Here is a 260,785-nt window from a genome sequence, read left to right on the forward strand (position 1 = left end):
ATATTCACATTTTCATCTTTATTCTTATTTTTGCACATTGGTTGGTTGGTTGGATCCCTTAACCACTACGGTCGTAGGGGCAATATTTCCTGTTGTGTTTCTTGACCAAGTATAGCCTGGTGGCGCCCATTCCAAAAATGTTTCCTCCTGGACTCGAATCAAGGTCCTTCCGCGTGTTAGGCAAATAAGCTAACCCCTGCACAATGCTGCTGCTAAATGTCATTGCCCCATTTCATTGCACACTTCTTTAATGCCCGGACAACATTTACCTTTAAGATTGCCATTACATTGTTATCCTGGAGTGCCACGTCCTTCCATCCGTCCATTATCTGCACCGCTTATCCTCAGTAGGGTCACGGAGGTGCTGGAGCTCATCCCAGCTGTCTTCCGGCAGTAGGCAGGGGACACCCTGAACTGGTCGCCAACCAGTTGCAGGGCACACAGAGACAGACAACTCACTCGCTCATTCACACCTAGGGACAATTGAACTGGCCAATTAACCTGACATGCATGATTTGAAATGTGGGAGGAAACCACCATGGTTGGAGGAAACCCACGCAAGCACGAGGAGAACATGCAAACTCCACACAGGAAAGCTCGATCTCATGACCTCAGAACGGTGCCGCCAGGCTGGCTGTCCCACTTCCTATCTCTTTGTTATCAAAGTTCACTTCGTCTGTAGCAATGGCAATAAAGCCAAACTAATTGTAATTCTGATTCTAATTCCGATTCCGATTCCAATTCCAATTCGAAATCGAATTCGAATTCTAAATCTAATGTGAGCGCAGGTTCAAAATAGGTTTAAAGATTGCTCATTTGACAGCATATAAAATATAAAAATGAAGATATAAATATTCAGTTCAGATATAATGAATGAGAATAAATATTTGTACCTTTTTGTACTGTATGTTTTTACAAAATTGTGATATTATAGGACGGCTTTCTCATTTTTCAGTTGTCTCATCTGAAGATTGACCTACATAGCGCACAGTCGTGACGTCACACACAAACAGGAACTCTGTTTAAGCCCGGCTGTTTCTACTTGTGCGGATTTCCATCTTTATATCTTTTCCCCCTCCTAAAATGTCTCAGGATCCTTGGTAAATAACTATTTCACATTGTTTCATTTTATGTCCAAAATTTGAAGCGTGGAGTCAAATGCTGGCATATTTAATTGATATCTAGTCTTATTTTTTTAGCTTCTCAAGTGACGCATAACTTTATACTAATGTTAACTGTAGTAAATAACGCGATTTACATTTCATAGTCGGGTCAAAATGGCAAATTCACCATTGTCAATTGTTGTGTTTATTATTATTTTATTTTAATAATCACCCGTTTAAAACATAATCGGTAGTTTATTTTCTCTCCATTGATGTCAAGGTTACAAAATTACGATGCCACTTGTCGACTGGCTCAAGAAATTGCTGAAAACATTCATGAACGCAACAGACAGCAAACAACGGGAGGAAACCCTGCCAAGGTGAAGAAATATTTACGTTGTTGTGCTTGTTTAAAAAGATGTTTTTGACAATTATTTTTGTATTTAGATCAACATGACATTACGGGCATCATTTCAGAAACTGAAGCAAAGTATTGGGCAACTTAAAGAGAGTTTGCTGAGGGCTTCATCGTCACGCCGAATGTATCCTTCGTCAATTGGAGTCATGAGACTGGCTATTTGTAGTGACCTAAATTGGACTGTAGATGGCAGTAGATTGCTTTCATAAAATTCTGGTTTATTTGTCCACTTATTTAATTTAATTGTAATTTATATTTGGTAAAATAGTCGTGCCAATTATTTACAACGAGATTAAAAGTGCTATTCCAGATTAATCATGTAATGAAAAACTCAAAAGAAAAAACGGGGAAGGAACTACAACATAGGCATTATCTACAAGGTAGTGCTTGTAGAATTGTCTAATTTGTAAGTTCATCAAAAAATAGTGCAATAAAAATAGTACAATGACATCAGCAGCAACATTTTTGCACACTACAAGAGTTTGAAAATATAATATGCATTGATAAGTGCAGAAATTAATATAAAATAAAACCAAAGATGGGAGATATTGATGACATATTGACTTTGCAAGAACAGCAGAGGCATTTTAGATTATTACTGGAGCCTACGTGGTGTTTTGTGGATACAATTTATTGTAAAGACACATATGCAGTCAAGTCACGTTTTTTGTATAGTCCTTAATTACAAAGAAAATGCTAATTTCATTTTTTTCAAGCATCATAGTGTACATCATTTTCGAGATTAGACGTGGCACTTCAGGATAAACATGTAACAAAAAAACACTTGAAATAAAATGTTAAGGAGGTTGTGCTTGCTGACTGACTCAAGTTGTAATTGCATCAGAAAATAGTGCAATTTAAAATTGTACAATGACATTAAAAGCAACATTAGGCATAAAAGAGTAAGAGTTTCACAGTCTTGTGTGCTTGTTTAGGGTAGTGGCCCTGGGGAAAATCTGTCCCTGAGCCTCTTAGTCTTTGTTTGAAGGAACTTGTAGCATTTGCCAGAAGGCTGCAGGTCAATAGAGAAAAATTGCATTGGTCAAGCTAAAATTATATATTCTCTCCCCAAAAGTTTTTCTTTTCCTCTGGCGATTTTTTTTAAATCATTGTCAAAATGAAAGGGACACTGTGTAATTTTTAGCACCTTGTACTGGTTAAAAAAAACGTTCATATGTTAAAAAGAAAGGACATTTATTTCAATAATAAGAAAAAATACACGAGTGATTATATAAACATGCATGTTTTAAAATATTTGTAAGCAGATAAATGTGCATGTATTTGAAATAATGTAAGCCTTAACTATAGGGAGCTGGACTAATTGTTGGCCATCTTGCTGCTATGGGTACTCGACAACCAAAAACCTTGCCTTTGTACTCTTTGCTCCATTTCTCAAGATACATTCCGGTTTTTAAAAATGTATATCTACTACTTGTTTGATCTTTTCCCCTGCTGATTCTGCCTGATGTCCAACTTGTGCCCCAGTAATCACAGAAACTAACCATTGTGCATGTGAGATTTTACAAACAATGGCCAAAAAATGATGAACAAAGAAATAATTTTCACTTAAAGCTGGTGTCTGTAAGTTCTAAATGTTCCAGTTGCTGACCCCATCTTCTGGCTGAAATCATCATTGCAGCCTCTGTCAAGCTGCTTGTGCGCCTCATTCTTATAAATTACAAATAAATCAAATTGTTTGATTGGTGTGCGTCATTTGCCACAATCTCTTCAGAATCACTTTTGATTGTAACTGTCGTACCACAATTATAAATGAGAACATACCCAACCCCTGTAATATCAGTGAGTATGGAAACATGTTACAACCCTAATTTGAAGTAATCAGAATGCAGTCAGAAGCAGACAGGCGGCAGAATCTCATTGACGACCTGCTGACCAGGGAGAAGCAGCTCAATGCCACCTTTAAGGGCGACGTCCTGGAACAAGCTCCATCCAGGTACGATATATACGCAGCGGTTGTTCAAAATGTGTTTGGTTTTTTTAATGTTTGGAATCGGTCACGCAAGGACATCTTTTTTTTTTACCCACAAGCCATTTCTGTATTAGTCTGCCAGTAATTTTGGATTTGCATCTTTAAAAAAGCAGAAATAAATGGAAGGAGACCAAGAGGAAGGTTGCGATTGACGTGGATGGATGGTGTTATGAGTTCACTGCAGGAAAGTGGTCTCAATGTAGTAGAAGCTAGAGCTCTTGTTTGTGATAGGAATGAGTGGAGAGTTGTTGTGAAAAGATTGTGGGATGTTTGGATGCGTTCTAAGGGATGGGAAGGGCACCTCTATGATGCGGCAGGGGTAAACCAGTGAAAACTGTCGGGCCCTGCTGTTGAACAGAAGTGTGTCTTGTGTCACCTTGACCAGAGTGAAATGGCCGCTTTCTCGTGTCTCATTTCATCTAGAGGGACGAAAGCATGACCAACTTGGGTGCCGAGGTGCTAAACTTGTTTGGGTGTTTGTCTTGCTGTCGGTCACCCCTCTCAAGGGATATTACAAAGGTAGATAGATAGAAATCTTTAAATTACAATACATTCGGTCTACTTTCACTGGTCAATCCAATTAACCACATAATGTAGTGTCAGCAAAAATGAACAACATTGGAGTGCTAGTTGTAAAGTAAAAACAAGCATCAGGCTATCAAGCTCACTGCAATGTTGGAAGAAAACATTTTGTGCTTTTAAAAGACAACCGGGATGGCGTGGCCAATTAAAAATAATGAATCCTCATTTTCTTGCACATGTCCTTGACCAGTGAGGTTAAAGGCTTTGAGCTGGGCTTTGATGATGTTGTCACTGGTCAGTAACTTTCTGCATGTCCGTGCACTTAATGTGAACTCCAGTTTGACCGGTGTGCCAGTTCTCTATGTTGCAATGTGAAAAGTCAGTGTTGTTGGTCAGTTATTCTGCATCTCAAGACCAGGACATATTACAAGGTATCAGCATGATTTTAGATTGGGGGCCCAGATGGTGGGAAAACAATTCTTGCAAGAGCCAGACTAGTAAATTAATGATACAAAAAGTGTGCTTTAGCCGGAGGACTGTGGGTCTTTTTGAAGGCTCACAATTAAATTGTGGTTCATATTATTTGATTATAAAAATAATTTTATGTTGTCATCCTCATGATGTTTTCCTTCACCAAGATATAATCTCTTGTAGTGTTTTATTACCGAGCGTGTGTAAAAAAAACAAAACAAGGAAGACATCAATTTTATTCATTTCGACTGCTGTATATTGAACTCAGGGCACCCTAAAAGTGACAAAAATGGCATAAAGACACTCATTAAAAAATTGATTTAAGGATTTAAAACTGTTTCTGCTTTTTATTTGTATTTGTCAGTGAAAATATTCACCTGAATGTGGCAACTATGCTGGTAGATGTCCTAGCTTTAATAGAAAGGTTCTTTAAGCTTCTGCTAAGACACCCAGTTGCTATTATTTTTTTACTTTGTATTTTTTTATTGCCTTAAATTGATCACTGGTCTGACTAATTTTTTTTAGTAAAATAACATTGGAATGGGTTTCCTCAATGTTCTCTGGTTGATAAATGATAGTCAGCAAATACAGCTACAGTAGGCGCTTTGCAAGTGGCGCCTGGCTTTGGCAAGATCCAGTGGACATAATTAAGACTGCAAGTTATTAGTTGACACGATGCGCTCATTTTTCTCTCGTACTTCTCTCAGCATTGTCTCGCAGGCCAACAGAAATAATGTGGCATGCCACATTTGGCCTGCAGGCCATGAGTTTGACACATGTGATATAGTGAAACTGAAAACATAATATGATTTTAATTGTGTTTATTGGTCTTTAAAATGTATCTTTATTTTTTATTAATAATTTTAACTAATGCTTATCACATAAATTATTTCAGTTAGGTTCACTCTTTTACATGTCAAACCCAGGATCGCTGAATTCTTAAGTAGAAATTAATGGGAATTGTAAAAAAAGTCTGACCAGAGTTCTATCATTGGTGGTGCCTGTATCATCCTTATCTGTCAGCACAATTTTTCTACTCAGGACACTAATAAACCTGAACTTGAACTTTTCTAAAAACACTCAAGGTTTAATTTTGGCATTGAGCTCCTTAGCACTGCTTGGCACTAAGTTTTATCTTTTTACAACCCGCATGCCCAATTACTTAAAAGGCTTTGAGAAAAAAAGAAATGAGACTCGTTAATAAAGTTCCTCCAGTCATGCGGTTTTGTGCTCTGCAGGTTGCTCTATGAAATTCCATTTTTACTTCATACATCCAACTTGTGGCCATGACCTATTCCCTCTGTGTGGTCTCCAAGGAACAGAACATGGGTGGGGGTGTCATTAAGGGGATTTTTAATGCTCTGCTAATCTAAGAAACCTTTTCTCCTGAGAATTCTGCATTTAGAGCAGGAGGGGCTTTGGTGAGGTGTTTTTAATCTGCTTCAGAGACAATATAGTTGGGCCATCTCCATTTCAGACTGAGCATAAGAAGGATGTGGCGCCTACACTTGAAGGCTCACTTCAACCTGTGGCCCCTAGGGGCCACCTTTCCTTAATTACTCACTAACCTTTCTTTTGTGTTTGATTGCACTGGAAGTAATCATAATGAGTTAAGTCTCTGCTGTCCGAGTCGCTCAGTCAGGTGGTGGGCGCTCAGGCCTTAGTGGCGGCAGTCGCTTCCTCCAAAAGTCCCGCCTGGCTGCATTTTGAGATCCCTGCCGACTCACTAATTGGATCTTCACACTCATAGGGACGGGAGTGGCGGGCCTACACACAGTCTCACAGTAATCAAACATGTCATTGAGATTAGACCCAATACCTCAACGGCTTTGGGTTCCCGACCACATCAGAAGCAAATTGAGATGATCATCGTGTTACGAAATGCGATAAACATCATGTGTGGGCCGAGAACAATTTTTCATCTAAGACGTGTAAAACTATTAGTTTTCTCATCATATAGCTTTAAACAGCTTGCGGCTTTATCCGAGCCAAACGGGTACAAGTGATGACCTGTCGCCCCAAAACTTCCAGCGACATCTTTAACCAATTAACAAAGGAATAGCTTTCAAACCACAATGTGGTACAGCGTGCAATGCTTGCTAGTTTTTGGCTTTATTGCGTAGAATTTGACAGATTAACAAGCATCCAGAGACTGTGCCATCCAACCCAGTAATATATATTTTTTCATCCAAATGAGTAAATAGATGCTGTCATGTTTTCTTTGATGGAAAGCAGGGACTAAAACCCAAGGCGGTATTTTATTCCATCCATCCATCTATTTTCTGCACCGCTTATCTTCGCTATAGTCGCGAGGGGTGCTGAGGCTCATCCCAGGCAACTTTGGGCAATTGACAGGAGACACCCTGAACTGGTTGCCAGCCAGTCGCAGGGGACACAGAGACCGATAACTCACTTGCTCATTCACACCTAGGGAGAACCTGGACCGGCCAATTAACCTGACATGCATGTTTTTGGAATGTGGGAGGAAACCGGAATGCCTGGAGGAAAACCACATAGGCACACTGTGTGACTGACGGGCTAATTACTTTGGGTACTTCAGATATTAGAATATACTAGAGTCAATGCAAACCCCCATAAAAGTAGCTAGATTAATATTTTAAATCAATGCATAATCAGAATTTCGCTACTTCCATCCATCCATTCTGCACCGCTTATCCTCAGTAGGGTCGCGGGGGTGCTGGAGCCCATCCCAACCATCTTCAGACAGTGGGCAGGGGACACCCTGATCTGGTTCCCAGCCAGTTGCAGGGCACACAGAGACAGACAACTCACGCGCTCATTCACAGTTGAACAACATTGGAGTGCTAGTTATGAAGTCAAGACAATCAGGCTATCAAGCTCACTGCAGTGTTGAAGGAAAACATTTTGTGCTTTAAAAGGAAAACCGGGATGGAGTGGCCAATTAAAAATAATTTGGACCGGCCAATTAACCTGACATGGATGTTTTTGGAATGTGGGAGGAAATTGGAGTGACCGGAGGAAACCCACGCAAGCACGGGGAGAACATGCATACTCCACACAGGAGGTTCAATCTCATGACCTCAGAACTGTGCCGCACACGCGCTGGTTTCGCTACTTTCTTCTTGTAAAATATAATATTGAAAAATATAATATTTATTAAATTATTTTTCACTTGATTTTCCAAGAGAAATATTTTACATATTTTTGAATTGTGCATTTAATTTGACTCAAATTATAATACATGAAAAGAAAGAACGCTTTTATTTAAAAGGAGTATTTTACTTTACTAATAATGTTTCAAAAATGGTAAAATAACATATCTAAATACTCAACATTCAAGCAATCTTTTTTTTTTATTTAAATGATGGATACAATGATCTGCTTTTCTTTTACTACTTTTTATTTTAGTGTACACTCTCTCTTCGATGTTCCTGTTCCCCAAATCAGTTATCCACATGTAAATTACTGTCGCTTTCAAAGCCCGACAGAGAGTCGTAAATTACAGAACTCTCGCAACAGTGACACATCAAATCCATGTGACAAACCAGCAATGTCGCTGCAGTTGTCTTGTCAATGTTTTATCTGTTCTGTTATTACATCTTGGGACTTATGTGAAGACGGGTTTTATTTGAAATTGAAATACTGTATGTCTCACTTATATTCATTTGGTACTTTGCTATTCTGTTTTCTGTAATTATATCACAAAGTGAGCCGAAAATGACCCAAATGAGTTCCACAAACAACATTCCAGGCAGAAAATACTTTGAATTTCCACAAATATTAAAATACCATATTTTCCGACTTTAAGGCGCACATAAAAAAAACCAAATTGTAAGCGCACAACAGTGGTGGATAGAATTGGAAATGTGTATAGTATTTATTTCTGTGCGTTACCATAAGATTTTATACGGTAAACTACCGTACTTGTGCAATGACTAAATGAGCCGTGACCCAGGATCGATTCCCGTTGCGTAAAATGATATGCGATTATGGTCAGCGACCTTTTTTTTACTGATCAATTGTTGCACTCATATAAAACATAAGTATATAAAATGCGGTTACGCACGAATACATTGGGTACGCTCTTACTCTAGTTTACTAGTTTTAATTCCTTGCAACTTCTGGTCCAGTGATCCTAATATATGAAAAACATTAGACAAAAAACTGTGGGTGCGTCCAGTGTGCCTCATAGTGTGGAAGATATGTTAAATTTACAATGAATAGACTTAAATTGCAAACCAAACCACCTGTGAATAGATGTTTTCTTCTTTTGACTATGTTAAAGGTCTAATTTGATGGCGGGAGGAGCAGGAGTGAGCGATGGCGTCTCAACCAACCCTTGGCTCATAAATGAATCTGAAGAAACCAGGGGCTTGACTTTCGGAGAGATTAAACAACAGCAGCAACGGATCATAGAAGGTGAACTCAGGATAGGGATTCCTTTTCCTCAAATGATGTATTCTGAAAATCCTTTTGCAGGTGCCTGGCTTCACTTGAATCGGATTTACACATCAATTTTGTTAGAATTGTGGCTAAGGCTTTAACAGCCATCATATGGAACCACTCTTGTGACTGTAACACACATACAGTGCATGTATTTCCAGTAAGAGACGGTAAAATACAGTAAAGTTAGCGCAAAGAGGCAGATTAATAGATGAAAATATAGTACAGATGAAAAGGATTTAGCCATCTGTAAGTGTGCGTCTCAACACATGAAAGGTGGCCATTACTACCCACATCAAGAGGAATAGCTAAAAGCCATGGCCTGCGTTCTCCCTTTCCCCGAAATTCGACTTGGACACTACTTGAATACCCACACGTCAGTTCTATCCTCATATGCGGCAGTTAATTGCAATGTCGCCATTATAGCTCTGTTTAGTTTCATGATTACTGTTTTTTTTCATGACAGTGAAACATAAGCTTTTTCAGGTTTTAAGGTTTTTTTTGGTGCAGGGTAATGGTTAGTGCCTGATACCAACCCCCTTTTTAAAATAATAAAAACCTACGATTGTGTTTTAAACTCTGATCAGTGGGGAACCGAGGCATTTGTATTCTTCTCAGCCGTCATTGTTGTCCGTTCCACCACAGACTGCTTCAGTTGTAATGGTTTAAGTGTGGTTGCTAAATGACTCGCATGTGGTAAGAGGGGGTCAATTGCACCACACACCTTTTACCCCAAGAAGGCAATTTCATTATCCGTTTATTTTTCACTCTTCCACCTGCTTCCAACACACTCTGAATCCTGTTTTTTTCCTTTTGTCGTTTCAGTCCAAGATGCGGGTTTAGATGCACTTGCAGCGGCCATTAGCCGGCAGAAGATAATGGGGCAGGAAATCGGGAATGAGCTGGATGAACAGAACGGTAAAGTTGAATTATTATTACTTTGAAATGAAAGAAATGTGTGTTCTCTGACAGATGAATGATCACATATTTGCCTACACGCATCCTTTAAAAAAATCAAATTAGCTCTCAATTGCAAGGGACTAAATAATGGCTTCCTACCTGCCATTTTCTTTAGGACAACAATTTTCAGTAGGATTGGTTTAATAAATATTGATAATTTGATTGAGTGTAATTGATTTCTAATTGATCACATCTTGATGCAGTTGAGGCAATAGCACTGTTGATTTGCTCCAATTCTTTCACTACGGGCCATTTTCAGAAGCCAAGCGCAAGATTAATTTTTCCAAAAACATTAATTGTGTTCTATCTTTGCCTATAGCCTACTCTATTCAAATTCTGACAGGTAAAACACTTGCGATTAAGATCATGACACAGAAAGGTTTCACAAAAGTCCTAAAACCAGAAGAGATAAATGTTTTGGATCACATGAAGAGCTTATTTATGTCATTGTTATCTTTCACGTCAGTTTTGGTCTGTCAAGTTTGTGACAAACCTCCGCTAGCAGTATTAATCACTACAGTAAGACCTCGGTTATCGCGGTTAATGGGGACCAAAACCACCCGCGATAAGTGAAAATCCGCGAAGTAGCGGCGCACCTTCAAAAAAAAAATAAAAATCTCACCTCATCTCATTATCTGCACCGCTTATCCTTATTATTCGCGAGCGAGCCCCTAACCCGCGGCACGGGTACTTTCGGGCGCGATACGGGGGGAGGATTTTGTACGGGAGTCGGATTTGGGCACAACACCGGCGCGCGGTTTTGGTGCGGCTTCCGCTTCACCGCCCCCTAATCACAAAGGTCCCCCCTACTCCTTTCCCCCGTGGCCCTGTCCATCAGCCGGAGCCATCGAGGGCCGAAGGAGATTCCTGCAAAAAGTGAAAATCTGCTAAATAGCGTCGCCCCTTAAAAAAATAAAAATAAAATAAAAATAAATATATATATATATATATATATATTTACCATTACAGACCGCGAAGCTCTGAATCTGCGAACGTCGAACCGCGAAGTAGCGAGGTCCCACTGTATTAATATTGTTATATTCACTTAACTTATTTGCAGTCTTTGATATTTGAAATAGGGTAATCGATTTTTGGTACTATTCCCAACTTGTGAGGAGAATCGGACCGCCTTGGTAAAAAAGGAATTACTTGAAAATTCATCTTTGTCACTGTGTAAGTTAAAACTACCAATAAAAAAAACTATCTATTTGGTGAAATTGCACTATACACATTTAATACACGAACTTATTTTATGAGACAACTGAGGTATCGTTATTGAAAACGAAGCAGGAGTTGAAAGCATTCAGAAGTGCTCTCATTTGACATACCGACATTGTAATAAATCAATCTGAAGCTATACCAAAGACCTAAACACTATGCCATTATTAGCTATGCCCAATGTAACATTTAAGTTTCATCTTTATAGCAGGCAGTGGCACTGAATGTCCAGCATAATATGTACACAGAGTTGTCTCATTACAAGCACACTTCATCCTTGACTGAACGTCTTCCAGCTAAGAAGGAGAAGGCATCAAAACGGAATGATTTCAGTTGAAAAAAAAACCTTCGACCTTCTGCTGGGAAAGAAAGGCAGATGTCTGGCACGTTTTGTTCGACAGTGATTGGCGGCAGGGAGAGATGATTGTTTTAGCCTGCTCTCTTCTCCCAGTTGCGTTGCCTTCAATAACTCCATCTGGCGTGTTTTTATACTCAGTTTTTTAGCTTGATGTCAGCGTTTCCAATTATGTGAAGCTAAATGGCAGGGAGCTAACCTAAAGGAATTCTGCTTCAAAAATGTGTGAAGTTGAATTATTTTGGCTCCTGAAACATCACTTTGTTACCGGCTCTGTAAAATGGAGGGAATATTACCCTTCAATATAAATTTGATAGCGTGAATAATATCTTTTGGGACAAAAAGTTGGGCCTCCTGTAGGGTTTTTCTTAGTCAATTCTCTGAGGGGAAGCCCAAACATGTGTTTGTGATTATAAGTTGTAGTATAACCAATACGATATTGAAAAATGAGAAGGATGAGAACATTCGAATGGTGGAAAATTAAATCTGTGACTTGCATGTAATTAAATTACTAACGACTCGAGTATCAAGCGATGTTTACGAGTAACTTCAGTTTGTGCATGTCAGACAATGATTTCCTTTGCATTGGAAATATTGTATTCCTGGTGCATTTCAAAACAATTGTTTACATGCCTAGTGACAAACAAATAACTTGGAACACATGCTGTTTGCGATTTGGAGGGGACAAGCACGAGCTAAAAAAATTACGCAAATGGATGTCCTTTCTGTATTTAACTTTTGACAGCAAATAATGAACTATTTCATTGATGTCACTCACCAAATTTCACAAAGTACCATGCTTGTTTACTCCAAGCTCCAAAAGAGAGCTGCATTCCTGTGTGTTGTGTGTTTACAAGATTTGCTATTACATGGCTAGCCAAAAGTATTGACTTTACCTATATATGGATGGATACATTATGTGCTGTATATACTGTAGCATTTTCATGGGGGCATTAAATAAAATCAATCACAACCAATACACATGACGATTTTTAACAGTTTGCTTGTATCTCTTGTGTAGTCACACAGTGCTTTGGGGCATAAAAATGTGCTGGATTTGGGAAACTTCTCAAGTGAATAAGCATTCGGAATACTCAAATGGATAGACACTAAATGCATGAGCAAGTGAAAAAATGACTAAGACTAACACAGCCAACTTGCGGTTAGACTCCGAGTTTACATGGCTTTAGACAGTTTTCAATCGGGTACCGAATAATTCTGGAAATAGACTTCGTCGCCATCTAGTTGAATTTGAACAGCCAAAACGCCTCCCAAGATGGCACGTTCGCCAATCTTTCCTTTTGTTCATCTGTGATCGCTGTCCTGTGAACGCAGTGTTTCCCTACAAATAGATTAGGCACTTAGTGATCTTCCGCTTTAGTCAGCCCATGACCCGAGTGCAGTCAAGGTTGCAATTGCTTCCTTTTGGAGCAGAATTTCAGATGGCCCTTTTGAGAGGTTGAGGTATGAACCCAGCGCCCCTGAATAGTGCCGTTACTTCAATAATTGAATCGATTCAATAGTTTATTTATGTATATATTATTTAGTATATAACAAAAATATGGACGGATGGATTTTGAGTTTGATTTCTATCAATAACTATGACTAAAACATACAGCCTTTGCAATTAGTAGGCCAAATATGTTTAGCACAAAATGTGGAAAAAGTGAAGCGCTGTGAATACTTTCCGGATGCACTGTATTGGTTGACTTTACTAACTAAACAAAGTTGTACTGTATTCAGCCTGGAGTCGCTGTAATTTCCTTTTCTCTCAAAGCAAGCGTTAAAATCACGCCTTCTGGGTTTGATTCTCTTTTGACTCCTAGTTTACGAATCAGACACTGATTTTAAACTAGTCAATTTGCATTTAAAATATACAATAAGACTATTTGTATTTCGATTTTAGAGGTAAGATCGGGTTTAAAAATTTTTAGCCCAAGAATGACCCATTAGTTTGATTTTCAGGGACCGAAACAAACCTAAAATTTGACATTTGTTTGGTTTCGACACGCGCCAACGAGCGCACATGCCGGCATATCCTCCACATAGAGGAAACCAATAACAACTGATGGGTGAATAGATTTTAAAAAAGGCTGCGAAAAACAAACCTGGCCTAAACCCGAACATAATTATTGGCATTTTAGGACCGATCTGAACCGGTTCTCGTGAGATGTTACCTCTAGTTGATTTGCCCATTTGGTTATCTTTCTCTAATATTCAGCAGAGGAATCAGTTATCAGAAATGTTTTTTTGTTTTGTTTTAAATACTTAATATTTCTTCTATATCCATTTTAATGAAACACTCTTAAGTCAAATAAACATGTGCTATCTCCTAAAAATATGTTTTTAAAGACTCTTATGGTGAAAGACGTGTAATTATATTACATAATATGAGATGTCCGTTGAAGAAGCTGACATTTTTTGCTGCCGTCTTACTACTACGGAAGCCAGAACGACAATTTTGCAAAGCTAACTTGGCGCGGTGAGACTTTAAGCATTTAATGGTGTAATTTAGGTATCTGCCGGTTATCTACTTTTACTTTTTTCCCCCCTGTGTCCTTCTCTAGGCACTTTAAGGCTGTGTCTTCTTCGAGTGCACACACTTCAGCCTTATTCCAATTTACAACAACTTCTAGTGTTGCATTACTACACACTGTTACTTTAAGTACTCAAATGATGCCTTCTTGTAAGGTTGTTTGTATTGGTAAAATGTGTATACCTGGAAAATCCTGGAAATCCTTTTTTAGAAAAAGCTGTTTTCCACAGAAAATGCTGGTTAGTCGAATGACCTCATCAGACCTGTTTTGTCTCGAGAATGTTCAACAGCTATATTTCAGTTTATACGACTTTCTGAACAATCTCACGAACAATGACATCAGCTATTTTCTCTGCGTGATTTGACTTCCATCAGGACTTTTCAAACAAAATGTAATGTGGCTAAAAGGAATTTGCCGTGCGTAAATCACTCACAGGAATTAATCGCGCTGTCTGCAATGTACAATATCGCTCCAATATGTCATGTTTTTCATATTCGACTTGTAGTCTGAAAGCATATTGCAAATTCTATGAATGGACGAATGCTTTCAAAAGCGTTATGATCCTTTTAATTCCATGGAAAAATCACGAACGCTTTGGCTTGTCATCATATAGATGTTCAGGATTTAGATAGGAGTGACTGCTATATGAGATATTTTAGTATTTTGAAACAAGCTAACATACCATAGCCTTGAAAAAACGTTATTCTATCAATTCTAACAATTACTTTATTTGACTTTTTCTTTAATTGTTTTTGAACATCAAGTGAGCAACTGATCAACTACATAGTAATTTCTCTATTTCCGAAACATGCACTTTTGGAGGGGTGGGGGATATTTCGAGGCACACTGCCCCTAGATAATGCAATACAAAAAACAAAATACTACTCCAGAGTAGTTATTTTAAACAATAAAATCTTCACGAAGGACTATGATAGCCTTTATTGACAAAAAAATGTATTGAAGTGTCTTCAATGGGTATTTTTTGTCCCAGCTGAGGAACATTAGATAACACTTGGAATTATTTTGTAACTTTTATTTGCAGTAAATTCTTTAAAGTTCTTTAATCAATTTCAACCCATATTGTTCAAGCTCCTTTTTCTTTTACTTGTTTGAGTGGTTAGCGTGTCCGCGGCTCAGTTCTGAGGTCATGGGATCAAATCCACCTACGAGCCTTCCTCTGCGGAGTTTGCATGTTCGGCCCTTGCTTGCATGGGTTTCGTCTGGGCGTTCCGGTTTCCTCCCACATTCTAAAAACATGCTTTTTAGGTTAATTGGCCGGTTCAAATTGTCCCTTAGTATGAATGAGCGAGTGAGTTGTCTGTCTCTGTTTGCCCTGCGACTGGCTGGCAACCAGTTCAGGGTGTCCCCTGCCCACTGCCCGAAGATAGCTGGGATGGGCAGCCCCACGACCGTAATGAGTATAAGCGGTGCAGATAATGGATGTTTTCTTGTAAAATAAGATACCCAATAATAATGATACATAAAATGAGCAACGTTATCCTTGCAGTATCACTGGGAAATATGCAATATCTTTGATGGCATCTGCTTCACGGCCAGAAACTTCTGGCCGTGGTTGTTGAACTTCACGCATCGGCCCGATTAGCTTGGCCTTTTGTGTACTTTCTATGAAGTCACTATCTTTGATTTTTGCATTTCGGAGATGGAATATGAGCTTGCTCTGTCCACTCCACGCATCGGCCCGGTATTGCAGTACCTCCGGGAACGGTGCATTCGCAATGATCGCAGCAAGGCTTTAGGGCTAGGACCTTAGCTTGGCCTTTTGGCTGAGAATAAGTGTCCTGGCTCCTAGGCTTTGTAGCGTATTATGAACTGACCGATAACGGATAATGGATAATGAATAACGAAGATAGATCAATAACCCTTAAAAACCCCAAAACCCCATCCTTGCAGTATCACTGGGAAATATGCAATATCTTTGATGGCATCTGCTTCACGGCCAGAAACTTCTGGCCGTGGTTGTTGAACTTCACGCATCGGCCCGATTAGCTTGGCCTTTTGTGTACTTTCTATGAAGTCACTATCTTTGATTTTTGCATTTCGGAGATGGAATATGAGCTTGCTCTGTCCACTCCACGCATCGGCCCGGTATTGCAGTACCTCCGGGAACGGTGCATTCGCAATGATCGCAGCAAGGCTTTAGGGCTAGGACCTTAGCTTGGCCTTTTGGCTGAGAATAAGTGTCCCGGCTCCTAGACTTTGTAGCGTATTATGAACTGACCGATAACGGATAATGGATAATGAATAACGAAGATAGATCAATAACCCTTAAAAACCCCCATCCTTCAATGAAAATCTTTTAAATGATTTTTTTACCAAAATAAAAGGTCAGATGACAGAAGCAAAAACAAGAATTTGGGTTGGTAATGCCTGTTTAAACTAGTTACGAAGATTATGAACCCATAACTACCTCTGCCTCCGATAATTGTAACACTTGCGATCTGCTTCCTCCCAGTGAATATTTATGAATTTGTTTTCACCAATTAAATGGAACTATACAATTTCCGGCGGCAACCCAGAAAAAAACTTCGCTTTTCACACTGGTTGAGAAATATTTTCCGAAAAAACAAACACACTTGACTCTTTTTGAAACCTCCCATTGAGCAATTGAAGTGCATAAATGCTTGAAAGCCAACGTGGTTAAAAATTGATGTACTGTTTTCCTGAGTCATTCCGAAGATAAAAAGAACCACATTGTGATATTCAAAGGTATTTTGTCATCGGAGGAATATCAAAAAATGAACCTTGTCTTGTGTGATGATTGGATTGGCAGAGTGTGGGATTTTATGAATTATTGAGCTTGTTAAATGTGTGAGGGGGTATATTTGGAAACCCTGACCTCTTATGTTCTTTGGGCTTGTTTCTCTTTAGTGAAAGCCAATTATGAGTTAAAAATACATTGACTGTAGCCATCTTTATATTCTTGCAGCCTTGGCTTCTTTGATTCAGTCCATAGCAGTGGCCGGGGACCTAATTGACTTAAAGGCCCATAAATGCAAAATATTAAGATTTTTATTTCAGTGAAAGCCACACATTTATGTTGAGACAAAATAACAAAATCTGCTAAACCTTATCTCCAGACAAGAATTCTTCAGTGCGTTTTATTCCGGTGTGACGTTTGACGATTACACAAAATATATGAAATGATAATGTCAGAGCCTGTGTCCCATATCAACAATAATCCAACTAATACTTTGTCTCTCCTAACTTAGGTTCAAGTTCTTTTCAACTGTCATTTTTGTCATGAATAATAGTTTTACTATATGGTAGTCACGAAATACTGCAAATGAGAAGGGTACAGATGTTTTTACCTTCAGCTATGTGACGTGATCTCAGTTCTAACCTTGGAAATTGAGTTGTTCTCATGTGTCTTGCATTCCGTTATATACATGTGAATCTTCAACATCTTTGAAATCGACAAACACTCATCTTATAAGTCCACAAATGTGTTGTTGATTATTTGGCATTTTTCATAACTTGCAAACGATGCACCTCATTGGCAAAAACACGGAAATCATCCTAATTATATTATAATTCTATTTCTTCTCACCAGCCTTAAAGGTATAAAAGTGCTACAGCGCCGCTGCCATTGGTGGTAGAAACCCGGTATTGTACTCCCGTCCTCAAGGTGTTAAAACAGTGAATTTTATCTCCTAGCCACATGTACTCATGAAAAGTGCGATACGATCCCGACCCCTGGTTTTTAGGATAGTAATTGAAGTAGACAGATAGATTTTAAGAAACAATGTTGTGTTCTTAGGTGTACTACAAATCGTTACTTTGTTATTGCAACAATGAACATGCAGATGGTTTCATTTCATTTATCACTCAGTTCCCTCAGTAGCAGTCGTCAGAGTAGCTGCGAGGTGCATTGACTTACCAACAGGCTCTGCATTCTAACCAGATTACAATCAATCACTAGTCCTGATGTCTATTTATCTGTCCATCCATACCAGCATCCATCTCTGTCTCGGTACGCTCGGTGTCAGAGTGTCGTAACAATGGCAAGGGCTTGGGTGACGTGAGCTGTTTGTGCTGGTGAGCCAAGCAAGGAAATTAACATTTTTTTTGAGTTAAAGAACAACATCTGAAAACATTTCATCAATCATGCCTCCTGTTTTTATTTAGGAGAGCCTCCCCTCCCTTTTGTCAGTTGATTAGTGTGTCTTTAAGTGGTGTTCTTGACACTTTTGAGAAGCAAACTGTAGGAGTTTTCGATGCAGGTCAGGGTTCGATTTTAGAGGACATAAAGACATTATCTTGGAGGAGCTGTCTTTATAGTCACGTTTTTGCTTAGTGACTGATGTGAGTACAAAAAAACCCTGACTGAATGTTTCCTTATGTGGCTTACCGACCGTGGCTTAGTTCCAGAAACTCTTTCCATCACACACTCAAACTTACCTTGAAAAATGGCTAACTCATACTCATGTAGTAAAATCAGCGGTGGGCAGACTAGAGCCCGTAGGCCACGTGAGGCCCATCAGGCTTTTTAATCCGGACCAATAAACAAAAATGGTAAAAATATCATATATAATAGTAAAAAAAGTAGCACTATGTTGTTGTTTTGGTGCCAATCTTATCCCCAGTTCCTTCCTGTGTACTGCACTCAAATTCAACATGCAAATAGCTAGCCAGCTACATTTGTCTGTACTTGCTATATGTTTTATAACATTACTTATATTTTTTATCAAGATTTTTTTTTTAATTCATGCAGAATAATACTTCAGAGCTAGGCATATTGCATTTGGAGTTATCAATGCATATAATTCACTTTAGTGCTTAAAAATTACATCACTTTGCTTGAATCCTGTTTCAAATTTAATGTGATGAAATGGTATAAATAATCATTGTATAAGATGAAATCTAACCTGTACAAGTAAATGTCTGCGTTTATGTGTATTCATAAATGCAATGAGAAATATTAGTTGGGTCCACATCATCATTTTTCCTTGTGTAATTCCGAGGTATCTGATTTGAGACTCTGTATTGGCATTTCCCTAAAAACATTCAATCATTTAATCATCTTCTCGATGTCAAGAGGTTTGCCCATCACAAGGCAGAATTTAAGTTATCATTAAAAAAAAATTATGCTTAATAGATATGTGGTGGTTGACCTAAAGGTATTTGGACCTTTGAATATTATTCTGAATTAGAGGTAAAATCAGGTCTAAAAAACTCGGCCTGACCGGATCCTACCCGCGAATATTGAAGCTCAAACCAGCCCTCATCCGACCAATTAACTTGATTTGAGGAACTGGGCCCAAAGTAAACCCGAAGCTGCATTTCGGCGTCATGCTTACTTCTGCGCCAAAGTGAACACTTCGGCACTGAAGTGCCTGCCTTCTTTGGCTGAAGTAGGCGCGGCACAGTAATGCAGCGCCGAGGTGCAGCTTCGGGTTTACTTTGGACTAAGTCCCTCAAATCAAGTGTGCACTTCAGCGCCAAAGTACGCGCGGCCCGAAGTGCATCTCCAAATTTCACACTTCGGCCCCAAACTGCACACTTCAGCACCGAAATACAGACGCTCCCCTACTTACGACCATTCGACTTATGAAAAATGATAAATACGATAATTTCTTTCGGGATGTCGAAAAATATCCGGACATTGCTGTAAGCTAGATTTTGTATTGTGTGTACAGGACATTACTGTAGTGCTTCTTTTCCGCCGCTACCGGCATGTGGTGGCGCTGTGAGAGGTCACCCAGCATCCACCCCGAAAAATAAATCCAGCTTTACTTCCTAGTTCGTGTATAAACATACAGTACTACGAGTACTGTATCTTTAGCGCGCTAAGAACTTTGACCTTTTTTATTGTTTAATATCGCGTGCATCCATTCAATATGGTTTGTGTAAAGAAGAGGCGAGCCATTTCTTTTGAAATGAAAGTGTAATAAGAAACCTTGATGCGGTTGAGAAAATGGTAGGAACACTTTTTCCCGCCACTTTTTACCACAGATTAGGACCTCTTGAAGCACATCTTCCAAAAGTAAGTTAAACTCAACTTTATTTATAGAGCATATTATTTTATTAAATGTTTTTTTTTAAATATAAAACAATACAGGTTACGTATACAAGCCTTAAACATACAAAATATAGCACTGAAGCAACTTACAAACAAATTCAACTTATGAACGATCATCCGGAAATCTCGTTCGTAAGTAGGGCAGCGTCTGTACGTGTTGCGCTGAGGTGCAGCGCCGAAGTGTGTTACTCAAGTAAAGTACAGTTATTTTAGAATAATATCACTCAAGTATAAGTAAAAATTAGTCTCGGTCTTGTGCGATTTGCAGCCTCTTAACTTTTTTTTTTATTGGCTCACGCCATAAACCAAAATCACATATTTGACTAAAAAACACGTGCAAACCAAATATTTACACTATTTCACCAATCCTCTTCACAAAACTGGTAAAGGAAAATGTTTTCCTTCAATATCTGCACTATGTCAAGGTCGGATTTATAAAGGTTTTACAGACCTGGATTTTAACCATCTTATAAAGAGATATTCTGTGCACAGAAGGTCAGTACACCAATTGATGAAAAATAAAGGTGTATTCCATTCTGTGCATCTCATCTACAAGATGGAATCTCGTCCAGATGTCCACAACAGTTGGTCGGTTTCCCGTCTACTCTCTCCGCCTTCCATCTTATCCAGTAAACTTTGCTGGCACTCCTAATCATTTTCACAAACTATCAACCCACCTTAAATAACTTTAATTCCTAATGTTAAAAAAGAAGCGCAAAATATATGAAGGGCAATGGTTTTTCTTATTGCCAGTCTTTTAGCCAAGAAGATTCAACAAAACTGGGGACAAATATGTGTGTTTTTAATGGGTTTCACTGGAAGCACAGTTTGATGAAGTAATCTTTCTTTTTACTGGACAATCCAGAGGGTTTCATTGGAATACCATTAATATTACAGATACTGCCTTCCCACGTTTTCACTTATTGGTCTAAATGTATGAATCATTTGACACAGCCACTGATGCTTTTCCAGAACAGTTTCCTCATACTTAGAGTATCTTGTTTTAGGAACTGTGAATGACTCAATTGAACCAGACTGTTACATTGCTGTAACAAGAAATAAAGTCAGACGCGAGCGATTAAATTCCATCCTTTAATCTTTTTTATTACGTATTCTGAAGAGAGTCGCAGGTGTGATGAAGCCTGGCCCAGCCGACATCAAGCAGCCATTCATTTCCTCCCACTCCTTTAAAATAATTAGTTTTCAAGTGTTTTGGATACTCGGTGTCTTACATTACCTCTTCTTAAATGACTCGTGTCCACACCACAATCAAGTTCTAAATAACCCTGTGCAAGACAATTTTATTTAAGGAGTTTCCATAAGGCTTACTGGTGATATCAGAGTGATAAAGGTCTTGAAACTCAGTCTAATGTTGTTTTAGGCATAATCCATCCATCTATCCATTATCTGCACCGCTTATCCTAACAAGGGTCGCGGGGGTGCTGGAAGCCATCCCAGGCATCTTCGGGCAGTGGGCAGGGGACGAGGTTTGTCTTGAGGCACAAATCTGGGGAGGGATACAGAAAAAATTCTGCTGCTTTGAAGGTCCCAATGAGCACAGTGGCCTCCATTATTCGTAAATGGAAGACAATTGGAACCACCAGGACTCTTCCTAGAACTGGCCGGCCTTCTAAACTGAGCGATCGGGGAAGAAGGGCCTTAGTCAGGGAGGTGACCAAGAACCCGATGGTCACTCTTTCAGAGCTCCAGCGTTCTTCTGTGGAGAGAGGAGAGCCTTCCAGAAGGACAACCATCTCTGCAGCAATCCACCAATCAGGCCTGTATGGTAGAGTGGCCAGACGAAAGCCACTCCTTAGTAAAAGGAACATGGAAGCCCGTCTGGAATTTGCCAAAAAGCACCTGAATGACTCTCAGACCATGAGAAACAAAATTCTCTGGTCTGATGTGACAAAGATTGAACTCTTTGGTGTGAATGCCAGGCGCCATGTTTGGAGGAAACCAGGCACCGCTCATCACCAGGCCAATATCATCCCTACAGTGAAGCATGGTGGTGGCAGCATCATGCTGTGGGGATGTTTTTCAGCAGCAGGAACTGGGAGACTACTCAGGATAGAAGGAAAAATGAATGCAGCAATATATAGAGATATCCTGGATGAAAACCTGCTCCAGAGCGCTCTTGACCTCAGGCTGGGGCGAAGGTTCATTTTTCAGCAGGACAACGACCCAAAGCACACAGCCAAGATCTCAAAAGATTGGCTTCAGAACCACTCCGTGAATGTCCTGTAGTGGCCCAGCCAGAGTCCAGACTCGAATCCGATCGAACATCTCTGGAGAGATCTGAAAATGGCTGTGCACAAACGTCTCCCATCCAACCTGATTGAGCTTGAGACTTATTGCAAAGAAGAATGGGCAAAACTGCCTAAAGATAGGTGTGCTAAACTTGTGGGATCATATTCAAAAAGACTTGAGGCTGTATTTGCTGCTAAAGGTGGATCAACAAAGTATTAAGCAAAGGCTGTGAATACTTATGTAAATGTGATTTCTTAGTTTTCTATTTTTAATAAATTCAAAAAAAAGTTACAAAAAAACTTTTTCATATTGTCATAATGGAGTATTTTGTGTAGAATTTTGAGATAAGAGATTAAATTAATGCAATATGGAATGAGGCTGTAACATAACAAAATGTGGAAAAAGTGAAGCGCTGTGAATACTTTCCGGATGCACTGTACTCTCCTTCCTTTAAGCTTCAGTTCAACAATGGTGGCGATCTCCTTCCCTACCCGGTGCTCGGCAGTCCTTCATTCCGCTTTAATTTTGATCAAATATTTCACGATAACATTTCAACCTAATCAAATAATTTTTTGAATTGTATTGATTGGGATGTGCACACATTGTCATAGATAAAACAAGGTAGTAGCTAACAAATAAAACTGCAGGGCAGATGTAAATCGGTCTTAAACATTGGTGTGTGAATTTTTAGCCCTGCTTATCTAATTAGCACTTAGGTAGCATCTGTATCAAACTTAGTTGGGACACACTAATATTTATAGTGGGGGCTCCAAACTATCCTTTTGTTGGATACTAGTCCTGAGTTTGAGTTGCAGTGTAGCGATTCGTTTTTTCCAATTCTAATGCTTGCATTTTGTTATTACCGTATTTTCCGCACTATAAGGCGCACCGGGTTATAGGGCGCACCCCCAAAAAATAGTCTTTTGTCCGATATTTTCCATACATAAGGCGCACCGTATTATAAGGCGCTACAATGGGAACGTCGACAAAACAGTCAGATAGTTAAGTCAAACTTATTACCCCCTTAACATTCCGAAAGCTTGCGAAGAAGCAAATACTATAATATAAAGCCGCATAACTCACCTAAGTTCTCTTGCAGCCTTCACGTTCATTAATGATACGTAACCATGGTCTTCTTACGACCGTGAGTGTAGTAAATCCAGGAGAGTAAAATATTTACAAATATAGAATAGTAAAACATGTTTTCTCTATGCCGTAGTGCAACCCAACATGTGATTCACAATCATCTTTTTTGGCCAATTGCAGGCTTTGTTTCGCCCCTTTAGCCTATGCGAGCCTGTAAATGATAAAAATCATCCGCCCCCTTTACCTCCGAAAAACTTTAGCCTATAGTGACTGATTCAAATGATGATTGACACATTGGTTAGGAAATGAAACGCCGGTCTATAAATCCCAGCATACACCGCGGACTACTTCGCCTTCGGGGGAAAATCTAGTCGGCGGCTGCTTGCCTTAGTTGCAAGACTTTGCGACTTAATATTGATCCATATATAAGGCACACTGTATTATAAGGCGCATCGTCAGCTTTTGAAAAAAATAAAGGATTTTAGGTGCGCCTTATAGTGCGGAAAATACGGTACTTTGAGTTGTTCCTTGAAAAACATTTTGGAAACTATAAGTGGAATTGGGACTATTAACTTTAATTTCAGTCTCTTATTAAGTAATATGTTTCACCTTTAAAATTGTATTTCCTCAGGTGTCGTAATTGTATTTTCTCACATATTAACTGAACATATCATAGACATAACATACTTGGCCCATTGTTCCTACGTCTGCAAGATATTTGTCTGAAGTGGTTTCTTCAGCGATCAAAATCAGTGAGCCTTCAAAGTAACACTTCTTTCAGCAGACATTATAGCAGGACTTTACTCCCGCCAGACACGTTTTAGTTACTATGTGTCATGCTTTTAAGTACCGGCATGCAAAAAGTAAGTGATGCTTTTATATACCATCTGATAATTTTGCGTGTTTAATCTGATATGCTTCTCGTTATAGACACCTTTAAGGTTATCTATAGGATATAATTCTTCACATTATACTGCTACCTTTAAGCCAGTATTCGTCCAACTTTTTTCCTAAAGTGGATTTATTTTTGGTAACCTGCAAAGTAACCCTCGATTATTTGTCTCAAAGAAATAAATGCAGTTGTGTCTGATTGGCAGATAACTGCTTATTTCAAGTATTATTTTTGGTATATTTATTAAGACTTTTTTATGTTGCTAATTTTTTCAACAGTTTTTCTAGTTTAAAAAAGGGAAAACACTTCAAAGGAATGCAAATCACAAATAGTTTTCATAATTTATTATTCGGATAATTGTACTCATTTTAAAAGATTACCTTACAATGGGACAGGATTTTTGTAGAAGTATACAAGATTCAAACTATTTGATTTTGCAATCTATTTTACGGCTAAAATACATCTTAAAGTGTCCCAGTTGAATATCTATTACCTTTTTTAACATCAATTGGAATTGTCCAATGATCAGGAGTAAGCAACTTTTTATTTATTATCGGCTGAAGTATGTGTTGCATATGATATTGGTTTTGTAACTAACAATTCTTAACATTCAGACCAAGCTTCTCGAATACTACCAAAAGTATTATACAAAAAGTAATAAAAACTAATTCTAATTTTGAGTTTTTCCTTGCCGTCATGGAGATTTTAGATCAGGGGTTGTGTGATAGTAGTCTGTAGTCTGTGCAGCCCCTTGAGACTTCTTCTGGTTAAAGGCTATACGAAAAACATGACTTGACTTATAAGTTTTATTTAAGTATCACATAAAGCGACCTCATGCCCATATATTTTTTAACGTGGTATATTTGGCTTCAACTACTTCATTATTTCTTGAAAAGCGCATACCTCATTGTGTCACATTTTTGCAGTTTACTTGCTTCTCGTTGGTTCTCATGCAGTCCGCAGGCAAATGGACTGAACTGTTTGCACTCTGGATGGGAAGTTGTTTCAGCCGTGCTGTTGGCTAAACATTTATTCTGGCCCTTTGGCTGGTTGAACGCAATCACCCCCAAATGAGATGTTCAGTAATTACACACACCTCATGTGCCACTCTGGAATTTAAGTGCTCCCTACCTCTTTTTTATTTATTATCCAGTTCAAATGTGTGTCATAGACTGGAGGGTCGTAATCTCACGCACATGCTGGCGGTTTTCTTTTATTCTATGATGAAAATGGTGAAAGTAAGAAAAGGACTGTTTTAAATACAGTCCAAAAATCAACCCAAAACCCAAACTCAAAGAAGAGTATATTTGAGCGCGTCCGAGAAGTTCACATGTGCAACAAAAGGGGCGGCAATTATGATTTCAAACAGAAGATGGCATCAGTCAGTCCAATATTTTGAAGTTACAGAAACCACCTTTTAAAAAATGATTTCAATTATGTTACTCACCAAAAATCATCAAAATGCGCTTGATTGTTCTTACACCAAAAGTGGGCTTAATTGCTGCGTTCTGTCTGTATACAAGATGTGCTTTACATTGCTTGTAAAAATATAGACTTATGCTGCATATGGATAGATACAACAGTTGGATCCACTTTATATAGACTGTAGCATTTTTGCCGTGTGGGCAGAAAAAAAGCAGAAATGTCACAGAAAAATCAACCAATTCATATTAGGCTTTTGTAACATTAATTTGTACTACAAGTCCCACAGTGCTTTGCGGCATGACAGTTTTCAGAATGAGAAACTGCACATTCTAATAATGTGCCCAACTAAACAAATTCCTTGTGTTATGCTGTAGTACATATAAAGTCTACTGTAATGATTTCTTATTCGCAGAAATCCACCTAATACCGGTGGTTTACCAAGAAAATCGAGTAAATACTGTGTTAAAAAGCGTCAAGTCAACCAAGGTAGATATTCAAAGTGATAGCCATTCCGCCCTTTGATGACCATTCCAAACTTTTTTTAAACCTCCTACTTAATTCATCACCTTCTCCAGTGTGCCGTTGCTAATGAAGTGCGCTAGTATTGATGAAGTGCAATGGCATCTGGTGTCTGAGTTAGTGCCAGTGAGTGGGTGGGGCCGCCCTCGTCTGTACCGCCGCTGCCACCCTCATTCTCATCATGCTTATATTGTTTGGTGGCATCTGGATTCCGTGGGTTGGGAAAAAAACCTTCATACATGCTTAAAATGTACATTTTGGAAGTTGTAATTGTAAAAGCTGATCATATTTAGTTAATTGTGTATTTCTCTGTCTTCTATGTTACAAATAATCCTGATGAGCTTGACTTAAATTACAACTCGTTTTCTACTATTTTGTACTATTTTTGAACCGAAAGACATATATGACGTCCTTGGTTATTCCTACGCATGTGCGAACTTTGAACCGTAGACGTATGTGTGACGTCATTGATACTTTCTGCGCATGTGCACGCTTTTGAACAAAACCCGGCTGCAGCGCGGGAAACGTGTGAGACTTTTGTATTAGTCTACCCACTGCGCAGTGAATAAATTCTAAAACTACATTTGCCTCTCTTACTGATCACTTCAGTTTTAACCTATTACGAAAATATTATCCCTAACAGTAATACTGTTAAGTTCATGTTTTCCCAAAATATTTTGATAAAAGCACTACAATTTGGTTGCACATGTTACGATCCCTTACAGTATGTGCGGAACATTTTCTTTGGGCTCTTCTTTGAAGTGTCCCGTGAGTCCGAGAGAGGTTCAACTTTCACTAAGTCGTCCATCATCGGACTGTAGGTTGTGTTGTCTGTCATGTGCATTTTCAGATCTTGGGCTCAACGTAGGTGAAACTCTTCACACGCAACCCACACAGTCGGTTTCAGTTTCAAATAGAAGTTCTCTACACAAGGGGTACAATTATTCAATGGCAACCAGTAAATCAGATCCATCCATGTTGGGGTTTTTATTATTCAAATATATAAGACGAATATAGCTTTAAAGTGTCTGACAATACCATGCATGATCAGTGGAGTTTCTTGTAAACTGCGTTTCTCGTGCACAAAACAGTCTGTCTCCAGAATTTAAAACAAAACAAATTTTTACGTAAACGGAAATCAAATGCGATCGTTAAAGGCGGTAGAATACACTAACACTTTCGCTTCAAAATAAAGCAGCTGTTGACTAAAATACTAGTTTTGAGTCAAGAGATTTTTTGGGGGGAATCAGAAAAAGCAGATTTTTTTTAGAAGCAGTAGACGTTTTAAGGGGCGAAAAACAGTAGTCTAAAGCGCTCATGTTGGCAATCGTTTAATCAACAACACATTGAATATCAAAATAAATCTCAGCTATTACAATAGTCGATTAATTGTTTTACATGTCTCTAAAAATCACCATTATCCAAATTTCAGCTCTGCATCATGACTTGGACACGATCAATTGGATTCCATCGTAGAACATGTTCTGCCTTTGTGCTCAATCTAAATAGATATATTTTGCTCACGTCGTGACAAACATCATGTCACAATTGGGTAAATTTGATTTGTTTTCGAAGTAATCTATAATGCTGTTCACCTGGATGCTATATTACAAATGCCCAATCACAAATGTGAAAATGTCAAGAATAATTCTAGGTTTTAAGAATTATTTACGATTATCTTAATGTAAATGATCATGTCAATTAAACACAATTTCTGTTTTCATACACAGGGATTAAGATGAAGAAAGTCTTTATTTCATTAAGTGATTAATCAACGATTCAATATTTTGTTGCTCCTCTGATATGCTCTGATGCAAGGGCGTCATTTTTGCATGGATGGAGGGAATGTGTGTCCACCACTATTGAGCAATTCCTATTCTGCCCCAACCAATATTTTGTAATAAACTTAAATGTTCCTACCAATTAGAGGTAAGATTTTAAGCCTGAAATTAGGAGTTGGCCAAGATCACCCCTCATCCTCCCAAGTCCTCACAAATCAAATCTGCTCTGATTTATCTGAACGTTGAAATTTAGAATTGTATTTCATTTTAGTATGAACAAAAACAAGAGTCTTATTGTCACTCACCTACTACTCCCCGAGTAATACGATGGATAACAAATTCAAAGACCTCCCCGAATGTCTCAGCTGAGGGAGGCTGCCAGTGTGGTAGGGGGTCGATGTCCAACAGTGAGACTAATCTCACCACATGTGTCCAAGCGCTTCACAACGCCAGATGTTGGGAAAACTGGTTTTCTTCATTGTATTTTTTTTGGTGCATGACAGCGTGTAACACAGCAACCCATTTCACGCACATGGTCAGAAAGACATAAAAGCTACAAGGCATACTACACGAAGCTGAATTTAATCATAGCATGCATGTATGTCATTTTTCTTTTTTTAGGCCATGACCAGCATGAATGGATTTTATGGTTTTATCTGTTCTGGTCAAGGGTCAATTCGATATTTTGGAAGGCTGTGACCAGAATGGCAGGGCATAAATGAAATCCAATGGTTTGGGTTTAATTTGGAATCTGTGCTCTCAAACTACTGTAATCTGGAGTCAGTCAAATGCCTTGTTGTACAGACAAGAAAATACCAAATGGTTGAAATAAATTATTTGGCATTCTTAGAAAATAGCTACTCTCAATAGTTTTAGCATATTGTTTTCAACGCATATAGAGCCAGGAGTATTTCTAAATTTAGAGTGCTAGGTGCTAGCCATTTTTTAAACATTTAACTCATTTTTAACCCGAAGATGCTCTTGTTATACAAATCAACGATCCCATTCTCTTCTTTTACCATAAAAGAAATGCATCTTTTACTACTCATGAGTAAACTATTATTTAATACAGGTGCATTTTTCAAAAATTGTTCCTTTCCGTTGGGAAAAAAAAACGGTTATACAAACATTTTTTTGTGTAAGGATGTATTTGATACATGGAAATTGCAAAAATGTAGATCTTTATTATTATTATTAATAATATTATTATTATTTGCATTCATGGCATCTCAAATGTCCAAACATTTTATCTGCGATAAATCAAGACAAACATCACAGGAAAGATGTACTTCGATTATCGCATAATTGTACACTAGTCAGCCAGCTCTAGTTCCTTGGAAACAGGAAATCCGCTTTGTTTTAAACCAAGATTACAGCTAGTCCTGTTTTTTGAAGTTATTTATTATAGAAAAATCATTACTAGAGCCTGCTCACACTCTGAGGAGCTGGGCAAAAACTTTACTTATACAGACGCTGCTCTACTTTGGAACGAGACAATCCGGACAATCGTTCGTAAGATGAATTTGTTCGTAAATTGGTTCAATGCTATATTTTGTATGTTTAAGGTTTATATAAGTATGTTTAAGGCTTGTATAAGTAACCTATATTGTTTTAAACTAAAAAAATAAACATCTCATAAAATAATATGCTCTATAAAGATAAATAAAGTTCAGTTTAACTTACTTTTGGAAGATGGGCTTCAAGAGGTCCTCCTCTGTGGTAGAGAGTAGATAAAAAAAGCGTTCCGGCCATTTTCTCAACCACATCAAGCTTTCTTATTCCACTTTCAATTTCAAAAGAAATGGCTTGCCTCTTCTCTACACTTTACACCAACCATATTGAATGGATGCACAAGATATTAAACAAAAAAATGTTGAAGTTCGTAGCATTTTGGAGATACAGTACAGTATGTTTAAACATTAACTAGGAAGAGAAAACAGATTTCTTGTTCGGGCTGGATGCTGGGTGACCTCTCACAGCAGCACCACACGCCGGTAGTGGTGGAAAGAAACACTACAGTACTGTCCTGTACGCAGAAAAAAGCTGCACACAGTACAAAATCTAACTTACAGCAATGTCCGGATATTTTTCGACATCCCGAAAAAAAGATGTTCGTATCCACCATTTTTCGTAAGTAGGGTAGCGTCTGTATTTGTACTTTTTTAATGAACAAAAAAAATGTTTTTTTTACGTCATTGGCACCAAAGGGTGCAGAAGTTATTGCACTTAAAGAGTTAATTTCTGCTAGTTACACTTTTATGGGCATGGTAAGAGCATGTATGCACATGCACATACATAACTCTCAGGTTTTAGCCGCAGTCATATTTAAAAAAACAACACTTTCATAAAACAGGGCTCTCTTTGTCGCATACCAGATCCAATAGCTGTCACGCACTAACAAATATGTTACAATAGGAAATATAGAATTATGTTTTTACAAACCAAGACTTGCCAACAGTAATTCAGCATGGTTGCAAATCCCTCAGCAGATTTAGATGTCATTGCAAAGCCAAAATTATGAACCTGGTGAGCTCCAAAACTTGACTAATTGCAATGGTATGCGGTGCAAATGTATCAATTCCAACAAAGCGCATGCCAGCTTCTCCCTGACAAAAATAAGCCTCAAAAATGACTTCACCCATGAAGTTGTTGTGCATTGTTTGCATTATCCTGAGATTTCCAGATACTATGGTCTTGCATAAGCATCCACATTTCATCCTTATGAGAACCTCATATTGAAACTCTCTAGAAGTCATAAAAAAACAACACTGCTCATTAATTGCATTCTTTACAAAAATAAAAATGTTTTTGTAAATTCGCTATGATACTAATAGGCAAAAAAATGTCTTCATCAGATGTTTCTTTTTTTGCTGTCTAGAAATCATTGACGATCTTGCACACCTCGTGGATAAGACGGACGGACGCATTCGCAACGAGACGAGACGGGTGCAGCTAGTTGAGAAAAAGTCTGCTTCTTGCGGTGAGTTGCTTTGTTATAAAAAATCTTATAAACCAGTTATATATTTGTGGGCAACATTAAGTGCTCATGTGAGAGTATGGCCAGATGTTGATAAATCATGATAACGACCCTTGCACAAATTGCAGTTTTTGTTGAAATTAAAGTGGAATAAGAAAGCTTGATGCGGTTGAGAAAATGGTTGGATCGCTTTTTTTTCGGCCACTTCCTACCTTAGAGTAGGAAGGCGCCCAAACTCGTGAAGCTGATTTTCCAAAAGTAAGTTAAACTTGACTTTATTTATATTTATAGAGCATTTTATTTTATGAAATGTTTAATTTTTTAGTACAAAACAATACAGGTGACTTACGCAAGCCTTAAACGTACTTAAATAAACCTTAAACATACATTCCATACAAAATAAAGCACCGAAGCAACTTACGAACAAATTCAACTTACGAACAATGCTGATGATTTTGCTCGATTTACGAACAGGTACAATAATTCATTTTTAAATAAGAAAACTAATATTTATGTCATATTATAAAAATACTATAACTTTTTTGAAAATCATTTTAGTAAAATAACTTAAAATTAATCCTTTAATTATAATGCAGACTAATAAAAAATATATTTTGAGATTCCGTTGGTAAAAAATTTTTTTAAAAAACAATTATTCTGCTACACTTATGCAGGTTGGTTTTTTTCCATATAATTTGTTTCTTATTTACAAGTAATTACAATTATATTTTTTAAAATGAGAACCCATGTTGTATTTAGTTTATTTGATAATTATTTTGGTAGTAAAATAGTAATTATTATCGGATCTTTTTTTTTCAATATTTTAGGTGTTTGATTTTTTTTCAATAAGACTAATAAGAAACATTATCTTTTCAACAAGAAATGAATATATGATGTAATCTAATATGTAATCATAATACAATTAATTTGATGATGTTTTTAGGAAAAATAGAATACATAATCCTGCTATAATAATGCAAATATGTTTCCTAATTCATTTATTAACAAGTGAATTAAAAAGATTACTATTTGAATTTCAAAAAATAGAATTCTGATTTTATAATAGGATTATTTTGAGGATCATTTAAAACAATCCTGCAATAATTACACAGATAATTTGTCCCCATTTTAACCAATATTTATCTTCTTTTTTTAAACTATTATTTTTGTAAAATAAGATAATTCTTAAGACTAGGAACAATACCTGCCAGTAGAACAATGTTTTGTTACAATGTAACCCGCATGTGAATATAAAATTTAATTTGCATCCCAGCTTTCCAAAAGGATAACTAATGTTTTCAGTGGCAAAAATACTGGTCAACATTTTCTCAGAGGGAATTTGCTGCTTTTTGGCTCAAGCCAATACATCTACTGTGTGCTTGAAATTCTTGAAAATATTTTAGTTTTAATGTTGTGTGTTTAAGGATTTAAAAGCGCCCTAAATATTGGCATAAGTGCTTGTAAATGCTTACAATTATTGCCATTTTTCACAGAAAGTCTGCTTGAAAATGACACCAACACTAGTTTTTCATTGCATTTTTTCACCCGTGATTAACGGCATCTGACATTAGTTTGTATGTCATTGTCCTATGAAGCGTCACTGCCCCCTGGGGTGCATGCTACACCTAAACAGGGCACTGTGAAACGTGCATTAGCAGAAGCTTGAAAGGTTTTGCCCCCAACATTTTTGATTGTGTTTGCCATGTCCCCATAGTTCCCAAGTGCAAGCTTATTTGAAAATGCCACAACTGCCACTCCGCTTCCCCTTTATCCCTGTTGTGTCATACATTTTAACACCTCTACCTCACAATTTTTGTGTATCCATGTTTGTGTACGTTGCTGTGCGTTTGATCTTCTTCGCAAATGGAAACATTCTCATATCTTCGACATCACATTTTTTCCTCTTTCCGCTGTCATCCTGTTGCTCGTCTCCTCACTTGTTTGGCACTTGTCTTTGTGTCGAGCTCAAACGACGACTTGCCGCATATTTTTTTGTCGGGCTTTTCCCTCCTCCTCAATTGCAGTGTGTTTATAATTCCTTCGCTTTAAGTCTTTATTTATTTTTGTAACCGCCTCTCATCCAACGCCTGCGTTTTGTGTTATGTTTCAGCCGACTTAGCGACGTCAAGTTTTGACGGCATACTTCAAATATCTTTCGGTGCCCCTCATCTGTAATATTGACATTTTTCTCACGTGATATAGGGCAAGGTCAATTCCAGCGTTTTTTTTTTAATATAAATATTGAGTTAAATATCAGACGAAAGTTCAGCCTGATAACTTTTATTTTAGATAATTTATGGAGCAATTTGTTTTAATCACTTAACGTTTGTGCCGTCAGACTGTCATGTCACCAGTCACTGAAATATGTCATGCCACATATCTTTGGAAACTTTAAATGTGAGATTCAAGATATGATGACCATTTCAAAATGTACACAACACAGAAATATCCTCGATCAGTCTGCAACAAGATACTTGAAAACTAAAAGGCCGGCAAAGCTCAAACCAATAATGTCCCCTGGTAGTCAGCTCATGACACGATTCTCTGCAAACATAGTCTCGTTACATCCATGAGAGTCCAATAAATCCAACCGTGTAAAATATTTATTCCAAAACACATAATAATGCCGACAGAAAAAATTAAATCTAGTTCTTCTCGTCCATCTGTCAGGTCAGCATAAAGCTAATCGACTTCTTTTTTTATTGGCGTCAATATTGGAAATTCACGTCAGCCCTATATAAATATTGGTTTGAGTCAACTTCTATCTATCTATCGACCCTGGTCATATCCCTTGAGATGGGTGACCGACAGCAAGACAAACACATACACAAAAACAAAGGAAAAACACAAACTATTTGACCATGGCCAACCCAAATGCCCAAACACCCAAACAATTGAATGCTTTCTTCCCTCCAGATGAAATGGGAACAAGAAAGCGGCCATGTCACTCGGGTCAGGGTGACACAACACACTCTTCTGTCCAACAGCAGGGCCCGACAGCTTTCACTGGTTTACCCCTGCCGTATCATACAGCTGCCCAGCCCATCCCTTAGAACATGTCCAAACATCCCACTATCCTTGTACAACACCTCTCCACTCATTCCGATAACCAACAAGAGCTCTAGCTTCCACTATATTTAGACCTCTTTCCTGCAGTGCACTCATAACACCATTCATCCACGTCAATCACAGTCTTCCTCTTGGTCCCCTTCCATTTACTTCTGCTCTGTATATCCTCTTCAACATTTACTCCTCTCCATGTGTCCAAACCAACCTAGTACTCTCTTATCCACACGCTTGCTCAGTTCAACTACTACTCCAGTTCTTTCCCTCACAATTTCATTTCTCAATCTATCCAATCTTGTCACCCCTAACATACTCCTCAAGCCATTTATTTTCTCTCTCAAATCTGCATTCAGGCTCCAAGTCTCTGCACCATACAAGAGCTGTAGCTTCCACTACATTTAAACCTCTTTCCTGCAGTGCACTCATAACACAATCCATCCACGTCCGTAGCAGCCTTCCTTTTAGTCTCCTTCCATGCTATTCAACATTCGCTCCTCATCCATCCTCTCCATGTGTCCAAACCAACCGAGTAACCTCTTATCCACACGCTTGCTCAGTTCCACTACTACTCCAGTTCTGTCCCTCACAATTTCACTTCTCAATCCATCCAATCTTGTCACCCCTAACATACTCTTCAAGCCATATATGTTTTTTCTCAAATCTGCATTCAGGCTCCAAGTCTTTGCACCATACACGAGCTGTAGCTTCCACTACATTTAAACATCTTTCCTGCAGTGCACTCATAACAATCCATCCAAATCCATAGCGGCCTTCCTTATAGTCTCCTTCCATGCTAATCAACATTCGCTCCTCATCCATCCTCTCCATGTGTCCAAACCAACCCAGTACTCTCTCATCCACATGCTTGCTCAGTTCCACTACTACTCCAGTTCTGTCTCTCACAATTTCATTTCTCAATCTATCCAATCTTGTCACTCCTAACATACTCCTCAAAACATTTAATTTCCTTCTCAAATCTGCATTCAGGCTCCAAGTCTCTGCACCATACAACACAGTTGGCACAATCATACTCTCATACTTTCCACCATCTCCTTGAGCTGGGGTGTATGCTGTCAAATGTCTCGTTATGGGCTCAAGTCGTTCATTGTTACACGCACGCGGCTGGTATTTTGCCCAGCCTTTCACTTCATGTTTACATTTTTCTCATTCCTCAACTTGCTGTTTCTTCGTTCCCACCCGGCAGCCTAATTAGTCATTTTATCCATAAAGGGGAATACAGACAAAGTATTTTCGAATAATTTATTGGAGAAAATAACACTTTTGGACAAAGTGGAGGTCTAATGGCTTGACAATACTATTGTTGAAGACATCAAGATTGTAGTTTGTTTTTAATAATAATTTGCAAGCCCCTTTTGCAGAAAAAGTCGTTCGGAATTATTCCAACATCTGTCAGCAATCAAAGTCACAACAAGAGTATCATTGATGGCTGAGGTGTGTACCGTTAAATTACAATGACTCCTTGACTTTAATAGAATCCAGATATTGAGCCACAGGGGACCTGCTTCTTTTTGGACCATCATTTTATGTCTCTGACTAAGCTAAACAAGCTCCTCTTGGCTATTCAATTTTCCATTGGTGACTCGCGCTAAAATTTGCATGCCAGAAAGATTACAAGTCGGATGTGGCAGCAACGCGTGAATTAAATGATCAATGAGACGACCACCCTGGAGAGCCACAGGGCCATTTTATAAAAACACATTGATGAGACTGTCGCCAAAGAGAGAGACAATCTTGCCTGGATATTATATTGTCTATAACTAAAACGAGAACTGAAATGGGATGGAAGAAGTGTCCTGGTGTCATAGCAAAACAAAATAGTAATGTCGCATTGCTTAATATTGCAAGGTGCAGGCGGGGATGACCGATTATTTGTTAAAATACATTTTCAGACCACAAAAGGGTTATATGAATGCAAAATACATATTGCGTTGTTTGTGGTTACAGGAGTACAATAAAGCCTTTTGTAAAATAAAGGGATACGACATTATTCTGTTCTGAGGTGGAGATCACAAAGCGAAATAGCCGTATAGCGCAGGGGAGAAACCTATAGTAATTAGCTATTTCCTTATTTAACACCCTTTACCCCAGCTATACAGTAAACATTAAAATAACAAAAAAGTATATACTACATATACTACCTATATGTAATATACGTGCATATGATTAAATAGGCTTTGTTTCCATGGTCATCATGTTTTTTCTTCTCACTTACTGCAAGCCTTGACAAAAAAATGGAGTACAAAAATATTGTATCAAAGACTCGCAATGTCTTTACAAAGCATTCAAGATTCTGAACTGAATAAAAGATGGGCATTGTGGGACGTAGTTCAGCCAATAGAATGTTTGTATTTTCAAAATGCTGTGATACAAACCAATAGCAGAACAGGATTTCATCGGATGGTCAACCAATAGCAGACAGGCATCTTAGAGACATAAGACAAGTTTCTATTTCGTAAATTTTAGGCATGGAAAATAATTTGCTCTTGATGTCGTATGGTGGGTAAAATGCCGTAATAAGGGGCTGAAAAAAAATGTCTACAATATAAAGTGGAAACGTCGTAATGTAGGGATGTCGTGTCCCGGAAGTCGGCCGTATACTGACACCCCGAGATCTAAACTATGGGTAGAATTTCATACAACTAAAAAAGTTTTTTTTTTCTAAATAATTGTCTTGCTGAAAAAGCAAAGATAAGCAATCACTTTAATCCAGCTCTTCGAGAAAATCACTATCATTGAATCCCATAACATATTTCCAGCTCTACATGATTGGTATATTGAGTCATAAAAAAGTGTATAATTTAAAATAAATAGAGGTTACGAGTTACAAATGTGGAAGGTGCCTTTCACAGAAACTATATCTGTTTTGGCTCTGCCGCTACAGAGACAGAAAACTCAAAATTGTTTGTCTCCTGTCGTTCTAGTTTGAACTCAGGCTTTTAGATCTTATAAGGCAGCCATAGTTGACGTTTCTATAATTGACTACTTGGTGTAGTCAGTATTTTCTTCCTAAGCATTTTACCAAGTACATTAAATTGCTTTCCAGTACAAATACCAGAACTCTACTTGAAATGCAAGCCACGTTCAGGATTACAAAGTGGTACTACACTAAATGTGGATTAGCAACCGTAGAGAAGGGAAGTGCTTAAGCACTACTGATTTTGCCAGGTCGTGATGTCTCAGCACCAGAGAACTCCTGTCTCGCTGTAAAGGATTTATTTCTCCAACAGACTAATGCATTCAAACTCATTTCTCATTCTTGCCACATAGTTCTTCATGCAGTAATGACTATGTACTTGTGACTTATTCCTTCTCATGAACTGCATTCGTTCAAAGAAAGTCAACAGTATTACTATTTCAACTTCTAACTGTTCAAGGGGGTTTAGCAATAGCCATACATTTTTTTAAAACCGTTTACCCAGTTCGAATCCCGGCTCGTCTGTGTTACATGTCGAAGTGTCCTTGGGTAAGACACTGAACCCCTAATACCCCCAATAAGCAGGTTAGCGCCTTACATGGCTGCATGGCCGCTATTGGGAAATGTGGAGCACATTGTAAAGCGCTTTGGGAAGTCTTTGACTTGAAAAGCGCTATAGAAATGCAGATCATTTCATTTCATTTTTATGGACGGATAACTTTAAGGGTTTAGTCATACCATACAGAATGGTCTGTTTGGAATCCAAAATAATGAAGGAGAGCCATCCGGTTAATAATTTATGCATACATTGACCTGTATTAAATGAATGATAATCCATAGTATGTACATAAGCGGACAGCAATGTGGTGTCTGCCCATAGCCTCCTTAGAACACCTAAGTCGCTTGTGGACCATTTCTGAAAACAGTTCACCAGTGATAGGCCATTGTGATTTCAGAGGAAAGTGGATTTCTTACTGGTACGAGAAATGATTCACATGATCAGTGTCTTTAAATGTATGATCAATTCTTCTAAAATCATTTTTAAATGAACCCAGACAAGGCAGATGTTATAGTGGTTGATTGAGCCATTTTTAACCCTACTTGTAATCATTACATACCAGTAGTAACATAATAGTAACGTGGTCATACCATAATAACCTGACCACTTGTTATCTTAGAAATGTGCATCAAATTGGTAGCCCTTCATACTGATCATTACCAAATAAGTAGCTCTGACCTTTAAAAATCATTGTAAACCCCTGCTTGAATATAAAAAGGTGTGCACTCTTATGCAACTACAATACTCCTAAAGAACACATATCCTGTTGCAACTATTAGCATTAAAGGATGATATCTTACCTTTGACACTGAAGCGATACCCTTTCTTATAAAATTTGTTTTGGTGGACACAATTCAAACCAGGAAGTAGGACGCCTTGTTCACAAAAACCAGTACATATGATTTCTAACTGGCATTTAGAATTATTACCTTTGTTTCTTGTTGATGTTGACTTCGATTTGTGTAGTTACCCAATGTGACATCTATTGCAACCTGGTCATCCTGGAAGGGGGATTACCTCTTGTGTGGCCCCTTCTCAAGGTTTCTTATTTTCTTCATTCTGAGATTTTCAAGTTTTTTTATTGCCCGCAGGCAGGTTTCAGATCACTGGATGTTGTAATCATTAACAAAGAAGTAGCTCCCAGCTCCCAGAAACATTGGTGACACAGACGTAGAATATCAGTCTTTCCTTATCTTATTTGTATTAATGAAAAAATAACATAATCTTTTCCCACTGTTTTTGAGATAAAATATAATTCTACTATTATCCTTATTGCATCATTTATTGCAGCCTTAATCATCCTGGAAGGCGGATTACCTCATGTGCTGTCCCTTCTCAAGGTTACTTCATCTTCCTCATGTTGAGGTTTTTGAGTTTTCCCTTGCCCACATGTAGGTTTTAGATCAGGGGATGGTGTAATAACAGTCTGTGGTCTGTGCAGCCCTTTGAGACCCCTTGTGATTAATGACGTCACAATGACTTGACTTCTGCAAAATTCATTTTTTGTGTATTTATTACTCTTGGACACTCCACCCAAGTAATTATCCAACTGAAGCATTGCAATCACATTGTCACGTAGGGACACGTGTGATTTGTGCATGTCCTTAGGAGACTAACACTGGTTATGCTTGGTGAGAGAAAAAAAAAAGGAATACAAATTCTTATAAGATCAACAAGAATTTAGTGGGAAAAAACAAAGGTCTTTGAAACCTTCAGGAATGTTTTACTCTATCCATCTAGTTTGTTAGGTAAATGTTGAAGGATAGAGTGATAAACATTCTTCAATAATTACGCCATTCACTGCCATCAATGCCTGTAAACGAAAAGGATCGGTTTTCAACTGGCTGCTGCTGACAGCTGAAGACGTTAAAGATTAATTTTTAACGGACTGGCAGTGAACACGTTACGAAAAAGAAATAGGTTTGTCCATCTGTTTATTCTTTTCACAAATGTTTATTGGCATTAACATTAGAGGTCGACTGATTATTTGGTGGGCCGATTATCTACGCCAATATTTAGAGAATTTAACAGATGTTGGTATCTGCATTTTTATTCGACTGGTCGATTATTTAGGGTCAGATGCCTTTCTTTTCTTTCCTAGTGCCTTCTGTCTCACACACTACCCAACGTGTGCCTTCTGATTGGATAAGCCGCCGGGGGCTGAGCCACTGAAGCAGGAAAAATAGCGTTGGAGCAAAGTATCAGCAGCAGTTCTGCTAACTCCTGAGTCCCTAAATGCCTTTGAACCAAGACTGCTGATAATATTGAGATTTTAAATGTCATGTGTGTGATTAGGTGATATCGTTAAAAGCGTAGTTAACTTGCTTTAGGGAAGCATATTTAGGTGCAGACTGATATAATAGCTCTCATCATAACATTAGTTCATCAATCAAGCATGTGTTTTGTGATTGGGAGAGAGCATAACAAGCACACTAAAGCAGAAGGCTGAGTGATTAGCTGTTACCATAACATTTTTCATCAAGCTGGCTCTAAAACTGGAGTGTCCACACTTTTCAATTCGCCAGCTACGTTGAAATGTCGATGTATTTTTTTGTTTGAAGTTATTTTAGGTCATGTTTGTTGTATTGACATTTTGATTTATTTATTTTTTAAAAATTAGGAGGTAATTTAAGTTTTTATTTACCATTATATTAGTTGTTGCTGTGCATAATTTTATTTCATTTCATGGAAAGATTAGTTATGTTAGTTGTTGTGTTGTGATTTAAATTTATTTGCTGTAAAAGGTTTCAGCGAGCTATTCAAGTTGTATTTGTATTCATAACACATATGGATTATTGAGAATTTCTTTCACAATTTTTTAGGCTTTTACTACAAATGAATATATGCACCAAATATTCTTAAAACTAAAATTGGTATCAGCCCTGCAAAACTCATTTTGGTCAATCGTCATTTAGGTCTCAATGCAAGATAGTTAAAATCCATTGGATTTCTAGTCCCTTAGATTAAGCCACTGCCTCATGAGGTTCTTCAATATGTGTTTGTAGTACCTGAGCTTTTAGATTTGTCTACTTCAATAATAACCTTTTTTTTTCCCTCAGGTATGCTTGTGGTGATCGTGTTGCTGCTTATTGCGATCATCATGGTCGCCGTGTGGCCCGTGTAGCTAGCGTGGATGCAAGAGCTGCTGCAAGACTCCGACGAGGGAATGTTAGGATTCGAACACAGATAAGCATGTTCTTTGGGGCTGATTTTCTCTTGAATCATTCCCAGGCCATTATCCAAAACTATTCTTATCCATGCTCTCATACTGTATTGCTTAAGCAATGTTTTACATATATTTACATCTCCACGACAGCTAATTTTCATATGGTCGTATACAGTTACTTGAGGATCAATATTGTACCACATTGAAGTCATTGCGGTATTTTGAAGATAAATGGAGTTTTGGAGGTTATGTGTTTTTTTTCAGTGTTATTTCAATCGTAAAACTTTTAAACTTGTTTTTTGTTTTGGATAAATCATGTCAAATGTAAATCCAATAGGCCTCTGAAGGGGGGCCACAAATACCTCCCCGTGCTGTAGTTGAACACCTCTGCTGTAGAAGGAGTAGAAAACCAAAAACGACCACTTCTCTCAGTGTAATGAGTTTATTTGAAAATTTGCCTTTAGTTCTATCCTGTTATGTTCAGTAGTTATAATTTCCTTCTTCAAATAATTGTAGCGATCTAAACAATGACAACACATTTAAAAAAGAAACAAATAAAATGATGGGAAAAATCCACAATGGCTTGTGTAATTAAATATTTTCATATATATAATAACCATAATATATTAGTACACATTGTAAAAACAACATTGCAAAAAACAGGGCTTTATATGTGACAACTAAACAACATTTACAATCCTTAGTATGAACACAAAGCGACGCTTGAGGGGAAACTGAGTGTGGATGTTTAAATTGTGTACGTACACAACACTGAACTGAGGTTGGATGTTAAACAGTTAAAGAAATGTGTAAATGCTAATGATATTGTGTCTTCGCATCATTCATTTCAAAAGTGAAGCGATTAATGGTTGCACAGATAAAACACTATCCTAAAATTCAAAGTCATACTGTGACAATAAATGCTTGTACTATATCTGAAACCTGTAATTTGTCGGAAAAAACTTGGCTTGAAATTAAATAATATAACATTTTCTTGACTTTTTATTTATTTTAAGAGTATGTTGGATAAAAATAAGGGTGAAATTCTTTATAAGGACATAATTCAGTTGTTTTTGTTCGTCTTACTCATTTAAACTAAAGAAAAACCTGTTTTTTCTTTTTTAGATATGTATTAAATTTAATGTAATATAGTTTTCTTTCACCATATCGTGGTTCGACTTTTGTGTTAAAAAGAACCGACCGTGGATTTTTTTCTGTTCATTTGTTCTGCGGATTTTTACATACACTGCGGAATTTTGTGGTAGTGCACCAATCAAAGAACTGCCTTATGTTTACTCACCACTGATTGGAGGAATCCGGATTAATCCTTTACACATGTAGTGACATCTTTAGGAAAATAGACGTAAGTACCACGTTTTGTTTGATTTTGCTCTCACACCAAAATTGGGCTCCATTGCTGTGTCCCTTCTGTTGCGTTACGTGGATTTTCAGTCGCATAGACTTACACTATATATGGATGGATACAACTGTTGCTTCCACTTTAATAAAACGAAAAAGTAACAAAATTTTGGCACTCTTGAGCTACTATATGTTTAATCCTGAATAGTTGGTGATGACTAAAGGTAAAATCGGGCCTAATAAAATATCCAGGCTGTGTATTAAAGCTTGGCCCAGCCCGAACCCGACAAATTAACAAAATTTGAGAGTCCGAAGCAAACCAGAATTTTCATATTTTATTTGTAAGGAGAAGGGAGGAAGAGGGCTGCGTTTTTTTTTTTTTAAACTGTCCACCCGTCATTGTCCTTTATTTACCTGTTTAGAATCCGCGCAATGTATTCTGTCCCCCATTTGCGCCGCCTAGCTTGTTAGCGCATGGGTGGGAAGGTGGGACAGAATCCACAAAGAAAAAAACTTAAAGAACAACGACTGGTGGATAATTTTTTAAAAAGTCAGTTAGAAAGAAGCCCAGCTCAAACGTGATAATTGACATTTCTGGCGCATTACCCCTAGTAATGACATAAAATTGTATCAACCGTATTTTGATTGATAAGTAATCTTGCTTTTTCATTTTGAGCGCAAAATATTATTTTCGGCCAACAATAAAACATAAAACCATTCAGAAGAGAAACTTCAGTCACAAAATGTTTTCTTTTTTGGGGAGGTTTTCTTGCAAGTTAAACCCAAACAATTTTGGGGAGTCTGTGAAAGTAAAACCAACAATTAGCGGTTGATAATAAACTAGAGCTAGGTGCAAAACGGGCAAATCCACAAGAGAAGAGTGTCCAAGTTTAAAAAAAACAAGTCAAACCAAACCTGTAAGGTGAGCTCCTTCAACCAAAGTTCACTAGAGAAGAATTCCTAAACGATTCTTTTCATGCTACCGAAAAAAAGCAGCGACGTCGCCAGTCTATAGTCTTCTGTTTCTGTTTTTTTTCTCTTCTTCTTGTTTTCTCCTCATAATCCCCCTCCCACTGTGTCTATGGCTTTTTGCACTTCCCTTTCTTCTCGCGCTGTTGGAACTTCCTTAGCCTGCGTGCCCACGTGTCCCTCCACTGGATAACCAGGCTTCCTTTGTCCGCCACTACGCCGCCGCTCTGGCCGGGAGAGTCCTCGTCGTTGCCCAGCAGCAAGTACTTTTTGCCGGGCTTGATCTTGGGACACTGGCAGGCCACGTCTTTGGCTCGGACCCACAAAAACTGGTCTCCGCGGCGGATGCGGCTGTGGCCTTGCTTGTAGACGGAGATGACGTTGACGGTGAACTTCCACCACTCGCCGGCTTTGTCAGCTTTCAGGATGTGCACCTGTACGGCTGAGGATGGGAGAGAGACCAAGTTATTAACGTAAATTCCGGGCTATGAACCGCATATTTTATTTTTACATTTCAAACTCTGAGGCTTTCAATACGGTGCGGCTTATTTTTTCTTCACGGCGGTGCGGAGGAAAACAGCATGCTGCTCTTTTCCACAAAGTATGCGCTCTAATTACAAAACACGGCCGTGTCGTCTGGAAACACTTATGATGCCCTTCTAGAGGAGAAATGACTCCATGTTTTTGCCAAGAATATTCATACAACACAAAACAAGAGAGAAAAGGGAGGTTTGACAATTTACAACGCGAACTCTATTTAAACTTTTTCACCCACAAATCATGTCTTCAAATTAATACATTTGAATTAAATGTATATATCCAAATAATTTTTATCTTTTTATTTATTTTTTTATTCTCTTGTTGGTGATGGGAATGAGTGGAGAGGTGTTGTAAAAGGATAGTGGGATGTTTGGACGTGTTCTAAGGGATGTCTGGGGCAACTGTATGATGCGGCAGGGGTAAACCAGTGAAAGCGGTCAGGCCCTGCTGTTGAACAGAAGAGTGTGTTGTGTCACCCTGACCCGATTTACATGGCCGCTATCATCTGGAGGGACGAAAGCATGACCAACTTAAGTGCCGAGGTGCCTAACTTGTTTGGGTGTTTGGGCATTTGTGTTGGCCATGGTCCAAAAATTTGTTTGTGTGTTTTCTTTTTCCTTTTTTATTTTTTTCGTTTTTGTATACGTGTTTGTCTTGCTGTCGGTCACCCCTCTCAAGGGATATGATCAGGGTGAAGAGATTTTATTTTATTTTATTTATTTTCATTTTTATTTTTATTTCTATTTTTACTTTTTATCTTTTATCTTATACAGTCTATATTTGTAATTTATTTGTAATTGTATTTTCGTTGTCACAATATGTTCAACTCATTTGATAATAAAGGTATATTATTTTCTAAACAGCAGTGGAGTTATCTATCAAAAATGCTGCACTTCTCTTTCCGTATCATCGGCATAAATGTCAGGTCGCTGAGGTTTCCTCTAATCCTCAAGGAACGATAACAACCAAATGCAATTTGGTCCATTACTGCGGAAACCACCAATGACAACAACACAAAGGGTCACTGTTGTAATATGGCACCATTCTCCACAATACGGTTGCCCTGGCACATTCATGAAATATTCTACGCGACGCAACCCTCAATCACATTATTATTTGCTAAGTAGTAAATATCTGCTCATCTTTGTAATTACCATCTTGAATGGTCATATCATCCGAAAACACGTGACGGATAAAACTCAGCTAAAACTATGTCGCGTGTGCGGGGACGTGTACCACAGCCAAAGGCATCTATGTGCGCCGAGCTCAAAATGTAAGAAACAGACGTAAACTCATTCATTTTGACTGCTGTGCAAGCCTGAGGCAGCTTGTACGAAGACAAAAATGAGTTACATTCTCAACTTTGAGCACGCGAGCTTATTCAGGTGCACATTACTGTCCAAAATTTACGGTACTTCAGGACTTACACTGATGATTTTCTGTAATTTCTTCTCTAAAAATTGATAAACAATCTTGTATTTTTTATTCTTTTGTGTTTATACTAGTGCATTATGTGTAACAACTAATTTCAGCAACCAGGATTTTTACTATTACGTAAATACTGTAAAATTGTACAATACTGACAAAATTCAAACTTCTTGGTGTTATTGTGTGCAACTGTGCTTCATCTAAGATGCCCGTCTGCTATTGGTCAATGTCTTATAGATTTCGGTCTACTGGTTTGCCTCAAAGCTTAATGAAGATGCTAATATGTTATCAGCTAAACTCTCTCCCATAATGCTCCCGTCTTCAATCTTTCATTCAATTTAAAATCAAATTTAACAAACTAATTTGTTTAGCTATGAGTCCCAAAACTTGCAATGATGATAAAGAGAGAAGCAAAAAGATGAATACTATGAATATAATTTTGATATGATAAATCCAAAGAAGGGTCACGCATCATTACCCTCGCTAAGGAATACTTGTATGGCCTTAACCAATTAATGGAATAATTATTAAAAGGGACAGTGTGTATATTTTGACCACTAGATGTAGCTGTATTTTGCCGTGCAACCAAAAACAAGTGCAAAGAAACTGTGAGAATACTAACTATGGAGAATCAATGCCATTTCCTCACCTCATGCATCCACCCACAAACTCCACTGAACCAGTTCAGGTGATGAAAGGGTTACCTGGATTTTTTTGGTACTGTTATTTACCATACTATATTTTTCTGTTGTGTTTGTTAACAAAACGCAATTGGCTTTACATAAGTTTCAAATGTAAATATATAAAAATAAAAAAAAATAAAAAAATAGAAGCAGATACTTTCAATATTGTAGCCATCTTTGGATATTAAAAAATAAAGCTCTGCAGTGTTTCATAAAATATTTTCAAAGCACAAATATAATTTTACGTGTTGTGGCCCACTGAAAGAAAATCGTACTTATTTTAGACACCAATGTTTTGAGCTCATGAAAACGTTTTTAACCAAAAAAGTGTGATTTTGTAATACTGTAGAAAACAACAGACTAATGACAAAAAAACTAATAAAATACTGATACATATAGACTATTATATAAATACAATTTTGCGTGTATATTTGTGTGTGTTTGTATGTGGCTTACAGGGTCCGAAATGGCTGAACCGATTTTTGTGAAAATCTACAGAGTTCAACTTTAGGCCTCTGGAAGTGTTTTTAGCTAGGTTTGGCCCTCCCAATAAATACCAACAAAATCGATAAACATCTGCTTTTATCTACGGCTCTGGAGCAGCATGCATCACTTTGGCACTTCCTAGTGGCTCCCTGGCACTTTTCAACCAACCTCGCCCAAGTAGAATGCCCGGCAACGTCGGGCCATTACGCTTGTATACAGTATTATCAAACAATTTGTTTATTATGACTTCATGCTGCAATCAAATTAATTGTGCCTATCCTTGTCTTTGGCCAACAGGAGGCAGTATAGCACAGCCGCTCAGACACAAACCAATGAATAGTGCTTGTATTACATCTTCAAGTCACACAATACAGACCCCTCTTCCTTTTTTATTTTGGAACCCCTCCTGTGATTCTTTCAAGGCGTCGCCCCAAGGGGCTTGTAACATCATTTTGCAGCGCAGCATGTCGCCCGGCTCTCCTGCCGATCCTTTCAAATCAAAGTCCCCGTCTCGCTTTCTATCCCGTCAAAAGTGAGACGGATCTTGTCTCTGAATCTTGTTTTAAACGTCGCCTCTGCAAACAGCAACACGTGGAGCGTGTTCACTGGGAATAATCTGGAGGTGGAGCTGAATGACAATAGTGTTGCATTGCATTTGAAGAATTGAATATATTAATGGAGCGAACGATCCTCGTATCAGGGTTTCATTTTTTTTTTAACACCCGATGATTAGGCGGGTTTCTAGTTTTCCATCGACCCTTCTACAACATTTTTCACATAAATAAATATAAATAGTCTGCATTTCTATAGCGCTTTTCAAGTCAATGAAGACTTCCCAAAGCGCTTTACAATGTGCTTCACACTTACCCATTCACACACTCACACACCAATAGCGGCCATGCAGCCATGCAAGGCGCCGACCGGCTTATTGGGGGCATTAGGGATTCAGTGTCTTGCCCAAGGACACTTCGACAAATGACAAGAGAGTTAAACACAAAGTTTTTGGAGTCATATGCATTTTTTGTAGGTGTTTTTTTGTTATATTTATCGATTTCAACTATCTTTTATCATTTATTTGAGCTGCAAAAATATATCAAAAGCCTAGTGGGCTGCAGTATTTCTCCGCGTGATTAAGCAAGAGCTCTCCTTCGCTCTTGTTGTTTGGCTTTTATTTTGTGTCCCAATGATCGTTGTTGGAATTTATCATATTTATCTCATCTCATCAGCTACACCGCTTATCCTCAGTATGTTAACCTTCACCATTGACTCACCGTAGTCCTTCTTGCAGTACTTCTTCATGTTGATTTTCAGTTTGCCTTTCGAGGCTTTGCAGTAAGAGTCGCAATCTGAAAGCATAATGGGAACAAACACAGTCAGGAAAATTTTATTTTTACACATATAACGCTACAGTAAATGTCCATTAACTCATCCACTTAAGAGATAGACATGAAATATACTGGGGTGCAATGCAAACTAAACATATTGACCACTTTGTCATTCATTCATTTTAATTATCATTGTTTTTATTTTATTGTAACGAATTCAACCCTTTCCTAAAAGTTCATAAAAATATACATTTTTATTTTTATTATTCTCTAGTTTTGAATGATTATTTTACCCATTTTACAGTATTGAAATATTTTTATATTAATTTAGGAATAATAATTACTTCAAAATTATCATTATTAGTTAATGTGAGAAAATAGTGACAATAATTATTTTTTAACCAATATAATGTAGTAATAATTTCTATTAAGGGTTAAAAAATAAACATGACTTTTACAGGTTTTTATTCTTAAAAATGTAAGACAAAACCTATTTCGTGTATATTTTTCTTAAAAAGTTTTATCATTTTACTGTATTTAAATATTTTTTCTAATGAATAAAGACAAATAATTATTCCTAAATTATGAATACTTATTTTTATGCTTATTATTATTCTGCTAGGATATTTTTCCAAGGACATTTTTTTTACAGTTTTCTTCTTTTAAAACAATAAGAAATAAAATATAATTAATTTACATGTTTGTATTTTTCCCATCTTAGTGTGTTTAAATATTTTCTAGAAAATTATTAAGAATATCTCAATGATTTGTGTTTACTTTTTCGAAAATTTGGAGAACTAATATTTATAAAGTAGCAAACTAGTTATAATTAGCTATGTTTTATTTGTTTTACTGTATTTATTCTAAAATATTGAAAACACTTTTTAATTCTAATGACATTTTTTTTCATATTTCACTGGATTTTTATATTTTTATAGTAAAAAAAATACTTTTATTTTCATCCATCCATCCGTTATCTGCACCGCTTATCCTCAGCTTATCCCATTCTTTTTATCAATATTATTATTTTTCTTTCTACATTCAAGATTCAAGATTTTCTTTATTGTCACTAGCATAAAATGCTAGAGAACTTTGCAGCCTTGGTGTACAGTGTTTATACTATGTAAGTAAAGTAGAAAAAACATAAATAAAGATAATATCCCTGACAATATCAGCTGGATGGTCCCATCAACATGTTTGCAGCGTGACAAATTAGCAGCATATACTTATTCCTTGTCAAAGCCTGGGAATCATCCAGCCTGATGCAGACCACCCTCCCAGTGTCCACACCCCCTACCTCCCCCTTCTTTCCATCACCTCCTTCTAAATCTCACCTCGCTTGTCACCTCGACCCCCTGAAAAAAAAAACTGGCCCCCGGATCAAGGCCCCACCGAACGGCCGTGTCAAACGTTTGCATTCATGGCGGCGCGGACTTTAGGGGGGAAGAAGTTTTGAGGGGCGGGTGGGCGTTCGGCGATTTGAGGGTGTGGAAGCTGGGGGCGGCATGAAAGGGGTCATTGCCGCACAAAGGGAGGTCAGGAAGGGAAAATTAGCCATCCATGAAGAAGCGTTAGGAGCTGAAGACGTTTTTTTCTTTGGGGGAGTGTGTCCATTCTGGACAAATACCTCACGCAGACATAGCCGTCATCCAAATGTTTCTTCTCAAGTACTCGCAAAAACGCTCCCTTTAACTTCACCGCAGAAACAATCTTATGTTGGCAGATTTGTTTTACCATATTTTTAAATGGATTTTACGTTCATAGTTCCACACTAAATAAAGGAAAGAAAACATCAATGAATTTCGAGCTTGCAAGGAGAACAAGAGGGGACTGTACATATCAAGACGTACAATATCCAGCCTGTTCTAAAGGTCCTCTTTGACACCCTTCTTTTTTAAGAAGGCCTGGGTTACAAAAAGTGGATATACCCTAATGGGTGTGCAAATCAAAGAACAGCTACCTAATTAGCCAATAGTGACAATAATTTCAAGCCATGTGCAAGCGCTCAGTAAAAGTCAAAATAAACCAATAATTGACTTATAGGCATTCTTCTTTAAAGCGTTTAATAGTCAAAACAGAACTACACTGATATTATAATCATTCTTTGTAAATTTTCATTAGCCAATTGTAAATTTTCAATAGCCAAAATAGAACTACCTTCACATTATAAACATTTTTCTTTGCAAGTGTTCCTATCAAGAGGTCACCTCCATTTTTTTCTGGGATCTTGCTGCTACACTGTGCTCTGTGGCTCAGGTTTTTGTTCGCATTAAACAAAAGTGCCTTCTAATGGTCAAATATTACAATATTTATATTAATTTATATTAAAATATGAATGAGAATTGTGAATTATGTACAGGGTTTGTACACCTTTTTCCTGCCCAAATTCAAGCACTTTCAAGGCCAAATTTTCCAGTACTGTCCCTCCAAAAAGAAATCCAGCGCTGATAAAAAAATTTTACTTCTTTTGTTGGCAATGATTACTAAAATAAAGTCGCTATCTTGCTGATACCACATATTTTGTGCTATTTTTGCTGTTCCTATCTATGATCTACAATCATTTTGTGTCCATGAGCTGCTATAAACTGACATGAATTCTGCCATTCCGCTTCATTCCACGCGCAGCTTCAATACGTCACTCTTGTTTACAAACATGGAAAACGCTTTAAAGGTTTTGGGTAATAATGCAGTTGAATACAGAAGACAAAAAACAGAAAAAGTACTTTATGCAAAAAAAGCAGAAAAATGAGCTAAATTTTGACTCATTTTAATGATATTGATTGCTCCGAAGCAGAGTGCATTCCATCTTTCAATTTTAGAGACTGCTAAAGTTTTGCGTCCGGTATCTTGCTCAAGTATCCAGTATCCGGTATCGATCCCGTCTGTCCTGTCCTGTATCCTAATCGTGTATACGGTATCGACCCCGTCTGTCCTGTCCTGTCAGGTATCTTGCTCGTGTAACCAGTATCCGGTATCGATCCCGCTTTGTCTTACTTATTTTAATTAATATTTTTTGCGTGTTTTTTCAAAGATCTGTGTCCAAATGGTTAAAATATAATTATAAATTGTTTTTTTTTGTATGTTATCGTTTATTTATTACACTAAAGAATTTATATTTTAATTGATATGTGATGGTTTTGCATTCTCTGGAATTTTGTGTTGTCCGACTTGAAATCTGTTCAGTGAGTAAAAATCTTAAATATATTTATAAATTTTACCATTTTTTTGTAGATCTGTGAATATTTTAGTTTATATTTTCATGTGTTTTGCAGGGACCCCCTGCAAAAGATATGAAATTACTTCTTTCCTAATAATTTGTTGCATAATGTTTTGTTATTATTGATAATATATCACTTAAAAACCAAAACAGAATTCAGTGGATCCGTTTGTGAGCCGAAAAGAAAGAGCCACTTCTATAAAAAGAGCCGTAATTCCCATGACTAGTCTGATACGCGCGGCCTCTTGGAAGCGACAATAGGGGGCAATAAAACTTCTCAATGACAACTTGATATGGAAGACTGGGGCCAACATTGGCGTCATTTTTTAGCACCTTTTCAAACATTTTTTTCTTCATTCAAATCAAAAGCGTGGTCTATTAAGTCAGACTCCAGGAAACACAGCAATTAAACAATTCCAAGAATTTTCAAGCACTTCACCCCAAATTCAAGCATTTTCTCGACCTTACGCAAACACAACATTCAAATTCAAGCATTTTCAGGGATTTCAAGCATTCGTACGAAACCTGTGTATAAGGTTTGATTTGTATTGTAAGTAAATTACTGCGTTTCGAATTTCATTCGAAGAAAGTGTTCCGTTAAACGAGGATGTCGCTGGCGGTGCAAGATGCAACCCCGATGCATGAAACAGAACAAACTTCATTGTTTGGGGGGGGTGATCTCTGCTTTGCGTTTTGCCCCCCTTCTCCTCCTTTATATTCCTTTAAAAAGAGGTTGCCAAGGGAACACATGACAGAGAAAAAAATGCACCCCCATTTACCTCCGTGGAACAGGACGTATGAGGCGGACAAAGAAGATGGACTCTGGAGTGAAGGTGGTCGCAAAAATAGATCATGTTCGCTATTCTAGACAGCCAACTAAAACAGCAATTAACGAGTCTAAATGAGCAATTTATGTATGAAACTATGTTTTTTAATCCCTTTAGCTGCAGTCTCGAGGGCATCTGTAAATCTGCCTTCTTAAAATCGTAGTTTCTTCCTTTCTGTCTGTTTTGCTCATGTTAGCATAGCACAGCTATGGTTAAGGGTGGACAAATTGTTTGAAGCAGAAAGGTCCAAACTTTTTCTTTAAAGGTTGGGTGCATTATTAGAAAATGTTAGGCTGCAATCATGACTTTAAGCGAAGAGATGTCAGCAGAGTAACTTATGTTTTGCGTTTATTTCTTAGACACGATCGGGTAAACTCTTCTTTTTTGACTTTTTGGGGGTTTTGTTCCGCCTCGAAACAGGCCTGATATAGGTGAAATAAAAGCAGATAAGCGCAATGGAAAATAAACCATAAGGGCTCTTTGAACTCAGTTGAGCATTGATAACACATCCTAATGAGAGGAAAAAAATGAACTATCAAGTTTTTAAGGACGGCTCAAAATACGTACCCTAAATACTATAAATCGCAAAACACACTAGAATAGTAGATGTTTCCTGTTGGTTTCAAATTTCACAAAAATGAATATTTAGAAAATTAATGTTAATTTAAAAAAAAAATTTGAAACAGAAAAGTTGCAAAAAAAAAAATGTTTGAAGCAAATATTTTTAGTAAATGGCCACAGAACAAGGGTAAAAAGGCCACTTTCTTTAGAGTTCGTGATTTGGATTCTTGCGCCTGGATTCAGTGCATGCTTGATTTTTTTTACACTCTAGCCACATTAAAACTAGCTTAACTGACACTTCAGCTAGCACTAACAGCCAGCTTTGCTGATGCAGCTGCCAGCTTTAGCAGATAGCATCACCAACTAGGTCACTTGCCTTGGCAGCAAGCTGTAATCTTCATGCCTGTATTCAATGTATATTTAAGTCGTTCAGACACTAGCCACCTTAGCAACTAGCTTAACAATGCCACAGCCAGCATTAACAGCTTGCTTCACCAACTCTGCCACTATCTCCATCTCACTTTACCTGCTGCCGGTCTCAGCTCCATGGGGTGCAGAGCTTTCAGCCGCCCTGCACCCCCAGCTCTGGAACTCATTGCCGCCTGACCTCTGGAATTCCACCACCCTGTCCACCTTCAAATACTGACTCAAAAAGTATCTCTTCAGACTTGCTTTTTCATGATCATCTGCCTCACATACCGCCCCCTTTTAACTCTACTGTGTTTTTATTTGCTATGTATTACTTGCTTGTTGTATTCTTGCTTTATTGTTGTTTGGTACCCTGTGTACAGTGACCATGGGTGTTCTGAAAGGCGCTTTGAAGTAGAATGTAGTTATTATTACTATTATTGGCTGTTAACAGTAAGTATATGGCCTGGATCTAGTGCGCTTTTAATTTGCTACAGCGCTAGCCACATTAGCAACTAGCTTCACCAGTGTTGCTGCTAGCATTAACAGCTAGCTTTGCTGAGGCAGCGGCTAGCCTCACCTTCTTTGATACTATTGGCAGCTGCATGTTTAATTTACTACTTGTATTATATTTGCGCGAGTCATATTAGCACCTAGCTCCACCGACGCTGCTGCCAGCATTAGCAGCTAGCTTTATTGAGGCTGCAGCTAGCTTTGCCAACTCTGCCATTATTATTGGTTAGTATATACTTATGAGTCATAAAAAAAGTAAAAGTAGTCAGCCTTGATGCCAAAATCCAAGGAATATTTTTGATGCAGAAATTAAGTTACGATTAAAAAAACAACAGATAATATAAATCCTGAAATTCTGTTTGATAGTGGCTGGACTTAAGTTGTTTATAAAGTCAAATCATACCATATTAATAGTGACAATACAACTCTTTGAATCTCTTGAATAGTAATTCAAAAACCTCTACAAATACAGCGAATATTTTAGCTCAAAATGCATATAGAAGTTAAAACTGCAGCCTTGGCATTCCGAGACACCTTTTTTTTTTACCTGATCTGCAATTCAAACAGAAACCTTGAGGAGGGAAGCGTCCCGATTCCCCGCCATAATTAGATAGTCTCTAATTTTGAGTGCCAACTTCATTAAAAAGTCCAGAATACTTCATTTCCGCCTGTAAAATGAGATCAACCAGCATATTTTCCAGCGAATTAGCAAAAAAATGTGTTGGTTTTTTTTTTTACGCTAGCTTTCCGGCTACCTTCTTAGCTATTTAGCAAGATTAGCTAGCGTTTTACATGTTTTTGCATGCTATCTAATTAATATTTTACCTTTTTTGCTAGTTATCAAGCTAAATTTTGGCCTCTATAGTTAGCTTTCTAGCTATGTTTTTTTTGCTTTCTTTCTGGCTATTTAGATGGCTTTTTACTCATAGTTCGCAATCTAGCTCCCTATTATTTTTTTTAAATCTGTTTACCTTTCTGGATCAATATCAAGCCATCTTTTTAGATATTTAGCACGGCCTCTAGCTCAGTTGCTATTTTAGAAATCCATATCAAACTGGGTGCCCCCTTGCGTTAATTAGTAACAAAAAGTAGCTCTCGGCTTGGAAAGGTTGGAGACCGCTGATCAATGTTCCCTCTAATTTTCAACGGGTCTGAGCATTCACACAAAGTCCGTGAGCAACGCTTGAAACAACAGTGAGCAACAGCAATCCCAAGTGTGGCAACTAAGTCATTATCAAATATGTCCAAAAACATGTTTTCACTTTTGAATGAATTGACTTATGTATTAAGGTTGTACGGCCTACAAACGTCATTTGTTTTTACAATGTTGGCAACAAGATTGACTAGGTATAATTGGAAATTATTTGAATGCAACACAAACTTTTTCTTCTTTTTCCGTTTTTTTTTCTTTTTTTTTTCAATTCCTTGTAAAAAAATCTCATTGTGTTTATTTTTTCCTAGCTGTTACTTTTTTCTTTTTGTTCTCTATTTCCTTTTTTCCTTTGTTTTTTTCTGGCTTTTTTCTGAAATTTTCCTCTTTTCTCATCCTTTTGTTTCTTTTTTTCTCAGCTTTTCACTACTTTTTCATTTTGGTATTTTTTTCTTTTTTGTTCTATCCCCCTTCCTTTAAGTCATTTTGTGCATAATTTTACATAATATTTGGTCATATAGGGATGAAAGAAGCAGAAACATCCCGAAGAGCCGTTTAGGACCCGAAAGAGCCGGTTCCTTTTAGTGAGCTGAGCTGAAGAAGCCGGTTCTCAAAAAACTCTACCAACTTTACTCAACTTCGTTCTCCTTCAACTTGGACTTCAAAATACCGCATTTAGAACACAACGCCAGGGGAACCCTTGTATTTTTACCTTCATGCACTGTACCTTTGACTTAATTCGCTTCTTAATTAGAAATTTCGAGCCCTCACTTTTGTGAGCTGGCTAGATTTTCTTCTGCGTGGAAAAGCTCTGGGCAGTGCGCAATTGCGCACACACACGCAGCTTAGAGGGAACATTGCCACTGATATAACTTAAAGTGGGAAGAATAGCTAAATGAAATGTGACTCAGTTATCAAAGAATATATAAAGCATTTTTACAAAATGATAGGGGGCAAATTCCACATACCCGACCTGCAGCTAACACAATAATTGTTAAAATAAGCTACATAACGTGTGTACAACCAGAGTTCTTTGTGAGTTTTGTAACACATGATTGGATAAGAAACTATTTCTATGTTTTGTGGCTTTGGGCGAATGTGCGGCATGTCAAAAGTTTTCAGTCTGCTTTTGTTTGCCTGACCTGAGGGCTCTTCGGTGCTGCTGGCTGCTGTTGCGGCTGGCGTCATCGGAATCTCTGTTTAAGACACAAACACGTGGATCAGTGCACTCATATTGTCCCAGTAAGATTTATAAAACCATTGCTTTTTAAACTTAGGGGTCATATTTGGATAGGGATGGACCTATATAGGTTTTTCAGGGCCGATAGTGATTATAAGTATGAAGAGGCGGCCGATAACCGATATTTGGAGCCGGTTTTATTTTGCTGTTAAATGCTTGAAAATTGGCATGAGACATTTTTATGAATGAGAAAAGAAACAAAGAATATTTGTTAAGATTTCAAATAAAACTTTCTGAAACGTTTTACAGTACATTAGAATTTCAACACAACTATTATGACAAGTATTTCACTTAAATCGAAAACAGTGCAGGAAATCAATTCAGGCTTAGCAGAAACTCGTATTTGTCACGATTGCCATGGCGCCCAACTGGACCCGCCCGTGTGGCGCCAGCCGCGGCTCATTGAAATATTAGCTTCTCTTCTACTTAAGCTCAGTGCTCTCACTCACCCTTTGTCAGTCCATCAACAAACCTCTGCACCCGCAAGACGTGGGTTTAGACTGTCCGGTATTGTTCCTGTCTATTTTGTCCTGTTTAATATAGATCTCCAATTTCGTTCCCGTCTAGTTTGTCCTGTTTAATTTCAATATCCAATTTTGATATCAATCCTGTCTGTCCTGTACTGTTCGGTATCGACGCCATCCGTTCGATACCTGCTGGCGCAATTGTTATCGATCTCGTCAGCCTCTGGCTTCCTGTCATTCCACGCCAGACTGTTGCCTTACGTCTTCCGCCCAACAATCGCCGAATCGCTGGTGTCTGGGTCAACGTGCATGACTCCCATTTCCCGTAAAATAAAACTTGTGTGAGAAACGTCACGCATTTGGATTCTCTCCCTGTTCCGGTTCTTGACAGTATTAAAGGTGCATAAAAACTTAAATAGCTCCCTGAAACTTTTTACAATAGCCTAATTACATAACATACAACACAACCAACATGACTTATATTAACGTAAAACAAAAGTGCCACAAAATTTCAAATTAGCTTGCAGTGTGGGCACTATTTGAAGCCAGATAGACAAGAGCTCATCACTTTAGCTTTAATGTGCTTTTTATACTCTTTCTGAATCACAAACACATAGACGAACTATTGTTATGATAAGAGCTAATTTATCAGTCTCCACCTGAACGTACCTCTCTAAAACAAGTTAACTACACTTTTAACGCTATCTCTTAACATGCTTTTCTATTACGGAAACAGGCGAAGTTAGCTGAGCTGACGCTCTTTACTCCTTCAGTGGCTCCGCCCTCGGTCGGATATCCAATCATAAGGGTAGCATGAGATAAGAGGAGTAGGAGCAAGAGAGAGAGAGAGAGAGAGAGAGAGACTGGGCAGCATAAGACTTAATAATCGGCTCGTTGAATGAAAAAAAAAAAAGCCGATACCAAAATCCGTCAAATTCCAAAATATCTGTGTCTATTATCAGCGCAACTGATAATCAGTCGATCTCTATATTTGATGCAACCCTCACAGCGGTGCAGCCCTTTTTATTACACTATTCAAATGTACCCACATTGTACGTATCTGCTACTTGAATGATTTTCATTTCATTATGTGGACAGTTTGTAACATAACTACCCAGTTTTTGAGTAGTTCCAGGGAAATGACCAAATTACCAACAATGTTAATTGTTTTAATGCAATTTATTACTAAATAATCCAAAGAGAAGGGTTGTTTTAAACAGTTCACGGATCCTTTATTCCCAAGGATCGTCTGCGCATCACTTCCTGTGGTGTGTCTTGGGTGGCGCCCATCTCTCGCAATGCATTTTTTTTGGGGGTAGGGGTTTGCTCCCTCAAATAACAGTAATGGTTTCCTTGGATACCAGGAGCAGGAGAAGGCTCCTGATATGACTTGTATCCAGTGCCTACATTTTTTAAAAATATCCTCTTTGGTATCTCAAAGAGTGAATGAACTACCCAATTTTATAGGGTTTAAAACTAAAATGACCCATTTTTCCTGACTATATGGCAAAATTGTCAGGACCAGGATGGAAACAGGACCCAATTGCGTAACGTTTACCACAAGTTTTATTGAAAGAAAGAGGACGGGCTGCGCCTACAAGCCGGTGTTCGCTGGACGCGGGAAGCGAGTAGCTCTCGGACTCGGACTGTGATCCAAACACGTAAGTGGATCTTCCGTAACGAGCGAAGGCGGTGTCAGGGACGGGAAAAGTGGTCAGTAGCCGGGACTGGGAGAGCAAAGCGTGGTCTGGGTCGGAAACGAGACGTAAGCCAGGACGGGAGAGTAGACGTAGTCGGGATCAAAAAGGGGTCGTAAGCCAGGACGGGAGAGTAGACGTGGTCGGGATCAAAACAGCTCGTAGCCGGAGACTAACGGGAGCAGAAACGGGACAGGCGGGAGTCAGGGTCGAAAAAAACTTGCCTTTTATAAACAGAGGTTCGCAGACGGACTAACAACAGGGGATTGACAGAACTGGGTTTAAGTAGGGACAGGGAGCCAATCAGAGCCCACAACAGTTGGCGCCAAATGAGCAGGCACAGGTGATTCACATCGGTAATCATGACAAAAATGTTTTGGATTGTTATAACGAAACATCCGGATATTTCAGTTTAAAACGATACGACCCAAATTGAGTTTTTTTCAAGAAATGACCCTTCTTGTTTTATATATCTCATTTGACTTTCTATTAAGTGATGCATATGTTTTCCTTACTTTGTGGTAATGTATTTAGGCTCCTTTAAAGAAACCTGATTTTTCAGAATTTTAAGTTTTAATGGAATAAGGCATTTTGTTATATATTGAAGTGATATTTACATGTGTACACAATTGAAATGAATAAATACATAGCTCAGCGGCAGTAGCTCAGGAGATAGAGCGCTCGTCTTGGGATCAAGGGATACCAGTTCGAATCCAGGCTCGTCCGTGTTACATGTCGAAGTGTCCTTGGGTAAGACACTGAACCCCCTAATACCTCCAATAAGCAGGTTAGCGCCTTACATGGCTGCAAGGCCACTATTGGGAAATCTGGAGCACATTGTAAAGCGCTTTGGAAAGTCATTGACTTGAAAAGCGCTATAGAAATGCAGATCATTTCATTTCATTTCATAAACGAATGAATGGACGAAACGATTTTGGTGGTTTCAAACAGAATATTAGAATGGATGACAAAATTTGGAGGGTTGTTTGGATCAAACCTGCTCCAATGCAGGATCGTTTTTTTGTGAGGTCACAATAACTGAACGCAACAAATTCAGCCAATCACGATTGTTGGGGATGATAAACACCAGGGGTGGCGAACACGTGGCTCTAGAGCCGCATGCGACTCCTCACATTTTCTATATACTGTGGCTCTTTGCCTTGTTTCAAGTTTAGTTTTTTGTGTGTGTGTGTATTGAGGGTGGACACTTTCCTTGAAATCAACAAAAGATTGCAAGGAGAGGAGTGTGTTATGGGAAATAATATGTTTTTAATTGTGTGTGCTTGTGTGTGTGTGTCTGTCATGGCAGGTCAGTGCGTGGTGTGGCTCTTTGACTCTCACAGTTAAAAATTTCGGCTCTTTGTGTCAAACTTGTTCGCCACCCCTGATATACACAGTCACTGTGATTTTGTAGTTACGCTTTTGGTTCACAGCAAGAGGAAGCAGGCGGGCTCCCTTATCTGCAAAGAGGCACGATTTAGGGGCCGATACGAGCAGGAAGAAAAGGGCCAAGCTGTGAAACCGCAACCTTGAAAGCGTGCACGGAGAGAAAGAATAGCCAAACAGCTGCAAAACGGGTCAACACAACCTGCATTTGGATCAGACGCTAACTCCATGATTCATATCTGGTGAATGCCAGCTTTCCTAAAACACGCCTTTCAGTTGATGACTTGATAATCACCGAGTGTTAAACGTCAGAAGTTAGCCAAATGCTAACTCAAATTTTAGCCTTGAACGAAATAAAATCAGCTGAATTGGAACGGCAGTTTTGTTTGTCATGTGGCTGCACTTATTTTCTGTTTTTTGACTTTAAGATTTCTAAGTCTAAAATATATTTAATATAATTTTGCCTTTATGAGGCCTCTTGATGGTTAACACGCATGTCAAATAAGAAAAATATGCAGATGTGTTAGAAAAATGGAAAGGGAAATAATACAGAATAATAATTGTGATATTAACATATATGACACAAATTTTGGTTTTATTTTTTTGAAAACAAAAAAATTATTTAGAATTTCTATGTGAAGCAAAGAATGTCATGATAACTCATTAATTTCACCTGCGGGCTATCTGATTCGCTCCCTGTCCCTTTTTAAGCCCAGTCCTGTCACTCTCCTTTTGTCAGTCCGTCTGTGAACCTCTGTTGTTACAAGGCAAGCCTTTTCGACCCTGACTTCTGCCTGTCCCGTTTTTGCTCCCGTTTTTCCACCTGTCCGTTCCCGATCTCCCAGTCTGTCTCCGGCTACGACCTGTTTTTTGATCCCGAACACGTCTGCTCTCTCGTTCCGGCTTATGATTCATTTTTGTTCTCGGCCACGTCTGCTCTCCCGTCCCAGCTTACGACCCGATTTTGTTCCTGACCTCGTCTAATCTCCTGTCCCAGCTATCGAGCTGTTTTTCCGTCCCTGACACCGCCATCGCCCGCTACGGTAGATCCACTTCCGTATTTGGATCACAATCCGATTGCGAGAGCGACTTGCTTCTGGCGTCCAGCGAGCATCGGATCGCGGGTCCTGCCCTTCCTCTTCCTATATCTCAATAAAATTGTGAGAAAACGTTACGCGATTGGGTCTACCCTGTGTGCTGGTCGTGACAAAGAAGTTTTACAGTTTTAACTATTTTGCACACCTGCCATTGGAAATATTCTGGTTTTTATTTTTATTTTTTTATTTCTAAATACTTGTTTATACAGTTGATATTCTTAGCTGTTATTCATTACTCATTGTTTTACTGCTTTAACAAAATAAATTTCCCCACTGTGGGACGAATAAAAGATTATCTTATATTATCTATGGAAAACAATATTTGTCTATTGTCATTGACAAATTGTGTAGAATCTAATTTGACCTTTTTGGGAGGTTTCTCGATTCGACATTTTTTATTTCAAGGGAAATGAGAAATTATGATATAAATTTATAAAAGGTGTTTTTTCTGGTATTTATGATAAATATAATAATTCTTGAAGACATTTATGGTCTTGATTGATTTATAAAGTTTCTTTATTGGGATTAAAAAGCAAGTCTTAATTTTGAATCAGTTATTTTTTCTTAAAAAAAAGACTATGCAGACATTTTTTTTCCAAAATTGAACAAAATTTAAAAATAGGTAAATATCGAATATAGAATCAGATTGTACAGTAAAGTTAAAACAATTTATTGTTTTCTTAGAAGTCATTTTTCGAAAATAATACTACGTAAAAATAATAGTTGTTATTACGAAAAATATATTTCTGTAAACTGCAAGGAATCTGTAATTTCTTCATGTCACGGTTGCCATGACGCCCGTGTAGCGCCAGCTGCGGCTCGTTGACAGATTGGCTTCCTTTCTATTCAGGCTCAGTGCTCTCACTCTCCCTTTGTCAGTCCATCAACGAACCTCTGCCCCGCAAGACGCGGGTTTTCACTCGGTCCTGTTTCCTGTTGGTATTTCCTGTCCGGTATTGTTCCCGTTTATTTTTGTCCTGTTTAATATCGGTTTCCAGTTTCGTTCTCGTCTAGTTTGTCCTGTTTAATTTCGATATCCTGTTTTGATATCAATCCTCTCTGTCCCGTTGTTTAATATCAGTTTCCAGTTTCGTTCCCGTCTAGTTTGTCCTGTTTAATTTCGATATCCTGTTTTGATATCAATCCTATCCGTCCCATCCTGTCCAGAATCGACCCCATCTGTCCGATATCTGCTGGGGCAATCGGTATCGATCTCGTCGGCCTCTGGCTTCCTATCATTCCACGCCAGACTGCTGCCTAACGTGCATGACTCCCCATTTCCCGTTGAATAAAAGGCACATCACGCATTTGGGTCCTGATCCTGTTCCGGTTCCTGACACTTCATTTATTTTCCCCCCAGATATATTAAAAGAAAAATGGATGTGGATTATGTTTATATTTTATTTATAGCAAATTATAACGTACTAAACATATTTTCCAAGGGGGGAAATGTATGTCGTGTATTTGTTATTGTTCATGTATTTATTGTAAATATTTCATGTATTTATTCCATATTCAAGCGAAGAATATTCCTATTTCTATTCTAATTTTATGAAATACAATAAAATTAGAAAACAAATAAAATTGAAATACAATAAAATGAGAATAGAATAGAATTTGTTATCAAAATTGGCATCCTGGTGATGCAAACTTGTGATAATAACATAAAACACAACAATGAAAAATAATTTAAAAATATAATAAAAATCTTGTATTTCACTCAGATTTCAGACAGGTCACCAACAGGAGGCCAGTGGGCATTGGGTAGCCCCCTAATATCACCTGGGTAGCCCACAGAGCTCACCAATGATGGGTCATTGTGATTATCTAGGATTTCCATTTGGAATGATGCTCAGTGCTTGACTGACCCTATCAGAACCATACTTCTAGTAATGACAGACTGGAAATAATAATAGTAACATAGTAATAACATAGTAATAACATAGTAAAAACATGATAACGTGTTATTTTAGAAATGCATCTCCAACGGATAGATTTTCAGGTAGATTTACTTACATATTTTCTGTTACTGTAACCTCACAATCTAATCTGCATTTAATACCGACAAATGAATCAAAGTTAAAAGAGACAGAGAGTAGGATGGTGTTTCCACATACTTATGCATGGCGCAACGGGCGAGCGGCTCTGCTGGAAGCCTTTTGCGCATCTGTTGCACGTGATTCCCGTCACGCCGTCTTTACAGGGACATTGTCCTGTGGTATGGTTACAGGTTTTGCCGGCCGCGCCCACGGGATGGCAATCGCATGCTGTGAGGGACACAGGAAGAGACAAAAAAAGAAAAAAGAGAGACAGAGTGAGAGCTGGTGAAGGATCACATGATGAGAAAGTGGCAGCGTGGGGGTGGGCAGGTGGTAGGAAGGTGCACGCGAGTTGTGGGGAAACAAAATTGCTATGGCAGTGTCTGAAACTCGTGACAAAAAGTTAGCGGACACCACTCTGAAAAGTTGCCTGCCCAGCCATAAAGTTGCCTGCCCCATTATTCACAACTTGAAACACAATAAGACGACTAATCGCAAAAAAAAAAAAAAAAAAATTAAAATATTAAGGATTGATAATCAGAATATATAACAGAACAACACTTTAAAATGAAGTTTATTATAAATCTACTTATAACATTCATTGCATGTATATTACATCGCTGCCATCGGTTTGTACCTGTATTTACTCATCTTCATTCATGTAATGTTCACGTTGCGTCGTCTGCTACAAACCACGTGAACTCCTCTTTCCACGATGCATTTAATGTATGTTTACGTTTTGTAGCATCATCAATTTTGCTAGCTTCTTTTGAATATTTCTTCTAGGGCTGAGGTTTTGGCCTGATTCCTAACCACTTCTCCATTTTTCTTGTGTTCTCTGTGCGTCTACTTTGGAGAATGATATTCAAATGCGCAACCTTATAAGGCTCGGGAAAGTTATTTGACGCGGGCTTCTGATTGGCTGCCGAGTATGCAAATTGCTAAACGAACCGAAATTCCGACATATCCAAACCGAACGAAGATTTCGAAATCGGAAAAAAGCAAAGGTTTGATTTGAAAAAAAATCTTTTTTTTTTTCCTTGAGAAAGTTGTCGGCCACTCGGGCGGAGACGTTTTGAAAAGTTGCACGCCCGACGTAAAAGTTGCAGACGTTATTTCAAACACGGGCTATGGTAGCCTTGTAGCACTCAAAACCGAAAACTATGATTTGGGGCACGCCGATCTTTTACTTTTTTATCTCTCCTGAATATTTCCTGTAGTAGCCTAGATGGTAGTGTGCCCGCTTTGAGACTGGGAGGTCGCTGGTTCGCGCCTCGGCCGAGTCATACCTAATTGGTAAAATGGCGGCGCCCTCTGTTGGCTGCGGCTGCATCGGCTCGCTACAACGGGTCAGGTGTATCGACATTTCGTTCTGTGTACATTGTTACAAAGAATGACAATACAAAGGAAATTATTATTATTATTATTATTTGAGCTTCTGTTTCCTTCCTGACCTGCACTTCAGAGGTGGCTAATCCTATGTCTTATCAGCTATTACAATTGTTTTGTTGAGATTGTCTCGGATTGACACGCATACGCAGCGTCGGTACCAAAGGAACAACATCTAATCGATTAATCCACCAGAAACTTCTTGTCAAAGTGATGGCTAAGTATCTTTATAATTCAATAATTATGATTAATTTACCAAGAACACACAAAAATTGGGCTTCTCTGTACTCAATGCTTTCTATTAATGACATATTATTTTGTTTTACTTTATTTCGTATATATATATATATATATATATATATATATATATATATATATACACACATGCTCACGGATCCCTTAACCACCTGGTTTTCAAGTTTTCATTTCCTTGGGCAAGACACTGAATCCCTAATCCCCCCCAATAAGCGGGTAGGCGCCTTGCATGGCTGACTCCCTATTGGTGTGTGTGTGTGTGTGTGTGTGTGTGTGTGAATGGGTAAGTGTCAAGCAAATTCTGAAGCGCTTTGGGAGGTCTTCATTGACTTGAAAAGCACTATATAAAAATGCAGACCATTTCTAGCATGTTTTTTCTGGTGAAACATTTTTATTATTTACTGTATATATTTATCTTGTATTTTAGTAAAACAGGAAAAAAATATTACTGGCTTATGAGACATTTTTTTATAATTATTTTTGTATATATTTATTTTTTCATCTATATAAATGTTCTTTATTTTCATGATTTTCAAGTGAAATATTAATATTGTATATTTTTACTATTGCATGTTATATTAAATTGTTGTTTCTTTTTATATTATGGTATTTTATACTATCATACCTAAGTTTGTACATGCACATTTTTATTAAAAAAAAAAAAAACGTGGAGAAATTTGTATTTCTTTTTTACCATGGAATCAGCACTTAAGTCGGTGCCATGTTTGTCTGGCATCCTGCTCCTCACTTGTACCATGGAACAGAGTGCCATCTAGTGGTCAAATGTTACACATCGTGGCTTTGATAAACAATACTTTGTGGTTAAAATTCGAGCCCTTTTTGTAGGACTACAGGGCAACTACCTAACCTTAGTTTCCTCAAATTCTTTTTCAAGGTTACATTGTTTATGTATGATAAACACAAATTAGTGATACTATTTATATTGTTTATAACCTTTACTCCCATATTTGCTTTTTTAAAAATAATCCAGGTATATTGATTCAACGTTATAGTATTCAGATTACGTTACTGACTACATTTTTCAACAGGTAATTAGGGGCGGCATTAGTTCAGGAGGTAGAGCGCTCGTCTTGGGAGGTCGCAGGTTTGATTCCCGGCTCATCCGTATATAAGTGTCCTAGGACAAGACACTGAATCCCTAATGCCCCCAATAAGCAGGTGGGCGCCTTGCATGGCTGACACCGCTATCGGTGTGTGAGTGTGTGTGAGAGTGGGTAAGTGTGAAGCACATTGTAAAGCGCTTTGGGAGGTCTTCATTGACTTGAAAAGCGGTATATGAATGCAGACCATTTATCAGATTACACAACCCTAAAAAGCGGTATTTAAGGGGTAAAAGTGGTAGTTTAACAAGTAAAGTGGTCGTGTTGGCAGGGATGTTTCTGTGCCAAATGGATTTGTTCTACTTCCGGTTTTATTTTAAAGTCCACAGTTCTGTGAAATATGTACCGACTTTCTGGCAGGACGAACAATGTCTTTACGTGCGTGTCCACTTAGCGTTTAAGTGGCCGTGTGCTCACTTTCATGGCCACTTCAGATGGATTAAACAAAACTGACCACCGTCTTGGCCCGCTTTTGCTTTCTTAAGTGATCCAAGTTGAGATAAGAAGGTCATTAGTTTTGCTCACACTTGGAAGAGGTAGAAATGACCTCACTGATGGGAATGAGCGATGTTCTCGTAGGTTCACGAAACAGCACATTTTTCATTGGCTGTCACTGCTCGGGACACATGTTACTTACCACACTGTTAACCGCTGACAAAATTAGAACCCATAAAATCTGTTTATTTATTTTTTTCACGGAAATGGACCTAGCTGCACTTGTGTAGTTCACAAACAGAATGTTTTCCTATTGGTTGTTGTCTCAGGATAATTAGCAAGTACAGTAATCCCTCGCTTATTTCGGTTAATAAAGACCCCGAAAATCCGCAAAGTAGTGTCCTACCTCATAAGCCTCAAGGGTCAAACTTACCTTGAGACAAGAGTTTTGACTGTAACCCGATAAAAACTATAGATCTACAAATAAAAACACAGAACTGCAGCTGCACGCTAGCATCAGGTATACTCGAATTGGGACATGTCTCTGTGCGGCAGCGTGTTGGGGAGGCAGCGTCATGAAGAAGGATGCCTCTCGTCTCAATAAACTGGCGAGGAAAGCGAGCTCTGTTGTGGGCACAGAGCTCGACAGCCTGACAACAGTAGCTGAGAGATGGGCACTGAAAAAGCTGCGGTCAATCATGGACAAATGATCACATCCACTACACAGCATTCTATCCAGACAGAAGAGCAGCTTCAGCAACAGAACACAGACAGACTGAAGAGATCTTTTCTTTCTTATGCCATGAGGCTCTTTAACTCCACCTGGCGGAGTAAAGGCCCACATTAAACCACACCCCCTACATTGCATATTACCGTACTTTTATTGCAGTGTGTATTATATGTAGCACTATTTAAATACTCTATACAACACCCTACAGTGGGCACGTCACATTGGGTATTTGTATATTATATTCCTTTTGCTTTATTATTGTATTGTTCTCAGCGAAGGGATGCTGCTGGAAATGTGAATTTCCCTGTGGGGATGAATAAAGTATCTATCTATCTATCAATGATCAAAATGCAACTGTCACGAATGTTTCAGCTCCAGGTCATCCGTTTCATGGGTAATGGATCTGGCGTTTGTGAAATGAATGCTTTGTAAGGGCGGCTTGTGACAGTCGTGAGGTAGGCGCAGCATAAGGCCAGACCTGCGTTCCCACTTTTACTTCATTTCCCTACGCCTCCTCAGTCTCTTCCCGGACCCGATATCAATTCACGGCGCATGCGGTGAATATTAGGATTTTATTTAACTCTTCTGACACTCCTCAGTGTCCAATTTGATGGATTAATTTATTTTCAATGTAATGATCTGCTAAAATGTTAGGTATTCACAGTTTGTTTCGGGTGGACACATTGACCTGTGCGCCCTATCATAGTCGCACACACACACGCACACACACAGCCCTCCACAATCTGCCCCGGTGATAGCATTTTCTGTGTGTTGTCTGCAGAAGAACACAATACACAATGAACATCTGCAAAGTACCAAAACCGCGAAAAGTGAACAGCGATGCAGGGATTACTGTAATTGGATATGTCAATGTAACTTCGAAAATATTAGTTTGAGATTACTCACGACCATGTAGGTGGGAGGTTGGATAGCCCAAAGATAACTGCACAAACTGATTGAAACAAAACTACCTTGGACTTTATAAAAGTATTGTTTTTATAATAGATAATAATTAATTGTGTTAATCGATGTTGTTGATGCAGGTTACTTTTTACAAATAAAAACTGTTTCTACACTCACTATCTTTCTTGTGTGCTAGCTATCTATCTATCGTTGTCATATTAAAATATGTTACTGTTCATATTTAGTCCCAATGATAACTTCATATTTTGGCATGATTTTAACCTAATTTCATTCAGACATGATCACAAACAATGGGGCAAATAAGTATTTAGTCAACCACTAGTTGTGCAAATTCTGCTACCAGAAAATATTAGAGGCCTATAATTGTCCATCCATCATATCTGCACTGCTTATCATCAGTAGGGTCGCGGGGGTTCTGGAGCCCATCCCAGCCATCTTCGGGCAGTGGGCAGGGGACACCCTGAACAGGTTGTCAGCCAGTCGCAGGGCACACAGGGACAGACACTTCGATTGCTCATTCCCACCTAGGGACAGTTCTGACTGGCCAATTAACCTGACAAGCATGTTTTTTGGAATGTGGGAGGAAACCCACTCAAGCACGGGGAGAACATACAAACTCCTCACAGGAAGGTTGGTAGCTGGATTTGAACCCATGACCTCAGAACAGTGCCGCACAAGAAAAAAACATTGATTTTTCAATATGTTATTTGCAAATCATGGTGGAAAATAAGTATTTGGTCTATACCAAAAGTACTATGTTATGTACCCTTTGTTGGCAATAGTGGCGAATAAATGTTTTCTGTAACTCCTACCCATTTTTGATCCCGACCACGTCTGCTCTCCCATCCTGACGACTCGTTTCCAACCTTGACCACATTTTTGCCCTCCTGTCCCGGCTATCAACCTGTTTTTCCATTTGTGACACCACCATCGCTCCGTGTTCGGATCACAAACGAAGTACGAGAGCGACTTGCTTCCCGCGCCACTAGATCGTGGGTGCAGCCCTTCCTCTTTAATAAAACTTGTGAGAAACGGAACGCAATTGGGTCCTGTTTCCGTTCTGGTACTGACAGTACTTAATACTTTTTTCTGCTGCTCTGAATAACCATAGGCTAATACCCAGGATTCGTACTCGCCCGCAATTGTTTGGATTTGACGGTGTTTAATTTATTTACTCGAGTTATTGGTGTCCCACCAGGGATGAATAAAAACCTGCTGACATGAATAATATCGCTGGTGATAAATTCAACATGCATGTTTTGGAATCATGGAAGGACAAATTATTTACGCTTGTGCTCCATTTAAATAAAAATATTTTATTGGGGGGAGAAGGAAATTCGTATTTATGTCACTTATGCTTATTTATTTTCACACATCAAAATGCAAAACGTTCCAAAGCAAACCAGTATCGTGCTCACATATTTACAAAATGAAGGGAGATATAGGGATAAAGAGAGAGAGACATAGAGATATACTGTACATAGAGTTATAGATAATGATAGATAGAGTGGGATAGAGAGACAAATTAAGATAGAGCTAGAGGGAGGGAAATTGTTATGATTGCCGATTGGAATCACCTGGGCCTGCTCATTTAGCACCAACTGCTGCGGGCTCTGATTGTCTCCCTGTCCCTACTTAAACCCAGTCCTGCCAATCCCCAGTGGTCAGTCCGTCAACAAACCTCTGCCCCGCAAGACGTGGGTTTTGACGCGGTCCTGTTTCTTGTTGTTATTCCCTGTCCGCTTTTTACACACTCTTACAAGCAAGAGTCCTGACTGTGTGTTTGGGATCATTGTTATGCTGGACCCAGCCATGTCTTATCTTTAATGCCCTTGCTAATGGAAGGAGATTTCCACTCTATGTCTCTCAATACATGGCCCCATTCATTGTCCTTTACACAGATCAGTCATCCTGGTCCCTTTGCAGAAAAAACAGCCCCAAAGCATGATGTTTCCAACCCCATGCTTCACAATGGGTATGGTTTTCTCTGGATGCAATCCAGTATTATTTGTCCTCCAAACACGAGAACCTGTGTTTCTACCCAAAAGTTCTATTTGGGTTTCATCTGACCATTACATATTCTTCTGGTCCTCCTCTGGACGGGCCTGGTTATAGCATGGGGGGCCGTTTGGCAGTGCAGGATTGGAGTGCCTTGTGGTGCATTGTGTTAATGATCTTGTCAAGTCTGTGGGGATTCGGGATCCTGTTTTATTGTTGCAGTATTTCCAGGATATTTTGATATATATCTAACAACCCCGAAATTTACAATTTTGATGTGCACTGATTTAAAATTGATTTTCATGTCAATTTCACATTTATATTTTGTTCAGAAACAATACTCACCCCAGGCAGTTGACCACGTTTTTTATAGATAGTACTTAATGGATATTTATTAAAATCTTCGGAGGAATGCTTCAATGTGTTTAAGAAATTAGATCATAGATCGATACATTGATTTTACCTGGATATAGTCACTACACTACCTGCGCCAATACTTAGCCCTGGTAATGTTCAGTCCACTGTTTTGTCAAGCAACAGAATAGTTGTGTGGCATCAACGCTGAATCACAAAGGACCTAAAGCAAATCTCTGCATCTGAGAAGCCTGTCTGATGTCTGTCACCGCCGAATGTTTATTTCCTCAGCTAATCTTTCGGCACGCGTGCTGACACTTTCCACACGCTAGCGTCGACTTTTGTGTCTCTTACCTTGTTTGCGCTAGGATTATGCCGCTGTTATTTTTACCTGCTGCTACAGGAAAGGTGCGAATATTCACTTTGACTCTTATTGGTTCAGCTGAGGGTTTGTAGGCTAGCGCACCTGCGTCAAGGTGTGCTAGGACCGCCTCCCCCCCAATTTCTCTCTGTTCCTCCCTATCTGGCGTCTGAGCTAGCCGATCACTTCACACCTCATGCTCTGTTTGCTTTGATAGCACTGTCATCCCTTCGCACCCCTCTCGAATTAAGGCGAATAACTCGGCGTCAAATGAGGGAACACCCACTCCTCCGCCATGCTTGCAGACCTCCAACCCATTGACAAGGGGATGGGGGTCAAGGAATGCTGAGGCGGCAAGCTCCCTTCCCCCGTTTCCTGTCGTTAATCTAAAATTCGAGAAAGGTGGTCTGCAAACAGCGGTGAGATATTGAACTATCTATCTATCTATCTATCTATCTATCTATCTATCTATCTATCTATCTATCTATCTATCTATCTATCTATCTATCTATCTATCTATCTATCTATCTCTCTATCTCTCTATCTATCTATCTATCTATCTATCTATCTATCTATCTATCTATCTATCTATCTATCTATCTCTTCCCAACCTGACACCAAACATTAAGCCCACAGCACAACAAGGAGTTGCTGTGCAATGCAACCCTTCATCAGCACTGAGGCCCGACATAAACTGGTTTATCCCTTCCGCATCATATGCGTAGAAATCAGTCATTCTTAACTTTTATGAGATACTGATACGGTGTGATAAAGCCACACATTGCACCAACTGCATTCGATGCCACTGGCGATTGGCATCTTGCTTTTGGTGGTGTGTAGAAGAAAACAGCTTGGCGCAAATGGCTTTGAGTATCAAACATGTTTGATCATTTTGGTGCTCGGTTTCCAAATTTTTCAAGTGTGCCCTTTTCAATGTGACTTGACTTGACTTGACTAAATGCAAAACACCGCAGTGATGTCTTTGACTGGAGTTTCCTTTAATCCTCGAGGAATGATGACAAGCAAATTCAATTTGGTCCAGCCTTCCTGTGCGGAGTTTGCATATTCTCCCTGAGCTTGAGTGGGTTTCCTCAGGGCACTCTGGTTTCCTCCCACATCCCAAAATACACGCAGGTCAGGTTAGTTGGCCAGTCCAAATTGTCCCTAGGTGTGAATGAGTGAGGGAATTTTCTGGCTGTCAACCAGTTCAGGGTGTCCCCTGCCCAATGCCCAAAGATGGCTGGAATGGGCTCCAGCACACCCGCGATCCTACTGAGGATAAGCGGTACAGATAATGGCTAGATGAATGAAACCGTATATAAAAACATATAAGTTGATGGGTTTGATATCCTTTTTTTGTGTTGTGATTTATTTTCTGAAAATAGTCGGTGGGCACACAGGCGTGTTTCGCATACCTTTGCAGGCCTTCCTGTGCGTGATGGGTTTGGACAGGTCCCGGTAGTAGCCCTCCTTGCAGTAGTGGCAATGTCTTCCGGCCGTGTTATGGCGGCAGTTGAGGCAAACGCCTCCGCTTTTCCTACCGGACAGTTTGTACAGCTCCATGTTGAAGCGGCAGCGCCGGGCGTGCAGGTTGCAGTTGCAGGCTGCAGAAAATAAAGAGGCAATGAGTTATATGGCATCTCCGGTCAAAACATCAGATTCTCCGGATGCTAACGTTAGCATAGCGCTAAATCTCCTGCCCGCTGCTATCAATAAACAGCAGCTTGCACACCCCAAAGGAGCTTTTATCGTCGCCGGCGACTTTAATCGGGCATGTTTAAGGACTATACTTCCCAAATCCATTCAATACGTGGACTGAGCAATTTTGGAAAAAAACACTGGACCGTGTGGACAGTAAGATCAAACATCTAGTTGGATCCGCCCATCTCTGTCTGTCCCTCACTCCCTCATACACCCCCCTTCCGGAGGAAAGCAAAGCCTATACAACAAGGACAGTACAAACATCTTCTTTGTTCCCTTATCTCTTTGTTTTCCTTATATCCTCACTGTAAAATGTGGACCTGGAGTGCCACGTCCAATTTCGTTGTCACAATATATCCCATGTTGTAACAATGACAATAAAGGTATATTCTATTCTATTCTATTAAAGGTGGGGTGCATATTTATAAGGTGTCCTTGAAATGTTGTCTCCATTCCGTATTGAGGTAAAAATGCCCCATTGAGTTCAAAGAGCCTTTATATATATGTTTTTTTCTCACCGCACCTATCTGCTTTTATCATCAGTGTTCCGGCCATTCAGCGGATTAGGCTGGACGAAATTATTGTGATTTCATCCAGCCTAATGGAGGAGGGTGGTGGAGAGTCATTGTACATGCATACTGGTTGTTTTCATTTTTTTCGAGGATGAAAATGGTGTAAGTAAAAAGTACTGTTTCAAATACAGTCCAAATGTACGCGCGCGCGGCACACAGGCAGCTTTAAAGGTAACACCAGATCATCTCAATTGGAATTAAATCCAGAAACTCCTTTTTTTTTCGAGCCATTCCGAGGTGGACTTGCTGGTGTGTTTCGAATCGCTGTCCTGCTGCATGATCCAAGAGAGGTTGAGATTGAATGAACGAACTGACGGACGGACGTTTGCCTTCAAGATTTTCTTGAACACCAGAATTCATTATTCTGTCAGCCGCAGCAAGCAGTCCTGGTCCTGAAGCAGCAAAGCAGCCCCAGACCATCACACTGTTGCCACCATGCTTGCTATCATGTTCTTTTTGCCAAATGCTGTGCCGTTTTTACGCCAGATGTAACGGGCTGCACACCTTGCAAAAAGTAAAGATTTTGACTCATCAGTCCACCGAATGTTTCTCCAAAAGTCTTGAGGATAATCAAGATGCTTTTTGCCAAATGTGAGACAACTCTTTGTGTTCTTTTGTGACAGCTGTGAACTCTCTTATGGGTGGTCTTTCTTATAGTGGAGTCCTTTTTTTCCTTTATTTTCTTATCTTTTCCTTTCATTCCCAAAAGGCTAGTCAAAAAATATGAAGAAAAAAAAGGTGCATTTTGGTCACTTTGAGTCTCCGTAGTTTGTGTTTTCCCATTTCCTTTTAGCACTCTTTTTTGGTTTCACTACACAATAGAGTGATATCAAGAGGTCAAATCTTACACAGTGTCCCAAAATCAAATCACCGACACCAACTACAAATCTGTATCCATAATATGTGTGTTTTCTTGCAAAGCCTATCCTAAGACGGTACATGAAATGCAAATAAAAATCCCCCATAATATCTGAAATTGCGGTTCTCCTTGACAGGAAGCAACACGTCTCTGACAAAAGACAAAAGCTTGTCTGCAAGTACGAGTGTGATCTTAGCCCGGTGTTCACTTGCAGACAGATTTGGCGGCTAACTTGGATGTTTGATTCTTTCCAACACGAATTATCTCAAAGACGTCCAAACGTGTCATGTGTAAATCAAGGCTGTATTGTTCCAGTCCAAAAATGTCTGAAGCAAGCTTTTGTTGTGATACGCTGCAAAGCAAACTATGATGCTGTTTTAACAACCACAAATGCGACAAATGAAAACACTAGAAATGAACTGTTGAAATTGGCTTGTTAATGTGTGTTTACAGATATTGCTCCATAGACCCTTGGGACACGGTATCCCCGTCTTACATATGTCCTTTATGGTGTGCAATGAGACGTTCTCGTTGACCCTCTTTACAGCATTTGCTCCACTAAGACTTAAAAATTGGTCGGCGGCGCCCTATGTTGGCTGCGGCTGCATCGGCTCGCTACAACGGGTCAGGTGCAATCGACATTTTGTTCTGTGTACATTGTTACTCAGAATGACAATACAAGGAAATTATTATTATTATTATAGGACATACACTACAAATAATTGTGTGTCACCCAAAATGTATAACATTAAGTTGAGTCAAGTCATGTTTGTTTGTGACACCCTTAATCACAAAGAGTCTCAAAGGGCTGCACAGACCACAGATTATTGCAAACCACAGACTATTATTACACAATCCCATCGTCTAAAACCTACATGAGGGCAAGGAAAAACTCAACAACCTCAACATGAGGAAAATGAAGAAACCTTGAGAAGGGACCGCATACGAGGCATTCCATAGAACTGGGGCCCGAATCGCGAACGCTCTCGAACCTGCGGATTTCTTCTTGGCTCTTGGGATCACTAGTAGACCAGCATTTTCAGAGCAAAGGCTCTGGACCGGAACATAGGAAATTAAATCTAAAAGATATGAGGGAGCAACTTTGTTTTGTACGCATGTATGTATTTACATCTTTAAGATGCTTGTCTGCTATTGGTAGACTTCATATCAAGTGCTGTTCCACAATCGGTCTGTAAAATGTACATAGGCTATTGGCTAAAAATGCTTCCCAGAAGGCCTTTCTTTATCCTTAGTTCAGAATCTTATGTGCTTTACTACGATTTGGCGATACAGTACTGTATTTTTATTTGTATTTTATTGATTAGCTATGGGTCCTAAGGGCCCGGTCACACAGCCGTTTGCGTCTGTATCCGGGTAAAATTTTGCGGGTTTTTTTCAAATGCGCAAAATTCGCCAACCCGCTGTTCATTGGTGGTATGCCCGCAAGACAACAATACAATACAACATTATTTATATCTGTACATTCAAGGAAACTGTGGGGGTCAGATGCATCGACATTTCGTTCTGTATACACGTGCACTAGAATGACAATAAAGTAGATCTGAATCTGAATCTGAATCTGAATCTGAAGACAGACGCCGGCGACTGTTTCGCTTCCTCATCGCGTCATTTCCGCGTCATTTTCTCGTGTGGACCACAGGTATAAAAGCTGCCGAGCCGGCGTTATGCAGAGAAATGCATCCTTGCCGAGATTTGCATCCCCTCGCTACTACAACCACTTTTACCACGTTTTATCTCACTTTTATATCACTTTTAGGGAATTTAATGGCGAACATATAACCAAAACCACTTCGGCTTGCATTTGTTGGGAATGTAATACAACTTAAACCATTCCGTCTTTGTATTTGTTGTGAATGTAATTGAACGGTAATGCACGCCGTATACAAATCACTTTTGAGCAGGCAACATGTTTATTTTGCCTTTTTCTATTCAAATCGCTCGTATTGAAACTGTTATGCACTCTACCATAAAGCTTATTTCTGCATAATAAGCTTTACGGTAGAGTGCATAACAGTTCTCAAAAGTGATTTATATACGGTGTGCATTACAGCGAACCCCTGTTTCTACAAGGCAAGCACTTTGACTCTGACTCCCGTCGGTCCCACTTTTTGCACCCATTTTTTCCACTCGTCCGTTCCTGATTGCCCCGTTTATCTCCGGTTACGACCTGTTTTTGACCCCGACCACATTTGCTCTCCCGTCCCGGCTTACGACCCGTTTTTGATCCCGACCACGTTAATGCTCTCCTGTCCCAGCTATCGACCTGTTTTTTCCGTCCTTGACACCCCCATCTCCTGGTCCGGAAGATCCACTTCCGTTTTTGGATCACGATCCGATTGTGTGAGCGCCTTGCTTCCCGCGTCCAGCGCGCACTGGATCGCGGGCTCTGTCCTTCCTCTTTCAATCAATAAACTTGTGGTTAACGCTACGCATTTGTGTCCTGATTCCGTTCTGGTCGTGACAAATTTGGGCTAAACAGGTTCCAAAACCCTGGTTTACATATTGGAATTATCACAAATGCAAAAAAAATTCTTTTCTCAGATTTTTTCTTGAAAACAAGTATTTTGGAGAAACTCAGCAACGGTTGTCTACCAAACAATAGCTAGAAACCACCTTTTTTGTAATGAAAGTTCAAGATTCAAGTTTCTTTTGATGTGTCCTATGCTTATATAGCTACAGAACTACATTTTCTGTAGGCAGTGTTCTCGCTTTGTAGCGCAACGTAGCTTGCTAATGTTGCCGCAGTATCCTACCTAGGCTGTCTTGCTGTGAGTAAATAGGTGCGATGTTGATTTTGTACTGTTTATTATTGCTTAATAAGGTGGATTCGCGGATGTTGACAAGTATGAAATTGAGAGACTGTCGCAGTGTTCTCGTTTGCCCGCGTCCCTGCGTCCTAGACGCATCATTTTTGCTGGGGACGCATAGTCTCAAATCAACGTGCGTCCCCGGGACGCAACTTTTTTGACACAAAATTGTCATTATTACCCGATTACATTTTTTTTAAACAAAGATTTACCGCACTCTAAACTTTTCGTCAGGCAGATCCGGCAGATGTTGTTTTGGTCTCGCGGTTCAAATTTTGTCTGCACGCCGATCTCGAGTTGTGTGGTGAAAAGTCCGGCTCTTTTTAGAAAACCGGGTTTTTCGGCTCAACTCATTCAAGAGAGCCGTCTCTCAAACGGCTCACTTGCTTTGATGCATTATATTACGAATGATGATGTTGTATAACGAAGTTAAGAAAAAAAGGAAGTATAAAAGGAGAAAATGAAAAAAAGACAGGTTTGTGGTTATCCCTTTAATCAGTATATACCAACAATAATTTGATGCAGAAAATGAATTAATAATTTGATGATTAAAACTGAATGAATATATAGATTTTTATGATATATTTGTCACCGATTTACAATGTCAACCTCGATAATACTAAATTTTGGGGACCCATAGATCTCTGTTGGGACCCATAGATTTTTGAGCATGCAAGTCCCCGGGACCCATCACTTTTCACAGGTAAAATGAACACTGTGTAGGCCTTCAAAAATGAGTGAGAATGGAAAAAAATTGGTTGACGTCGGCTCTAAAATTCGAATAAAATATCTAGCATTGAATAAGTGCATCTTTGCATTATGTGATAACGAATCTACAAAAAAAACGACTTGGGGGAATAATGGTACTTTTTTTCATACTTACAAAATTAAAAAAATGTCACGAAAGGTTTTTTTCATGATAGCTACAATCAGGGTTGGGTAGGGTTACTTTAACGTGATTACTATCAATTACTTTTGGATTACTTCAATACCAAATATGCTAATAAAAGACAAAAGAAACTGAATATGAATAAAATGATGACTCACAACACGTGGTAAGCTTTCTCTCCTGGCTTTGATCTCTTTGATCTCCGGCAAAACTAGCATAAAATGCGACAGAAAATAAATCCAAACAGCTTGCCAACATCATTTTTACCGTTCCATGTATTCCGTTACGCCCCAGGCCTGCACAAAATGTAGTCATTTTATTCATATTTAATTTATTTTGTCTTTTATTAGCGTATTTGGTATTCGAGTTATCCAAAAGTAATTGAAAGTAATCAAGTTAAAGTAACCCTACCCAACCCTGGCTACAATCAATACTATTTGTGCCGGTTTCTATTTTCAATCCATTCCAGGAAATTACTAATTTTGTCCCCAAAAAAGCCGTCTCATGTTCTTCAATCAACATACGCCATGATTGCTTTCGCACACTTCGAATTGAATTAGCTCAACGATCTATTTCAACAACTCCTTTGACATTCACCGAGACTAATTGTAAAGACCGCCAAAACAAAGCCAAAACAAGCAACAACTAGGAGCAGCTTTCACTGCCAACTGGCAAATTTTGCGGGAAAACGATACGTATATTGGGCCCTTTCTGTTGGCCCGGACTACTCGGGAAGCGTTTTTTTTTTTATGTCCGAGTAAACAGCCGGCTAATGAGCGTCTTTCCCAGCCTCCGCCGAGTGACCTCAGCCTAGCTTTGCGGCTAATTAGCCAAACGCTGAAGTCGCAGAGACGGAGGTTGGGGTTAAGCTCATAGCAACCGCGATAACGCCGCTAATTTAGCCTTTTCGCTAGCAGCCGCAAATTGTTGTCGGGGCTCAAAGTGACACTTTTACTGCACGTCCGCCACCTGGCCTCTCTCAAATATGTAAACTAACAGGCCGTTTGTAGTCACATGTGTCAAACTTGCGGCCTGCGGGCCTTTTGTTGCGCACAGGACGATAGTTTGTGGCCCCTGTCTTTGTATGAAATTAATGTTACGAGTTTGAAATAAATGCTAACTCCGTGCTTATTATTTAGACAGGGTTTAAAATGTATGCACCAATAATTTGAGATAAATGTATCTCTGCCCCAGAATTTGATTGACTAATTACTTCCTGGTTTCACCCATGGCAGTGACTATACGTTTGAAGAGATTGACTGATTTGATTGATCATTTTTTTGCAATCTGCGGTATTTATTCATTAACAACTTGTTTTTCTTTAACGTAAAACATAACTCATTGTTCGAAGGGGCATTAAACATGAGGTTTTATCGCAAAACAACGGTTGTAATGAGATTCTAACCCGGGTTGAGGCAGTGAGAGCGCTGGACTCTAACCACATAACCACCAGTAATAAAGATGACACATGACAAGGCATTGGGTTTTATCTCATTATCATACAGTGGAACCTCGGTTTTCGAACGCCTCTCAGTTCGGACAAATCGGTGTTCGACCAAAAATTTTGCGAAATTCTTGTTTCGCTGTTCGGTCATAAAATAGGAGTTTGAACACCGGTACGCTCGGGTGCGATGCTGAGAGGCGTACGGGTGTTTTAGCCCCTAATCATGCTTCTGAAGAAGGTCGGTGCACGCAGGACAGGTGAAAAAAAAACAAGTTGTTCGTCCAACTATTGCCTTTAAGAAAGACATAATAGCTAAATATGAAAGAGGTTTACGAATTTCTATTAGTACGATAGTAAAGAATAAGGAGGCTGTGAAATCGAGTGATGCGGATAAGGAAGTTAGCGCTATAAGCAAGCAACTGCCGCAAGTTTTGGAAGAGGTTGAAAAACTTTTGATGATTTTTCTCTCCCCAACGTCCACCACAAAGGTAAGAAATCCTATTCATAATCCTTTTTTTTATTTTTACACGTTCATGTTAGCGTAATCTTTCGCACGGAAGATTACGCTAACGCGAACGTACGATTAGCCGGGGTTAGCTTCATGTTTACGTTCTTGCTAAACATTCAGGGTGTTGGAACAGATTAAAACGATTTTACATTGCTTTTAATGGGAAAAACGATTTTCCGTGATCGACCAAATCAGTTTTCGAACAGGGTTCTGGAACGGATTATGGTCGAGAACCGAGGTTCCACTGTACTATGTTTTAGTCATGGTACCAGAGGCAAATGTGCATTTCACATCTTACACTGATAATAAAGTTGTCACTTACAATAGAATAGAACAGGGGTCGGGTATCTATGGTTTGCGAATCATATATGGCTTTTTCATGAGTTTAAATTCCCGATATAGGCGTTCCCATTACGGCATCGAGTTCAGTGCGCTCAAAGCCAGAGCTTCTCTGCCAATGCAATCTTCGGTCCAGTATATAAAGCACATAGTCGTAACTATAGTTTACAGTCAAGGTGTCACTCCAACAGACCCCATTTTGACTGTACATCTGTACATATTTGAAAAATCTGTTCAAGGATCTGTTCAAGAAACTGTTCTCAAGGATCTTAAATATTTGTGGGGGACTAGTTTAGTGTTATGTTTAATTTATTTAAATTTTTTAAATTAATTTTGACATAGGCCCTGGCGTTATTATTTCATAAATGTTATCAAATCATCTGACGTCACACAGTGAAATAAAATAGCTGAAATTTTTGATTTTGTCTGGAGAGCAGGTTTGGCGGTTTTGCCCAATTTTTTCTTAAAGTTTACAGTAGGGCTCTCTCAAAAAGAAAATTTGTACGGTGTTATGGCTATTTGGGTAAAAAAGGTTCCCGACCCCTGAAACAGAAAAATAGAATAGAATTTATTGTCAATGTAATATGTAAAGCGTACAAAGCAATCAACATTTGCCTCTGGTACTGTGACTAAAAATAGTGTTATAATGAGTTAAAATCGACTGCATTTTGGCATGTCATCAAAACTACTGGTGGTCCAGGTTTTAGAATTTGGTGCAAACCAAACAAATATAATCCAATGTGATCGGATGAATAAGGTCATATTTTTATGGCTCTGTCACAACTCTTTCATTTTAAACAGACAAAAAAGGCAAAAGTCTTTCTTTTTTCTTTGTCTAAAAATCACCATTCCATTAACATAAATGAAAGAAGCTGGTATTATTCAGGAACCACCTGTGGCCTATTTTATTTTTAGTAGGTGTAGGCTAAAATCACTTCAAAGTAGGGTTAAGATCTCTGGCCAGAAATTCGGGCTTAAAATCGCAATTATTCAGTCGGGCCGGTCGGCTTCTCTCTGGCCATTTTTTTTCCTTTGTGGGGGATCTGCACAGCATGCACTTATTTTTTCTCAAGTAATTGATTGGATAAATATTTTGCTTACCAAACTCAGTTTAACTCCAAATCACTAAATTCAAAGAAATGTTTATCCTTGGTATTTGGGGAAAAGAGGTGCCGCTTCCTCCTTCCACCTCACTCACGTGAGAAGTCATTTCCGTTTCTTGCCAATAGCTCATAAGCTTGACAAACTTTCTGGCTAAATATTTCACTATTTGCAGCTTGCAATCTGCAGAATAGAATAGAATATTTCTGTGCCGTTTTGTTCAGTTTCACTTTGGCTCGCTGCACGTCGCTGAAATGCGCACTTCTGCACCAAACCAATTATTTTGGCGCTGCACTTGATTTGAGGGACCGGGCCCCAAGTAAATGCCAAGCTGAGTAGTTCAGCTAAAACACACAGTTTGGCGCTGAAGTGAGCTCGTCTAAAGTAAAGCTTCATGTTTACTTTGGTGGCAAATCAAGTTAATCCGTCTGGTTTGGGTGGGTTCGGGTTTTTATTCCAGTGACTCAGGTCGGGTCGGGCTGAATTTTGTAGGCCTGATGCCAAAAACAAAATAATGGCAATTTTTTGTCAGTCAATATAAATTAAATAAAGCATTCAAGGAGAAGTGACATACAGTAAAATCAAATATACAATGATTCCTGGTGTATGATGCAATAATGAATCAAGCTCATATCAGGCGCCAAAGCAAATCTTCCTAGGGCCGAATGTGGCCCGTGGGCCTTGACTTGGGCATAAATGAACTAATATAACAAGCTGTATGGAATACTCATCAACTAATCATTTTTAGTTTCCTTTTCCTCACCTGATAATTAAGCACCCTTGTGTTGTTCTGCTTTCTGTACAATCTTTTTGGCAGCGGGTGATAAAAATAATTGGGTAGAAACAGGATTGCAAATGAGGCATTGTGAGTGACAGATTGCCGGGGAGCGTTTATCAAAAACAGTTTATTGTTGTTTTGAGCCATTATCACCATCATGTGGCAATGTTGGACTCCAAAGTCATTAATTGCAAAATAAATGTTGCCTTGTCGACATTTTTGCATATTCAGAGTGATCGTGTCATTGTGTATTCTACAATATAATCGTTACAGTCTAACACTAATGACAAAACATTCAATTTGGGATCTATAATTTGGGATAATCAACGTGTGATAAAATTCTATTAAGTCTCATTTAAATGTATGTTTTCATGTAGTGTCCTAAAAGCATTCTATGCCTTTCAATACAAAATTTTGAAAAAGACAAAAATAGAATCCTGACTAAAATAAGAGTAGGGTTGGGAGGGTTTCTTTAAAAATGTAATGCGATACAGTTACAGGTAGCCCATTGAAAAATGTAATACGTAACATAATTTGAATACCATAGTATTGCATAAATGTAATTTGCTTACTTTCAATTACTTTTGGATTACTCCAAAACCAAAAATGATAATCAGGGTTGGGTAGGGTTATTTTAACTGGATTACTTCCAATTACTTTTGGATTACTCCAATACCAAATACGCTAATAAAAGACAAAAGAAACTAAATATGAATAAAATTACTCAATTTTGTGCAGGCTTGGGGAGTAACGGAATACATGGAACGGCAAAAATGATGATGGCAAGCTGTTTGGATTTATTTTCATTTTGTTTCTGTCGCATTTTATGTTAGTTTTGCCGGAGATCAAAGAGATAAAAGCCAGAAGAGAAAGCTTACCACGTGTTGTGAGTCATAATTTTATTCATATTTAGTTTCTTTTGTCTTTTATTAGCATATTTGGTATTGGAGTAATCCAAAAGTAATTGAAAGTAATCAAGTTAAAGTAACCCCACCCAACCCTGATGATAATACAATACAAAATAAACATTAATAGAAATACAAATTTTGTTTAGTGTCAATGATTGAAATCATGAAAGATTGGTGCAAACTTTTGAAAAAAATTGTAATCCTGCAAAGTAATCCTTATTTCAACTAAATGTACTTGATTGTCTTTTTTTATGTTGATAATATGTGTATTATTCGCCCTCATGTAGGTTTTAGATGAGGGGATGGTGACATAATAGTCTGTAGTTTGCAATAGTCTTTAATCTGTGCAGCCCTTTGAGACTCTTTGTGATTAAGGGCGTCAAAAAATAAACATGACTTGACTTGACATTTAAAGATGAGCCAGATCTATGTCTATACTGAGAGTATATCACAATTTTAAAACTGTGACATGATTTTCCAAAGTAAAACCCATATTTTCTTACCAAACTATTTTTCCTTATATTTATGTGTTTTGTGATTTGAAGATTAGCTTTTAATGATAGATATCAAACTCAGTTTAGCTCTGGGGCTGGATCCTGACTTTCTGTTCACAAGCGGTCCGGATGAGTAAAACAATGTCAACTTAAATTGTTAAGCTTATTTTGTTTTTTGAGTATTATGCTTTATCATTCAGCGTACTCTAGTACTGACATATTTTTTTTGTTTGATTGAACATATTTGATTTATTTAGACGTGCATTGAGAAATATTGTGAGCAGGCAATTCCACTAATTGGGATGTTTTTTTTTAATGCAATACAGCTCTTGAATTTTGATTTCCTGGAAGGGGGATTACTTTATGTGCGGACCCTTCTCAAGGTTTCTTCCTTTTCCTCATGCTGAGGTTTTGAGTTTTCCTTGTCCTGACTGTAGGTAGATTTTAGGTCAGGGTAATGGTGTAATAATAGTCTGTACAGAAGCTCGCCTACTTACGAATATTCGAGTTACGAAAAATGTTAGATACGAGCATTTTTTTCGGGATGTCAAAAAATATCCGGATTTTGCTTTAAGTCAGATTTTGTATTGTGTGCACATTTTTCCGAGTACAGTACTGTAGTGCTTCTTTCCGCCGCTACTGGCCTGTGGCGCTGTAAGAGGTCACCCAGCATCCACCCGGAAGAAGGAATCCGGCTTCCTTTTCCAAGTTCGTGTGTAAACATTCTATACTGTATCTCCAGCGTGCTAAGAACTTTGACATTTTTATTGTTTAATATCTCGTGCAATATAGTTGGTGTCAAGTGTAAAGAGGCTAGCCGTTTCTTTTGAAATGAAAATGGAATAAGAAAGCTTGATGCGGTTGAGAAAATGGTCCGAACACTTTTTTTCGGCCACTTTTTACCACGGAGGAAGAAGTCACCTAACTCTTGAAGCTCATCTTCCAAAAGTAAGTTAAACTTAACTTTATTTATCTTTATAGAGCATATTATTTGATGAAATGTTTATTCTTTTGTACAAAACAGTCCACCCCAAAGAAAACATCTGGCTTCCTCTTCCTATTTCATGTATAAACATACTACACTATATCTCCAGCGCGTTTAGAACTTTGACGTTTTAATTCTTTGATATCTCGTGCATCCATTCAATATGGTTGGTGTAAAGTGTAAAGAAGAGGCGAGCCGTTTCTTTTGAAATGAAAGTGAAATAAAAATACTTGATGCGGTTGACAAAATGATTGGATCGCCTTTTTTTGGCCACTTTCTACCACAAAGGAGGAAGTCGACTAACTTTTGAAGCTTATCTTCCAAAAGTGAGTTAAACTTAACTGTATTTATCTTTATAGAGCATATTGTTTTAGGAAATGTTTATTTTCTTTAGTACAAAACAATACAGGTTACTTATACAAGCCTTAAACATACTTATATTATCCTTAAACATACCAAATATAGCACTGAAGCAACTTACGAACACATTAAACTTACGAAACGTCCGGAACCTAGCTCGTTCGTAAGTAGGGCAGGGTTTGTAGTCTGTAATAGTATGTGGTCTGTGCAGCCCTTTGAGACTCTTTGTGATTAAGGGCTATACCAATAAACATGACTCGACTTGACTTGAAGGCTCTGCGGAAGAAGCTGTCTCTAAGCCTATTAAATAAAATACGGTACTTCTCATGTTTTTGTCTCGATTCTTCAATCATGATCAGTGATCGGCAATCATGAGGCCCTACACTCCGAATTAACTCTGCTATTTAAACCCGGACACATTAAATTGACGTCCCCTGGACAATACACAAGGCCGTGCACCGTGCATTAAACGGTTTGAGGTACCCCACCCCCCACCCCCTTTGCTCTGTTGGGGGCTAATCAGGTCTTGTTCTCGCCAGTGCAAACTACACAGAGGCACCACAACAAAGGAGGTCCTAATGGCCTGCAATTTCCCGCATTAGTGCCCATTTAATGGCTGACCTGCCCTCTCGTTAGGCAGCGCTGCATGGGGGCCCTCGCACACACAAAGCCTCGGGCCCTCTCGGGGCCCCCACTCCCGATCGCATAATAGTCAGGCCTGTGATCAGCAAGTGCTTGCTGTGCAATTGTGGATCTTTTGTGTGCAATAGAATCAAGGTGGGACAGGTTCAAGGGGGGCGAAAGTCTTCGGCTTGCTAGCTACTTTCGAGACTCCCGCTGAGAGAATTACGAAATGATTCCTGGACTTTGGCATCGTACTTTAGTTCAATTTTCTTGTAGTTGTATCAAGGCGAAACAGGTAATTCGGTTCAAATTGGATACGCATGGTAGTGGTAAAAAAGAAATACGGCAATTTTGTAGTAAAATGCAAAATAGTACATATATATATATATATATATATATATATATATATATATATATATATATATATATATATATATATATATAGGCTGTTAATGTAATGTTGTTGCATTGAAAAACCAGTATTGTATTGCAATATGGTTATTTATATCTCATTTGTCAATTCATAAATATTATTATATTACTTTTCATTGCACTGTTACAATGCACTATTTTTTATTACACTATTATTACAATAGAAAATTGTAAATACAACTTCAAGTCTCAAAGCACTACCTCAAAAATGTGTTGCCTATTTATCCTGACATTATTTTATCTCAATTGTCTTTATTACATGTTTATCTTGTTTATCCTGAAGTGCCTTATTTAATATTTACTACATTGTTATCAATTACCATAAAGACTATTCTATTTCATTCTTTTCTATTCTATTCTATTCTATTCTATTCTTTTCTATGTACTAATTTGGGGAATAAAGTATTCGTCGAAATGGACCTCCATAGTCATTTCATGTTTTCGAAAATTTGTAAAGTTGTGTTGTAGGTCTTAAAGCTTCAAAATAATTAAGAAGTAAACGTTTTATCTTGTTTAATTTTGTTAAAAATACATTTTTTTAATATGGGCGTAAACTATGAAGCTAAAGAATTTAGGAAAAAAATGAATTTAAGTTCAAAAAAAGTTTGGTATAAAAATACTATAAATAGAGATACAAGTGAAAAATATTTTTAAATGAATTATGAGTATCAACGAATTAAAAAAAAAAACGTAAACTAGAAAACAAACCAACGTGGTTTGAAAATTAATTTGGATACAGTTTTTCAAATTAAATGCTAAATTAAATCAGTACAATTAAACAGCAATCAGAAGATAACAAAACAAAAATAAACGGATCTATTTGGGATTGAATATTGACATAAATGAAAAACGAAATTACCAATAATACATAGAAATAAAAAATAATTTATCTTAAATTAATCAATTCTAAAAAAAATAGAAAAACAACAAAGATAAAGATAATTACAAGGTATGAGGATGTATAAAAAATTCACACATCTTTTTTTTTAACTTATTCATTGATGTATTTCCTTAATCATTTGCTTAGTGGTGGAACTTTTTTATTCAGATCATTTTTTACATCTAATTTTGGTTTGTATACCCATTTATTCTATTTTTTTTGTTTTTATTAGTTTGTATCCTCCTTACAAAATTCTTGGAAAAAATAAGATAAATACTAAAACACAGAGTTCCAATAATAATTGTAAATACAAAAATGTGATTTATTTGATATTAATCATTTTTTATCCATTTCTAAAAATAACAGGTTTCAACAGAAAAGATAAAAACAAAAAAAATGTGGTGTTGAATACAAAATAATTTATAAACACATATATTTTTTGTTAATTTATCTGGTGTAGTGTTTTCCATTCATATATGTTTTATTCATTTATTTATTTCATTAAGTTTATATCCCCATTTAATTTTATTTTAGTATTTTGGTAATATCTCTCCTACATAAAAGGATCAAAATGTTTTTATATTCAACAGTTAAATTAAAAGTGACACTGTAATATTTGACTACTGTCATTGTGTTATGTAGTGCAACCAAAAACGAGTGCTGGGTCGACATGCTTTGGTCTCGATTCGATTGCATACACAATTGCACGATACTAAGGTGCTGATTCGATTTACATCACAATTCTCGATAATTACGATTCTACAAGTATTAAGAGTCAATATAATTGATGATTGCGATTTTTTTTTCTCCTAAAAAACAAGCAACTTAAAGTAATAACAAGTGTTTTTTGTCCCCTTTGTCCCTATGTGTGTCTACCACATAATCTTTAACAGAGATACTATAAAATACTACCAAATTACTACAAAAAGCGAAGAGATGCTGCTGGAAATGTGAATTTCCCTGCGGGATGAATAAAGTATCTATCTATCTATCTATCTAAAACTAAATATCACATTTAGTGCTTTAAAAGAGGGACCTTACATATTGATACACTTTCCCTCTGAAAATGAAAATATACTATTGAAATAAAACCAAAATACTACTACGGTAATATTATAATATTTTAATCTTATTAACTTAACTCGTCTTGGTTTAATCTTGTATTTTTATCTCTTTGATATTTGTAATATTCCTTTACGTATACATGTATACAGTTTCTTAGATTTATTACGCTGGCAACTGTGTAGACAGCAAAATAAGAATTTAATTGTGCAGGGAATCGTGGTTCTTTACTGTGCATATGACAATAAACACTTTGAATAATATTACAGAAATACTACAACAGAAATACTACACCTGAAACACTAAAAAACTATGGTAATAATCCAAAAATACTAATTCAATACAATAAAAATACTACGATGAAAATACTAACTAAAAGACTACTGAATCTGGATCTCTAAAATAATACTACTATGATAATACTTCCAAAATATTTCTACAGAAATAAAACCACAAATACCTTTATGGAAATACTACAAAAATATTACTGAAATACTACAATAACACAACAATAGAAATACAACAAAAATACTTCTACAGAAATACAACATAAAATACCACTACCATAATACTATAATACAAGACTACTACTAGAGAAATATTACAAGAGAAATGCGAGAAAATGCAGCTGCAGTAGGATTTTAAAACAAAAGATGTGCAGTCATGTTCGTGGTGTTACAGCAGTGGAATATGGGTCTGCAACAAAATTCGCAGACAGTTTTTGTGGAATTGTCAATACTGTATAAAAACCAAAATGTGTCCATCCTTTGGATTCAAAATTTATGGCCGCAGGCCCAGTTCTCGTGCTCGCTTTTTTTCTCCATTTTCCTCTTCCGTATTTTTACGTACCGGTCACAAAACTGATTCCGGGGAAGAAACCTTGATTTTAAAAATCGCCCAAAATAAAATCACGATGTATACATAAACAAATTTTTAGTCCCACCCCTAAAGGAATAAACAAAAACTACAGAGACTCAAAGTGACCAAACTCCTCCATCTTCCCTTTTATTTTGTACCCAGCCTTTATCAAGGTTTTTTGTTTTTTGTACCCAAAATGGAAAATTATGATGCCAGTTCCCTCCAGTTGAGCTTTAAGCTATGGAAAATCAATTTCTCGACCCACAAGTATTTAAAAAACGCACTTTTATATAATAGTTTATTTTTGGCTATTATATCAAACGATATATGTTTGAATGAATAAAGTTTATTTTACCACTAGGAGGCATTAAATTGCCCTTTACACATTGGTTAACTGCTGTTGAAGGTGTCGATGGGGGTTGTGCAAGCCTCATGTTGTTAAAATCTGATGTGGTTAAGTTGTGAATGTGTTTAATTGCTGTTAAAAGTGTCGATAAAAACTCATATTGTTGGGATATGATATAATGAAATTGTGTGTTTAATTGCTGTTTAAAATGTCGGAAAAAATTGTTAAAACGTCACGAAATTGTGAATATGCTTAATTGCTGTCGAGATTGTCGAGAAAAATTGTTCAAACCTCACATTGTTTATTTGCTAAAAACCAAAAAACAAACAAACCAAGAAGTATTTAATTGCTGTTAAAAGTGTCGATAAAAACTCATATTGTTGGGATATGATATAATGAAATTGTGTGTTTAATTGATGTTAAAAATGTCGGAAAAAATTGTTAAAACGTCACGAAATTGTGAAAATGCCTAATTGCTGTTAAGATTGTCGAGAAAAATTGTTCAAACCTCACATTGTTTATTTGCTAAAAACCCCCCCAAAAAAACCAAGAAGTATTTAATTGCTGTTAAAAGTGTCGATAAAAACTCATATTGTTGGGATATGATATAATGAAATTGTGTGTTTAATTGCTGTTTAAAATGTCGGAAAAAATTGTTAAAACGTCACGAAATTGTGAATATGCTTAATTGCTGTCGAGATTGTCGAGAAAAATTGTTCAAACCTCACATTGTTTATTTGCTAAAAACCAAAAAACAAACAAACCAAGAAGTATTTAATTGCTGTTAAAAGTGTCGATAAAAACTCATATTGTTGGGATATGATATAACGAAATTGTGTGTTTAATTGCTGTTAAAAATGTCGGAAAAAAATATTAAAACGTCACGAAATTGTGAATATGCTTAATTGCTGTTGAGATTGTCGAGAAAAATTGTTCAAACCTCACATTGTTTATTTGCTAAAAAACAAAAAAAACAAACCAAGTAGTATTTAATTGCTGTTAAAAGTGTCGATAAAAACTCATATTGTTGGGACATGATATAATGAAATTGTGTGTTTAATTGCTGTTAGAAATGTCGGAAAAATTGTTAAAACGTCACGAAATTGTGAATATGCTTAATTGCTGTTGAGATTGTCGAGAAAAATTGTTCAAACCTCACATTGTTTATTTGCTAAAAACCAAAAAAACCAAACCAAGTAGTATTTAATTGCTGTTAAAAGTGTCGATAAAAACTCATATTGTTGGGATATGATATAACGAAATTGTGTGTTTAATTGCTGTTAAAAATGTCGGAAAAAATTGTTAAAACGTCACGAAATTGTGAATATGCTTAATTGCTGTTGAGATTGTCGAGAAAAATTGTTCAAACCTCACATTGTTTATTTGCTGTCACTAGTGTCAATAAAATTGTTCAAACCCCCCCAAAAAAACAATGTCTCTTTGAAAAATATTCGACAAGGCCAATTTAACTTCTACTATCTGCAGTTTCTTTTCTTCAAAATATTTTTACTCGAGCATGGCTTTCAGGTATTTCACAATGAGGGGATAGCGACAGTTGACATGTCAAGGGAGCTCAAGAGGGGTGGGAGCTCCGCTAAAGGGTGTCGGGCGTATGTCAGCTATGCCATAAAAATGCCATGGCTGTAAGATGACATGAGCAGCTCCCATTCAGGACTTCAGGCCCCCTCCAGGCAGAATAAAGATTCCTCGATGCCTGTCGGCGAACAATGGCCTGCCGGGAGCAGCTGTCTTAATAGCGTCAGGGCCGACAGCTTTGACGGCATCCGAAAGCTGGAGACAACGCTCCGCTGTGTGATAACATAATAGCAGCTAATCGGGTACGACAGCCGACCGACGCGTCCACGTACGTTTCCGCACGGGGAACCGATCCGCGGTTTTGGACACCTCGGGAACCTCCATGATGAGAAAACGGATGTCGCGCAATCACAGAAGATCCTTCCTAAGCGGATTTGCGGTTCCCGTGGCAGAGGAGCATGAAAACCAGACCATCACTTTCTCCGAGCAGACTCACTTCTGCCACTTCCTGCACCCTTATTGTTTGAAATCCAGCCATTAGCTTACCCTGTCACCTCTGGGCTCCGCCTCCGCGGAACACAACTGCGAACAGACAAGCAAGACGGTGATACAGATTTCGAAATCAGCTCCCGTCTGTTTACGATTCGTTTTTTGTTTCTACGAGACTAGTGGATCACGGTCTTGCGGGTTCAAATATCTCCTGGCAGGTCCTCAAATGTGTCTCTTGGCCTTAAGGACTTGACAGGGGACGAGACCCGTTGCCAGCACTGGGTGAGGGTGATATGGTCTGGTTCGCACCCTTCAGGAAGTCCTGATTCGTGTTCATTCCAATCAAGGTTTGAATGAGTAGAAGTTTCACTAACTTTGACAAAAAATTCAAAGCTGTCTGTCATAAGACTGATGTGGGAATCGCCAAGTCATATTGCCGATTAGCTGGTGATTGGAACCCTAATTTTAATTTCGATCAATGGCAGATAAGCATCCTAACAACGTAGCTCACCATACACACGAACACTGCAAAGTTGTTTTTTTGGGGGGGTGTGCATCGTTGTTAATGTTTTATAAAGGAAAAGATGTAGAGAAGGGACACAAAAACATCTTATTGTCACGACCAGCACACAGCGTAGACCCAATCGCGTAACATTTTCTCACCATTTTATTGAAAGAAAGAGGACGCGAAGCAAGTCGCTCTCGTACTCGGAATGTGATCCGAACACGGAAGTGGATCTTCCGTAGCGAGCGATAGATAGATAGATAGATAGATAGATAGATAGATAGATAGATAGATAGATAGATAGATAGATAGATAGATAGATAGATAGATAGATAGATAGATAGATGGTGGTGTCAGGGACGGAAAAACTGGTCGGTAGCCGGGACTGGGAGAGCAAGGCGTGGTCGGGGTCGGAAACAAGTCGTAAGCCAGAATGGGTGAGTAGATGTAGTAGGGAAACAAAAATGAGTCGTAAGCCGGGAAGGGAGAGCAGACGTGGTCAGGATCAAAACAGGTAGTAGCCGGAGACAGACGGGAGCAAAAACGGGATAGGGTCGAAAAAGGCTTGCCTAGTATACACTGAGGTTTGCAGACGGACTGAGAACAGGGGACTGACAGGACTGGGTTCAAACAGTGACAGGGAGCCAATCAGAGCCTGCTGCGGTAGGCGCCAAATGAGCGGGCACAGGTGATTCACATCGGTAATTATGACACTTATTCCATACTGTTAAATGAAAAATGCAGGGTCACCGTCTCCTTGTGGTCTACAGTTAAATGATCAGTAACCTTTGAGAAAGAATTGGTCTTATCTGTGCTGGATAACGTTTTAGGTCTCATCCAACATTTCTTTAAAATGTAACTATTCTGGTGCAATCCTTATCAGACAAAATGATTGAAGCTGCTCCAGTGGCAGGTAAAACCTCTTCTCAGATGCACAGTTGTGATTTATTCAGTGCCCTGACAATGAAATTATCAGGTTATATTAAATTATTTAATAATTAAAAACCCAACTCTCAGGTTATACCCAATTTTGCATTTGTTTTATCTCATCTTAAATAATCTCAGGACATTTTAAGGGGTGCGATCTTTGAGACAAAAGCTTTTTTTCATGTCATTTTCTTGATCTTGGGTCGGGAGACCATTGAGTTCTGATCACAATGGGTCTAGACCAGATCGTTTCCATCATGTTTTTGTCTAGGTTTCAGAGATTTTGCCTACAGCTAAAGAAGAATATAACAAAGTAATGTGACCCAATACCATTCTTTACTGAATGGTCTTTAGGTTGATTACAAAATGATTCCCTTTATGGTAAGCCCCCTTGCAAAAAAGAGAATAAAAGGTCTTGGACTTTCTTGAAATAGTCTTAGGACGAGAACAGAAACATTTCGTTGTTGTCAGAACACTTTTCTGTTTTACTCCCTACCTAAGAGAAGTGAGTATCCCATGACAATTCAACACACCCTAATTTACTTTGGGAAGTGTTCCCATGTTGGATTGATGCATCCTTGAGGATCAGAACAAGAGTCTGGAACTCGGAAGAGATCGGAATGCGTACATGGATGTTGGCTGAGTTTAAGGTTCCCACTCCCTTATTGAAAGTTTTTTGGACTTAATATATCGTAAGTCTGAATCAGATGGACAAAACAAACTTCAGAATCTCAAAATTGGGTACATCGTTAGGGTCCTAAAATTTTGAAGGTCTGCTTCTTTGAAAACGCTTTCAAAGTATGCAATCAAGTTGGGTTTCATATTTTTCTACCTTAGTGTTTTTCAGCCTTAAATCAAGCTTCTGTTTAATGTATTTTTTCGACTAAAGGGCCAAGTGGGCCATTTCCCCACTGTGGATGTCATTAGAGATCAGTACTCTGGCAACTTGCTCTGTAAATCTTTTTGAAGTGACTCAGAGGAAGACATTCAAATGGGAAGGAAAATAAATAAATCCGACTGACTAATGGTTCAATAATTTGAAGTTCTGCCGGCTCCCTTCCACGACACATTGCCTGATGGTTGGACGAAAGCTTCTGCTCGCAATCACATATGATAAAACCTAAATCAAGTTCTCGACTCTTCCTCATGAATCAAAACATACCTGCCGAGGTGTGTACATTTTACATTGTTGGCCTGTAAGTCAAGTTTACTTACAGATGAGTAGGAGTGAGCAGGAAGCTTAGGAGAGCCCATAAATCTCATGCTTTGGTCTATGTCATACTTATGACCCTTAGATTTCAAGTTCCCAGATCTGCTTCATAATTTCTTCTAAATCTCTCAACATCCTTACCCCAAGAACAGGAAGTACTGGAGTTCAGCTAGAGACAGTTATTTTATCCTCAGAGGAGTCTACAGTTTAAAACATAGATGTTTGGCAGCTGTTTTGCCTTCAGGTAGATTGTTTCTGACAATGATGGAAAGGAGATATTTAGGCTCCACCACTTACTTCTTTTCTCAGCGCACAGAACCAAATGACCAATTTCTAGCAAAAAAAAATGTATGACTGCTGATCAACATTGGAACAGTGGTTGGTAATAGTAGTAGAATGTAGTATTTAACATCCTCCATAACCTGATGGGGGGGGGAGGGATTTTTAAGGGTTATTGATCTATCTTCGTTATTCATTATCCATTATCCATCAGTTCATAATATGCTACAAAGCCTAGGAGCCGCGACTCTTACTCTCAGCCAAAAGGCCAAGCTAAGATCCTAGCCTTAAAGCCTGATGGGACACTTAAGAGTAGGAGTGCACAGGCCCTGTGCAAAGCTCAGCCCATTCCTACCACTCATCTTATTCAATTGCTTTAGGTGCTTTGCTAGAGCTTTTGGGTAAAAAATTTGTTTTTACGTGGATGTCTCAACAATGAACATAGATATTTTTAATGCGCTTCCATAGAAAGGATTGTTTGGCAATTTACAGCCAAAATGGGGTCTGTTGGTTGGTGTTACACCTTGACTGTAAACTGTAGTAAAAAGTGTCCGTTTCATACTACGACTAAACCATTTTATCAGTCAGTCTTGGCTTTGCAAGTGCGATAATCGGCTCTGTAAGGAACAATGCATTAAATAATTGCGCATGCAAAATGAAAAACCCTTCTGATTCAGGAAAACTGGAAATCTGCCCCAATTTAGTCCATGCAAAATGCCAATTAGTGGAAAGACGCCTGCTTTTGCCAAAGTCAACAAATGGCTGCAACATAGGGAGAAGAAATGTAGTTTTATAATCATCCAGATTGTCATGCTATTAATGGGCAAATACTGTATATATTTGGAGGGAAAAACTCACCCCTTTTAACTCTACTGTGTTTTTATTTCCTATTTATTACTTTCTTGTTTTATTCCTGTTTAATTCTTGCTTTATTGTTGTTTGTTACTCTATGTACAGCCATCTGGGGTTTCCTGAAAGGCGTTTCGAAGTACAATGTATTATTATCATTATTATTATTATAATTATTAGTTGTGAATGAGTTAACTAAGTATTTAAGCAAAAAAAAAAATATAGCCATAGGAGGTCAGCGGGCATTTTCTGGCCACTGTTATTCTTTTCCTTCCCGTCTACCAATGTTTACCATCACTACAGTCTTTGTTTTTGGGGGACATACTTTGTTTATTATCAGGGCTTCAGATTTATTTCACACCCTTGTGTAGAAACCTGATGACATCTGTCTAAGTTAAAACTACAGTTGTTCAACCCAAAAAAACTCAAGTGGACCTTCTACATCAGAGTGTGCGTTATTGCGTTAAATATGTACAATAAAGGTTGTTTAACCCTTATGGAATATATTAATGTCAATCATCAAGAGAAAATTCAAGAGTTTCCCAGCCAAATTTTCACATTTTTTGTATACAAGGGCTCTTAAACTCAGTTTACCACAGGGGCCACCAGAGCTAGGGTCCGGGTGAGTTTTCCACAAAAAGTTTGGACGTGTTTTCAAATATCTTTTTTAATTTCCCGTACAAAATCATTTCATATACAAAAAATAGAAAGTGTTAAGGATTCATATGAAAATAAAAAAATCAGTAATAAATGAATCCATAATCAGCTAATGCTGCAATTAAAAGGGGTGTATTATTCAGTGACAGAATACTACAACATCTAGTGGTCAAATAATACACACTGTACCTTTAACTTTTATTATTACGGCAGGGGCCTTAAACCATCATCCTAGGGGCCGTTTGAGATCACTGTTTTATACGCTTTGGTCACCCAAAAAGAATTTCGAGAAGCATCTCCACCGTCATCTCATAACACAAATATCCCCTATAATGACTCCATTTCCTGCTATTTTCCTTATGGCCCCTTTATAATTAGATTTCCCTTTTCATTCTTGTCACCCTGCAATAAGGGCCCCATTAGGTCTTATGACGAGCAAGGGGACAAATGTGGGAAAGGAAAAGCACACAAAAGCAAGCCTGAAAGTGATTTCAGTAACGCTCGTTTTTAGTCAAGAAAACACTCACTTTCCCCTTCGGAGGAGCTCAATCAGCAATTTGTTAACTGCTATCTTGTTCCCAGTTGGACACTGAGCCTAATTAATTGTCTCTTTTGTTAAGAACGAGGAGGGGGCCCACAGGCCGTAGGGGGGATGATAATAAGGAGGCAAACAGTCAGGAAAAACATCCTTACAATGCTATTTTTTCACAGACTTTGCATATATTTATACTGAGTACTTTAAGTTTTCCATAGGCAGGATTTCATGCACTGTGTTCGCAAGATGTGGTTCTTGTTAAAAATATTTGTGGCCTGCAATCTAGTTTCATTTTTAATCGTAGGACTGAAGTTCCTGGATACGATGTTGCGTTAAATTGTGCTTGATAGCATTTAAGGTTTGAAGGCTAACAATCAAGTCAATGCGCATTGGTTATACCCCGTTTGATCATTTTAATTACTTGATGAGAGTAAAACATACATTGATGAGAGTAAAACATAGTTTTTTGCTAATAAAAACGCTGAAAAGAAATCAGCGTGTTTTTTCGAGCTCTGTGAACTTTAAAAAGGAAAGTTTAAATTTGATGGAAAACAACATACCAACACAAGGAAAAAACTCGCTATTCTTTTCAAGGATTAACAAGTTAAACAAGAATTAGAAGTTTAAAAGAAAATGTTAGGGTATTAAGAAACATATTTACAGCGCTGTTTGGGGGCTGGCCTACGTTGTAACGACTTCTACTACTACGACTACTGTACTACTACTACTACTCCTACTAGTACTACTGCCACACTTCAAAAACAGGACAAAAAACATCCAAGATAGTACCCTATTTGCATAATATTTTTTTAAGAATCAACAAGTTTGTAAAATAAACTAATAATTCTCGAAATGAGCAAAATTATGTGACCGGTCTGCACAACTACTATTACTATTAATACTATTACTACTATTACTCCTACTAAGACTACGACTATGACTACTACTACTACTACTACGACTATGACTACTACTACTACTACTACTACTACTACTAATACTACTACTACAGACTACTACTACAAATACGACTTCAACTACTACTACTACTACTACTACTACTACTACTACTACTACTACTACTACTACTACTACTACTACTACTACTACTACTACTACAACTACAACTACTACTACTACTACTACTACTACTACTACTATTACCACACTTCAAAAACAAACAAAAAACATCTGAAATATTGTCATATTAGTAGAATATTTATTAAAAAAAAAACAAATTTGTAAAATATACTAATAATTCTCAAAATGAGCAAAATTATGGTACTAGTTTATACTACTACTAGTTCTACTACTACTACTACTACTACTGCCACACTTCAAAAACAGGATAATAACGTCCAAAATAGTACCCTATTAGCAGAATATTTATAAAAATAAACAAGTTTGTAAAATATAATAATAATTCTCAAAATGAGCAAAATTCTGTGACACGTCCGTACAACTGCTATTACTATTATTGCTATTATTACTATTACTACTTTTACTACTACTACTACTACTACTACTACTACTACTACTACTACTACTACTACTACTACTACCACTCCTACTAATACTACTACAGACTACTACTACGACTACTACTTCAACTACTACTAATTCAACTCCTACTACTACTACTACTACTACTAATACTACTACTATTATTGCCACACTTCAAAAACAAACAAAAACCTCCAAAATATTACAATTTTAGCAGAATATTTATAAAAATAAACCATTTGTAAAATACATGAATAATTCTCAAAATTAGCAAAATTATGTTCCCTAGTTTATACTACTACTACTTCTACTACTACTATTATTACTACCACTAAAACTACTACTACTACTACTACTACTACTGAAACACTTCAAAAACAGGAAAATAACATCCAAGATAGTACCCTATTAGCAGAATATTTATAAAAATAAACAAGTTTGTTAAATTTAATAATAATTCTCAAAATGAGCATAATTATGGTACTAGTTTATACTACTACTCATTTGAGAAACAATATAAAATGTCCTAAAATGAAAAAGATATATACATTAAATGATGAAAATGTTCTGCCGATGGGGTACGAACCTATTGTTTGCAGCGTCCAATCACAACAAATACTACTACTATTATTACTACTACTGAGAACAACAACCTTATAAAGGCTTATAAAGCTCCGAGGCCGAAGTTTGCACACCCACTACCATGTGACTTCATTACCGTGCAAGATGAGTCGAAAAGCAAAAAAAAGAATGGGACAAAGACAGCCTGAGAGAGAATGGTTGGGGGTGAGAAAAAGCGAGGACCTCCCAGCCCTTCACCCCACCATATGTGTTATCTCCGCGAGCTAATGAGTGATGGATTAACCCGAGCTCACCCCTGGCAAATTGAGATGACCTTGCGAGCTTTCGCCTCTGACTGAAAAAAAAAAAATTACATTCCATTTGGAAAACAACAGAATCCTTTGGGGTTTTATATCACGCACTTGCGTCTGATGCTGACCCCTGCTGACTGAGATGACTTTGTGCAGGCGGGGTATGAAAGATGATCAAGTGGATGTCGACCAAACAGCAGCAAGACGGCAAGGCCTCCATGACAACTTCATGCTCAAATAAACACTCAAGACCCAATCACCTGCACGCACGCAAAATCGAGCCGTGACTTATATGGGAAAGAAAACTCCCCAGGTCATAAATTAGCTTGAGCTATTCATCATCACACAAATAGAATTTCAACCCGACTCAATTTGTTTGAAGCTCGATGAGAGTTTGATGTGTTGCAGGAGCGTTCGAGTGGTCTTTTTATTATTGTGAGAAGAAGATCTGATCTTCGGATCTTCTTGGTAAATTTTTACGTAACTTTCCTATGCTCAAAGTCAGTCTTCTAATTTTTTCAAGAAAAAGTGAAGATATATCAGCTCCTTATAGAGGATAAATAATATATAACCTGTGATGACTTTAGTATGAAATATTTTGAATGTATTTTTGAACCGTTTGTGTTCCAGTATGAGTAAAATCATCCTTTTTGAACATGAAATGTTACTGTAACATAATTTTTTATCAATACAGTGACATTATACTTAGTTATCTCTGATAATAAAAGCAAAATCTATTAGAATAGCTTTTTTTAGACAAATTGCAAATCAAAGCGCCAAATAAAAACATTTAATAAATATAACATAATAAATAAATAATAAAAAAATGTAATAAATAATATATGTCCCTTTGTTCCCACCCAACTGTCACGGTTGCCCATGGCGCCCAATTGGCCTTGCCCGTTTGGCACCAGCTGCGGCTCGTTGACTGATTGGCTTCCCTCCTATTTTAGCTCAGTGCTCTCACTCACCCTTTGTCAGTCAGTCAACGAACTTCTGCACCCGCAGGATGTGTGTTTGGATTCTGTCTGGTATCCTGTCCGATATCTATCCCGTCTATTTCGCCCTGTTTTGATATCAGTCTCCGGTGTCTGGTATCGTTCCCGTCTATCTTGTTCTGTCTGATGTCTGACTCCAATCTCCTATATCTGTTATCAATCCTGTCAGTCCCGTTCCTTCCGGTATCGACAACATCTGTCCAGTATCAGCTCGTGTAACTGGTATCGATCTCGTTGGTCTCTGGCTTCCTATTGTTCCATGCCAGACTTCTGTCTTTTCTCTTCTGCCCAGCGATCGCCGATTCACTAGCGTTTGTGCCCCATTCCCGCAAAATAAAGCTTGTGTGAGAAACATTATGCATCTGGGTTCTCCTCCAGTTCCGGTTCATGACACCAACACCCCGAATTCAGATTAAAAGAAACACACACACAAGCACACACACACAGACACACAAATGCTACAATGAAAACAAAATAAAATCTATTATACTATGAAAAAACACAATTATGGCAAGGCACAGCTTAACCGTTTAAGGAATGGGAACAGAGGGAAGCTCATAAAAACTGACAGAAACAACAGCAGGTCTTAAGAGAAGGCTAATTAATCTATATTCGAATTAATTAACTAATTATTTACTTAATGGAAAAAAAAAACGTGATTTTAAGCATGAGAAAAACAAAACAAAAAATCAAATCAAAAAACAAAACAAAATGTTATTGTAACATGTCCGAAAAGGAATAAGAAGAAACATTCGATGAATACGTCGATAACTTGGTGACGATTCAATTTTGTTGGCAAGTACAGATACCAGGTATCAGTATTAGCATTGATACCAGCCTATAAAAGTATCTGTACTCAAAATACAATAGTAGCTGATACCTATCAGAAACTTGAGGCAGTAGTTGAGAATCAAAATATCGCTACTGAAGGAAGGGTTAATTACCATGAAATAAATGTATTATGCTTGGAATTTGAAATAATTAAAAAAAAAATTTGCAGAAAGAAGGGAATTTAATATAAAATGGAATTTTTGTATCAGCTGGTTAAGTCTTCGGACTTGCTTGTGGTTCAGGTCATACATTGAGCCAGTAAGTGTCCTGAGGCATGATAAACCTGCCCGAGTCAGATCAGGACGCTTCCCCTGCTATTGGTAACCACGGAAACCAGTACTATTTGTTTCATTAAGGGAAGCAAATCTCTAACCAAAAAACGGCCTGAAGAAGGATGGGCACAGCCAGAATTGCCCAAGACACACTGCAGGAAGTGGTGCCCTACAACCCACCAGGATAACCCAAGACACACTTACGACCAAGGTGTTTAAGGGATCCGTGACCGTGATATCGGTATCCATGACTACTGAATATTTGGTTATTGGTATTGGTCTAAAAACAAATCTGGTATCAGAAATTCCAAACTTAGTTACTGGTTTGGGTTATAATTTGTCCTTGGGTTATAACACAACAACAGTGTGATGAACCGGAACAGGATCAGGACCCAAATGCGTGACGTTTCCCACGCAAGCCTTTCATTTTACGGGAAATGGGGAGTCATGCACGTTAGGCAGCAGTCTGGCGTGGAATGATAGGAAGCCAGAGGCCGACGAGATCGATACCAATTGCCCGAGCAGATATTGGACAGATGGGGTAGATACCGGACCGGACGGGACAGACAGGATTAATATTAAAACAGGATATCGAAAATAAACAGGACAAACTAGACGGGAACGAAACTGGAAACCAATATTAAACAACGAGACAGACAGAATTGATAACAAAACAGGATATCGAAATTAAACAGGACAAACTAGACGGGAACGAAACTGGAAACGGATATCAAACAGGACATAAAAAACAAGAACAATACCGGACAGGAAATACCAACAGGAAACAGGACCGAGTCAAATCCCACGTCTTTCGGGGCAGAGGTTTGTTGACGGACTGACAAAGGAAGAGTGAGAGCACTGAGCTTAAATAGACGGAAAGGCATTCTGTCAACGAGCCGCAGCTGGCGCCACACGGGCGGGACCCATTGGGCGCCATGGCAACCGTGACAGTTATTAATTTGTAAATAATTTGTTTTAAAAATAATAAAAAAGCCCCCATATGTGCAATAATTCTTTTAAATCTAACAAATTTAAGTGACAATGTCATGTAAATGTTTGTTGTATTGTTAATAAATTACATACAAACCTAATCGCTCATTTATCATAATAAACAATAAAAATAGGGGAATACATACTGTTGAAACGCTTAAATTCTAAGAGTCTGAAAAAAGCTATCTTACATTGAATTGTTTATGTAAAACTACATACTGATTATTTTCATTTGAAATAATTATTATTTGTAATACAAAATATCGGATCAGTTTATGCTGCATTCAAGTCTTCTTTTTAAAAATGAAGTGAGGATTTTATTTTGTAGGATTAAAGCAATTTGGACTCAAAATAAGGCCAATTTCACCTGCTAACGCCGTATATGTTAGCAATTATACATCATGAGATTAGTATTTTTGTCTTTTCCCTTTTGGACTTGAACTCAAAGATATCAGATTGATTTTTAACATAATTGTCATAACATTATCATTAACATCTTACTATTTTATTCATTTATTCAAAAATTTTGATTAATTGTCTTAATAAACACATGCTAGCCTTTGTGTTTTAAGACAGGCTTGGGTAAATGATTAGCATATTAATTCAGGTTAGTAAAAAGCATAATTAAATTAGTTTAAATACAAAAAGTACAAAATTAATTAAATTCTTAATTCAATTCACTATGTGGCCACAAGTAGAATCTTGCCAAATATAGCATAAGATGCTAGTATTTAGCACGAGCACAAAAAGGAATTAAATTCGTAATTAAATTCTCTACGTGGCCACAAGTAGCATCTTGCCGAATATAGCATAACATGCTAGTATTAAGCACGAGCACAAAAATGAATTAAATTCATAATTAAATTCACTACGTGGCCACAAGTAGCATCTTGCCGAATATAATATAACATGCTAGTATCTAGCACGAGGACAAAAGGAATTCAATTCTTAATTCAATTCACTACGTGGCCATAACTAGCATCTTGCTAACTATAGCATAACATGCTATTGAATACCATGAAAACGACCAAAGGTGATGGTTATAAAGCAAGCAGATCTGATTTAGATTTTTCTGTTTTATGTGAAAAAAAAAGCGGTCAAAGATGCTCTCAGGAACAATTAGCATTAGCATTTTCTGAAGGTGAGTTGACCGCATCGCAAAAAAATTGTGTTTATAATAACAACTTGGGTTAAAACATTCTTCTGACTTTTGTGAACTTAGGTACTAACAGGGTTCGTGCACCCTTTCATTTCCAAACTTAAAGTACTTTTCAAACACTTTCAAGGCCAATTTTTCAAATTTTCCACTACCTTCAAAAGAAGAAATCCAGCGCCGGTCAAAATAATGTTTTTTGGGGGGCATTTGCTTTGATAAGTCAAATAAAATCTCTATCTTGTTGCTACTTTTTTCTATTAATTTTTTAACTATGATATTGGATATTTGTTTGTTTCAATGGGCTGCTATAAACTGACATGAATTCTGCCATTGTGCTTCAATGCACATGCAGCTTTAATTTATCACACTGGTTTACAAACACGGAAATGACTCTATAGATATTGGGCAATAATGGTGTTCAACACGGAAAGAAAAAAGAGAGTGCTGTACAGTAATCCCTCGGTTATCGCGGTTTATGTGGACCAAAACCACCCGTGAAAAGTGAAAATTCGCGAAGTAGCGACGGGCCTTCAAAAATGCTTAAAAAAAAAAAGGAAAAAGAAAAAACATTTGTTTTTTTAAATTATTTTATTTTATTATTATTATTTTTTAGACCCAGTTAATGGGGACCAAAACCACCCACGAAAAGTGAAAATCTGCAAAGTAGCGACGGCCCTTCAAAAATGCTTAAAAAAAAAATATATATATATTTTATTATTATTATTTTTTAGACCCGGTTAATGGGGACCAAAACCACCCGCGAGAAGTGAAAATCTGCGAAGTAGTTCAAAAATGCTTTAAAAAAAAAAAGTTTTGTTTTTTTTAAATTATTTCATTTTATTATTATTTTTTTTTAGAACCGCGAAGCTCTGAACCCGCGAACGTGGGACCGCGGAGTAGCGAGGTCCCACTGTACTGAATGCAGGGGGAAAAAAAGCCAAATTTTGACTCATTTTAATGATATTGATTGCCCCAAGCAGAGTGCATTCATTTTTTTCAATCTCAGAGACTGCTGATCTTTTTCTTTTAGTTTTATTTATTGTTATGTTATTTTAATTTTTGGCGCGTTTTTCAGAAGATCTGTGTCTAAATTAGGTCCAATAGAATCATAATACGTTTTTTGTCTGTTTTTGCATTTGATCATTCATTTATAGCACTAAAGAGTTCTCATCTCATCTCATTAGCTGCACCGCTTATCCTCAGTAGGGTCGCGGGGTGCTGGAGCTCATCCCAGAAATCATCGGGCAGTGGGCAGGGGACACCCTGAACTAGTTGTCAGCCAATCGCAGGGCACACGGGGACAGACAACTCACTCGCTCAGTCACACCTAGGGTGGAAACCCACGCAAGCACGGGGAGAACATACGAACTCCGCACAGTAAGGCCGAGAGCTGGATTTGAACCCACGCAGGAGGTTCCCACGACCTCAGAACTGTGCCGCACACGCGCTAACCACTGCGCCGCCGTGCTGCCCACTAAAGAGTTAATATGTTTAATTTGTAATGTATTGTTTTGGATTTTCACGTATTTTGTGTTGTTGGTTGACTTTAAAGATGTTCAGCGTGTAAAAGTCTAAAATTGTTTTGTATTTTATAATTTTTAGAAAGATTTTCGCTGAATAATTTGTAACTATGTTTGAAGTAAGTCCCGACCCTCATCTCGTCCTGGTTGCGCACAAAATTTGACAAGCCATTTGCAGCTACGCTCAAATGAACTGAGAAAAAGATGGAATGTTTCAGGAAGCGATTCATTCAGACTTTCACTAAGAAAATGTACTTTTAGGAAAAAAAAACGTTCATACGTACTGACATTGCCCCACTTACGAACGGTTTCGAACGATCGTTCGTAAATTGAATTTGTTCGTAAGTTGCTTTAATGCTATATTTTGTATGAAATGTATGTTTTAAGGTTTATATGAGTATGTTTAAGGCTTGCATAAGTGACTTGTATTGTTTTGTACTAAAAAATAAACATTTAAAATAATAATATGCTCTATAAAGATGAAGTTAAGTTCAACTTACTTTTGGAAAATGACCTTCAAGAGGTCCTCCTCCGTGGTAAAAAGTGTTTCCCGTAAAAAAGCGATCCAACCATTTTCTCAACCGCATCAAGCTTCCTTATTTTACTTTCATTTTAAAAAAACGGCTCGTCTCATCTTTACTCTTTACACCAACCATATTGAATGGATCCACAAGATATTAAACAACAGAAATGTCAAAGTTCTTAGCGCGCTGGAGATACAGTATAGAATGTTTACACACGAACTAGGAAGAGGAAGCGGATTTCTTCTTCGGGGTGGATGCTGGGTGACCTATCACAGCGCCACGCGGCGGAAAGAAGCACTACAGTAATGTCCTTTACTCGGAAAGAGGTGCACACAATACAAAATCTAACTTACTTTTCGACATCCCGAATTTTTTTTTCGCATCTAGCGGTTTTCATAGGTCGAATGGTCGTAAGTAGGGGAGCGTCTGTCTTTTGTCTTTTGGAGTGCTACCTATGCTACTGAAAATGTTCTTCTTGACTTATCTGTTCTGATGTAAATAATTATACTCACAAATGAGTGTTTATTTGATCAAAAAGTAGCAGTTCAACTAAAATTCAAGCTGTGTTATTTTAATAATTTTTTTTTTTTTTTTTTTTTTTTTTAAAAGTCTTCTGACCATTTTCTAAGCTTTGTCAAGAAGACGTATAAAAACATGAATAGACCTCAAAGTTGTTGCTTACTTAGCGGTACAAAACTGTCAATGAATCAAAAGCCAATTACTTTTGGAACCAGGTTCCTGATTGCCGAGTGAGGAAACGGTCCAAAATTCCTGCCGGCATGCCAACACGCTGACATTAATTGCTTCAAGATCCTGCTGACATCCATTCGCAACATCCTTTTACTTCCCGCTGAGTGATTTGCAGGCTCAATCATCATGTTTTGTTAAATAGCCAAATGCTAACACAGTTTTACAAGAATGTGTTTTGTTTTCCTTTGATTTTACTGTATTTAAGGTACTTCAAACGGCTGGAAAAGGTCTGTGGAATTGTCAGAATTGTGACCTAAATGAATAAATTAGCTCACTGGGGATGCTAACAGTTATCACACTGATGTGTATCGTAAGGATTTTAATAGAATCACAAAGGTTGCTTGCTAGTGGCTAATGCCATGCAGGCAAAGTGGTAAATTCTGGATACTTTCACGTTCTTCTTCTTATGACAAAACAATAAAACAAATAATCATTTGACGATGGTTTCTGGCAGAGGTAGGTTGAGTTCTACCCAGCAACCGATGAATCGTTCGATCCCCGGTTTGCTATTTCTGTGTCCACCTGTTTGTACTTTTTTTCTCTCGTTGCTTTGCACGGGCACTCTGCACGGATTCAATAACATAAATGGATGAAAAAAGGGCGGGGGTGACACATGAGGGTCCTTTACGGTCCTTATGGATGTAATCAGTAAAGTGCACTTGAATAAGGAAGCGCTGACACATCTATTTTCTCTCTTTTTTTGTGATGGAGGGGCGGAGTTTATAGTGCCTCACTAACCTGATGCAGGCCAGTTTTTACTGTAATAGGATAAAATACGATTAAAGTAATAGAGACTAATAAAAAAAAACGGGCAAAATACTACAACTTGATCTGCTTTCAGCACCATTGCTGTTGATATATAATAAAATAATAATACGGTTAACCGTAAGAATGATGATAATATTAATGGAGATGATAATAGTAATGTTTTATGATAATATGAGTGCTTAAGAATAGAAATTTTCTTCGGTTGCTTTGCTACAAGTAAAAGTATTTCCACTATAGAACACAAATATGAATGATGATAATATAATGGGATGATGGTTGATGGTGAAATTATTAACTTTTTGTTATAATAGGTGTTAGTGGACAAAAAAACATACGAGTACTACAAGGCTAATATTACTACTGTTGTAGAACTACTTGTACAAACAGTATAATAATATTAAAAGATGATGATGATGATGATGATGAAAAACAGAAATATTTACAAAATTATGAGGTTTCGTCTTACGAGGCGGATCTAAGGACCTAAATAAAGATGTTTTCTTGTGAACAATTTTATTGACAATTTTGCACCACAAAACTGACTAATATATATATATATATATATATATATATATATATATAGAGGTGCGGTCAACAATTTTGTACCACAAAACTGACTAAATATATATGTATATGTATATATATTTATGTATATATATGTATGTATATATATTTATGTATATATATATATATATATATATATATATATATATATATATATAATGGTGTGCTATATTGATAATACCTACAAAAGTGTTAAGAATGTGAACAAAAACTTGTAGTAAATACTAGTAATACAATACTTGTACTACTACTACTACTACTACTACTACTACTACTACTACTACTACTACTACTACTACTAATGCTACTTTCACTACTGCTACTACTACTACTACTACTACTACTAATGCTACTTTCACTACTGCTACTACTACTACTACTACTACTAATGCTACTTTCACTACTACTACTACTACTACTACTACTACTAATGCTACTTTCACTACTACTACTACTACTACTACTACTACTACTACTACTACTACTACTACTACTACTACTACTACTACTACTACTACTACTACTCCTTTCCTACTACTACTACTACTACTGCTACTGCTGCTGTTGCTGCTACTAATATCACTACTACTACTACTACTACTCCTACGATTACTACCACGTGCCACGTCCAATGAACATTTTTTACCATGTGTTTTTTATGACCGTAAAGACAAAGTTAAATACTATTACTACTATTGAGACTATTACTTCTATTATTATTATTGTTATTATTATTATTATTATTATTATTATTATTATTATTATTATTATTATTATTATTATTATTATTATTATTATTATTATTATTATTATTATTATTATTATTATTACTACTATTATTATTATTATTATCATTATTAATAATAATCATAATAAGCAATTAAGGCATTGCTGATAAAAAGAAGAATGAAACTACTACTACTATTAGTACTTTTAATAGGGCCTGTTAATGATAATATTATTAAAGGTGGTGATAAGTACGGTGTATTACTACCACTATGTCTGATTGTTATTGTAATAATAATTAAAATGTACGCTTAAAGTAACTGATGAATAGTTTTCTAATTTATGACCGTTGTAATCATTATCGGAAATTTCTGAAACAGTTTTGTCGATGGGTCCTTCTGCAAAATGTGATGAAGTGGTGTCATGATTCGAAATAATGGTGTGCTAAATCAGGAAAAATGTAATTTTTGTTTAATTACATTTACGACCCGAAAACACAAGTGACGACTCACCCACGCACTCGTTGGCCTCCCGGGCGGTGGCCCTCTGCCAGGGCCGGTCATAGTGGAAGGGCTTGCACCTGTCGCACTCCGGTCCCGCCGTGTTGTGCTTGCAGTCGCACAGCAGCTCTCCGTCCCGGTCCCGGAGGCAACGCGACGCATGGCCGTTGCACTTGCAACGGCCGCCCACCTGCAAGTCCGACACGGCGTAGAAGTAGGAGTCCCGCGCCAGCTCCGTGTCCCCGCCGTCCTCGTCGCCGAACGTGTGCAAGCGGCCGAAGGTGACCCGGATATCAGTGGCGGTCACCCAGTCTTGGAGCACCGGCGAGTTGTCGAAGTCGTGCGCCGAGGGCCGACCGTCCAGCGTGCTGAAGGCGATGAGTCCTCCGCTGAGCGGGAAGGCGTCCGTGTGGGAGTCGGTACACACGGCCTCCTGTTCGTTCTGCTTGGTGACGGCAGCCCGGTTCGGTTTGTTGTACATTTTCCGGCACTGGCTGGAGTAATACTGGAAGGGGACCCAGGTCTTGCCGTAGTCCATGGACTTGGAGATGACCATGGATTCGGGTCTGGGGGAGCAGAACTGCAGGCTGACGTAGGTCACCTCGAACTTTTTACCCAGGGAGAGCGTGAGAGTCACGTTGCGGGGGTTCTGGATGAAGTTCTCCGACTGCCAGCAGGTCAAATTGTGCGGGTTGTTGAGGTCCGTGAGGTAGGCCGGGGGCCGGTTCCGTTTAGGGTCCGCCGCGTCGCACGTGTGGCAGCTGCGGCTTCTCTCCTCCGCCTTGTCCGCGGAGCTCAGCACGCAGTAGCGGTTCGGGGTCCGGTGTCCGCAAGTGCTGGATGCCTTCACCTCCTTGCCGAAGGCTGCGTTCACGAAATCCGGGATGCAGCGGCGCGGGGTGCCGTGCTCGTCGTAGCAAGGGTCCGGGGAAGTGTTTTGGGCTGAGAACGGGGCCGAAGCTCCGCCGCCGTAGCCGCTCGCGGTGCTCCGCAGGGTGGCGGCGAGCAGCACGGCCAGCGCGGCGTCCAAAACCCGGAACATGGTCGCTGCGCGTCAGGTTCGAAAGTGTCGGTGCTGAGGAGGAGGATGAAGAAGAGGAGAAGGAGGAAAAGGAGGAGGAGAAGGTGGGAGAAACTTTACTCCAGGGATGCACAAGAACGGAGTATAATAGTGAGCGTTCCCACCCAGAACCTTTTTATAGACAAGAGATTTTGGGCTAAATCACCTAAATCAAGGCTCGCGGGCCACATCTGGCCCCCGAGAAGGTTTGCTTAAGCGCCTGAGATGATCTTGATACCTTATTGCACTGTTTTTCAACCTTTTTTGAGCCAGGGCATGTTTTTTACATTGGAAACATTTTGCGGCACACCACCAGGGTTGGGTAGGGTTACTTTAACTTGAACACTTTCAATTACTTTTGGATTACTCCAATACCAAATATGCTAATAAAAGACAAAAGAAACTAAATATGAATAAAATGATGACTCACAACACGTGGTAAGCTTTCTCTCCTGGCTTTGATCTCTTTGATCTCCGCCAAAACTAACATAAAATGCGACAGAAACAAAATGAAAATAAATCCAAACAGCTTGCCAACATCATTTTTGCCGTTCCATGTATTCTGTTACTCCCCAAGCCTGCACAAAATTTAGTAATTTTATTCATATTTAGTTTATTTTGTCTTTTATTAGCATATTTGGTATTGGAGTAATCCAAAAGTAATTGAAAGTAATCAAGTTTAAGTAACCCTACCCAACCCTGCACACCACTAACCGAAAATTTTATAAAATGACACTGAACTGTATGTTTATTTACAATATAATTTATAATACCCCCAGTTTTTACAACACAGACACTTGACAATGACATAATAGTTGCAGAAAATGATTCATAAATGTTTTATAAAAATTTTAATTTTAGAAAGTGACATTGGATAATTTCTCACGGCACACCTGACGATCTCTCACGGCACACTGGTTGAAAATCACTGCCTTATTGTATGAAAAAAGGAATGTTTTTTTTACTGTACGTTACTTCTTTTTGATTCATATATTTTTGCACTTTATTATATTGCAATCATATTTAAAAATATATCTCAGTTGAATTCACTTGAAACTCGCTATTATTACCTACGTGCGAACCTTTTGACATTAAAAAGCAGAATTGATTTTATCATGCACTCTATTTTTACGCGAGAAAAACAATCCGTCTCCAGAATATTAAAAAAACAATAACAATCAACATATGCTTGTTTAAAACCGAAAGTGGCAAGGTATTACAGAAACTGAAATCTAAAGCGATTGTTAAATCGATTTATTGACGCACAAACACAGTCCGCCTAAAAATAAAGCAGCCAGACTTAAATAAATACCTGTCTCGAGTCAAGTTTTTTTTTATTGTTATCTGGAAAAGCAATATCTATCTATCTATCTATCTGTCTATCTATCTATCTATATATCTATCTATCTATATATCTATATATATATATATATATATATATATATATATATATATATATATATATATATATATATATATAGCTCAATGTAGCCCGTTTTTGCATAAAATAGTCACTATAATTGACTGGTGTTGCCTGACAAATACCAGCTTATCCGGCCATATTGGAATATATTTTTTAGCTTTTCATGTTAGGTTTTCACTATATTTGATATGCATTCGTAGCCGAAATTTTGGGGAGGGGCTCCCTCCATTTGACTTTGACAGCATGTGTTAAATCTGGTCCGTTTTTGACACGATTTAGCTTAAAAGTGAGCAATTAATTCAGGTTGTTGTGTGGTTTGCCCTTCAACTGTGCACTAAATTCAGTCCAAACAGGTTTCTTTGTTTGTTTACCTCATTTCTTAGGCCCAAATTAGAGTCCCTCACCCAACCCCCCCTAAAAGTTATGTTTTGAACGTGATTAAAATATGTTTTTTTCAACTTTTACTTTTCAACTATATAAAGAAGTTTTGGGGACATAACTTTGTGTATTTTTAAAATGTTTCCAATATATATTTTAATGCTTTTGAGAGAGGGGTGATGCTTTCCCTGGTGCTGCCGTTAGAAAATATGTGGAACAAATTTGTATTCTCGTGTTTGGTTGAATAGAGGAATATACTGTGCATTATGGTTAATCAACTAAAAATTAATTATTTTTTTCTGAAATGATTTTTGGTGATTTTTTCAACGAACATTTCTTATTTTTATACTTTTAGAGATAAGAAAAAAAAATTGTGTGCAAGAGAAAAAATAGAGGAACCTATAAATCAATCGCGAATTGACACAAAGTAAATTTAATCTTGTTTAATACTTCCACTCATTCATTTTATTTCCACTGAGCAGGAAGATAAGTAATGCCGAGGTATACAACGTAAATATATATTTTAAAGCTAAAATTACTTTGCTACTGATGTGCAAAGTGCCATGAAACAGGTCCCGGAACAGACATGTGTAACAGACATGAAATTTGATTGTTTTGAATTCTCACAAAATCTGTGTTTTTTTTTGTTGCATTACTGTTAAAACTCTGGTCCCGCGTTCATTTGTTAAGCCATGGGCGTGTGCGACTGTCTTTTTCGTTCCGCACTTTATGGGCTTTTGCGCTTGCCGTACCTTCAGCTTTATCACCTCATGCTGAATGTAAGCTGTGCCCAATATCAGTTTGGGTAAAAGTTTATATTTTGCTAAATATAGGAGCTGCTTTCACGAACTATTTTTGTGTATAAATGTATATAAGTTGTGCTAAATGATACATAAAAAAGCACTAATTAAAAGTAAAGTAATGTAGCTTGAAACAATGATTACTGTGATGCAACATGTTTCAATGCAACCACGCCACAATGTGTGGCATGTCGAATGATGTCCCATTTTTGTATTTTTGTTCATGTTTTAGATGTATGCAGTCGTGCACAGACGTCCTGACTTATTTGTATTGTTTATTGAATGCAGGCAATAAACCGAGTAACTGTGAACCCTTGTGTCGTGCATGATTGAGGGTCGTTACACATGGTCCCATATCAGTAATTAGAAAGAAAAAAAAAACAATTCTATTTTGATTTTAAAAATGGTGAGATACAAAATGTTATCAATTTTTTTACATGAAACTATCTTATTTTCGTCAGAAAAAGCTTTTCGGTTTTTTAGTCGAGATGCAGCTGACTGTTATTTGGTGGCGCAGTACAGCTTGCAGGAGACGTTTTGGCTTTATTGAAGTAGCAGCGACATCTAACGGCCACCAAGCCACACAACATTGTGTAAATGTATAAATCCTCTAACGTGAACAGTGGTGTATAAAACAAAAATGGTTTATTACAAATATCTATATACTGTACATCGACAGCACGATTTCACATTTAATTCGGCATTTCTTACCATTTTTACTTTACATATTTATTTATTGACTTTTTTTTCAATTGGTAATTGGTAATTCATTAGCATTTACCTTTTTAATAATACTTTATTTATACTGCTCTGTGTTGTATTGGTGGAGCACACATGATACCGAAAATTCCACAATGCACCTTTGATGATTGCCTTTTGTTACTCAAATGATTTCCACAATTGCTGGGTGTTGCAGGTCCTACAAACACCTGAGTAGACACTTATATCGTCAATCAATGTGTTTTTCTAAGAAATTTGATTTCTAACCTGTTTTAGCCTATTTTCACCCTAATTTTAATCATTTACAACCTGCTAATAACACAATAGTAACATAGTAATAACATTGTAATAACATTGTAATAACTTGATATGATATTATTTACCAAACACCTATCAGATATTATTTGACAAATACCTATCAAACAGGTAGCCCTTCACGCTAATCAGTAACAAAGGCATCTCCAAAGTATAAATATGGCCGTAAATCAGGGGTGTCAAGCTCATTTTAGCTCGAAGTTCACACAGGAGAAAAAAAAACATTAAATTATTGAAATAAAAAGTGTGCCTTAGCTGTAAAGCTAGAGGCCTTTTTTATGGCTCACAATTAGATTATGATTCAGGACTGTAAGATTTGACTATGAGACGATTATTGAGGTTTTTTTTCTCTTTAATATTTTTTTTTTCCTACTGTAGGATTTAATCTCTTTTAGTGTTTATTAATTGTGCATTTGAAGAAAAGGGAAAACAACAATTGAGTTAATTTCCATTACTTTAACATTTATTTAACTTGGCGAAACTCTTGCACACTGAAAATTGACAAAATAGGCATACAAACACTAGTTCAAATGATTGATTTAGTAATGTAATAGTCTTTCTCCTTTTTATTTCTTGATGAAAATTTTACCTGAATATGTCAAGACCAGAACGGAATCAGGACCCAAATGCGTAGCGTTAACCACAAGTTTATTGTATAGAAAGAAGAAGGGCAGTGCCCGCATTCCGGTGCTCACTGGACGCGGGAAGCAAGTCGCTCTCGCACTTTGCTCTTGATCCTAATACGGAAGTGGATCTTCTGTAGTGGCAGATGGCAGTGTCAGGGACTGAAAAACAGCTCGATAGCCGGGACAGGAGAGCAAAAACATGGTCGGGATCAAAAAGAGGTCGTAAGCCGGGACGGGAGAGCAGACGTGGTCAGAATCGAAAACAGGTCATAGCCGGAGACAAACGGGAGATCAGGAACGGACAAGTGGAAAAACAGGTGCAAAAACGGGACAAGCCGGAGTCAGGTTGAAAATGCTTGCCTTGTAACAACAGAGGTTCGCTGACGAACTGACAACAGGCGAGTGAAAGGACTGGGCTTAAAAAGGGACAGGGAACCAATCAGATAGCCCACAGCGGTTGGCGCCAAATGAGGGGGCACAGGTGATCGAAATCCGTAATCATGACAGAACTTCACTGTTGGATATCATATCTATTATATTAAGAAGCTAACACTTCTATAAATACACCCAGGTGTTTATATTTCAATTCAACATTGTTGTATTGCCTTAAACAGCACTTCTGTGACTTTTATTTGAGTCAAATAACTTTGGGTTTCCTCAATGTTCTCTGGTTGATACTGGTAGTCAGAAATTAGAACTACAGTGGATGCTTTGTAAGTTGTGCTTGGCCTTGGTAACTACCAGTGAATATGTCTAAAACTCCAGGTCAGTATTTGACACTCATTTCTTATATTCAAGCTTATTTTTCTCTTGTACTTCTCTCATATTTGTCTCATGGCCATATTAAATGATGTTTCGGGCCACATTCTGCCCTTAGGCCATGAGTTTGACACATGTATGTCATGATTACCGATATGAATCACCTGTGCCCTCTCCTTTGGCGCCAACTGCCTCGGACTCTGATTGGCTCCCTGTCCCTATTTTAACCCACTCCTGTCCGTTTCCTTTTGTGAGTCCGTCTGCAAACCTCAGTTAACCCTAGGCAAGCCTTTTTTTGACCCTGACTCCCACCTGTTTTTGCTCCCGTTTGTACCCTGGCTTTGACCCGTTTTTAATCCTGACCACGTGTAATCTACTGTCCTGGCTTTCGACCTCTTTTTGTCCCTGACCACGTCTACTCTCTTTTCCTGGCCTACGACTCGCTCCCGACCATGTTTTTGCTCTCCTGTCCCGGCTACTGACCTGTTTTCCTAACCCTCGCCACGGAAGATCCACTTCCGCGTTCAGAATGACCAGTTTCTGCGTCCAGAAATCACCAGATCATGGATGCAAACCTTTCTCTTTTTTCCAATAAAACTTGTGAGAAACGCAAGTGGGTCCTGTCCAGTGTTCCCTGTAAGATGCACGCGTGCGCAATTGCGCACTGCTCGCACATTCTCAGCGCACAAAAAAATCTAGCCAGCGCACAAAAATGAGGGCTCAAAATTACTAATTAAGAATTGACTTAAGTCAAAGTTACAGTGCACGAAGGTAAAATTACACGGGTTCCCCTGACGTTGTGTCCTAAATGTGGTATTTTGAAGTCAATGTCGAACAAAGTTGAAAAGTAAAGTCAGTAGAGTTTGTCGAGAACCGGCTTCTTCGGCTCGGCTCATCGGCTCTTTCGGGTCCTAAACGGCTCTTCAGGTTGTTTTTGCTTCTTTAATCCCAACATGACCAAATATGATGTAAAATTATGCACAAAATGACTTAAAGGAAGGGGGGAATAGAACAAAAAAGAAAAAAATACCAAAATGAAAAAATAGTGAAAAGCTGAGAAAAAAAGAAACAGAAGGAAGAGATAAAGAGAAGGAAAAATTTAGAAAAAAAACAGGAAAAAGAAAAGGAAGAAATGTAGGAAAAAAGTAAATAGAGAACAAAAAGAAAAAAGTAACAGCTCGGAAAAAATAAACACAATGAGATTTTTTTTAAAGGAATTAAAAAAAAAGTAGAAAAAAAACACGGAAAAAAGAAGAAAAAGTTTGTGTTGCATTCAAATAATTTCCAATTATATCAAGTGAATCTTGTTGCCAACATTGTACTTCCACTCAAAAATGTGATTAAGTACAGTTCTGTATCTTACAACCGACTAAACAAGCCCCCAAAAATGTTCATATTATGCGACAAAATATGTCAGGAAATAAAAAGAAATGGATATCTTGTGAAAGAATTGTAAGAACAAACAACATTTGTAGGCCGTACAACCTTTGCAATAGTACACGAGTCAATTCATTCAAAAGAGAAAAATAATTTTGCATTGCCGGGAACTCAGCAAAAGGTAACTTGATGTCAAGTTTTGGACATGTTTGATAATGAATTATCTTGCCACACTTGGGATTATGGTTGCTCACTGTTGTTTCAAGCGTTGCTCACCGACTTTGTGTGAACGCTCAGACCCGTGGAAAACTACAGGGAACATTTGTCCTGTCTCTGTTCTGGTCTTGACAATGTGCCGTAATTTGTCAGCCGAATTGAGCCATACAATGAGATGTGTGAAGAATAGCATGAAAACAAACACAGCAAACAGATGACTTCCTGTCAGGTCCCAACATCCCTTCAAAATTCACATGCGACCCTCACGGAACACACACAACACTCTCAGTGCATAACACACAAACGGTGGCAGCCCTTCCTCATTGTGCTGACATGCACTTCACTCATATGCTTCCTGTTTCTGTTTGGGAGTCAAGTTTGCTCGTAGACGCAAACTATTAACCAGTAACGAGTGCAGCTCCGTCTATCGGGCCGCTGGATGGACGCCGGCTGGACTAGGAGGGATATGCACTCTTCTGGGATGGATGCCCAACACTAGATTCCAGGTAAGATGCTGGAATGAGATGAACGGGTGTTTTATTTTGAAAAATATCGATCGTATGACCTGTTACGAAAATCCCCTTTTTCAAGTGCCAATTTCTCTCAGTGCTAGATACCAAAAGATAATATATTTCTTGGTAGAACCCAGAAATCTACGTAGATAACCACCACTTTTCTAAATAACCACTTCCTGTGAACCCTGTGGCCTGTGAAGCAAGCTTGATGACTATTTTATGAGAAAGAAAAATATATCACTTCCTTTAGTGGCAAGTCGAAGCCTGTAAAAGAAAAAATAAAAGTATTTTTCTATACCGATCAGGGGACAATCTCAAACAGGAGGTTCTTATATTCCCATCAATAAATGTACATTTTGTGAATGGAATAGTTATTATAAGATAACAGTACTCAAGGGCATATATTTTTTATCTTTCACACACAAAAAAACGAGTATCTTACAGTAAAAATAAAATTATGTCATAATTATCGATTGTGAATCACTTGCGCCCGCTCATTTGGCGACAGCCGCTGCGGGTTATCTGATTGGCTCCTTGTCCCTTTTTAAACCCTGTCGTGTCGCTCTCCAGTTGTCAGTCCGTCTGTGAACCTCTGTTCATTCAAGGCAAGCCTTTTTCGACCCTGAGTCCCGCCTGTCCAGTTTTTGGTCCAGTTTGTTTCCGACTACGATCTGTTTTGATCCCGACCAGGTCTGTTCTCCCGTCCCAACTTACGACCCGTTTTTGATCCCGACCACCTCTGCTCTCCCGTCCCGGCTTACTACCCGTTTCTGACCTCGACCACGTTCTCGTTCTCTCTCCTATCGACCTGACACCGCCATCGCCCGCTACGGAAGATCCACTTCCGTATTCTGATCACAATACAATTGCGAGAACAACTTGCTTCCCGCGTTCAGCGAGCATCGGATCGCGGGCGCTGCTCTTCCTCTTTCTTTCAATAAAATTGTGAGAAACGTTACCCGATTGGGTCTACCCTGTGTGCTGGTCGTGACAAATTACCCTGCAAAATGAAATGTAACATCTTGTTCCACTGACAAACATATAGTATTTTTGGTTTTAATTGGTTTTCTAGTCAATTAAGAAATTAATTGTTTAAATTTAAAATATATATATATATATATATATATATATATATATATATATATATATATATATATATATATGTATATATATATATATATATATATATATATATATATATATATATATATATATATATATATATATATATATTAAGGCATTTTTTCTATTAAATACAACTAATTCTCAAGTTTATCTAAAAATGTAAAAATAATATTTACAATGATCGAAACTATATGCCTGTGGAAGAAGAAACAGACGCTGCCCTACTTACCAACGAAATAAGTCCCGGACGATCGTTCGTAAGTTGAATTGGTTTGTAAGTTGCATCAGTTCCATAGTTTGTATGTTTAAAGTTTATATCAGTATGTTTAATGCTTGTATAAGTAACCTGTATTGTTGTGTACTAGAAAATAAACGTTTCATAAAAAATGTGCTCTATAAAGATAGATAAAGTTGAGTTTAACTTACTTTTGAAAGATGTGCTTCAAGAGTTAGGCAGCTTCCTCCTCAGTGGTAGAAATCGGCTGAAAAAAAACGACCCAACCACTTTTTCAACCGCATCAAGCTTTCTCATTCCACTTTTTTTTTTCCAAAAGAAACGGCTTGCCTCTTCTTTACACTCCACACCAACCATATTGAATAGATGCTCAAGATATTAAACAATAAAAATGTCAAAGTTCTTTGCGCTAGAGATACAGTATAGAATGTTGCGAACTACGAAGAGGAGGAGGATTTCTTCTTTGGGGTGGATGCTGGGTGACCTCTAGCAGCTCCACAAGGCGGAAAGAAGCACTGCAGCACTGTCCTCTACTCGGAAAAAGGTGCACAGAATACAAAATCTAATTTACAGCAATGTCCGGATATTTTTCGAAAACATTTTTTGTGTCTACCATTTTTCGTAAGTCCAATGGTCGTAAGTACTTTGAGGGAGGATTTTTTTCCTCTTTATGTTATGATTTTTTTTCCCGTCAATTTTTCTAACTGGACTCTATGCGGTGCTTAAATTGTTGACGGCAAATGGCTTTAAAGTGAATTTAAGTAGCAAAGCTTTCATTTTTATAACATGGGTCAATAGAGTAATGTAAATTTTGTACCGATTATGAATGTACCCATATGCTAGTTGGTCACCAACATTAGCACCAGGCAGCCCCCTGAGAATACCTGAGTAACCTGCAGACCAGATTTGAAGAAGCTTACCAGCGCTGGGTGATTGTGATTTTCTAGAAAATTAGATTTCTTACTGGTTTGAGAAAATGATTCACATGATCAGTGTAATAACATAGTAATAACACTGTAACAACATAGTAATAACATGATAAGTTATGATTTAAAAATGAATATCAAAAAAAATTGCAACAAAAGGTAGCTCTCAGCTTCAAACAGGTTGGTGTACCACTTATAGACAATATAACATACGAACAACACAATCCTACTGATTATTCAGCAGCTCCGGAAAAGCTCAACAGGCATGTGTGTGTATGATGACATATGTTTCCCGTCCAGCCGCCGGAAGAGAATCATAATTTTTTTTTTCAAAGTTGCTTCATTTTCAAGTTGTTGAGACATCGAATTTGTGCCGGGGGCTGATCGTAGTAGAGTATGACGTTTGTGCATCAGGGGGGCGTATGGGCGGAAGCTGACGTGTTAAAAACGTATTGGGACATTATTTTGAAGATGCCATGGCGAGATTTTGTCAAAATGTGAAGAAAGGTTAAGGAGGAACATATTTTTCAATAAATGGTATTATAATTTGCACTGTTTGAATTGTGATATGTATTAGAGGTGCAACAACTTATATATTTTTTTTACAAATCCGAATTAATAACCACAATCGTTGTTTTTTTTCAGCCTATGGTGCAGACACCAACGGACACTTCACTGAAAGCTTGACCTTAAAGCTGATTATGTTGATAAAACGTTTCCTTTATTTCCTCTGGGATTTATTGTTTCAAAATCAGCAGCTCAATTGGCTCCATCCATCAAACATGTCAGTTTCATTTGGGGGGGGTCTATGTTGGGCTCCACTTTGCACACAAACAATACAATTCGACGGACTGTAAGGTTTTCCCTAACTTCTCACTGGTAGTATGTTTTCATGCCTACCCATTACAAAACCATTTTCAGCGGTGTCACGGGCATTGAAATAAATTAAAAACATCTACTAAACCAGGGGTGTCAAACTCATTTTAACTCGGGGGCCACACGATAGAACAAATATTCTGTCGGGGGTCAGACTAGTAGATTAAAGAGAAAGAAAAAGAGAAATAAAGAAATAAGAGAAAGAGGGAGGGAAAAGGAGAGAGGGCAGGACAAAGAAAGAAAGAGAGAGTGAGAGAGCGTGAGTAACAAAAGATAAAAAGTTGTGAGAGAGGGGGAAAAGAAAGGGAGAGGAAGAAAGAAATCCAAAGAGAAATAGAAAGACAGAAGGACAGAAAAGAGAAAAGAAAGCGTGAAGGGTATGAAGAGAGAAAGAGAAAAGAGAGAAGAGGAAAAAAAGGAAGTTAGAGCAAAAGAGGTTAAAAGACACAGAGAGAGAAAGAGACAAAGAGCAACAAAGGAAGAGAAAAAGAGAGACACAGAGAGTGAAAGAGAGTGGGAGTAAAGGGGTAGAAAAGAGCGAGAGAGAGAAATAAATACAAGTACAGTGTCTTTGTGAAAGGAACCTGGCTCAAGTTGACAGATCTCAACCTGCAGCTTGTTTTTCTCTTGCGCTTCTCTGAGTGTTGTCTCACGGGCCGGATTCAATCCCTAAGCGGGCCTGATCTGGCCCGCGGGCCACCTGTTTGACACCAGTGTACTAAACCCTGCACTCCACACTCTACCCAATGGAAAAAAGCCTATATTTTTAAAATAGATATTATCGTTACTGTTTTTTTCCATGGGATTTGGAATTTTCTACGCTTGAACTTGTCATTGAATGCACTATGCTAAATGGAGTGACACAATGGCGGCCTCTGTCTTTGGAAACAGTTAGCATTTGTTGGTACTAAAAAAATTTCAAATAAAAAGCTCAGTTACTGTCTTTCTGTAAATTGAAACGTTTCAGGTTGTGTAGAAAAGCAGAAAGGTAAAATTATTCAACCAAACTATACAACAGTCTGTGATGTCGCTTGTATTTGTTCTGGTTAGCAATTTTGGCTGGCTATCTAATGCTAACAAGGCCAATGAAGGAATTAGATTTTTGGAGGTTGGTATTAGACTGATGTGTTGGTCTATTTCTCAGTTTACATTTTTCTTTCATTTTATTCTTTAAATGTTTTTCAGCCAAGAAGCCCAAAACAACAGGAATAATTTTGTTTTTTATAATATTTATAATTTTGAATTATCGAACACAAACAAAAAACAAGAATCTTACAAAAAAAAAAACTAACCGTATGGTGAAAATATGGGGTGGCAGTAGCTCAGGAGGTAGAGCGCTCGCCTTGAGACCAAGAGTTTCAATTCTTGGTTCTTGTCAAAGTGTCTTTGGGCAAGACACTGAACCCGTAATGCCCCCAATAAGCAGAAAGTCACCAAGCATGGCTGACTCTACTATTGGCGTGAGAGTGTGTGTGGGGATCTTCAGTGACTTGAAAAGCGTTATATGAATACAGTTAATCCACCATTTACCTTTTAAAAAACTAAATAGGTGTTTAGAATAGAATAGAATAGAATATACTTTTATTGTCATTGTTACAATATGGGATATATTGTGACAACGAAATTGGACGTGGCACTCCAGTTCCACGTTTTACAGTGAGGATATAAGGAAAACAAAGAGATAAAGGAACTTAGAAGATGTTTGTACTGTCCTTGTTGTTAGACTTTGTTTTCCTCCAGAGGGGGGGGGGTGCAGAGGAGGGGGTGAGGGACAGACATAGATGGGCGGATCCAACTAGATGTTTGATCTTACTGTACACACGGTCCAGTGTTTTTTCCCCTGGTTGCGCAGTCCACGTATTGAATGGATTCGGGAAGTACAGTCCATAAACATGCCCGATTAAAGTCGCCATTAAAACCCATTCTGTCAACAAATAACCGATTCCAACCGGGAATGCTTTCTTCATTTTCCTCATGTTGAGGTTTTTGAGTTTTCCCTCGCCCTTATGTAGGTTTTAGATCAAGGGATGGAGTTATAATAGTCTGTAGTTTGCAAAAGTCTGTGCAGCCCTTTGAGTCTCCTCATGATTAAGGGCGTCACAAATAAACATGACTTAACTTGAATATATTTGACTTAATTTTAGGGGTTGTTTTGTTCAAAATTCCACAAATTAGTATGTCGTTCGAGGTTGATATTAAAAAACACGACGTTGTTGTGGGGTTTCACAAAATTAGTACATTTGTTTGATGTTTGGCATCCATATTTTTGAGGGGTTAGTGTACATTATCATCCTAAAGTTGATTTTTTGTTTATTTATTTATTTTTAGATAAATGATACACTATATAACTCTTTGTTTGAAAGCTGGAGTTTTCTTTTTCTTTTTTTTTCTTTTTGTAAAAGTATAATTTTGACGGGGAAGCGTTAACCCAAGTAATGGATTGGCCTTGATTCTTGAGCCAAATGTTTTTTCGTCCCTATCATTTTTCTTTTTCTTAATTTTTGGAGCTTTGGGTAGCGTCCTAAAACAAGACTGTGTGAAGTCTGTGATTTTTAAGTTCTCTGTATGAATTACTGACCCAAGTAAAATTCTGTGAAAAGTAATTCCAAATTTCTGCAATAAGGGAACCGTAAAGGAGCAGGTAGGGGTCCGGTAGTGATGTAGGGGGGCTTGCTAACTGTAATCCCTCATTCCCATTCACACGTATAAATTGTGAATGTGTGGGAGTCAACCTGAGGGTCGGATCACAGCGCAACAATGGAGAGGCACCTGCTTCCTCGCCTCACTTGGGAAGTAGCGCTTCCAGCCAGGAAACACTTGGTAATGGGATCGTCAGATGTGAGGAAATGGGGGGAGGACGCGGATGGTCAAAGGTCAGAGGTAAGATCTTGAGCCTAAGCCGGAGTCCGAGCCAGACGCAACCCATCGACCAATTTCAGCCCAGGTCGGGCCTAAAATGTCAATCATTACTTTTGGGTCGGGCCAAGATTCTCTCTCACTGACTTAAAAAAAAAATATATATACATATATATATATATATATAGATATACAGTGTTCTCGTTTGCCCGCGTCCCTGCGTCCTCGACGCATCATTTTTGCTGGGGACGCATAGTCTCAAAACAACGTGCGTCCCCGGAACGCAACTTTTTTGCCACAAAATTGTCATTATTACCCGATTACTTTTGTTTAACAAAGATTTACCGCATTCCAAACTTTTTGTCAGGCACATCCGGCAGATATTGTTTTGGTCTCGGGGTTCGAGTTTTCGTCTGCACGCCGATCTTGGCCAACGAGATCTAGTTGTGTAGTGAAAGGAAGTCCGTCTTTTTTAAGAGAACCGGCTTTTTCGGCTCAACTCATTAAAAAGAGCCAGCTCTCAAACGGCTCACTTGCTTTGATGATTGATATTACGAATTATGTTGTATAAAGAAGTTAAGAAAAAAAGGAAGTATAAAAGGAGAAAATAAAAAAAAACAGGTTTGTGGTTATCCCTTTAATCGGTATATTACCAACAATACTTTGATGCAGAAAATGAATTGATAATTTGATGATTAAAACTGAATGAATATATAGTTTTATATTATATATTTGTCGCCGATTTACGATTTTAACCTCGAAAACACTAAATTTTGGGGACCCATAGATCTCTGTTGGGACCCATAGATTTTTGAGCATGCGAGTCCCCGGGACCCATCACTTTTCAGAGGTAAAATGAACACTGTATATATGTTTATAAGATTTATAAGATTGTATCCGTCATTGTACTTCTTGGTCTCTGCCTCTCTTTCTCTTAAAGTGCCATGCTAGATACTTAATGTTGTACTGTTGCAATGCTTTATAGACCAATTGTCAACCCTTAAAAATGACGGATGGCCTTAAAATGTTCTTATTGACTCTTAAAAAAGAGTCAGTGGAAAATTTTCCATGAATGTAACCTCTGCAGAAATAGAAATACAAAAGATGTAAATGTTTATACAGTCGTTTTTAACTTAGATTTGGTTACAAAAGACAGGCTTTAATATGTTATTATAAGTCCCCTCTCCTCCTCCCGTGTCCTCACAAACGAATGGTGAAATGTTGGGTTTGCTTTGTGCTTGGTACTGCAAATTGGGCTGGGCTAGATTTTTTAGGCCCGATTTTACCTTTGTATAGGGTGCTAGCTTGAGGTAAAGGTGCTTTCCAGATGGGGACTAATGAGGACATTTCTTTTATGGTAATAAGTTGATTGTATTGGTTTTTCAATATAGATCCAATGTGACATATTTTATTTATGTTGCTATTGACAAAAACCAACCCCGGTCAATAGCTACAATAATAAACATGCATAAAACATTTCTTTAAAAAATAAATGTGGAAGTGAACCTGTTGACACCGAGGGACAACATCCTCTTATGAAACGCAGTCATAGTCATCGCAGTAACAAAACTCTACCAAAAAATAAAAGTTGGTGTATGGAAGCCTGGTCTTTGTTTTTTTTTTCCATCTAAATATCTTCTAAGAGCTGTGAGTACTGTAAGGATGACACCAGAGCAATCTAATTGGTCACTTTATTGCCAGGGTTTCCAGGATGCTGTTGCAATTTTCATCTTAAAGAAAAAATTATATATTTGTATACTAGCAATTGACCGTGTGTTGAAAAAACAATATGCACTAATGATTTAGATTGGATGAATAAAATTAACTAGGTATTGTAATTTTTACAGGCATCATATTTTTCACATTTTAAAACCAAATTGGTAGAAATCTGCCCCTTTTATGCTGATTAGCCAAATTTTAATTGGTGTTTGATTTAAAAAAAAAAAGGATAATTAGTCAGATACAACTACCGATCTTGAACCTTAGTCATCAATACCTATACCAAGTACTGATGCCACTATTTTATTCATTTTCAAAAATATAAGACTGGCAATATCTTTAAGAAATATATTTTGAATGCTATTTTATTTTAAATTGCATTCAACGCAATTCATTATTTTTCCAGTTCATGTTTTTGATTGTTCAATGTCAACCAGAGGGAACTATCATGACAAGTAATACCAGGGATTGAAAGTCACTCATCCTTGATTTTTCATTTTCATTCATCTTGGAGTTTTTAATTGGAACTCATCTCATTAGCTGCACCGCTTATCCTCAGTAGGGTTGCGGGGGTACTGGAGCCCATCCCAGTAATCTTCGGGCAGTGGGCAGGGGACACCCTGAAATGGTTGCCAGCCAATCGCAGGGCACACGGGGACAGACAACTCACTCGCTCATTCACACCTAGGGACAATTTGGACCGGCCAATTCACCTGAAATGCATGTTTTTGGAATGTGGGAGGAAACCGGAAAGCCCGGAGGAAACCCACGCAAGCACAGGGAGAACATACAAACTCCCCACAGTAAGTCCGGTAGCTGGATTTGAACCCACACAGGAGGTTCCCAAGACCTTAGAACTGTGCCGCAGACGTGCCGCCGTGCTGCTCTAATCGGAACTCATTTTTAAATAAAAGCTTCAAAAGGGCTTCATTTCAAATAGTGTTTTTTGTAATATCTCCTTGATTGAGCTGTGGGACTGGCCGTGGAACAGTGGACCAGCTCTACACACTTTGGAGGGTCCTTGAGCTTGCATGGGAGTTTGCCTATCCGGTCTACATGTGTTTTGTGGACTTGGAGAAGGCATTTGACCGTGTGCCTCTGGATGCCCTGTGGGGGGTGCTTCGGGAGTGTGGGGTACCGCTCAGTCTTATCCAGGCTTTGTGGTTCCTGTATGCCCGGTGCCAGAGTCTAGTCCGCATTGCCGGCAGTAAGTCGGATTCGTTTCCAGTGGGAGTTGGACTACGCCAGGGCTGCTCTTGTCACCGATTCTGCTCAGAACAATTATGGACGGAATTTCTAGGCACAGCCTTGGTGGGGCAGGGGTCCAGTTTAGGCGCCTCAGCATTGCATCTCTGCTTTTTGCAAATGATGTGATGCTGTTGGCTTCCTCAGGTTGTGATCTTCAGCTCTCACTGAAGCGATTCGCAGTGTGAAGCGGCCAAAATGAAGATCAACACCTCTAAGTCCGAGACCATGGAACTCAGACGGAAAAGGGTGGCATGCTCCTTCCGGGTTGGGAATGATATCTTCCCCCTAGTGGAGGAGTTTAAATATCTTGGGGTCTTGTTCACGAGTGAGGGTAGGATGGAACAGGAGATCGCCCTACGGGTCGGTGCTGCATCTGCCGTCGTGGTAAAGAGAGAACTGAGCCGAAAGGCAAAGCTCTCGATTTACCGGTCGATCTACGTTCCTACCCTCACCGATGGTCATGAACTGTAAGTTATGACCGAAAGAACACAATCCCGGATACAAGTGGCTGAAATGAGTTTCCTCCGCAGGGTGTCTGGGCTCTTTCTTCGAGATAAGGTGAAAAGCTCAGTCATCCGGGAGGGACTCTGTAGAGCCACTGCTCCTCCGCATTGAGATGAGCCAGTTGAGGTGGCTTGGGCATCTGATAAGGATGCCTCCTGGACGCCTCCCTCGGGAGGTGTTCTCTGCTTGTCCCACCGGCAGGAGGCCCCAAGGACGACCCACACACTGTAGAGACTATGTCTCTAGGCTGGCCTGGGAACGCCTCGGGATCTGTCGGTGAGCTGGAAGAAGTAGCTGTGGATAGGGAGGTCTGAGCTCCCCTGTTAAGGCTGCTGCCCCCGTGACCTGACCCTGGGAAAAGGGGAAGATAATAGATAGATGGATGGATGTGTGGGACAGTTATTTTCTCTTTAAAACAAAAACTAGTAACTTTGGAAAAAAGTACTTTTTTCAATAGTTAGTAGGATGCTGGAGAGTTTTTTTTAACACTCAGATGACGTAAATTTCAATTTTATTTCCCATTTTAAACTTGTTCTAAAACTAATCTGCTTAAGATATCTATAAACACTTAAAACATGTCATTTGTTGGTTTTCAGATTCAGATTCAGATTCAGATTCAGATCTACTTTATTGTCATTCTAGTACACGTGTATACAGAACGAAATGTCGATACATCTGACCCACACAGTTTCCTTGAATGTACAGATATAAGTAAAAGTTGTATTGTATTATAGCTACGTATAGTATTTTACCATAGTGCCGATAGTGCAAGAGGAGTAGCTAACCAGATGTGCAAAATGGGCATTCAGGTTAACAAGTCAGGTAAACAGTAACATTAACACTGTAACAATAACGCTGTAAGTACAATAGTGCAGAGAGCAAATGTGCAAGGAGTGGCAAGCTATAAAGAACTGCCAGTAGTGCAAAAAGTCAGATTAGCAGCCATTTTCCATGGTGAAATGTACATTTGCACAAACTCTTTGTTATTAAGAAAAAAATATATATATGATTTTGTGTTGCAACGTCAGAAGTACCCAGCTGTTTTTACGCTCGAAAACGGACAGTCTGTAAAAGTCCATATCCTCATTACGAGAAAGGAAGCACAGGTAGTTGCTTCTCACTTTAAAGAAAACCCAATTTACAGTGGATATTTTTTGCCGGATATGTCAACAAATAAACAATATATTATTCAAGGTATTGTGACAATAAAGCATATTTTACAAAGAAAACGCAGAATGTAGAAAAAGAGTATGTGAATTGAGTTTGAAAAAATAAACTAATTGTTATCAACATTAACAAAATTAACTGTATAAATACATTTAAAACATTAACTCACTATTTTCCAGGAGACATTACAAGCTCTATTTGGTATAAAATATATCAGAAGTATGCGGCTTGAGTCCTTAACCCACAACCAACAACAATATCAAAAACCTCTCGCCCTGGGCACAATCTATTACTACTCTCCTCTTATTTTGGAATTATGTTTCTGCTTAATGTCACTGTCCTATTGTTCTGATGCACTTTTGAACAATTGCACAATTTAGGCCAGTCTACAAGCATTACCTATATTGGACTATTTATCCTAACAATCCTTTTTATTTTATCTTTCTCTTTTAAGTCTTTTATTACATGTTTATTTTAAGTTCCACGTCTAATCTCATTATAAACAGTGTTCACCATTTGGTTATCAAGGACAATAAGGACAATTCTAATTGTAAAGTGGCCACTCATTGGTGAAAATAAGGCGATGTAAGTAAAATGAGTAATTTTACTCTTTTGAGGGTAGGGGACACCCTGTGTGGTTTTTTGACACATTTATGCTGAAACCCCCCGTGCCACACCTGACTTCTTGCTCTTAGTGTAAAACGTGAATATGGGTGTGGGTGACCCACTTTGTGCACAAAAACGACAAGATTGCATTTATGGTTTGCTTGGATTATTTACAAAGCAAACACTAGAGTACCTAACCAAACCTTTATAATATTGAAAAAAATGGCAGAAACGACATTAATCAACTCTAGCTTTTTTAATTACGCAATAATTACTGTGAAGTGTATTTTACTGAAGAATTGTAATGAATTATTGTGCTTTAAAAAACATACCAAAATTACTTTCAAGGAGCTCTACGGAAATTGGAACTGTTTTACTCGCTGCCGCCATCTTCTGGCTGGTGTTATCATTGCCGCCTCAGTCAGCTTGGTCATGATTCACGTGCGAGTCAGGCATTTCTTAGACGCGCTTGAATAGACTGTTTTTTCATCTTTCTTGGGGTTTGGGTTGGTGTTTGGACTCAACATGAAGCACACCTTTTCTTGTTTCCACCATTTTCATGCTGCACTAACAAATACAACAACAAAAAAAACAGCGGGGACAAGCAGGACGTCACTATCATGCACACCCCCTCACCCCCGCATTTCTCTTACCTAGTATGTTTTGCCCCGAACAGCTTTGATAAAAGTAAGAAAAAAGCAGATAGGCGAAATGGAAAATAAAACATTAGGTCTGTTTGGAATCAGTTGGGCATTCTTAACACATACTTTGTCTTACTGCCAGTTTTTGCTGCTGTGCCCTGTTTGGTCGCATATGCCACATGGATGTAGAGTAAGAATGTGGGGACAATGGTTCTTTGATATCTTAATATAAACCCCACTATAGGAACCAGTAATAAAAATGTTTCTCAGAGCAATTAATCACAATTTTTAATGGTCTATGCAGAAGATAAAGAAGATCACAAATGGTGTGTTAAATCATTTGTATTTTTGCATTGTTAATACTGGAAATAAAGTAGCTGACGTAAAATTAGCACTGAATACCTTAGCAAATATTAGGAGTCTTGGATAAAATACATTTTCTGTATTGCTTTAAAGGAACAGTATGTATTATTTATCCCCTCCTCAAGGTAAAATAACCCTTTGTTCATTTTAAAAAACAATATTAATTCAAATAATAAGCAAAAATACTATCATGTAAACTATCATGTAAACGTGCATTTTTTTTAACTCGTGAGTTGAGAAATTTTTATTTATTTTACATAAAATAAGCTTCACCTAGAGGGAGCCTGATTATCTACAACATTTCATTTTTTTTCCACTGTTGGGACCAATCCAGGAAAAGTAACCAAATGTGTAGTAAAGAAAAAGTGGAGTGTCATTTTGACCAGACAACAACATGAGGTTTAGACAAAACTTGAATGTATATGTTGTCTATCTTCTTTACATGCGAATTAATAGCAATGCATGGACTTATATATATATTTTTTTTTTCGGCGGCTGGGTGGTTAGCACGCAGCCCTACGGCGCAGAGGTTCAGGGTTCAAGTCCAGCTACCAAAACCTCCACGTGTGGAGTTTGCATGTTCTCCCTGTGCTTGCGTGGAATTCCTCCGGGCACTCCGGTTTCCTCCCGCATTCCAAAAACATGCATGTCAGGTTAATTGGCTGGTCCAAATTGTTCCTAGGTGTGAATGAGAAAGTGAGTTGTATGTCTTTGTCTTGAGACTGTCTGGCAACCAGTTCAGGGTGTCCCCTGCCCACTGCCCGAAGATAGCTGGGATGGGCTCCGGCACGCCCGCGACCCCTACTGAGGATAAGCATTGCAGATAATGGATGGATGGATTTTAAATTGCAGCTGAATTCAACCATTATCTTCATATCATAAAGAATGGTTTCTCATACTTTCTCTGACACTGCTGATTTCCAACCAAGATGTTTTTTTTTCCTTCCACACAAGTTTTAGGAACTATGGCAACAAAACAGCAGCACAAGCATTAGCGTGTGATTCAAAAAGAAAAACATCCCCTTTTTTCCCTTTAACAGTCAATATGTTTATACGCAGCGCGTCATGTGAGGAAGTGGCACATTGACCACAGAAGAGATGAATGGCTCGGGGATGTTGGTTTATTTTTTCGTCTAATATTTAATTACAGTTGTCGTTTGTGTACATAGGAGTGAGGCGACATGCAGCACACCTCTTGCACCGAGGACAGGATCCAGCATGCTCTGGACCAATGTCTGGATGGGATTCGACAAAGTCCGATAGATGCGCACCTCTGGGATGGTAAGCACTTTGTTCTAGTACTTTGCGATGTTTTTTTAAAAACATTGGTATCATAAATTTGGAGTAACCCTAATGTAGACCAGGGGTCACCAACTTTTTGACGCCGAGAACTACTTTTTTGTTTGTGATGAGAGCTAAGGGCAGCCAGTTCTACATGCATTTAAAAATAACAACTTATAATGTTATTATTATGTTGTTACTCTGTAATCATTTTGTAATTAGCAGGTTGTAATTATTGTTATTATTATTAATCAGTTTTATTTTATTTTATTTATTATTATTTTATAAGAAGGCTTTAAATAGGCTCAGTCAATCACTAAATCTCTTTATAAAGGCACTGCCTGATTTAAAACTATAGGCTCATTTTAGATAATATTTTGAAAGAATTAGTCATGCATAATGACATTGATAGTGTCAATGATATCCCATCCAGGGTAGAAGAATCCCGGGAAATTTCAATGACCCACTGGTCCATGCTACACAGGCATTAGTGGACATGAACTTGGCAGAGAGCACATTGTTAAAATTTGTATTTACAAAAGACCCCGAATTTAGGATGCTAAAAATAAAAATGAAAATAAAATAAAAAACAAAATAAGAATGATTACTATGGTCTTCCGAGCCATATTTTGCATACATTTCAAGCAAAAAAAAAAAACAAACATTACCATGTGTTTATAAATTGCTGCCTTGATTAAAATGCAAAAATAAAATAGTGAAACAAAATTCAAGTCAAGTCATTTTTATTTGTATAGCCCTTAATCTCAAAGAATCTCAAAGGGCTGCACAGACAATAGATTATTTCAAATCACAGACTATTTGTCAGGACCAGAACAGAATTAGGACCCAAATGCGAAACGTTAACCACAAGTTTATTAAGATATAGAGGAAAGACAGCAACCGCGAACTGGTGCTCGCTGGACGCGGAAAGCAAGCCGCTCACAGTATGAAATGAAATGAAATGAAATGATCTGCATTTATATAGCGCTTTTCAAGTCAATGACTTCCCAAAGCGCTTTACATTGTGCTTCACATTTCCCAATAGCGGCCGTGATCTGTGCAGCCATGTAAGGCGCTAAACTGCTTATTGGGGGTTTTGGGGTTTTAGTGTCTTACCCAAGGACACTTCGGCATGTAACACGGACAAGCCGGGATTCGAACTGGGATCCCTTAATCCTAAAACGATCGCTCTACCTCCTGAGCTACTGCCGCCCAGTATCGGAACATATTCCGAATGCAGAAGTGGATCTTCCGGAGCGGGAGATCGGAGTGTCTTAGACAGAAAACCAGGTCGATAGCCGGGAGAGGAGAGCAAAACATGGTTGGGATCTAAAAACGTGTCGTAAGCTGGGACGGGAGTTCAAAACGTGGGTCAAAAAACAGGTCGTAGCCGGAGACAAACGGGGAAATCAGGAATTGACGGGTGGAAATGGGTGAAAAAAGCGGGACCGACTGGAGTCAGAGTCAAAATGCTTGTCTAGTAGAAACAGAGGTTTGCTGACGGACTGATAACAGGCGAGTGAAAGGACTGAGCTTAATTAGGACGGGGAACCAATCAGAAAGCCAGCAACGACTTCCAAACGAGCGGGCACTGGTGAAATTAATCAATCACCATGACACTATAATTACACCATCCGCTGATCTCAAACCGACATGAGGGCAAAGAAAAACTCAAAAACCTCAACAAGAGGAAAATGAAGAAACCTTGAGAAGGGACCGCACATGAGGTAATCCCCCTTCAAGGATGAACACGCTGAAACAGATGTCGCCATAAAAAAATAATACAAAGATATTGTCAACCTAAAATATAGGTTATTCATATGCTATCGAATAGAAGTGTATTTTAAGCTTAGATTTAAACATTTCAACTGAGGTTTTCAGATCGAATCTCAGGGGGAAAGAGCATTCCTCAGCACCGGGGCCCGAATGGAGAACGCTCTCGAATCTGCGGATCTCTTTTTGGCTCTTGGGACCACTAGTAGACAAGCATTTTCAGAGCGAAGGCTCCGGACCGGAACATAGGGCGAAATTAAATCTGAAAGATATGAGGGAGCAAATCCATGCATGATTTTGTATACTACCAACAGAACCTTAAAATCTCATCTTGAGCTAACAGGGAGACAAAGCAAGTTAGCTAAAATCTAATGTTATCAAAAGAAAATCAAAATAATTTTTTTTTTGCAAATGTATTGTCATTAAAACATGATTGAAAAAAAAAATACCCAGAAGGTTATTTTTGTGTTCCCCTAGGGATGATATAAAAGCAACGTATAAACAAGACAATATTAAGAGAAACCACCATCATAAACAGTTAGGAACTTCTGAAACGCGGTAATGATTACTATAAAACAAAAGTACAACCCTGTGTAAGATGATTCAAAAATGTTCTTTTTCTTTTCATGTTAAATAAAAATAAACAGGGGAAGGTGGAAGCGTAGGGGAAGTAAAACCAGTAGCATTTTCTTTTTGTTCGAAGTTTGTGACGACCAGCACACAGGGTAGACCCAATCGCGTAACGTTTTCTCACAATTTTATTGAAAGAAAGAGGAAGGGCAGCGCCCGCGATACGATGCTCGCTGGAAGAAAGTCGCTCTCGTACTCGGATTGTGATCCGAACACGGAAGGGGATCTTCTGTAGCGAGCGATTGCCGGTGTCAGGGACGGAAAAACTGGTCGGTAGTCGGGACTGGGAGAGCAAAGCGTGGTCCGGGTCGGAAACGAGTCGTAAGCCAGGACGGGAGAGTAGACGTCGTCGGGATCAAAAATGGGTCGTAAGCCAGGATGGGAGAGCAAACGTGGTCAGGATCAAAAGAGGTCGTAGAGGGAGACAAACAGGAGCAAAAACTGGACAAGTGGGAGTCAGGATTGAAAAAAGGCTTGCCTAGTATACACTGAGGTTTGCAGATGGACTGACAACAGGGGATTGACAGGTCTGGGTTTGAATAGGGACAGGGAGCCAATCAGAGCCCGCAGCGGCTGGCACCAAATGAGCGGGCACAGTTGATTCCAATCGGTAATCATGACAAAGATGGAATCAGATAAAATGATAAAAGTGTGATAAAACATTAAAAGTAAAATATAGCAAAATAAAGATCTTGACTAAAAGTAACATAAAATAAATATACATAGGATTCATTTCCAGGCAGCACGGCGGTGCAGTGGTTAGCGCGTGCGCGGCACAGTTCTAAGGTCTTGGGAACCTCCTGTGTGGGTTCAAATCCAGCTACCGGACTTCCTGTGCGGAGTTTGTATGTTCTCCCCGTGCTTGCGTGGGTTTCCTCCGGGCACTCTGGTTTCCTCCCACATTCCAAAGACATGCATTTCAGGTGGATTGGTCGGTCCAAATTGTCCCTAGGTGTGAATGAGCGAGCAAGTTGTCTGTCCCTGTGTGCCCTGCGATTGGCTGGCGACCAGTTCAGGGTGCCCCCTGCCCACTGCCTGATGATTGCTGGAATGGGCTCCAGCACCCCTGCGACCGTAGTGAGGATAAGCGGTGCAGCTAATGAGATGAGATGAGGAGTCATTTCCAAATAAATGCTTGTTAAGTCACGTTTTTGCTATTTTTTGTGTGCGTGTGCTTCTCATAGAACTTCCCAACGGTTGCAATTAAACCATTAAATAATGGCTTTTATGACAAGTAGAATCACATCATGTATTTTTTTCTGTCACAGGATTGGAAAAAACGGACTGTTTTTAACTCCCACATCACAGTAGAGGTCTTTAATTAATGTTCAAGCGTAGCATATTTTCCCTAGACTCATAATTCATATTGACATGCTCATATTTTGACAGTTTAACTCTGTCTTTTTCTGAATTTGTGATTTTCATACTAAATGCGATGCCCAAAATATAACACACATTGACGGAAATTGAATTTTTCTAAAACTTTGAATATGATGCTACCTTTAGTAGTGTTGAGATTAAGTCAGCTTGTCATTAAAGTGCTTGCTCCTGTCATTGCAATTCAAAACATATGCCATTTGTTTGCTAATTCCAATTAAATCAGTAATAGGAGGTATGCAGTCACAAAACAAAATTATACTCTAACCAAGTACAGGATTTAATCCAATTTTACAGGTGATGCGATTCAGTTGAGTGTGTGCTTTGTTGGCGTCACACTTATATGGTTTAAGCTAGAAAAATACCAGTGGGCGTTTAAGGAAGTGTGGGTTGACATCTGGGAGGAAGTGGTACCACTGACTATAATTTTGGGCAATGTGTTTGTGTCTGAGTGTGAGGGAGAATCATCACCACATAGTGAATTTGTGTGAGGGCTTGGCAGGTGGTTGGGTGGATAGGTTGGAAGGTTGGTTGGTCAGTCTGTATGTAGGTCAGTCAGTCGGTTGGTCAGTAGGGAGGTCAGTAGGTAGGTCAGTCAGCCGGTTTGTTGGTAGCTAAGTTGGTTGGTAAGTAGGTGGTAGGTAGGTAAGTAGATGGCATACGAGTAACCTAATCTTATATGTAATAACTTGTGAAGCCCTTAGAGACTAATTGTGATTAAGGGCTATACAAATAAAAATGACTTGACTTGACTTGACTAGATGGGTTGGTCATTCGGTAGATAGGTAGGCAGGTCAGTCGGTAGGTAGGTTGGTCAGCTGATGTGTAGGTCGGTAGCTAAGTTGGTTGGTATGTAGGTCGTAATTGGGTAGGTAGGTTTGTAGGTAGGTAGGGAGTTAGGTAGCTACATAGATAGGTAGGTAGGTAGGTAGGTAGGTAGGTAGGTAAGTAGTAAGTAGATAGGTTGGTCATTCGGTAGATAGGTAGGTAGGTCAGTCGGTAGGTAAATTGGTCAGTTGGTCGGTAGGTCGGTAGCTAAGTTGGTTGGTAAGTAGGTCGTAAGTGGGTAGGTAGTTAGGTAGGTAGGCTAGTAGGCTGGTAGATAGGTAGGTAGGTTGGTCATTCGGTAGATAGGTAGGTAGGTCAGTCGGTAGGTAAGTTGGTCAGTTGGTAGTTAGGTCGGTAGCTAAGTTAGTTGGTAAGTAGGTCGTAGGTAGGTAGGTAAGTAGGTAGGTCGGTAGGTAGGTAGGTAGGTAGGTAGGTAGGTAGGTAGGTAGGTAGGTCGTCCGGTTAATAGGTAGGTTAATCAGTCGATAGATATGTCGGTCAGTAAGTTGATAGCTAACTTGGTAGGTAGGTAGGATTATACGTAAGGAGTCAGGTAGGTAGGTAGGTAGTTAGGTGGGTAGGTAGGTAGATCGGCTGGTAGATAGCAACAATGTAAATTGGTGTGACAAAGAAATTCTATTTTTTTGTACTAAAGAAAACATTTTAAATATAAGTCAATAACCTTCTGATCATTTTTTAAAAAGGGTAAGAGGGGTGGGTGTAAATAATACAATGCTGTACCCTTTTAATAAATTAACAAATATTTAGTATGATAAATCCAATATCAATAAATTCGTGGGTGTTGAGAGAAGCGTTGGTTGACCTCTGTGAGGAAGTGGAAGCACTGACGAAAAAAATGTGCGGTGCATTTGTGTGACGGTGAGTGAGAATCAGCCCCTAACAGGCAGGGTTACTCGAGTGCATATGTCAAAGGGTTTCTCAAGGAAGTAGAAAACTGGTCTTGAAAAATAACTGTTTAGTAATTTAAAATGAATGTACCAGGGAAGCAATATTTTTGGTCCAATATGGCTCTTGCGACATATTTGAAGGCCAACCCCTGGTTTTAACAACATATTTGTTTGTTGCTGACAAATGGCAAATGAATTGCCCTTTTGTATACTAAAAACTCATTTAAATATACACAAATAACCTTTGATCAGGCTCCACCGAGGGCACCTAAGCACAACAGACTAACCAGCCAATGGAGCGAGTCTGAAAATAGCTCACCAATGATGGGTTGTTGTGATTTTCTAGGAAATATGATTTCTAACTACCATGACAAATGAATATCAGGATAAGGGTATGTAAATACATGGTCGATGATTTAAAAATTCTTGTTAATAGCCCATTACTCATGTATGTAAAACCCTCAGTCAGTACCCTTGTGCAAGTTTTATGTTTGGACTGAGCCTATTTTGGCCCTCATCTAATAATTACCACCTGGTAATGACATAATAACACGGTTATAACATGACTAGTTGTTATTACTGGTAGCTATCAGCGCTAATCAATAACGAAAAATAGCTCTCACGATTTAAAAAGTTTGTAGACCTCTGCTCTTGATCATGAATAAAAGCAGTTAAATAGGGGGGACAATTTCAGTAACACAAAATCATGCTGAGGGGGCGTAAGTCGCTCAGGAGGTAAAGCAGGTTTGATTCCCGGCTCCTCTTTGTTATATGTGGAAGTGTCCTTGGGCAAGACACTGAATCCCTAATGCCCTCGATAAGCAGGTAGTTGCCTTGCATCGCTGATGCTGCTATCGGTATGTGAGTGGGTGTGAATGGGTAAGTGTGAAGCACATTGTAAAGCGCTTTGGGAGGTCTTCATTGACTTGAAAACGGCTATATAAAAGCAGACCAATTCAATTTACCCGTTAATAAATTCACAAAATGAAAATAAACAATATTGAAATTCAAATATGAAATATTTTGTGCGGGTTGACCATTAAAGGTGGTAAATTGACTCAATAGCTCAAATAATAATCAGTTTTACACACAGAAAACATAAATGTAGAATTTAAAGATGTAACGTCTGTGGCCATCACTAGTCTATAGATATAACTATCTTTCCATCTTATATGAAGTGTTTTTAATGTTCTTGTGCTTATGTGCTCAGTGGGCCAGTCTATGAACCGCTGGAGCCTGGAGGAGCTGGTAAAAAGGGACCCCGCCAACTCCATAATCCTTTTGCAGCAAATACTGCAGAAGACCAAAGAGGTTTGGTCACGTACAATGCAAACACATGATTACAGTAATGCAAAATATTGACAGTATGTCTTTTTTTACAGGTACAGAAGAGATGTCAGTATGAGTTGGTGACACCACTTGCAATCATGTTCACCTCCACATTGCTGCAGGTACAAATGATCAACAGCATTTTACCATCTTAATTTCATGATTGTGATGCCAATTTTGGGATTTTCTTTTCAATTTTCTGCACTAAACAACTGGAATATTTAGTATTTATATAAATGGACACCTCATGTCACAATTTGCGGGTAGACTCATATGTAGGGAAAACAAGGCTGGCATGCTCCCAAAAAGATTATGTTTGACGACAAAACCCAGGTAAAAGTAACAAACTAACAAAATGTCCGCATAAGGAATAAGAAATAAACCCGATATGACCATAACAATGACCCTACAAACTCGAGTGTTAGAGCTAGTCAATATAAGGAGCAGGAATAATGAGGTTCAGGTACACCTGTTAGGCACAGGTGGGTGCTCTCCAGCCACTCCCCCCAATTGGCATCATCTACAGGGGAATCAGAGTCCCACATCCTGACACATAATTCATTTCAACTGTTGAATTGACCCTGAAATGTTTCTCCCTCCCTCCAAGACGCCATATTGTCCTCCGGAAACTGAGCTACTGGCGAACGCCATGGAAGTTTTTGGCGCGTTCCTCACTTGGCCTGAGCCATACTGCAGCGTGTGTCGAAACTTGCTTTCCATGCTGCATGTGGAGATCAAGGCTCCAGGTATGCAGGATGAATTTAATGCCTCATTTGGTCTGCAAATAACCACCTATCTTTCCCTTGCCTGTAAAGGGATTTCTTTTCAAAGACTAGTGCGAAAAGAGCAAGACCTGAATCCAAGCTGTCAATCAACCAACACCATGTATGTCCATCATCATTTTTTCGTGTTTCGTATGTCTGCACCAGTCCTCATTATTTGTTTGTTTCACATATAATCCGTAATTCAGTTATCATTGGAAAAAAATGCATTCCTGTACTGAATTCCAAATTGAATTCTCTCACTCTCATTAAGTTCCCTATTCTGTGTTTCCCTGTTTTACTGTACGTACTGTATTTATTAATGGCTGCAGGACGGTGCTGTTGATGAACACACGTGAGTTGCCTGCTGACTTCCTGTCAGTGGCTGAGCAGCTGAGTTGCATCAAGCGCTCGGAAAAAGACACCTACGTGACTCTAATCAAGCATGCCATTCAGTCCACACTTGGAACCAAGTATCCTCTCTGCAGTATCCAGGCAGCCTTGCAGGTATGTTCAGTTTGGTACATCTAGTATGCTTCTTTATGGAACGTCTCATATATATATATATATATATATATATATATATATATATATATATTAGGATACAACAACTAGGGTTACTACTATGGGTGTTACTAGCCCGTTTTTGGGGGTGCTCAAACACCCCCAAAATCAGCCCAAACAATCACAAAAATGATAATACATTTAAAACTCTCTTTTCCTCAATAAAGGACACGATAGTCTTATATACTGTATGATGAAAAACACTTGATAAAAAAACAAATCAAGGCCGGCACGGCAGCTGGGTGGTTAGCGCGTCCGCAGCACAGTTTAGTTTTCAGTTTCAGTTTTAAAGGTACCACATTTTTACAATGAGATTCTCATGGCTCCATTTGAACCCAACTGATGTGTTGGGAGTCATTAGGTGACCAAACCCCCCAATTCCAACCCCTAATGCCCAGCGCCAAGCAGGGAGGCAATGGGTACCAATGTTGGCTGGTGGTTCTCAGGTCATAGAATCAAATCAAGCTACCAGCCTTCCTGTGCAGAGTTTGCATGTTTTCCCTGTGCTCCCCACTTTCCAAAAATATGCATGTCAGGTTAATTGGCCGGTCCAAAGTATGAATGAGCCAGTGAGTTGTGAGTTTCTGTGTGCCCTGCGACTGGCTGGCAACCGGTGCAGGTTGTCCCCTGCCCACTGTTAGATAGCTGGCTTTGGCTCCAGCACTCCCGCGACCCTACTGAGGAAAAGCGATGCAGATAATGGATGGATGGAAAATAAGACAAAAATGTGAACAACTCACTTTGGTCCATTTGATTCCTTGCACTGCTCCCGGGCATTTCCTTGCTTCTCTTTCGCTCGGCTAGTGTCACTTGCAGCATAGCGACTGAGTCTGTGGAGGTTCCAGTGTATTTCGGTGAGAGTATGTTATACTTATCTTGAATTTTTAAAAAAGTGTTGAATTTAATGCAGCATTGTCAATTACGTCCGAGCTTCTTCTGTAAAACTGGGCTAGTGTTTCTGCTCATCACAAAGTGTAAAGTGATGTTCACAAATGGGAAGTGACACTCCTGAACAGTGTTGAATGATCCTAAATCACTTTAGGCGAAATGAAAAAAAAGGGAATAACCAGCCATACACTGTGGGTGTTCAGCACCCCAAAGCTCTTGACCTAAAATCGCCCCTGGTTACTACTAAGGTTCATTATTCTTTACAAGCACCTTTTAACTGCAGTTGTGCAGTCAGTTTAAAGGTTTTTTGTAATCATCTTAGCATTTGTATATTTTCCACAGTACAGTAATCCCTCGGTTATCGCGGTTAATGGGGACCAAAACCACCCGCGAAAAGTGAAAATCCGTGAAGTAGCGACGCCCCTTCAAAAATGCTTGAGAAAAAAAAAAAAAAAAAAAAAAATATATATATATATATATATATATATATATATATATATATATATATATATATAATTAATTTTATTATTATTATTTTTTAGACCCGGTTAATGGGGACCAAAACCACCCGTGAAAAGTGAAAATCTGCGAAGTAGCGACGCCCCTTCAAAAATGCTTGGAAAAAAAAAGTTTTTTCTTTTTTTTCTATTATTTTATTTCATTATTATTATTTTTTGGACCCGCGAAGCTCTGAACCCGCGAACGTGGAACCGCGAAGTAGCGAGGTCCCACTGTACATCTATACATTTTTGTAATCTGCCTTAGGTCACAGTATAAGAACAAGCAAGAAAGTCTTCACTTTTAGGTTTACTTGAAAAATAGTTGTATAGCCCTTTGTGGATCAACAATGTTCAATCTCATTAAAGAGCCACCGACATGCTAAAGTGGTATGATATTTAGTACTACCTTGTATGTGATTGAATGTGCTGTTGAAATGGATGAAAATGCATAGATTATCTGTTGAATTACTATGTTACAATGCAGCATTCATCAGAGTTGTATATATTTTAGTGGGGAACAATATTAATAGATTTAAGACCCTGTATGGAGAGTGCATTATTTCCATACAAATACATTTGTCTTAAAGTGCATTTTGAGGGAGAAGGACATCTATGGGCCATAGTTATCTCCAAATACATTAAAAATGTAAAATGTATAATCCTTTACAGGCAAAAGCTGCTGATGAACTGAGAGAGATCTTCTCCATGGTCACTGGTGTATTAGAGTCAGCTGCAGCGATGATTGATCCCTTAATGGGACGTGAACATGTCATTCATGAACTGGAAGGACTGATGGAGAGGTTGAGAATCCCTGCAACCAGTAAAGGGGAATCCGATGGTAAATTTAGTAAAAATAGATAAGTGAATAAATATGTACACTGCCAAATTACCTAATGGTCATCCTTTTTTGTGTTCACCATGACAGGAATGCTACAGACATTCCCAATCCCCACAGCCAAGTGTCGCATGTTCCATTGGGAAAAGGATAGCTTTGGTAAAGACAATATTGAAATGTTTGCCAATGCATTGAGTACGGCAAAAGTGCGATAGCCTTAGATATGCATTTTTGATGGATTTAAGGGTGCATTACATGATGTTAATGCAAGTACAGATTACCGGTCTACTCAATCAATTTTTGGGGCCGAATAATTTTGTCGAACAATATTAAAAAAACAAACCCAATGTACGTTTTAAATATATTTTCAATTGAAACATTCTGTATGATATAAACTTAAGTGCAACTGCAGACACAATGAGCAGTTACAACTAGCATTAACGATCTGAGTCGCTAGTAGCAGCATACAGAGCAGTGCTTGAATTAGCATAAGCTCTAAAACAACTGCTTTATTTGTTAGACTACCGCTTTCCTCCCTTAAAAACGCCTACCGATGTTTAAAAACAAATGTACAACTATTTCTAATTTAAACAACCCCCGGAAAAAAAAAAAAATCTCTCGAGACTCTTTTTCTAGTCTAAGGCTGCTTTATTTTAAAGCAAAACTGTCGGGACCAGAACGGAAACAGGACCCACTTGCGTGATGTTTACCACAAGTTTTAGTGAAAGAGAGAGGAAGGGCAGCGCCCAGGATCCGGTGTTCGCTGGGCGCTGGAAGCAATTCGCTCTCGTACTCGTACTCCGAACACGGAAGTGGATCTTCCGTAGCGAGCGATGGCGGTGTCAGGGGCGGAAAACTGGTCGGTAGCCGGGACTGGGAGAGCAAGACGTGGTCGGGGTCGGAAACGAGTCGTAAGCCAGGACGGGAGAGCAGACGTGGTCAGGATAAAAAAAACGGGGTGTAAGTCGGGACGGGAGAGCAGATGTGGTCGGGATCAAAACAGGTCGTAGCCGGAGACAAACGGGAGCAAAAACGGGACAGGCGAGAGTCAGGGTCAAAAAAGGCTTGCCTCGCAGCCAGAGAAGTACCAGTTTTAGTGTTTGTAAATTGTACCATGCACCGTAATATTACTTAAAAATACCAGTTATTGGCGGGTCATATTGATAAACGTAAAATATTGTCTTTATGTTAATTAGAATTTATTTTGGTTCTGTTTGTGTGCAAAATAAAACAAATTTGTGTTTAAAGAATAGAATAGAATAGAATAGAATAAAATAAAATTGTCTTTATTGTCTTTGATTACAACATAGTATATACTGTTTTCATTGAAATTTGATGCGATGCTCAAGAATTACCATATATCGTAATAAAGAATTGAAAGTTAAAAATAATGCAAAAATATAATGTGACCCGTTTGATACCCACAGATGTCCTCAACACCCTTCTGCAGGACGAGCCTCAAACTTTGTCCACGATGGAGCACCCAAAAGAAGATGAGGACGAGGTGGACCTAGAGGACGATGAGGGTCATGACACCTTGTCCATCGTGTCGGAGTCCTACGCTCCCTCGCACAACTCCGGAGCAGACAGCGACTTTTTTGAGGACTCCGACGACTCCATCAGCTCACCCAAATCTTCCAAATCTCCTGCCCGACTAAGCCAGCACTTGTACCGCCTCCTACGGAAGCCCAAAAGATCGCTGTACAGGGCCAAAAGTTTGGGATACACAGAATCCAAAGACTTTTCTGTGGTGCGGGAGATCCGCTCCAACTCGTTGCCCCATCATGTGCTACTACGAAGTCCTGAGCCCTCGTCCTCCCAGGCGCTACAGAATCAGACTGTCCGGCAGGTTTGCTTCAGGAGGAGGCCCATCCTCAGCTGTGACGAAGATGAGGAGAAGACTGTACTTAGGGTAGTGGTTTTCGGTGCAGACGACGTAGCTGGGAAGGTGGCGCGAGCCTACAACAGCCTAAAAGAAAAAGAAAGCACTTGTCCTCATCTCAGCCGGGCCTTCAGAATCCAGTTCTACTTTGTGCCTGTTAAAAGAGACTCAGTAGTGGGGCAAACACAAAATCCCAAAGGAATGAATGTAAGTTGACTCTTGCTGAGTCTCACTTTATTGTTTAATTACAGGAATAGAAGCAATACAACAATGATATTTTTTGGGGTTTGAACAATTTTATTGACACTTTTAACAGCAATTAAACACATTCACAATTTCATTATATCATATTATAACAATATGAGGTTTGAACCATTTTTATCGACACTTTTAACAGCAATTAAACACATTCACAATTTCATTATATCATATTATAACAATATGAGGTTTGAACAATTTTTATTGACACTTTTATTTGCCACGGCTCACATATCAACACTCCCAAACTGATTAATCATAAGCCTTTTACGCTCAACATTTTAAAGGAACAGTGTCTGTATTTGACCACTAGATGTTGCTGTATTGTGTAGTGCAGCAAAATACACCTGCTCAAACACTCAAGAAGGAATACAAACTACAAAGTCTCAAAGTGACCATAAAGCAACATTTTTATTCTTTTTTTTTAACCAAGGTTTTTGGTTTTTGGGTACCCGCAGCAGCAAGATGGTCATACATTATGTCGGTTTCTTACAAGTTGTTTTTGACCTGGTGTTGTGAATAATGCATATTCATGTGATAGTTCATTAATTTTTGCTTTTTTTTTAAAAATCAATATGATGCGCTACATATTACACACGGTCAGTTTAAGTTACCTGTATTTCCAAATCCAGTTTTAATTAGGATCATCCTTGTTTGTAAAAATAAATCATTCTCATATTTTATAGTATTTAGAGTTATTTAATGCATACTATTGCAATTCAGCAGTAACTTACAATCTAAAGACGTAAAAAGAGATGTGTGACCCTTTAGGCCAGGAGTCCCCAAACTTTTTCCTGTGAGGGCCACATAACTTTTCCCTTCTCTGATGAGGGGCCGGGGTCAGTTTGTAACAGAAAAAGTATGATGATTCCAGGAGTGCCTAAATGTAAAAAATTATTGTACATCTCACCTGCAAAATAGATGGTAAATGTCAGTCTCACACGACACCATTTACTTGTTGACATTAAGAGTGATTTATTGAACAAGTTTCATTAAATCACGTGAGGTCTCGAGAGACTTGCCCCAAACACCCTTCTCTGACCTGTGAGACTATGTCATCTAGTGGTGATATACTGGTACTTCACTTTTTCTGCTTTACAAAACAACACCAAAATATAACCTTTTAACTAGTCAGCAACCCTTGTTGCGCCGTATAAAATAGTTACTAACTAATAGTTAATAATGAAAATAGTTCATAACTAAGGAACATTTTATTGCAAAAGTCCAACTTTATTATCAAATACAAATACACATATATGAAAAAAAAAATCAAAATGCTTTCTGGTATTGTTCAGGGGGCCGGACCAAATGAGGAGGCGGGCCGCATCCGGCCCGCGGGCCGTAGTTTGGGGACCACTGCTTTAGGCAATCGATTGAACACAAGGCAACAGAAATGTATAAACATTAAAATATATTTTATCCTCTGCATAGAACTATGCACATTCCTTCATTCCTATATGACTGGCCGTACTATGCATTCATAATCATACGTGAACAGAGTTCTTATTTCTGTCTACAGTATACAAATATCCTCTACTGCCCACTTGTGGTCCAAGAGGAGCTACATTTAAAAAAATGCTGTGTGATCAGAATTAAGGTTTTACAAAGCACAAGTATATGAATTCTGGTTTCCTTATTTAAATACAAGTTGTAAAAAGCCCATACCTGTCACAAGTTTACCAAGCATTATTAATTACGCTTCTGGCCCAGCAGGAGGCTGTTACCTCGAACAGGGCAGATGACAGCACCAACGACATTGCCCACCTCCTAGGGATGCTAGATCCATGGTACGAAAGAAACACTCTCAGCTTGCTCAAGTTGCCCACTAAAATCGTCTGTCAGGTAACCATTACTTCGTACCATGTTGTTCCAATTTCCATTTTATGGCTTACTCATTAAAAAAAACAATTATATTGTCCTATAGCAAACATCCAAGACTGAATCAGAGTCTTACGACAATTCATACGAACAACAACTTCCCATTCTCGCCGACCTAGTCCTCTACTATTGTCGTTACGCAACACGACCTGCTTTGATCCAACTCTACCAAGCTGAGGTTTGAGCTCATATTAATGATTTTAGTTTTATTTTATAGTTACCCATAATCAAATGTAACCTGTAACCAGGCAATTCAATTGTCTTTCTGAGGTGTCTACCTTTGCATCTGAACAACTGTACTCATTTTTGTGTTGTAGTTGACGTTAGCCAGTGGAGAGAGACGGACAGAGGTTTTTGTCCATTCCCTGGAGTTGGGTCACATTGCTGGGACCAGAGCCATCAAGGCCATGGGTGAGTAGAAGGCACTCGATGACTTTAACATGTTGCTATATTGTGTAAATGCAGTGGCACACCGTGCATTTCACTCCTAGGCCTCAGGTGGTGCTATGTCTAAATCAATACAACTCTGAAAAACAATTTTATGTTTGTAAAACATTGACTGCAGCTACAGCAGCTAGACATTTAAAACAGTATCAATAATAACTTCATAAAATTGCACTACTATTAAGAAATATAGACATATTTTACTCAGCAAAAATCTTTTTTATTCGTGCACAATATCCATCCTCCATCCGCCCTGCAACTGGCTGGCAACCAGTTGGATGTCCCCTGCAAATTTATCCTCCTTACGCATATTTTAAAAGATGCAGGATAATTTAATAGCTAATGTATTTTTGCTCAATTTCTAAATCAATATTGTCTTTTCTTAATTAAATCAATCTTTTTTACCAATAGGAGGCACTAAATAACACACACTGTCCCTTTAAATCGTAATTGATCTCGTAATTGATTTTTCTCCTAGTCAAACTTTTAAGTAAGTTATAGTGTCAATTTATGTTTTATGGAACACAATGGAAGGAAAAATCTTACAGATTATAATCATTGGAATTATTTAGCATTGAGAAAGATGATTTGTGATATTTTTTATTTAATAGCTGATTTATCTCGCTCAGGCACGGCCAGCAAACGATTTGGCATTGATGATGACCGAGAAGCAGTGCCTCTAAAGCTTGACATCATGTATAATAAGGTAGGGACATTACATTTGTACACCCTTTTTAATTAAAATGAAGGTCACAATGACTTCAACATGGCTTTATCAAACCTATATCGTACCATTATTAATCACAAATGTCATTGCTTTACTCTAAATAATGTTGAACCTTGTTTTCTGCTTCTTAGGTGGTGATTAGTGGGAGAAGCCAGTGCAAAAGAGAATCTAAAACATGCACATCGGTCAACTTGACCAAAGCCTGCAAGAATCCTGAAGAGTTAGGTATAGTTGGAAACTGTTCATTCATATTTTTAAGCATAGAAAAAAATACAATACAGGTTGTAAATACCAAGATGTTTTTTGTATGATAAGATTCTGTGTTGGAGTGTCTGCAGCTCGGCATGACAGAAGTCCTAAAGAGACAAAATAGCAAAAGCAAGAAGGGCTACAACACGGTGAGCTCAGTTTGTACTTTTAAATGTTTGACTCAAAGCCTTAAACGGTAACATGTAATAAAAATAAAATTATAATAAAGAGTGACTTGTATTTAAACAGCATTTGAGCTTGACTGAGGTAAAAGTGGACAAGGTGCAAGTCAGCGGTTCTGCAGACACCACCTTTGCTGTTTGTCTGGACCAAGACGAGAAGAAGGTACTGCAGAGTGTCATCAGGTAAGACGGACACGGGATGTAGACACAGTTTTAAGTAAAAAAAAAAGGTAAAATAAACCCTAAAGCAAAAAATTGGATGTGTGTTGTAGATGCGACATCTCCGTGTGCTCCGAACCCGACAGCTCTTCAGACTGGAAGAAGCGTCGGTCTGAAATGTCGGCCCAAATTCAACCCTTGCACCCGACCTACTGCTCCTTACTCTGTTTGCCCATAGTAACCTTCAGCGGAGCACTACCTTGATCTGGTCTGGTCTCAGGGACTTGGTGGAAAACAGTGTACTTTTGTACAAAATCAACTGACTCATAAATTTTCTCCCGAAGAAAGAATAATTCAACAAAGGGAAGTGAATGTACGAATTGAAAACAAAATGTGTACAACGGACCTTATAGATTATACTGTAGTTCAGGGGTCTCCATGTTTTGGAAAAAAAGAAGAAAAGAAAAAGAAAAAACAAACGCCATGACCAACTGGGCTTCAAAAATCTTTAGCCATTAGTGACTGATTCAAATGTGGATTAACACATTGGTTGGCCGATGAATTCCCAACGTAAATATGTACTAATTTACGGTATATTTTCAGTTCATAGCCCAAGGTAAACGTGCGGAAAGCCAATCGTGATTCATTTTAATGTACCATTATTATCCGTAAGTGTGCACAGTTATGGATTCACATCTAGAAAGAGAAGTCAAACATTTACAACTCTTTCCCAATGTCTAAAACCTGGCTAAAGTAAAATACACAAATGCAACGTTTAAAGGGCTATGAATTGGTGCTCTCCAAAATGCCACTTTTGGCAATGCCTAGACCTACCACTAGAAAATTGTGTAAAATACAATGTTTAGTTTTTCATATTGTGATCAAACTTGACAAGGTGCTAGATACGACTTCAAGCTCTTGTCTCACCTGTTTTCCAGCTAAGATGCCCATGCTACATGTATCTGTAGGCATTTAATTGCAAAAGCAAATCCAGGCAAGAATAAAAACCCTCTATTTCTGTGTGTTCCAACTCAATGTTATTAGCACTTGCAGTGATTATTTCAGTTCAGGACAAAACTTCAGAGTGTAACCTTTTAAAGAGACCAAAACTGTCTATATTCTCCAAACAGTTCAAGAACCACATTCAATTTACTTTGTGAACGTCTTGGCTTGTGATTTTAGGTCAATTTTACAGGAACAGTAAGCGGTTAAAGATTTGCAGAATCTCCTGGGCTTTCTCTTCCAACTGTGCATGTGAGCAGCAGAGGGCGATATTGTCACTAATTTTGTTGTTGCTTGAGGATATCAAATTAAATCAAATGAAAATGTATTTGTATAGGATTTTCAGACACTGGAATGCAAGTGGTGTGTGAAAATATACATTGTACAAAAAGTGTCAGAATGTAAAAAACACACACAATGGGAAGATACATTTTGTAAAAAGAAAAAAAGAAAAAAAAGACAAGGAAAATGGGCCGTAGGAGGCTCATAAACATCCTCTCAAATCAACAAAATATGTACATTACATCATTTCATCCAGAATTAGTGATAATCTTTTCTTTTTTATTGTGTAAATATTGATTCCCTTGTTTACCTTTTTGTAAAACGGGGGAGCTTTATACAAGTTGGTTTTGTTTGATTTAATTATTTGCACCTTTCATATGAGAAAAATAACATTGTCTCCTCTTTTAATATGATTTGTAGCCAAAATTCCGTAATTTAATTATTTTATTGTAATTACAGTCATGATTTGTTTTCACAGGGCTTCTAAGGTACTAAGATGTTAAACCACGTTGATATTTGTATGTTACCAGTGTTTTTTTATGTTTCCATATTTTTGTAACATTGCATTCAATATGTCTAAAATATTAAAAATCAAATACTGTAATGCAATGAACTGCTGTGGCTCCTTCACTTTTTCTAAAAAACGATCTCATTGGTTGCTGTAAGTGTATTTATTACCGACCTTCTCATTGGCCAGCAGTCTGAATGGGCGTGATTCAAGATCCCCATTGCTGCTGAGGAAAATGTAGCGAAATTGACGGTCGTCTTCTCTCCAATATGGGTAAGTAATATTAGAATAAGATGAATTTTGTGTTATTGGTGGATATAAGCTATCATTTTGGTGGTTCAACTGAAGTGGTGAAATTCAAATGAGTCTGGGAAGCAGGTGTCAAATAATTCCGCCCGCTGACTGCTTCGAGAGAGTTGTGTGTAACATAATAAGTCAAGTTTTCTTGTGCGTACTGCTACTTTTAGCTGCATCTATTTAAACACAACTAAATTCAAAACAATGTTATTTATCGGTTATTTTATTATTTTTAAAGTTTGTTACTGTGAGCAAATTAATTGATATCTAATGAGCAATATTAATTTAATGCTTCCTACTACAGTCTCATCTCATCTTATCTCATTAGCTGCACCGCTTACCCTCAGTAGGGTCGCGGGGGTGCTGGAGCCCATCCCAACTTTCTTTGGGCAGGGGACACCCTGAACTGGTTGCCAGCCAATCGCAGGGCACACAGGGACAGACAACTCATTCACACCTAGGGACAATTTGGACCGGCCAATCAATCTGAAATGCATGTCTTTGGAATGTGGGAGGAAACCGGAGTGCCTGGAGGAAACCCATGCAAGCACGGGGGGAACATACAAACTCCGCACAGGAAGTCCGGTAGCTGGATTTGAACCCACACAGGAGGTTCCCAAGACCTTAGAACTGTGCCTGCACACGCGCTAACCACTGCGGCGCCATGCTGCCCTCCTACTACAGTCATACCATCAAAATTACTATTTTTGGGGTCCGGGGGCGGGGCTAAAACATATTGTCATTACTGTATTTATTTTATTATTATACATTCAGTACAATGTTTAACTCTAATTTCGATTAATCTGTCAAAATGATGTTGATTAAAAAATAAAAATCATCAACCTAAATGATTATTTGCAAAAATAAAAGCACATCGAAACACTTCAAATTCGACAATAGTTTAAAAAAATTAAGTAAACACCCCCAAAACACCTTGAACGGTAACATTTTTAGCAATTTTTAATTTGCGAGGTTTGATTTCGGTGTCAAGACATTTTATTTAAATTCAAAACAAAGATAGTTGTTTTTTTAATTATCTTGAGCAAGATAAACGGGCTAATATTCACTGTTTGGAAACAGAAAATCTTCTTGGGCTAATTTCTGATTTAAAATGTGTCTAAATGATGAACAATAATAAAGATAAGATTGATAATTTTGAATAGATCATTGAATCAATTTGATAAATGATTTAATTGTTGATTAATTGATGAGTTGTGTTGCCTGTAGTTTCATGGAAGACACCTATTTTGTAGTGTATAGGTGTCATAAGTCTGGCATGTAAGCACATTTGGCAGTGGCGGGCAGTGCATTTCACACCTAGGCCTTCAGTAGCACTACGTCCGAATCAATCCAACTCTCAACTTTTTTATGGCTTTAAAACATTTATTGCAGCTACAGCTGTGAGACATATAGAACACATCAATTATAACCTCATAGAATTGCAATATTATTAATCGTCGTCAAAGCTAATGCTGAAAGTCGAGCTTGTCCTGTCGTATTTCTGGCATATGTTTTTATTTGATTTATGTCTGAGAATGTTTGTTCGACAGAGGCAGTGGACAAGGGGATCTTTTTTTTTCCTCTCCTTTTTCTTGTGATACTTTCATTACAGCCCCCTAGCCAATCCAAATTTATGAAACCACTGAAATTTCCTTTGACCTTCTAGAAGGCCCTGGCTCCACCAAATCGAAATCTGATTGGCGAAACCCACAATTTTAACAACTCTTATTTTATGCTACAGGATCCGGCAGAACTGATAGTGAAGGCCTGCGGGTAGATTTCTGACCGTGGCAACAAATACTTGCTAAAATCTGATTGCTTAAATGCTTAAAAATAAAACACATTTAGAAACCGTAAAACCAGGGGACAAACAATTAAAGGAAAGTTACAGATAATGTGTAATTACTTATTAAGCATTCATGGACAAAATCTAATTAACATCACATGATTCTGATACTTTTTAGGCCAGCAGAGTTTTGCAGGCCCCGACGGCCCACCGCTGAAATATGGTCACTTATATAAAGGCAATATTTCTTAGCAGTCCAGGTAATTATGGACACTGTGTGCAAACCGGATGTTTAAATAAGCCATGACAAAAATATTTATGTGTATTTACATGTGAGGAGGAAGATAAACATTTTTGAAAGGTGATCATTCCGGTTTTGTCAGGGTTGCCATGGCGCCCAATTGGCCCTGCCCGTGTGGCACCAGCTGCGGCTTGTTGACAGATTGGCTTTCCTTCTATTTCCGCTCAATGCTCTCACTCACCCTTTGTCAGTCCGTCAACGAACCTCTGTACCCGCAAGACGTGGGTTTTGACTCGGACCGATTTCCTGCCTGTGTTTCCTGTCCGGTATCTTTCCCATCTATTTTGTCCTGTTAAATATCGATCTCCAGTTTCGTTCCCCGGTATTTTGTTCTGTTTGTTATTGATCTCCCGTGTCTGGTAGCGTTCCTGTCTAGTTTGTCCTGTTTAATTTCGATCTCCAGTGTCTGGTATCGTTTCTTCTATCTCGTCCTGCTTGTTATCGGACTTCAGTCTCCCGGGCCGTATATCAATCCTGTCTGTCCCGTCCTGTCCGGTATCGACCCCATCTGTCCGATATCTGCTCGTGCAATTGGTATCAAGCTCGTCGACCTCTGGCTTCCTGTCATTCCACGCCAGACTGCTGCCTTACGTTTTCCGCCCAACGATCGCCGAATCACTGGCGTTTGGGTTAACGTGCATGACTGCCCCATTTCCCGTAAATTAAAGCTTGTGTGAGAAATGTCACACATCTGGGTCCCCATCCTGTTCCGTTTCTTGACAATTTTGGCTTAGCCTTTTGCATCTTTCAAGACAAGAATCTTAAATCAATATATTGTTCATAGATTAGTTCCAGTTTTGATCCTTATAGATAAAAGTGTGGATTTTTTCCATCGAAAACTCAACATTACTTAGACAGCGCCAAATGCATGTGTGTTTGTGTGTTTTCCTTACTGAGATAATAAGAACGTTTTGATAAGACCACCAGCCGTGAATGAAACCACTAGCCCCCGCCAGATTGTGTCTCTTAAAATCTAAAACCGCAGGAGTATTTCCTCTCGCTCCCCCGTTTTATTGTCCAGTTTCCTGTCGGTTCTGAGGGGCAGGTCGTGTCTCTTTTTGGCGACGATCATTCACCATTGAGCTAAATAAAGACTTTGTTGTCTTTCAAACTGTGATGAAATTCAATTTACTTTAATTACCGACCAAAATCCACCAAGACAGACAGAGGCAAAACATAAGTGTCAATTGTACTCGTAAGTACTTTTAATTGCTTTTTATGTGTGGAAAACTGGAATTTTAATGAGGGGAGATGCTATAACGAATCAATTTACTTTGATGTTCATGGCAATAATGTAGATCACGATTTTAAGCAACAACTGTAGTATCCATGGTTTATATTAAAACAATTACATTAATCTATTTTCATTTGGATCGTTTCACGTTCATGACTACCAATGGTCAAGTCAAGTCATGTTTATTCGTATAGCCCTTAATCACAAAGAGTCTCAAAGGGCTGCACAGACCACAGATTATTCAAGAAGAAGGATGCCTCTCATCTCAATAAACTGGCTAGGAAAGCGAGCTCTGTTGTGGGCAAAGAGCTGGACAGCCTAACAACAGTAGCTGAGAGACGGGCACTGGAAAAGCTGCGGTCAATCATGGACAATCCATCGCATCCACTACACAGCATTATCTCCAGACAGAAGAGCAGTTTCAGCGACAGACTGCTGTCACTGTCTTGTACTACGGACAGACTGAAGAGATCTTTTCATCCTCATGCCATGAGGCTCTACCCGGCAGAGTAAAAGCCCACATTAAACCACACCACCTACATTGCATATTACCGAATTTTATTGCAATATGTATTCTGTGTAGCAGTATTTAGATATTCTATATAACACGCTACAGTGGGCATTTGCACGTCACACTGGGTATTTGTATATTGTATTTTTTTTTGCTTTATTATTGTATTGTTCTCAGCTCAGGGATGCTGCTGGAAATGTGAATTTCCCTTCGGGGATGAATAAAGTATCTATCTATCTATCTATCTATCTATCTATCTATCTATCTATCTATCTATCTATCTATCTATTGCAAACCACAGACTATTATTACACCATCCCCCGATCTAAAACCTACATGAGGGCAAGGAAAAACTCAAAAACCTAAACATGAGGAAAATGAGAAGGGACCGCACATGAGGTCATCCCCCTTCGAGGATGACCAGGCTGCAATAATACACAGATATTGTCAACATAAAATTATAGGTTATTCATATGCTGTATAATAGGAATGTGTTTTAAGCCTATTTAAACAGTTCCACTGAGGTTGCAGATCAAATCTCATGGAGAAGAGCGTTCCACAGCACCTGGGCCCGAATGGAGAACGCTCTCGAACCTGCGGATCTCTTCTTGGCTCTTGGGATCACTAGTAGACCAGCATTTTCAGAGCGAAGGCTCCGGACCGGAACGTAGGGGGAAATTAAATCTGAAAGATATGAGGGAGCAAGTCCATGCATGATTTTGTATACTACTAACAGAACCTTAAAATCACATCTTAGGCTACCAGGGAGCCAATGCAGGTTAGCTAAAATCGGGGTAATGGGATCAAACTTTCTTGTCTTAGTTAAAAGCATCGCTGCAGCATGGTTATTCCTGGACTACTTTGTATTTTTAGCTATTTAAATCAAGTAGAACAAAACTATCACTACGTTATTTTGAATTTTGGATGTATTTAATAAGAACAAGAAACAATAACTAATGTTTAAAAAGTTTACAATTACAGTTGCAAAGGGAAGCAATAAAACCATAGCCACAAGATTATCATCATGTCACAAAACTTAATAACACAAACATTTTTTGTATTAAAAAGGCAAGGCTGTATCCCTTTGGCCATTTATGTATTAGATTTTATCTGGGAATGTTTTGACCACAGTGGCAGTTATCACTCCCATAAATCAGTTACACCAGCAAGTATTGATCGAGGTTTTTCCCCCCCCCCATTTTTTTGGGCCTGTGTCTGTTGTTGTCGCATCTGTGTTGAGATGATTATTCCATGTTTATCATACTTTTTTTATATTAAATGTTTGCAATGAAGGGCGCTTATAATGCCAGGGTTGTTCTATTTTGATTATTGAATGCTTGCAAAGAAGAATGCTTATAATTGGTTTATTTTGATCATAATTGAACATTTCCATGCAATGCCAGATGTGTGATCACCGTTTGCATCATTGTCATTTGTTGCCACTCATTTGCTCTTCTTTGATTCACACACCCTTTAGGATCGATCTAGTTTATGGAACCTAATCAATTTTAATAAAGAGAAAGAGCTCACCTTGAGAACTGGCTGGATATTGTACATCTTGACGGTTTTGTACAGTCCTCTCCTATTCTCTTTGCAAGAACAAAATTCATTGGTGTCTTCTCTCCTTGGACCACTAAGCCACGTCAAGCACATAACATTTCTCCACATTTATATTTTGTATAAAAATACATCACATTCAGATTTTTCGTTTTGATGTTTTGCTCTTAAAACTACCATAATATTTACATTTTGGGGTTGTTTTTGTGTATTGTTACAGCCATATAAGACACTCCTTGGAGATCTTCGAGCATTGAAGACAATTGGCTTTTTTTTAGCTGACGTAACTGGTCTAGTGTTTTTCCACAGAAGGAAAGAAGAGAAATAAAAATGATGGTGTTTGTTTTGAAGTACAAACCAGATTGCACTTAAAACAAATATAACACTATTTTAGTTGTTGTGGCCCTTTGCTGTTTTTGGTCAGATGATGACATACTCTAGTCTCCTGACAAAGCACTCATAAGTTTTGAAAGAAAAAAAAGTTTTGCTTGAGACCATTGATAAAACTCTTAGCGACAGCCTGAAGAAAACTATTGGCTTCATTAGCTAAAGCAGGGGGGTCCAAAACTCAATTGAGTGATGGGCTGCTGAAGCTAGCATCCGGGTGAGGTTGGGACAAATAGGGTTTTCCACAAAAACAGCGCTGATAAAAGCATTCTACTGTTCTCAAAAGGACAGTCTTTTATCTTTATCTTGATTTAGTCTTTATCTTGTCTTTTTGATCTCTTTTTCTTCCAACTTTCACCCAGCCTTTCTTAAAGAAAGACAAAAAAGGGACTTTTTTTAAATGAATGAAAAATAGGAAAGAAGAAATAAGAAAAAGAGCAAAAAAGGAAAATGGGAATACAATGAAAAGTAGGTGAAAGGAAGCAAAAAAGTAAAATGGAGAAAAATAAAGAAAAAAATGAATTAAAGAGAAACAAGTCAAAACCAAAAAAAAATGCAATTTTCTCTTTTTTCTCTTTCAATGTTTTTGTTTTTGTTTTTCTCTTTTTTATTTTTTCATCCATTCTCTTCTTGTCTTATTTCTTTTTTTTCATTTTTCTCCTTTTTTCTTTCTTTTTCTGACATTTTTTACTGCTCTCTTTTGTCTTTTTTCTTCCCTTTTTTTTCTCTTCTTATTTCTCTTTTTTGCAAAAATAATGTGGTGGGTTTTGGTCATTCCGTATTTCGTCTTCTTTCGTTGTGCTTTTAGCTTTCATTTTCGACAGAATACAGCGACATCTAGTGGGAAAACAATACACACCGTCCCTTTAACTTTCATAACACGATGGATGTCTCAAACTATCATCCTGAGGGCTGCGTTTGGCCTCCGACCTGAAATTTTGTCCAATTGAATTCGCAGTCCTCTCTGAATTTGTTAAGTCTCCATCAGTACGTCCTATTTTACTGTATTTTGTAACCGTTCTTTTTTACTTTTATCTAAAGCAATCTATGAATAAATTCTATTTATTGTCTTAACCACATAATTAAACTCCAAGGCCGCATTTGCACTGTATCATTCTCGAAATTTTTGTTCAAACACCGATTTGTCCGAACTGAGAGGCGTTCGAAAACCGAGGTTCCACTGTACCTGTTTACAGTCCAAACACCAACCCAAAACCCCCAAAAAGATTAAAAAAGAAGAGTTTATTCCAGCGCAAATAAGTAGTGCATGTACTGGAATGCGCAACATAAGGAGCTTGACTGAGGCTGCAATGATAACACTAGCCAGGAGATGGCATCATAGAGTAAAAAAGTTTCAAATTTCGTACAGCACCTTTAAATATACAGTATTGTAAGTTTTTCAACTAAAACAATTTATTGAGATTTCATCTAACTGTAGTAATTACACTTATAGTAATTACGCTGTACAACAAACATTTCATCACAAAAAACATGACTCTTTGTAACCCAAATGCATATTTGACCCAGTTCTAACATGTTGGCAATTGTACACATACAGTACACATACAGTAAGAGAGGATACTCTTCAAATCTTGGTTAGGGGATTTCCATTCAAGCAGAGGCGCTCATTTGGCCCGCGAGCGCACTTCCAAGCCGCTTCCTGTTTTTCGAGGCGTCTTAAGCGCGCCGGAACAGGAAACAAGTGTCGCTGTTTTCTCGTCGGCTGCATTGTTCCCGTTGTTTGACTTTCGCCACACGTATGGCGGCGGGCGACTCCAACGGGCAGAGGGTCGTATGCGGGGATGCACGAACAACAACAACTTAAAACAGGTCAGATACAGAAATTGCTTGAATACAAATGCAACTCCAGTATGTGGAAAAGGACAGTAGAATAAGAATTGACTTCATTATTATTGATGACAACGTAGTGTAACTTCCACAACAAGATGAGATGTGGCAGCTCAGGATAAACATGTATAAAATAAAAGACTGTATACTGGCCTAGGTTGTAAGTACATCCCAAAAAATATTGCAATTAAAATTGTGCAACAACATTTAGCAGCAATAATGTGAAAAACAAGAACACAGAATAAAATACGTAGGCAAGAGTATTTTCCTCGCAGTCTTGTGAGCTTTTTTAGGACAGTGATGGCTCTGAGCCTGTTAATCTTTTTTTAAGGGGACAGTAGATCAAAGAGGTGCTGGTCAGGGTGTTAAGAGTACTTAATAATGTTTTCAGCTATGATAGATAGATAGATAGATAGATAGATAGATAGATAGATAGATAGATAGATAGATAGATAGATAGATAGATAGATAGATAGATAGATAGATAGATAGATAGATAGATAGATAGATAGATACTTTATTCATCCCCGCAGGGAAATTCACATTTCCAGTAGCGTCCCTTCGCTGAGAACAATACAATAATAAGGCAAAAGGAATACAATATACAAATACCCAATGTGACGTGCTAATACCCACTGTAGCGTGTTGTATAGAGTATTTAAATAGTGCTACATAAAATACACACTGCAATAAAAGTACGGTAATATGTAGGGGGTGTGGTTTAATGTGGGCCTTTACTCCGCCGGGTGGAGTTAAAGAGCCTCATGGCATGAGGAAGAAAAGATCTCTTCAGTCTGTCCGTGGTACAAGACAGTGACAGCAGTCTGTCGCTGAAGCTGCTCTTCTGTCTGGATATAATGCTGTGTAGTAGATGTGATGAATTGTCCATGATTGACCGCAGCTTTTTCAGTGCCCGTCTCTCAGCTACTGTTGTCAGGCTGTCGAGCTCTGTGCCCACAACAGAGCTCGCTTTCCTCGCCAGTTTATTGAGACGAGAGGCATCTTTCTTCTTGACGCCGCCTCCCCAACACGTTGCCGCATAGAAGAGGGCGCTGGTTGACCCTCCCCACATCGACGTCCACAGCCACACCCTGCTTGGTGCTGCAGCCAGTAATGGTTTTCATCCCTTCCCACACATCCTTCATGCTGTTGTTCTGCAGCTTTTTCTCCAACTTCCTCTATGCTGCGCAAGTGTAGGCTGGCAATGTTGTTCAGAATGGGTAGTCATCAGCTGATGATTTTCTGGGCTGTGTTGATGATCTTCTGTAAGGATCTTCTGTCTGCTTCAGCGCACCCAGCATAATGTCAAATATACAATTTTTTTGGTCAATAGGAGCGTATTTTTGCCAATTGTAAAACAACAGTACACACTGGAATGGATGACAGCTGGTTGAAATGGTAATAAAATATTTATAAGATATAAATGACTGATAGAGTGTGTAAGATAAGGAAGCTTAAGGTGAATGCAGAGTAAGATAATGAGGTGGTGAGCTAGGTAAATTAGAGATAAAGTTGGATGGTGTAAAGTTGCAGGCGGTAGATCAGGGGTCGGGAACCTTTTTGACTCAAAGAGCCATAAAAGCAAAAAATATTAATTTTATTTTGGGAAAGAGCCACACCATATATTATGAGACAAATTTACTAAATTGCTAAACCGGCGCCCCAGACAAAAGCTTAGTCTTCAGCACATTTATTTTTGATGATTTGATCAAAATTATGAAAAGAGAATAATGCCAGAGCCCCTGTCCCAAATTCAACAAACAGACCACTTTAAACTTGTCTCTTTCTTGCAATTACTCAAGATCGGTTAAACTCCTTTTGACCCTTTTTTTCATACATATTGGTTTCAAAACCAGATGCAAGCATTTATTTTGTAAAAACGTTACAACATTCTGAGAATAGGGAGCCTTATGTGCTTACCTTTGGCAAGAGATGGGAGGGAATGCTTGTACTTTTTGCATAGCTCCACCCATCCCTCCCACTCACCCAATCAAATGACTAAGTTCTCTTCCGGTGTTTTGGCGTATTTACAGTTCTGTGGATTCATCATAAAGTATCTGAACACTGAACACAGATTATATAGTGAACTTTTAAATAAAGGATTCTTTAGCGTTGTACAGCCAAATCGAGTTTTTTTCCCCCCCTTTTTTGTGTGACACCTTGACTGTAAATTGTAGTGAAAAACGTGCCCTATATATACTGCGAAGTGTTACCTTTACATTTAGCTTTGTTTGGCTTTACGTGAACCTGAATAGGATTGACAACTCCGGTTTTGAACAAGATGGAGAAATTTTGCATGCAATCAAATTGGTCTCTGAGCCACAGATACTCATAGAAAGAGCCATATATGGCTCGCGAGCCATAGGTTCCCGACCCCTGCGGTAGATGGTTTTAAGTATTTTGGTTCATATGTGGCAGCAGGTGGTGGTTTGGAGGAGGATGTGAAGAAGAGGGTGGGTGAAGGGTGCAAGGGAATGGGTGTGCTTAACGGATTGTTCAAATGTAGAGATCAGCGAATATATTGCATATAAGCGAGGGTTGTAGGAAGGTGTCGAGGTACCAACAGTAAGGCGTGGGGTTTGTGAGTAAATGAACATAATAGGTAAATGTCTTTGAAATGAGATGTTTGCATTTTATGTGTGGAGTGATACACCTGGATAGGTTAAGGGTTGAGGAAGTAAGGAGAAAAACAGGTGTTGTGAGAGAGCTTGCTGAGAGCGTTGATAAAAATGTGAGATGTTTTACACATATCGAAAGAATGGATGAAAGTCATTTGACTAAAAGAGTATGAAGTGCAAAATTGGTGGGAAAATAGAATGAGAAGAAGGCCCTTATATGTTTGGATGGATGGGGTGAAACGTGCTCCGGATGTGAAGACACTTGATTTAATAAATGCATGAGTATGTGCTTGGGATAGATGTGAATGACGAAGGATAGTTAAGATTGGCTGATATTGATGCATATGATGCGGAGGGGGCAAACCCGTCTTTGCTGTTGAGCCTCTCTGCTTATGAAGGGTTGCATGGCACAGCAACTTACCTCTTGTTGTGCTGTGGGCTTAATGTTCAGTGTCAGTTCCCAGGTTGGGAAGAGCAAAAGGGGACATAGGTTTGGTGAATGTGAGTGTGTTCTTGACTCTAGCTATTTTCCCTAGTGACTAGGGGGACATGGCTTCAGGACACAGATAGATATATAGAAAGATAGATAGATAGATAGGAACGCAGAACAGGTGTACGGTCCTACAGAATGAAAGATGAAATGGCCAATTGGCGGTCATAGATCTTAAGTCAAGGGGTGCTGGTCAATCAGCTTGGATTTTTTGTATATGTTTTTTTTTTTATATTATTATTTTTTCTCTCAAAGGAGTGAACCAGCGATAACTGCAGCGCAAGGTAGCGAAAGGTCACTGTGTTTTTATTTTTCTGATTTTCCAATTTTTTCTCAAAATTTTCTTTGAGTTTTTGCGGCCTGCATTGGTCTCAACCTAACTAAAAATCAGGTGACATTACAGTACTATATGCTGATATATCCAAAAGTATACAAACACAGCAATAATAAGACTTCAACAAGTCCTCAAGGGCATTTTTGTTTATAAGAAAGCAATCTATTTTTAGATGTTTTTCCTTCTCCTCCTCCTTGTCCTCCTCCTCCTTCTCTGCCTACTCATTCAGACAGAGGAAGTGTTGTTTATGTGTCAGCTTCTGCACTTGCTGCACCGTCATGGATGCACGAGGTCTTAGCGGTTAGACTGCAGCCTTGCACACAAAGCCTCGCCTTGCCTGATTATGAATGTGTGAGATCGGTGTGAATGTGAAAGCATTCGCATACAGCATTGTGTGTCATTTCTGTAGAAGCATGAAAGACAGTGGATAATTAAATATGGGTAATATTAAATATCAATTGGGAGGGAAAAAAAGAGGTATGAGTATATAAGCTTAATCAAGTTATTCCTCTAATTCCACCACTTGATTCCTGTGGTTTACCTCTCCTCATTTTCATAATATTTGCACTTTTTAAGTTACTACTTTATTTTTGTATTCTTTTAAACTTCGATGGCCCAATGAAAACGTCTCCCTCACTTGCTCATCCTGTTCTTCTCTCTCTTTTTCTATCTTGGTACAGCTCCCTCCCCTTTCCTGCAAGTTCTCCCATACACGTGCTAAATGGAACAGTTTCTCTTGCGGCGCGTCAGCGAATGAATGGACCTACTGGGCTGCATTACTTCTGTGTGGTACTGGTAAGGCCTTCATTCTTTTACCTTTACCTTTGATTGCTTATGTTTTGAATAGTTATTTGTCACTAAGGCTGGACGATCTTGCTAAAAAGTGTATTCAGACTGTGTGTGTTTTTGCATCAGCCGATAAGAGAGAGATTTTTTACCTAATAACATAAGGAGCTTGACTGAGGCTGCAATGAAAATAGGTTAAAAGAGAAACCACTTAGGCCATATCTCCTCTATTTAAAACTATTGTGAATTCATCCTCTTTTCAATTAACTAACATACTTAAACCATTATTTCATTTATAGCAGCTTCATTTTCCCATTGGCACAGACTTTATTTCTCAAAATTTCCCCTTTCATTTGTGGCAAAAGTCTTAGTAGCTCTATAAACCTCGGATCCATGTGTCAGAAATAGCCAGAAATAGACTAACCACACAATTTAACGCCTTTGCATACTTATGATCGGATACTTAAAGTCTCCTGTGTCTATTCAGTTACGGTTTGATGCAGTATTTTTACTTTTTATAGCATTATCTTTGTGACTCTTCTTTCGAGACACATGATGTGAGCCATGACGTGCCAGGCTCTCTGGGATAACACGGGCAGGTTCAACATGGAGTCAGGTAATTGAGCTGTTCCTCATTTTGTTGGTTCTGTTTGTTGAAGACACTCATTGACACAGTCTCTTTTGCAACTTGTGATTGCTTGCCCTACGCTCATCAATAAACACACTTTCAGGGTCGTTTGGTACAAAACAACTTATCTCGAGACAAAAAGACTAATTTTTATTTTAGATTGCAATGTAAAGGGGGGAGAATCACAATTTTTCCTCAGTTCTTTTGTACTAAACAACTATTTTTGGGGGTCTTTTAAAGGGGATGTTTGTTCACTAAAATAATCCAGTTTTGGGGGCTAATTGTCTGGTATATACCCTAAAAGAAAAAACATCCTAATTTGTGAACATTTTTTTTTTTCATAATAACCAAGGAGGTTGGGTCAAGTTTACACGAGTTATTGATCATTCCACCTTTAACACCAAATGGATTATATTTGTCCAAACATTTTTTAAGAGTGCACAATGTGGCGTATATTTTTAAAAGTGTCAATCTTTACTTAAAATTTGAATGTAAAATGCTTTTAATCACTTATTTGCGTAGTGTATGTATACACAGGCTGCGATTGGCTGGCAACCAGTTCAGGGTGTCCCCTGCCTACTGCCCGATGATTGCTGGGATGGGCTCCAGCACCCCCGCGACCCTACTGAGGATAAGCGGTGTAGCTGATGAGATGAAATGTATACACAGGGTTGGGTAGGGTTACTTTAACTGGATTACTTTCAATTACTTTTGGATTACTCCAATACCAAATATGCTAATAAAAGACAAAAGAGACTAAATATGAATAAAACTATGACTCAGAACACGTGGTAAGCTTTCTCTCCTGGCTTTGATCTCTTTGATCTCCGGCAAAACTAACATAAAATGCGACAGAAACAAAATGAAAATAAATCCAAACAGCTTGCCAACATCATTTTTGCCGTTCCACGTATTTCGTTACTCCCCAAGCCTGCACAAAATTTAGTAATTTTATTTGTCTTTTATTAGCATATTTGGTTTTGGAGTAATCCAAAAGTAATTGAATGAATGAATGAAAATTTTATTTCGAACATAAAAATAAAAACAGGACAAAAACAATGAGTCAACAACGAAATAATGTCCCACAAAATGTTCGAAAAGGGGTAGTCAGAAGCAGATGCTTATTTTTCCTACCCCTTTATCTTCCCTATTAAATACATTTTATAGATAGCTCCCTCTTGTGTACAATACAACAAAATCTCATGGATATACTTATTACATAGGTCAGATATCAATAATTATAAGTTACAATAATCACATATTTTATACACTAATCTTCGCAATACCCATCCCTCAACGTCATAATGCGCATAATGTCACTGCGGCACCAATGATAATATCAATAAAAATAAACACAATATTTATAACAGTTCTGATGTGATAATAGCACAATAACAACAAGTTAGCCATGGTTTGAAGTGCAGTATTTCCAGTCTCCCTCATATCCCATTTTCTTCATCTCTGTATTTCGCCAGTAATGCTTTTTTGTATTTAAATTTGAACACATGGATATTTGGACATTGTTTGATTTCATTTTGCAAATTATTCCAAAGTCTGACTCCACACACAGACACACACATACTTCTCCTGGTGGTTCTCACCTTTGGGATTTTGAATTCACCACAGCCCCTCAAGTTATAATTTCCCTCTTTCCGAGTGAATAATCTTTGTATGTTTTCTGGCACTATGTTTTTGTTGACTTTAAATAACAGTTGTGAAGTGAAAAATTTTATTAAATCATCCAGTTTCAATAAATTGGACTGCATGAATAAAATATTGGTATGATCCCGATATCCTACCCTGTGTATGGTTCTTATTGCACGTTTTTGAAGGATAAAAAGGGGCTGTAGTGAACTTTTGTAATTATTTCCCCAGACTTCTGCACCATATGTTAAATATGGCAGAACGAGAGAACAATATAATAAATACAATGCATTATAATGTAAAAGAACTTTGGTTTTATTAATTATTGAAATGCTTTTAGATACCTTTGTTTGTATGTGTCTGATGTGTGTTTTCCAACTTAGTTTATTGTCTATTATGACACCTAAAAACTTAATTTCTGATACAATGTCTATTGTGACACCATCCATTTTTACTTCTAAATTTTGATTTGCCTTATGATTTCCAAAGAATATTACTTTGGTTTTATTTAAATTTAAAGATAATTTATTTATATCCATCCATACTTTTAGGTTAATTAGTTCACGATTAATACAGGTTACCAAATCCATATAGTTATCATTTGAATAGAAAATGTTAGTGTCATCTGCAAATACTACTATTTTCAATAGTTTTGAAACATTAAAAATATCGTTAATATGTAAATTAAATAGCTTTGGTCCCAGGATAGAACCCTGTGGTACTCCACAACAGATGTCCAAATATTCAGATGAAAACTCTCCCATTTTTACATATTGCTTCCTCCCCGTCAAATAACTTTGAATCCATTTCAAAGCCACTCCCCTGATGCCATATCTTTCCAGTTTTTTTAATAGTATATTATGATTAATGGTATCAAATGCTTTTTTTAAGTCAATAAATACCCCGACTGCGTATCTCTTCTTTTCTATACTGTGGGTGATTTCTTCTACTGCATCAATAATTGCCATTGTTGCTGATCTGTTTGCTCTAAAACCATATTGACTTTCATTAATCAATTTATGTTTATCTACAAATTGTTCCAGTCTATTATTGTAAAGTCTCTCTAATATTTTAGAGAACTGAGGAAGCAGAGATACCGGTCTATAGTTTGTAAAAGTGTGCTTGTTCCCATTTTTGTATATTGGTATAACTTTTGCTATTTTCATTTGATTTGGAAATGTGCCTGTTAGAAATGATAGATTACAGATGTAGGTCAATGGTTTCACAATGCTGTTTATAATTTGCTTAATTAGTACCATATCGATGTCAAAACAATCCATAGACGTTTTGTTTTTACAGTTGTTAACCACGTCTAAGATTTCTGATTCCGTAACCCCAGATAAAAACATGGTCTTGGAGTTCATTTTTATTAGTGACTCAAATTGTTTACCACTGCACTCTGGGATATTTGCAGCGAGCTCTGGTCCAACATTTACAAAATAACTATTGAAATTCTCCACAACTTGATTTAAATTATAATTTTCACTGTTCTTATCAATAAAATAGTTTGGATATGCATTGCTTACATTCTTTCCTTTTATTATACTATTTAATATATCCCAAATACCTTTGATATTACTTTTGTTATGATGTAATAAATTGGTATAGTATAATTTCTTGCTTGCTCTTAATATTCCTGTCAATTTGTTTTTATACGTTTTATACCGGGTTTCGGCTTCCTTAGTTCTTAGTTTAATAAATTTTCTATATAAGTAGTTTTTTTTCTTACAAGCATTATGTAAACCCTTAGTTATCCATGGATGATTTACAGATTTATTCTTAATATTAATTTGTCTCATTGGGCAATTTTTGTTGTACTTGTTGGTGAATATTTCCAAAAATATGTCAAACGCACCATCCACATCATCTGTACTATATATAGCATTCCAGTTTTGTTTAACTAAGTCATCATACAGTGATATAATAGTCGCTTCAGTTCTAACTCGTTTGTAAACATAATCCTTAATTGATTCTTGTCTAGTAACCTTTTCATCATATACTGTAAATACTGGTAGGTGATCAGAAATATCACAAACCAGTAACCCGCTGACATTTGTAAATTCCATATTATTTGTAAATATATTGTCAATGAGTGTTGCACTGTGTGAAGTGAGTCTACTAGGCCTTAATATAGTTGGGTACAAACTCATACTGTACATCATATTAATATAGTCATCAATGTTTTTATGGTTGTTTGGATTCATTAGATCGATGTTGAAATCTCCACAAATGAATAGTGTTTTGGCGCTTATTGTTGAATATGTTTTTTCAGCCCAGTTTGTGAAGGTTTCCAGATTTGAGCCCGGTGTTCTATACACACAACTGACTATGATATTTTTCCTTTTTTCATTTATAATTTCTATTGTAATACATTCAAGTAAATCGTCAATGACAAATGACATGTTTTGTAATATTTTCGATTTTAATCTTTTGTGCACATATATAGCTACTCCACCTCCTATTTTGTTAGTTCTATTTACATAGTTCAGATTATAATTATTTAATTCAAAATTTACACCCCTTCCCTCACTGAACCACGTTTCAGAAACTGCAATAACACTAAACGGGTTCTCAAATTGTTGTAAGTACTCAGTGATGTCATCAAAATGTGTGTACATACTTCTACTGTTAAAGTGTATTATTGAGAATTTGTCTTCAGATTTAACAAAGGTATTGTATTCATTTCCAGTATAATATTTGCAATTGTCTGAGCTAGCTGATATGAATTTGTGGTCAGGATCGAAGTCATCTAATCTTGAATTATTGGAGTCAGTGTGATTAACAATGCTCAGTTCCGGTAAATCATGGCCTAATATTTTATGATGGATTTTTTTATTGTGATCTGTAATAAGGGTGTCCATATTGTCAGTCCAGGATGCCATTGTTACACTTCAGGCAAATCTGTCCAGCTCCTGCATTTCTCGAACCCATAATATTTTTGCTTGTTCCGGAGTGCCGTTTAACTTTATGTATACTCTGCAGTTTGAAGTCCATGTTCCTTGTATTTTGTTCGTTTTCCTCAAAAATCGAGCCTGTCTTGCAATGTCAGAGTTTTTTTTTGCTTAAGTGTTCATTTAAATAAACATTAGTCCCTTTTAGTTTTTTTCCTTGCTTAAGGATTTCATGTTTCCGTTTTCTGTTAACAAACCTTACGATGGTCGCCTTGGGTCGGTTGTCACCTCTTGTTAATGGGTGGCATGCTTCTATGTCCTCAGCATTGATGGATATGCCTTTTTTACTCATAAAAGCAATGACCTGTTGCTCAGCTGAATCCTCATCTGCATCTGTTGCAATATTTGTATTTGCCACAGCCTTGGCATAGGTCCGAGGTTTGATGTCCAAACCGGTGATAATGATGTCGTTTATCCTGGTATACTGTTCCAGATCTGCTACGCGTCCTTCTAGTGCAATAATCCTCTTTTCTTTCTCCATGTTTTCGTTTTTTAGGTCTTTGATTTCTGCCATTAAACTCAAAATTGTGTCTTGTTGTCTGGTGACGATATCCATTTTATCCATTAAAAAGCCGAGTGACTTTTTAATTTCCTCGAGTTCTTTATCTCTGCTCGGCATCTTGAAAATTTCACGTTCCTCTTACGGCACCGTCCGCTGGTCGCATCACCCAATCGCCCTCTGAGTCTCAAGTTGTTATTTTCGCCGGACTTAGTTTCCCCGACTGTTGGTCGCTATACAAGTAGCGCCGCCATGTTTGCCAGCGTCAACAATGGCCGATCTTTAACGTGTGGCGACACGCTTTTGGCGTTATGGCGACTCGCTCTTGACGAAGCACACTCAAACGAGCGAAGAGACGATTCGACGCCGCAGAGTCAACCAAAAGCCGAACGGTCGACGAGCAGGAAAGAAAGCGGCTGCGGGGAGTGAAGGCGAGTCACGTCCCAGCCGAAGCTAGCTTGACTGCCGCTTCCCCGCACGGAGCCGACGTCGCCGATACAATCTGAAACTTTCCAACAGTTCAAGCTGAAAAATCTCAGTCCAGAATTCGTGAATTCTGGTATAGCTGGAATCTGAATCGCGACGACGTGGGAGACACAAAAATTGCCACCACTCGATAACCCGGAAGCAGTTCCTTAACGAAGTGCGTGAAAGTAATTGAAAGTAATCCAGTTAAAGTAACCCTACCCAACCCTGTGTATACAACACCAATGCAGATGACATACAGTCAAACAGAAAGAAACGTGTCATCGAAGAATTTGAATAAACTCTGTTCTCATTTGTTACAAGTAATCATATTTTTTTACTTTTCTACCAGCTGGTTCCTGCCCAACGGTTCCAGAGCGAGAGCTGTATCGCCGAGTGCAGGCTGTGCTGCCTAGAGAAACAGATATCCCACAATCCCCAGATTGTCTCAACAAAGGTACCACGCATAGTCACATTTGCAAGAAACGTGTGAAAGAAATCAATCTTGCAATACCGCACATTCAGCTGATGTTCTTTGCATCGCACCGACGTCAGCGGACTGTTGGGGTGTTAGTCAGGATTTTTGAATTTGACACAGCCATATAAGCTTATGACTCATGAAGAAAATTGTACTGTTTCACTATACGTGCAGGAATGCTAAGATGGACTTTACACAAGAAGGTTCAGAACAGTCAAACCAACAGCTTGTCTTTACTCTGGGTTCTGATAAAAGAACTGGAGAAGGTGAGTGATTGCTACACTGTTAATACTGGTTGGCAAAATCGATCCTCATTATCGACGTATGTGTGTTTCTCTCAAGGCGGAGAGGTGGGACAGCGTTAAATACATCATTCCTTTGCTCCACATGCTCATGTATGCCATCATTCAGGTAGCGCTTTTATGAAAAAATATATAAAAAATATTTTAAAAAATACACAAGTTTCCTATCTATTTTAGAATGTCTTGCAAAATTACATGCTTTTTCTACTGGCAGTTAATTTAGTAAATTCTAGAGATAATCTTTGATATATTACCATTTTAAAAATTATTTCTTTCTTATTATAAACATTTCAAACAAAGAAAAATAGCTTATATGCAAGATACTGATACGTTTAATCATTTGGTATATATTTTTATTTAACTAAATCCAAACAGAGTATTTTTCCACTTTTAAAATAACTTATTATGATCCTTACCTGATTACCCTGGAGTACCATGTCAAATGTTGTTGCATACAATGCCTCACCACGTTGTTATCAATGACAAAGACAATTCAATTCAAATCTTTAAATAAAAAAATAGTTAAATGACGAAAATTATCTGCCATTGTAACTAGATAATTATAATTGAAAACAACATAGTGTTTTTGCTACATTTATTATTTAACTTTCATTTAAATTATGTGTTATATACCCCAAATTAGTTTTTGAAGGTTATCGTGATTTATTTTTTAACTCTAAAGATAGAACCCCTGGAATTTAAGTTTTAAAGCACCATTTTATGCTTATGCTGAAGTTTTCAAAGTTGTTTAAACACTTGAACAATTCAAAGCTTAAACTCAGAGTTAAAGCTTTAAAGCTTTAACTTTTGACAGCACTGATTTTAATTAAACGACAAAATATTGCATCACCAATTTGGTTTAAGGGATCATGTATTTTAACACAATACACTACACTGTCAGGAACAGAACGCAGACAGGACCCACTTGCGTTACCTTTCTCAAAAGTTTTATTAGAAGAAAGGAAAAGGGTTGCTCCCACAATTCGGGGATTGCTGGACGCGAGAAGCAGGTCGCTCTGAACGCGGAAGTGGATCTTCCGTGGCGAGCGATGGCGGTGTCGGGAACGGTAAAATGGGTCAGTAGCCGGGACAAGGGAGCAAAAACGTGCTCGGGGTCGTAAGCGAGTCGTAAGCCAGGAAAGGAGGGTAGACGTGGTCGAGGACAAAAGAGGTCAAAAGCCGGGACGGGAGAGTAGACGTGGTCAGGATCAAAAACGGGTCGAAGCCGGGGCACAAAAAACAGGTGGGAGTCAGGTTCGAAAAAGGCTTGCCTAGTGTTAATTGAGGTTCGCAGACAGACTGACAACAGGGGACAGATAGGAATGTGTTTAAATAGAGACAGAAAGCCAATCAGAGTCCGAGGAAGTTGGCGCCAAAGGAGCGGGCACAGGTGATGCATATCGGTAATCATGACATATACATCATGGTTCTGCAACATGGTGCCCCCTGAAGACGGTTGAGGTGGCAGCAGACCTGAGGCGTGTTCAGGAGAGTGAGTGATTGCTATTGCGAGCTATCGCTAGCTTCTGAACGGCCAGTGATTATTGAGCGCTCGCGTGCCCGAGTAATCACGGGAGAAAGACCGCTTACTTTGATTTCCAACATGGCGTCGACAGTGCAGAAGATGGAGGATCTCACCCTGACGAGTGCTGTTGGCGATGTAATATATCGTCTTACATTGCCTGGTAATGTTTGTGAACAATGCAAGACAGGTATGACCCTTCCACTGCGTTTAGGATAACCTTAACTGTGTCAATATGCGAACTGTCGCTCATATCAGCCAACTCGCTCAAAGCAAGCTGTAGAACGAAATCCATTGAACTGTCGTCGGCCATTTTGGATCAGTAAGGCAATCACAGTGAGCGATTACAAAACGTTCAGCAGTGCGCGGCAAGCGATTATCAAGAGACTACATGTCTGATCACTCTCCTGAACACGCCTCTGTTTTGAAAATAGCATATCAGTGCTGGGTCATTGTGATTTTAAACTAAAAGTTTAAAGTTATTGACTCAGTTTATTTAACCCTACTTACAATAATGAACCTGGTGATGCATATCAGTCTGCGAGCCACTGCTCTAAATAATCACAAAAAGTAACCCTGAGTTTAAAAAAGTTCAGAGAGACATACTATGCAGCGCATGCACTTGGTCCTTCCCAGGCCATTAATACGTTTTCAACCTCATCCCAGACTGCCTACATCCCAGATGAATTGTATAAGCGTGTTTATGACTTCTGTAAGAGACTGCTTACCTACCCTCCACCCTACTGCTCCGTGGGTCTCAGCTATTCCAGGAAAATAAAAATGGAGCATGCCACTCCAGGTATGTATCAGTCTTAACATCCTTACAAAGAGGTTTTACAATCCCCTATGGGATTTGTATGTTACATGTTTTTGTGCTTCTAGATCATGTGAATGAGTACTGTTTTATCCTGCAGGTCTAATGTATCGAAAGATGGTAGTAGCGGAGCAGAGACTAAAAAATGAGCATTATCCCTTTCAAGAACGGTATGATATGAATTTTTTACTCTCTAAACAATTATATGCAACACAAGACTTATGATAAACATTGTGTCTGATTCACAATAGGATTTTTGTTTTGGCTGATCCAGAGGTTTTTTCTGACACACTGGCACAAGTTGTGTTGGCTGACATCGAGACAGCATCTTCTTCGAGGCCAATGGATCATATGCGCAGTGTGGTCCAATACGCTATCCAAGCGTCATTAGGAGAGAGGTGTAACGGACCCGTCCTGGCTCAGGCCCTAAAAGTTAGTGCAGCAACTGTAATCTACTAATTTACATTTAGTAATTATTTAAAGTTTGGCATTTTTTTCACTGGAAAGTAAAAGAACTTTGTGATGCTGGAGAGAGAAAAAAAATCCCTGCCCCATGTAATATGTACGTGTCAAATAAAACTTCCTTAATGAAGGTTTGCTCTTCATTGGCGCCGGGCCCAAACTAACACATTGTCAGAACATACGCACAGGCACACACCATCTTGAGAAGCCTTCTCCTATTTGCTATTAATACCTAGCCAGGATCTATTTATTTTCCTGTGGATGCTCACGTTTGTGTGTTTTTGTATTCCGGAACAGGACATAGACATCGAGCCTCGTTTTCAGGATGTGATGGCGACTGCGCAGCGGTGCGTGGAAGCGGACTGCAGCAAGGTGGCGGGTGCACTGAAGAGCCGTTTTCAGCAACTGCACAGCGAGATTGTCACAGATGTCAACTCAGGTAGGAAATGCAACAAGGGCACATCAGCATGTTTTAGTAGAAAGGGTTTTATCATATCCCATTTTTGCACACCAGACTTGACTTGACTTGAAATGACTTTTACTAGTGCATATATTTAGACTGCATACTAAAGTTAAAGAATGTCTTTCAAAATTTACTAAAAGTAAACAATACTCAACACAGTTTCAAATAATTATGATGTGTGATTTTTCTTTTCATAGGCTAATGTCAATATTTGTCAAAACTCTATTTGGGTGACAGTTGGTCAAGCCCAGGGGTGGGCAAACTTGGATTCATGGGCCAAATTGGGTTAAATATTTTAACAGAGGGACTGGGCGTGGAAGAAAAATAAAATGATTCATTTTTTTTAAATCTGCCGATTCGGAGTCTCAAATCCGTTACCTCGACTGTACAAGAGAAAAAAAGATGAATAAGGCCTTCTTCAATTTTTTTAATATGTGCTGTATTTATTAATGAATATACATGCAGACATCTACATGAATGTGTTATATTTAACGTTATTTTTGTTTATAAATTGATTGATTTTAATAAAATGAGTTGTGAAATACTCAGAATGAAAGCAAAGCACTAAATTTAGTTATATTAAATGTGTTTCGTGGGCTGTAGTTTGCCTGGTTTAAACTGGCATGTAAAACATACTACCTGCAGGCTGGACCTGGTCAGTAGAATGAATTAATACAGCCTGCAAAAAACGGATTTCAATAAAAAAAAGCGAGTCCCTGTGTCATTTCTATCAAAAGTTAGGATTTTTTTAAAAATAAATGTGAACCAAATGCTCTTTCAGGCCGCTAGAGGGAAGTGTTTGGGTTTCTATAGTGTGCTGAGTTGGTTTAGGTGTAAAACTGCATTTACTTAACTGTTAAAAGAAAATAAACACATTTAACACTAAACATGAAAATGTGTTAGCCCATTGTTTGTGAATAAATGTGTTGTGTTTAAGAAAGATCCCTTGTCGTCTGTGATTATAATCGCTAGGGAAGGTTTCTAATGTAGGCTTGATGAAAAACAAAGTTAACAATTTGGAGTTGACATTCTTTTACTGATCTGGTCCGCCTAAAAACAGACATTCTTGAAACCGGCCCCCGGGCCGAATTGAATTTGACATTCCTGGCTTTGATCTTTCTTCATAACAATAGAGAACAGTTACATTTAAGTTTGATATCAAGAAGGGGCTGCAGATGACCACCCAGGCTGCTAACTTGGCTAGGTTCACACTGCAAGGTAATCGGACGCGACCTGTATCTGATCTTTTAAAGTCTGCCTGAACGGCACATATCCCATTTTTGCACACCAGACCTAGGCTACTTTCATGTGATGTCCTAAATCTGATACCAATCCGATCTTTTGGATTGCGACAGATGTCACTATTCTGCATTCAACGAGGCGGGAAGAAGAAGACAAATCAACAACCACCTCGGACAAAAACAGGGAGTCTCATGAATTCACACATTCATGAAAGATGAACATTTGTTATCTTATAATTTCCAGAACAGCAAACATCACATCGGATAGAACTGGATTCAGATTTCCCTGAACGTCACTGCTGTAAACAAGCAGTGGTGTTTATTCCTAAAGTGATAGTATCCTCTAGTGGTAATTAACAATATTTAGATTTTTTTTAATATTTGGGGACAACGCTCTGCCGTTAACATCCATATGTACTTCCGCAAGCATGAGCGCATTGAGTGTGACGTCACGTGTCCTTGCCTGTGCATGCAGACCAGTTTTGGCGTTCACACAGAATTCGCATAAAAGTCGCATTTAGTGGGAAAATGTAAACGAAAAAACATCGGATTTCCCGAAAAATAAATAAAGTGAGCATTAAGCTCTGTAGCGTGAACCTACCCTTTGATATCCCTGCTTTCAAGGATCATAGGATCCTTTTGCACAGAAGTCAGACAGTTCAGACACATTAGCGCCTTATGTAACAGTAGACACTTTTTTTCACAATCTGAAGAGACTTATTGTTCTCATAGTGAACCTAATAATGTGTGTTATGTTTTGTTACCATGACATGGTACAGTATGTTTGAGGCTTTAATTTTTCCGTTGGTAGGTTGTAAACTCATTTAGTAGGACAAATTTAAAGAGGATTTTTAAAGTTCAAAGTTTCATTCATTATTTTTTGATTGACATGTTAAATTTGAAAATGTTGAAAACAATTTTTTTCTGGAAAAGTGCTGCCACTGCTGTCATGTCACATACCCATCTGATTAAACTGCTGTCATTTCGTCTCTGAGGGAACTGGGCTGTTTTGGTCTGAATGTCATTTATTGTGACGCTTTTGGGCGTTTCCTCTTCCTCACTATGTGTGTTTTGTGTTTAGAAGCTGCTTCCTCTGGGTCACTTTTAAACTGCCCTCTTCCTAACCCCGGGATGAGCTTCCACCTGTGGACAGAGGAATTGGATATCTGTGAGTGGCCGTGTTCGTTGTTGGTGGTCTACAGGAAGTTGTTCAGACCAGTCAGCTGAACTGGATTGAGTAAAAGATCAGCAGGGGTCATAATACATCCAAACATTTCCTGTAGTTGCCATCAATTATTTTGATCCTTTCTTGACTGTGCGTTTAAAATGATAAAGATCATAGCTAAGAAAAAAACTGTAATAAATCCTTAGTGAAGATCATTTATTACCATATACACCACTGTTCAAAAATTTGAGGTTCGTATGGAATGTCCTCGTTTTTGAAGGAAAACCCATCCATCCATCCATCCATCCATTATTTTCCGCTTATCCGAGTTCAGGTCGCGGGGGCAGCAGGCTTAAAAGGGAAGCCCAGACGTCCCTATCCCCAGCCACCTGCTCCAGCTCATCCGACGGGATCCCGAGGCGTTCCCAGGCCAGCCGAGAGACATAGTCTCTCCAACGTGTCCTGGGTCGCCCTCGGGGCCTCCTGCTGGTGGGACATGCCCGGAATACCTCCCGAGGGAGGCGTCCAGGGGGCATCCTTATCAGATGCCCGAGCCACCTCAACTGGCTCCTCTCAATGCGGAGGAGCAGTGGCTCTACACAGAGTCCCTCCCGGATAACTGAGCTTCTCACCTTATCTCTAAGGGAAAACTGAAAGAAAATCTTTTTTTTTATGAAGAAAACATTAATATTCACAAATATACAGTCACGTAATATAGTAGCACCTAACGCTGCTGCCACACAAGATGAAGCAAACAGATTGAGTCAGGTGGTAACGCAGAGAAAGGTTAAGGAACCGCCGTCATTTATTGGGGATGGCTCAGACTCAATAACAATACATGAGTGGGAAGATCTAATGAGGACATTTATAAAAAGGAGTGATGTGAGACTTGAAGAGCAAGCAGAGGAAATCCTTATACATTTGAGAGGAAAAGAAGGAGCAGATGACAAAAACGGAAAGGAAGCGCATGGAGAAGGAGTACAAGGAAAGGAAGAAGCGTGAAAAGAGAGAACAGAAAGACCTGCAAAGGAAAGAGAAAAAGAGGCAGGAGTGCGAGGAAAAAGAAAGGAAGAGGCAAGACAATGAGGAAAAAGCAAGGAAAAAGCTTGGACAAAAACTGAATTTCAGACCAACAAAAAAAGCTGTGAACTTTACCTGTGACATCCGAATAGATTTGTTCAAACCAATCAGAAATACACCCCATACATTGTTGTGGTGACCACCTCGTTGGCCTTAGGGTTGGGCGCCTGCCCCAGGACAGGGAGATCACATGTTTAAGCCTTGGCCGAGTCATACCTAAGACTGACAACATTAGTGACCATTGCCTCCCTGCTTGGCGCTCGGCATTAGGGGTTGGAATTGGGGGGCTTGGTCACCCAATGACTAAAAATCGTAGAATTATGTTAGCACCGCTGAAAACAGTTTAGCTAGTTCATGAAGCTACAAAGCTGACCTTTCTTTGAGCTAGTCCAGTACCTAGAGCATCACATTTATGATTATGATTTAGCTTTTAGAAAGGCCGGTAATTGAGAACATTTATGTGAAACTCGACAGTCTATTCTCCTCCTATGAAGGCTATTCTATGCGAGAAATTGCCCAAAAACTGAACAACGGCGTGTACTACTCTCTTCGGAGAAAAGCACAAAAGGGTCATCACCAGAGTAAAAAAATTCGAAAGCCCCGCTGCACTACCAAGCGACAGGATAAGTAAATTATGGACTCTAGTTTGAGAAATAGATGCCTTATAGTTTTTCAACTAGCAGCTTAAACAGTATCCGCAAAACACCAGTGTCAACATCTACAGTGAACAGGCGACTATGAGATGGACAAAGTGGCAAAGAATGAGCCAAATTTTGGACTGGCCAACAAAACAAGGAGTTGATATTGGCAAAAGAACACAGTCATTAGGCAACTCCTTTGATATTCACTTTTCTTAAGACACAAAATTGTCTGGCTGACCCCAATATTTTGAATGGTAGTGTATCTCAAGTTTAACTGTGGTCTTCCTTCATTTAAACTGTGTGAAATTTTCCAGGGCGAGAAGTGTCGAAGTGGCTTCGTTCCAGCTCCTCGCCGGAGCAGTTTGTCCTCAGCCCGGAGCAAGAGGACCCCGAGCTCGGTGATTTGCCTGGTGACCTCATGGCACCTAATATGACTCGCTTTTCTGTCATGTCCAACGACAGCGGCATTGAAAGAGACTTGAACCACGGCACTGACGCAATGCACGATTCAAATGACGTGACTCTGTCATGGGAACCCTCCAAGAGGTAAAATGATTTATAATTACAGAGGGGAAATTCACTGGTTAGAAACAACACTATGCATGATTCTCTTTTGGAGTTCAATCAAGCTTTTACATTGTTCTTGGGATTTGATAGACATTTAATGTTAACCATGTCACTAATCTAACGTTCTAAACACTGATTGTATTTGCTTTTTTCTTCTACAGCGACGAAGAATCGATCAAGTTGTGTCGACGCGGGGGCATGAAGGTTAAACCGTCTGTAAAGGACAGTGTGGCGCTCATGCGGGATACCTTGGAGGGGCACACTGGAGCAATGGGGTGCAGGGGTGTAAGAAGAGAATTCTCGCTGCTAAGATCAGCAGGAAACAACAATACAACACAGACCCCATTTTGCGGACAGCAGAGGCTATTTACTGCCAGGATTGTTGTAATGGGTGGCGACGGTGCCATGGGCCGCTTGGCTAAAGCGTACTACTGTTTAAGGTAAGAAACTCAAACCGAAACAATTGCTTGTGTTTTCATAACAAAAGGCCATAAAGTGGCCAAAATACAGTGGCTCAATCAAAAACTGTGTCATAAATTTAACACAGTGCTTTTCAACCAATGAGCCGGGGCATACTAGTGTGTCCTTGTTTAATTTACTTTTGCAAAAAAAGCATGTCATTGTTCAGTATCCTTGCTTTCTCTCATCTTGGTTGATAAGAATAAAAAACTTGACTTAAGCTTAAATACTGTCAATTCAGGCAACATGATAATTAAATCTTTAAAAACAAAACTGTCAGCACCAGAACAGAAACAGGACCCAATTGCGTTAAGTTTCTCACAAGTTTTATTAAAGGAAAGAGGAAGGGCTGCGCCCACGAATCGGCGTTCGCTCAGCACGGGAAGCAAGTCGCTTACTTACTCAGTTTGTGATCCGAACACGGAAGTAGATCATCCGTAGCGAGCGATGGCGGTGTCAAGGACAGAAAAAAAGGTCGATAGCCGGGACAGTAGAGCAAAAACGTGGTCGGGGTCAGAAGCGGGTTGTAAGCCAGGACGGGAGAGCAGACGTGATTGGAATCAAAAAACAGGTCGTAAGTCGGGACGGGAGAGCAGACGTGGTCAGAATCAAAATGAATCGTAGCTGGAGACAGATGGTAGCAAAAACGGGACAAGTGGGAGTCAGGGTCGAAAAAGGCTTGCCTAGTATACACTGAGGTTTGCAGACGGATTGACAACAGGGGAAAGATAGGGGTGGGTTTAAATCGGGACAGGGAGCCAATCAGAGTCCGAGGCAGTTGCCGTCAAAGGAGCGGGCACAGGTGATTCACATCGGTAATCATGACAAAAACATGAAACTGTCCCGGGAATTCATTTTTGAACATTTGCGACAGACAATGTTGCTTTAGGTTTTCTTTTTTTTTCTTTTTTTTATGAAAAACAACACAAGACTTATGATAAGCACTTTTGCCTGACACTCTATTTATTAAGTCACCAAAATGTTTTTTCCAACTCTAATATTAGATCGTCGCAATGTTAATGTGGCCTATTACTAAAACTCTCCATGAGTCAGTGGAGTACTACCAACTGCCTCTGTGGTTAACATCATCATCTGGCATAAATCTTGTTTGGGTTTCTCATCCATCTCATGCCTCACTGCAGGAAAAGGGAGGCAAGGAGAATTTTTCTAACCATGAAAATCAATCTGCAGTTTTACTACATCCCCATTTGCGCAGCGTCTACCACTACCTCCAATGAGAAGGTGAGCAACTTCCCCTCATCAACACACTGCCTGTTTGTTTGTTTTTTCAGAAAAGATTCTTTACTGTAATGTAATTGAAGAGTTTTTTTGTCTAGTAAAATGTGTTTTTTATATTTCTAACAGGAGAACCATCCGTCTAATCAAAGTCCATGCACTCTTGGGACATATCTAAGCATAGTGGACCCTTGGTACAACTGCAACATTGTCAGTTTGGGCTGTATGCTCACTAAACTGGCTGAAATGGTATATATAAAAAAAAACACCTTGTGCTAAAGCTTTTAGTACTTGTGGCATGGTAACAGAACCAGTTTCACAACACTCTTTTTTCAGTAACCGTTATATATGAACAGGAAAATAAGCTCTGCAACTACATTTAGACTTTTCATATGTGGATATTTTGCACCAGTGGCTACAGTCAAGAGAAAGAAAGTTCTGCTTTTACAAAAATGATAATGCTCAATTTAAACATAAGAGAGCTGCTCATTCTGCCGTTTTATAAATACCGAAAAAAATGTTTAACATTTGTTGATAATAGTTTTGAATAATATTGTTTTACATTTTGCAGAAACAAACAAACTTCTCAATGCCAAATGATCCATTCGTGTCTGATGTTATTTCCTATTATGTGCGGATGGCGCAGCAGCCAGTCTACTTCAGCATCTACTTTGTGAAGGTATTATTATACATTTCTACCTATGATGAATTTTTTTGAATTAGAATAGTCTTTGATGTCATTGATAACGAGTAAACATTGTTTACAATTACATTAGAAGAGGCACTCCAGGATTAACACGTAATAAATGACCTAAAAAAGAAAATGAAGATTAAAAAAATATTTTAGGATACATAAGCTAATATTTACAATGGTGTGCTTGTAGTTTTACATTCAATGTATGATATAAAAGTAAAGAACAATCCACTGCATGCAGTCAACCTACAAGACTAAGTAGAGCTTTCTTTGCTTATATGATAATGTCACGGTTGCCATGGCGCCCAATTGGCCCCGCCCGTGTGGCGCCAGCTGCGGCTCAATGACAGATTGGCTTTCCGTCAATTTAAGCTCAGTGCTCTCACTATTCGTTTGTCAGTCCATCAACGAACCTCTGTCCCGCAAGACGTGGGTTTTGACTCAGTCCTGTTTCCTGTTGGTATTCCCTGTCCGGTAATGTTCCTGTTTATTTTTCTCCTGTTTAATATCGGTTTCCAGTTTCGTTCCCGTCTATTTTTGTCCTGTTTATTTTACCTCCAGTTTTAGTTCCTGTCTAGTTTGTCCTGTTGATTTTCGATATCCTGTTTCATTATCTATCCTGTCTGTCCCGTCCTGTCCGGTATTGACCCCATCTGTCCGATATCAACTCGGGCAATTGGTATCGATCTCGTTGGCCTCTGGCTTCCTATCATTTCACGCCAGTTTGCTCCCTAACGTGCATGACTCCCCCATTTTCCCATAAAATAAATGGCTTGTGTCCTGATCCTTTCTGGTTCATGACAGATAAAGCTTCCAAAGTAAAGATATTTTTTTTTACAATTCCACTGCGAATGGTCTCACAATATGCCAAAGTGATTATTACAACTGACAAAAAGTGAATGATTTATTAATAAAATGACATCTTAATAACATACCTAGAATAATGCTTTTAATATACTATTATATTTTTTAAACGGAGAGTGTGTATTTAGAGCTTTCTTGTGGTACAAAAAAACTTTTATTCAGTAAAACCAAACAGTGATTTGAATACTAGGCATAACTACATGAACAATCGTACCAAAATTAATAGGTCGATAAATTTGTATTTCTTTTACATTGTGGAATCCCTGCCAAGAAACTGCCGTGATGCTTGTCTGGCATCTTTCTGCTAGGATGTGCTAATATGAACAGTTTTCTCTTCGCTTTAGACAATACAGTGCCATTTAGTTGTCAAATGTTGCACACTGAGCCTTTAATATATGGTATACGCTAATGTGTTAATTTTGACTGTAAGTACAATTAAAAATATAAAAGTTTGTAGCAATACTGCACGGTCTATAATTCAAATGCCAGAGGAGACTTTAGTGATCTTACTGTAAAATACATATTCAATTATTATATTTAAAGAGATCACTTTAATTGCAATGTTTAGTTCAAAACAAACTTATGCTGTCATTTTTTTCAAGATAACATTTACAAGCGTTCTAAGGGAACCAGTTGAAGACGTCTTCCTCACCCATTTAGAAGTCGGCATTTCTGACCTCAGACAGTCTCCTGCACCACTGACAGGTGAGGTAGCCACACTGAATTATCCAAACACATTTACACACAGTAATGATAATTAACACCATATCTTTCCCATGAGCAGATAAGCAGAAGAAAAGTGTGGCTGATGTTTGTGGAGTCCTTGTATGCATCAATTATAAAAAAGTCAGTTGTATTTTCCTCCTTTTAATGCACTTTCTCCTTATTTTAAATTCAATTTTTAGTTTAATTTGTGCCTAAATACACATGTGCAGATGACACTAAGTGGCCGCGACAGTGACAGAGGCTTCCCCGTGAGGACAACAGGCGCTTATATCACTACCATTCCTCCGTGTGCAAAAGAAGGTTTAGTATTTATTATGAAACTTTTCCATCTTAGTATTGTTGTTAAATCTCTGTTTTTCCGTCTGCACTGGTAGATCTTAACTGTTTGACACTTACACTGAAGGAATGGCCAGCAAAGGCTAAAAACAACAACGGGGTATGCCTCCTTACCATTTTTTCCATCAAACGTTTTCGATTTATATCACTATTTTATATCATTCTGAATCTGCAGGAGTTCAAAATAAGAAGCAACAATATCAAGATATGTTCACTTGAGAGTCAAGCCTCTCTGAGAGTTACACTGGATAGAGACTGTAAACGGATCTATAATGATGTACAAAGGTAAGTCATAATCGCTTGTTACTTTTCAATGTACGTATGCTCCTGAAGTGCGTCCTACCTGACCTTAATTTCCCATTACCTGTTAAATTAAAGAGTATTCCACTTTTGATGCTGGAGCCCATCCCAGCAATCATCGGGCAGTGGGCAGGGGACACCCTGAACTGGTTTCCAGCCAATCGCAGGGCACACAGGGACAGACAACTCGCTCGCACATTTACACTAAGGGACAATTTGAACTGGCCAATCCACCTGAAATGCATGTATTTGGAATGTGGGAGGAAACCGGAGTGCCCGGAGGAAACCCACGCAAGCACGGGGAGAACATACAAACTCCGCACAGGAAGTCAGGTAGCTGGAATTGAACCCACACAGGAGGTTCCCAAGACCTTAGAACTGTGCCGCACACGCGCTAACCGCTGCACCGCCGTGCTGCCCAGCATGAAATTCTATCCGGTTAAAAGATGAATGAAACACAGATACCTCTGTACCACCTTCAACCACACATCCTTGTCACCCTCCCAGACAAATTCCCCTTGCTCATGAAAAAATAGGTCTTGCAATACAAAATGACACTTTATGAAGTCATAGATGTACATTTGTCTTATATATAGAGCCCTCACATTTACCTCTGGGTGTTAAGAAGCTTGACTGATACGTAAAGAAAGACATATTTGTAAAGTGTAGTCTGCACAAAGGAAGCTTGTGTATCTTCTTAGGATTTGAAGAGAACTTATTGTGTGTTCAATTTACAAACAGTGTATTATAAAGGTTGAGGTGATATTTTTAATCTAATAGCAACTTGGTTGTAGGGCAAACGGGGGGCAGAATTCTCTAATCTGAAGGCCCCTCACCCTGTTTCTTCTTGCAAGGTTAAAATTTGAGTCCTAAAGTTTGAACTTAAAAACAAGTTATACCTACTGTACAAAAATATCACATGACCATACTATGTAATTCGGTAGATCAAATGTTTCTCCTTTCTGTATGCTTCAGCATTGAAATTGTTCCTTGCCTCGACCCTGGATACTGCGTCCAAAAAAACATGATGACCAAAATGAACCTGGGAGAAGACAAGGATGCTGGATTAAGCAAATACATGAGCAAAGGACTTCCACTGCCTATCAACACATTTTCTGGCATCATCGACTGATGAAAAGATGCATGGTCGGCATGTTGGTTTTCGATGGGAAGACTTTAACGGTGATCTGTACAGGATTCCGAAACATACAAACAAAACAATGCTCTTTTTTTGGCTGAATTTCTTTGTTAAAGTGTTACATTTTCAATTTGAATCTTGCATTTCGAAGTAATGTTAGAAGGGGAAAAACATGAAAAATACATGGACATCATGTGTACACATTTTCTTGTTGGATCTTTGTAACTTGGGTACTTCCTGTACTGAAAATTATCTACAAACTGCCGTCCCAGAGTAATCAAAGAGTAATTGGCTAAATTTTGGACAGATTGTCATTTCTTACACATAGTCTATGGTGGAAAAAAAGTCACTCAGTCAGCTGAGATAAAGGGAACCTTGGTCTTCATGAGCTGTATTTCTCCCTGATTTAGAATATCCTCCTCCTCTAAAACAGCTAAAGCCAATTAGCAAGATATGTAAAAGTCCAATAATTATGCTATTCATGGAATGAGCTGTGTTGGAGGAGAGAGACATTTAAATCGGCAAGGACAATGTGTCACAGTTGCCCATTTCCCTCACTTGGGCCTGCTCGTTTGTCACTCGTTGCTTGATTGGCTTCCTATTTAAATTCAGTGCTCTCATTCACCCCTTTGTCAGTCCGTCAACTAACCTCTGCACTTGCAAGACTTGTATTTTGACTTGGTCCGGCATCCTGGTATTGATCCCGTCTGTCTCGTCCTGTCCGGTATCTTGCTCCAGTATCCGGTATCGATCACGTCTGTCTCGTCCTGTGTGGTATCTTGCTCCGGTCTCCAGTATCCGGTAACGATCCCGTCCGTCTCGTCCTGTCCGTTATCTTGCTCCAGTCTCCAGTATCTGTTATCGATTCCGTCTGTCCGGTATCTTGCTTGTGTATCCAGTATCCAGTATCGATCCCGTCTGGCCCGTCCTGTCTGGTACCTTGCTCGTGTATCCAGTATCCGGTATCAATCCTGTCTGTCCTGTTGTGCTTGTTGATCCAGTATCCGGTATTGATCCCACCTGTCCCGTCCTGTCCGGTATCTTGCACGTGTAACCAGTATCCGGTATCGATCCCGACTGTTGAGGCATAAGCTTTCCAACCCAATAGTATTGAAATCTGCTATTTGAAAAAAAGGTTATTTTCTTGCAGAACTTCAAATCATATGACATTTACGGATGAAATCATTTTAACCTCAGTATCTAGTTGCCACAATCTTAATTTGCTCTCGGCCAAAACTGTTGGGATGATTAGCGAGCTGCTGTTTGTGTGTGTGTGTGTTGCCACTGCACGTCATCGCAAAGTCATTCATCGTCAAGAGCCTGTTGAAGAGCTGACACTTGTTATTCATGGGAAAACGTGATTGCACCCGTTCACACCGGCCACCTGTGTTTCGTACAGCCACCAAAACCATTGCAGAATACCTAGAAGGGTTTTTTGGTCCGTGCTGAAATTCGTGAAAATGTTTGCAATCCTGTGCAATGTAAATCATAAATGTAATTATGTGAATAAATGAAGGTTTTCTATAAGTTCCTCTCGGTGGAGTTGACTATGTGTTCTGCAGCTTTGCCATGCGGCCACTAGATAGCGTAGTATCCCCTATTCCGTGACCAAATTGATTGACAGGGAGTCTCCCATCTCTTCCACTCTCGCACACATAAAACGGAGCATGTGGGGAGCATCTCTTACCTCTGCAAGTCGGTGAGTGAGTCACAGTCGAAATTCAGCATCACACTTTTTCCGATTATTTCTCTTCTTTTATGTTGCCGGTGTCGCTGCGCGTGCATTTCGCAGAGAGGAGGAGAAGCTGCGATGATGGAGGAGACGAGAAAATCTTTTCCCCAGTATGGATCGCTGGAGCGTGCACAATGGAGTGCAGATAGCCACAATGCAGGTGAGCCTAATTACTTCCGCCATAGTGTTCTTATTTCAAATGCATGCTTTGTCAATTTTTGCAAAGAGATCCTGTTTCCGATAAAATCTTCTTTGCAGGTGTCCAACATTAAAAAAAAAAAACTGAATAAACTTATCAACGCTATTCTACCAGATTCCATAAAAAAAATGGATGTTCAATACCGCATTTTTTTTCACAAAATTACTAATACTAGGACTGTTGGGTACTCATCGATACCAATACCAGCTATTGATAACAGTTGCACATAAAATTAAATGAAAACTATTTATTTGTCATGATTATCGATGGTCACCTGTTCCCGCTCCTTTGGCGCCAACTGCCTCGGAATCTGATTGGCTCCTTGTCCCTATTTAAACCTACTCTTTTCCGTCTCCTTTTGTAAGTCCGCCTGCGAATCTCAGTTAACTCTAGCCAAACGTTTTTCGACCCTGACTCCCACCTGTTTTTTGCTTCCGTCTGTCCCCCGGCTTTGACTCGTTTTTTGTCCCCGACCACGTCTACTCTCTTTTCCTGGCTCACGACTCGCTTCCGACCCCGACCACGTTTTTGCTCTCCTCTCCCGGCTACTGACCCGTTTTACCGTTCCCGACACCGCTATTGCTCGCCACGGAAGATCCACTTCCGTGTTCAGAGCGACCTGCTTCCCGCGTCATGCAATCACCGGATCTTGGGCGCAACCCAATAAAACTTGTGAGAAACGCAACGCAAGTGGGTCCTGTTTCCATTCTGGTCCTGATATTATTTTACATTTAAATCTCAATATATCTTTCTTTAACTCTACATTTATTTCATGGCGATTTTTCATTCATCCAAAATCAAAGAGAGACAATCATAATATCTGCCACCGTAGCGAGTAGCGATACCTTCAAGATAGCTAGTATCGATACTCGTTCATTCCTCTTTTTTTTTTGTTTGTTTTATATATACATTTCCATAAGGTAGCATTTCACAAAAATCTCATTTTTTACTAAGAAAATATTCATGCGTTTACTTCTATTGTAAAGCTTATAAACACTTTATTTATGAGCATATTTAATTTTCAGTATCTGCTGTGGGATGCTGAAAAATGATCTGATAGATTTGGACACTTATGTCTTGGCGGCATGGGCGAAAATGACTTTCTTGACTCACAGACATAATTCTGGTGTGAAGTATCACAGCTATCGATTTTTAAGATGACAACCCTGCACTTTTCAATCTTGCAGTTATGTAATACCGCGAGGCCTTTGCCGAGTCTGGAATAAGATGAGTTATGATACTTGAGTTGTAGCTTGCAAAGACTTGCATATAGTTGAGCTGTGGAGCTCCTTTTAACATTTGCGCAGAATATTTTGAATAAATAACAAAATAAATAACCCATCACTGAGCTGAACTCTATTATTTATTAGGGCTGTTTGAGAGAAAAGGAAGGATGAAAAAATGTGTCCTGCATTGTACATTTCATTCCAGAGGAAGACGTAGTGTCCATGGCAGACTCCAGCATCACCGTGGAGAACATTGAGGGCGAGCTCTTCAAGATCAACCGCATCCGAGACATTCTGGTTCGGAGGGAGTCGGAGCTCAGATATATGTAAGAGAACGTAAGATTTGTTCGGGAGTGAGATATAGTTCTACATTTTTTTCGTTTGCTGTTTTGTATCTATTTTCAGGATGGATGACATGCAGCTATGCAAGGAGATCACTCGACTGAAGAAGGAGCTGCAAAAATTAGTGTCGCTGCCAGGTTGGACGCACCACCTTTTCTGAAGATGTGGATTTCATACAACAGAAAACATCACGTTAACTTTGAAATATGTCAAACTTCTTTTCTACTTCTTCCTGATATAGACAACAACAAGTCTAACGAGGATCGACAGAAGGAAGAAGAACTTCTACAACAGATTCATAAACTGGTGGAAACTAGAGACTTTCTGGTGGATGACGTTGAGTTTGAAAGACTTAGGTAAGGTTTTTTTAATCAATCGAAAGATGGATAAGCCAGAAAGCAAGACGAAGAGAGTGTCTAATAATCAGTGTGAGTCATCTTATTGCGCATTGAGAAAAGGTCAGCGCTGTCATTGAACAGCAGCGAGAAGCTAGTGAGGAGATCATCTGGAACATAATGCGTGTTCTGAATGCGTCCTAAGACTGTGTCGGACATTGTTTGTCTGCATTGGTAATCACAGCAAAAAGGTGAAAGGCAAAAAGCGAGAGGACATAAATTAGTGTATAAATATGCACGTTGCCAGAGACCATCTTGTACATGTCAATGTCCATAGGAAACTCACTTACACCTAATGATTGAACTCTAGTCGTAGGTATACAGTAACAAAATACAAAAATAAAAAGGAGGAGAAGAAGGACAATTTACAAGTGCCGGTTGTTACGGTTTTTAAAAATGATTTCTATGATATGTTTTAAAGGTAAATATTGTTCCCAATTTATACAAAATAGTTGATTCACCACATGAACTCATTCTTAAGAACAATTTGTTGGCAAAGGGGAAGAGTGCATTTTTGTCAGGCTTGGCAGCTCTTTTTGCTATTCTGACCACCAAAATGTGAACTGCACTTGTGCGGCTGCAATCTGTTGTCCCTGATTTCATATTGCTGTGAGAAGGCACCAGCACACTGCACTTTTTTTGCTATTACTGTATTTTTGCCTAGAATGAACTCCACAAATGCAACTGTAATCCACTATCTCAATCCCATATCTCTGCGAAAGGGGACCGGCAGAAAGGACAATAGCTGAGATCAGGGGCTGGAAGAGTGCTTTTGGGGGGGTTTGGGCTATAGAAGTGTGCCATTGTGACCCACCACAAATGAAATGCACTGTTTAGGCCGCAATCCATTATTCCCTGTGGACTATTTCTGAGGGGGGGCCGAGAGAGCAAATTTGTGTCTTGCGTTTCAACTCTTTTTTACCTTTCTTTCTGCCTAAAATGAACAGCCCCTGTGCGACCGTGATCCATTATCCCGGTCGACTGTTGCTGCGTGCGGGGGCCAGAAGAGCGCATGTTAAAATAGGGGTGGTACTATGGTGTTGATTCTTGCATATAGTTGGGTTATGGTCCCATTGATCGTGACAAACAAGGGATCACAGTAAATACCAATTGCAAATAACCTATGTGTGAAAACTGACTTTTAAATACAACCCAGGAGGATTTAAAATGTGTTCATATGCTTTTACCTGCAGGGAGAAAGAAGAAGATAAAGAAATGGCTGATTTTCTGAAGTCCAAATTCCCCAGTTACTTGCAGAAAAAAGGTATTGCATTCTCAGATTTCGAAGGCATCGATATAAAAGGTTCGCTCTTTTGCAAAACAGTAAAAATGAAGTGTTTGAGAAAACATTTTATGTTGCAGGGGGACCAAGCCAGAAAGCAGCATCAAAGACAAAACAGACCTCTTCTCCTTTTGCCAAAACGGGCCTCACCTTGTTGAAGGAGTGCTGTGGTTTTACGTGCTCCGTCATGTAGCCTGTCATCGTGTCTCGGTTACAGTTGAGCTCTAACGTAAGAAAGACAAAAATATATATCACATAGGTGTATATAAAATCTTGATTCATCTTGCCTATGTGCCTCTTGCACATGTATTCTTAAAATTATAATCATATTCTAAGATTTTGACCCAATTACTGTTGAATCGAGGTATAGATTAGGCTGAGATGGTCTCCATTCCAGGAATTACATATATTGCGTTTCGGTTGTTTTTAATTAGCATTAATGTTCGTAATTATATCAATATTTTCAGGGTTGAGTAGAGTTACTTTAACTGGATTACTTTCAATTACTTTTGGATTACTCCAATACCAAATATGCTAATAAAAGACAAATGAAACTAAATATGAATAAAATTATGACTCACAACACGTGGTAAGCTTTCTCTCCTGGCTTTGATCTCCGGCGAAACTAACATAACAGAAACAAAATGAAAATAAATCCAAACAGCTTGCCAACATTTTTTTTGCCGTTCCATGCATTCCGTTACTCACCAAGCCTGCACAAAATTTAGTAATTTTATTCATATTTAGTTTCTTTTGAGGGGCAGCACGGCGGCGCAGTGGTTAGCGCATGTGCGGCACAGTTCATGTCATGGGAACCTCCTGCGTGGGTTCAAATTCAGCTCCAGACTTCCTGTGCGGAGTTTGTATGTTCTCCCCGTGCTTGCGTGGGTTTCCTCCGGGCACTCCGGTTTCCTCCCACATTCCAAAAACATGCATGCAAACATTCAGTCGAATTGGCCGGTCCAAATTGTCCCTAGGTGTGAATGAGCGAGTGAGTTGTCTGTCCCCGTGTGCCCTGCGATTGGCTAGCAACCAGTTCAGGGTGTCCCCTGCCCACTGCCCGGAGATGGCTGGGATAGGCTCCAGCCACCCCGCGACCCTAATGAGGATAAGCGGTACAACTGATGATGAGATAGTTTCTTTTGTCTTTTATTAGCATATTTGACATTGGAGTAATCCAAAAGTACCGTAAATGAAAGTAATCCAGTTAAAGTAACCCTACCCAACCCTGAATATTTTTCAACGAATGAGACCACTGGAGAAACAAGGGCACCTCACGAGAAAATATATAACTTCCTTGTGTATGACAGGGCTAGATAGTCCAATTTAGGAGATTCATTTAGACGTAACAATTACTTTACCCTTAACTCTACTTTCTGTTTACTGTACTTCACAACTTCAGCATATCAAAGTGTTTTTTACAATGTCAAATGTCAGATCAATTTATAATACTTAAAAAACTGAATTTCTTTGGGGGGAGCTACCGGAGAATTATAAAACTCTTTCCTTTTTCCCACCGGAGACAGAAGTGGCAGATGTATCTCTGGGGATACTCTTTGTTAGCCTGTTCAGGAGCAAGCTAGCTGTAGAGAATAAACCACCACATTAACTAAGCCAGGCTAAATTTAACCTGCTTACATGCAGCAACTTGAAGCTAAATTCAACCAAGGTAATACATTTATCAATATTTTGTTGAGTTGTACAGTGTACCGGAACATATCTCATCTACACCCTTCTCACCTTTTAAACCACCACCCCATTCTTATACCTGGTTTTGTAAAATAACAGCTTATCATGTTTCTACGTTATTACCAGGTTAATTATATATAGACTCGACCACTTAACAATCATTTTACTAGAAAATTACCTAGCACTGGTGAGCTGTTTTCAGAACAGGTCTGTGGGCACCTCAGCTGCCCTTAGGGGCACCACTTTAGAGACCACTGCATTAAACTGTGTGGAGATCAAGCTAAAACGGGGGTCTCCAACCTTTTTTAAGCTCAGAGCTACGCTTTGTTACTAATTAGCGTAAAGGGCACCCGGTTGGATATGCATTTCTAAAATGACAACTTATATTATTATTGTGTTGTTATTATGTCATTACCAGGTAAATTCTTTGAAGTAGGGTTAAATTGATTCGATCAACCACTAAAAATATCATTTTACAATAAATTTACAATGGGCACCTTCACTGTACTTAGGGGTCACCGTGATGCCCGACGGCACCAGGTTGGAGACGTCTGAGTAAAAGTTCTTAGGTAAGCAGAGCTGCATTGAATTTTCTTAGATGGGTTTATTTAATCATAATTTGAATCTTTTTTATGATTTAGAACGACATTTCTGTCTCTGGGTGCGTACAGGTGCTTGAAATTCCTGAAAATTCCTTTGTTAGAATTCTGTGTTTCCAAGGTATGAAAAGAGCTTGAATTTTGGATGGAGTGCTTGTAAATGCTTTAAATTGTTGCCATGTTTCACAACGAGCTTAAAAAAGGACACCGACACAGCTCTCGGGTGGCTTCGCTTTGCCATTGCATTTCTTCTACCCTTGTGATTAACGTCAGCTGGCATTAGTTTGTATGGCGGTGTCCCATGAGGCGTCATTCCCGCGCCCCCCTACGAGTTGCACCCAGGAGGACAGGTGCATCTTACACCTAAACAGGGCACTATGAATTGTGTATTAGAACAATAATTACGTATTAATTATGGACATTTATTATTGGCCATGCAAACAATAAAAGAAGCGTTTCCCAGTGGTAAATTGTAACAAGAAGGACTTCCTGCGACTCAAAATATTAGCCTCTTATTGCCATCATTTTCCCCAACACTTTTTATGGGGAGAAATGTATCTCAAAATTATTCACACACACATACTTGAGATGTGAAAATTACATGTCTTGATTAAAAATCGCATATGTAAATAGCAGATATATTTGCGGACCTGAACAATACATGCTTCTCACCGGATTCTTCTTTGAACGGTGCTGGAGAAATTGAAAAATTGGCTTTAAAAGTCCTTAAAAAGTGCTTGTCCATGAAAAATGTGTACGAACCCTGCCAACTGTCATGGGATTCTAAAGTTCTTAAGTGGTGTTGCAATGATGCACAAACGCATGAAGTGCTACCTATATGAGTGAAAAAGCATTTTTTTTCTATATTCTGGGCTCAGATTTTGCAAGCTGCATGAGAAATCAGTTTTGTTTTTTGTTGTTATTCTTATCAACCCTGTTTTTCCTGTTATGAACAGTAAAACGTATTGAATGTATACTATTTGTACAACTATTATAGATTGCTCTCTTTGGTCTGAATTTGATGGTTCCTTGAGGTTCTCCAGTGGCTACTGATTCCGCAAATCATGTGACCAATAAAAGACTCTGGCCACATCTGTGTTGCTGAAAAGAATAGTCTCCATAGCAACCGCTTCCACTCGCTCATACCTTTACAATGAGATGTGGCGTGAGCGATAAAAAAACATAGTTGTAAAATAAAAGCTTATAAACCTAAAAAATCATCTTCAGTCATGACACTTTTTTCAAGTTCTGTGCATTTTGAGTGTTGGTCCCTCTTGGCTCCTATGTTGCCTGGTGATAATGCCACATTGGAGGAATCAGGTGGACTGAATCAACACGTCCGCTGCCAATGACGGGCTAAGACGTCAAATATGCATTTTGACTGTGCTGGCATTGAATGAGTTAAAGATTTGATTTTCAATGGATTTATTGTTTTAAAGGCTTGCTGGATAGCAGCAGTAACATATCTTCATTTTTCTTCATACCTTGGAATTTAGTTAGCGTATTTTCTGAACTATAAGGCGCACCGGATTAAGGCACATCCCCCCCCAAAATGGTCTTTTGTCATATATTTTTTGTATAAAAGACACACCAGACTAAAAGGTGGACTGTATATATTCTGGACTGTTTACTCACGATATATATTGATGCATTGATTAATCAGTCAATAAATGTCGCATACCAATATGGACTAACATTGTATGCAACTGGAGTCATGGTGGTGAGAGCGCCACACTTTTCCACTAGATAACCAGTGGCACAGTTGATGTAACACAGTGCTTCTCAATTATTTTCTGTTGCCCCTTACCCCCTCAGAAGAAGAAATCATCTTGCCAAATATATATATTAATCAACTTACTACAAAAAAAAGACTTAATTAACCGTAGAATATTTAAATTGCATCTAATATTCAAAACTAAAATAGAAATCCTTGCATTATTGACATTTTTTGACTGACCATGCCAAACCATATACACTGTTTGTACGGGTGCTTGAAATCCTTGCCTTTTGATGTTGCATTTTCAAAGTAGGGATAATGCTTGAATTTTGGGTGAAGTACTTGAAATTATTTCCATTGCCGTGTTTCCTGGCAGTCTGACCCAATCGTCCAAGCTTTGAAATGAAGATTTCTTTTTTAAGCGTGTGAAAATGACGCAGATGGTGGCCTGAGTCCTCATTATCGAGTTGTCATGTGAAAAGCGTTACGCCCCCCACTGTCGCATCCAAGAGGACAGGTTTATGAGATTCGTCTTGGGAATTCCAGCTCAGCTCACTGAGGGGAGCTCCCAAACCGCACCTCAGATTTTAATTTTTTTTTTGTGATTTACTGTTAACAAAAATAAAACTTTATATACCAAATTATTTTGTACTTTGTCTTTTCATATGTTTTACAGGATATCCCCTGAAAAACACATGAAATATAAATTAAAACATTCACTGATCTACAAAAACAATTTTCGCTTTTTACACACTGAACAGATTTAAAGTCAAACAACAACACAAAACCCCCAAAAATGCAAAAAAAATCAAATATAAATTAAAGATATTAACTCTTCAGTGATATAGGTAAGTGACAAAATCCTAAAGAAATAGCTATTTACAGTTCTATTTTAACCAATTTAGATACATATGTTCTGAAAAAAACATGCACAAAATATCAATTAAAATAAGTAGAACAAGTACTTTCTTTTGTTTGTGTCTTCCGTATTGAACTCCATTATTACCTAACAACCTATAGATCCACAGTGACAGTAACGGCGGAAGCAATCAATTAGATTACCTCTATACTTAAAAAATAACTCGTATGTATAATTATTGTATGCATTTCTAATCATAGCCACCGTATTCTTTGGTATACAGTAAAGAAAATAAGTATTTGAACTTCCTGATATTTTGCTATTCCTCCCACTTAGAAATCATGGAAGTGTCTGAAGTTTTAGTCGTAGGCGCATGCCATTTTAGAGAGATAAACTAAAAAATGATTCCTCACCTTTCTTAGAATCTTTGAGACCCCACGAGGTGATATCTTGCTTAGGGCTCCACTCCGATTGAGATTGACCGTCATGTTTAGCTTCTTCCATTTTCTAAAGATTGCTCCAACAGTGGACCTTTTTTCACCATGCTGCTTGGCAATTGCTCTGTAGCCCTCTCCAACCTTGTAGAGGTGAACAAAGATGTCCCTGGTGTCTTTGGACAGCTCTTTGGTCTTCGCCATGTTACAAGTTAGTCTTACTGATTGTATGGAGCAGACAGGTGTCTTTATGCAGCTAACCACATCAAACAGTTGCATCTAATTCAGGATGATATATGGAGTGCGGGTGGACTTCTAATGGGCGGAATAACAGTTCTTTCAGTGTCAAAATTCCAGATGATACACATGTGTTCAAATACTTATTTGCAGCTGCATCACACAAATAAGTTGTTAAGAAACCATGCATTGTGATTTCTGGATTTTTCTTTTTAGTTTATCTCACAGTGGACATGCACCGAAAATAAAAAATTCAGACCCCAAAGAGAAATAGCAAATTAGCAGGGTGGTTAAATACTTATTTTCTTCACTGTATAAGGTGAATCTTCACATTTCTGGCCAATTTGGGTTTTAGGTGCGTGCGCCTTATAGTTTGAAAAATACGGAAAATATTGAACTTCCTAGTGGCTAAGATACAGAACTAAATCTACTATTGGTAGTCAAAAAAGCCCCTTTCTCTTGTTGTGTGAAATGCAGTGCAACAACTACCATAGAAAATAATAGAATTCTATCCAATCACATTATTTTCGTGGGCGTTTCTTTTTCTAATCGTAGGTTGCAGCGGCTGACAGCAAGCACGCTCAAGCTTATTGGTTGTGTCATGCAGTCCACAAGGACGTCTCCTAGAGAACAACACCAGGAGCTGGGAGGGGTTGCCATTAAAAGCGCACAATCTTTCAAATGTGAAAAACGTGCAGATTTACCATGACTTGCTTCCCGAGGTTGTCAATGAAAGCTTCATCGGTTCCTGTGGTGACCATTATTTCAATGTAAAATTGTTTTTTTCTTATTTGTTGTGCTATATAAGCCACACAATTAATAAGAACAATAGCGAATAAATTGTTCTAATGAACAACAGTACCAAACCGGATCCAGCCCCAACCCAGACCCAAAGCCAATTGAGAATCAGCCGAGATATCCGGGATGGGCAAACATATTTGGTGTCCCCCCACAAGGATTGTAGCTTTTTCAGTTTGTTAGATTATTGCAGTTTGAGGCGGCGTCGGAAGGGTAAGCGATAGCGTAGCTGCAGGTCCGGCCTTCAGCTAACGGCTAGGCTAACAACTTTGTTATCTCAATGCCAGGTCCATTAGCCATAAAATGAATAACCTGGAGCTACTTAGTGGGAAATGGCTACATACGGGACGGTGTTATCTTAATCAAACCGGATGCTAGCGGGCAACTTGCCAGCCGCTCTCTAAATTTCTTACACTGAAAGGAGAAGCCCCCCAATTTCCTTTTGCTTTTGTATAATGACAATAAAACCAATTGCAACTGCAATTATGTGTTGTGTGTTATTATTTGTAATTCCATAATTTTTATTTTGTCACAGTCTGATACTCTTGAGTCGGTAATGACGTCATCTCGGGTAAGTTTAACCCTCTGGGGGGTTTTTATGAAGTTACTTGGCAGATTTTCACTTTTTGCGAGTGGTTCTGGTCCACATTAACCACAAAAACCAAAGAATCTTTGCTTATTTTTAAACGTTATTTGTTTTGCATTGACAGTTTGAACCAGAGTCAAAAGATAATGGAAATGGGTTCCTTTGAAGAGACAGTGTGTATTTTTTTACCACCAGATGTCACCGTATTGTGGAGCGCAACCGAGAACTAGTGTTACAAAGCACAAGGAAGAATACAAACTACGGAAACTCAAATTGACCTAACTGCACCGATTTTCTTTGAATTTTGGTGCCCAGTCTTATGTAAGGTTTTTCTTTCTTTGGGTATAGGCGTGCACATTTCTCAACCTACGAGTAATTTTTTAAATGCACGTTTATATTATAGTTCATGCATTTCAGCTTAAGTCTCAAAGGGCTGCACAAATTATTGCAAAATACAGACTATTATGACACCATCCCCTGATCTAAAACCTACATGAGGGGAAGGAAAAACTCAAAAACCTCATCATGAGGAAAATGAAGAAACCTTGAGAAGGGACCGCAAATGAGGTAATACCCCTTCTAGGATGACCAGGCTGCAATGGATGTTGCAATAACAAATAATAAACAGATATTGTCAACATAAAATATAGGTTATTCATATGCTATAGAATAGAAGTGTGTTTTAAGCCTAAATTTAAACAGTTCCACTGAGGTTGCAGATCGAATCTCAGGGGGCTAAGCATTCCACAGCACCAGGGCCTGAATAGAGAACACTCCCTAACCTGCAGATGTCTTCTTGGCTCTTGGGATCACTAGTAGACCAGCATTTTAATTAAAAGTTTTTACCACTAGGAGATGCTCAATAATTTACATTGTCCCTTTAAGAAAATGTTACATTGTGTACCTCATATTGCAGGGGTCGGGAACCTATGGCTCACAAGCCATATAAGGCTCTTTCTATGAGTATCTGTGGCTCAGAGACCAATAAGATTGCATGCAAAATTTCTCCATCTTGGTTAAAACCAGAGTTATCTATCCTATTCAGGTACAAGTAAAGCCAAACCAAAGCTAAATTCAATAGTAACACTTTGCAGTATATATAGGGCATGTTTTTCACTACAATTTACAGTCAAGGTGTCACACAAAAAAAGGGGGAAAAAAACTCGTTTTGGCTGTACAACGCTAAAGAATCCTTTATTTAAAAGTTCACTATATAATCTGTGTTCAGTGTTCAGATACTTTATGATGAATCCACAGAACTGTAAATACACCAAAACACCGGAAGAGAACTTAGTCATTTGATTGGGTGAGTGGGAGGGATGGGTGGAGCTATGCAAAAAGTACAAGCATTCCCTCCCATCTCTCGCCAAAGGTAAGCACATAAGGCTCCCTATTCTCAGAATGTTGTGACGTTTTTACAAAATAAATGCTTGCATCTGGTTTTGAAACCAATATGTATGAAAAAAGGGTCAAAAGGAGTTTATCCGATCTTGAGTAATTGCAAGAAAGAGACAAGTTCTCTTTTCATAATTTTTATCAAATCATCAAAAATAAATGTGCTGAAGACTAAGCTTTTGTCTGGGGCGCCGGTTTAGCAATTTAGTACATTTGTCTCATAATATATGGTGTGGCTCTTTCCCAAAATAAAATTAATATTTTTTGCTTTTATGGCTCTTTGAGTCAAAAAGGTTCCCGACCCCTGTCATATTGTATGGAAAACATACAGATTGTTTAAAAAGTTTTCTTTTCGGGCTTGAATTTTCTTCCTAAACATTTTGTGTTAATGTAGAGGGAAAAAGTGCATTTGTTTCTGTATTCATATTGGGTTGTTTGTATTGTATTTTTTGTGTAGTAATTTGCACACAATACTCTTTGTGTAGTTGTTTTGTTTGTAATTGCTCTCTAGATTTGTTTTTAATGGAAAACACTAACATCGAACAAAGTATTGGCATTCTCTTTAGATGTTTGCTCTCATTGTATCTTACATATTTGCAGATGTATAGCAGACATTTGATTTATTTTTGTTTATCGTTAAGCTTTTTGACAAACACTTGGATATTTCATGTTTATAATATGTGTGTATTATTTGTTATCGCAACATCCGTTGCAGCCTGGTCATCCTGGAAGGGGGGGGTTACCTCATGTGCGGTCCCTTCTCAAGGTTTCTTCATTTTGCTCATGTTTTGACTTTTTCCTTCCCCTCGTGTAGGTTTTAGATCAGGGGATGCTGTAATAATAGACTGTGGTTTGCAATAATTTGTGGTCTGTGCAGCCCTTTGAGACTCTTTGTGATTAAGAGCGTCACAACTACACATGACTTGACTTAACTTACTTTATACATTGTTTGACAATTTCAAATGGTGTACACCGCATATCAATTTTTGTACAGGAGAAAATATGTACTTGGTTTTTTTTTTAAACTTGTTTTTGTTCGACCTTGCCTGTTTCGGCTCTAATCTCCGCATAATAAGCAACACTACATTTACTACAAATGGGGAAATAACTAGGATGGGTGTTGTTTATTTGGTAAATAAAATAGACTTGTTTACAAACATTATTGTTGTTTTTACTCTATATATTCTGTCTTGCTGTGAGTAAATAGGTACTGCTTTGTGTTTGTGAAGTTTTTCTATTGCTTAATAGAGAGAAAAACAAAAAAATATTAGGGAAACATTTGGTCGAGGTTGATATGTCAGGTATGCACTTTGTGGAGTTTTTTTTTTTTTTTAACAATTGTGGATTTTGTAAGGAAAACACTAACTGCACAGATTTTAAAATTGATACAATTGAATATGTGTTAAAACTAACGATTGAAAATCCGTGAACATGCTGACTGAGACTGGATCTCCAACCTTTGTCCCTGAGGGCCACCTTTCTGCACATTTGAATTGCTCCGTCCTTCGACACACCTAGTTCATTTAATCAATGCGGTGTTGTGGAATGCTCTTCCCCCTGAGATTCGATCTGCAGTTTCAGTGGAATAGTTTAATTCCAGGCTTAAAACACACTTATGTTCTATGCAACCTGGTCATTCTTTTTGATTTGATTTTTATTTTAGATTTTACTTTAATTATTTATATTTTATTTTTTATTTTATTATTTTTAATGTTATTATTTTAATGCGGCGGCACGGTGGCTGGGTGGTTAGCGCGCACCCCCAAGGTGCAGAGGTTTAGGGTTTAAGTACAGCTACCACAGCCTACCCGTGTGGAGTTTGCATGTTCTCCCTGTGCCTGCGTGGGTTTCCTCCAGGCTCTCTGGTTTCCTCCCACTTTCCAAAAACACGCATTTTAGGTTAATTGGCCGGTCCAAATTGTCCCTAGGTGTGAATTAGCGAGTGAGTTGTCTGTCTCTGTGTGCCCTGCGACTGGCTGGCAACCGGTTCAGGGTGTCCCCTGCCCACTGCCCGAAGATAGTTGGGATGAACTCCAGCACCCCCGCGACCCTACTGAGGATAAGCAGTGCAGATAATGAATGATGGATTGTTTGTTAATGCAACATTCATTGCAGCCTGGTCATCAAAGGGGAAGACCTCATGTGATTAAGGGCTTTACAAATAAACATGGCTTGACTTGATCTGCAACCTTGTCGCAGTCGAAGTACCATGAGTAGGATTCCGATCTTAACAGTCAGGTGAAACAAAAAAACTGCATGCCTGAGAATAGAATCTTAGAAGCCAGTTTGAGTGGTTCTATTTATCAGCAAACGTTTCAGAAATTTGATATCACACCTGATCATCTGATTCAGGTGAGGAGGAGGAGACCTTAAATCTCAATAATAATAATAATAATAATAATAGAATATGAGTTTATGACCTCCTTTTTCTTCTTTTGGCTGCTCTGATAGTGTTTTCTTTGTAGAGCGACAGGGCAAATATTGCACCATTATTTGAATTATTCGGGTGAAAAAAAACCGAAAGTATCCTTTTGTGCTTACTAGTTTGTTGTCCTTTAAGATGACGCCATTTGAAATCAACAAAGTGATTGGTCAGTGGCGTTTTAACCCTTCCTCTTTCGGCTATGATTGGCTCGTTGGAACATGCTCCCGCCCCCAGGTCATTTTTCCACTAGTTGTGCTTAAACTTCTGCATCACTTGAATGTTTAACTTGTCACTATACAAACGTAAGATATTATTTCAAGTGTGTCCAAATATTGATTTTATTAGTTTTTTTGTGTTTCACTGGCAGTGGAAGAATCCATAACTACTTATTTTTGGTTTTAGCTTAAGTGAAGAAAAGAAAAGCCTCCTCTGTGCGAATTCCCGTAGTTTCACTTCGTGTCTTGTTTTATTTTTTTCGCCACTAAGTTTCACTTTGTTCCGTTATATTTTCCTGTTCCGTTCGACAAAAGAACGAACAAAGAAAAGTGAAACTTTAGTTTGTCAAAAAAAATGCCGGTAAGGCGTTTCGGCGGCCACAGGTCTGTAGTGAAACGCTCTGATAGTCCTAAACTCTCGTATGGTTTCTCGAAAATGAACGTGTCAAGAAGCGGATACCGAGTTTTCTCCGCCAATTCCAGCGCTGGATGTACCGAATTGGCCAAAAAGATTACCGAGTAAGTATACCAAAAAAAAATCGCCATTAATTGTTGTTTTTGTGTTTTTTATACTTTGTTGTTTTGACACGGATACGCATTTGGCACGAGGTTACTGTTTTATTCACCCGAGGCGCTGGACCCAAGTACGCATGCGCACAACGCTGCTCGTGGTGACCCAAAACAAGACAATCGTGCTTAAATTTTGGTTTGAATTTCCCCACTTTTGCACATTCAATTACTGATCTTACTGTTGCAAACGCAATTTAAAGGTTTCCCTCCAACCTGGTCTGTTTAACTTGTCTAAGATCAACTGGGTTCACACTAGTGCTTGAGATCTTTGAAGATGCTGGAATTTTCATGTTTTGTTTTCAAGGTCTGAAAAGTGCTTGCATTTTGGGTGAAGTGTTTCTAAACTCATTTCAGCCAGATACAATCTGCTGAAATGAGTTTTTTTTTTTTTTGTGGCTCTCCCTTTGAGATAGGGTGAAAAACTCCTGGGAGGGACGCCGTGTAGAGCCCCTGCTCCTGTGCATTAAGAGGAGCTAGTTGAGGTGGCTCGGACATTTGATAAGGATGCCTCCTGTTCGCCTCCCTCGGGAGATGTTCCAGGCATGTCCCACAGGCAGGAGGCAGGGACCCAGGACACCCTGGAGAGACTACGTCTCTAGGCTGGCTTGGGAACGCCTTGGTATCCTGTCAGATGAAGTGGCTGGGGATAGGGAGGTCCGGGCTTCCTCGCTGAGGCTGCTCTACCCCCCGACCCAACCCTTGATAAGCAGAGGAAAATGTATGGGTGGATGTTTGTAAATTCTTGAGATTGTTGCCATGTTCCTCAACAGTCTGACTCTATATACTATGCATTCAATGATGAAAAATACAGCTTTAGAAGAATTGACTTTCTTTGGCTTGCACCCACTTTGAATAAATCAATAGTGTTGGTGGGATCAATAATGACAATAATAACTATAATCATTACACCGTAATAATGTATTCTTCTTTGAATGGTTCTGGATACATTGGAAAATTGGCTTTGAAAGTCCTTAGAGAGTGCTTAAATTTGTCCATGAAAAAGGCGTTCCCTGCATCAAAAAGTGTAGTGCTCGAATCTGACATACACTTCAAAAACGTGTCGATATGGAGACGATGCCTTTTTAAAATTTCATAACAGAATTGTCTTAATTTTTCTTGACATTGTTTACAAGATTAGACGATGATCTCCAGGATAAACGTGTGATTTGTGTATCTGTAAAAATGCGGTGCGAAATATCCCTGTTTTTTTTTTTTTTTAGTTTCTATTCAGCCTGCATACTGAAGTGTTTGCAGGAGGCAAAATTATTTTACTGCTCAAAGGTGTATTGCAGAGTTTCTCACCTGACATTGAACCTGCTCTTTTTTTACATTTGCTGCAAATTATCCCTAGAACACTTGAAAAAAGTCACCGGAGTGATGTTTTGAAGTGTATTGCATTTTTGACACAGACGCGGGGGAACACACAAAGGCAGATTTTGTGTAAAGGAGCATAATACTGTACACAATTACTGTAGATTGGCATTATAAACAATTGCCTGTCCTGTGTTGTCATTGTGTCTTCTTAGGAAAAACATAATTTGAAAACGTTTTGTTATTTGTGTCAAAACCTGGAATCTCATCAAGACCTTTTTTAATGTATGGCTGAAGCTCAATCCATTTTAGACTGAGCCTAAAAAAGCCAGCCCGCGGGTATAACTTGACCGACCGATTAACTTGATTTGAGGCACCGGGCCTGGAGTAAACCTAAATTTTCACATTTTAATTGTGAGGAGGAAGGGTGATTTTGGCCATATCTGAAAACAACAAGAATGTTGTGACATGCCAAATACACACCATATGCCCTTTAAAAAAAACCTACGACCAATCTTTAGATTATTGTATCGTTATGCTCTGTAATTACCTCGTTTGCTGCCAGGCAAATAAAAAATGGATCATTGACCTCTAGAGCTGTCAATAAACTTAAATGAGTTAAAGGATTGTGCGTGATTGTCGTATAAAGATCCAAACATTGATCATACAAAAACTGAAACATTAAGAAAAAAAGCTGATACATTGTATCATTATGCTCCGTAATTACCTCGTTTGCTGCCAGGCAAATAAAAAATGGATCATTGACCTATAGAGCTGTCAATAAACTAAAATGAGTTAGAAGATTTTGGGTGATTGTCGTATAAAGATCCAAACATTGATCATACTGAAACTGAAACATTAAGAAAAAAAGCCGATACAGCTTATTTGTTGGTATGACCTCCACTAAGAGTGTAGTCATTGCTCAATGACGTCTACATTTGCACATTTCATACAAAAAGAACTTCCACATGTTTGTTCCACCAACACTAAAAAATGATACCATCCTCATATCAGCTCAGCTCCCAAAATTTACTGACTTTCCCTTTGAAACATATTCTTGTTTGTATTAATGTTTTGATTTTCCGTATTTGGCTGTTTTCCCTCCTAGACGTCTGGGGGTCGAGTTGGGGAAGTCGGCAGTATACCAACAGGGAAATGGAGGTAATGCCACCAAGATCAATGCGGTTGCTCGCCTCCGTCTTGATCCTTTGCTTAAGCCTACTTTTATATCGACTGTGCGCAGAGACTCGAGTGGATGTGAAGGAGTCTGTTCGAGGACAGAACATTTTCATCATACAGACTATTCCTAGGTGAGCTGTGTCTGAAATTCATTGATTTTCTGTTAGGAAAAAGAGAAACTGACAGGAATGCCTTTTGGATAGTTAATTTAACTTATTGAAATGCAGCAACATTGGGGAAAGGGACAGAAATATTTATGGTGTTATTTGGGTCACAGAAAATGACTCTCGTTATATAGGAATCAGTTCCATCCTTTGACCCTTACCTATTTATATTTTGTTTTGAAATGCAACATTCCACTGATCTTAGCCTAGATGTGACACACTGGGTGCGTCACGTTTTAAAAACCAGTGCGCATAGGGCGATGCCTTGTTTATCATGAGTAAAATTATACCCAACTATATTTGTAAATTATTTAGCTGTAAAAAAGAAAACCTCTCCAATCTTCAATTCCCATTAAAAACGCATCCTTTTTTTCTACCAGGCTTGAATATCTCATATTTTGGAATAATTCCCTCTTTTGAAGTCGAAAAGCGTGACTGATGACTGATCAAAGAAGAACATTCTTTGATGGGAGGTGGGGGGTGGTTGCGGTTTATAAAACCCATTCATTTTTCACACGCGAGACATTCCATTTGGCATTGAAACACTCATAATATCCAAATGGATATTTTTATTTAAAATTAAAATCTTTAAAGTCTTAAAAGGCATTGAATTTATTAGTCGGGAAAGAAAGCCTTAATTGGCATTAAAATGTCTTATATCCAATTTTCAATTATATTTGTTTCACCTAGAAAGATTTTGTTACATTTATCTATTGTCTTTTTTAATAATTCACCAATTTACTTTCGGGGCAATATGGCATGGCCAAAATAACGGAACTATCAAACGGCGAGCAGCCACATGTCATAGGTCTACCCACAATACACATGGCAACTTCGGACAGAGACGTTTACTTTGGACCATGGGAAAGTATACATTTAAGTGGCTGTACGACGAACGTTTTTCACCATGGCTAAAAGTGGCGCCATGTAATGTGTATGAGGCACAATGTATTGTGTGCAGGACATATTTGTGTTTTTTTCCTTGTTTGTTTCAATTTATTTTTTGTCTACTTGGTCTTCAACCTGATTTCAAAGGGCATTAAAAAGTCTCAAATTTAACTTGCCTTAAGCTGTAGGAACACTGTTAAAGCACTAAATTAACAACTTGCATTAAAAAAACTCAATCCTATAAAGGCTTCTTAAAATGGGTTTTATTGCATAAAATATTATATTTTGATGAATAAAATTTATTTAAAAAACAAGTACAGAAAAATGCAGCCAGCTATTTGATTGTTGGCCCCGAATCACATAAAAATAAAGTATTTATAGGAATACACAATGGGACATAGTCTTAGAATTCCAGGTGAGTGCAATTATGTTGCCTCAAGTAGCACGTCAGTGACTTTTATGTCAAATAACATCGGGATCGTTTTTTTTCTTCAAATTTTCTCTGGTAATTTTGGCGACATCCACTGGACATATTTAAAACTGCAGGTCATTGTCTGAAGTGATGCAGTTTACTTTTTTTCCTGGTTTCTCTCATTATCGTCTCAGGGACCGGATACAATTTGTTGGCGGGCCGTAGTTTGCCCTCCTCTCATCTCGTGTGACCTATTGTAGTTGCAGTACAAATTTCCGACATTGGAGAGTGTTAATAGATCAAAAAAGCCATGTCCAGTTGGAGTATTATCAATTTAGACTTTTGATGGCGCCTGGTTGTTTTGCAGAGATGTCAACACAGCCATCATGGAGCTGCTGATCATGGCATACGCACTGAAAACGTCCTGCGCCAAGAACATTATCGGCGTCATCCCTTATTTACCGTACAGCAAGCAGTGCAAGATGAGAAAGAGGGGGTCCATTGTCTGCAAGCTACTCGCTGCCATGTTGGCAAAATCTGGTACGAGAACGCTAATGTCTGCTTTTTTTTCTAAACAAAATGAAATCTGATTTCCTTTTTGCTATAGAACCCTTTAATTGGAAAACAATACTTAGTATATGGAAGAGAGCTAAAATTTAGTGATTGTTCTTTCCCGAACCCATTCTATTGTATGTTGCAGGACTGACTCACTTGATCACGATGGACCTTCATCAAAAGGAAATCCAGGGTTTCTTTAGTTTCCCTGTTGACAACCTGAGAGCTTCTCCCTTCCTCATCCAGTACATCCAAGAACAGGTGATGCTATTTTATGATATACCTCGCTCTTGACTGGTGATGTAATATATTAAAAATTCATTTTTCAATCTTATGTTTTTATAGTAAAGACCAATGGAAATATGTACAAATGATTTTTTATGTAAACGAAAAAATAACCACAGAGTTAAAGCTTTGATACTGCTTCAATTGGTGGGTAATATGAATAAAATAAAGGGACAGTGTGTATTATCTTTAGTTATGTTCAACTTAACGGCTCTATGAGCTCTTTGCAGTGAACGACGGGAGCCCCCTTCAAGACTATTTTTCTCTTGAAGGCGCACGTTTTTGGTCAATACACATATTTTTCAGGGATTCTTTGTTGTTGTTGACTTTAAATTTGTTGAGGACAGATTCTGCCCTACTCACGAACGACGATCGTTCGTAAGTTGAACTTGTTGGCAAGTTGCTTCCGTGCTATATTTTGTATGTTTAAGGTTTATATAGGTATGTTTAAGGCTTGAATAAGTAACCTGTATTGATTTGTTCTAAATAAATAAACATTTTATAAAATAATATGCTCTATTAAGAGAAATAAAGTTTAACATACTTTTGGTAAACAAAATTTGGTTAAAAAATGGCCAAGGAAAAGCGTTCCAACCATTTTCTCAACCGCATCAAGCTTTCTTATTCCACTTTCTTTTCAAAAGAAACAGCTTGCCTGTTTTTTACACCAACCATATTGAATGGATGCACGAGATATTGAACAATAAAAATGTCAAAGTTCTTAGCGCATTAGCGATACAGTACACGTTGTTATGATTACACACGAACCAGGAAGTAGCAGTCAGATTTCTTCTTCGGGGTGGATGCTGGGTGACCTCTCACAGCGCCACACGCCGGTAGCGGCGGACAGAAACGCTGCAGTAATGTCCTGTACTCGGAGAAAGGTGCACAATACAAAATCTAACTTACAGTAATGTCCGGATATTTTTCGACATCCCGAAAAAAGTGTTCGTATCTACCATTTTGCGTAAGTCAAATGCTCATAAGTAGGGAAACGTCTGTATACAAAAAGTTAGCTTAAAAAAAAAAGATTAACATACTTTTTTGTTGTTGCTCCAAAAATATTTTAATTTATATTTCTTGTGCTTCTGTGTTTCACGATTATCTTTTTAAACCTAATAAACTTGTTGTTGCACTAATTGAAAATATTATTAATTGACATTTTGTTCTGTTGTTTTTCAGAGATTCCATGTTGCTTGAATTTAAAGTTGCTCAATATAAAAAGTTAAATTATTTAAAAGTTCACTGGAGAGTGAAAATAATGAATGCTATTGTAATTTAGTAGTTGAATACATTTTTAAGTTTGATTTTTTTTTTTAAAGTTGTTTTTGCATACTATTATATAATAATTGGTAATGTATCGATTCAGGAAACAAGATCTGAAGAGCTGTTTGGGAGCCGAGAGGGCTCTTTTTAGTGAACCGATCCAAAAATTCCAGTTTTCTAAAATGAGCCAGAATCTTTAATTATTTAGCGTCTCTTAGTAGTAAAAACACTCAGTTTATATATTAAAAATATTTTGATTTGGAAGTTAAGCACAAATACATAAACTATCACATAAATGTGTTTTTTGTTTAAATACTCGTAAGTCTATAAAGGTGTCCCTATTTTACATAACATGAGCTTCCCCTTGAGGCAGCTGACACAATTGGCCACCATTTTGCTGCTACAGTTACCCCACCAAAAAAAAAACTCACAAAAGTCTGGGCAAAAAAAAGCGTATAGTCACTTTGAGTCTCTATAGTTTGGATTCTTTTTTGTGTTTCTGGCACTCGTTTTCAGTTGCACTACAAAATACAGGGAGATTAGTGGACAAATAATACACACTGTTTCCTTTGAAGACTTAATGATCAAATAATGACTGTATTGTAGCACTATTCTCACCCTTATTTTACATACTCTAAGGACATTGCTCGTTTGGTTTGCCACAATGGAATATTATACAGCATGTATTAAACATATTTTGTTTATTCCCACACCTCTCAGATCCCCGACTACAGGAATGCCATCATTGTTGCAAAATCCCCTTCGGCTGCCAAGAGGTAACCACACCATTTGCAATTCTCACTTCATACACTTGTTTTGCATACTTCATTTTTCTGGCAGCTTGGATATTCTTGTCCTCCATGAAAATCTTTCTCTCTTTCTTCTTGTGTTTGTTTGGGTTATCTTGTGTTCGTTGATACGTCTGCTTCCTTGTCAGTTTTGTGTGCCGCTTGTGTCTCTCAGGGCTCAGTCGTACGCCGAGAGGCTGCGGCTCGGTCTGGCCGTCCTGCACGGCACCGCTCCTAATCTGGAGTCCAACATGAGTGATGGGTTGTTTTTGCCCCCGCCGCTCCGCTCCGCCGCGGGACGCACCGGCTTGGAGCTACCAGGTAAGACCGTGCATTCAAAATTATCGGAAGATTGCTCTGTGATTGATGCAACCCGAAAGCGGGGTAGGGGTAAACTTGGTCCTACCTTAAACATGCTTGAACTGCTTGAATTGTAATATGTCACTCAAGTGTGCGTTAGCAGGGTCATAGAAAATGCATTATAAGATCTTAATTACACTTTTAGCTAAAGTAAAGACCCTGAATTGCATAGACCAGGGGTCGGGAACCTATGGCTCGCAGGCCATTTATCTTTAACATTATATTTACTAAATTAAGTCACTAAAATACAGCTATTTGTATTTGGAAAGAATATTTTTTCATATTTATTTTAATAAACAATATTGTGCCAAATTGTCGTGCATTCAAAACAATACCATGTAATTAATCTCAAAATATCTCAAAATAAGGCAATTATGTAGGGGTAAACATTATGACTGACAGGCCAAATATCCTGACATGTGTAGTCCAGTAAAATGTTTGCATTCCATTTGAATTGCAGGCATCTTCTATAACCTAATTTTAACGACTCCAGGAAAACAGTGTAAATTTTACTGATAAATCAGTGGCTCGTTTACTCGAAACATATTTTTTCAGCAGTTGTTGAAGTCTGTTTGTTCCAGTCAAGTCTTTTGCTCCCTCCTACCCTGGACCCTAATAAGATCAAATTCATTTCATTGAAATCATTCACTTGTTCTTTTCCCTCAATCTGCCATGACTAACTTGATATTTTGTTCACCGCATGCTTTTGACCAACACAGGCAGCAGCAGATCTCGTGGACAGTTCCCTGGGATTGAGCTTCCAAGTATGGACCCAGTGAATGAATGATACAATTTCTCTCCGCTTCCCTGCATGGGATGGAATTTCACTGTGAAGTTCCTTTTCTTGCTTCTTTGTTTGGGTTGATTTAATATCCGACTGAGCCCTCTGGCAACAAAGAGAGTGGAAAAGCTGAAGCGTTGGAAAGTATGTCTATTAGGCTTGGTTCACACTGCAGGGAAATCAGATTTGTTTTGTTTTTGTTTTTTTTTGCTCGGACGAAACCTGTATCCGATCTGTTAGATGTAGATGTAGATGTGACTTCTGTCTGAACAATCAAGGCACATTCATCGACCTGCACGTTACCGATAGACGTCACGATTCTGCCTTCAACCAGGCGGGGCAAAGTGAAGAATTCAACAACCACAGCGGACGAAAACACAGAGTTTGTAATAAACTACTGCATTAGCTCAGGAGGTAGAGCGCTCGTCTTGGGATCAAGAGGTCGCAGTTTCGATTCCCGGCTCCTCCGTGTTATACGTCGAGGTGTCCTTGGGCAAGACACTGAATATCAAATGCCTATTATCAGTTACTTAGTGTGGAAAAGGGAAAAATGTGAAGCACATTTGGGAGGTCTTCGTTGACTTGAAAAGCGCTATATAAATGCAGAACTTAACAAACGGAATGGACAACATTGCATTGCATACAACTGGACTCACAACATGTTACTCGACATCACTGCAAATAACAGTCATTGATAAAGCACTAGTATCCTCTAGTGGTGGTTAACAATACTTACATTTCAATCACACCACATCGACAGCATTCAATGAGGGGGGACGAGAGTTTTGGTTATTACCACCGCAAACATGAGTGCATAGAGGACCAGATGTGGCATTCACACGGGATATGAAGTCACATACTAGTCACATTTTAGATGGAAATGTGAACAATCTCATAAAAACATTGAATTTCACCCCAAACAAATTTTAATTTTATATTAAGCTTTGCAGTGTGAACGTAGCCTTTAGTCATACTAATTTTGTCGCTCCCGTTTTGGCTAAATGTCATTTTTCAAATGCAAGGAACAGAAGAGCGAGAAAGTGATATGGGACCCGTCTTTCTCTATTGAGGGAACAGTAAGTTTAAAGGTGGCAAGACGGTGGCCATGGCTGCTTTGTACTGGTGTGGGCACTGCCAATCAGATGTGGAGGTTTTGAACTCGGGTTGCTCATTATTTGGTAATCCTTTAACTAGTTGAATCAACACTGTTGAGAATCCTCCCTTTTACAACACGGCAAATCCCAGACACGTCTAATACCAAATAATGATCAACTTCGGTTCATTGAGGTAACCGCGAAGCCTCTGTCACCACAATATCGATTTGAATGAAGATGGTTCTCTGTATGCTAATTTAAGCTGTGCTCGCTGGTAGGCTAATCAAGTCTTGCATGCCTTTTTGCAGATGGCAACCACATTTCTTCTCTTCAAATCTCCGTTCCTCCTAGGAATACACTTTATTTTTTGTCTTTTCTTCCAGGGCTCACCTTTGCGTGTTTGTGTCCTTTTTAGTATTGATGGCCAAGGAGAAGCCACCGATCACTGTCGTCGGAGATGTGGGAGGAAGAATCGCCATCATTATTGTAAGATGAGAAACCTATAAGCGGTGACTTCAAACTTATGGCCTTGTGGCCAATTGCGGCCCTCGCTTGTTAAAGTTTGAAGCCCTCACCTTGATTTTGAAATTTAAAAGGGACAATTTGTATTTCTTGTCCACTAGATGTCACTGTATTCTGTCGTGCAATTTTTTCAAAAAGCGCAATTTTTCTTTTGTTTCTTTGCCGTGCCGTTTGCCAGGTTTTTTGTTTTTCGGGTACCTCTCGCAGCAAGATGTCATCACCCTCTAGGTGAGGCTCATGTTATGTAAAATAAATACAACATTCTTGACCTAGGAGTATTTTAAACACATTTATATGATGTACTTTTCCTAATTATTCAAATCAAATATTTGATTTATTTATTTTCTTGATTACATTTTTTACCGCTAGGAGGCACTAAATAAAACACACTCTGCCTTCAAGTACAGTCTAAGTGGGTTATCGATTAATTTATTACTGATTGATTAATTTCTTTACATTAATTCTTAATGTTTTTATTTCTCATTTTTAGATTGTATTTTGGGTTGGGAATTTTAAAAAAACAATATTCGAGAACAGTGCCATTTTTTATCAGAACTTTTTCGTGGAAAAAACTCTTTTGCCTCACAAAAACGTGGGCAATAAAACTGAAAAAAGCTGCGCTTAGACGGGCGGCACGGCAGCTGAGTGGTCATGAGATATAACCCTTCTGTGTGGAGTTTGCATGTTCTCCCCGTGCTTGCATGGGTTTCCTCCGGGCACTCCGGTCTCCTCCCATATTCCAAAAATCAGGTATCAGGTTAATTGGCTGGTCCAAATTGTCCCTAGGTGTGAATGAGCGAGGGAGTTGTCTGTCTCTGTGTACCCTGCAATTGGCTGGTAACCTGTTCAGGGTGTCCCTGGCCCACTGCCTGAAGATGGCTGTGATGTGCTCCAGCACCCCTGTGACCCTACTGAGAATAAGCGGTGCAGATAATGGATGTGTTGCGCTTTTATTACTTTTAATAAAATTATCTTTAATGTTTTTGACAACCGGGGCGGCAGTAGCTCAGGAGGTAGAGCGATTGTTTTAGGACTAAGGGATCCCAGTTCGAATCCCGGCTTGTCCGTGTTACATGTCGAAGTGTTCTTGGGTAAGACACTGAACAGCCAATAAGCAGGTTAGCGCCTTACATGGCTGCACAGATCACGGCTGCTATTGGGAAATGTGAAGCACAATGTAAAGCGCTTTGGGAAGTCATTGACTTGAAAAGCGCTATATAAATGCAGATCACTTCATTTCATTACAACTACGTGTGAAATGGGATTAAACATGGCACTCCAGGAAAAATATAATTGTGCAAATACCGTAAAATAACTACAGTTATACATCTCAGCGTGTCACTCCAGGCCTCGTTTCTAACGCCTATCCAAACTTCAAGTTGAATTGAATTGCCATCGATGAGAACGTCATGAAACATTGTAACATCGAACAGTACTGAAATATAACATAGCAGTAACTGAAATTCTTGAAAAAAATGATGTATAACATGAAAACCCATTATTACATACATAGGCAAGAAATGTATTTAGGGTGGTGGCCTCGGGGATGAAACTTTCTCTGTGCCTGTTAGTCTTTTGTTGTGCTTTTTGGCACTTGTTTAGGTTGCAAAAAAATACAGTGACATCTAGTGGTCAACAAATTGAAAAAATATGGCCTCACCTACTCATAAGACGATTACAGTTATATTTTCCTTAGAGTACATAAAGGGACACTTTTTTTCCCCAACAAGTTTTTTTTTTACAAAGAAGTACCGTATTTTTTGCACTATAAGGCGCACCTAAAAGCCTTTATTTTTTTCAAAAGCTGACCATGCGCCTTATAATTCAGTGCGCCTTATATATGGATCAATATTAAGTCGCAAAGTCTTGCAACTAAGGCAAGCAGCCGCCGACTAGATTTTCTCCCGAAGGCGAAGTAGTCCGCGGTGTATGCTGGGATTTATATACCGGCGTTTCATTTCCTGACCAATGTGTCAATCATCATTTGAATCAGTCACTATTGGCTAAAGTTATTCGGAGGTTACAGGCTCACATAGGCTAAAGGGGCGAAACAAAGCCTGCAATTGGCCGAAAAAGATGAATGTGAATCACACGTTAGGTTGCACTACGGCATAGAGAAAACATTTTTTTACTATTCTGTATTTGTAAATATTTTACTCTCCTGGATTTACTACACTCACGGTTGTAAGAAGACCATGGTTACGTATCCTTATTGAACGTGATGGTTGCAAGAGAACTTAGGTGAGCCTTGCGGCTTTATATTTTCCCGGTATCTTGTTTTAGAACGATCTTGATGTTTCTGTGATGAGTCTATTTTTAAACTAAATTCAATTCAAAGTGTTTATTGTCATATGCACAGTAAAGAACCCCGTTTCCCTGCACAATAAAATTCTTACTTTGCTGTCCACACAATTGCAAGCAAAAAATAAAATGGAAACTAAGAAATGATATTTGGAACGATGCATTTGAGTGATTGGTGACATCGTACAGACACCGTTTCCGTACATGTCTGAGACACGTATTTGCTTTTTTGCAAGCTTTCGGAATGTTAAGGGGATAATAAGTTGGACTCAACTATCTGACTGTTTTGTCGACGTTCCCATTTTAGCGGCTTATAATCCGGTGCGCCTTATGTATGGAAAATATAGGACCAAAAACCATTTTTGGGGGGTGCGCCCTATAACCCGGTGCGCCTTATAGTGCGGAAAATACGGTAAATCAAATTGTAAATTCTTCCTTGAAATGACATTTTAGGATGACATCATCGACGACGTGGAGGAGTTTGTGGCCGCCGCAGAGATTCTAAAGGAGCGAGGCGCCTACAAAATCTACATCATGGCCACGCACGGCCTCCTGTCTGCAGAGGCGCCCAGACTCATTGATGAGTCTGCCATTGACGAGGTAAAAACCGGATTTGCATGCATACATATGCAAATGAGGACACTACTCCTGATCTGAAATGGTTGCAATTAGAGGTGTCAAGACCTCACATACAATGTGTTAATTATAATGATCTCACGTTGGCTCATTTCCAAACTGATGTGGCGTTTGTTGAGGAAATACAATTACGCCCTGTCAGTCGTGGGTGTTCAAAAAATTGTGACTTAAAGATCACTGTAAAGTTAGTGGCATTTTCCAAAAGGGATAATGTATATATTTGAAGTTATTGTTGGATCCCTTAACCACTAGGGCCTCATTTCCTGTGGTGTGTCTTGGGCAAATACAGCCTAGTGGCGCCTATCCCCTCTCCAGGTCAACAAATGTCGATTGGAAATCTAAACCTTTTATTTCTCTTGTAAATGGAAGCATGAGGATGGCTTAACAAAATAATTATAAAAACAATTGAGGTGTTATTAAATCAGAAAACATGTATAGATGTTTTTTTATATTTAAAAGATAAAAATATTAATATTTTTCCTAGTTAGGGATGGGCGAGTGTCTTAACTAGATTACTACTCGTGTATCAGTATATTTTTCAAAAACGTGGTATTTAAAATTCCTATCGCTAGGGATCAGTCCCCACTTTTGCACCACCTTTTTGTGGCTCTTCAACAAAAGGGTACAGTGGCTTGCAAAACTATTTGGCCCCCTTGAATTTTGTGACCTTTTGCCAGATTTCAGACTTCAAACATAAAGATATAAAACTGTTATTTATGTGAAGAATCAAAAATAGGTGGGACACAATCATGACGTGGACCACGCTTTATTGGATATTTTAAACCTTTTTAACAAATAAAAAAAGAAAAAATGGGTGTGCAAAATTATTCAGCCCCTTTACTTTCACTGCAGCAAACTCTGTCCAGAAATTCAGTGAGGATCTCTGAATGATTCAATGTTGATCTAAATGATTAACGATGATAAATGGAATCCATCTGTGTGTTATCAAGTCTCTGTATAAATGCACATGCACTGTGAGTCTCTGAGGTCCGTTTAGAGCGCAGAGAGCATCATGAAGAACGAGGAACACACCAGGCAGGTCTGAGATATTGTTGTGGGGAAGTTTAGAGCTGGATTTGGATACAAAAATATTTTTAAGCTTTAAACATCCCAAGGAGCACTGTGCAAGCAATAATATTGAAATGGAAGGAGTATCAGACCACTGAAAATCTACCATGATCGGGCCGTCCCCCGAAACTTTCAGCCCATACTAGGAGAAAACTGATCAGAGATGCAGCCAAGAGGCCCATGATCACTCTGGATGAACTGCACAGGTCTACAGCTGAGGTGGGAGAAATTGTCGATAGGACAACAATCAGTCGTACACTGCACAAATCTGGCCTTTATGGAAGAGTGGCAAGAAGAAAGCCATTTCTTAAAGATATCCATAAAAATTGTTGTTTAAAGTTTGCCTCAAGCCACCTGGGAGACACACCAAACATGTGGAAGATGAGACCAAAATCAAACTTTTTCACAACAATGAAATTCGTAATATTTGGCGTAAAAGCAGCACAGCTCATTACCCTCATCACACCATCCCCACATTCAAACATGGTGGTGGCAGCATCATGGTTTGGGCCTGCTTTTCTTCAGCAGGGACAGGGAAGATGGTTGAAATCGATGGTAAGATGGATGGAGCCAAATACAGGACCATTCTGGAAGAAGACCTGATGGAGTCCGTAAAAGACCTGAGGCTGGGACAGAGATTTGTCTTCCAACAAGACAATGATCCAAAACATAAAGCAAAAGCTACAATGGAATGGTTCACCAAAAAACATATCATGGTGTTAAAAGTCAAAGTCCAGACCGCAATCCACTGAGGCAACTTACTAACAAATTCAACCTACGAACAATCGTTTGTTAGTAGGGCAACGTGTGTAGTACAAATAAGAATGAAAAGTTGTCAACGTTTTTATTGTTACTCTAAACGACCAAAAGATAAATAATGGTATACTTCAAGACTATTCTGTATATGATATTTTTGACACATCTTATCCAGGCATATTTCAGTCCATACAAAAACAGCAATACCATTTGTTTCTGTTTTATTTTGAAACAAGACTGCTGTGGTTCCAAGGGATGTTGAGTTCATGGTGTCAAACACTTCGGAATATCTGAAATCTCGGAAACTGAGATGTTTTGGTTGCAAGAAAAGGTGGGGTGCGTCATTTGAGGTTTCTTTAAAAACTTGAAAGTTAATTCTTTTTTCTATTAAGTAGGTGTTCATGCCAAAGTGTGTCCAAAGGTCCCTTACCCTTTATTTTCCACTACGCCAATCTGCTTTTATCTTTTAGCAGAGCTGTTTGGGGCGGAACACTAGGTTCGAGGAATGGTGGCTGATGGGAGTTGCTTTAGAGTGACGTCATGCTCGTCCCCAGTTTTTTTTAATTTGTAGTTGTTAGTGTAGCATGAACATTTTGAAAGTAAAAAGACACCTGCTTCGTGTACAGTCCCAAACCAAAAGAAAGATGATAAAAAGAGTTTATTCAAGCGCCATATATATATATATATATATATATATATATATTTATGTTTTTTCCCCGTTGGTTAGGTGGTGGTGACGAACACGGTTCCCCACGAGGTGCAAAAGTTGCAGTGTCCAAAGATCAAGACTGTAGACGTGAGCATGATCCTGGCCGAGGCCATCCGACGAATCCACAACGGGGAGTCCATGGCCTACCTCTTTCGGAACATCGCCGTCGACGACTGAGGCAAAACGCAACAAACGTCACTCTTTTCACAAAGCATGTTTTTTGCACCAAATAGTGGGAACGATATTTGATAATCGACTGGGCACCATTGATCATTTGAAGCTTTTCACAATCTGGAAAATAAAACTATTGTTTTGAGGTGACATGCTTTGTTTTGGTCTGCGATTGGAACAATTTACAGGTAACGGTGTGTGTTTGACAATATAAATTGACGTAATAATTGACAAGGAAGTGTAAAATCTATCCATTATCTTCCGTTGCCCCCAAGACCAGGAGTCAGGTCTTGGGGGCAACTGCAACAGTTTCCCTTCCCGGGCTTTTTTGCATTTAATTTTATATGTCAGAAAGACTGTTTACTCCATTCTCCAACATTTGTCTCTGGTACTGTGAGTAGAAATAGTGTGATCATGAGATAAAATCTAATGCCTTTCCGTTTTCATTTTTATAGTTCCACTAAAGTTTATACTTGACATCATCTGTATCATGTGTAGTTTCAGTAGCTCAGGAGGTAAAGCATTCGTCTTGGGATCAAGAGGTCTCAGGTTCAATTCCTGGCTCCTCTGTGTTATATGTCGGCGTGTCCTTGGGAAAGACACTGAATCTCTAATGCCCCCGATAAGCAAGTAAAAATGCTGATGCTGCTATCGGTATGAGAGTGTGTGTGTTAATGGGTAAATGTGAAGCACATTGTAAAGTGCATTAGGAGGTCTTCATTGACTTGGAAAGCATTGTATAAATGCAGACCATTTACATTTGTTTTAGGTGTTTTCTTTTTTCAACTATAAAGCATGTCGGAACCAAAACAGAAACAGGAACCACTTGCGTGACATTTACCACAAGTTTTCTTGCAAGAGAGAGGAAGGGCTGCGCTTACGATCCGGTGTTCGCTGGGCGCGGAAAGCAAGTCGCTTTCATACTCTGATTGTGAACCGAATACGGAAGTGGATTTTCCGTAGCGAGCGATGATGGTGTCAGGGGTGGAAAACTGGTCGGTCGCCGTGACTGGGAGAGCAAGACGTGGTCGGGGTCGGAAACGAGTCGTGAGCCAGAACGAGAGAGTAGACGTAGTCGGGAACAAGAGGGGACGGGAGTGCAGACGAGGTCAGGATGTAAACAGGTCGTAGCCGGAGACAAACGGGAGCAAAATTGGGACAGGCGGGAGTCAGGATAAAAAAAAAAGGCTTGCCTAGTATACTCGGAGATTCGCAGACGGACTGACAACAGGGAACTGACCGGACTGGGTTTAACTAGGGACAGGGAGCCAATCAGAGCCCGCAGCAGTTGGCGCCAAATGAGCGGGCACAGCTGAGTCACATCAGGAATCATGACAAAGCAAGCTTTAAAGCTGTCTTTCCAATTATGTTCTTTCCTTTTAGTGGGTCCATGCAAAGCCGAGTTTAGGAATGCTTTAAAAAAAGGAAAAAAATATTCTCCACTAAATTTTAATTTATTTTTAGGAGACCATCAAACTGTAGGGTTACAACAAGGGGGAATATTAAAAATAGAACACCTGTAAAGTGGACTTCCATAGTATGGAAATGTTTTGAACTCTTCTAGTTTAACCCCGCACCCCCCAAATGTGCATGAGGATTAGGGGAGGGGGAGTCTAAAATAATTTGTTTCCCCCCTATTTCCGTAGGAGATCAGTGTTTTTGATCAGTGATCATTTCTAAGAGCTGTGTTTCTCAACTGCTGTGTCGACACCTAATAGTGGGTTGCGGACCTACAGTATTTGTAGTTGCTCATGAGTCTGCTTTGGCAATATATTGCCAAGAAAAAATAACAGCGTCAATTACACTTTTTAATAAAACTGAATATATCTGTCTCAGCAGCTAGGGTGTTAGCTCGCAGCCCCACCACGGTGCAGATGTCCAGGGTTTAATTCCAGCTACCACGACCTCCTCGTGTAGAGTTTGCATGTTCTCTTTGTACCTGTGTGGTTTTCCTCCCACGTTCCAAAAATATGCATTTCAGGTTAATTAGCCGGTCCAAATTGTCCCTAAGTGTGACTGAGCAGGTGAGTTGTCTGTCCCTGTGTGCCCTGCGACTGGCTGGCAACCCGTTGAGGGTGTCCCCTGCCCAAAGATAGCTGAATAAAATGATAACTCACAACACGTGGTAAGCTTTCTCTCCTGGCTTTGATCTCCGGCAAAACAAACATAAAATGCGACAGAAACAAAATGAAAATAAATCCAAACAGCTTGCCAATATCATTTTTGCCGTTCCATGTGTTCTGATACTCCCCAAGCCTGCACAAAATTGAGTCATTTTATTCATATTTAGTTTCTTTTGTCTTTTAATATTAGCATACTAGGTATTGGAGTAATCCAAAAGTAATTGAAAGTAATCCAGTTAAAGTAACCCTACCCAACCCTGTCCAGAACCTACTACGACCCTGGCGCAGAAAATGGATGGATATATCTGGCTCACACTGTGAATCTTCATTTATTTAAAGATTTGTTAGTCTAGATTTGGGTTGCCGCTTGTAATTAGTGTGGTTTGGTTATTCCTGAAGTTAAACAAGTTGAGAACCACTGTCTTAGAGCATCATTGATCTATTTGATTTGGTTTCTTTTGGGACAAGAGTCCGTAATTTAACACAAATATACTTGAAATCATATCATAATTGATTTGTAAAAAAAATGTCGCATTTTCGGAATTTATAGTATAAATTTTAGGATTGTGAGCAGTTTTTATGCTTTTTTTAATTCAAAAGAGCTCAACAGAGGGCGGCACGGCAGCCGAATGGTTAGCATGTCCGCGGCACAGTTCTGAGGTCATGGGTTCAAATCCAATCTTCCTGTGCAGAATTTGCATATTCTCCCCCCTGTGCTTACGTAGGTTTTCCTCCGGGGACATTCCAAAAACTTTCATGTCAGGTTAATTGGTCGGTCCAAATTGTCCCTACGTGTGAATAAGTGAGTGAGTTGTCTGTGTGCATGTGTGCCCTTTGACTGGCTGGCAACCAGTTCAGGGTGTCCCCTGCACACTGCCTGAAGATAGCTGGGATGGGCTCCAGCACCCCCGCGACCCTACTGACGATAAGCGGTGCAGATAATGGATGGATAGATGGAGCTTAGCCAACAAAAAACGGACACTGGTGTACATATTTTAAAGATTTTGAATTTCAATCCATTATTGCTGCAATAAAATACCAATAATTGATTATTCCCATCATGCCACATCAGACTCGAAAGGAAATACTTTACATATATATGCTGCACATGAAATCCCACTAATATTTCAAATCCACTCAATCAAAAGCATCGAATCAAATCCCAATTCTTGCCGAGTAAATTCCAGGACCTTGCACTTGTTCCAAACGCCTCAGAGCTTCTTTATCCAGCTGAGGAGCTTTGACCAAGTCCAGGGGCCAAGACTTAGACTTCAAATCCTCAAAAACGACCCAAAAAACTCCTTAAGCGATGCCTCAAAGTCCCAGCGGCGCAAAACTGGAGGCAAAGAACAAAACACCTGTGAAGTGTATCGTTTTTAAAACTCTAGCGAAAGAGGAAGCGTGGGCCAACGTTTACTCGACCTGTTTCCTCAAAATAAAACAGGAAACTCGCCGGTGAAGTGCGTTAAAACGCAAGCGGGTCACACGTGGTTAAAGGGGAACATCTGCACCAGGAACAAAAGCAAATTCAACGGTCCCACTTTCAAACCTGCTCAACGGCCACTATCGTTTCCTTGTCAAATAAGGCCATGCTCCAGGTTTTGACTTGAAAACGTGTTGGTGCAATGCATGGGCGTAACCAGCTAGTTTTGGGCGGTGCTTGAGCACCCCCAAATTCAACCTAAGCACCCCCTAAGGTAATACTCATTCCTTATTAAAATGTATTCGTTTTTTTCTTTCTGTATTTTCATTTCTTTTCATTAAAATGTAAAATGGAACTTTGATTACACATACAATAATAAAATTACTTTCTTTTGTCACAAACTTTATTATTATTTTGGTGAAATAGTAGTCTGTACAGGCCTCTTATGATTACGGGCTATACAAACAAACTTGACTCAATAAAGGGCAGGCTAGGCTATAAGTAAAGTAAAACAATACTAACATGTGAAATACTCCACTGCCTTGAAATGTTTCAGTCCATTTGTTCCAAGCACCGATCTCGTCCCTCTCTTTGGCTTGGCTAGTGTAAAGAAGAGGCGAGCCGTTTCTTTTGAAATAAAAGTGAAATAAGAAAGCTTGATGCGGTTGAGAAAATGGTCGGAACGCTTTTTTTGCGGTTACTTTTAACCACAGAGGAGGAAGTCGCCTTACTCTTGAAGCTCATCTTCCAAAAGTAAGTTCAACTTAACTTTATCTTTATAGAGCATATTATATAATATATATAAACCTTAAACATACAAAACATAGCACTGAAACAACTTACGAACAAATGCAACTTACGACGATCGTCCGGAACTCGTTTGTAAGTTGGGCAGCGTCTGTACCCCATCCCCTGATCTTAAACCAACATGCGGGCAAGGAAAAACTCCAAACCTTAGCACGAGAAAAATAAAAAACCTTGAGAAGGGGCCTCACAAGTGGTAATCTCCCTTCAAGGATGACGAGGGTGCAATTGATGTGGGATGTGAGTGAGAGTAGCTAGCCAGTAAAGGCAGCTAACTGCTTAATTATGCAAACTCGTAGCACTCATACTCGAATGATAGACAAAAAGTGCAAAACAAGTGAAATTAATAACAGTCCTCCTTTTAACGCGTTTCTCTTTCATTCCCTGGCTTTTTCGGTTCCACCTTGCATCCATCTTACCCGACTCTATCATTGGTGCTGTTCTCTGTTCATTTTACAGCTAGAGAAAACACAGAGTGGTGGTGGGCCAAACCAATGTAAAATTTGGAAGGGGGAAATTCCCCCAGATGGTAAAACGCACCTCATCTGTTGCGCTGAATGTAGCCAAATAGCGGATTAGAGAATTATTGCACGAGTAAGGTTAAATGGTGCGAGAAACAAATACATGTTCAAATTATTTTCTCATCCAGCCAGCCCAAACTCCACCTTGACATTAGCCGGCCCTTCGGAAAAACATCCGTTCTTCCTGATTAGTCACTCCGGTATAGCAGTAACTGCGTTTTTTTTTATTTATTTATGCACTTGATCAGACTAGGTGACCTGGGCCAATCCACACGGAATATTAATATATGATTGCACATGTAAGTGTATAGAATGTTGAATTATAAAGACAAAATAAGCTAATTTAAACAGTTGCGGTAACAACAGACTATGTTTACTTCGGTCGGTGGTCATTGGTGGTCAATTTGAATAAATACAGGTCCTCTGGATGTCCTTAATTTTGGGGCCAATTGACGTGTATTGTGTACTGTTAACCACTAGATGTCAGTGTTTTCTTATACAATGCTCTTAAATGGGCAACATCTGTTTTTAGTTTGTAGTCCTATATTTTTGCATGAAATTTACTAAAATTTGAACATGAAAACTTCTTCAACGGAGCCTAAAAGTTTCATTACAGCAAAACCTCTTTTAAAGGGACATTCAATATACAATGTACTAAACCAGGGTTGGCCAAACTTCTCAGAAAGTGGGCCAGATTTGGTAAATTGAAAATGTGTGAGGGCCTGACATTCTTTGTGATAGGTTCGCAGTGCTCGGCGATCACCGTCGCAACCTCGTAACTTGCCTTTGTAGCATTTTCATTTGACTCGCAGTGTCTCGAGAAAAAGTGCTACTGAGCCATTAAAACAACTCCCAGTTGCTTCACCTTTTCACAGCGTTCGTTTCAAGTTAACTTTTTGTAGTCAGCATGATTTGTCTGGCTGTTTCTTTTGAGATTCTGTTCTTTGAAAACAGCCACAGTCTCTTGGCCAATTAGGCAGACGCAGTTGTTTTTGATTTCGGTAAAAAATACTCCTATTTCCACCTGTTCGGGAAGCAGTGGCCCTAACAGTCAACTTTCCTTTTTTTGTTTGTTTTAATTCGCATGTTGGAAATTGGGTGGGCTAAAATTGTCACAGAAAGCCAAGGGCAAGGTGGCTAATGCCATCATCTGGTGAAATGTTTTTGTTTTTGTTTTTTGGGGGTACAAATTTATTTTATACTGAGGTCAACATATTACTATTTGTTATGACATGGACTGCGGCCTGTAAAAATATGATCACTGTCTGTAACCGGCCCCCGGGCCAGACTTTGGACATGCCTGAGGAAAACAATATTTTGTGCACTCTTATGGTAAAAAAAACAAACAAAAACAAAACTTAATTACTACAACTACTACTAAAAGCCATTTTTACTAACATTTTCTGCGCCCCTTTTGTAGCCTTATAACAATTACAAACTTGAAATTGGAGGGGTTATAAATTGCCATTGATCAGATGCAAAATCCAGGAAGATATTATGTTGGGATTATTTTCAACACATTTCAGGAAATCTAACATTTTTTGAAAAGGGAGGAAAATATAAACTATAGCAGTGAGTGTTATCTGTATTGTTGACTCCTCTAGAATTGTGCATCTGTGTTGGTCTCAAAACCTGTAAGTACGATTTAAAACATTGCAAAAGCGTATTGAACTAAAATTTGGGGACAAAAAAATAACAGTAATTCCTTTAGCTAACGCCAGAGAGCGCCCGTGTATCACTAATAACTATTAGAACCCTTGGAAACCATCTTCAAGCTGTTCAATATAATAGACTTAATCATTATCTTGGAGTTAATTAACGTATATAAATGCATGTTTCCTTAACTATAATTTTGAAATTAAAGCTTTAACTTTGATAGCTCCAAATTAATAACCAGCGTGTCTTTATAGCAAGCAGGTCTTTGTGTTTTGTTTTTTAAAACATACTGTACATACTGCAGGTGTTATCCTAAATTTGTGATTTTTGAGTTAAAGCTTTAACTCCCAAAGCATCAAATTTACTACCATTGGTGTTGGTGACAGCGAGCCTTTTATTTTCAACTTTGAAAACGTGTTTCGATTGTATTTTTAAAACTTATTTGTTTTGATCATGGAGGTTAATTAGGTTTTTTGCATTCGAATGATGAAATTTAAAAGGCTTAAGTGTCATACTTTTTAGATATCATGCTTGAGTGACAGGGTTGGGTAGGGTTACTTTAACTGGATTACTTTCAATTACTTTTGGATTACTCCAATACCAAATATGCTACTAAAAGACAAAAGAAACTAAATATGAATAAAATGACTAAATTTTGTGCAGGCTTGGGGAGTAACGGAATACACGGAACGGCAAAAATGATGTTGGCAAGTTGTTTGGATTTATTTTCATTTTGTTTCTGTCGCATTTGATGTTCGTTTTGCCGGAGATCAAAGAGATCAAAGCCAGGAGAGAAAGCTTACCACGTGTTGTGAGTCATCATTTTATTCATATTTAGTTTATTTTGTCTTTTTTGAGCATATTTGGTATTGGAGTAATCCAAAAGTAATTAAAAGTAATCAAGTTAAAGTAACCCTACCCAACCCTGTTGATCTTAAGTTTCCTGTGTTGCGAGTGGGTGGAAACATCTTTTTCCAATGATTTCCTTATTAGCATTTGGTTGGTTGGATCCCTTAACCACTAGGGGTCGTGGGGGCACCATTTCCTGTGGGGTGTCTTGGGCAAGTACAGCCTGGTGGTGCCCATTCCTCTCCAGGCCAATATATGTTTTCACCCGGTCTCGACCCGGGAACCTTACGTCCACTTCATTGATCTCGGAATTGACAATGTCTTTACCAATTTCTCATTTTTTATGAGCTTGTAATTATTGTTGCTCACATACTTCACTTAAACGTTGATAAAGAGTTAAATTAGTCATAAAATAGATACAAAAATAAATACATGACATATAGCTAGCAACGTTAGGAATTCAAATCAAGTTCAACTCTAAGAAAACCTTATTTTAATATGGTTTTTAAATAGAAATGCAGCTTTAAAGCGACAGTGTGTATTATATGACCACTAAATGTCGCTGTATAGTGTTGTGCTCCTATAAAAGGACAAGAAAGAATACAAACTATGGAGACTTAATGGGATTTTTTGCTAGCCTTTTTGAGATTTTTGGGCGGCCGTAGCAGCAAGATGGTTGGTAGTGATGTCAGCCCCTTCTAGGGTCAGCAATATTAAACTCAGTTTTGGCTTTGGAGATTTTCGTATTCTCAGGCGGCCCGGATTAGCCAAGGATTGTCAACTCCAAATGTTTAGCTTTGTTTCCAGTATCATGCTTTATCATTCAGCCTACATTAGAAACCTACCCTGCATATAATAATCACGGAGGACAGGGGATCTGTTCTAAACACAACAAATTTATTCAAAAATGATGGGGAAAATGAAGTTAACTGGTGTATTTTAACAGTTAAATTCAGTTTTACACTTGGTTTTACACCTGGACCAACTTACCACGTTATACAAACTCAACACTTCCCCCTAGCTGGGGGAAACCTTTAGTTTGCATTTATTTAAAAAACTTTTGATAGATATGACCTGGAGACTCACTTTTGACATACAGGTACTCAGAAATTTATGACGGGCCGGATTAAATCATCCAGCGGGCTGGATGCTTGTTCTAGGTGATATGATCGTTCATGTATTTTGCTTATTATTCAAGTCATGAAATCAGTTTTCATTTGAATCTACTGTCTCCCCTTCTGCATCCCTCCGCTACTCCACCGTACCAGGTAAATCAATTCGTTTTTTCCTACACATGTATATTTATTTATGATAGTCACACATATATAACACATATGCAGTACTAAGTTTTTGATATTTTATTGTTTTTTGAGTGAGTTTAAGGGGTAGGGAGCGAATTAGCAAAAGTTCCTATCCCCCGCTGTATGACAATTTCCCTTTACAACACTCGCCTAAGAACAATTGCATGCTGTAGTTCTATTTATTTATTTTTTCTTCACCACAAATGAGAGCAAATACAAAATGTCCCTTTAATAGAATATGTAAACAATTAGAGCAATACAAAACAATTACAATGATGGAAATTAAAGGAAATATTAGTTTTTTATCCCACTATAAAACAATTAAAAATCGGTTCAAGTGAAAAAGACTGTACTGAATGTTCTAAATATTACACTGTCCCTTTAAAAGTCTTAAGATCGTTTTTTTAGAGGAGTGTGAAAAAATAATTACAAAAATATTTATTTTATTTTTATTATTTTATTAATTTTTGGTTCATAATTAAAACACATTTATATGCATTTGTCTCATTTGTTTTTAGAAAAACTGGAGAAATCAAATGTTTGCGTTCCAGTGGCATTAATCAAGTAGGATTTAAATATTTTTGGGGGGAATCCAAAGGAAATATTTTTTTTACTATTTTGGATTAAAACATACCAAATCCAGCAACTTGATTTATTTTTCATTCGTGTCAATGATCAAATAGACTCCGAAACACCAAGAATTGTTCATTTTATATTTGTATGCTGCGTATTCCGACCCACAATACATCATTTTCAATTGCAAAACATTACAATACAATATAAGATGGTAAAAAAAACACATACAGTATATACAAATACATCATTTCAAGAATAAACGTATAAAAACAGTGAAAATGTGCTTTAACGTCTGTAATGAACAAATGTACTGTGATCAAATGTGAGTGATAAGTTACAACATTTAAGTACATATATATATGTATTACATTGATCTCAACAGCAGCAAGTATGACATCTAGAGAAGAGTATACTTCATTTTTTCTTGTTATCACGATGAGTCACTCTTTTTGTGTTCTTCAGAGTCAAAGGAGCCCGGAGGAGAGCTCTCCTCATTCGACTCCCACTGGTGACCACGTCCTCCTTTGCCCTCCTTGAAACGAGTACTCTTAACGTGTTGTTAAGAAAATGGAGTTACTTAACTGTCATTACAATATATAGAAAGGCTTCTGACCAGTCAGCGATTACGAATGGTAGAACAGAGTACCACAAAATACAGTTACGGTGGTGCCATTGAATTTCTCCTCATAGAGATATTCTCCCTATCGTATATACTCACATCCAAGCCCTATTTACAACTATAAAATAACATACTGAACTCCGGGGGTCTGTTTATAAGCGCCGATTGGGTTGTGTATCATTAGCGAATGGTAGGCGGTGCTTGGGGAGAGGGGCGTGGCTTATACTGGAATAACTTATTTTGGAGTGCTAAAGCGAATTGGTAAAATCGATTATTAAAAGCAATAAACTTAATTATCTATTCGTTGTGTCGGCACGTTAATTCATTGCAAGTATGAGTGCATCGGATCTTGTTGAGACATTGAGGATACATGCTTGTAATACCACTTTGATCCAGCAGAGGGCAACTTGAGAGTTTTTATCAAAAAAGTATCTCACATATTTGCAGATTTTATGTTTTTTTGTTTAATTGGTGTGCCAATTGGCAAATACTTGGATTTTTTTTGTTTTGAAATATAGAATAGAGGTCTCTAAGCTTTTTCAAGCCAAGAGCTACTTTTGTTACTAATTAGCATTTCTAAAATAACATGTTATTACTATGTTAATGCCAGGTTAACTATTGAAGTAGGGATACATAGACTCGGTCAACCACTAAAAAAAGCATTTTACTATAAAATCACAATGACCTAGAACTGGTGATCTATTTTCAAAACAGGTCTGCGCTCAGATGTCCTTAGAGGCCACCCTGGTGCCAGCGGGCACCATGTTGGAGACCCCAGATGTAGAATTACCTGTTTTTTTACGCACCATTTTTTCTAGTTGTCCAAAACTTCAATATTTGATCAAAGAGGAGCAAATTAAAAATAGATGTTTAACCTAAACAAAACCAATGAGGTAAATGTGAGAATACGGTAGAAGAGTGCTGAATTTTGGTCATTTTATTTCAAAAATAATTTTTTGTATTGGGTAAAAACGAAAGCATCTTGGACATTACCCAGAAACAGAGAAGGAAATCTTTGGTGGTTTGAAGAAAAAATGGATATGGAGTGTCTCAGCTGTGTTAGTTTGCAAGCTCTCAAGATTGCACACGCCAAGCAATATGAAGGCTTCACCGATTCTACAAACTGCTGTACACGTTTTCTTCTATTTCTTTCATTATTTTTCTTTTTTAAGCAGTTTTTGGGTTACGGTGTAAGAGTGCTGAATGTTGGTCTTTTTTATTTGATAAATTATTTTTGTAATGCCTAGAGAGAAACCACGCTTAGAGAGAAAAAAAGGAAAACATCTCGGACTAGACATGGAAAAGGAAATCTTCAGTGGTTTGGATATGGATATGGAGTGTCTCGGCTGTGTTAGTTTGCAAGCTCTCAGCATTGCACAAGCCAAGAAATATGAAGGGTTCCCTGATTTCACAGGTTAGCGTGTTTTCTTCTATTTATTTTCTTATTTTGCTATTTTTAAGTAGTTTTAGGGGTTGGCTTCAATCTGAGTATTCAAGGTTATTTGTAAGCAGTTATTTTCAAAGTAAGGCGCTACTTTGGGGTATCAGTACTCTGCTAGGTAACACAAATACTATGAAAATGAAGTAATTCTAACTGATTACTTTTTCTTTAGTAATGGGCCCTGATTAGGACACGCTGCAGCTGTTGGTCTTGTTCATAGGCGGCCTTAATTTGGCGTGTTTCGGGAAAGTCTCCCTGCGTCTTTGCAACGCCGGGCTAAGGCGACTGGGCAGGTTGGCCTGCTGCAGAAGTTCTTTGAAGACCTCCACCACGTTGGCGTTGTCCTTCGCCGAAGCCTCCAGGTAGCTCCCGTTCCAGTCCGTCTCCACCGTGTACAGCACATCGTCCCCGGAAACTCGCCTTTCGCGCCCGCGGTCCGTCTTGTTGCCTACCACCACGATCGGCGTGTATTTGTCCTCCTTGATCTCCATGATCTCCTCTCGCAGGGTTTTGACCGCCTCCAGGGACTCTGGGTCGTCCACGGCGTAGACCAAGGCGAAAGCGTCGCTGCTTTGAATGGAGAGTTTGCGCATAGCCGGGAAGGAGTAACTGCCGCTGGTGTCCAGGATTTCCACTGTGATTTTCACGCCGCCTACGTCGTACTCCCGACTGTGAAGCTCCTCCACCGTGCGACGGTGTTTGGCTTCGAAAGTGTCCTGCAGGAAGCGGCGGATCAGGGCAGTTTTCCCGACCCCGGCGGCACCCAGGAAGACCAGACGCACTTGGGTCTTCTTCTTCACCTCCAGTGACATGCTTGGAACAAAAAACGACCGGACGGACAGAAAAAGAAGGGCAGGTGTCTCCCTGTGCTCACCCGCGGTAAGTCTCTTTGCTTGGTATCAGATGCTTTCTACTCTACTCACGCGTTGGGGTTTTTATAGCTGTTTTGAAGAGAGAGGGTGCACGCCTTCACGGAAGGCAGCCAATGAAAGCGAGGTATGCAAATGAAGGCCACGCTCGGGTGCACATAAGCGTAAAAGGTGTTGAGCTTGTGGAGCAAGTATAAGGAAGGTGAAAAGGCCGTGTTTTGCAGTTTTTTTTCCAGACGAAAAAGGAAATAAAACAAAAGCTGTTGCCCATATGTAAGCTTACATTTCACAATGGTGCCATCATAGTTTGTTTGGATTTTTTTTACAAAATATATTTATTTTATTGGTGGAAAAAGCTTAAATAATTTTTGTATACTACAAAAAAAATCTGGAACAGTGTACCTGGCAAAAGAAAATCTTTACAGCAATAGCAAAATGTTTTTCTTCTTTTTTTCTATTATTTTGTATTATATTTTTATTTTTTCAAGCTAGTATATATTTCAAAAAACAGATTAAATAGGCGAGTTAAGCAGATATTTAAAAAAAAAAGAAAAAGAACAAATATGTGAGTGTGAAACCACTTAAAACAAAGTATAATTAAAAAAAAGTGTCAAGAACCGGAACAGGATCAGGACCCAAATGCGTGACGTTCTCACACAAGCTTTTTCTTTATGGGAAATGGGGAGTCATGCACGTTAAGCAGCGGTCTGGCGTGGAAAGACAGGAAGCCAGAGGCTGACGAGATCGACATCAATTGCCTGAGCAGATATCGGACAGATGGGGTCACCGGACACGACGGGACAGACAGGATTGATATAGAAACAGGATATCAAAATTAAACAGGACAAACTAGACGGTAACGAAAACTGGAGAAGATAATAAACAGAACAAAAATAGACGGGAACAAAACTGGAAGCCGATATTAAACAGGACGAAATAAACGGGAACAATACCGGACACTAAATACCAACAGGCAATGCCGAGTCAGAACCCACGCCTTACAAACGGAGAGTGGGAACACTGAACTTAAATAGAAGGACAGCCAATCTGTCAATGAGCTGCAGCTGGCGCCACATGGGCGGGCCAATTGGGCGCCATGGCAACTGTGACAAAAAGAGGTGTCTATTTAATTGTCTTGCCAGATTTTTTCAAGGAAGAATTATACGTAAATATCAAACATCAGTACTTTTTACCGCAGGCCACAGAAAAAAAATGTCTAGGAATTATTTCACTTATTTTGTAATATTTTCAACTTAAAAATAAATTGCGAAATGATTTGATATCATTTTATGTAGAAGAAAAAAAAAGTTAAATAAGAACTACCAGTAACTTTCAGTACCTGTGTATTGTTTGTTTTATTTTTTATTTTATATTAAACTTTAATTATTATTATTATTATTTAATTTTAATGTTTGCTAATGCAACATCCATTGCAGCCTGGTCATCCGTTTCCTCATGCTGATGTCTTTGAGTTTCTCCTTGCTCTCATGTTGGTTTTAGATCAAGGTATGGTGAAATAGGAGTCTATAGTCTGTACATCTGTTTGCGATTTCTTGTGATTAAGGGCTATACAAGTGAACATGAATGACTTCACCATATGTTCCAAAATGACTGAACGCATTTTTTGTGAAAATGTACAGAGTTGTACCTTAGCTCGATTCCGTGTCAACCCCCAATAAATACCAGCAAGGTCGATAAAGATTTGCTTTTATGTGGTCCGCTTTTATGGGGTCTTTTACGCCGCCCGGCGGCCAAATTAGGTACTGCATCTCCTGAACCACCGACCATTCCAAGCATGCGAATCCAATCTTGCCGTTTTGCCTGTACTCATTAAACCTAAAGGAAATACTTTTACTATGTACTGTTATACTCTCTAAAACTATGCAAGCGATCAAAAAAAAATGGTAAAAATATTTTAACTCAGTTTAAAACCTCTGATAGCATCCTGATACCCTCAAGGGAGCGAATGAAGCAAAAGTGCTGAAACCTTCCGTGATTTGAATGACAAGAGGTCATTCCATGCGTTCATGAGAGCATGCAACATCTTGGCAACGATTTAAAGAGCTTTCGAACGTCACTAACTCATAAACACGTAGTTGTTTATAAGGTTCAGTTCAATTAGGCATGTTCAAATAATGTCCCTGCGGCAAATGGTTGATCTTGTTGGCGCCATCATGTCACAAGCAAAGCAACCTCAACCGATCCGGTGGAGTAATGCTTCCCCCGAGGACGTCTTTTTGGCATGGACGCTCGGGTCATTTCCCCAACAACATCGAGCAATCCCTCTTTTATCCCTACCAATTTTCTGTGCTGTATCGCAGTCTACTTTTTGCGCTTTGCAGACTTTGATCGTGCGTGCATTGTGTTCTGAAGGAGACAATACACACACAGCAAATGCTATCACGGGGGCAGGTCGCGGAGGGCTTTGTGTGTGAGTGTGTTGGGAAGGCATGACTGTGAATGCTGTTGGTCAAACAGCTGGACGGGCACACACATAAAAGGGTCCACCACAAAGAAACTATAAAGCAAGTATTTTAGCAGCTCTTTGCATTGAAAAGTAATTCATGAATTGATTCGGAGTCTGAGGAAAGTCAAAAGAACGCAGGTGCTCCGTGGATTGTTATCAGGTCTGGGAAGAGATTGAGGCGGGCTGGGGAGGAAAAGCAATAGCGAGGCTGAAGCTCCGACGTACTGCGACTAGGATTTGTAACAACTCTAAAAAAACAATTCCTTGCAAGCATGTATCTCACCAACACCAGATCCATTAGCAGTGTCTGAAACTCATGATAAAAAGTTACCGGACACCAGGGCAGACAACTCTGAAAAGTTGCCTGCCCCATTTTTCACAACTTGAAACACAACAAGACGGCTAATCACAGAAAAAAAAACATTGTTGCAAAGTATTAAGGCTTGATAATCAGAAAATATAACAAAACAACACTTTTAAATTAAGTTTATTATAAATCTACCTATCACATTCATTGCATATATATGACATTGCTGTTTTCCATCTGCCATCAGTATGTACCGTATTTTCCGCACTAAAAATAGTTTTTGGTCCTATTTTTGACGTACATAAGACGCACCGGATTATAAGGCGCTACAATGGGAACGTCGACAAAACAGTCAGATAGTTCAGTCCAACTTATTACCCCCTTAACATTCCCAAAGCTTGCAAAGACGCAAATACGTGTTGAGAACACGTGCGGATGCGGTGTCCGTACGATGTCACTCAAATGCATCGTTCCATCATTCGGAAGGTTAAAGTCTTGGGATTCAAGAAATGCCAACGGGGCGGCAGTAGCTCAGGAGGTAGAGCGATCGTCTTAGGATCAAGGGATCCCAGTTCGAATCCCGGCTTGTCCGTGTTACATGTCGAAGTGTCCTTGGGTAAGACACTGAACCCCTAATACCCCCAATAAGCAGGTTAGCGCCTTACATGGCTGCACAGATCACGGCCGCTATTGGGAAATGTGAAGCACAATGTGAAGCGCTTTGGGAAGTCATTGACTTGAAAAGCGCTATATAAATGCAGATCATTTCATTTCATTTCATTTCATTTCATTTCATTCCAACCATTCCTTAGTATCTATTTTCTTTTTCGCTCGCAACTTTACTGTGCATATGACAATAAACACTTGGAATTGAGTTTGATTTAAAAATATACACTACATTCCATCCATTATCTGCACCGCTCATCACAGAAACATCGAGTTCAGTCTGAAACAAGATACAGGGACAAAATAAAACCCGGAGCAGCTCACCGAAGTCGTTGTGATCATAATAATGTGCAGCCAATGTCCTCTTATATCCGTGAGGGTAGTAAATCCAGGAGAATACAATATTTACAAATACAGAATAGAAAAAAATGCTTTCTCTATGCCGTCAGCCACGTGCTATACACATTCATCTTTTTCGGCCAATTGCAGGCTTTGTTTTGCCGTTTAAGCCAATGCCAGCCTGTAAATGATAAAAAGGATCCGCCCCTTGACCTCCGGATAACTTTAGCCAATAGTGATCGATTCAAATGATGATTGACACATTGGTTAGCCAATGAAACGCCGGTAAATAAATCCCAGCATACACCGCGTACTACTTGGCGTTCGGGGGAAAATCTAGTCGGCGGCTGCAAGTTAGTTGGAAAACTTTGCAATTTTAATATTGATCCATAAATAAGGCGCACGGTATTATAAGGCGCATGGTCAGCTTTTGAAAAAAAAAAAAGGCTTTTAGGTGCGCCTTATAGTGCAGAAAATACGGTACCTGTAATACAGGTCCTGTATTGACTCATCATCATTCATGTAATGTTTGCGTTGCGTCGTCTGCTACAAGCCACGTGAACTCCTCTTTCCACGATGCTTGTAATGTACGTTTATGTTTCGTAGCGTCATAAATGTTGTTAACTTCTTTTGAATCTTTCTTATGGGGCTGAGATTTCGGCTTGATCCCTAACCACTTATCCATTTTTCTTGTGTTCTCTGTGCGTCTACTTTGGAAAATGATATGCAAATGCGTGACCTTATAACGCTCGGGAGAGTCCGGAACCACGAAGTTATTCAATGCAGGCTTCTGATTGGCTGACGAGTATGCAAATTGCCAAACGAACCAAAATTTCCAAACCGAACAAAGATTTTGAAATCGGAATAAAGCAAACGTTTGATTTTGAAAAAAATAAAATCATTCTTGAAAAAGTTGTCGGCCACCCTGACAGAGACGTTTTGTAAGTTGTACGCCCGACGTAAAAGATGCACGCCCCGGGCGTCCGGGCAGACATTATTTTTCGACACTGCCATTACCCATGAAACTGATGACCTGGAGCAAGAACTCATGGGAATCCGCTACATTCGTGACCAGTGTTCCCTCTAAGCTGCGCGCGTGCGCAATTGCACACTGCCTGCACATTCTCAGCGCACAAGAAAATCTATCCAGCGCAATGTTCCCTTGAAGCTGCGTGTGTGAATTTTTAGAGTTTTTCGAGAACCGGCTTCTTCGGCTCGACTCACTAAAAGGAACTCTTTCGGGTCCTAAACGGCTCTTCAGGTGGTTTTTGCTTCTTTCATCCTTATATGACCAAATATTATGTAAAATTATGCACAAAATGACTTAAAGGAAGGGGAATAGAACAAAAAAGAAAAACATACCAAAATGAAAAAGTAGTGAAAAGCTGAGAAAAAAAAGAAATGGAAATCTTGTGAAAGAATTATTGTTAAAACAAATGACGTTTGTAGGCCGTACAACCTTTGCAATAATACATTAGTCAATTCATTCAAAAGTGAAAAAAAAAATTGCATTGCGGGAAACTCAGCAAAATGTAACTTGATGTCAAGTTTTGGACATGTTTGATAATGACTCAGTTGCCACACTTGGGATTGCTGTTGCTCACTGTTGTTTCAAGCGTTGCTCACCGACCTTGTGTGAACGCTCAGACCTGTGGAAAATTACAGGGAACATTGTTCGTGACTCTTGTATTTTAATCGTCACAGAGACCTGACTCAACCCGAGAGCCCCTGATGCTAGCATGGAGCTAGCTGGCCATTCTCTGTCACTTTTCTTCAAAGAAAGCTTCCCCCTAAATCGATGTTTTTTTTCCCTGTGTTATTGTCATTAACGGGCCACATCAACTGCCTTATGGATCATTTAGCAAAGGCGTAGCCAAATCATCATCTCTTAGTGTCCTGCTGCTTAATTAGCTGTGATACATCGCTTCCGAAAGGCGCAACAACAAGACGACATTGTTTCCAGGGCGGGCTGGAGACGCCTCTGTGATGGACATTTCCTCCTCTTAGCCAGCTTTAGCAACCGAAACAAAACAAGCTCGGAGGAACTCGATTTTAAGCCGCTCCCTTCTCCCCTTGCGATTAGCGCTTGTGTGGGTTTTTTGTGTGTGACTTGTGAATGACAGGATGACTTTGCCGAATCTCGCGTCATTGCTATTAGCTGACAGAAGTTGCTAATCTTGTACGTCTCCCAACACAAACATTGCTACCTGTACTGTATATACACTGTTGGTCAAAATTAGAGAACAATTTATAAACAATTGAATAATTCTGAAGAAAATGCCATTTTTACTGCTCAACAGTTTAAGGACATTGTTATCTCTACACCACGCGACTACAAATTTTTTTCACAAAATGGAGAAGGCCTTTCAGCCCAAAAACAACAACTGCATTTTACCCAGAATGCACTGATCAAAACTAGAAGACACTGCTAATCTAGCACATAGTGCTAATGTCCTTGATTATCTGTCAACATCTATTTAACTGGCATTCTAACTGCCAGTTTCACAGACGGTGCCAGATTGTGTTTATTTCCCGACTTTTTAAATATAGTGTATGCAAAGCTATCCATCCATCCATCCATTATCTGCACTGCTTATCCTCAGTAGGGTCGCGGGGGAGCTGGAGCCCATCCCAGCTAACTTTGGGCAGTGGGCAGGGGACATCCTGAACTGGTTGCCAGCCAGTCGCACACGGGGACAGACAACTCACTCGCTCATCCACACCTAGGGACAGTTTGGACTGGCCAATTAACCTCACATGCCTGTTTTTGGAATGTGGGAGGAAACTGGAGCGCCCGGAGGAAACCCACGCAAGCACGAAGGGAACATGCAAACTCCACAGAGGAGATTCGATCTCATGCCCTTAGAACTGTGCCGCACACGCGCTAACCACTCTGCCACCGTGCTGCCCGTATGCAGAGCCATAGCTACCTAATACTGTACGCCATTTGTTCAGTCCAAAATATATAGGCCAACGTTTCAAATACAATTGGTGTTATTTGCTGCAGGGGCGCCGTGCTGAGTGCTGTTCTTGGTTCCTGGGGGGGCGCCTCTACGGGAGACCTGCTGCTCCTTGCCCGGCAGCTGCGGGTTGGGTCAGGTGGGCCCTGATGCCCCTTTGGCACCCTCCCCTCCACCCGTCTCATCCTGCCCCTTATACGCCTTCCCTGCGCGCCACTCGTGCCTTTGGTTCTGGCCTATGTTGCTTTCCCCTTTGCTCCCCCCTCCTGGGTCCTCTGTTTCCCTATCTTCTCAGTTGTCTGCCGTCCCCTTGGGCTCCCTCCCTTTCCACAGGCTCCTTTCACCGCCTCATACCCCTGCCTCTCCACACCTCTCTGAGGACTTTATTTTTTACACCCGGTGTTCTGGCTCTGATGGGGTGGGCATGCATGGGCAATGGCCCTCCCAACTTTGTCCAACAGGGTTGGGTGACTGTCTCTGATAATAGGGCCGGCCCCGCCATTTGGCAGGGACCCCTTCACCCTGTAGCATGGGTGGCCAAGGCTGTACATCTCGAGGATAGGGGGGATCCACCCCAATAAGGAGCCCCCCCTCGGCCTGGGCATGGTTGGAGGACGGCAGGTCTTTCAAGCCACCAACCCTCTCGCCATCTCCCCCCCAGGTGACGGGTGGGGGACAGGGTGATGTTGTAGTGCCGCTGGCTGGGACTACTAGGTTTCTCCTGGTCAGACTTGTGGGATCAGGGGGTTGCGGTCTCCCCAGTGTGTCCTCTACTTGGTCTCTGTTGCTCCTTCCGGGAAGGGAAAACACCTCCAGGCTGGTCGTGGACTTGTCCTGGGTGCTTCTGCCTGGTCATCACTCTCTCTGCTGGGCCAGGCTCCAGGGTTCTGGTGAAGGAAATTGAGCCGGCACTGTCTAGGGTGGCTGGGCGGAACGAAACGGTTGGGTAGAACTGAGGCGTAGCCGTAACGAAGGTTAACATCCTGCTGCTGCCACGCCCCTGCATTTGTGTGTGTATGAGCTGTAATAATGATAATGATGATGCAGAAACCATTGCGTATACTCAGGTGAATTTTATTAAACTCCCCTCACAACGCTGCCGCTGTGGCATACCATTGAACAAATTTGGGGGTTCGCACTGATTCTCACCCCCGGCCGCCTTGCTTTAAGGTTTGTCACTTACAATGCTAAGTTTTAGCAAAGATAAAGTGAAACCATAATTTGGAAAGGTTTTCTTAATCAAAAATTAGGGTTGGGCACTAGATTTGAATAAATACGTACATTTTAATAAGAATGTTCAAATTAAAACCTGTATCAAAAAACTCCTAGATACCCTCTTACTTGCACAAAAAAACTAGTTCATTCTCACATTCAGAAACAGAAAATCAGTAACATGCACACAGAATCAGTCACATTTCCCCAATTTCTGTCATTGTTAACACAAAAACTACTGACACACCCAGGAAAACAAAACACTACACAAAACGTGAAAAAAACTTAGTCACTAAATATCTTACTCTTACAAATCAATTCAAACAGAAACTTAAACGTTTTCACAAAGTTTTGTTTATTATCTAAAGATTTACTTGATTAGTTAACTGGACTGCTAACACAGAAGCCCTGTGCAAGAGAGGACAAAGCAAACTGTACTTCCTCAGAAGACTGGCGTCCTTTAACATCTACAAAAAGCTCCTGCAAATGTTCTATGAGACTGTTGTGGCAAGCGCCCTCTTCTATGCTGCAGTGTGTTGGGGAGGCAGCACTAAGAAGAAGGACAGCCTGACAACTGTAGCTGACGGACGGGCACTGAACAAGCTTACATCCACTACACAGCATACACAGCTTCAGCGACAGACTGCTGTCACAGTCTTGTTCCACGGACAGACTGAGGAGATCATTTCTTCTTCATGCCATGAGGCTCTTTAACTCCACCCGGGGAGTAAAAGCCCACATTAAACCCCACCCCCACATTTGCATATTACCCTATTTATATTACAGTGTGTATTTTACGTAGCAGTATTTAAAGACTCTATATCAACATGTTATATTGGTTATTTTTGTATTCTATATCTTTTATTTTATTTTCAACACAAGGATACTGCTGGAAGTGTGAATGAAGTATCCATCTATCTATGAATCTATTTATCTGAATATCTGTATTACTGCACACAACTACAAAAGGTTGGGTTTCTGTGCATAGTAATTAATTAGAAAATCATTTTTTCTAAAGGTGTGCATGAGACAACTACTCCAAAACTGTTTAATATGAAAGTTTATAATGTACTGTATATAGAATTTATGTAAAGTGACTAAATATACTCTGGGTAAATAAATAAAAGCTGAATCAAAATGCATGTGAGTGTCTCAGTTTTGAGCATCCCGCGACATGTTTGGTGACTCACAAACAAGCATGCTGTTGTTTATGACTCACTGCATGGAATGGATAGATCACACGTCTGTTGTCCGGGTTATTTGGAGCACCTATCCAAATTAATCCAACACGAATATTTCAGACAGGTCAGAAGCGTGCATAACATTTCCTTAAGGCTGTCAAATTTAGCACATGTCCTAGCGGAGCTCGTTTCCCAGATCTTTTATTTGTGTTTTATGACGAGGTCGTCATGTCCTGATAGCTTAGTGACCAGATGGCTACATGTGCTGGACACAAGCCCACGTTGCCCCACTTTAAACGTCACGACGGCAAAACTCGTTTCCAGAGAGCAGTGCATCAATCTTTTTTACCTACAGGATTTGAAACATTTCTATGCATCAAGTTAAGACCACTAGTGAATTTATATTTTTCTGTGATTCCCTAATACAGTGGTGCCATGAAATACCAATTTCATTCATGTGACAAATTTTTAACTTTAATTTAATTGATGACATAATTTCTTTTTTTTTCTTTGTAGTCCCCTAAATAGTTTGAAAAAATCATTACGTATAAACTTGTGGTCACATCTGACTTTTACTAAAGTTAGGATAGAATATCGTACTGTATGCGAAAATCCATGAAGAAGCCCCCATCCATTTTTAACATGTGCTCTGCCGGCCCCTGCTCACAGCAATAGTGAACTGGGGTTAATGGATTAGCCTTAGCAGCCGGAAACAAAAAAAAAGCGCGCTGAGGACTATTGCTCTCAGCAATCGTTGACTGAGGGTGATGGATCGCGTCCGAACGGGTGCTGTCCCTTTTTTTAAAAAGGATGGGAAAAAAAGAGCCGCCACGCAAGACAAAAATTTGCTCTCTCGGTTGGGCTCTTAGCAATAGTAAACTAAAAATAATGGATCTCGGGTTATGGGCATAGTTCATTTAGAGCAGAAAGAACAGAAAAAAGAGCTGCAACACTTGACACAAATTTGCAATCTCAACCGCCGTTCTTAGAAAAAGACGACCAACCGGTGCTGTTCAGTTTAGGCAGAAAAAAACCATGCACGACACAAATTTGCGCTGTCGGTCGCCACTGTCAGCAGAAGTCGACTAGGGATAATGGATCGCGGCTTAAGGGCGCTGTTCATTTTGAGCAGAAGGAACATAAAAAAGCCGCACCGCATGACACAAATTTGCTCTCTCACCCGGCGCTGTCAGCAATATTAGACTAAGGATAATGGATCACGGCCGAACAGGTGCTGTTCAGTTTAGGCAGAAAAAAAGAACTGTCACGCATGACATACATTTGCTCTCAGCCCCTGTTTATAGCAATAGCCAACTGGGGTTAATCATTTGCAGGCAAAACAGTGAGGTTCATTTTAAGTGAGCCACAATGACACACTTCAGCCACTGATCTCAGCAATAGTTGCCAGAGGATAATGGATTGCAGCCGCACGGTTGCTGTTCATTTTAGGCGGAAAGACCAGGAAAACAATTCCCTTAACATGACATAAATTTGCGCTCTCATCCATTGCTTACAGCAACAACAGATTGGGGATAATGGATCTTGGCTAAAACAATACAACTCATTTTAGGTGGGCCACAATGGCACGCTTCAGTGGCTGGCTCCTGCTCTCATCAATACTAAACCAGAGATCATAGATCGCAACCACAACCGTGCATTTCATTCTAAACGGGCCAGAACAAAAATAAAGTGTCTTTTGTATGTCCCCACTTGCAGCATTAGAATAGAATAGAATCGAATTATGCAATTAGGGATATTTTTTGCAAACATGCAAATATAGAAATTGGCTGTTGTAGTAATATTCTTAACATGTAACTGAAAGGACACATTGGTGTCAAATGTGATACCTACATTTTGGACTGAGTCACTCTGGGTCATTTTATATTGGACAGAGTTCAGAGCGGATTTTCCGAACAAGCTGGGCATTGAGATGGACCATTAATCAACATTTCAGTCTTTCAGGGATGATGCTGAAGAAGTTGAGGGGCATGCATCTTAGTGAGACAGGCCTTCAAATTTCCAGCACTTTATGGAGCAGATTCCTCAATTGTAAAGTGTTATCTGCACAGCAATCGGAACTAATATCATACTTGCGAATAGTATCACTTACGGAAGTCTATAAATGCTGAAAAGAAGGGGGACCAAGTACTGAGCCATGGGGAACGCCACCGGTAACACTGAAAGGGTCAGAGATCATATCACCTCATCTAATACAATGTGCTCTGTCTGTGAGTTAGGATCTGAACCATGGGAGGACAGTTCCTGAGTGACTATCCATTTAGTGTCATTTATAGATATATTAAAGACGTTTTACACATAAAATTCGGGTTGCCTCCTTTGCAAAATAAAAGATTGCAAAAAGAAAGAAAAAAGGAAAGTCCAGTTTCATGGTTGAAATTCATCAACAGGTACAATTTATCCCAAAAGAACAACATTAGTAGTAGTGCTCTGAAGAATACAGCATCTTTGTTGGCTAAAAGGAACACAAGATTAAAAAAAAAGTATGAGTCAGGTCTTTCCTTAATTGCCTCTGATGCAAGCTACATTTATGGTGGACTACCTCTTTCTCTTTCACATTTTTTTTCCTTCATGGAAGTTATGCAATGCATGCACTTACTTTTACTCAAGTAATTACTTGGATGAGTACTATTCACTTCTACTTCAGTGATATTATTCTTAAGTAACTGTACTTTTAGTTGAGTAACACACTTCGGGGCTGCGCCTCAGCACCAAAGTCTGCGCTTTGGAGCTGAAGTGTGCGCTTCGGGTCCGAACTACTAATTGTGACAAAATCGCTAGTAATTATGCTACCAAAGAAAAGAAACATTCAAATATGATCCAACAACAGAACCATCAGTCTCATCAGCCATGCAAGTATCCATTCATCCATTATCTTCACCGCTTATCCTTAGTAGGGTCCCATTTGACAGAGTATGGCAAGTAGCTTTATTGGCCACTGTGCGGAAGTACAACATGGGCCAGAAACTAGTACAGACAATTGCACAACTGTATGCAAATGCCAAGAATGCGGTAGTAATCAATGCTACCATTGGAGCCTGATTTGGAACCACGGTCACTGTGAGACAAGACTACATTTTCACTCCAACTTTATTTAAGATCTTCCTGGAGAGGTAATGTCGGAAGCTCTGAAGCAGGGGTGGCTAACCCGGTCCTGGAGAGCCAAACATCCTGCATATTTTGGAGGTTTCTCTGCTCCAACAGAGGTGACGTCAATTTTCAGCTCGTTAGCAGGCTTTGTGAGAGCTTGATAATGATCTAGATGATTTGAATCACCTGTATCGGAGCAGAGAAACCTCCCAAAAATGCAGAACATGCGGCTCTCCAGGACCGGGTTAGCCACCCCTGCTCTGGAGCAACATGATAGTACAATCAATATTGGAGGACACAACATCATTAACCTCCGTTTTGCTGATGATATTGCCAGAAATGACAGGAGACGAACAGGAACTCAGACAACTGGTCAATCGCCTGCACAAAGCATCAACCCAGTATGGGATGGAGATCAGCACCGAAAAAACAAAAGTCATGACCAACAATCCCAAAGATGTCCCCACAAACATCACTATTTATCACACAGCCGCACTTGCCAGACTTAAACAACAAGAACATAGCAGTGAAGTCAAAGATCAGACTCATGCAAGCGCTGGTTACCTCCCTCTTCGTCTAAGCTTGCGAGACATGGACTCTCACAGCAAAACTGGAAAAGAAAATCCAGGCCCTGGAGGTGCAATGCTACAAGAAACTTCTAGACATCATCTAGTTGTGACGAAAAAATGTTGCACAACCCCATCAAAGGGCATGTTGGACTCTACAAACTGTTCTGTACTGTGCGGAGACGGAAACTTCAGTGGTATGGTTACGTCACAAGATCATCAAGACTGACCAAGAAATTCTCCAGGGCACAGTCCAAGGTGGTAGGTGGAGAGGAAGACCGAATAAGAACTGGGCCGACAACATAAAGGAATGGACTGGTGCCAACTTTGCCAGGACCCCAAAACAGGCCAAGAACCGCTAACAGTAGGGAAAGCTGTCTTGAGTTGAGTCCTCATTGGTGTCCCTACAACCCAGAAGTTAAGGGATCCGAAAAAGTGTAATCACATTTCAGACAATTGAGGATGCAATTATTTTTATTTTCTTCTGAAATCTTCCTTTTCATCTGACAAAGCCAGTTTAGCAGGTTTCTGTGTTTTAATGCCCCGTGTCTTGACACTCTAATGCTATGGTTGTGTCTCTTCCTTTGCAATTTTTGTTTTACTTACCTTTGGCTTTCTTCCAATTTGTTTTACGGGGCTTGTCAATGGATCGCTGCATAGTGAATCAATACATCATCAGATGCATTTGGTTAATCAGGGACAATTGAACAACAACACAGATTCTGGTTGAAATTAGAATTTAGCTAAACAATATACTACCAAGAAAATTGAAACTTTTGATTTCGAAACTTTTTTAGTGCACATATAGCAATGATAAACAAAAAAAAAAACAGTAAGTAGGCACTATTATTCTTTATCATCTGCATAGAATGAGTCTAATTTTATTGGTGCCTGGATGGGGTGGGGTTCAACTGAATTATTTGTGGGACGCCGGCAACGACTGTATTTCTGTAATTTAGGTTGTGTTAGGAATTCAACTATAAATTGTTAGGGAAAAAAATGATATTATAAATTTAGCGTTTACCAAATTGTTCGGATTAGTTATCTGACTCCATTAACCAAACACAAACTTTATTCTCCTAACAAATGCATGCTCCTTTTCTTAATTTAGGGAAACATATTGACAAAAGACAGGCTTTTCCACACAGGGGCAGATTTTCTTAAATTATTTCTTAAGTGAATTCCATCGAATTTTGCTGAATTATTGTCGAATTAGTCTAATTAGTCTTGTCGAGCCTTGCTCCCGTCTGTCTGTGCTCCTGTCTGTCTGTCTTGTCTCTTCCGGGTTTTTTGACACATCGGGGCATCGGCCACTCCCGTTGGGGCGTCCTGACTCCTACCCTGGGCGTTCTGAATGGTGAGTCACGAAGGCCCCCCCCCATGGGGCGGGTCAGGTGCCAACTTCACGTCCTCCTCGCCGGAAGACGCCGCCACGTCTAGACCGGTCAAAACATTCCCGCGCGCTTCCACGTCATCAAGACTCCGTTCTCCAAACATCGCCTACCAACTGCGTCACAAACTCTTTTATCAACAGAACTAAACAAAACATTCACATTCGGAACGGCACGCCCCGACCTTAAGCCTCTGTGAAAAATCCCCACTGCATTCAACAAATGTAATTTGTAATATATTAAATCCCTAATAGTCAAATAAATAAAAGAAAAAATCCTTCAGTTGCTTATTTATTAAAATCTATCTTATCTTATTAAAAAAAAAAAACATCAATTCTTAAAATGAACAGGGATGTGGCAAATATTTCCTTTTATGTTAAAATTCGTTTAATAAGGTATGTCAAACATACGCAAAATGAAGAAACATGTAGCCTATGTTCATTTTTCCGTACAGATGGGCAATTTAATTCGACCAATACTTTTGAGTGATACTGAGTACTAGATTCAAATACTACTAATTCATAGAGTTCAATTGGCTCTCCAAAAATTACTCACATAAACACAATACACCAATAATTCCCAACACAATCCTTTGGAATTGTATGAAACCAATATAATAATCCTCTAATATGTAATTCCTAGTTGTAAACCGCCACTGGATGGATGCTAAAACTGTGATCCCTCGTTTATTGCCTTTATTGGGGACCATAACCTCCCCTACGATGTGCAAACATCTGTGAAGAAAACCATCACACTGCCACCACCATGCTTTACTGTTGGCATCATGTTTTTTGACTCATCAGACCAAAGAAGGTTTCTCCAACCTTGAGGGTAATCAAGATGCTTTTTGGCAAATGTGAGACAACTCTTTGTGTTCTTTTGTGGCAGCAGTGGTTTTTGCCTGGGAACGATCCCGTGGATACCATTTTTGGACAGTGTCTTTCTTATAGTGGAGTCATGAACAATGACCTTCGCTGAGACCAGCGGTTTCCTGGATGTTTTTCAAGGTTCTTTCGTAACCTCCTGGATGAGCAGTCGTGTCACTCTAGGAGTAATATTTTGTCAAACACTCCTGGAAAGGTTTGCCACTGTTTCCAGTTTTCTCAAGTTTTGGATAATGGCTCTGACAGTGGTTTGCTGGAGCCCTACAGCATTAAATATGACTTGGTGACTTTTTCCGGACTGACAGATTTAACTCATTTTTTTCTGGAATTTCTTTGGATTCTGGTCTGTCAATTGTGTTCTCGAGATATCGTAGTCTACCACAGTTTGTCTAACCGATTCAATTTAAGTGATTTATCGAGCCAGCACAGGTGGTGGCCACTAATTTTGGGTGTGGCCTGTGGAATGAAATTCAGCTTTTCCCTGAACTATGGTCAATTACTTTTTTGACCATTTATGCACATATTTTGCATAAATTGTTTGGTTTCCTGTGTTTTCATTTCCTTTTACATTAAAAATCCTATATTACAGTAAATGAAGACTGAACCACTATGTAGCATTATTCAAAATGGATGGGGATGTTGCTAGTACGTCTACTGTAAAGAGACCCTCTTTCTGTAGCTTATGAAGCGTCACAACTTTAGGTACCACTGAACCCCTAATGCCCCTCTCAAGAAGGTTGCTGTTGCTGCTATCGGTGTCTGAGTGAGTGTGTGTGTGAATGGGTAAGTGTGAAGCACATTATAAAGCCCTTTAGGAGGCCTTCAGTGACTTGAAAAGCACTATATAAATGCGGACCATTTACCATTCATTCCTTTGAAGGATTTTATACATGTGACTGTAAAGGATTTTATACGATTGAATACAAATTACATCTAATGAAAAAGATATTCACTGACTGGGCAGTGGTGCGAGGTCAGGGCACCCTGGTGGAAAATGTTGTTTACAGGAACGGGGGGAACAGGATGTACGGCTGATAAGATAATCAGTACATCCAGACGCTGTTGACGCAGAAAGGCCCTGATGACGTAGAAATGCTCGGTGTTGTTTTGAGTATTCCAGACATTGGGACGCTCTTTGACGAGATGATGAAGCCCGGGGGCTTCCTTGGCACGCCCATGGGAGGAGTCGGCATGCCATTATGCGGGGAGAAGATGGCCAATAGGAGAAAGCTAAAGGACTTGAGAAAAAGGCTTCCCAAAGACTCAAACGTCGCTGATTCAGCCGTTTTCGATAGAGTACATTTAGTTAAATTGTTAATGAAATTAAATCTGCCCCCGTGTGGAAATGTCGGCTTCCTGTTTCCCTCAAGAAACGAGCGCGCATAAATTGTTGGGTGAATGTAGGTTGTGTTTGGTTAATGGAGTCAGATAACTAATTCAAACAATTTGGTAAACGGTACATTTTGATATTTAATTCCCAATAGTTTTAATTTTTGTTGTGTGCCTTGAAAATGGAAATCAACATTTCAAGACTGTAATTTGTATTTGCTTGTATTTCCCTTTCTCTGCAAGATATTGAAATTGGTTAAAGGATTTGAAACTAATAGTTTTTTCATGGCATTTAAGTAATAACTGGAATTGTGCAAGAAGACAAGAAAGCAAGGGCATTCTCCATTTTGTTGTCTTCTATTGAGCTCATCTGCACTCACACAAACTGTCACATCACGTCAAGGCGTAACTATGAGACAAAAACGTTTCAACGGGTCACAAAATGTTGCCGCTGTGCAAAATCGAGCATCCGGGCTCAAGGAACTTGTTTTCGCTTCTCTTTGCAGCCTGGTCATCCTAGAAGGGGGATTACCTCATGTTCGGTCCCTTCTCAAGGTTTCTTAATTTTCCTTGCCCTCATGTAGGTTTTAGATCAGGGGATGGTGTAATAATACAGTAATCCCTCGGTTATTGCGGTAAATGGGGACCAAAACCACCCGCGAAAAGTGCAAATCCGCGAAGTAGCGACGCCCCTTCAAAAATGCTTTAAAAAATTTTTTTTTTTAAACTTTTTTTATTTATTTATTTATTTTTAATTTTTATTATTCTTATTATTTAGACCCGGTTAATGGGGACCAAAACCAGCCGCGAAAAGTGAAAATCTGCGAAGTAGCGACGCCCCCTTCAAAAATGCTTTAAAAAAATAATAATAATAATAATTAAAAAAAAACAATAATAATAATAAAATAAAATTAAAAACAATATTATTTTTTTAGACCGAGCAGCACGGCGGCGCATTGGTTAGCGCGTGTGCGGCACAGTTCTAAGGTCTTGGGAACCTCCTGTCTGGGTTCAAATCCAGCTACCGGACGTACTGTGCGGAGTTTGTATGTTCTCCCTGTGCTTGTGTGGGTTTCCTCCGGGCACTCCGGTTTCCTCCCACATTCCAAATACATGCATTTCAGGTGGATTGGCCGGTCCAAACTGTCCCTAGGCGTGAATGAGCGAGCGAGTTGTCTGTCCCTGTGTGCCCTGCGATTGGCTGGCAACCAGTTCAGGGTGTCCCCTGCCCACTGCCCGATGATAGCTGGGATGGGCTCCAGCTCCCCGGCGACCCTACTGAGGATAAGCAGTGCAGATAATGGATGGACTGTAGTATGTAGTCTGTAGAATAACCTATGGTCTGTGAGGTCCTTCGAGGCTCCTTGTGATAAAGGGCTCTACAAAAAAACATGACTTGAAACAAATGCTGTGAAAAGGCGAAGCAACTGGAAGCTGTTTTAATGGCACAGCAGCACTTTTTCCCGAGACCCTGCAAGTCAGATGAAAATGCTACAAAGGCAAGCTACGAGGTTGCGACCGTGAACGCCGAGAACTTGACTTTAGTCAGCCGCCCATACACGAGCGAACGCGCCGAGAAGCAGAACATTTGATTTTTGTGAGGGTTTTGTTTATTCTCGCGGTACATTGTGACCTCTCGACCGTCTGCGGTCCTTCAGCCTCGAGCGCTCGCTCCTTCACAAGACTTCCGATTGCGCTTTTGCCTCAGAGGAGAAGAATCAAAACAAGCTTGCACATGAGGCACTCACTTGCGAAAGAATAGATAGAATCCTTGCTGATTTTTGGAGGATTTGGAATCTTCACTAGAACAGAAAAGAACGCCTTCAGTGTAATGAAATTCAAAGCTGCCCGCAATAGTGCACATATTAGAGCAGGAGTGTCAAACTCGTTTTAACTCGGGGGCCACACGATAGAACAAACATTCTCTCGGGGGCCGGACTAGTAGATTAGAGGGAAAGAAGAAGAGAGAGGGAGAGAGAGAGAGAGGGAGAGAAAAAGAGTGTAGGACAAAGAAAAAGAGAAAGGAGAGAGAACGTAATAAAAAGATAAAAAGAAAAATAGTAAGAAGGGGGAAAGAAAGAAATCCAAAAAGAAAGAGAAAGAGAGAAGGAGAGAAAGAGAGAAGGGGAAAGCAAAAGAGAGAGAGAAAGGGATACAAGGAAGAGAGAGAAAAAGAAGGTAAAAAGACACAAAGAGACTGAGGAACAAAGAAAGAGAAAAAGAGAGACGGAGAGTGTGAAAGAGAGAAATAGAGAGAGAGAAATACAAGAACAGCGTGTGCGAGAGGCACCTGGATTTGGCAACATCAAATGGATATATTTTAACCTGCAGCTCGTTTTTCTCCTCCGCTTCTCTCAGCGTTGTCTCGCGGGCCATATTCATTCCCTCAGCGGGCCTGATCCGGCCCGCGGGCCGCCTGTTTGACACCTCTGTATTAGAGGTAAGAAATTCAGACTTAAAATTCTCTCGTGTTTTTCCTCCTCATTTGTCTTTCTTCGTGGATGAATTTGCACAGCATGCACTTACTTTTACTCAAGTAATTCTTTAGATGAGTGCTTTTTACTTCAATAGTTTTCTGTAACAGTGCTTTTACTTGAGTAACACCCTTTGTTGCTACAGTTAGCACTTTGGAGCCAAAGTTATATTACTTAGATAACTATCATAAAAACCATGCTTACCAAAATATCAGTTTGACTCAAAATCAATAAATCCAAAGACATTTTCATCCACTGTGTAGAAGATGCGCAGCTTCCTCTTTCCACCTCTACACGGCTTACGTCAGACGTCATTTCCGCTTCTCGCCAATGGCTTACGAGCTTTACAAACTTTGATTTATGGACACATTTTTCACAATTTGCAACTTGTAATCTACAGAATACAAATTTTATCTCCGTTTCGTTCAGCTTCGCTGCATTTTGCCCAATTGCGCATTTCAGCGCTGAAGTGTGCGCTACACTTCCAAGGGCAGACTTTGTTTTGAGGTAAACCCGAAGCTGCGTACTTCCGTCGAAACGCACACTTCAGCGCCGACATATGTACGGCGCAGAAGTAAAGTTTCGGGTTTACCCAAGGTTCAGTTCTTCAAATCGAGTTAATCGGTCTGTTTCAGGCGAATTCGGGCTTATATACCTGTGGGCCGGGTTGGGTCGGCCTGAATTTCATGAAACCCGATTTTACCACTACCACATACACACATAGACTTTAAAGTAAAATATAATTTAAAAGTAACAAAGATTTTAGAAATGACCAATATGCTAGAAAATATTTCTTAATTTACACAACAAAATATAGGACACAATGTATAAACCCAGAAGGCAGCACCTGAAATAGCAGCAATCAATGATACATATTGGTTATTTACAGTGTAAAGACGGATTACCTGATACGACAAAGTATTTCAGTGCAGATTTGAGTTAAGTATTGTGACAGGTGTAGGGAAGGAGCTGTCTCTGAGTACCGTAAATTCCGGACTGAACCATTTCAAGGCAGTGGAGTATTTCCGAAGTTCAGTTATTCACATTTTTCAGATTCAGATATACTTTATTTTCATTCTTGTACACATGTATACAGAAGGAATTGTCGATACACCTGACCTGCACAGTTTCCTTGAATGGACAGATATAAATATGTAGTATTGAGTTGGAGAATTGAAAATACTAAATAATATACTAAATAATTATCGCTATGAGTACTATACAGTAGTGCAAAGAGTGCAAGAGGAGCAGCTGAAGAGATGTGCAAAATGGGCAGGGGGGGCGGATACTTGGCTAATGTTCGCATATCGTGAGGGCTTCTAGACCCCATTGACCACAATAATAGTAACAGGGATAACAGTAATAGGATTTATATAAACCTGCCTTGTGTGAATCTCAGCTGAGCCACGGCATCGTTTGAAACTTCACAAAAAACAACGCTGGCAATTTCTCAAGTAAGTTGAATCTCGCAATATTTTCTTGTGCTGCAAGTAGAGTGACACACACTTTTTATGTTATCAGACGATAACGAAAGAGATCAAAATACAATAAACGAAGAAAGCCTGAGGTAACGCCTCTTAACAATGCCGACGCCTTGCCATTATCACTGTCAACATTTCTAACTTTTCCAATCCGGTTTAGCGTCAACACGGCCATAAATCTCCAACAGCTACTTTTTTAGTCCTCGGGCCGAAGAACAATGTCTTGTTGCGAAAGGTCAATCATGAGTAGTGAATATTAATAAAATAAATTCTCTTCAAGGTTATGGGTTTTGTTTTTTTTAGCCCAACGCCATTGTCATTTCGCAGAAAATGATTAGAGACAGACAAAATGTGCTCAAGCAAAAATGTGTTGAAAATGTGCAAAGTCACCATGATCCAGACGCTAGTTTGATGAATGACATGCCGCAAATTAGACAAAATAGTTTTCCGAAGTGCAGTAATTGGAGATGGTTTACTTCTCTGGTTGTGTAATTCAGACAAAATTTGATTGACATTTTTTGTCGGGGATTCTCAAATAAAATCACCAGATATTTGGAGAATTGATGATAATGTTTTCTATTTAATTACTTCTTAAAGAGAAATTGTGTAATATTTACCGTAAATTCCGAACTATAGAGCGCACCTGATTATAAGCCGCACCCACCACAATTCGGGGGGAAAACCGATTTTGTACATACACAAGCCGCACCTGTATATTAGCCGCATGCGCCCATATTGAAAAAACGCAATACAAATAGGAAATTAACCCATACCCGATACAGTCCAAAAAACACAGCCGGCAAAATGAACGGAAAATGATATTGGTACTTAAGATTTAATACAGACCTGCAGAGTCCGGGTGCCCATTGAAAGTAATCCAAGGAAAAAAGTGTATATTTCCGAAGGTAAGGGTGGGAAAAATATATATCCACTATTGCCGGCCGCGTCCACAAACACGTCTCACCTTTACTCCACCTCCCGTCAGCCCGCGTTTGCCCCGCCCCTTCTTTCTCATTTGCTCGTACAAAACATATTAGAATAAGTTTCTAAAATAAATACAAATGAATACATTACAAAAATATACAGTCGCAAATACATATTATACATGGTTACACATATTTACAAAGAAAGACGGTACACCGAGAGAGTTTTCAAAGCTTTAACAATAATATTATAACTTTCATCCCAAACCGTGCCTGTGAAGGGTAGCAAAACGCTACTAGCAACACGCTCGCAACACAGTAAACAGCTCTGTTATAAAAACATACCGTACTTGTAAAAATCACGGTAAACCGTCCTCATCTTCCTCCTTATAACTGACATCATCAAAGTCATCTTCCTTCAGCATAGGAAAGAGACTTTGTCATAAAGACGTCGTCCCACGCTTCCTTATTCATAAACATGCTAGCATCACGCTCGCAGAGTAAAGTTTGCGTGAGGTAGCTCTGTTTCCTTCTATATCGGACTCCTCGATTGCGTTTAGCTTGAAAGTTGCTTCATGTGCCTTTTTTTTTTGCAATTTGCATGATGAGGATATGTCTACGCTAATTTAATTTGTGCACAAGCTAAGAAGTTGCAGTCTAAATCTCACCTTTTGTACTCGAGCGCCGCTGGCGGCCGTTAGAAAAATTACATAAATTGGCCGCATCACTGAATAAGCTGCAGGGTTGAAAGTTTGGAAAAAAAGTAGCGGCTTATAGTCCGGAATTTACGGTACTCCTAAAGTTACAAACAAAATTTCATTCAGTAGAAAAAGAAAACATTGATTTGAGTAATCGGCAAAAATACATAAGCTATCACACCAATGTTAATTTTTATAAAAATTCAGAAGTCGAGAAATTTTCATTTCTATTACAGAACGGAATCTGTGCCCAGTAGTCGCAGCCATGTTTGTCTGGCATATTGCTGTTACACTGGCTCGTTTGCATTGCACTTTATCTCCTAGCTGTCAGAACCAGAACAGATGGTAGACCCAAACGTGTGACGTTTCACACAAAGATTTATTGGAGAATCGAGGAAGTCAGGTGCCGGGAAAAAACAGCGATCCGGTGCTCGCTTGTCAGGAGGGAAAGGAGCTCACGTAATTGGAGTGTGGTCAGAATGCCGAAAAGAGTGGAGTTGCCGGGACGGGCGATCGTAGCGTGGTCGATGTGCAGAAACGGGTCAAATAGGCGGAGCAGGAGATCGGAGCGTGGTCGATGGGCAAAACGGGTCAAGTAACCGGAGTGGGAGATCGGAGCGTGTTCGGTGGGCAAAAACGGGTCAAGTAGCCGGAGATAATCGAGAAGTCAGGGACAGACGAGCAGGGTACAGACGAGGACGAGACAGACGGGAGTCAGAGTCAAATAGTGCTTGCCTTGCGTATGCGGAGGTTCGCTGTCAGACTGACAAGGAGTGAACGGAGTACTGAGTTAAAATAGGAGGGGAACCAATCAGGCAACGAGCAACAGCTGGCGCCAACCAAGTGGGCACAGATGAGGGCAATGGGTAATCGTGACACGAGCCATATGTACTCATGTAAAAGGCCAGATATGACTCGTGAGCCATAGGTTCCTGACCCCTGATTTATACTAGAAATGGATAGAGCCCAACGGTCATACACGAAAACACACAGTAGCTTTTGCTGCAGTCTCAATGACATGCTCCTTGTAGACTGTTGCACCTTGTGTATGAAAAGATATGTGAACATTTTTTGGAGGGTGTGCGTTTTAAAAAAAAAAGGTATACAGAGCAGCGCTTTCGGCTTTGGTTATTGCTGGTCTACTCCTTCGCAGAGTTTTTTAGGGAATTGAATTGTCTTTATCGTCATTGACATCAATGTATAGTGCATTGTGTTTCCAATAGACAGCAGACAGTGCAGAACAGATTAGCGAGGGAGTTCTAAGTCAAGGTCTCCGAATCAAAACAAACTGGGAAAGGTAGCTAAATTGAAAAGAAATTCACTAATTAAATTGCAATCTTGGGAATGAAATGCTGGGCACCAGCGGGTGCTACGCGGATTGTTATTGCGTCTGGGAATCGATCAAGGCGGTGTTGGAAGACAATCAATAGCCTGGGTGCAGGACCGGCCTACTGCTCGGCTATGCTAACAGCTGATGCTAGTGCGCAACTAGCCAACTAGCCAGCCGCTTGGTTCTGCATCCACACAGGCAGAGGGGCTTCAACATTCATGATGGTGCGATCAGAGTCCAAGTGTTCCAATTTCCACGATGGGTTTGGGGGATGACAAAACCCGGACGTGCGTGTTGAACTAAGTGAGGGCTTTTCGCTCATACCTGTTCTTTTGACGAATGTCCTCCAATTTCATTTTAATTTCGTATAATGACAATAAAACCATTCATTCAACTGCAATTATATGTTGTGTGTTATTATTTTTTTATCTATAGTTGTTATTTTGTTACAGTTGTACTACTCTCAGTCGGTAATAACGTCATCTCGAGGGAAGTTTGCCCCTCGGGGTTTTTAGGAGGGTGCAATGCTACTTTGAAGTTTTTCACTTTTCGCGGGTGGTTCTGGTCCCTGTTAACCACGAAAACCGAGGGATGTCTGTGTATCAAGTTTTTGCAGGGAGGAGTCAAAGTCTGTCCTGTGCGATTAGCGAGGGATTACCTTACCGATCCCGATCAACGTTTTCCTTATTGACCAAATGGAGCAGTGCCATCATATAAGAGGTCAACATACTCCCCACACACATCCACAGCAGCAGTGTTTGTGTACTGACTCAGAGATGGAAAGATAAAGGAGAGTGATTTCCTTTTCCTGTTCTCGCATCCGGCAAATGGATTTGTGTACTCTGTCCTTAGCCGATAATACAAACGGTACCGAGCTGGTAATCGAGGGAAAATCTCGGACCTACGCCAAGGTAAAAGGGCAATAATCGTCGATTTCCAATTAGAATTGTTTTTACTGTCATTGTTGATAACTACGGGGAGAACATTGCTAACAATGAGATTAGACGTGGTACTCCGGGATGAAGATTTATAAAAAGACTGTATCGAGGAAAATAAGATAAAACAACAACGTTAGGATAAATGTGCAAAAATATATACAAGGGTGTGCTTGGAAACTGTCTTAAATTACAAGTAAATCTGAGCAACGGTTTAATGAAAAGTAATGCTATGACACTTAGCAACAACATATCTAAATTTAATCCATCTAATATAATCTAAATTCATAAACAGGGTTGGGTAGGGTTACTTTAACTGGGTTACTTTCAATTACTTTTGGATTACTCCATTACCAAATATGCTAATAAAAGACAAAATAAACTAAATATGAATACAATTATGACTCACAACACGTGGTAAGCTTTCTCTCCTGGCTTTGATCTCCGGCAAAACTAACATAAAATGCGACAGAAACAAAATGAAAATAAATCCAAACAGCTTGCCAACATCATTTTTGCCGTTCCATGTATTCCGTTACTCCCCAAGCCTGCACAAAATTTAGTTATTTTATTCATATTTAGTTTCATCTGTCTTTTATTAGTATATTTGGTATTGGAGTAATCCAAAAGTAATTGCAAGTAATCCAGTTAAAGTAACCCTACCCTGTTCATAAATACCGTAAATTACAGACTATAGAGCTCACCTGATTATAAGCCGCACCCACCACATTTTAAGAGGAAAACCGATTTTGTACTTACACAAGCCGCACCTGTATATAAGCCGCATGCGCCCACATTTAAACATGTAACACAAACACAAAATTAACCCAAACCCGACTTCAAGTCCCGCGATTGAAACGAAATGTCCTTCATTAAAGTCCACAGTTCGAAAATCACAGCCGGCAAAATGAACGGAAAATGATACCGGTACTTAAGGTTTGATGCAGACCTGCAGAGTCCAGGTCCCGTTGAAAGTAATCCAAGGAAAAAAGTGTATATTTCCAAAGGTAAGGGTGGGAAAAATATATCAGATGAACACATATACTCACGCAACTCTTTTTTTCTTTAACCAACTTTTTACCCCCACTTCTTTCCTTGTCTGTCCCTCACCTTTAGCGGTCCTCACTTTAGCTCGGCACCCTGCGTTTGTTCAGCCCCTCATTTTTCGTTCACCCGTGCAAAACATATCAGAATAAATGTCTAAAATAAATACTTTACAAAAATATACAGTTGCAAATACATATAATACATGGGTTACACATATTTACAAAGAAAGACGGTACACCGAGAGAGTTTTCAAAGCTTTAATAATAATAATGGTAGCAACACTCGAGCGCGGCTAGCTGCCGTTAGAAAAATTACATAACTTGGCCGCATCACTAAATGAGCCGCAGGGTTTAAAGTTAGGGAAAAAAGTAGCGGCTTATAGTCCGGAATTTACGGTACACGTGTGCATGTGTGTGTTAGTGTGTACATTCATATGTGACTTATAGGCTATGAAACTGCTGAACTGATATTTGTGAAAATGTGCAAACTTCTAGTTTAGGGTTCTGGGACTGTCTTTAGCTAGGTTTTTTTGTCAAGGCACCCCCGAAAATACCAACAAAATTGGCCGTTGGACCGAGTTGGTGCGCATATAGAGTAGGCTTTGCTTATTGGTGGTTAGAGCTGGTGAAGCAGGGTGTTTTTTTTTGGTCTTCTTTTATAGCCATTCTCTCAGGACAGCGCTACTGGAGTGAAAAGCCCTACCTCTGCAAGCTGTTACCGGGTAGCGGATGGATCCAAGTGCCCTGATGACGGAGGACGGGCAGGAGGAGTTGTTCGGCTCGCTAGTTAGTTACGCCGGGTCCTTTTCGGTTGAGCGATTAGTGATGTGAATTCACTCTTTTTCAGGAAACGTCACTTTCGGTTTAGCTCACCAACAACCCCAACATCCTCACTCGGGTGGAATCATTCTGCTTGTTTCTAAGTAAAGAAATAAGATATTAATACTATTTTTCTGTACCTAGGCAAGATACCGTAGAATCCGGACTACCAGCCACTTTTTTCACTATACAGTGGAACCTCGGTTTTCGAACGCCTCTCAGTTCGAACAAATCGGTGTCCGACCAAAAATTTCGAGAAATTCCTGCGTCGCTGTTCGGTCAAAAAATCGGAGTTCGAACGCCGGTAATGCGTGAGTGCGTACGCTAGGGTGCGATGCTGAGCGGCGTACGGGTGTTTTAGCCCCTTATTATGCCTCTGAAGAAAGTCAGTGCAAGCAGCAAAGTTGCTACAGGTGAAAAAAGAAAAGTAGTGCGTACAACTATTGCATTTAAGAAAGAAATAATAACCAAATATGAAGGAGGTGTGCGAGCACCTTCTGCTGACCCCCACAAACGTAAGAAATCCTATTCATAAGATTACGATAACGCGAACGTACGATTAGCCTGGGTTAGCTTTAAGTTTATGTTTAACATTCAGGGTGTTGGAACAGAGCCCAACATTGAGGGTGTTGGAACGGAGCCCCCTTTCCAATGAACCGCCCACCACTTGTTGTGGAGACCCCGGTGCTAAATGACTTGTAAAAGACCTGATTTTTTTATTTTTACACGTTCATGTTAGGGGAATATTTCGTACGGAAGATTACGATAATGCGAACGTACGATTAGCCTGGGTTAGCTTATGTTTACGTTAAACATTCAAGGTAAACATTTAGGGAGTTGGAACGGATTAAAACGATTTACATTATTTTTAATAGGAAAAATGATTTCGGTGATCGAACAAATCTGTTTTTGAACAGGGTTCTGGAACGGATTATGGTCGAGAACCGAGGTTCCACTGTATTTTAAATTCTGTGACTATAAATAGAGTGCGCTTCATTCTTTTTTGTCTCAAGGCATCAGCGATAAACGAGGGTTTACAGTGAATTTTATATAGAGATTACATTTAAAATAACATACAATATGTCGGAATCTAGTACTCAGTGGATTTGTGAAACATGAACTTTTTCATAACTTGTCACATGGGTGTGGTATGTTAAATTAATTGGTGAAAAACGATGTCTCCTACTTGCGGATAAAAAGTAGGTCTTTGAACCAGTCTGTCACCTATCAATAACTTGCGGTTTTCCCGGCATCGTTCACACTCTCTCGTATTTCCTCAATTACTCTATCGTGAGTGATTTAGCGACCTACTTTCGTGATCTATAAAGTAAACTTGAAGATGTTTTCTTGCCTCCTCCGTCATTATTTTGTCTTGCAACAAAGACCAGTTTGACTGGCAGTGGGTTTTTTTTTGTACTCTTGACACTCAAACAACGTGCTAAACAAACAATTTCTTCACTGGGGATTTTTGTGTACTGTACCTATGAGCGGTTTCTTCTCGTCTTTGTGTAAGGCCACTTGTTTTTTGGGTGGTTAAAGTCTTGACAAATAAACCTGGTTTTTACAACGTATTTGGTTAACATGGATGACTTGATGCCAGGTTATAAATTGGGTTCCCAGTTGCGGTTCAATTTAAGTGATCCGATTAAGATTATCCATTCATCCATTATCTGCACCGCTTATCCTCAGTAGGGTCGCGGGGGTGCTGGAGCCCATCCCAGCTACCGGACTTCCTGTGAGTTTGTATGTTCTCCCCGTGCTTGCGTGGGTTTCCTCCGGGCACTCCGGTTTCCTCCCACATTCCAAAAACATGCATTTCAGGTGAATTGGCCGGTCCAAATTGTCCCGAGGTGTGGATGAGCGAGCGAGTTGTCTGTCCCTGTGTGCCCTGCGATTGGCTGGCAACCAGTTCAGTGTGTCCCCTGCCCACTGCCCGAAGATAGCTGGGATGGGCTACGGCACCCCCGCGACAGATAATGGATGGATTAATTCTTCATGTCTAACCATACAGTATTTAACTTGTTTTTTTTCATAGTAAGATAAAAACTACAAATTAGCAGATGTTTTTTTTTTCTTTAGTTTCATCATAGTTTAAAAAGGTTATTGTATTATTTAGAACCTCCTGGTGGTAAAAAAAACATTCATTTAAGAAAAAACAATATTGGTTTAAATGAATTGCAAAAACACCAAAAGATCATATAAATGTGTACTTTTTTAATATTCTTGCAGGTCAAAAGATTTGTATTAATTTAAATAACACGAGGCGCTTGTAAGACAGGGCAAGAAAAATGATGCAGTTTGGTCACTTTGAGTCTCCATAGTTTGTACTCGTCCTTCTGCTTCGTAGCACTTGTTTTCAGTTGCATTTAACATATTCTTTTAACATGTTTTCTATTAAGACAAGGATATAATATTCAAACTATAGTTGCTGCAATTCAAAAATAATTCATCTCCATTTTTTGACATTTGGAGATGTTTTGCATTCTTGCACTCTTTTCATCGGACACATTCCGTTCATTCAAAAAAAATAGAGAAGTCTTTTTGAAAAAGCAGCAACAATGTAATACAGTACTTTTATAATTCAATACAGTACGAATGTATATAAAATGGGCAGAATGGCAGCGCAGTGGTTAGCACGTGTGCGGCACAGATCTTAGGTCATGAGATCGAACCTTCCTGTGTGGAGTTTCCATGTTCTCCCCGTACTTGCGTGGGTTTCCTCTGGGTTCTCTGGTTTCCTCCCACATTCCAATATTATACAATTAAAGTATAATATAAAATAAAAAATTAAATAAGGAAAATGACAAGGTTGCAATGAATGTAGCATTGACAAACAATACATGGAAATTGTCAACATGATATATACATCATTCATAAACTATAGAATATAAGTGTGTTTTAAGCCTAGATCCAAGCAGTTCCACTAAGGTTGCAGATCGAATCTCAGAGAGCAGAGCATTCCACAGCACCAGGGCACGAGTGGAGAACACTCTTGAACCTGTGGATCCCTTCTTGGCTCTTGGGATCAGTAGTAGACCAGCATTTTCAGAGGGAAGGCTCTGGACCGGAACATAGCAGTAAATATGAGCCCATCGCCCTCTTGGCCATCATATGTCTCCACCCAGTCTCCAGCCAGGGACATTTTGCGTGTTAGGCAAATGTGCTAAGCACTGCCCTACAGAAACATATTACCATAGTAAAATATTCCGAAAAATAAATAGCAAAGCTAGAAAAATATTTAAAATTAAGCAATTTTTTTGCCAATGGAACAAGTAAAGTTTTCTCAGAGATATTAAATCTTTTTGGTAAAATTTTGTAATCGTTTGCTGTCCGAGAGCCATGTTTTCAGTGAAGGATTGGGTTTTATGGTGTTAGACAAAGCTTAGGGTTGAAGGATTTTATACATTTGACTATAAAGGATTTTATACGATTGAATACAAGTTACATTTATTGAGTGCAATGAAGATTTTCACCGAGTAGTTCAATGAGCAGTGAAAGTTCAGGGCACCCTGGTAGAAAATATTGTTTACAGGAATGGCGGGAACGGGACGTAACGCTGATAAGATAGTCAGCACATCTGACGACGCAGAAAGGCCCTGATGACGGAGGACGGCAGGCATTGTTTGAGAAATGCTCTACGCTGTTTTGAGTTTTCCAGACATCGCGGCGAGGTGGTGGGTCTCACATTGGGCTTCATTGGCACGCCCATGGGAGGAGCCGGCACACCATCTTGCGGAAAGACTTGGGCCGAGAGAAGAAGGCTGGAAGACTTCAGAGAAGGCTTCACAGAGACTCCAACATCACTAATTCTGTCAGAACTCAGAATGGAATCTCGGACTCAAATGCGTACGTTTGAAAGGAATCTTTATTGACTAGTTGACAGAGCTGGTTAGGAAGCCGGCGGACGTCGGTCGCTAGCAGCGTTGGGCGGAACGGCAGTTCCGTGACAGGTAAGCAGAATCAATCTTAGCGGACAGGTCGATGGCCAGGGCAGGAGAGAAGGTCGTAACGTGGGGCAGAAACAGGTCGGAACCGAAAGCAGGAATCAAAACAGAGAGTAGTCTTTAGTACTTGATAATCTGGCAAACACACAGGAACACAGAGGTACGTTCGGACAAACTGGTCTGGGCGCTGACCGCTTAAGAACAAAACGTCAGCCAATCAGGGAGCGCGCTCCAGCGCGCCACACGACTGCCGCAGGTGTCTTCACTTCGGCAATCGTGACAAATTCGACTAATTCGGCCGTTTACAATGGATTTCACTTAGTTCAATTGTTAATGAAATTAAATCTGCCCCCGTGTGAAAATGTCGGCTTTTCTTCTTCATCTTTTCCATCAAGAAACGATCGCGCATTGTTGGGTGAATGTAGGTTGTGTTTGGTTAATGGAGTCAGATAACTAATTCGAACAATTTGGTAAACAGTACATTTTGATATTAATTCCGAACAGATATACGGGATATAGAGGTCAGTTCAGTCCTCAAACCTAACGCACGCACCCTTTTCCCCTTGTGATTCTTTACATTCAAAAGCAGCTAAAATGCACTTGCAGAACAGGACATCCCAACCCAGATGTGTCACATCCGCGTCAGACTTTGTGATATTCAACAAGCGTAGCTTCCGCCCTCCAGTTTGAAGTGACATCACGGAAACGCACACTTGCCCAAATCTGACGCGAGACGTCTTGCTCGGCCTTGTAGCCGATGGCGTCTCGTGCATGAATCACCACACTGGCTTTCCTCCCTTGTCTATGTGGCAGCGCCTCGTCGAGCCGCCGGGTCGCCTGTCACCACCGTTTCAACCGACTGCGACAAATTGACGGGACGATAAACCGGCAGAGAAAGCCGTAGAGATCACCTTTCATCGAGCACTCCAAGGCTTGACGTGTCAATATAACCGCATCAAATCATCATCTCTTTGATAAGACTGCGTCTTACTAAAAATACAGTATTCCTTCGATTTTTGCAGTAAATCCATTCCATAACCATTTGTGTTAAGTGAATTGTCATTATAGGTAAAATCAGGCCTAAAAAAAATCCAGCTCGACCCGGCCTGCCCTTATTAAAGCCCAATCCAGCCCGAGCCCGAAATAACTTGATTTGACGGAACAAGCCCAAAAAAACCTCAGAATTGTCATACTTTATTTGTGAGGAGGCAGGATTTTGACCGTCTTCGCAGCTGACCTATAACTTTAACAATAACTTATACATATAATCAATAGGGATCAAGGATAAATAAATTGGGAAAATACATTGGACTTTATGTCATCATCAAATTATCTATACTCACAGTAGCACATCGTACAACGTTGTTTTAGATGAACTAGTTCCCATAATGCTTCATTACAACTTTGTATCAGGTGGCACTGTGAGTACAAACATTGTAATGATCAGATAAAAACAGATGACGTTTTCTATGTCGTCAACAATCCTAGTGGCCTAGTGTTTAGGATCCAGGCCTTTTACCGCTGTGATCTGGAATCGATCCCTATTGTATCTTATGCTAATTAAATGTGATCAGCGATAACTGTCAACTGATGAATCATTGCTCAATTACGGTGGCACACCATCACAAAACTTCGGTATTATGTGCATTCAAGCTATTGTTTTTTGTTGGGTAAAGCAAAATATGCACGAAAAATGCAGTTTAATCAATATATATATTTCATTTCTGTGTGACCCTGTACTAAATGACCAACAGTCTGGTACCGGTCCACAGCAGAATGGTTGATATATGGCATATATTGAAGAAGGAAATCCTTTTTATTCCTCAATGTGTTCATTTACATACAGGTTGAGAGACTGTTAAAAGCTTTTAACCCGAGATGAGCGGCTTGTTTAAAGTTATTATAACAGAATATTCTGGGCAAAAATGAGCTACAGGACAATAGCTTGATTAGATTGCTTTATATACAACCGTTAGAGTTCCAATTCGTTGACTGAAAAGTGCTATACAATTACACCTAGATTGATTGATAGTTGAAGCCACGAGTGCACCGTCAAAATAGCTGCATATTACTTTTATACCTGGAGTGTGGGCCATGACCAAATCAAAACTTTAGAGGTAGTGGAAAAATCCCACTTCCTGACAACCTTTTGTCTGGGCTTTGTCTCGTAAGTACTGATAAAATTCAAGGTAGGCCTCTAACTGCAAACCGAAACAAAAACACTTATAAAAAATCTGGTATGAGCAAAATATGTAAACAGAAGGGACATAGCATTGGGGCTCAATTTGGAGTGCAGAGGAAACAAGAACAACATTTTTTTATTTTATGTTGCTGAGCAGTGTTCGGAGTAACACAATGCAAAGGAAATAAAGATCATTTATTGACAACATAAACTATGAACACTATACCAAAATTAAATTCTAAATATTTATTCAATATCCTTCAAAGTCCGTTTCATCATCATACACGCTAAAGAGTTATCTCTGGTTCAGTTCATTTTCGGCAAGCTGCCCGATTCCCAGGAATTTAAGCATGATTTGGAGGCGATTCAATTTGGAAAGTTAAAACAACTGAAAAAATACTGAAAAATTGAAAAGCCGCTAATGCTAGCATTGCCAGTTGCTAATGTGGCTAGCGTCTCTGACACGGCTTGAGCTGAAACCTTTTACAGCACTCATACATAGTAAGTGTCATTAGCCGCTAATGCTAGCACTATGTGGTTCCTTCCAAGTTCTCTAAACTCCCATCTTATGAAAACTGCTAGAATATGTTAACCTTAATTATGCACGCTGGAAAAACACTAGTTACATTACCGTTTCATCTCGGCAGGCTTCACATTGCACAATTTTGTTTTAATTCCCTCTTAGCGATATATTAGCATTTTAAAATCCAGAGGCCACATAAATAGATGTAACAATAATCATGTAAGTTTCACCAGACTTTGGGTAAACCCGTTTTACAATCCGCTTAACTGAAAACGCAATTTGTTTGCTTTACTAAAAATGAGACAAAATGCTCTAATTAACGCCTTGGGAACACAAATACAAGATGTGCACACACTAATTATAAAGGCGATTATATAAAGTAATCCCTCGGTTTTTGCGGTTAATGGGGAACAAGACCACCAGCAAAAACTGAAAATCCGCGAAGTAGCGGCGCCTCTTCAAAAATGCTTGAACAAACGTATACAGGTATACAGTATACCCCCCCTGTATACATTAAACCATATAGAATACGGGTAGAAAGAGAAAGAGTGAAATTCATGTTATAACAAAAAAAACAACAACTGTAAAATATGTTGTATGTACACGGAATAGGACTGCGGCGAAACCACAACGAACCATTCAGTATGATTGTATTAACCGAAGCGAAGCGGCAATGACTAAGCATTGTGTCAGGGCCTCCCCCTCCCCTTCACAATAATAGTGTCCACACTGTGTCCTTTGTTGACATAAGCTCGCGCTCAATGGGGTCAAGTCAATAAATGCTTTTATTGAGAAGGTAAGGTATATTTTTTAGACCGGCGAAGCTCTGAACCGGCAAAAGTGGAACCGCGAACTAGCGAGGTTCCACTGTATGTATTAAAAAAATAATGTGTGCCTTCAATGACTCTGTGGAAAAAATATAGTTTGACATAGATCATTGGCTGTTTGAAGTATTAACCAAGCATGCACCATTTTCAAGGGTCTAAAAATATAGTTACATAACACACATTTTTAATTATATATATAATTAATTATTATTTAATATTTCATGGTCTAATATATTTAATCATATTTCTAAACAATACTAAATAAATACTTCAATAAAAAACAATAATACTTACATACATTCAAAGCAAAATGAATAACCCTAAACATTTAGAAGAATAGAATAGAAGGGAAATATAATTTTTAATCCATAAAGTTGCTCATTTTAAATTTCCATGTAACAGAAAGAATAGAATATTTTTCGACCCATCCACAAAAATTGAAATAAAGAGTGAAAACAGCAAAATTAGCTAAATGCTGCAAAATTATATTAATTTTATTTTTATTGAATAGAAAAAAATAACAAAATTAACAAAGCCATCTACCAGAGCAGATTATTTAGCAAATTTGTATTTTTTTCCGATTGTATTCAACAAAAAAGTTTTAAAGAATTGTATGGCATTCTCTCCCTTTCTCACAGTTTGAATTCAGTGTCCTCGGTACATCGCTGATTTTTGTGTACGAACTCCACAAATCAATTAAATAACTGCCTTTGTTTCATCAGTACTGATTGGAGCAATCCAAATGAATCGTTTTTAAGACAAGTGACAAACGAATAACCCCTTTTACAATGCAGTTTTTGCTAGCCATTCGAGCAAGCAAGAGCGACGTCAAATCGAAAGGATGATTTCATTCATTACCTCACCAAAATCAATAAAGTAATTAAAGTGCCTAGAGAAGGTAGTGGCCCCCAAAGACTTTTTTGTCATATTGCCACATTAAGGCTTCAAACTTAGAGCTAAAAGAAAAAGGAATCAACAACATGTGAGACACAATCATGAAGTGAAACCAAATGATTTCAAGATTGTATCTTCTATTCACAATAAAAAAAAGAAAAGTATGTGTTTCAAAAATATTGGGCGTCCGTCTCTCAGCTCAGCCAACTGACTCCAGAAGTTCCCTGATGACTTCTAAATGATCCAATGTCGACCTGACAATAACAAAAAGAGTGATCCTATGCGTCATTAAGTCTCAGTTTAATGCTCTGTGATTGGCTCAGAGGTCTGTGATAGGAGAACAGCATTATGAAGATCAAAAAACACACCAGGCAGGTACAAGATAAAGTTGTGGAAAAGAACAAAGCAGGAAGACGATTAGAATAGAATAGAATAGAATATACCTTTCTTGTCATTGTTACAACATGGGATATATTGTGACAACAAAATTGGACGTGGCACTCCAGTTCTACATTTTACAGTGAGGATAAGGAAAACAAAGAGATAAAGGAACAAAGAAGATGTTTGTACTGATCTTGTTGTATAGGCTTTGTTTTCCTCCGGAAGGGGGGTGTATGAGGGGGTGAGGGACAGACAGAGATGGGCGGATCCAACTAGATGTTTGATCTTACTGTCCACACGGTCCAGTGTTTTTTTCCCTAATTGCTCAGTCCACGTATTGAATGGATTTGGGAAGTACAGTCCTTAAACATGCCCGATTAAAGTCGCCGGCGACGATAAAAGCTCCGTCGGGGTGTGCAAGCTGCTGTTTATTGATAGCAGCGGGCAGGAGATTTAGCGCTATGCTAACGTTAGCATCTGGTGGAACGTAAACAGCAAGCACAATGACCACAGTTAGCTCTCTCGGTAGATAGAAGTGTCTACACGATACTGCTAGAAACTCTATACCGAGTGAGCAGTGTGTGTCAATGATTCGGCTGTTATTGTAGCGCATAGTCCCCACCCCTGTTTTTACCGGAGTTTCCGTCTCGTTCGTGCCGGTGAAGCGTGCGTCCTGCTAGTTGGACTGCGGCGTCGGGGTAGCCAAGACTCCGTGATGACAAAAATACTCCAATTTCGGACGAAGCTGTTGGTGGCGATCCGCAGCTCAAATTCACTCATTTTGTGGACGATGGATCTGGCGTTGGTTAGGAACATGCTTGGGATCGCTGGTCTGTGTGGTCGCCTTCTTAGCCCAGGCCCGACTGGCAGCCTTTTTCTTTGCTCCGTCGTTGTCGGCAGGCAGATCACCCAGGGAGATCCGGTGGTCTCTGTATATCCCTCGGGATATTGTGGATGTTATTGTAGTTGCGAAAGGAGTCAAAAGGGAAAATATGAGGGATAAAAGAACACTGAAAAACAAAAGACGAACTGGAGCCCGTGCAGCTGCTGCACTCGCGCGCACCGCCTACAAGACGATTACGCAAGATTTACACATTTCCTGCAGCACTGTGCGATCGATAATATCAAAATCGAGAGAGTATAAAACCACTGCAAACCTACAAAGACCTGCCAGTCCCTCTAAAATTTCAACTCAAACAAGACGAAAACTAATCAGAGAGGCAACCATGAGGCACAAAATCACATTGAATGAATTGCAGGCATACACAGCTGAGGTGAGACAATCTGTGCATAAGACAACTCTTATCGTACTTTGCATGAATCTGCCTCTTTATGGAAGAGTGGCAATGAGAAAGCCGTTTCAGAAAGAACACCATAAAAAGGCCCATTTGCAAGAACACTCGTATAACATATGGAACAAGGTGCTCTGGTCCGATGAGCTCAAAATGGAACTTTTTTGGCTGAATACAAAGTGTCATGACTGGCGTAACAGTAACACTGCACATCATGTGAAAACATACGTTGCTATTTTTAAATGCACATCGAACTGGTAGCCCTTCGTGCCAATCAGTAACACAAAGTAAGTCTCAGATTCAAAAAGGTTGGTGAGACTTCTTAAACCCAAGGGAATGCTGTATATATGCATTTATATACGTTTTATTTTTTGATACTTTCACACTGTAAACAATACTTTCATAATGTTAGAGTATGAAAATAGGTCACTAAGTATGTTGTCACCATTGCATGAATTTTCTAGCTGAATCAAGTTGATTATTTAATCATCACTTCATTACTTTGATAATCACATTATTCATTTTAGCTTTTGTTCATGCACATCATATTTATCCACAATTCTAGTGATGTTCTTTACTTGCTGAATGTATTCTTTCATATCAATGTATTTTCACAGCAACTGTGAAGACAATGTGCAGTACTAATCTTGTACCAGGGTTGGGTAGGGTTACTTTAACTGGATTACTTTCAATTACTTTTGGATTACTCCAATACCAGAATATGCTAATAAAAGACAAAAGAAACTAAATATGAATAAAATGACTGAATTTTGTGCAGGCTTGGGGAGTAACGGAATACATGGAACGGCAAAAATGATGTTGGCAAGCTGTTTGGATTTATTTTCATTTTGTTTCTGTCGCATTTTATGTTCGTTTTGCCGGAGATCAAAGAGATAAAAGCCAGGAGAGAAAGCTTACCACGTGTTGTGAGTCATCATTTTATTCATATTTAGTTTATTTTGTCTTTTATGAGCGTATTTGGTATTGGAGTAATCCAAAAGTCATTGAAAGTAATCCAGTTAACGTACCGTATTTTCCGCACTATAGGGCGCACCGGGTTATAGGGCGCACCCCCAAAAAATAGTTTTTGGTCCTATATCTTCCATAGATAAGGCGCACCGGATTATAAGGCGCTACAATGGGAACGTCGAAAAAACAGTCAGATGATTCAGTCAAACTTATTACCCCCTTAACATTCCCAAAGCTTGCAAAGAAGCAAATACGTGTCGTAGACACGTGCAGATGCGGTGTCCGTACGATGTCACTCAAATGCATCATTTCAAATATCATTCTGAAGGTTAAAGTCTTGGGATTCAAGAAATGCCAACTATTCCTTAGTTTCTATTTTCTTTTTCGCTCGCAACTTTACTGTGCATATGACAATAAACACTTGG

The 260,785-nt window shown here is 39.0% G+C and overlaps 7 protein-coding genes and 2 pseudogenes across 9 annotated transcripts; 7 read left to right on the plus strand and 2 right to left on the minus strand.

Moving 5' to 3' along the window:
* Positions 1-971: 971 nt before the first annotated feature.
* On the plus strand, positions 972-41,274 carry stx8 (syntaxin 8). The gene is made up of 8 exons (XM_088341702.1): positions 972-1,100; positions 1,384-1,483; positions 1,551-1,645; positions 3,365-3,475; positions 8,772-8,905; positions 9,755-9,847; positions 30,871-30,972; positions 40,589-41,274. The coding sequence occupies exons 1-8, from the start codon at positions 1,084-1,086 to the stop codon at positions 40,651-40,653; spliced, it is 717 nt and encodes a 238-aa protein (XP_088197828.1). The 5' UTR covers positions 972-1,083; the 3' UTR covers positions 40,654-41,274.
* LOC148360798 (U2 spliceosomal RNA) lies at positions 15,599-15,735 on the plus strand (annotated as a pseudogene).
* LOC148360799 (U2 spliceosomal RNA) lies at positions 16,003-16,139 on the plus strand (annotated as a pseudogene).
* LOC148360800 (netrin-1-like) lies at positions 41,125-107,729 on the minus strand. Its single transcript, XM_088341701.1, has 6 exons — positions 106,593-107,729; positions 71,067-71,255; positions 62,163-62,312; positions 55,304-55,357; positions 47,432-47,506; positions 41,125-43,465 (listed from the first exon to the last, which is right to left on the minus strand). Exons 1-6 carry the CDS (start codon positions 107,620-107,622, stop codon positions 43,134-43,136), a joined length of 1,830 nt encoding a protein of 609 aa, XP_088197827.1. The 5' UTR covers positions 107,623-107,729; the 3' UTR covers positions 41,125-43,133.
* Positions 107,730-114,657: 6,928 nt separating this feature from the next.
* On the plus strand, positions 114,658-146,278 carry pik3r5 (phosphoinositide-3-kinase, regulatory subunit 5). Its single transcript, XM_088343050.1, has 18 exons — positions 114,658-114,760; positions 128,205-128,316; positions 135,043-135,143; positions 135,215-135,283; positions 135,769-135,907; positions 135,977-136,046; positions 136,255-136,429; positions 138,544-138,712; positions 138,800-138,868; positions 140,137-140,798; positions 142,563-142,691; positions 142,774-142,905; positions 143,045-143,138; positions 143,801-143,877; positions 144,030-144,123; positions 144,214-144,296; positions 144,397-144,512; positions 144,602-146,278. Exons 2-18 carry the CDS (start codon positions 128,217-128,219, stop codon positions 144,750-144,752), a joined length of 2,430 nt encoding a protein of 809 aa, XP_088199176.1. The 5' UTR covers positions 114,658-114,760; positions 128,205-128,216; the 3' UTR covers positions 144,753-146,278.
* A 203-nt stretch (positions 146,279-146,481) lies between these two features.
* Positions 146,482-180,631, plus strand: pik3r6 (phosphoinositide-3-kinase regulatory subunit 6). Of its 2 annotated transcripts, none has more exons than XM_088343051.1 (22): positions 146,482-146,553; positions 158,324-158,438; positions 158,951-159,045; positions 164,969-165,073; positions 165,269-165,360; positions 165,437-165,505; positions 167,585-167,717; positions 167,833-167,902; positions 167,984-168,164; positions 168,492-168,633; positions 170,980-171,066; positions 173,099-173,330; positions 173,513-173,791; positions 174,953-175,052; positions 175,176-175,295; positions 175,618-175,725; positions 177,207-177,309; positions 177,389-177,450; positions 177,540-177,630; positions 177,705-177,766; positions 177,842-177,951; positions 178,942-180,631. In XM_088343051.1, exons 3-22 carry the CDS (start codon positions 158,994-158,996, stop codon positions 179,096-179,098), a joined length of 2,355 nt encoding a protein of 784 aa, XP_088199177.1. In that variant the 5' UTR covers positions 146,482-146,553; positions 158,324-158,438; positions 158,951-158,993; the 3' UTR covers positions 179,099-180,631. The 2 variants fall into 2 exon arrangements, with proteins under 2 accessions (XP_088199177.1, XP_088199178.1); XM_088343052.1 differs by having other exon boundaries at positions 170,983-171,066.
* Positions 180,632-180,813: 182 nt separating this feature from the next.
* Positions 180,814-184,762, plus strand: pik3r6a (phosphoinositide-3-kinase regulatory subunit 6a). The gene is made up of 6 exons (XM_088341703.1): positions 180,814-180,996; positions 182,467-182,587; positions 182,667-182,740; positions 182,845-182,959; positions 184,192-184,262; positions 184,361-184,762. Exons 1-6 carry the CDS (start codon positions 180,915-180,917, stop codon positions 184,471-184,473), a joined length of 576 nt encoding a protein of 191 aa, XP_088197829.1. The 5' UTR covers positions 180,814-180,914; the 3' UTR covers positions 184,474-184,762.
* A 10,479-nt stretch (positions 184,763-195,241) lies between these two features.
* Positions 195,242-211,200, plus strand: LOC148360804 (phosphoribosyl pyrophosphate synthase-associated protein 1-like). Of its 2 annotated transcripts, XM_088341704.1 has the most exons (11): positions 195,242-195,753; positions 198,224-198,276; positions 198,359-198,425; positions 200,126-200,298; positions 200,459-200,574; positions 202,585-202,640; positions 202,828-202,973; positions 203,732-203,776; positions 205,303-205,373; positions 208,164-208,310; positions 210,898-211,200. In XM_088341704.1, the coding sequence occupies exons 1-11, from the start codon at positions 195,590-195,592 to the stop codon at positions 211,054-211,056; spliced, it is 1,197 nt and encodes a 398-aa protein (XP_088197830.1). In that variant the 5' UTR covers positions 195,242-195,589; the 3' UTR covers positions 211,057-211,200. The 2 variants fall into 2 exon arrangements, with proteins under 2 accessions (XP_088197830.1, XP_088197831.1); XM_088341705.1 differs by lacking the exon at positions 203,732-203,776.
* Positions 211,201-220,419: 9,219 nt separating this feature from the next.
* Positions 220,420-223,260, minus strand: rasd4 (rasd family member 4). Its single transcript, XM_088341706.1, has one exon. The coding sequence runs from the start codon at positions 223,173-223,175 to the stop codon at positions 222,549-222,551; it is 627 nt and encodes a 208-aa protein (XP_088197832.1). The 5' UTR covers positions 223,176-223,260; the 3' UTR covers positions 220,420-222,548.
* Positions 223,261-260,785: the final 37,525 nt, after the last annotated feature.

The sequence above is a fragment of the Urocampus carinirostris genome, chromosome 8, assembly GCF_059441175.1.
Source record: "Urocampus carinirostris isolate Australia breed hairy pipefish chromosome 8, RoL_Ucar_1.0, whole genome shotgun sequence".
Taxonomy (NCBI): domain Eukaryota; kingdom Metazoa; phylum Chordata; class Actinopteri; order Syngnathiformes; family Syngnathidae; genus Urocampus; species Urocampus carinirostris.

Bases quoted from the DNA above. Each gene is read 5' to 3' on its own strand.
- LOC148360800 (XM_088341701.1), bottom strand. From the start codon at position 107,622: ATGTTCCGGGTTTTGGACGCCGCGCTGGCCGTGCTGCTCGCCGCCACC. The intron at 62,313-71,066 runs GTATGCGAAACA...TGTCCCTCACAG, and splicing joins GCACAGGAAGGCCTGCAAAG to CATGCGATTGCCATCCCGTG. The intron at 43,466-47,431 runs GTGAGTCAATGG...TCCCATCCTCAG, and splicing joins GTACTGCAAGAAGGACTACG to CCGTACAGGTGCACATCCTG.
- stx8 (XM_088341702.1), top strand. The intron at 9,848-30,870 runs GTAAAGTTGAAT...TTTGCTGTCTAG, and splicing joins TGAGCTGGATGAACAGAACG to AAATCATTGACGATCTTGCA. The intron at 30,973-40,588 runs GTGAGTTGCTTT...TTTTTCCCTCAG, and splicing joins GAAAAAGTCTGCTTCTTGCG to GTATGCTTGTGGTGATCGTG.
- pik3r6a (XM_088341703.1), top strand. From the start codon at position 180,915: ATGATGGAGGAGACGAGAAAATCTTTTCCCCAGTATGGATCGCTGGAG. The intron at 180,997-182,466 runs GTGAGCCTAATT...ATTTCATTCCAG, and splicing joins TGCAGATAGCCACAATGCAG to AGGAAGACGTAGTGTCCATG. The intron at 184,263-184,360 runs GTATTGCATTCT...TTTATGTTGCAG, and splicing joins CAGTTACTTGCAGAAAAAAG to GGGGACCAAGCCAGAAAGCA.
- rasd4 (XM_088341706.1), bottom strand. From the start codon at position 223,175: ATGTCACTGGAGGTGAAGAAGAAGACCCAAGTGCGTCTGGTCTTCCTG.
- LOC148360804 (XM_088341704.1), top strand. From the start codon at position 195,590: ATGCCGGTAAGGCGTTTCGGCGGCCACAGGTCTGTAGTGAAACGCTCT. The intron at 198,277-198,358 runs GTAATGCCACCA...GACTGTGCGCAG, and splicing joins ATACCAACAGGGAAATGGAG to AGACTCGAGTGGATGTGAAG. The intron at 200,575-202,584 runs GTGATGCTATTT...CACACCTCTCAG, and splicing joins TCCAGTACATCCAAGAACAG to ATCCCCGACTACAGGAATGC.
- pik3r5 (XM_088343050.1), top strand. From the start codon at position 128,217: ATGCAGCACACCTCTTGCACCGAGGACAGGATCCAGCATGCTCTGGAC. The intron at 135,144-135,214 runs GTTTGGTCACGT...CTTTTTTTACAG, and splicing joins TACTGCAGAAGACCAAAGAG to GTACAGAAGAGATGTCAGTA. The intron at 140,799-142,562 runs GTAAGTTGACTC...CTGGCCCAGCAG, and splicing joins AAAATCCCAAAGGAATGAAT to GAGGCTGTTACCTCGAACAG.
- pik3r6 (XM_088343051.1), top strand. From the start codon at position 158,994: ATGACGTGCCAGGCTCTCTGGGATAACACGGGCAGGTTCAACATGGAG. The intron at 159,046-164,968 runs GTAATTGAGCTG...CTTTTCTACCAG, and splicing joins CAGGTTCAACATGGAGTCAG to CTGGTTCCTGCCCAACGGTT. The intron at 173,792-174,952 runs GTAAGAAACTCA...GCCTCACTGCAG, and splicing joins AAAGCGTACTACTGTTTAAG to GAAAAGGGAGGCAAGGAGAA.